The following is a 288,358-nucleotide window of genomic DNA, read 5'->3' as shown; positions in this document are numbered from 1 at the left end:
TATTCATTAATGTATAATTTTTTAATACAATTGTGTGATTAGTTTTTAGCTTGTGTGTCTGTGTCAACTACTAACTTACATACAGGATTTGCTTTGGGATTTTCTGCAATACTTATCCCACAACTTGAAATAAACACTGATGATATAGGAAAATTAAGCAAATCGCAATGTTCCTGGATTGGTAAGAATCATTTTTTAGTTTATTTTAAATATAATCATAAATTCTTGTTTTGTATCTCTGACTGTGATTCAATCATGTTTTTTTTAAAACTTAAAAATATAAATTTTTATTATGTAGTTATAAAGCCTATAAAGGTAAAATATTTATGATTTATCTATAGCTTTAATATAAATATAATTAATAAACATAATGTCTTGATAAATGTTATTAAAAATTTAAACAAATAAAATGGTGGTATTTGCATATTATATATTTTATTAAACTAAACATTCATGTTTTCAATATTTATGAGTTATTTTATAATAGAGTAATATTATTTGACTAAAAACAAATATGTCTCTTCTACTTTAGCTAAAATAATATTGTTTGAATAATATACAGCTATAAAATTATGGTAAGTTATTTATAACTTGCATTACTTACCAAAATTCTCAACTGTAATTATTAAAATTTTAAAAAGTGAATAATCCATATACTTTTTTTAAATAAAAATTATTTTTAAGACATTTTATTTTCTATAAATTTATAAATTTAACGGTTATTGATAAATCATTTACTAAAATTTACAAGGATTTTTTTTCTATATATAAATTTTCAGATGTTCTTATGTTTACATATAGCCAGCAGTATTTCAATAGCTGCTCCATTTGGATGTCTGTTTATAGCTTTAGCACTAGACAGATTTGGCCGTATATTCACGTTTAAATTTTCCTTATGGCCATGTTTTATTGGATGGATGTTAATTGCTCTTGCATTTGATCCAAGTATTATCATTATTGGACGATTATTGACTGGATTTGCAATGTGTATGATAATTATTTAACTAAATATTTAAATATTTTACTTTATACCAGACTATATTTTATATTTAATACTATATTTTTAGCTACTGGTACAAACTCTGCCAATGTGTATATGGCAGAAATATGTAGTCCAAAACTTCGAGGTTCCATGATGTCAATAGGTTCTGTAATGTTATCTTTTGGTAGGTTATTAAATTACTCATTATTTTTTTTATTTAAAAATTAAAGTATATCAAAACTGAATTAATTATTTTTTTATTTAGGAATATTATTAACATATTGCACTGGGTTATATCTACATTGGCGTACTGTAGCATGGATAGCATTTGTTGGAGCATTTTTTCCCGTTCTCATGACATCATTTTGGACACCTGAAAGTCCGGTTTGGTTAATTTATAAAGGACAAGATGTTAAAGCTTTAAAGTCTTTAAAATATTTTAAAAACTCTAAATATGTAAGTTATTTCCAAGGACATTTTTTACAATATGTATATTTTTATTTTTGAATATTGTTATACATTTATTTATTCAAAATTTTGTTTTTATAGAGTGTAGGTGTACAAGAAAGTTTTAATGAGTTGAAAACTATCAAAGAAAAAAAAGATTTATTAATTAATAAAGATATTGAAAATTGTAATATATTTAGGCGTATTTCCTGGCATTTATTTAAGCCAACTGTTTTTAAACCTGCACTTTTTATGATATTTCTCTTTGTTTTACAACAATTTACTGGAATTTATACATTTCAATTCCACGCTGTTAAAATGTTGCAAGTAATTAAAATATAGTTAAATATTGTCATTACAATTTTTTAATAATTCATTTTTTTTAATATTAAAGGAAGTTGCTCAAGGTATCGACATCAAATATGCTACTTTACTATTTGGGTTGTTTCGGTTCTTATTAAGTTTTGTGGCAACTGGAGTGTTACATAATTATGGTAGACGTCCACTGTGTATGATAAGCGGTATTATCATGGGAATTTCCTTGTTTATTTCTGGATTATGTTTTTATTCAAGAACTAAAGGTATAATTTATATTAAGTGATGTCTAATAAGTATTTAGTATATTATATTTTTTAAGGATTTAATTTAATTTTATATTATCCGTAATATTTAATATGCTTGTTGAATATTTGTGCAGTATAATTTGTATATTATTTTAATTATTTTAAATTTTTAAAATGACAATTGATTTTTATTCTCAAGTAAATTAAAGCACACAACATAAGTCATTTCATAGCTAACCTAACTGAAGGTTAACCTTAGCTATCATTTATCAACATAAAAATACATTTGAGAAATAATAAAATAAGTATTACAACATGATTTAAATAATTAAATTTAAAATTGTATTGGCATTCTGAAGATCAAGTATCATGTCTTAGATTAGGTTTGAGAACTGAGCAGAGTGTTAGTAAAGTTAACTAAGAGTAGTAAAGTATTTTACCATATTATTGTTAAAGTTAATTGTTGAAGTATCATTTCAAAAATCTTACAAAATTTCTCAAGCTGTGATGTAATGTATACAATATTCAGAGTATAAAATAAATTTCTTAAATATTACAAGCACCTACTTTATTTTAGTAATAGGTATCAAAATAAACAAACTATATTTTATTAATAGATGTATCTGTAGAATTTTAATGTAAATAATATTGAAAATACATGATACTATCATAAGTAATGGTTTTAAAAACAGAAAATTGATTTGATAAACATTAACGAGCTACACTTATCTTGGTACTAATTTATGATTTATAATCATAAAAATCTATTTTTTTTCTTATCGTTATTTGAGTTTATTTTAATTTCATACAAGAAGATAGAATTTCTTTTGAGAAAGTGTATTTCATAATTCTACCCCAACATCTAGAACATGATTTGAGGGGAAAATGTCTTCAACAATGAACATATAAATTAATATATTAAAGTAAATGATTTACATGCAAGGTGTTTAAAAAGTTAAACAATTATTAAATTAAAATGCTGTGTTCATTTATAGCTGGGAATAGGCAAAAATGTAAACATATTGTTTCATTATTACTGATTGGGAAAGTAGTAAAAAATATATGGTGGTTAAATAATTTAATTTGAATAGTGTAAGTTTTATTACACTAATTTATTATCCAGATTTGGTAAATAATAAATTAAATATTTGACTGCGAGTTGCTTTATTGCAGCTGCATGGTAGTTTTGCTTGTTAAAATGTTACTATCAGTAACACTTGCTTGAAATTTTCCACGCTTCTTAATAGTTATTAATGTTAACCATACCTATTCAGTTTTAGTTTAATTATATTTATTTATTATTTTTTTTTTTTGATAGGCGATGAAAGTATTATTATCACATGGGTATCATTATTGTGTATGTTACTATACATTTCGGCTGGCTCTGTGGGTATAATGCTGATTCCCTGGATATTGCCTAGTGAAATGTTTCCAACTGAAGTTAAGGGATTACTTGTTGGACCAATAATGGCTTGGTGTAATGCAGTCATGTTTGTAGCAGTACATTTTTATGAAGATCTTAAAGGAATACTGGGCGGTATGCTGGGCATTTTGTGGTTCTATAGTTTCATATCAATACTAACAGCGTTTTTTGTATGGCTGTTTATTCCTGAAACACATAAAATGAAATTATCTGAAATAGAAGATTATTTTAAAGATAATACTATTTATTTACTAAAAAAAAAAAAGACTGTAAAAGATCAACAATTGTAATATATTGATACCTATTTTTATTTAAAATAAATCTAGTAAGTTGTATATGGGAATTACTTTATACATACAAACTTCACTTAAAATAATTACTTTTTTAATAATAAATTTCAATTTAGAAAATATTTTTTAATTATAGTATTAATTTTATAATATAGTGTATATAGATAAGACTTTCAGTACTAAAATGACAGTTGAAGTACTGGCTCCTATTGTAGTTTGATTAATGAGTAGTGGTATTCAATTAAAATAGTACACTGGTGATCTACTCAGTTATAATAGCTGTCAGCTGATTATTAAAAAAATGCCAGACCCGCATGTGTTATATCTGTTATATATACATACAACATTTAACACAAGAGCAATTATTGTCAATATGTAGTTGTGAGACATATGTAAATCGTGCAAGATGATTGAAGAGAATATTATACCAATGCTTACAAATTTTCAACATATTATAACTTTGTAAGTTTACAAAAAGTAAATTTACCGAGTTCAACGAAGGTATGATATTGGTTTGGTCAGTCTAAATATTTAGATATCAGTTTGAAGTAATTGATTTTATAGAAGGGTTCAAAAATCTAAAAAGACTTGGAACTGAGAAGAACAAGTCAATTTGTTGAACATATTCTATAGGCCTAGCCAAACAGCTGTGCTGTAACATACTTTGAAATTCAAATGTAGACGGAAAACGCCGGTTATATTTTGATATTTTCTTTTATTTTTATTTTTTTATTGACCAGCTCCATACAATTTAGAAATACACTGATGTACCTATACGTAAAACTTTACTTTAGTAATGATTTAATCAATGGTACAACTTATATAATAGGTGTGTATTTTAATATATACGTAAAATGTGAACTTTAAGTTTTGAAAATGTTTCCATTTATTGTTGACATGAATTTTAATATAATATTTAATAATACTTCAATGTTAAAATTACAAAAAAAAAAAAAATTAAAATTAATAATGGTAGCTAGGTATTATCCCTTATTAGGTGATTGTAAATTCCACTAATTTCAGGTACCTAGTCGATTTTTGGGTTAAATCACAGATTAAATAATCTGATCTGAGATTATTTAATCTGTGGTTGAATTTTAAACATGTAAATTTCATTGGTACGTATTTTTGACCTGAAAACTCCACTTTAATTAGGCTAAATTCGAAATTTATAGGTTATAGGTTTCATATTATACAAAGTTGGTGGAGAGCAATCCAAAAATTTTGTTAAAGAAAGAGTATAAAACAGAAATTGAAGTAGGTAGGTGATTGGCTTAAAATTTGCTTTGGAATGGTATTTTTAGACTCTCAAGACATTTTAATTTTGGTGGAATTTACATTTTTTTTTAGGTAAAAAAAACAAATCAGTGAAATTTACATAAAAAAAGGCCCATTTATCAAACCTACCTATATATAATTTTATTTTTTCTCATTCGATAATAACGACAGCTTGTATAAAATAGATATAGAAAATTATAACATATTGATTTTTATTATTTCAAGATTATTATTTTAATCTTGACTGATAAAATGTAATGACAATATAATACAGATATCAAATTATACCTTAGTCATCGCTTTACTACCACCAAGAACATTTCGCTGTTTTTCTGGTTTTGTTTGTATCTTACTTTTTTTTATAAACAATGTTTAGTGAGAAAAATCGTAGTTATTTTGTAAACCATGGTTATGTATGGATATAAATTTCGTTTCCATAAATGTTTGAAAAATAATGTTGATTGATATTGCTGTACTAAATAGACTTATAAAGCTGTATTAAATTAAATACAAATAATATAATTATTAAAAAAGTTATGAATCATAACCGCGAAAAAGGTAGTGATGAAATATTAGTTAAACAGACAGACTGTAAATAATAAAAAAAAAAACGGAATGTAAAACTGTTAATGATATTATTGATATTAATAAGGAGCCAAGTAAATTATTCATAGTCACCTTTTACGAAACGTAGATACTTTGACATTAATAAGAAAAATATTCACTGTGTTCGAATTTTCGATCATTTATTATGCTAAAGTTACCTATGGATTTGAAAGAATTAAACATCTCTCTAAATAATGTGAATAATTTATTAACAAAAAATCGTAATGAAAATATTTTACTCGTAAACAACAAAACATCAAACGCTTAATTATTTTCTACTATAAATAATTAAAAATGTTCGAGGAGAGTTGATAAAAATCTTATAGATAGGAACTTTTAGAAAGTTGTCAGAAATTATTTGCCCAAATGTTTACAGTTCATGGTTCACAAATTGGTAATTATTTACCAATCTTATTTTTGTACTCCCAATAAAGAAATTAAAACGCATACGAAAAGGTATTTATGCACATTATATCTAAATGTAGTAAACTTAACATAACATATTTACCAAAAACAATTTTTACTGAATTTGAGAAGTCAATTCCTTTAGCTCTATTTAAAGTTTAACCTTCTGGCTTTTATTAGTTTAAAAGGATGTCAACTTCAATATTAGCCCCTAAGCTGGAGGAAAAAAAATACAAACAGTTGGATTAACTGTGATTATAATTAAATACCGAAATCAGTAAATATTAAAAAAAAATTCTTTTGGCTTACTATTTTTGAATCCGCAAAGTGTGAGTGACCGTTTTACAGATTATTCAGTTATATTAGAAACATAAATAATTTTAAACAAGTCTAATTTCTCTCTTTTGACATTTATTATGGACAAAATATTTGATGATTACTATAAGCACTACTATAGCTGCAAAGCTTTTTATTCGAAATGCAATGCTTTGTTATACAGTGCTAATCCTAATATTTTTGTGTCTATTGATTTTCTGAAAAATATGCAAAAGGGTACCAATACAAAATTAAGAAGCACTCTCTTAAATACTTGCAAAACAAATATAATTGATAAAGAAACATTTATTAGAAATACAAAGAAATAGAAGAAAACCAATATGACAAATTTAAATTTATAAAAATTTAAAAAAAGTTTTTACCAGAACCATAATATGAATTTTAAAAAATACGACAACATTTTAAATAAAATCAATGTAACATTTTTAACTTAAAAAAATATCACATACGTCTTACAAGTGTCGACATTTTTTTTTATAAAATCAAAGCATCAAATTGATATAATACTGGTGCTACAGACTGTTCTAAGTCTGTATAAAAATGGGAAGAAAAATGAAGCTTAAAATGTATAGTTATATACTCGTATTAAAATTTTTTAAGTTAGTATGTGCTCGTTGCTGCAATTCGTATGTACCCCAAAAAACTTAAGTTGCAAATCGGAAAATTTTTTTACCACCTGATGCAACTAGTTGCCATCCTTTTGTCATATGTTCCCTTGTACCAATATTTTAAGAAAAAAAAAATACCCAATAAATGTACCTGTAATAGGTTATCACTTATCATATATGCTAATATCTTTTTCTAATCATGTCGTCTCCGAACTTCTCTCTCAGGGGTTCAATCCATACTATAATTTATAATATCTACTAATTTTTAACTGTATGTAGTTACTTTTGTAATAATAATATATAAAATATTTTAGATACTTTTTACTTCCTATTATTGTTTTATAACAATTATTATAACTAGGGCTCTGAAGTTGGTGCATTTTTTATTTATTTTTTTTTTCGAACTTATTAGACAGTGCTTTTCTGGCCACAAATGTGTTTCAAAAACATGTGAATCTAAAAACTATTTTTTTTTTGCATTTTTCGGTTTTTTTTTACTTTTTAAGTCATATTTTCCTTTTTAATGATATTTTTTGTTATTTTTAGGCCCTATCTTCTTTTTTAGTTCAATTTCTTATATTTATAATTAGGCCTTGTCAATTAACATCTTTACTAGACTTTATACAGCCACACAAGCTGTATATAAGTACCTACATAAAATTTATATTTTACACAAGTTGTAAATGGGTTAAGTAAAGATAAAAATTCGATAGAATAAAGCAATTGCTAGTTGTCATTTTTACTTTTGACAATATAAAATATGCTTTAATAGTACAATGTAATAATTTTGAGTAATTTTTATTATTATTACTATTCTTTTTAAAAAAAAAAAAATGTATTTTTACTACCTAATTTTAAACAAATATTTATAATTTTTTAAGTCATTTTTTAATGTTTTTAAGGTCATCAACTTCTGAGCTCTATTTATAACTAAGTTTTATGTGTTAGAATTATTAACTAATTATAATTATAATTAATAAATAAAACAGTGGCGTTTCTCAGCTTTTTTGCCAACCTGACATTTTCGGTGAAACTTAAAAGCTTAAATCGTCGATTTTTTCGATAGACTAAAAGCGCAAATTCATTACCTATGTGTTTTTGTACCTTGGTAGTGGGATAAAAGCGCAAAATAAATATTGTACCCGTTACGCTAAGTTTCATTTTAAAATTATTAATTATTAGATCAAATTATTCATTCTAATTAAATATATAGTACTCATTTTTATAATTTAAAAATACATCAACAGTGATCGAGTTCAGTTGAAGTTTAATTTGTCATATTTTTTATTGTAAATTAAGGTATAGTGTTTACGATAATTGTGGGGCGACAATGCAAAACGTACTATTTGCGTTTTACATATTTTTCAGGAAAGGTCATTTTCTGCTGTGCATTAAATATTTGAGATATACATGTTGTGAAAATGTTTAAAAATAGATAAAAAAACTATGAAATAAATTTCTGCAGGTAAAAGTATTTTAAAATGTATTTTTTGTACTTAAATATAACTTTTTAAATTTTGAATTGGATCAAAACGTACTATTTACAACAAATGGTACGTTTTGCTTTGATTAACAAAAATAGTACGTTTTGACCAATATTTTTACAAAACGTTTTATTTGCATAAATTACATTTTACAATAAATATAATTTAATATAATTATATGTTAAGAAATTAAAATACTTTGACTCAACTAAGTGTAATAATATTACACTTACTAGTTACTTGTACTTATTCAATTAAGTTTATTTAAATTAAGAAAATATATAACATATAGGGAACCGATGGTAGCATCCATATAGGTGAAAGGAATACAAGTTAGGTATAATATATTTTAATAAAACACTTTTTTAATAACTTTTAATTAATAAAAACTAAAACAAGGTAAATAAAAGATTAAAGAACACTTAAAAAAGTAAAAAAAAAGAATAATATAATATCAAGTTTTAAATATTTAAAATGTTAAAATTTAAAAAAATAACAAAGTGAATACAATTTTGAGGAACGCTTTCAGTCTTGAAAAATTAAAATATAGTTAACATATTTTATAACAATTAATTAATATAAAATTATAATCAAACACTTAGTTGAATAAAGCTGCTAGCCTACTAGATAAATATAAAATTATAGGTCAATATAATAATTAGTAATTATTATAATTGCATTAGAACAAAAATGTAGATGACTATTACTACTCTAGACAAAATATACATATAATAAATTAATAAGTTAGTATAAAATAGTAGTTTTCTAATAGGTTAGAAAACAATTTGTATAGGTGTAAGCATTACCTTATTTCTAGCAGTATTAAGAATGTTGATGCTCTGCAGCTTCTTAGCATCAACTACCTGAAGATATGAGTTATAGAAATTATAAAATAATTATTGATTATTGTATTATAGAATTGGTAGTATACAAAATATTAAAAGTTCTATCATGTTATTTTTTAAATAGTACAATAATATATATTGTTTTACTAGATGTATGTACCTACCTTGTTTTTCGCCTTGTCCATCATCAATTTTATTCTTTTCGACATGGTAAATTATAATAAATTATAATAATTATAAAAAACATTAAGTAAATAGCAAGCTGCAAGAGTAAGGTACTTTAAAAATAGAATATGTGTTATCATAAATGAATTAATGAAATAGTTTCATTGATTAGACCTTATCACTAAGTTTTGGCGCGCATAATAATTAATGTTTCAAAGTTATAAACGATTTTTTTTTTTTATGATTTAGGTTAGCACGTAGATAATATGTTAAACAAAATACGTATATCATATATTAAATCTATATAATTTAATAAAATTTAACAATAAAAACAAATTTTAAAACACAGTCGTTTTTGTAAATAGTACGTTTTGCATCAATACATTTTTAGTCCTATACCGTGTACATTGGAAATAGTACATTTTGCATTATGAATGGAAATAGTACGTTTTGGAAAAATTGATGTAATTAGCACGTTTTGACAAATTTTTTTTTACTTTTTATTACGGAATCTATAGCAAATAGTACGTTCTGCATCAAACAGTAAATAGTTCGTTTTGACAAAATGTATATTGTGCAAATAGTACGTTTTGCTTCAATTTACTATTTTAAAAACGGTTATTGAATGGGAAATAGTACGTTTTTACCTAATCTGATGATGCCAATCGATCCGCCGCCATTTCAAACATATAATTCAATGTATAACTCCATTTTGACAAAAATGCAAATAGTACGTTTTGCATTGTCGCCCCACAATTACTTTCAATACTACGTAGCCAGTATCTAATTCAGTTAATGGTTGATATGGTTGATACTGATACTTGGTAGTAAACAAATATTGGATACCGGTATCAACACTTGAAATACCGCCAGCCTAAAGGTCGAGCTAATAAAGCGATTCTGCTAAGTATACAAAATTATAATTTGACCATTGTAAATTGTAATCCAACTCTACCGTTATAATAATAGAAGTGGGCTCATTTCTAGAGACGTGGCGGTCGTTTTAGTAGGGGTACAGAATAAACAATAATAAATACTCTGTTGTAAGAGTCATTGGAGTGTGTAGTCGTACGCTAGGAAGCAATCATGAGGCCATAAACCAACCTATATTTTTAATGTTATGTTCGTGTTAAGGTTTTATTAAAAATTTTCCCGGTTATTTGGATTATTGTCCTACAATTATAACTCGGTATTTATTTGAACCAGCTATGAAAATATAACTATACGAAATATGCCTTTGTTAAAAATTGAAGGAAATAGTGAAAAAATATCTATTAGACTCGATTTTACTGAAAACTGATTATACATAATAATTCTCAATTTTCATTAATTTTTTGCTTTTTTTTTTTTGATTATTTTAAAAACAACTTTAAATTATAATTTTAACCACTTCTAAGTACGTACAAACTAGACACTATATAGTACTTCCAGCAAAATTAAAAATCGAAGCATTTTTTCATTTACTTATTATATTAGTGTATACATACACACAAAAAACACACACGTATAATTTTAAAGACAATATATTCATCGATTTAATCAAAATTTAAAAACAACAATTAGTTTTTATTTTTATTATTTAAAAAAATATATATGAATTTGTTTTGATAAATCTTTTGTAGGGATCCAAAATGTATGTTTTATTCTATTGGACAAAAATATAGTAAAATCATTATCCACTGGATCTCTCTGCAGTGTTTTTTTTTATAGATATAGAAAATTCCTAAAATAATTTGCTTTGATCAAAATTATACAATCGTAGTACAATGATGTTTCCCACACTACATCAAATTTTTTGTACATCTGCCCACTGTACATGGGTTATAACTTGTAACACAGTTTACGGACCACGTGTAAACATAGCGTTGTCACGAGTCGTGGCCACTCACTGATGACCGCCCGTGACCACCAGATAACGCTCTCTTTATCATCAGTCATCACTAATCAGTGTTGTCTGTTTGGTTTTGGAATGCAGGTGCACCATTGATATTTTATTATGTAATTATAGACAAAGAAAAATATCTGGAAAGGTCAATGGATTATTTCCGGCGATCCATCTTGTCTCAGAAGCAATGTTTTAGGTGTTAGTAATTTGTTTGGGTGTATTTTAATATCAGTAGGTATGTAATTTTATTTTTAAATGTTAAATTTAAATTAATTAATACAAATATTAATTATTTTTTTTTTTTTTATGTATTTAAAAAGTAATTTACATACAGACCATCAACGGAACACTATTTATACTATTAAAGAGAAACATAAATGTCACAAATTCCTGAAATACTCTTCTTAAAGACTAATATATAGTTTTCTAAAATTATTGTAGTGGCGCATAAGTTTTGGTATAAAACTGGTTTATATATAAATGTAAGTATACGAATATTTATATTTTCGTTATATTCGACTACTTTCTACGTAGGTATATAAATTAAATGTTCGCTGATAAGCGCATAACTTGAAAACGTATAAACAAATTGGGCGAATTTTTGTTTTTAATGTTTGTTATGATCCGAATAAAAATTTTAAGGAAAGAAAAATTAGAAAAGTTTTTCGGAAAAATGAAAAATTTAGGAAAACTGACGGTGCTTTTTTCGATACGAATTTTGTATAAATTCATGGCCATAATTGTATACCTATATATTTGCTGGGTCAGTTATTAATTTATATTTAATATAAAGTAAAAATAGATAATAAATAGGTAGCAATAATAACCTTATGAAATCTGACTTTCCGAAAGGTATAGTACTTTTTTTTTTTATTATACGTTGTATAATATTTGACTGGAAATTGAAGTAAGTAAACTAAGCTAAACATTTCAGGCAATTGGCAAGTTATTAGTATAGTATATAATACTTATTAAATTAATGGTCACTAATAAATTTTTGGAATTTCGTATTTAAAACAGTATACTTATGATTAATAAGAGTGATGATATTAAAATAATAAATTAAGTTATACTGAATAAAACGTAAAAGAATTTGTATACATTTTTAAAATTTAAGAACCACTTTTTAATCATTTTTAATTTTTCAATTTGAAAACTCAAAAGTCACAAAATCAATACACAGTGAAATTGCGATAGTGTAAACAGAGTGACAAAAACTTAATATTTAAGTATTATATATAGTTTGATCAAAATTTACATTTAAATTTAAATCCATTACAGTTAATTCTAAAATTATACAAGCTATATAATGTTTATTTTTTTTTATTTAGTAATCAATTTTTAAACAATGTATAAGATATTAGTTTATAGAAATTACATAGGTAATATTATGCCCTAGTTGTTATAATATTATGAGATTGGAGTTAGGGAGATCACCTCTACGTATTACACAAAATTTATTTTTGAAAATGATTTATCGTAAATCCAGATAATATTATTCTATTGAATAATAAATTATTCTCCAATTCTAGTAATCAGTAGGTATACCTTATGGCCGGGTAGATCACGATTGAGAACGGTACCTTTTTTAAGTACCATTTTTAATATCACGATTGTGAACGTTTTTACCTACCAACTTTTATGCGACGTTGCCGCAGGAATTAAAAATACAAAATAGAATTAAAATATATAGATATTAGTTATTAGACGAATGAAAAGTGTTATCCATTTTCGTTAATAAGCTGGCACTACAGCTATTATTGGAACATTTCCATTTCATTAAACCATCTTTGCGTTGTCTTACAAATGAATATTTATTATTATTTAATACTGCAAGATCTTTTCCGCGTTCAGACGTTATAATTTTTAAGTTTTCCATTATAATTAATATTACATTATACTACACACTATATATTATACACTATATTATTACGTTGTTACCGCTCTGTCCACCAAAAAACTGAATTTGTTGGATACGTAAACTATCTGTAGATACGTAAACCACGATATCATATTTTTTAACTTTATTACTAAACATTAAGATAAACGACAACAGGAATTTGAGGCCCCTAAACCCATACTATTTTTTTAATTATCGAACATTTTATTTCGGGACGGCACTGAACGGCAACGTCGCTCTAAAAATTGTTCTCAATCGTTTGATTATAAGGTACAAAATATTGTTTCTTTGATCTGCCGCAATCGTTTTCAATCGTGTTATCAAAAAGGTACAACATTCTCAATTGTACTTTACCGTTATGGCCATACTCGTGACCGCAAAATGTAGTTGTCCCTATACTTTTAATTTTTTTAAAATTTAGCATTTCGTTATATAATTGATTTTTCTGTAACTGAAAATTGTTTCTAATTGTATTCATAGTTTTTAAGAAAATTAAGATACAAAAAAAGTATTGCTAACTTATTGTAATTTAACTATAATATTAAATATAACAAATTGATTACCTATATTGAACTTAAAATGTAAATAGGTATTATTTAAATTACTACAGCTAAATTAATTATAAATATTAAACTCGATAGTTTATAAATAATGATGTTAAGAATCAATTCTTTTTTTTTTAATGAATAGAGAAACAGTTCCATTGTTTTGAAGGATTGAGACCGTGAGTCCGTGAATAAAGTGTGTGTGTGTTTTTTTTAAACAAAAACAACAAGTACCTATAGTATGATATTTAAAATTTTTTTCTTGCTTATTCTGAATGTTTGAATTTTTATGCTATTTTTCTGTAAAATTTGTGTAAAACAACAAAATACATTTCCTAGCCACTATAAAACCAAATTGTATACGTTGATAAGAATGTATTTTTTCTTAATACGTAAATTCCTATTAGAGGTATCTACATCATTCACAGCATTGTCTTGTGCTGTTATAGGATTCTAGGTGACGTTTACAAGAAGCAAAGGCATATTTAATTTTTGGTTACACGTTAGGTACACAGGAAGATACTATTTTTCTTGAAGTTATGTTTGAAACAAAATGAAAGCAAGTAATTCTTTTTGTTACCAACAGTATTCTCTATAACTTAGATTTCATAAATTAATTGAGTCTTTTATTATATCATAAAATTATTAAATGTATATGTATACTATTAAACAAAACAATATGTTCACATTTTAATGAAACAGTAAAAAATTGTTGGTAAATAATATATGTAATTTCAATTATGACTATATTTGGAATTAATATTTATACGTTACTTTATTAAATTATTAATTATAACTATAGGGTTATCATAATAATGTTTGACATTATGTTTTTTTCTAATAAAAAGATAAAAGATGAAAAATATTCCATAATATTTCTTTAAAAAGCAAAATTAATGCTGTCCGCATTCAAGTCAAATGCTTACTCAAAAAAAGTCTTAAAATTATCTTGTACCGTGAATTCAGAATGCTAATATACCATTAAAAACAAGCCGGTTAAAAAATGTTTCTAGTTAATTCCTCTAGAAAATTTTCTGTTAAAATTGTATTTGAATTTTACATAAATATAATTATTAATTGTAGAGAATTATTGCATTTTAATATGTATTCAAAATAAATCTAATTAGTAGGTATAACTATACTATATTAATACCATTATATTTTTATTCCGTGTCTATATTACAAATTACTGATTATTTTAACCTTCAGGTAAATTTTATATGTACCTAAAATAGGCTGCATACTACTTGCGTCCCGCAAAAAGGTAAATTTTACAGGTAGTAAATTAAGTAAGTAACTTGCGTCCCGTTTTACGGACGCAACTCAACCACATTATTCTTCTTATCTACCATTTAAGTCATGACCAAGTTGCGTCCATAAATATTATGCGTCCAGCGTAACAATAATATTGTTCATATTATGAGGTATGTGTAAATTGTATCTACGGGTTTATGCACGTTTTTTAGTTTACTCTTAGTTTTAGTTTTAACTGACAATTATTGAAGATTTTATAATAAAATATTTTTTAAACTATGCATAATAATTATTTGAACGTGTTTATTATACAATCTATAATTTTTTTGTATAGTTTTATTTTTTAATGTGATGTTAATGTATTTTTAATGTAATATTATCAAATGTAGCGGAATCATATGCAATAAATAAATTATAAATATATAAGAATACTTTGTAATACTTGATGAGTGCTATGCGTATGCTTAATTTATGTCGGGACGCAACTAGGCTGCCTATAAAGGTATCCCGGGACACAAATAGGCTATGACCTTTTTTGAACCTTTTTTTGCGGGACGCAAGTTACCTACTGATAATTAATTCGGACATAAGTAGTATGTACCGCTAAAATACGAGTATACCTACCTGTAAGTGGTCGGCGTGAATTTTACAGCCGTTAAACTGGTGGCCATTTTAGATTTTCTACTAACTACCTGTAGAACCATTTTTTGTTTATTGATTAATCTTTTAATGGTTATAGACTAGGTAGTTGAGTGCTTCATTATAAGCTATAAGTGTAAGGTATACGAAAATATTCTTAGCAATCTAAAAATTATTCCTCTTTAAAACATATATTTTTTATTTATTATAGGTAGTGTTCAAAAAATAAATTCTAAAACTACATGGGTAAATCGTGATTTTATGTATAGCTTTATTTTGGATAGAAAGTGGAGGACTGAAATATAGAATTAAATAGTAGTAGGATGGTATCCCCCCGTACCACTCCCATACTTTAAAAACTGTATATATTTGTATATTGTAGTCTTCATTATTACAATGTTGCCAAAGAACGAACAAAATATAAAATACAACTACACCGATGGAATTAAATTCATTTTTCTCGAAATTGGATCCATTTAAAATAATAATAGTTATAAATTCTTATCGAAAACCGTACAAAAATACCTGTATGCTTAAAGCAATACAAGAATAATTTAATTTTTGAATACACCAAATGTTAAATCGTTAACCTTATAGGAGGGTTCAAATCCATCAGATTTTTAAGGAATTCTACCAATCTGGCAACGCTGGAACTTACACCTACCTACTATATAATGACAATAGGCCGGGGACGAGTTGTTGCAACCACCTGCCTAGTGGGATTACTGGCTGCCGTGTTCTTGGACAATCACGGTTAAATCGACAACGAATAACGACTATTATTGTCATAGATAGGAACTCACTTGGATGCGCAGTGCTCTAGAGGAAAACGCCCGTTATTTTAAAGATTCATCCAACAACGATTGCATCAACGTCCTTTTCGTAAAATCCATTCTACGATGGCTGCCCAGCTGAGTGCACACACAGGTTCGTTAATTTATAATGTAGTAATACGAAATAGTCAGATAGAGAAGATATTTTCACTACTCGCAGCCGATATAATGTAGCGAAGCTATAATGTTCAGTCATTATATTATTTATTATTTTATAGACAAGGCTGGATATATATTTATTTTGAGTTGCTCGAGCCTTGAATTTATTTTTTTCAAATTAAATTATAAAAATACAATAACTGTTATTAGAAAATAATAATTACCAGAGCTCAAATATATTTTTTATGTGAATAATATATAAATAATAAATTGTGAACTTAAAAATTATGTGTTATTATAGTAACAAAACATTTGAAAACAAATAAAATAAAAATATTCGAATTTAGTACTGTCTTAGCGGTTTTATAATTAATTATTTTAGGCTTTTAATGGATATTGGCTATATTATTCAATATTTACGTATATTAAACAAATTTAATTAATTAAATATCTTATTATTGTTTTTTACGAACATTAAGGATGTAGGTTCTATGCGTGTTCCATATTCATCAATTATATAGTTGGAGTTTGGAGCAGTTAGTTTTATGTTTGTTAAGGACGCTAAACTTAAACTCATCAGTGATAATTTTTTAGTAGTATAGATACAATTTTGGACTGTTTATAATGTTTACTATACACTTTATTTAAGTATCTTAACATTTAATTTTAACACATTATGCGTCTTACTAAAACGCAACGGGTCCTCGGCAATAGAGCTTACTGTTGTGCGGACGTTTAAAAATTACTTCTATATTTTTTTTGATTCAACATTTTAATAACGAGTTTATTTATTGATATTTTAATGCATTGTATGATAAATTATCCAATTTATTTTTAGCTGACGTAATGTTGTTTACGATGGAAATAGTATTTAAAGTTTTTGAATTCAAATTTTACAATTGTTGTTTTTAAATCTTCTAAGTATAGTTAGGTATGTTTAATGAAATCATATCAACATTTATCTATTCCGTTAAACAAAGCATCAAGTAGACATTTGTAGGGATAGCATTAATAATATTGTGTACATGTAGGTAACACGGACGTCATATAGCGGACAGTGTTATACTAATATATCTTACTATAGTATTTAATATTGCGTTTAAATATTTTTGTTATGATGATTTTCCAAGAAGGGAAATATTCATATTTAAGCGACGTAACGTTTTATGTTTACATTTCACTGCCGTTCCGATCTATATTTTCTCAATTAATCGGTTTTACGCTACCATAATTTTTAGTAAAAAAAATTTATTCCAATTCCAGCATTGCCTATTCCAATCTTTAATCCAAAAAAATATTTTAATTCTCCATAACACTTAAAATTAGGGAATGATTAAGTCGTATTATTTGTTTTTGTCATTTACGCAGAATGAAATTGTAATCGTAGGAACGCAATAAGTTCGCTGATACACGAATTTGGTTCACATCGCCGTTGTTAAAAAGGTATGAACACAGCGTTGATCAAGTATTTGGTAGGGAATTAGTGGGCGTGGTCCTGCGGCGGGGATGCCTGTCGACGGTTACCTTTTTGTCCAAAACGCAGTAGATATAATAAAAATATTTTTTTATAACCAAATATTGCCCTACACCATATGAAAATACTAAACAGGAGATTTATTATTCTCTAAGGCCACGTATAAGAACATTGTTGGATATTGCGTCATGTATAAAGTTATACTATTCAGTACGATATTATAAAATACTTATAATATAGTTTCTTCTTTTAACAGAAATTCCTTAGGCAGATCACAAAATCAACATAGGAAATTGTATGATGTATAAATACAAGATATGAATTTTATTATTTATTACCGAAATTCGTATTCCACATGAATATTTTCACTTAGTATAATTATTATTATGTTATATACGCAGATAACAACTAACATAGTCTAAATTAGTGCGTAATTTTAATGGTTGAAATTACTTAAGTTTTACATGAACTATCTTTGTTTATAAATAAGATTATGCTATTTACAATGTAAACAATGCGATTATTTTATGTCATATTAATATTAATTAATATTACTAAAAAAATAAATAATAATTGGAAATTCGTTAAAAATTACAAAAGCTAACATTTTATTTTTAAGTAATGATATGGTAGTGATTCGTTAGTTATTAATTTATTATTGTCGGAAATTTGTATTTCGAAATGGTTAAGTGTATTTTGTGGGCACGTTTGAAAATAATGCAAGGAACTATTATACATTATTTACATTTATGTACAGTAATAATTACACTGGTATTTGGTGTAATATATTTAAGAAATTAATGTTTGTTTTGAAAATGATGGACTTGCTAGTCGGAAAAAATCTAATCTATGATTAGGTACCTAAATGATTCTTAAGGTCTTAATCGATAATGAGGTCAAACAAAGTTAGTACAAAAATATGTACCCTAGAATCAACACAAACAGACTTGCGTATTAATATAATAAAGTAATTAACTAATCTTAAAAATAAGTAGGTGAAAAATGTTATATAAATGTATATACATATTTTATTACTTACAACAATTAAAATGCAATGAAAATTTAAGTGAGCAACGTTCATTACAACATTATCATATTAATATTTTAAAAACATACATTTTACTTATCTAAGTAAAGAATTTCATTCAATGTTTTATAATTTTTCATGATAATAGACGTATCTAATAATTCTAAAAATACTAAGTTACCAGCTCTTATCAAAGATTATATAGCCGCCGTAGACACATCAAATAGGTATTCAAATGATAATGAAAATCATGTATAGACACTTACGGTTATAATTTTCTGTAAGATAACATTGAATATATTGTAAAATATAAACGTCAGTTATCATAATGACATACTACCTATGTTATAATTAATGTTTATCAATATATCTATATTATATTTAAATATTTGTGTAAAATATAATCCACAGTAATAATCGTATTATTAATTTAAATGAAATATATTGTTATTCATATATATTAAATTCAAAATGTATTTTTAAACATTTTATGACACATTAAACATATTTCGTATATCAATTTATCGTAGTTTTCAAAATGATTGAAAGGTAATAGTAAATTAAAAATTTAACGTTGTCAATCTGCTTTTAAAATATTATTTAAATACGGTACCTATTTGCTGTATTCTTAGTCCTGTACAGTCTGTTCATGTTTTAAAGCCTAAAGGTATGTATGAGAAAATTCTATAACTTTATTTAAATTCCCCTCAATTTTTCCTCCATCCACAACTTCTATTTTGAATACGTCATTAATTTAATTATAAATTTTGTTCTAGAGACTGGTTTTATTATATAATTCTTAGATAACAGCTACTTTTAAAACGTTTTTAATGTTTCTTTTCTTGTTTAATATTTTCTTGTTAAATTAGTTATGTTGTAATTATAATTGTTGAGCTGTAATAGTATTACTTACTAAAAATTAATAAAAAAAAAACTTTATTTAAAAATAAGCTATTATACTTGGTATATCTGAATTATAAGATTTTTTTTAATTGAGTTTCACAAAACAAATTAAAATAAAACTTAAGAAACAGAATAATAAACAATAATATTCATAGATAGGTAACAAGTCTTATCAATAATACTTAACTAGGATACATTATACTCTAATAGTCTGATAAAAAATCATCTTTATAGGTAATAATTTCAAATACTAAACGATTGCCAAAATTTTTTTTTACTTAAACATGAAATCATATCTCAATTTGCTCGTATTAGTTCTATTTTTAAGCCTTAAATTATAGTTTTATTGCTATATCATAACTATAATCTATACTTTATTCGATGTACCATGATGTTACTAAAGTTGTCTCGATACTTGATTTATATTCGTACAACAGAACGAAACTATCATTAATATTATGATTTTAAATGAATGGTTGACTAATAATTAAAATAATAAATTTTAAGTAACTATTATTTGGTTTTGTTATAATAACCATAATAATGTGCAACTATAATTATAAATTATATCTAGATAAATTATGATTATTATGGATATAAATACAAGATATTTAAAAACATAATTGGACTTTTGGAGAGGAAGTGTAACAGCAGTTATTAATATTACACCACACACATCTGTATTCTTTGTATAGCACGACATATTGACATATGTATACCACATGAAGCAATACTAAATTCATTACCTAACTAATGAATATACCTATACCTATATGGCTAATAGCTATATAAGTACATACAACTTTGCTCTCATATTTTAGTATAAATATCATATTTTTGTAATGATAGATAAAAAAAAACCACTAAATACATATATATCTTTAATATTAACTCTATAGTCATATATATAATATATTATTTTTAAAAACTAACATCAAACAGTAGGAAGTTACAGGTATATTTAAAGATATATTTAGGTTCATTTTATTAGTTTCTCATAATATCGATTAAGTATTTTTTATGGTATACCTATATTTTATAAACGATTAATTTATAGATACTTAAAATTTCTGTTTATACGGATATAGTATAGCTTACAAAATATTTTGGATTTTATTGAGCAATTTATATAGATATTTTAAATATTTGTGATTTTTTTTTATTTTATTTTTATTTTAGGTATATAGATTATATTTTTGATTTCATAACTAAAAAACATTAAAATGTAATTAATGATTTTTATATAACTATAAATTTCATTTTTTATAAGAGACTGAAGTTTAAATTTTTACCAATCTCGTTGAAATCACGAACATTTGCAAAATATTTTGTAGTTAAGAATGTATGGTTTTTAATTTTCATAGTTTTTAAAATGTTGTAAAAGGATACTCTTTAATGTTTTTTTTTTTATAAATAAAAATTAATGATAATACACATTTATAATTTATTATTTCTTTCACTTTTTAGAAATAGATGCTATTCTACTTATTGCTTTCATTAAGAATCCTTTTTTATAATTATCTAACATTGAATTCAAAATTAATACATACATTGAAATAAATTGTTTGTTGACTCTCAGAACCTACTATATATCAGATGTGAATTCTCTGGTTTTTTTATTCAATTCGTATTTATAGGATTGACATTAAAAATCAGTAGATATTAATTAAATTAGGTAACTGGAAATGGCCAACGTCATTTAGTATTCAGTTGAATTCTTTTTTTTTTACTTTGTTTTTATGATTATTCAATACATTTTATGATTACAATATGTGAACTTGGATACATATATTTAATTTTTTTTAAATTATGAAGATTTTTTTTTTAATATTTAACCTTATATACCACTAATATATATATACATCTACTTTTAACATTTAAGTATTATGTCCATGAATTTGGATGATTTATTTCAAAATTTATTAACAATTCATATAAATATACGTTTTTGTGTACTACGCAGTATTTTATTTGAATAAAATGTAGCTGGAATTTATATCAAAAATGAGTAGTACTATATTTTGTATAATGTTATTCAGAAATCCAAAAAAACCGGTCGTTTGCTACACCATAAAATAATATACATAAACAACGTATTTTAAAATGTTAAAATAAATACGTCGTATTTCACTATATAAAATGCGATGGGATTAAATCTGGAATAAACAATTAGGTATAAGTTGTGAATCGTGATATTTTCAACTAGAAATCAATTTATTTGTATTTAGAATAATTGTAATTGTGGTTTGAGATTAGAATTGTTTAATTCTTATGTAATTTTTATTATGAGTCAAAACTTATTTAAGTATGCACCAAGTAAAAAGTTTAGTGAAATCTGTTTGAGTCATCATTCATTTAAATCATTTTTAGTGAAATAGTTTGAATGAATTTTGTATTGTTTAGGGCGTTTAGGCTATTCCTAAAAAAAAAGTCTAACAGGAGACGGAAATCGCAAAATAAAATTACTTAAACAAGGAAGGATTTAGTAAATTTATTCTATAATTTATATGGATTATAAAATATACAGAAGTTCCGAGGTTTGATATTAGTATAAGCTAAATCAGACCAATCAATAAAATTTTGTACTTAAATTTTGAATGAAAAATAACAAACGAAAGAAATTAAATTTTTTTTTCTCATAGCAACTAAAAAATATTGAAAATACAAAGTAGGTAATATATTATGGAAATGCATCAAAATTGTGTATTACTTTGTAGGCATGTTCTATGTAGGCTAACAGGTCGTAGCCGCTTAAAATTATTTTTCATCATATTCAATGATTTATTATTGAATTCAAATTTAACAAATTTATTACATCAAGTACAGTAACCTACACAATGACGTAACTAAATGACCTGTAATATACAATGCGGAGTAACTATCCCGATTTTTATTATTTTCATATCTTTCTTGATGTTTTGGAGAAGAATTATATTTATATATTCAACTTTGAAGAAGTTTATGGTAGACCATTTTTTCTAGTTGAATTTAGGTACTCTTACTAAGTACATAACTAAGTAATATATTATTGTTTGTAAATATTAATTCACCATTAGAAAGAACAATCATTAGTTAGATATAATCGGCTCATTTAATTATAATCAAAAATTTTGTAAAAAAAATTTAAATGTGGGCTGTTATGGTTTTTTTTTTAAAAAAAAAGATTAAATTAAATAATATTGCAAGTTGTAATAAAATGTCAAATACCATACACGAAATATATATATATATATGTTATATATATAAAAAAAAAAAATAATAATAATAATTATACGCATAAAAAAAATATATAACAGTTTTAGATACATCTAGAGTACCTATAAATTATTATTATTTTATAAATATTTATTTTTTTCATTCAGTTAAAAAATATTTTTTCGTTCAAGTGTTTTAACTTATTTAAGTTTAGGTTTATACACTAAATCATAGCATAAATAAATAATATTTTTTGAATAGCTATCTATAGGTTTAGGCCAATCGATGTAGTGGCAGTGTAAGTAATGTGAAGTAGATAATACAATATGAAATTAATAATTTCAAACGAGTTGTTTTTGAATATTATCCTTTTCTGTGTGTAGTATATTTTCAGACACCAACGCCATTTCACCATCATTATTAAATACAAATAACGACGAATATCTTGGGGCGCTTTCTACCACGTCTTCGTACTTAGGCGGAGATTCCAATTCCTATACAAACAAAATATATTATTAGCTAATTTAATTAATTAATTAATATGTAATTTCAATACACACACACACCCAGTACAAAAACACACACCAGAAGGTGGTAGGTAGGTGTACCTACATTGAACAAAACGCTGTTGCTTTGACTTGTTATAAATTATAATGAAGTAGACTGAAACATTATTGTCTTATCTTTATTGTATATTTGTCGATATTTTTATGTGAATTGTTCAAAGTATGAATATTTGTCAAAAGAAATTGTTAACTGTATTGTCATTATTTCAGAATATGTATACATATATATATATATATATATATATATATATATGTATAATATATAGGGTCTTTATTGTTTGTACAATGACATCATCAACAACAGTTGGTAACAACTGACTATAGACTTATAGCTATAGTTAAAAAAAATTATACATGAATGCTAATTGTTATTTTTTAATGTATGAATACTAAGCTTTACAACAATTAATTTTTAATCCAGAGTTATGTTTTGTGATTGAGTTTAGTGATAAACTAAGAAAACTGTTGACCCAGAAATAAAAAAAATTTACTAATGAAAACGTTATAATTTTAAATGTTTTATAATTACTGATTCCGTAGATGTGCAGGTAATTATTATTTTCATAACTTATAAACAATATAATATAATAGTATAGATTGTGTATTAAACTTATGTATTGTGACTTTGTGTATACAACATGTAAAAAAAGTATAACAGACATATTACATATATGTCATATAGATAGGTTGATGTATTATTGTTGTGTTATTTTAGTAGTATTAGATTAAATTAAAAAAAAAAAAATATAAGGTAGTTATAATATTATTATTTTTAGATTATGAAATATAAAAAAATCTTATAAATATTTATCCTTCCATAATATTCTAAACCTTCTCTGAAAATAAAAACTCAGTAAATATAGTAATTTAGTCAATAGATACTTTTTATAAAACATGAGAAAAATAAAATAATCTATAATGTTTAAGAAATTTATTTTGTCTGGATGTTTCAGCCATCTTAAATTATTATTATTTCCAAGACGTTTTTATTAGAGTAAATCATAAGAAATTATACAACATTTTTTTTTTTTTGAAATAAAATATATGGTAACATATTAATTTAATAATAAAACTAGTTGTATACATTAGGGTAAATAAATGCAAATGTATTTTATTTGTTTCGGGACATGATTAATTGATCAGAAATTGTAATTTTACTGTTAACGATATATGTACAATGCATTGACAAATGCGTTTCGATTACAATAATTATTACTGCTAGCAAATATTAAAAAATTCCATTTATTAAAATAAACCAACATCTACTGATCTACCTTTACAATAAAAATTAAATTTAATACTAATATCAGTTATACTTAATCAATGGTAATATAATATAAAGCGCAAGAAAGCGATTATAACTCTAACACTATGTGTTTAGTCTCTAATAATAATTTGACCTATTTGAGTATAGAGTTTGTTAAATATTGAAAATTATAGACAAAGAAATACAGAAAGATGTGCTTTTGAAATATCTGATTACGTTTAATTTAAATGGGAGGCTATGGTAGCTGCGAGTTCCTATAATAACAACATGGGAATTATATTATATTGATCGGGCTTCAAAACTTAAAACATTACTATAAACATATTTCAATACAATTATAAGTGGAATAATATGTACTCACGATGATAATGATAATGATAATATTATTATACTAGTACATTATATAAAAACTATTAATTTAGGTACAGTAGAACTCCGATTATCCGGACTAATTAATGTCAAGGGTGGTCCGGATAAGCAAATATCCGGATGATTGACGTATGATATATCAAAAGTTATAAAATTGTATGAATATATTGTATTTATTATTAATATATATTTAATTTATACAAAATAAGCCTTAATTATAATACGAGTATGTGACATATTTTAAAACCAAAAATAAGCTGACTTGGCACATTATTATTTCATTTTGAAAAATATCTCGTCCGGTTAATTGGACGTCCGGATGATTGGCGTTCGGATAATTGGAGTTCTACAGTAGTAATTTTTTAATGGTTTCAGTTGCGTAAGACTTGAGTAGAAATACAATTTAAAATCGTTTTTATTATAATACTTAATTTTTGTGCGACTTTGACTACAAAAACTATTGGTTATTTTTATGGGTGTTTTATAGAAGTCTAAAATAAAATTTTCTTAAACTATTGTTTGCACGTATGATAATGATATTATTTAACATATTTATCAATGACATTAAATTTACCAATTCACAAATAACATATTATGTTACTTATTGCGGATGACTTAAAATTATTTCGTATTATAAAGGCTCCAAAACATGTTGAGTCATTTCAAAATGACATAAACTTCCTTTATGAATGATACAATCAAAACAGTGAAAACAGTTTACTTTTAAATATTTTTAAGTATAAAGTATTAACTTTCTTGAAAAAAATCGCCATCTTATCTTTATTAATATTATTTAAATGACTCGCTAAACTTACTTGCATCTATAAGATCTAAGTATAACATCTGATGCATCTATATTACTTAGTGAGCATTACTTAAATATTTAGAACAAAGCTTAATCTATTTTAGGTTTTATAAATCAAAGCTGTAAAAGTTTTAATAATCCACAGGCATTTAAAGTACTTTATTGCTTATATGTACGTCAATTTGGAATACAACTCTTATATTGCTTGCAAGTCACCTGGTAGAGTAGGTCTGATACAAACAATAAAATTGATACAAAATTAGTTTTTGAAATGTTTATGCTTTAATTGTGACATTCAATGCCAACAAAAACCAACTTTTTATCAACCACTGTTATCTCTTTTAAATATAAAATACGGATATACAGAGGAATAGGTTAGATCTCTGTCTTATTTTTAAACTACTTAATGGACCAATTTATTATCCAGAATTGCTTACAAACTTTAGCTTTCTAGTTCCTAATCATAATACTTGTCAATTAAATACTTTTTATGCATAATTTCAGTTTACCAATTATGATCAAAGTTCTCCTATTAACAGAGTTATGTGATTAATTAACATATTTCATATTGATTTATTTTCAAATACAACTGTTCATATGTTTAATATTTATATTTATATAATTTAATAAAATAATATGTAAAAAACAACCTAGAACCCATGTTCTTATGAATTATAATTATATTGTATACAGTTGGATTCAACTTTTGTTAATTTTTATTCAAAAATGCATTAAGTATCTATTTAATAAGTAGGTATGTCTTAGTCATAAAGGAACTTAATTCAAAAATTGTATGTTATTGACTATATTTAAATTCATTTTTATTGAGCACATTGCCGGCTAAAAAAATAAATAAATTATTGGTTTTCAGTATTTTTAATTAAGAAAGTTATAAATATATTGATAAAAAGAAAATATGAATACGCACATATTTTTTAGCTAAAAAATAATTTTAATTTAAAAAGTTCAATTTTTGTAACTATTCGTTCACTCGTGTAAGATTCTTAAAATAAATATTTTATAAATATTATATGATTTGAATTTGAAAGGTTTCAAACCGTATTCAAGGAACTTTGAATGATGTGTATATTTATTTTTAATCTATGTAATTTCGAAATCTTTAGCTCTACCATGTACTGATACTTAGCTTGTTGAAATGAGAGGGTTGTGAATTACTGCATCATTTTTTTTTTTCTATTAAGTTTAAGTCATGTTAAATTGTATGACGATATCCATAACACATGTTATAGAAGCTATTTACAAGAAAATACATATAATATAATTGTCATCATAATAATAATAATAACAAATCGGAAAATTAACGCGGTCAATACCTCCTCCCCCTCAACCCCCAAAACACCTATTTAACAACGTTTTCGTTTTGACGCGTTATGCTCACCGTGTCCAGGATCCTTTTCTTGCGTTTCTCGATTATTTTCATCACCATGATCGTGGGGCTGATGATCAACATGATCACTGCGATCGCGATCATCACTATGCCTGCCACTACGGCAGGCGCACCGTTTTCGTTAAACGACTTTTCCGCCATCACCGACGTCCCATGCTGATGATGGTCGGAATCCGTAGCCACGGTCGATGACGCATTGCTGTCGTCAAATGCCGCGTCCGGACCGTCGTAAGATTTGTTGCCGTACGACGATGGCAACGGCGGTTGCTGCGAGGCCGCGTTCACCTGGTTCAAGCCCCTTCGCAATAGCATTGCGCTGACCGTACACCAAGCGATCACTTGCGACAGCATGACCAAGTACTTGGCCAACGCGTTGCCATTGAACGGCATCACGCTCGCTCTTTGGTTTCTCCGCAACCGTTGTAGTCCATCGTTTCTGAAATTTATTATTTTTCAGTAGTTTCGTCTTCAGTCCACCTTTTTTTTGTACATAAACATTTACCTCTATTCGTATTTATACATAATACATTTTTTTATTCATTCTTAAGCACACTAAAAATTGTCTATACTATGACGTATAGGTACACTGTTCACATACCTCTGAAGTTTTCATTTATTTATTGTTATAAAAGTTAAACGGCTTTTATATTATGTACTCGTACATGGCTAAAAAATGGGATATAGAATCTATTTATATTTTATTGATTTATAATAAACTTACCGTTCTTATAAAAAAGAAAAAATATCATATATATAAGTCAATACTATAACATATAATAGCATCCATTCAAATATTTTATTTTTAAACGTACCTATGTTGTGAGATATTAGTCATTACATTTTAATTTCTTATTTATTGCTATGTTATAGCTATAAGCCTATAACTTATAAATTTATAATTCAATTCAATACGTTTTTTCTGTTATAAAATTCTATTCCTGGCATTTTATGCAGGTTATTAGTTTATATAAGCTAAAATTCGAAATTTAAATGATATAATATATATTATATCATTTGAATTTCGAATTTTTTTGTAAACTTAAGTACTTTAATTGAATCATATACTATGTACAGTATATAAACTATTAGATTACAAATATTGTATATTTAAGTAGTTTAAGACGTATTTTTATAAACTTTAATGTAAGTGTATAATGTATATTAATTATTTTGCTGGGAGTTCATATCATTAAACTTAACAGTTAGCACGTCAAATTTGTACCTATTGATTATTAATTTTGACACGTGTCTAGTAAAGTATGTATATTTATCTAAAAATATAAAAAAAATAAATAAAAAAAAATTTATATTATTAGGTCTTAAGAAAATTAGGTATGGACTTTTAAAGCATTTATAAATAATTTTCAATTCTCGTTAACGAGTAGATTCTAATAAAACACAATAGGTAATATCGAAATAATTAAAATCGTATAATTAATTAAATTAAGTATTAATAGATTAATATTATTTTAATACTTTTCAAAGTTTGACAATATTTATTAATATTATATTTGCTATCTAATGAAATCAAACGATTATTATTTGGAGGTGAAAGTCTTGTTTTTGAATATTTCAATTATTATAATTTAAAGTAATATCTATTTTTTTTTTGAAGGATTTAAAAAATAACTAATAATCGTATATTACACAAGTATCTGACCAATTTTGGTATTAAATTATCAAAATATAATTTATATTAGTACTCGAAAAAAACTTCTATCGGAGGACATAAACTGCATCAATGTTTGAATAATTATTTTAATGCCTACTTTGATACTTTACAGTGTTATACAAAAAAAAAAAAATGTATTTTTATTAACCTCTTTTGAAATAGCAATCAAATATATTTCATCAGTGTATAGTAGTCAATAAATAGCCTTTTTTCAACAATGACTTTTTGAAACAAATTTGGTATACATAATTAATTTTTATTTGTAAGGTGGTATTCTATGGAGGTCCTTTTCCCATAAACACATCAAGAAATACAGTCCCTCTTCAAGTTTGTTTAGTAAAAAGCTATTTTTTAGCACTTTAACAATATAGTGATTACTAATCGAGCATGATGGTTGTCATTAGTTTTCAATTGAACGAACGTTCCTATTCATATTATAGCTTTACATGGTTTCCTGCCTTCTTGTTCGATGCTTTCTTATCAGTACAATACTAGTCTGTAAAACGACCGTGGAAGTCATGATTGACATTATAATATAATAATATTATTCTAGATTGTAATCGCCTCACCAGCGAATGGCTTTGAAATCCGAATCACGTGTGTGGTTTGTTAGCAAAATATACGATCATGTCCTTGACTTTTTTATACTGCGCGGACGCGCATTGCGCAGTCACGATTCCCGAGGAACAACAACAAAATAATAAACAATAGGTATCTACTAATACTAATAAAAATAAAAATAAATCGCAATGATATTATAATAAACCTCAAACTTTCATTGACATTACCATCATGACTTATTTTAGATGATGACCTCGTGGACTAACACCTTCACGTTACAACTTGTCCTAACAGAATACTTAAATATAAATTCATCTGGTGGTCGAATGGATCTCGTCATGTATCTTGTGAGTTTATATTTTATACCATACTGTAATTCAATATAATAAAGCCACAGTGACATATTATACCATGAGTTATGACACTAATATACTAACGCCGACATAATGCATTATTTACTATATTATCATTTATGATTTATCATATAACATACATGTTTGTATAAATGTTACAAAATATAACAACAAATGCTAACGTAAAATACAATAACTCAACATTTTACAATTAAATCATTTGATTTCTAGATTTTATTACTTGTTGGTATGTTGGTAATTTGTCAAAAAGTTATGAATATAACTTTTTAATCGAATTCATATTTTTATGTTATGAGCAAACTCCAAACATATTTATAGTTATTATACGTAATTTATTTTTAAATAATTAATTTCCAATGGTAATAGTGTAATACATATTATGTTTTTTGATTATTTAATTATAAATTGAATACAAATTCTCTTTGACAAATTATTGATATGACTTTAAAACGAATAGTGCTTTATATGGTTTTAAATCAATTATGATGGTGTAAATATATTATTAAATTATTTATATTTGTATAAAAATATAATTACGGAATTCAACGTTTCCAATCACATATTGCTGATACTGTAAAAAAATGTTAATGTTTTTAATAGTTATGACTTATATGATGGTATAATTAAATTTAATGGTAAACAACAAATATTTATTGACTTGTGTAATTTATTACAATTAATAAAATTAAGAATACCTATTAATATTTAATACATTTAATTTTAATATTTAAAGTGGAAATAATAATATAATTTTAATTAATTTTTTTTGTTTAAATACGTATCAAGTGACGAAAATATGAATTATGTGGATATATCTGTGTAACTCAACTATTGTATACCATAATAGTAACGAACAATTAATAAATCAAAAAGTTATCAATTTAACGTAAAGAAAGTATATTCATAGTTAGAATATTAAATTAATATACTTAAATAAATGGTTTTAGTAATTTTGAATTATTATTAAGCATATAATTTAGTCACATAAATTTGAAAAATCTCAAATAAGTTTTAATCAACAAATAATGGTTAATCAATCTTATTATTTTGAACTTGTTATACATTTTTTAGTAAAAAAATCTAATTTTAAGTATTGAAAGAGATTAATCAGTCTTATACGACAATACAAAAGTTTAAGTACAAAAATAATAAAATAAAATAATTTCTGATTAACTGTTTTACTACTCGTCACCATATTATTGACTTGATAGTTGATAGTATCGACAGTATCGTGAATCATTGTATTATAATAATGAAGCCGACGCTGTTGATTAATTGAAACAATATCTTTTTTTACAATTCTTTAATTAACGTAGAGTACATTAAAATTGATATTCGAATAAATAATAAATAAAAAGGCAAGATGTCCACAGAAAAAAAAATTGAAACATAATAATATAAGCATGATAACTGATAATCATAAATAGATACTTACTATTCAAACTATAGGTAGATGTAGAAAAACATTTGGTTGTGTGTTTATCATGTTATTTTAATAAATTATTAAGTATATTATTGAAATTTATAATTTAAAACGAATTCATTGATACTATACAATGTGCACAATTACGGTTCGGTTTTTGTCACTATAATTTTATTGTTATGAGCACTTTTAATGAAATTAACTGATCTCGGCATATAACATCCTGATGTCTGCTAGAAGAATATATAACATACACTGCGCACAGAAACGTCCATGAGTCACTAAAGCCGACAATTTAATATTTTAGCGTACAACCTTAGCTGTTTCTATGTAGTATATTGTGAGCCACTATAATAGTGTTTATTGTTTTTTTTTCCCCCGATGCTGACGAATTGCATATGCAGTGTAGCCTCTATTGATTTCTTAACCGCATTTAGATTTTCAGCGATTTTGCTCACATAATTTTCATGATGATAGGCATCAATCACATCTATTTTCACGTGAAAAGTATATTAAATCAATTACTAGATTTGTATAATATGAAAAATAATTTGTATGCATTGATAAAACAATTTGTATTTTTCAAGGAGGGGAGATGGAATTTTATTTAATGGCACCTAACAAAGATAAAAATATTATTAACTATATTATAATTATTGAGATGTAAAACTATGTTATATAAACTTAACTTAAGGGGATACCAATTCTCATACTCGTAATTCAATTTCCTCCTCCTACGCAAATACATAATTGTTTACTGCAGTTCAGAATAAAATATTTTTTTACAATATTTATCATTTATCACACAATACTTTCATAGATTCCATCAAATTTTTTTCATATCATTTTTATATATTTATATTATAATAATACAATGTGCCTAGGTAACTAGCAATTTTGTTTTAATTTATAATGTTGTAACTTTTAATGAGATGAAGTTATCTTGTTTAATATTTTGTATTATTATTATTTAATTATACTTTTATAAATACTAGATATTCGTCATATTTTAATCATGATACCAATATCATAATATCATATATTATATAGTGTATAAAATACAAAATTGTCTAACTGATTAATTACATTTTGTTTATGTAAAGATTATTTGGTATAGCTGTTGCAATTATAGAAATGATTTTAATATACAACCATATTTTTAAAACACATTTACCCAAAATCTATATATTGTACAAAAAAATGTAATTAGTTTCAGAATCCATTTTAGTATGATATTGAATTTTAAATATTTATTTTAAAAATATTTAAATTAATAGGGATAAATTAATATATCGAACAAGTAATATATTTATAACTTTTAAGTATTCTTATGTTGATGTTTTGGAGAAAAACTTTTTAAAACTGTGACAAGATAAGTTTCGTAAAAAATTTTTGTCTTGTAGAAGTAATTTTTTATTTAAACTGTGTACGTATTGTAATTATATTCATACAAGTTTATCACTTTAATTATATTTCCATTTAGATATAAATGTAGTACATAGTTAAACATTCCGTATTTTCGTCTGACATTTATCAAAATGAAAGATTGTGATACCTAATTAAATTTTTTATTCATTTATCGGTTATTTGGTTTTGTCGTGTTTATTTTACTGATACAATCTTCTTGACCTCTTAAGTAATGTACCTACGCATTACTTTTAATTTAAGATTAAAACATTTCCTGTTTTAATTGTTGTTACTTTTAATGAAATAGTAGATCTTATTAAATACTAGTTTAAATTTTAACTAATTAAGAGTAATACAATAATTTTCTTAAATTACTGTCAAAATCTGAGTTAAAGCATAGTGATTTATGTTCTTTTAAATTCTGAAGTAGTTAAAAATCCTTTACAAGATTTTTAGAGACTTTAATATCTTTAAGTAGGCATACTGTATAATTTTACTTTAGTACATGCATTTTTATTAAATTTATGCATTGTACGATTTTTAACATTCATTACAGCTACATTCATGTTGATTATTGGTTTGGAAAAACTGAATTTAATGTTTCTAAATTATGGATGAGTTTTATGTTTAAATATGTTTGTTTAATTTATTAGAATGGTTAATGAATTTTGTTAGTGTATGAAGTTTATTTTATTGTAACACTATAAAATTTAGATTGTGTGCAAAACAAAGGAGCTAATAATTGTTATATAATACATTTTTTCTACAAATATTTAATCTAAGTTTAACAAATTGAAGATAGGTAGGCAAATATGTTTAAATTAATGATTAATTTTATAGTATTATATTTGTATGATATTGAAAGAAAATTTGGTAAACCATAACTAAAAATTTACTACTTGTTTTCATCAGATAAAAATTACACCTAAAGATCGCATTGCAATATCATCTTATGAGTATATTATTTTCTAAATTTTGACCTAGTTAAAGAAGTATATTAATATATTTATCCTATACAAACATGTGAAAGTATGTTAAAAAAATTTTACATTCCACTGCACGTTTTCCTCAATAGATTTCATTCCGAATCATAGGCTATAAAATATATTATATAATATAATTATGTGGTTTTTTTTTTATTTTAAGCTTATCAATGAAAATTTTTGAAATAACTGAAGAATTAAAAGATTTATACATTATGAATAAAAATTAATCAATTTGCTACATTCTTTGATTTATAGATTTATTAAATTTTATCAAAATTAATAAATTATCATAAGAATACTGAGCATTCAGCAATAATATAATATAATATTTCAATAATTAATTATATAACATTGAATACTTACTGCATAAATATGATATTTGATGGTAACCTTCAAAATTAATATCAAATATAACATGTTTACTAAGTATTAATAAACCAAAGAAATTATAATAAAAAATCGGTTGTGGTGCAAATAATTATAAACTTGGTGTTACGATGTATATATTTTCTTTCATTAATCACATACAATTGTTATGTATAAACATTAAATTGCATATATTTTTATAATTTTGTTAAAGAAAAAAATTATATTTGATTTTTATAATATTTTTAATATTTAACAGTTTACATTTTATTTTAAGTACAATGAACATTAATAAAAAAAGTTATTGAAATATAATAAAGACTAAATGTAGATACTTTAAGTCTCTATATTATGCATATTGCAATATTTATTACTCATATTTTTCGTCATAAGTATCTATTTTAAATATATACTTATAATTAATGCAATATTTTGTACAGTTATAAGCCAATTTTGAACTTTTTGAGTACTATAGATATTAAAATATGACTCAATATCTGACTGTACTGTATTAAATTTAGTTTATTGGAAAACAATTTTTTTGAGAGAAGACTTACATGTTATATGCTGTAAATAAGAATGATACGCGATTGCAGGATGTAGACGAGATTTGATGCTGTCACATATATATTTTAATATTTACGTACATAACCCTCATAGTAAGTAATCAAACTTTCGAGTATGGATAGTAGTGTATTTTGTTTATTTTGTACAAAGTCAATATATTCTGAATACTACAGTCAACTGTGTACCTAGGAATTTTCAATGGGGAGGGATGTTATACGTATTTATATACTTAAGCGAATTGTGGGAGCAGATCCAAAGATACAAATAGCGCGACTTTATATGGGTTAAATTGTTAATATAGCAGTTTATAACAATGAACTAAGATATAAGTTATAAGTTATAAGTATATCATAGTCTGTGCTTATAACTTTATACTATATAGATGAATAAGTATATATATATGATATATAAGTGTTAAGGCAGCTTTTAGCGATTGATAAGCGACTAACCCCAAGTTTATTAATAGGTTAACCTACCATACTCGATACGGTTTTTTATGTGTCTTGTAAAATTAAGATTAAATGTTTATATAGTAACACATAACATAATAAATACGAGTATAGGTAGGTAGACACTAAATACTATGTAATAACCAGAGCACAGATTTCTAAGCAATTGCATATTTTTTTCCCTTTTCATTTTTTTTGAATTTTTGTTAGTAATCTTCACGAACTATAATCATTTTATTTGAATCTAATGGTGAAATTTTTTTTTTGCATATTTCTGCATAGGTTAATATTTAAATATTATCCATATTTTAATGGTTATTATTGTATATTTTTCCATATTTTTTAAACTTCAAAATGTATTAAAGCGAACATTTTTTATTGAATATTCAAGTAATTAATTACTAAAAGTTATTTAATTTGTGAATTTTAATAAACAAAAAAAAAATTTCCTTACATATTTTCATGGTTTTCACTACATATTATACAGTATATTTCGATACTTTTTAGTGCATAAAAATACGTGCTCTAGTAATAACTAATACTTATAATAAAAACTTTAATTAATATGTTGGCTAAAAAAATTATAATAGAATGGAGGAGCATAATCCTTAACCTGCATCCTCTTTAGCACGTCAATGGCTATAGGTAGTACTATTTACTGAGATTAAAATATAGAAATAACATACATATACAAGATGTTTAAATAAATACATTTATAATAAATAATAAAAAGGACATAAGGTATGGATTTATATTTTTTATGATAATATCGTGATAACTCGTAGGTATATATTATTTAATGAATACTAATTCAATTTTAATCAACATCTATACATCTAGTGTACAGATGAGCTATTTAATAATAAAAATAAATATTCTGCCATAGACTGAGGTACATATTGTTGAATATTAAATAATATAATAATATGAAAAATATGTAGGTATATTATAATATTCAATATTTTTTTTTTTTTTTTATATGTATTTAACTAATTAGTTGTTATACTTGTATAATTTGTAGTAGGTACTAATTATTATATTACATGCTGAATACATATAATTATATTATTATAGTCTGTAATTTTAAATTTATTTAAACTAAGCAGTGAGCTATAATATATTTTAAAATTTACTTTTCTATAATATTTTAATTAGAAAAATATAGACACAGTTTAAGTATTATTAGACTGGCGTTTTTAAAAATGAAAAAGATGATTTTATAGAATAATGTAATATTTATATATATATATATATTATAAAGCCATCAATAGTTAAATATTTTTATTAAATTATATTATTATTATTATATTTTGAAAGTTGCAGCTCATTAAAATTAAAATAATTTTAATATTTTATTTATACCTATGGTAAATTATGTTGATCATGAATAAAATAAAAACAATATATATTTAATATACCCAGTATTATAATACTTTTAATTTTGTTTATTTTTATATTTAAAATATAAAATAGATAAACTTGAAAATAAGGGTAGGCAATGTTATCGATTATTAATTAAAAAGTTAAAATATTGTATTTAAATATTAACATATTTTTTGCCAATATTGGCCCCTTAATAGGTAGCCAGGTAGAATAGTATTTAAGTAAATTGCACGTGATAAAAAATTATGATAACGAGAAGTGGACAGGATTTTTATTTGGAAGGGAGAGGCAATCATATCACGTATATATATACTTAGTTCACAAGAAAAATATGTCACATATGTTAATATTTTGTTTAGCTACTTGTAAGAAAATTCTTTGCTAAACTAAAATATGTTTGTATGGTAATTTTTTACTGACGTATAAGGTAAAAATCATTAAGTCTAAAATTAACAGATATACAGAAAAGTTGTGTCAAGAATAAGCGTGGTCCATCATCCTTTTCTTAAGGTAAAATAATTTTTTTTTATTAAAAATATAAAATGCTTGCAACCGTTTAGTTTTATATAAAAATAGCAATTAAGTCGTAGAAGAAATAAAACATGGTCACGTTTTAGAATCTTGTGGTGACACTACTTTAACTTTTAAATTGTAAATTTAGGGTGGTGATTGAAAATAATTTTAATAATTTATAACTAATTTATTAATAATAATGTATTATTACATATTTACATTTATTTTTTAATCAAATTTAAACTAAAAATGTATCTTTGAAAACTAGTCATTAGTAACTTAATTTTTGCACTTATTGTAAAATATGTATAGTTCATATTTTCAAAGGTATATATTTTAATTAAACTCGAATAGAGCCGTCAGGCTAAGAAATCTTGAATTTTTCCTATTGGATCTTAATATTTTTCATTTGATTAGTAAAAAGATAGGCTTACATTTTCAAATCTGGAAATAACCTATTTATTATTTGATTATTAAAAGTGCTATGTTCATAATATAGTAGCGAATTTATGTCTAATTAGTTGTAGCGCGTATTTTCTCATATAGTCATATAACATGTATTTATGAACTTATTGTTAGATAAAATTTTATCTGATAGAATACCGAAATCTTATGATACTTCTATATTAATTATTTTTAATGTGATTTATTTGATTAGATATCCAAATATTCAACATACAACGAACCGTGACGCGTTAACTTGTGCGCTATCTCAAACAGTGTCTGTTTACTAATAATTTAAGTTCATAGATAATGATAGGGGAGGTGGTGGTTCACATCAATCAAATAATTTCCAAGCTTTTACCCAAAAAAATATTTAATTATCATGTCATTCAGTAAGTTAGGTTAGATTTTACTATTTTTTTCTTAAATAATTTGTATTGCTTGTAAAAATAAAACAATTTATTATTAATATTATCATTATATAATTCATAAATTTAATAGTATTTTGGTATTTTGTTGGTGTCGATATTTTATTTTTTGATCACCCGTTTTTTTTAAAAAAAACCTAACCGTTTAAAATTTCAAATACACTTGGGTAAGATTTACATATTAATATATCTTTATAGACTGTTAAAGTGTTAATTATAAAGCAGCGAACATGGATCATTTTATTAAAAACATTTTTGCAAAGTTAATTTTTTAATAATTAAAATTTACTGAAGTTTTTAGCCCATTACTAACATGTAGCATTATTCTTTTTTAATTGAAATTCATAATAGAAAAAAAATGTTAGATATTTTTAAATGAACAAAAACAAAACAAAACCATAAATAAAATGATCCGTCTGATAAGTATACGCGTTTTAAATTCGCAATATTAGCATGTTTTTAAAACTACTAGCGTCTATTGATTATTATTTTTTCTATTAAAGTTTACGTATCTTTAAGTAACACAGTTTTAAATATATGTTATATTAAAATTATTCTCATTGAAAAATAGAAATCTCAAGTATATAATTAAATGTTATGTTTGCCGTCAAATCAAAAAGATGTAGTCAATATAATTATATGAATTTTGCTCTTGTGTAAATAATCTGTTTGATTATTTTTAGTTTAAATTTATATGACGTCTTTTGCATTATTTTTATAGTATTTACATTTTATAATACAGGATGCAAAAACATATAGGATATGTTTAGGGCCTTACGGGATAATCGTGTACATTGCTATAATGCTTTTTAATGATATTTACAAAAGGAGAAATATCATTTAATTGATAATTGATGTAAGGTAGTTTTTGAGAACCAAATTTGGGATTATTTCTAATAAATTATACATTTTAAAATGTTTATTATGCGCAACTCATAGCAACAAAAGTAATTAACAGTCGTAAATCAGTAACATTTTACAATAATAAGAATATAATTTTTATTTTATATATTTACTTACCTTTTTAGGACATGGTTATATAAGAAATGTAGATAATCATACATATTTTAATGAAATAAATGTATAATTTTGTTGTATACATAAAAATTCGAGCTCAATTTATAAGAAACTGTGATATTCAATATAAAATAACCACTGTATGAATTTCAATAAATTACGTAAAGTAAATAAGATTAAATAGGTATGAAAATATGTTAATGTTAATTTATACAAATAGACGTATTCTGACGTATTTTAATGATTTGACCATTGTACTTTGTATTATTATTTTTATTATTATTAGTATAGCTGGTAATAAATTGTTATACGTTTTTAAAATGTACACAATAACTATAAAAATTTGCTCTCTCTCAAGTACGATCCACAATTTTGATAAATATTTGCATTTGGCATAAAATGAGGCATGAGTAAATAGGTAAGATAACATCACTTCGTTATGAACGATATCAAAAAAATATAAATCTACTTAAATAAATAAATAAAAAAAAAAATTTAATGGCGACATGCATAAATTATATTAATAGCTTTCAATATTTTTAGTTACAACAAGGTAAAACGCGTTTTAATCACGGTGCATTATTTATCGGTGGTGTGGTTTTAATTCTTTTATATAAAAGGATTACCTGACGTCATATTTGTATAATACCATACTGTAGTATTAATTATTAATGACAGGTAATTGATATCTTGGTTGAGTATCAGGAGGAAAACGGATCAATTTAACTACATCGCAATAGTACATGAAACGTGCCAATTTTTATTCGCGCGAAAAGGGAAGAATTTTTGCGTGAGAGAAAGTGAGATAAGACGTTGCGACTGCACACGAAACCGGTCGAACGACTGAAAATCTCAGCATGTCGCTCAGAAAATTACAAATTTTGTGTAAAATTAATGTGGTGTTCGGACGAAAAGCTGATGGTTAATAACTGTGATAATAAATGTTTGAATATGTTTGAAACTGCAGGAGATATCAAAGGGCTATATTTTATCAATACTGCAGTCTACCTATATAAACACACACATCAGTGGCCTAATCACTGGGTGGGGGGGGGGACATAGACTACAAATCAATTATTATCGGAAGATAAAAATATGTATGATTATTAAAGTGCAAAATCAATTATCGGGTCTACGATCAGAATTTATCAACCGTTGTTATAGAAATTATCACGCTCGGTTAACAAATATTTTTCTTCTAAAAAAAAAAAGGTAGTTGAAAAAAAATTTAAAAATTTAGATTTTTGATTAATTTTGACATTTTCCGTGCTTCAGAAGGAGAGGGGGTTCGGGCTCTGAGTCTACTCTTTCGGAGTGTCACTGACACCTACACACACACACTCTCGGAGGATTTCCAACACACTTTCCGTGTCGGTCTGTCTGACGTTGTCTGCAGCGTTGTTACAAACGGTGGCCTGCACGGCGACGTTTCGGTGTGTGATCGACTCGATAAAACGAACGTGGTACGAATATGCGACCGTTTATTTACGTTGTATGTAATTCGGCAGCGGCGGCGCCACGCGATAATATCACCGAACTCGGCGATTTCGTATCGTGCGTGTACGTGTGCGTGTGCGCGTGCGTGTGCGCGCGCCGAACACTGCGAGGTAACGGCATCCCTTATGTCGTAAAGCAGGAGGATATTTCATCAGCAATATTTTTACCACGCACTGTTTTTTAAACATTCCGACATCCCTCCCCGTGCCGCTGCCGCCGCCGCCGCCGCCACCGTCGCGCAGACACACGACTGCATACCTATCCCGGTGTAGGTTTCTTTCACGAAACCAACAACAATAATCCACGCCATTTCCGGTGCGTGTCGTGCGCGTGTGTATAGAGTGGTATTATATTATTTATACAACACAATAATATAATATTATAATATGGTATTATAGTGCGCGTACTATAACATGGCCGAGGACATCCGTTAAAACCGCACTTGGCGGCGTTGCAGCGGCAGCACATGCTACGCGCGCGTAAGACGGCCACCCGGTTTCTTCCCCTCACCGCGGGCCGGCGCTATTCCCTCCCGTACGCGCCCTGACACTGAGGACCCCTCCAGGGTCGTCAGTCATCGGTTAGGACGACGACGACGACCTCGGCGCACAGGTAAAACGACCCCTGGAAAAACGAATCCGAGCGAGTGGGGAGTGGGCCCTCCCCGCTTACGACGGGCACGGTTGCGCCGTACGCGTGACCGTCTGCAGTGATCGGTGCAGCAACGGTTACGGCGCAGATCCGGTTAAACGGCGCGTATTCAAAACAAATCATCATCACCACCACCAACAACAACAACAACAACAACAACAACAACAATAACAACAACAGCCGCAAACCATACAACGACATCGGCGCACCAGCAGCAACAGAAGAGTCAAAACACGCGGTGCGCGCGTACACAAAAACGCCGCGCCACCACCGTCTACGAGTAGCAGCAGTAGCACCAGCAGGCCCGTCGGCTGTGCCACGCTATTATAACTTCGGTACGGCCGTCCACGATTAGACGTTTAGTGTTGAAACTGCCCCGGTGAGGCAAGCGAACGGCAAGGCGGCGACGCGCTGCGACCCGCGCGGGTACCACCGCACACACACGCAAGCGCGCGATCGGCGCACGCACACGCACACGCACACACACACACAGCCACGATATATTATTATATCAGTAGTGCTCTATCGCAAGTAGGTGGTAAACATTACACATTGTTTTGTTTTTTACGATTTCAGTTTGTTTTTAACTTTTTTTTTTTTTTTTTTATGTTCCGTTTTTGTTTCCGTTTAATGTAATATTCATAGTTAATTTTTATGTAATTTTATTATTTGTCATAATCTTATCTTTTCATTATTAACATTATTTGTTTAATAATTGTATAACGTCTTACATTTGTAAAAATAATATTATATATAACACCACATAGGTACGTACCACGTCCGAAAATATAATATACTAGGTAGGTGTACTAAACGTAAACCTACTCTAAACGTTTACTTAATTTTATTGTTTGGAATATTTTATCTTTATTATCAGTAATTCTTATTATAATACTATTATTATTATTATTATTATTATTATTTGCATGACCGTGTTTTATATTTTCATACCATACATATTATTATTATTATTATTATTATAGTGTCCGTTCTGTCTCGTTGCAACCACTCGGTCTGCAACGTGTGCTTGTGCTTACAATAATTCACGTTTTTGTAGGTATTAAGTATATAATACGTCGTACGTGTTCATGATATGTAAAATTATGTCGATGACCGATGTAGTTAGTTTTTTTTTTTTTACGTCTTGGTCTTATCTTCGTCGACGTAACCAAAAACATAACAACAATGTTGCTGTCGCTTGTCGTCGAATAATAATAGTAACATTATATTGATCCCGTCGCCGTGTCTCGCGCCGTGTCAGACTGTTTGGAGTACCTACACAGAAAAAATATGTTTCGGCTGTGTATAGTTTTGGCGCCAATTCTTAATCAAAAATTCCGACGACGATATCGGCGCCGACACCTAATTTTTCCGTCACAATCGATCCACCGTGTTCTGACGTTGCTATTCGATACTACAATACATATATGTATTAAATGTATATTGTATATAATAATATTGAGGAATGCAATTATTCATTGCTAGTTATTATTACACGTAACATTGATATCTTATTCGATAACGAAGATTAATATTATTTTATTCTCGTTACGCTCTCTGTCTATTCTCCGGCTTCCGGTACAGCGCGTTAGACACACTATCCTCCCGACTACGCTTTATAGGCATGCGTAAACGCGAACATCACTGTCGACTAGCTTCTCGAAAATTCGTCGGCTAAATCCTTCTCCGCAACGACATAGTTTACTGCGATATCGAAAAGGTTCGCGAGTAAATCGTTTCTGGTGATCCGTGCGCTATGCACTTATAATACACTACCCATGATAATGTTATTATGCGAGCCGGTTGATTGTTGCGCGCACGGCGAAGGAACATTGACTATGCATTGTATAGTCGCACGATAGTTACCTATTATATAACGCACTTAAGAGGACGTTATACCGCATGACACGTCAAACGGTAATAAGACTTGCTGCCCTTCTGACGAACGTTTTCACATGGACAATTTTACGTTCAGAACGATTCGTTTTACTCTACTCTGTCGTTTTTGTAATATTGGAGTGGATTTCGATCTGTAATCAAATTTACAGACGAGAATATTATTATCCAAGGCTCCTCGTAGGTTTTTCTTAATACTTTAATATTAAAATATTGAAAAAAGCCTATGCGCTTCGGCTAACATACTTATCTTTGTATTCCTACCCTATAAGTCAATTTAAAAATCAAGACGTAAATTTTGATGTTATGCGTTAATAGAACAGAGACAACACGATATACCACTATAACTCTTCTTAATTGTTGATGCGTAAATTGTATACACCATGCAATATAGGTATCAGAATTCCGGTACGTTAGAAAAAAATATCTAAATCTAATCTATAAAACAGTGTAATTACAGCTTATATAATAATTATGTGTGTTTCCTGAGATATTGTCAAATATTTTTCTCGAAAATTCTGACGGTGCAAGATAATATTATAATATAATTTATTGTTGTCTTAATAAGAGTTAAATTTTTTTTTTGCACTTATATTAGGTATTTGATTTTTGCTCTGTCATGTAATCATTATATTTCTCTTTAACAAACTTAATTTAATTATCTGGAAAAAAGTATTTTAAGTAAGAATGCTATTAAGTACTATTGTAAGCATCGGTTTTTAACTGTTTCGAGTACTTATAGAAAATTAATTAAAATAGTACATATTATTCTTTGCTTTAATTGGCGAAAAAATATAAAATTAAAAATAATATAAACTATTTATTAATGTATATAGTATTAAAGTTTATTGATTTAATCAAACATGAGCATTTAAAAAAATAAAAAAATACCAAACTTAGACTTAATTACACTATTTCACTTTAAGTATTAGTGCACTGTGTTACCAACGAGAATAATTATCTTCGTTTGTATAAATTTGTAATATCAACGTTAGTATTATAAAAACGCGCATATTCATGTAGTATAATTGTATAAATAACCATAACCACATAATCTTATCTATACTGTCGTGTTTAGTCTTTAATACAAAATAAGATATATTATGGCGAAGCATTTATAGTAAAATAGGTAGGTACCTACATGGCTACATATTTAATTAAATAGAATTGTGATAGAAGTATTAACTTGGAAGTATCTTCACTAGATCATATGCATTAAAATATTTTAATTTTCATTAAATTATATTAACACAATATTGTAAAAATGATTTACAGTTATTTGAGCTTTAAGACATTATAGTTATATTAAAATCTAAAATAAGTAATATAATAATAATATTCTAATATGCAATACTTTAACGAAATAAATTAATAATCATATGAATGAAAAGGGTGTATTGTATATTTATATATTTGTATCAATATGAATAAACAATTTATTTTAATTTTTAAATTATTTTGATAGTGTTTTCTACTATGAATATGAATTTCTCAGGTAAATTTTTTTATAAAGTATTGAACAATTTATTATAAATTAATATGAAGCAATTAAATAAATTAAATCGATTTGTCTTAGTTCTGTGGCCTGTATAGTAACAATTAAAATAATAATAAAATATAACTTACTTAAATTTGTTATTAAATACTTGTCGAGTTGGTACTCATATTATTTTTAAAGTAAACATTTATAAGCTTACAAAAAATTGTTGATGTTTAAGTAATTATGCCATAGATAAAAATAATAATTGAAAAATCTTGGATTGATATTATATTATATTGAAACGATTTAAAATTATAAAACAAATTACTGTTATTGGATGATTCTTCTTTCCTCCCGTCGTCAAGTCTTATTAAATGAATAAATGGCATGTCGTGCCATTTTTATACTACGTAATTTATTAGTAGACAAGTATAGATTGTAAAATTACCAAAAACAAATAATATATAAAGTTGTATTAAGTATACTTAATATGTTTTTGGTCAACTTCAATTATACATTATGTGTATGTATTTAAAGCTAATTTTTATAAAAACATAGTAACGCTAAATACAAAATAAGAGTTAAATTCATCAATAGGTAAGTTATTTGTTCGAAAAAAAATTATTTTATAATAAATTATCAAAAGCTATAATATTATAATTAAAGTATCGCTGTTGAATTTGTAAAAGGTTTTTATAATAATAAAAACAAAAATATTCATATAAAGGAATTAGTTGGGTAGTAAAATAGTTTGTCGTAAAAAAATTAAATTACAAAGAATACAATTGAAATTTAAAAAAAAAAATTACTTTCAAGTTTATTATATATGTGTTTATATATATATATATATATACGATTATAATAAAATGTGGCACTTTAAAACCCTGTAATAGTTAAAGGAATTTTTTGAGCAATTTTTTTATGTTATATATTATAGATATACGAGTATAATAAGATTTCTATATATTATAAAATCATAATATTAATTTAAATATAAACGTAAGTATACAAAGAGAGAAGCAAATGCCTCTAGCAAAACAGGATTTAAAGTGGATATAAGTACTGTATAAGTAATGATAATTTAAACTTTAAATTTGTTTTTATGTAAATACTAAATAAAAATAATGGTTTAGTGCATGTTTAAAAAAAAATTATTAAACGTAACTACTTATTTCAACTTTTTTGTAATTATTTTAAATATTTATAGTAAACAATTATATTTATGTTCATACATAAATTTATTTTAAGTATTTCATACATTGAGTAGATTGATGTCTTCAAGAATTTAATCATTATAATTTTTTAATAATTTAACTGTAAAACTTTTATGTATCACATAATTAACAAAGTTTATAAGTTCATGTTGTCAATTAATTATTAAAAATGTAGAATTCCTATGTTTTATTACATTAAACATAATAATATGTCTATGTACATATATTTATGATTATACCTATCTATTCATTATTAATTGTTAGAATATCGTATTTAAAACTATTTAAATAATATTTTTCTATAAAATGATCAAAAAGTTAATTTATGTATAAATATATTTAATTTATCATGAGGTTTATTCTTTTATGGCTTTAAAAAATGTAGTAATAATATCTGAGTTTCTTAATAAATTTAAATATGTTATAAATATATTATTTAATAGTTTACAAATTAAAGTAAATACCAGAGTTAAACTAAATTCCGTGTACTTATTTTGTATTTTAAATTAAAAATTAATTGAAAAAAATCTTATAATTTATTAAATAATTAGAATAAATGACATGTTTATACGACATGCATATGGTATTAATAATATGTAATTTATAAAAAATTGTAGTGATTTTGAAAATTTCATACTTTATACGTTTATGAATTATAATAATTAGAATGTTAATTTTTCATATATACTACAGAGTGGTACACGTATAATATTTCACTTTTACACTTATTTCTGAAGTATTTGTAGAAGGTACTTCCAGAGTTGTAGCCTATTGACAGTTTATTTGATAATTACAAAATTAAATTGTTTTGTGAGCTTTTATACTTATAGTATTATTTATACTTAAAGTTTAAGATAGTTATTTTTACTTTCTAATTGTAATTATGTAGTAGACACTTTTTTTTCTTATTTTTTTTTCAATATATATATGTACATATTAAGTGACTACTCTAATAATACGGCCCAAATATAACAAACTTTAAATTGTAAGCCATTGTGGTTAGATATGTAGTTCATTGCACATTTTATATAAATACAAAATGATACTAAACCTATTTCGCATTTGGTATTTACATAATATATTGATTAATTATATTTTTAGTTTAATATATTGTTAAAATGGTTTGAATATTAATTATGCATTTCATGGATTTTTATTGTGGATTTCATTTACAAATTATCACTTAATTTAGATTATATTACCTATATAATATGTTTTAGTCATTTAAAAAAAAAAATACGTAGTTAATTGATTATTTTTCAAAAGCATCGTTAATAGTTTAAAATATGTATCACTTTCCTATATGTTATTTAATATTTAGAAACAAAAATGACTTATAGGTAGATAAATGATATACCTTACTAACATAATTTTTAATGTAAATAATATTATTGTTTTTAATGAATTTTAAACAATTTATCATACATGTGATTAAACCTACATAATATAAATGTGTAAATACTAAATATACGTATGTAGGTATTGATAAATACGTTAACACATTTTTATTTTGCTATCATATTATTACCTACGTAATAAATTATTCTGAACGGTGTGTGAATGCAGTTATTAATTATAATTCAGGTAATAATTACTTTATTTTACAGTTAAAATGAATTATTTAAAAACTATGCAAATGAATTAGTCGAGTTGCAATGTGATATTATGTCGAGTTATTATTATTATTGATGTTATAATTTTATTTTTGTAAATCACTGCAGTAATTCATTCAACCCGAGTCTGAGGAATTCCAAACGTCCTCGAACTCCTCTTATAATAATACGCCAGCTAATTTATCTCATCTTTTGATTACTGTAGTTAACTCCGTACTTCAAGACCGGCTTTCGTTCTTATACAATCAACCGTGGTATCCTTTTACATTTAAAGCATTCCAACCGACAACAATTCAATCGTTTGTATCAATATAGTATCAGAAATAACAACAATAACATCTGAAAATTACATTAAAAAAAGTCATTCAAAATTGTTATTTAATTGAAAATAAGTTTGATTTAGTACATAAATAAATTTAGAACTATATATTATTATTATAAAAAAAATTTCAATTAAAATATTGATGCCGTTTGGTAAATTTATATAAGTTTGTTACAAATGTACACTACAAACATTTAACCCGTCTTTTCGTCTTAATTTGAATTTATAGATGATAAAAATAATGACCTTTGTTTTTACATTTATAAAATATGTAGCATTACGATAAGTTCTATATAGGTACCTGGTGCTTGTATAAATATATTATTCATCTACACATCTTTGTTAGTTGTTTCCGTGATTTCACGCGCTTAGACTCTAAATGGATTAAGAACATTTTCATTTTAACAATAACCTGAGCCTAAATTTTTTCTCAGAGTGTTTTACTAATACAAAAATTGTATCTCTAATAATAACAATAACATAAAATAAATATCATATTTGTATACGATTATTTAAAATCATAAATTATCGATACAAGAAAATTGAAAATATGCAAGACAAAAAATATTATGACCAATACGAACACTAAAGGAACTTGATATTAGATGCTATAGTATGGTTTAATAAAGAAAATAATTCCTTATATTTATTATGATACACAGAAGCCGCAAAGTGTAGTGTTTTCAATTTGTATATACCTTATGATATTAAATGCTATAATGTGGTTCAATAAAGAAAATAATTCCTTATATTTGTTATGATACACAAAAGCCGCAAAGTGTAGTGTTTTCAATTTGTATATACTTTTTAAGTTTATAGATAGTACATTTTTAGATTAGAATAGTTTTAAATATAATTTAATCGTCATAACCATGAGTAAATGATATGCTAAACATTTATACTTACAAGTTACAATTAGTTGTATGACTATTAGTCATTGACTATTATACACATATATCTAGCTATTACATTCGTTGGTTTAAGGAAACTTACAAAAATATTGTCACATTTTTGTTATAGATTTTTTAATATTATGTCTATAGTTACGTAACACTTGTTTGTTGAATACTTTAAATTATACCTATTACTGATTTGTAAAGTCATTAAGGACTACTATTTGAACTGTTTATGAAGTTATACATAAGATTTTATTAAAAACAAAAATATCAAAACATATTTTGATAATTGACCTACATTAGTAGAATTTATGAAGACTTATTTTTTGTTAACATTTACACAACAAACTTTTACAAAAATTATTACATAGTTAGGTGTAATAATAGTAATATATAACAATATTAACCTTATGTAAGACTATATAACTTTACGTACATAAACGTTTTTGTTATTGATTTTACCCATAAAGCTTGTTAAATACATGTTTTAAATGTAAAACAATTAATTAAATTGTTCTTAAAAATACTTATACATTGCTGTAAAATAAATTTTACTTAAGACAAGTTATAAGAGTACATTGAATTGAATAACGATTTTTTTTCAACTTTATGTGTTTTTTCATATTTTAGTAAAATTTAAACACCTTATTTTCAATGAATAAAGAAAATTTATCTTCTGTTTTGGTTTACATTGTAAATATATAAGAATGTTAAATTAACATATTTATACAATAATTATTGATGATTATTATAACATGTCAAGGAAATTAATAAGAATTAATAAATTAATTTCCAATTTAATTAATTCTATATTTATACGCATCATGTAAATTGTATCTTATGTAAATTAGACTTCAATATATAATTTTTAATTGATGTGTCAGATTATTAAATAATTATTTTATGCTTATTTAAAACTACTTATGAAGTTCATACAACATTAAATAGGCAGGTAGGTAGATATAAATATAATTTAAGAAAATTAATGATGTAAATATTAAAGTGATAAAACATATTAAATTAAAAACATTCTTATTTATCATTTGATATAAATAACGAAGAAATCAATTAATACTTTAATTAGTTTTGCTTAGTTTAGGATGTTATCGTATACTTATATTTTTCAGTAATTTATTTAATTTTTATGTTTAAGCAATGATAATTTAAATAGGTTTTTTGTATTTTAGGTTTAATATATATTATTTTCTAGTCACTAATTAGTATTTAATTTTGTTGTTTTATAATATAAATTATTTTACTTCATAAAATATGTATTATGAAGTATAGTGTTCGACTGTCTAGTTTACCTACTTGTTATTAATTTTATTTTTTGTACATTAGTAATTTATTCGTAATGATAATTGTTGTTATTCAAATTCAAATTTTGCTCTACTTTGGTATGAAAATTTTTCTATGTAATATAGTAAATTTTAGTAGTTTAAATACATAGCTCAATGGATTGAAAACTTTAGAATTTTTTAATAAAATTAAACTAATTGAGATGCAAGATGACGAGCAAGCTAATTATTGCAGTAAGCAGATATTGCTACATAGTATAATCGCTTATAAGTTATGTTTATGCTATACAGTATACATAGGACATAATTTTGTGATTGAAGAATTTTATTATTTTGTAGCATATATCTTCAGTTTTGTGAAAATATATAAGCGTATATTTAAATTGGTTTAAAAAAACGTAGTGATTACAATAATTGATTAAAGTTATGCTTATTTTTACAAATCGTATACGTTTTTGGAATTTAATTATTATAAACGCGTTATCAATTTGTACTATGTTTAGGCATGTTAATAATGATAGTTATCAGTAATATTACTTTATGTTCAACAACCATAATATTACGCAATTTTGTATTAGAAAATGCTGATCTTGCTCTGAAAATCATTAAAATCATACAGTATTTTATTGTTTTTTTAAGCAAGTAAATTGAAAAAATAAATTCAAAGTTAAGCTTTATGCTTGTAATTTGCATTATTTATTGGATATTTTGAATAAGTAAACGAGCAAAATATGTGAAAAAATAATTTATTTTTTAATAACCCGAGCTTAAATTTAAAAAAAACCTAATGGCTTATATACATATTAATAACAGAAATAAAGTCGTTAAATATAAAAAAATACTTTGGTTTGAAATTCTGATTGAAAAACAAGTAATTTTGAAAATTATAAATAATATATATTTTATATAATACATTTTTTTGTTTTTACTTCAATGTAAAAAAATAATATTTTTTTTTATTTATTCTAGTATTTAATTGTAACTATTTAATAATATATGATAATAATAATAGTTGAATATAATAGAGGTATTTTAATTTAAAGCATAAATTTGTAAGATAAATATTACTGATATAATGATAATCTTACATATCTAAAAGTTAAAAGTTTAATCTCTTGTTTATTTAAGTGTAATAAAGTAGTTGTTTTTAAAAAAAAAATAAAAAATAAATGTATACCTACCTATTATATTTGTGGTGCCACATAATAAACATTATCATTATCTCTGCTTATTAGAAGGTCACTTGAATTAAATAAAAGCTGTGTCAAATCTTGTATCATTCCCTTGCTGTATACTAATTTGTTTTATTAAAGTATGGTGTTTAATAACAAAATAATCGTTGTATATAATAAAAATATTTTAATTTAAATCAATTTTAAATTTAATAAAATTTAATATTATTTTTGTAATATTTCAGAAATGACAGGAAGACGAATTGTGGTAATGGCCAGACATGGCGAAAGTGAATGGTCTAAAAACAATGTGTTTTGTGGATGGTACGATTCACATTTATCTGACCGAGGTAATCAAAATAATAAACCTTTTCATAAGACAACAAGTTATGAATTTTATAATGTAATTTATTATGATAACTTTAAGATAGTTGTAAAATATAACATTAAAATTATTTTATCGTATCAATAATTATTAACAAGTAACAACTAATAAATTATAACAGATGATCAATATTACCAACATATTTTATGAATACATTAATTATACATTATAATTTCAATATTTAACAGAACTCGAAAATATATTTATTTTTTTAACTATAGTTGAGTCATATATTTATCTGATATTTATTTTATGTTATATACAAACGAAAATATTTATTTATCTATCGCATGTAGAGTCTGTGTCTACTTTTACAGTATTTTCTGTGTTGAATGTATTGATTTTTTTACATTAAATATTATAATACTTATTTTTTTAACTTCTTAATTGCATTAATATTTAATTGAATTAATTTTTATAATGTAAAATTTATAATAAATTATTTTCTTGGCATAATATTAGGTATAAACGAAGCTCTCGAATGCGCTGAATTGTTGAAAAAATCAAATTATAAATTCGACAAAGCTTATACATCTTTGTTGACTAGAGCTCATCAAACTCTAAAGATAATCACTGAACACATTGGCCAGCCAAATTTACCAGTGGAAGAATCATGGAGACTAAACGAAAGACATTATGGAGCTTTGACTGGATTTAATAAAGCTGAAGTAGCTGAAAAATACGGCGAAAATCAGGTACTATAGTCTATATTTATGAACATTGAACACTGGTAAGTTTATATTATGTAATCATTATAAAATCGTACTAAAATCTTGATATTCCTGATACTATTGAGTTTCATTATAAAAAATAGCATAATCTAACTTATCCTAACCTAGCATTTATTTCTTTTGAGTATTAAATAAACAAAAACAATTTGTGCTGTCAAATTATTTGATTGAACCTCGCCTTTTAATAGATTACTGTAATGGACATATTAAATTTGAATTTAATGCTTTATCATTGCACAAAAATGAAAGCAATCAAATGTCTTTATTTCTAAAAATATTTTAAAATTTATTTAAACTCAAGATAAAACTATAGTAATTATTTTAATATTATAATATATATATATATATTTAGTTATTCACTATTATAGGTTTTAAGTTAATACCAACATAATATACATAGAATGGTGTTATTATTGTTATTAGAATTGAGGTAAAAATAGTTTAAAATTAGAGTAAATATTTTGAAAATTTTATCGTGTTTAAAAAATAAAAAATTTTAATTCCTGAAATTAATATTTTTAAATAAAAAAACTAAAACTAAAATCATTAAAGGAAATGTTATTTTAAGTGGTACATATAGTGTTGTCTAGTTTTAAACTTCATATTATATTTACAGAAAACAATTGCGTGTATATATTTTTAATAATTTTAAATTGTTGTAAAAGTATGAAATAGAGTTTTATTGAACTTCATTTTCAATCTTGAGATATGAAAATTGAAAATGTTAAGATTTTTTATTTATAAAACCATTTGTAAATGTTCATGATTTTGTTAATATTTTAACTTCAAACTTTAAAGCTTTTCCTTTTTGAAGTATAACAAAATAAAAATTCCTTTCATATTGCAAATTATTATTACATGGATATTTGTTTTTGTGGTTTTTTCTAGTTTTTCTAAATTATTTGAAAATGTTGGTGTATAATATTTTCTATTTTAAAAGAATCTCTAGTGTATTAAATAGACCTATTACTTTCTACCGAAAGCTAAAATTGAAACAATTTTATTAAACTTAAATAGACGCGCACCAAAAACACACATGGTTGTAAAATCAATATATTAATCACTTCGCCCAGAATATAAAATTATTGAGAAATATGAGTATTTATTAGGCGAGATGTATACATTTTTGTTATATTCCGCATTTTCGTGCAACTTAGTAATTATGATAACTAAATTAATTCGTATTTTTGGTTCTATGGTGCTGTATCTACATCTAAAAAATATAAATTATTATTTTAAAATTGTAAATAACTTTAATTTAATTTTGAATTTTAAGTTATAAGTAATAATATAATAGAGTATTAGAGTAGGTACAGGTATACTTTGTTGATAACATCAGTTAAGCAGATATTCATTTTGAAAATTTAAGTGCCCATAATAAATACATTAATTATTTATAAACTATATGTAATATGTATGAATTAAAAAAAAATTATTTCTATTTAAAAAGAAATTATTTTTAATAGTTATCTATGCGTAGAAGTTTTTGATGGTGATCTATAGTTTATATGTTAAACTTATAAATATACATTGTAAAAAAGTTTTCAAAATAATCAACTTATATTATTAGTTTTATTAATATAAACATTTTTATTTAGTTTAAAATAAGTAAAACAAATTTCTATTGTAAATTTTGTACCCAGTAATTTACATTTGCACTATTACATATATACATTTGAGTAGTTCACATTATTGTTATTTTCAGGTACAAATTTGGAGACGCAGTTTTGACGTTCTTCCACCGGAGATGGATAAGTCACATACATATTATATGTCTATTTGGTGCCACCCAAAAATTGTGGCTCACTCATACACCACAAGTGAAAAATTTCCTTCTACCGAATCACTTAAAGAGACAATGGGGAGGGTCATACCTTATTGGGATGATTTTATTGTGCCTAATATCAAACGAGGACAACGAATTTTAATCGTTGCCCATGGTACGGTTTTGCGAAGTCTTATCAAGTACTTAGATGGTAAATATTATTTTTGTTTTCATATGATAAATACAATAATCATTACTGTTTAATTTTTTTTTTTTTTAATTAGGAATATCAGATAATGATATTTGCTCAATAAACATCCCTTCGGGCATTCCATTCGTTTACGAATTTGATGATGATATGAATGTCGTGTCTTCGAAACAATTTTTGGGTGATAAAAAACGAATCGAAGAAGGAATAGCAAGAGCTGCGTCAATCGGTTCTCATTAAACTGCCAATTATGAAATCGTCTTCAGCAAATGACTATTTTTAATCTGGAATTTTGTCAGATATTTGCTAATTAATTATTATGTTTTATTTAATTTTATAAGTTAATTTTTAAATATATAATTATTGATAAACTATTCTTTTTATAATAAAATATAGTATTAATAATTCAATAATAAATATTTATTTGTGAGTTAAGTGTATTGAAGATAAGTAAATGCATGAGCGAAAATCAAATTATAGTTTTCTATAAATTATAAAATAAATGTTGTATATTATTGTAGGTTAAAAATAATTACCGACCAGCCACTTATTTTATTTAAAATTATTCATCATCTCACTTAGATTTTGAAGTATTATTTATAAAATTGTTCTCATAAATTGTGTTTCTTGTATAGATTGACTAAATTTTTTTAACAAAAGTAACTTAATATAATCTTAAATCTTTATCGAATAAAATAGATTTTGTTTTCTATAATTTTAACTGAAAACCAGCAAACTGAAACGTTACTTCATCGTTTAAAATAAAATTTTATTTTCCGATATCTAAAATAATATAATAGGTTATTTACTCATCACTTATCACTGAGGTATATTAGCTGTCACCTATCACTATATTGTACTGGAGCTTATGAAAACGCATAATGTAGGAATTAACTGGATTTGTGCCATCCCCCCTCTTATTTTGATCCACTTCAACCTAAGTTTATAGTATTAATAAAATACTAGTAAAATAATGCAACATTAAACAGATGTTGGAAATAAGTATTATAACCAATAACTAACTGTTAATTGTCAAACAACAGAAAACATTTAAATAAAATCAGATTTTTAGAATTATAAACTAGATTATGGGAAATGTTTAATGATCAGAACAATAAGAATTTTAATTCAATTAAAAGACACACTTAAGTGTCACATATACCTGATGAAAACTACCTTAATCAACGGTTGTCAAAAACAAATACCATACAACTTACAAACATGAACTTATAAATATAATTTAAATTTAAAAGAGAGTAGTACTCTCTCATACCATAGAAATCTTTGGAATTTTTTTTATTAAGATATTTAGACATTTTGTAATTATCACTTGATATAATATTATTCAATAATATAACTATTATATGTTTTTAATGTATATTATATAACAATTTTTATAATAATAGAATTTGTTTGATAACCCTTAAATGCTGAGACTTGAGGGCTGAGACCGATCGACGGTAAATGTTGCAATTAAATTTAAATCAAATTAATAGATATTATACGTTCCTGTAGAAATTGTTTTCTTTAAAAATGTGTAACAAGAACAATAAGTTTTAGGTAGTGTAGTTTAAAAATATCTGTATTATCTTAGTTTAAAACGTATAAAGTCGTTTTAGAACTCATTGTGTGCTTTTGTTCGTTGTACTTTTCCAAAACGCGCCGTAGAGATTGGAAAATTGCCAGAACGCGTTTCGATCGTTTAAAAACGTCTTAAACGCAAAATTTAAATATATTTCGGTGTTCGGCCAATATGTATTACCACTGTGCATTCTTCACTGCTAATTTAGTAATCGAAACAATAGGACGGACGTCGATTGTAACGCTATGTAATAATATTATATTATTATTATTGTTGTACTTTATACCGCTGTCTGAACTGCTGTGCGTAAACGTTTTAAAATTTAAAATCGACGACGATAGAAATAATAATAATAATAATGATTTACAATTATTTACGATTTACGCCCGTCAGCAGATAATAATATATATATATTTTGCTGGTCAGTCGTCGGCGCCAGTGCAATGCGTTCGGTGAGCATCATATTATTATTGCGTTGGGTATATTAATAAGACGTATGATATCGAATGATTGGCCGCACGACGGGGCGGACTAAAAATAAAAACTAGCGGGCAGAAAGCGTTGCGGGAAGAAAAAAAAATTAGTTCGTACCTCGCGTTCGACGAAAAGAGATGATTTAATGCGTGAATAATAATTATAATTATAATTATTATAAAATGCAGAAAAACAAAAAACGAAACAAAAACGATTACAACAATAATATCGCGTACGGTCGCCGCGACGTCGAAGCGTCTAGGCAACACAACGGACGTCGGCCGCGGAGTCGACGCCAGATGGCGCCGTCCGTTTTAAAGTCTCGGCGTCGCGAGGTTATCATCAACAGCTGTGGAACGCGGGGGCAAAAACCAAAAAAAAACCAAAACGGATTGATGCCGCTTCGCTTATCAGCAATAATATAATAATAATACGTTATCGTAATACGATAGCCGATAGGACGTGCCCGCGTGCCGCCGACGAGTTGAATATGTGCACCGTAATCGACCGCAATAGTGTTATTTATTGCTATTATTATTGTTGCTCCGTTGTCGAACTCGATCGCAGCGGCGACGACGACCATCGCTACATACGGCCGCCGACTGCGATAGTCGCGCACCACTTGCACCAGCCCGTCGTCACGCCGTCCGGACAGAGTCGTCCGTGTCCATCGGTGTCGCGGATCGTCGGTGGTACTGCGGTAGTCGACGGCTTTCTTACCCGGTAAGTGTCCGTCCGTCCATCCGGAAACCGTACTCTTGTTATATACCGCAGTCGTGTGCACAGACTGCACAGGATTTGCATTGACGTCGCGCTGCATAAATGTGTACACCGCCGTCGTCCGGGAGACACGCACCGACCACGCCATCGCTATGGGACAGACGGAGAGTCACAGATCAGGTGAGAGCTACCGCGTGTCGTGTCATCGATAACACTTCGTCGTTACGGCGATATCATTATATTGTGTTGTTCCAAGTTATCACCCCGCTTTGGGTCATTCGAATCTCTCGAGCCACGACGTTAAGGCAACGCGATTTTTGTCAGACGGGGTCGTCCGGACGGGTAGCGCACCAAAACGGTATACGCGGACCCAGGATTTTGTTTTTGGGAGGGGGGAGGTAAACTCGAATTTTTCGCGAATCGTGATTATAAATTTTACGTCACAGTTATATTCTTACACATCTTATGGGCCAAGGGGGGGCCAGAGGGATCTGATCGAAATCCACGTACTCTTGTACAATATCGTTATTACCGTCACACGACCCCGACGACAGAGGTCTGTGTGGTTCTGATTCTCTCGTCACATGTATATACTTATATCTATAGACGACGTTAACGATACGACGAACGTGTGCCGCCGAATAACCGTCGTCGTCACGAAATTACGTGTCTGAACTGTTATTATTATAATGATCGACGGGCGTATTGTATTATTATTATGATTTTTGATGTGTTGTTATTCTATTGCACTGTTCGGTTTGCGCGCGTGTCGACGAAACGAAAGCGAGGAACCACCTAACCCACGATGTTGTCTGCGGGCCCCCGCACGGTTTAAAGTTCTTTGCCGAGATGGCTGCTATACACGTGTTCTCGCGCTTTATAATTGGTAGATTGATATAGCGAAAATATTATAGCGATAATGTCAAAAATTAGTAATCGTTACGATTTTTATCATGTGGGTCGTGGGGTTTTATTTTTGGGGGGGGGGGGGGAGCAGGACTCCAAAAAAATGTTTGTGTATGTGTGGCACGTGTGTGTGTGAGAGAGCGCTCTCTGTCCGTCTCCGCTTCCCGTTGAGTTTCCCGTTCTAATTATGGAACTGCGCGCGATCTCATCTCGAATTTACGAGGAAAAAAAATAATGAGTTTAATAACATAATAAACGAGTTTTCGCAAGTTTCCCGTTGGACCAAAATACTAAAATATTATTATCAATGGACCAATAGAGGTCTCGTGAATAATTACTTCATGATTTTTACGATCTATTAATTAATTTTATTGGTATCGATAATCTATTATGTATGATATAGACTAATAGACTTTAGAGATCATGGTTTTGTTCATGTGTATTTTGAGGTACATAATCAATTTCATCAGTTCAAAGTTCATGTAGGAAAGGGTGAGAGTTTCGTAATAAATGTACCGACGCTTAACGCTCGATTCTACTGCCGTTTGGTGAGGTATTTATTAAAGAATTTGTTTTCCCTTTCACGTTTTTTTTCACAAAATTTTTTTATAATCACATTAGCCTGCGAACATTCATTAAATAAGCGTAATATTTAAGGTTTATATACATTCTGAAAACAACTAGTTCCTGTGAAATATTTTAATAACGAAACGCTCTGATTACAGTTTACATGACGTGCAATGTAATGTTGATAAAAATGTTTTTAATGCTGAATTATTTTACATCCGGACGTTCCTAAAATAAAGTTCGCAATCGCTGACAGTAACATTTTATGTGTTCATATAATATTATTATAATTTATCGTAATATATTATCTATAAGTTTAGTGTTGTATATAATTTATGAATCGTTCTGTAGATTGTCCTATTATCCATTTATCCAATACCCATTTTCAATTATATTATAATGTAATATTTTAACTATGATTAGTTTATATTTGGATTTCATATATGATATTGATGTTATTTTATTGTTTTATAATAATGAATATTGAATTTTGTGTTACAACTTACAAAAGTAAGGTTTTAAAGATTTATATATAAAAAAAAAAAAATACTTATTATTTTAAATAAGTACATTCAAATATTAAGTAAGATCAGTATTCAGTATCAATAATTAGTATTTCTTTTAATATCAAAAAGGTAATGAATCAGGTATTCGTATAATATATTCAAAATAAGAAAGATGTATTTTACTCAGGTTTGGATTAAAAACTATGAGTTACCGACTACGAGCTACGGTTTCTGTTGAATTAAAAAAATTTAGTTACCTAGCTCTTTATAAAAATATTTTTTATTATTAAATTTATGCTTACACATTTATCGTACACAATTTTTCAATATACTTGAAAATAGTAAAATAATATTTTAAATTATCAAAAATATACGTATAAAAGGTAAAACAATGAAAATAAAAAAAATACATAAGATTTATTTTATTTTAAAATATTTATTATAAATGTACAATGGTCCTCGCTGTCCACAGCCTTCTCCATACTATGGTCCAATTCATTTAAGCAATTTCGATTAAACGGCATTACAAGTACATGGTTTTAGGTATGGATAAAATCTTATTTATTGATATCATAAATTCTTGTATTTAATCAAAAAAATTAATAAATAATTAATATTTTACATTGAAAAAACATCGTTGGTAGACGTGGGTGGACGTACATATCCCCAACCCCACCCATTCTGAATTTTGAAATTTTTTTCAAATCAACATTTAGCAGTCAATTAGCAACAATTTGCAAGCCATCAGTTTAATCATGAAACAAAAAAAACTATGGGTGGGGCTGGAGACATATGTCCCCAGCCCCACCCATATCATAGAAAACACATTTTGAAAATTTTCTTGTACTATCATTTAGCAACCAATTAGCAACAATTTGCAATGTAGTCGTGGAAATTTGCAAACAAATATTTCGTTCGTAAAAAAGGTTTTCGAAATTCGCACATGTCCCCAGCCCCACCCTGTACTTAAAAAAAGCGAATTTCGACTTGCGATTCAAATACTTACACACGGTACAACACATTATGAGCTGAGGGGTGTTCTATGTTTTTACAAAGGAAAAGGTGGTTTAAGAAACTCAGTGGGACACTATACGTCATACACAAAAAGATATGGCCGAAACTGGGAGTTATTTGACGACTTAAAAAAAAAACCAATACCAGTCAAAGAAACAACAACTATAAATTGTGAAATATTAGTTTATACTGTATAATTACTTAATATTAAAAATTATTATAAGATTTTCACATTTAAGTGTACATTTTTTCTATCAGTTAAATTATATTAAACATACAATTTTATTATACATAATATAATACACATATTAAATTTAAATTCATTTACAGGTAGACGACTATTAACAATACTTATCATGAAAAACAATGGAAAGTAAAAAAATTAACAATCCAATAAGGTATTAATTTCTTAAAAAAAAAGAAATAAAAAGTTGTAGTTATTGGACGTATAAATTTAGGTTAGTTAGTAGTTAGTAGTTAGTAGTTATAAGATATACCTACATTGTTCACGTCATCACTGCTTTGGGATGAGAGCGGGTAAATGGGTGAGACTCTCCGCTGTACAGTAACAAGTGACTAGTGAGTCGCTGTAATGGATGGTATTACTTCAATTTGAATTCAATGATATAACTTATAAGTTATAATCGTATCATTGTATAAGAAAAACGATCTTGAGCGGAGACGGTTTGTCGGCTTAGGGAATTGAATATTTTATATTATATTTATATACTGTTTGTAATAATACGATAGCCGGTAGGTCGATTTAATATTATTTGCATATTATCATATTTATATACAAGATACAACAATATACTTAAACAATTTAAAGTACCAATGAATAATATTTTCAAATTACAAAAAAAAAAACTAAAATCATTATTCTAGGTTATTTAATATGTAATTTCGACAAAATAAGAACTTCAAATGCTTATAAAAAAAAAAAAAAAAAAATAGTAAATTTTTATTTTTAATATTATTAAAACACTTATATTGATGTATACAGACAAAAAAAAATTTTAAAAATTAAAAATTGAAAATATCAACAACCAGCTAAAAACGAGTAAAAATATTTTGAATACTTTATCAAATATGTAAATGATGTCATAAACATATTATACATATATGATGAAAAGTTCAAGTACTTATCTACAAATATTCGATTATGAATCAGAATAAAATAAGAAAATTACTACATTGCAAATTTTTACTAATTGGCTGCTAAATGTTGACATGAATCGCAAGTCGAAATTCGCTTTTTTTAAGTACGGGGTGGGGCTGGGGACATGTGCGAATTTCGGAAACCTCTTTTACGGACAAAATATTTGTTTGCAAATTTCCACGACTACATTGCTAATTGGCTGCTAAATGATGGTACAAGAAAATTTTCAAAATGTGTTTTCTATGATGTGGGTGGGGCTGGGGACATATATCTCCAGCCCCACCCATAGTTTTTTTTGTTTCATGATTAATCTGATGGCTTGCAAATTGTGAAAACAGTCTTGCAAATTGTTGCTAATTGACTGCTAAATGTTGATTTGAAAAAAATTTCAAAATTCAGAATGGGTGGGGTTGGGGACATGTACGTCGTTGGTGGTGCACCTAAATCTGTGGTCAGCGTGGTTTTGTTGATTTTATAAGCTATAGTGTACACTGGTTAAGTCTCATTCCAAGTCATTCATTTTTTTTTTATTATACGTTTTAATTTGTAACTGTCATAACCATACAGGACTTAAAAATATAACTGTTTTTCTCGGCGATTATAAACTGCGCCCAAAATACAGATAAACCCAAAATCACGCATGTTAACTGTGTCCGAGTTTTTATCAAGTGTAAATAGGTGACATGTAAACTGCGCCCCGGTAAAATTTTAAAAATCAATAGCTATTTTCACAAAATTGTTTTTAATATATATTTAGTTCATTACAACCATATATTATTAATATGAATAATTAAAATTAAAATTAAAAAAAAAATATATATGATTTTAAAAAGTAAAATAATTACAAATATTACAAATAATTATATATCGTTGTTACACATTCATCAATTGAAGTTTGACCACTACTATATTTATTAATTACATTTTGTAACTTTTCACTTTTTTTTTTGTTTTAGAATGCAACGGTTATTTGATAAGGTGTTGGTATTTCTAGACGAAATTAAAATTTCTGTAATATAATTGAAAAAGTGCACAATCATAGAGACTTTAATAAATCAAAAGTTTTGTATATTTTATAGACGAGGTTCGGCTCAAGTTGTCGGGCGCAGTTTACATTACACCTTTTTAACATAGATAAAATTTCTGGCGCAGTTTACGTATGCTCGTTTTTCTTTAAATAAATTATGGATGGTTTCTAGAATTGGTTCTAAGAAATAAATGCCCAACTCATATAAAACTTACAAAGAAATAAAATACATATTATGTACCAACAGCTTTTATTTTTTAAATTCTTAATTTTTGTATGTTAGTACGTTTCTTAGTTTTTAGTAATTATATGGAGTGTTTTTAATTTAACACCTTACTTAATTAAAAATGTTAAAAGTTTTGGCTAAAATTAATAAAATAATATAAATTAAAGTCGAATTATTTTTTTAGTAGATTTTACCCAGAATATTATGGTCAATGTTATCTCTTTATATAAGGCTGTTGTATGTTAAAATAATTTTTAAGAGAAAATCGTACTTCTACGTATTGTCTCCGTTTTATACTAACGTATAACGTACCAAAATGTATTTTCAGCAGTTCTAATTTTGTGTTGTTAACTTAAATATTAGAATTTATTTTTAATTATCATGATTTTCAAGTTTTAAGTGAATCATTAGCATTTTTCAAATATTAATATTTTACTTACTATAACTTCATAAAAACTAAAATATCGCAAGAACACAGTTGCGAACATAATATTACAATATTATATATATTTCTTTAAATTAAGAATATTATATTTTTATTTCTGAGTTTATTAATAATTTTTAAAACACAAGAGTAGTTTTACTGAATGAAAATTGCCATGTTCCACGTGGGTTAGAGAAAAAAACAAAAAATGCAGTGACATACTGTTATTCAAATGATACGAAAATCGCTGTGTAATCTTCGTTTTACATACATAAAACATGGCAAATTTTTGTTCAATATAGAATCCATTTTATAAGAGTAAATTTACCTAATATCAAACTTAAAGGTAAAAATTTTATCCAGGCTATCTCGTATACTTACTTTTATTGGTATTATGAGCATTTTAAAGTTTGAATATTTTACACAGCTATAACTCTATAATATATTAAAGCTAACAACATAAAATTGATTCTGCTGAACGAAAATTTGCTGTGTTATATGTATGTAAGATAGAGATAACACATACGGGTGTGGCATCCTCTTAAATATTTCAGTTAAAATAGAATATACTGGTTTTTACAAAGGTGATATTATATCAAATTGTTTTTAAATATGTTATACACTATTGTTACGTATTGAAGGTACCATTTATAATAAGATAACAGCTATAATAAAAATTATTAATAAGTTTTACTTAGGTATCAAGTTTTAAATTAATTCAACAATACAGTATAGCAATTAGCAATGTAACTAAGTTTGTAATTGTTTCTTTAAAATTTTGAACGGAACAAATTTGATCATATTTTTTTTTTTTTGTTAATGAGTTAAAAAACTTAAATATTAAGTATAAGGTAACAATTTTTTCTTTAAAAAGTTATTGTATGATAAATTGATAAATGATAACTAAAAAAATATTAATCACAGGGACTTAAAATATTTTACCATTCCGTATTTTATTATTGCATGTAATATATATATATATACGCAATGAAGTTTTCAAAATATTTATAATCATTTCTAACAATCAATATTTTTATATCACAAATTTTTTCACACCGTTTTTTAGTACCTACGTAATGTGTATTGTTTTTTTAGTCAACATAAATAATATTTTACAATACAGTTTGATATATTATGCAAAGTTTTTGACAAAAATTAGCTCGACTCCCATATTATAAATAAAAATAAATTATTAAATATTTTTAGAAATAAAGGCTGACACACTTCTTATCGGATCATTTCCGTATTTTATTTCTATCCAATGATTTTTCATTTAATTCAAAATATAATACAACTATTCTTTCAAAATAACATACTCAATTTATTACCAAATATACTTGATACATATTAGTTATTATTCTATAGATAAGATGTGACTATTTTTATTGATATTAGAATTTTTATTTGTATTTTTTTCGTTTATCAATGAATAGATAAACGGGGGTGTGTTTTTGCTTTGGATATTTGAATTGATTTGTGAGGCAGGGCAAACGAATACTTTTATTATTAACCAATCATTGTACTAGGTACTCCATTCTTGTCCATACTTGTCCATACTTAACATTAAATTTATGTTACTATTTCTATATAGTTTCTATTTTTATGAATCTGGAACGTTTCACAATATTATACGGTCAAATGGGCGTAATGATTATTATGAATGTAGTTTTGCAGAGCAAGCTGAGTGCACTGCACACTAACCAAATGTTCATTTTATTACACTATATTTTGACCATTACTTTATTTACCATAAGGTAACATTTTGTGGGAAAAATGTACCATGGTCCATGGTGAGATACGGTTGTCCATTGTAAATGGTATTAATACCCTATGCTCTAGAGAAAGCCCTACCGCAATGAATTCAGGTACTGGTCACACAGTGGTCAGTATTGTGTGGGTGTACATCTGGATTTATCTGGTGTACACTGTACATCTGCTCTAACTATTTTAAAGTGGCTTTTTGTAATTTATACCGTATCTGTCGACAATCGATTATTTTGTATGTACACCTAATGTAATACGGCCAGTTTCTAAATTGTAACACTAATTCTTTGTTATAATCATAGAAAAAATTGTCTTTGTTATATTTATCGATATCGTGAATTCAGTGTGTTATGGACTATGATTTATGATTAATGGATTAGATAAAAAATCAAGATTTTATATTACAATAATCGTAAAACAATTATTGTGTGCCACCTTAATTTTCTATTTTACCAAAAGGCTAAAATAAAATAAAACATATGGTAATTATTGCTACGATTTACGAATTATTTTCTTTTAATAATTGTTGGGTAATAAAGGTTTCTTTTTAATAGTTTCTGCAGGTTAAAAACTTAAAAAGTAATTACCTACTAAATAAACTATCTCAACTTAAAATGGAAGTACATTTACCATTTACTTATATCCAAATTTTAAAAATAAATCAAATTCCTATTTGAGAAAGTTATTATACAACTTTTATGCAATTTTTCTTAAAATATATTAGTTATATTTTTAAGTTGTTAATATGACTTCTTGTGTGTCAAAATTATAATTTACTTACATATTATAGACTGAACATATTATGTATTCTAAATTTTCAAAATTAAAAGTAATTTTCTGTCTTAATATTTATTTTTAAATTTAATTTAGTAGATTATTATTTTTTTCATTTCCTCAAAAATTGTTAAATAAAATATTAAATATCGGTTTTTTTTTTGTGCTATATATTTTTAATTAAAATAAATGTTCATAGTTAAATTTAATTTTTTCGTACGTATATCTTTAGATTTAAATGAAAACCATTACAGACAATCAGTTGTACTTCGTACGTATTTTTAAGCTGTTTTTTTCATTTTTACATTATATCAGATTATGTTTGCAGCAGACGTGCACATTTTGCTTTTATCTTATCCTCGTACGGAGTGCGTAAGAAAAAACAAATCCTGTTTAGAGCAATAATAACCAAGGGGGCCGTGTGCATGTTGCAGCTGTTCTATTTATCGTAATGCCCGAAGCCTGTATAAATGCGAAGGGACTCGTCAACCGGAACAGGATTTAAACAAAAAATTCCCCTATTCCTTTCGTTAGTATAGTGGGGGACATATACAATTCGACAGGTAAGTTCCGGTCTGTATGGTCTACGATCACCGCCCAGAAAAAAAGAATATTCTTTTAAAAATAAGGGTACTTATAACTTAATGGTAATAGATAATAGTTTAGTCTTTCATTCAATTTATTGTTCAAGCTGAAATGTATTTTATAAAATTGCATTTAATTAATACGTTATATAACAAGTATTCCTACCGCCTCCGCCACGGTCTTTCGTTGATGATTAAATAAGAAAATATAATTTTTTCATAGACCAATATTCCGGTTTTTGGTGTTCTCAGTCACGCTTTCGATGTAACAACCTCGATACTTGGGCACGAATAAGTGCAGGTTTATCCAGATTAATAATTGACTTGACCAACTAGTAAGGAACATAAAAGTACCGGCATAATAACATAATATATCTAATGCTATTTATTTACTGATAAAGGATGAATGTGTTCGAGATCCATGCTTAAGATTGTAGTAAAATATAGATTCAAGGCGTTAATTTATTTTACACTTAAAATACGGATTTGAATGTAATACATAAAATTTAACAATTGAACTTTGTTAATTATAGTAGGTATATAATATAATATATATGTATAAATCATTATATTTTATTTATTTATTAAAATTGATTCGTCTCATTATGATACCAAAATATTATTAGGTATGTATATCATTACGAGTACACGTTTTTTATACATAGTAAATGTACATGTTTTATCTCTGATCGATTATTATTATAGCAGGTTTTAAATAGCTAATCAAGTTCTTATTTATGGTTATGTTATAAACTCATAGGTAAGTTATAACTTATAGTTGTATCCAAACCAAAAAACCGACGTAATTGTCTTTAGAAATACTATTTAGTTATACGAAATATTTACATTACATTATAAAATACTGATTTTGAACATATGTATATTACTATAATACAGATTCAAAGAGTTATGAATAAATAATGAAATAAATAAATAATAATTATTACTTTGATGATCTTTGTTTCTCAAGAAAACGAATTCCTTTTCTTCGATTAGAATTGTTATTATTATTAATTTATCTACGGTAATTTTTAGAGTTCACAGATAAGATTGAAATTGTTGGTCTTAAATTAATTAAATTCATTTGATTGTTGCTTACATAATGTATAGTGTATACTGCATATCAGTATAATGTATACTATAATTATTTCATAATTCCATATTTAATTGATTTAAATTCAGGCCCCTTCCTTTTGAATACAACAATAAATTATTATTGCCACTGTTATGTATAATATCATCAGTAATTCCATAGACGAGAATATTCGCAGTATATTTTGTTGCAGTGACTTAATAATATTATCCAGCACTAGGTAGTTGTGGATGTTATGCGTACGAAATTTATGTGCACGACGTGGGTTTATATTTAGGCTGTAGTTTCTCGGCGTGTAATGTATTGCTAGCAGCTGTGCCAGAATAACACCCGATGTTATGTAGGAAAAAAACCGAATGCACGCATCGACATTGGCTTGTGTCGGAGTTCTCTATAGCTATTGATTACCAATACATTTTTTTCACCGGTTTTATAAATGTTGCGCAGTTGGATGTCTCCCGAAATATTTTAATGCTCCGTTTCGATTTGACATTTTTTAATGCAGACACGTCCGCTTTTGTAATGAAATTAAAATGTTTATTTATCTATTAAATATACTTATTTATTTGTATTTAAATTTAAAACGAATTCTGATTCGTGATTTACAACGTAGTTGTCAATAATCTATAAAACGGGTTAAATGTGTAGACATTGCCGTCGTCGATCTTCGTGATCCTTTTCATCCTATTGTAGAAACTATTTCAATAAAACACCTTTTTTCCGTCAAACCAATAATGGCGCCAAATGTGGTGGACCGCTTCAATCGAAGCGCGGGTGCACTATATCATACATATATTGATCCTTCTGTAGTAACCCTTTACTACAACACCCGTTTGTAATCGGGGCAACAACCCTATTCTTGTACGAATATCGATGCGACCCGATGGTTTCATTGTAATCCTTTCAAGACCCTTTTCGCGTATCGAAAATCGCTCCGCGTAAATATCATATTATGTGTACAATAGGTACGTATATCATATAATAGCGTACGGTATACCCATATTTTATAATATTCATCATGCACTGCAAGTAGCTGCAATTGACAGGAAAGTTTCCCGTCACCCCGTAAGACAAAACTAGAGACTATACGACGAGAAATCGGCGCCGCGTGCTCGTGAAGTCTGAAATCTTCGTATATGGTCTTTGGTCACGTTATACGCGGTATAGACGGCATAGTGTATTACTACACTATATTATAAATCGGTGGCGTTCTATTATTGGACCGTGCACGCAGCATTGTGTTGTTTTCTCCGAAAAAAAAACCTGCGGTTTTGAACACAAAAACCGAACGATTGTCCCTTAAAACCGCACGTCGTATCTGATTAGCATTTTTCGCACTGCACGCGCATTCTGTTGTTGCGTACGAATACTGTATATATATATATCATGTGTTTTTGTGCGACCTGGGGCGTATATAGGATCTCACGCGGAGAAAAGACTTTTCGGGCCGGGGACGCATTATTTTTCGCCGCACAAGACCCGAAACGCACATATATATGTCCAACGCACATACGTATGCTCACAAAAGCCGTTGTCGATCAGCCGTTGCGCGATTCGCAGTTTCTTTGTCGATCATATGGTCCGAGGATCCCTCTAGAGTCGCGTCGCCCGAAACGACATAATAACGGTGTGCCCCCGTATACGGTATTCGGGTCGTCGGAGCTGCTCTTATCCTATTGTTGCGCAATCGTGAGAATCTGTACAGGACCTCGCGGGAGTTTCCTCCGGTACGTATATCATCATATTATGTGTATAGCGTAATAATAAAAATCCATAAAAATATAAACGCCCGTACAAAGGAACAGCTGACTGCGCGTGTTCGGGTATCGGTGTGCGTGTGTGCGAGCGTATGTGTGTGTGTGCGTTCGGTGTCGGTGCATAATGTGTATGCGTCTAAAATAAAATACGTGCGTACTCGCCAGGTGACACCACCCGGCGGTGTTCAGTGGCGGCAGGCAGATGCGGGAAACACCAGGCACGCGACCGGGACCGTCGATACGCGTGCCCATACCCCCGCGAGCCCTACTCCGCCGCCGTAGCCGTCTCGGCGGCGGTAATAGTAATGTATATTATTATTATTATTATTATTATTATTATTATTACTATACTTGTAAACCGTATATTATATTTTATACGGCGAGGCGACGATCGGAAACAGCAGCTGTCGCCCCTGATGTTCTGGGCCCGCAGCAGGTCGGGCGGCTGCTGCTGCTGCTATCGGATTTTTATGCGCTAGTGTATACCTATTTGGTAATTATACCGTCGAACGCAGACTGCCGACGGGCCGCGGGCCAGTTGTTTTCTGGGCGCGCGCCGCTTGTTCCGCAAATCGCCGGCGCGGCGCATCTGCCGTCCGGCCGCGCACCGTCCGGCTTTTAAATCGCGACGCGATTTCACCGTATAATAATATACGAACACATAATAACGTCGCGTACCGACGGATGATCGTACGTACACATGCTCGTTATCATTATGATAATATGTTCCTACTCAACCCTTTTGGGCCGCACGCGCAAGAGTTTACGCGTGCCCCAGCTATTATAATATTATATTATTGATACGCGTGTTGTTACCAGTGACAGATCCGATGTTCGCCCCACCCACATAACTGCTCACGACACACGCACACGCGCGCGCGACCAAGTATTTTTTAAAGAGATATTTGATCTGATAGTTGAATCATATAGGGGTAATTAAGTTAAAAATAAAGCCATGAGATAAAAAAAAAAGTGAAATTCAAAGGATTATATGGTTGTAACACTATTGTTTATTTTTGTTTGCTCATTGCAGTGTATAACTGTATAAGTATATTTTATGATATATACATATTAAATAATCCTAAGGATAATTTTAAGATAAGCGCAAGTAATTGATGTGATGTATTTGATATTTCAAAATGTATATAAGATTTGTGTTGCGTATTTATTTTATGTTAAACAAAAGCCGGGGGAGTTGTGGATTATGTTGTCCAAACGGGAAACATGCAGTCACGAAATCATAAGTCGTTGTATCGACGTGATGTCGTTATTATATGGTATAATATTTAGGTTGGCTACGAAATAGGCTCTCGAGTGGTTCGATTTTCTGTTTTTGTCTTCAACTGTTTTGTTTTACGATTTTCCTAATAATTAAATTTGTTTTTTCGGCTATCACAACTCGTAGTATACACAAAAATGCGTTTTTCTCTTCACAAGTGTTTCGTCTGGCCGCTGTCCTCAATATAATATTATAATAACGTAGTCGTCGTTTCCGGTTCACGTCTTTTAATAATAATTTCACATTGTTATATCCGTTAACAAAATAGTGAATGACATTCCGCATTATAATTTAATTTTTTTTTAAATACCTTTCTTTTCGTATTTTTCTCATTGTTTTTTTTTCAAGTTTGGAGATATGAGTTCGTTATGAATGTACGGTCGATTGTTATCAACATCCTTTTTTAATGTTAATTATTTTTAAAGTTTTCATTTTAAGTTTAATTATTAAATATAATTTTTATTTTTAAAGGTTACCGTATACTATTGTTTTTGTTTTTTTTTTTTACGTTTCATTGATCGTAAAAACATGAAACTTTGATACGAACATAATAAATAACTAATTAATTAATAATGTGATATAATATAAAAGATATTTTGATTTAATATTACTATAAAAATTATGTTAACTTTAAAATATAATATTTTATACGTTTATACTTTGTAGTCTGCACCTTTGAGTTAATATCGTATATAAAACAATGTCTTGTGTTTTGATATATTAACTATATATTTTAGAAATTCAAATAAATTTTAAATTAAACGAGTTAATTATTAATCGATCTAGCTGACCCTATATTTAATAGTATAACTATTACCTACCAATACAATTTTAAGTAAAAATAATATAATATTTCATTATTTTATATGAACCTGTCATTAATTGTATCGGGCAGTTGTAGAAAGTTAATGAATTTCAGGAAAACACATTGTTCCTTGTCATTAATTTATCGATCAATTCTTATTATAGGTTACTTTTTAATGTTTCCAATTGATTATTATTTAATATAATTTAATTATTATGTATAGTATAATATCTGAATTTAGAATTTTTCACTCAAATTATGATTATTATTAAATTATTTGATTTTAAATTGATTTATTCAATCATTGCTAACAAAATTTAATGTCTGCAGCTTTTTACTTTTCATTATTTTATTAATTAAGGTTTTGAAAATGTTCTCACCAAGGTTGAATTTAAACTAGAATTAGATATTAAAATTTAATTAAGTGTACTTTTTTAGAAGAAAAAACTGATGACAAAAAATTATAGTAGGTTATATAAATATATTTATGGCTTGTACAAACGTAGTTTAGCGGGTTTTTAATTGATCTTTAAAAAAATAATCAATTATATATAGAATGTTACGCATTTATATACTAGCGAAAATAAAAAAAATACAATATAATAATATATACATAGTATTTTATACAAATTGTTGTTTCATCATTTCTTTAATTTTGTTTCATATAGATATACAGACATACGGTGTCTCATAGTATTTAGTGTTTGTCCATGGCAATATTTGTGTTTCTAATTAGTATTAGAAACCTGAATCTAGAGAAATGTTGTTATCGGAAAAAATTCGTGAATATATTAAAATTGTAATTTTATATATCATGATTTTTAATTATTTTAATTTATTATAGGTAACAAAAAGTATAAAAATAATTACTGTATGTAAATACAGTATTTTTATTTCTTTATGATATATATTTATAAGTAAACTTTTCACGCTAACATTTATTTGTTTAATGTATTGTTTATATCATTCATGCACTTACCTACTTTAAAAAGTTGATGATTTTATTTAATGTAAATATGTTATAATTTTCTGCAGTAAAATTGCATTATAATAATAAAATTATCAACTTTTAATACTAAAATTAGAGTAATATTTATTAAATTTATTTGAATACGATTTTTCCTGTGTACACATAAGTTGAATATAGTGTATAGGCAGTTTTACTTTTATAGAAGTCGTGTTTGTCTTTAATATACAAGGGCAACAAGTTTATTTTGAAACTTCTCCCGGTGTGATCTGTGTAACCAAATTCATTGTTTATTTCCCTTCCAACATGTGCAAGCAACAGTTGCATTGTAGGGGTACTTTTTTCGTGTGTGCGTAATTATTTTAGTCGTACATTTCATATTTTAAGGCTTTTCATTCTATCTCCCCTGTGAGAGCCGATAGCCTTATGACGCCAGATGTTGTCATTCACACATATAGAAGGGATCCCATCCACGATGCTTCCAGTTGGGCAAAAAAAAAAAAAAATAAATAATGTGTTTATAGTGTAGTCATATTTTTAGTATTCCTATATACTCGTAATATATCCAAGTACTAATAAAATGATATGATCAAAACATGCTTCTATTGTTATGCAGGCATCTTTGAACGATTGCATAGTGTGGGTCTGTTGTTAAAAATAATTTAAGCTTAAAACAAGTAGGTACACTAGTTTAATTTATCAAACTTGTCATCAATTAAATTCAGGTTTAAAATAATTAGTATATTTTTTTTTTAGTGTTTTATATTATTTCGTTTATACTTTTGTTTTTGTTTTAAATTCTTAATTTTTTTTTTTTAATCAAATAAGATATATTATTTGTATTTAATCTTTAAGATGAGTTTTACTACTTTGAATATAGTCCTGGAAACTAAACAGTGAAGGGGCTACCTTATTTATTAACTTGCACAACAAGTCGTACCAGCCGCAGAATTGTCCATAGGCAAAACGCTCCCACGCTATCGCAAATCGTGCTTTCCCGTCGTTTAAAAATATTAAAAATTTATTATAAGAGTATTTAATAATATTTTATAATAAAGGAGAAGTTTTTAATTCAGTTAGAACTTAGTATAATAAATTGAAATTCTTTATATTTAAGATTTAATAATATACCTATTATGAAAATTCGTATATTTTTTATTTCAGTGTATTATTTATAAGTTGAATAATTTATTAATATTTATTTGGATAAAATAAACATTAAATATTAAATGCTGAAATATATGATTGTATAGATGACGGGTGTTCATATGGAATCATTGACATAATATAAAATAATAATAAATAACAATGGTTATTGAACTGTTCGTGTGCTCTGTTTATTGAATAGCTTAGTTTTAGTACCTATTGTATTTAATTTTATACATATTCATGTAGATGTGGACCATGTAGTGTAATATTAAAATATGCTGCTGGACATTATTAATAATAATTAATAATTTTAATAAACTAACATTGAATGCAGTTATTTAGATTTTAGATTGATTACATTTTTCTATTACATTTAATTTTTTTTGATTATTAATTTATCCATTTAACATTTTGTTATTATTTTTACACTGTTTTAAAACTTATTATTGATAAGCGTATAATATAATTATTTTAAAATTTTTCTTAACATTAATATTTAATTATTTAACCGTATTAAATATTTAATATAATCTAGCTAGTTTTATCTCTTATTATTCTTACTATTATTTGGTTATGTTATAAACAGCCTAATTAATAATAATAAAAAAAAAAAATTCTAAATATTATTTATATTATACAACTAATTTAAAAATGAATGCATAAACCCAAGATATATGGTATTTATTTTTATTATTATAATGTATACACTATATATACTATTATTCTTGTTACTTTATGAATTATGACTTGAATAATTGTTTACATTATTATTTCGGTATTTAAATATATCTCTATAATATAAATGAACTAAAACTTTTAGGTTGTAGCTATTATTTAGGAATTTCCTGAGTATATACAAAATTACCCTTATTTAATGTTTCCAAGTGCATCCGGAGTAAGGTATCACCCGAATACGTCCAAAGAAAAACAGTTTTATTTTGACGTAGCTTAAATACGTCCTAGTTCATTTAGAATTATCCAGGATGCATCATGTGGTGATGAATTGGATTATGAGCCAAAAATATTCGTTTATTATTACATATTTAATTATTTTGGCTTACCGTCTCTTTTTAAATGTTGGGTGACTGTACTAATATTTTAATATTATTCATTTATTTTTGTTGATTTTTTAATGCTTAGAAGGTAATGTTATTTTCGAATTATAAGTACATAGGTGTGGAGAAGTATGGGCTTAAGGCAAATGTAAACTTTATATAAAGTATTATTATAGGTACCATTAAATTATACGTATTATCAGCGATAACATTACGTGACACACTTGGTAATTGGGATATACCAAAATTATTATTAGCAATACTATGGTGACACGCTTGGGCCGTTAAAAAGGTATGATATAGATATCGGGACGCAGCGGAGGGATACCGGGTTTATTTAATTTGTGTTATTACTATTGTAAATTTTTCATGTACAAAACTAAATTTACACATCGTCATAGGTTAGCTTTGGAGATATGTAATACATCGAATCAAATATCCAGTATTGAGAATATTTCATAATAATAAATTTCAAATTATTAAGAGCATTAACAACCAAGTTTTAATTACGTCATTGGTATTGAGTACATTAATTTCGAAAATCGAAGGATATTATTTTTATTTATCGTCCATCAAATGGAATTATTTTTAAGTACTCAATCTGTTCACTTTCTATATTTTTATTTATCAAAAACTTTTATTATAATATAGTTGAGTTCAACAATAAATCAGTAGTATTTGATTTTATTATTCATAATTCATTAAACATTAAAACCTAATTTTATATAGAGTTATAGATTTATATGAAATATATTACCTATCTATTTTACAATAATTATTAAAATAGATGTAAATAGAGCCATTGGATTCAGTGGGCTCAAGGCTATTAAGTTAAAATATTTAACGAAGGAAAGTGACTGAGAAGACTAACTTTGTCTGTGTCTAGTAAAAGTTGAATTGATATGAGTAAATAATGTAGGTAGGTACACTTAATAGTTTTTAGTTGTAAATATACCCTTATGAAAAATGTATCTATTACAAATCTGATTCTAATAATTCATTTTCCGGTTAAGGGTAATTTACCAACGTTTATTTTTATCAACAACGAGATTGTATTTATCTTTAGCAGATGATTTTTACTTTGAAATATATTAAAAATAATAACTGCGAAATAGGATGAGTATTGATTATTAAAAGTAAACTAATAATTTATTAATAATGAACAACCGGTAAAATTCATCAATACTTCAAATTTTAATACATTACTAAATTGAAATGAGATAGTAATTGGTAATAAACTTTAAATAAAGTTATGAATTCCTATTTCATACACATACGTGACTGTAGTAAAAATATCATGGTATCATAATTCATAATATTCTTTAAAACATTAGAAAGAAGAAAATATTGGAGTATTTCTGTTTATAAGATAATTTTGGTGTTTAATTTTATCAGTGATGATAGTTTTATTACTTCTATAAATTATCCTTCACTGTTCAACAACCTGCAGTTAGATCTAGATCTACAACTTTATCCATATCGACCATATCATTATCATAGTATTATTCAAAATTTAATAAAATCTCTTTTTATAGTTTTATACAATATGTAAAAAATGAACAAAAATTTATTATCTTAATTCGCTTATTTGCAGTTTATAATTAGTTTAAGTGGGTTTGAAATGATAAAGGGTTGGCTAAGTCTATCTAAGCCATCTCCCTTCTCTTTTTACGTTCATACTTATTAACTAGATAACAATATGATTGTATTTGGATGTATTAAAACTTACATAAAATTAAAATGTAAATAATAATACTAAAATATCGCTAAAAAGCTTATGAGATTCCTAAGTGATGTTTGATAATTATAAAATTATGTAATTTAAAAATATTACAAATAGATAATGATTTTCTTCAACCAATGTTTGCATTAGTATGTATTGCGAAAAAACACGATGAAAATCAATATTAATATAACATGACCCCATTGTAATATTTTTGTATTATATAAACATAGTACAGGTTAAATGCTTATAATGCGTATATAAAACAGATCGTGCGGCTTAGACAAGTATTTTTTTTTCGTTAAGAATAAATAAAAACATTAGTGATACAATTTTGGCACGGCGGCCGATGAGTGGGAGCGTTTCGTATATCATGACTATGTCCGGTGCGTGTGACCGGATGAAAAAAAAGCCTAAAATCGTACTTGGTGACTGTAGAACTCCATCGAACTGGAATACCGTCATTATACGATGTCTATCCGGTGTTAGACTTAACCATTCGAGTGTTAGTCTCAGTTTTGTATAATATGGTTTGTTGCTGCTTTTAAAGTATTGGTGCATTGTTGTTGACGTTATTTTAAGTATATCTCTTACTGTCTTTAGTCATTGCCAAGACACAAATAATTACGCTGTATCCGCATTGTATGCCTATGTCAATATACAAACGTGCTGCACTTTTTGTACATTATATACAAATACAATCGCCCCCTTAGGATTTCGCACGACGGATTCACACGATCGACGATCGACGATCGATGCTCTATACCTCTCCTTTCCACTAGCCACGATCATGTCAGGCCCCCAGTCCCCACCGCTGGATGACCCGTTTGCGAGAGGGGAAAGGATCGCGCGATATATAACAGACGTGCGCCCGCGGTCAGCGTCGTGAGAATCGCGCTCCACACGCAAATACACGCACACGCACATACACACGCACACACGCATAAGTATACATATCTCACACATACACTCACCTTCGTTCCGGCGCAGCAATCGTTTCTAATGCCACCGCCATCTAAATACCGTCTACGACTCGGGTTTTTACCGTTTCCCACGATCGTCGGTTCTATATACCTATACTCATCATGCGCCCAGCCACGTCTTCTGCAGCCGACCTATACTTGTGGAGCGCGGGGGCGACCTCCTCCCAATGCCAACGGTTTTGTAAACTCTGGTTGCGATGTAATATAATTCTGTTTAATCGATGGAATAACAATATTCTCTTCTCGACATCGTAGTCCACCTATTGTTATGTGTATACTGTATATATTACATTAAATATAATATTATTGTGTCGTCACTTTGACGCGCACCGAAATCGCGACGAATCCATTAAACCGCTGACGATTTACGCTGTACGCCTATATAAGTGGTTATAGATAGCACGCGCATAGTTACGCAGTAATATTATTTGGTATACAGCGGAATCTCCATTACCGCTGTCGTTGACGTCGCGCGATTCCTTCATGCGTAGCTCTCAACTACAGCACCGTGACCGTTTCCGGCGGATGTGATTTATCGGGCCGTAAAGAATTTCACAGTCTTTTGCGCTCGTATCTTCGCCCGAGCAGGAAGCCCGAGGTCGAGTGCTGCCGGTCACCCCCTGAGTTTGTTTTACTCGTGTTACCACTGCTAAGATATCGCCTTCGCTGTCGGTTTTGTATAAGTTTTGCTGTTCGTCGTCGTTTCCTCCTAATCGCCACTGCAACAAGTCGGTTTTTGGTTACCGCCGACCGCGTTTATAGTATCTCGTAACGCACGCGTGTTTATGGCACCGTTTACCACAAACAGCACGACTACTCTCGACTCGAGGCGGTTCCCTGTTGTTACAGTAGATTTAAATATTAAATATTATAATTTATATATTATATAATGCATTATACGTATAAACGTGTGTATAATGAATATATGGTACGTACTGGTACTTAGAATGAATCGTTTTATAGTTAGATTCGCATTTTAAATATAGTATGCATAATATAATATATCTATAGAGCTCGATGACCTATTTAAATTTTATATTATAATATTACGTATGCGCGTGTATAACACCATATAACATAATACGGATAAGTTTTAACTAATAAGTATTACTGTGTTATAGGCATTAATGGTTTTTTATACATCGTGGATAGCTTATAATAATGAAAAATAACTATAATTTTATGATATCAGAGTGCAAAAGTATGACGTTTATTGATAAAATTCGTATTAATATATTGTTAAATAAATGTTGAATGTATTTTTTAGTAATTGTTTAATTTAAAAAATGAATATCGCTGATCGATGGTTATATTTTTAATAAATGTTATTTCACAATTAGCTTATATTTTTACCAGTACAGAGTGTCAACAATGTTAATCATCGTTTTTATGGTATTAAATTACATGTACAGACATACAGTAATAATTACAGAGGCTGCATTGCAACGTGTTCTGATAAAAAAAAGAATATCTAAAATCATTCCGTCGTGATACGAGATCGCACAGATCGTGGGATACAGGAAAATATAGTCGCCATGAAATTATTTTTTCCTATTTAATCTATGTAAGATCATTGGTCAACAGGTGTAATGTATAGAGTAGGTAAAAAATAATAACTACATCTGATTGTATAATTATTTCCCTTAAAACCAGATGTTCAGATGTACATGTTCTTAAACGTTTGTATCTTTTCTTGTGAACTGTGACAGGTGTATGTTAAAAATAAAAATAAATATTATTGGTACTGTTCTTAGTATATTTAATATAAATTAGTGTTGTGTAATTTGAGAGGAATAAAGAATTTGTTTCGAGGCTTTCAAAAATATACATAAAACTATTTTTAAAAACAAAATTCCTGTCAAGTAATTTTATCGCATTTGTTAAATTATAATTGAATGGCATGAATAGATTTTTTTGTATTTTCTTACTTATCGATGATAATTATATTATTTACAGTTGTTGGCTATTATTTCATAGCCTATAGGTTATCATTTAGATGAAACAAGCGTTAATGTGAAGTTGTGACTGCATAATAGTTTAGCATATCAAAACAAAAGTTAGATTCCCAGTGTTCTTAAATGATTTGAATAATTTTTTAATATTATATATTACATGTTGTTTAATTACTAAATAATAATCTTACAAGCATGAGAAAATTGTCTATAAAAGTGACTTATTGTAGATAAAACGATGTCAAAATTCAAACCAGCAAAATGTATATTACTATAATATTATGAACTACAAATAAATGAAATAAGTTTTTAATGAATGTATGAATGTGTGCCGCATATTGTTCAATAGTGAAGTTAATTATTAGACTGTGAAATGTGAATACTGAATGGGTGGTCTGTACGGTTATTTAAGTCGTCGACTCATCAGTAGGTGTCCTCGTTCGTTCACGTTTCGGTAATCATTATTAACGATATAATGATAAATTACTATGGTATCGGCGATGTATAATGATATTGTTAACGATAAACTCTATTGTTATAATGATTGGCGTTCAAATAGTGAATGGTCACAAAATCAATTGAACAAATGACCAATAGGTATAATTATAGGTAAATCACCGCGTATTGCCGGAACATATTAATTAATATTATAAATTGTAGTTATTACTCGGTGCGTCATGTTAACGTACGCGAGTGTAATCGTTAACTTCGATGGTGTTCTTCAAAATAATTACGATTTTTTCTTCTCGAAAAATTCACTGGATCACATTTTTTTATAACGTTAGGCGAACCGAGAGCCAGTGAGAAACCTGTTGGCCCGTTCCTTTGTGAAAACCTAAGCAATTCGCGCACCGTCGGAAACGATTGTCGTGTGTAGATAGGTATAGGACGACGCACGCCACCGAGTCGTACGTCCATAATAATAATTATTGCCCGTAGCAGGTCCTCTCGAGAACCAAATCGCCTTTACACGTCTCCAGGGGGTAGAGTGCTTATATTATTATATTCTCGGCGGACGTCTACAAGACGTTTTGTGTATGACTTTTTTTTTACGACGGTCTCATTGTTTCGGTCAAAGGAGACGCACACGCTTCGGTCGCGCGCGCTCCGGTGTTTCCTCCTCTTCGCTTTTTATTATAATATTCATTCATTCCCCGTCGCCGCCCATTATTCGCGCACCAGGTGAAAACGTTCTCCCGTATAATATTACGCGTATCTATCTATATATATATATATTTATAATTTTAATTCCCGTATAACGATACGCACTTTATAACAATATTCTATATAATTTATACACGACGTGCTTGGCGGCGGCGTATCGCTGTCGTCGTCGTCGTCGTCGTCGTGTACGGCGGCGCTGTACACACCACCTGCGCGCGAGTGCGCTTGCCCCCCACCAATGCACCGCCGGGCGAGCAGATGTCGGCTGCGGGAGACGCGTGCCCTCACACCGTACTGCGGGCGGTCGTTTTCGGCAGCGTTGCAGCAACACTCGTCAGTTCCTTTCCGGAGCCGATCACGTTCAGTACGCGTTCGCTCCTCGTCGCGTTCACCACCGCTACACTACTCGTAACGAAGCCGCGGTGATAACATATCCATTTATTATCCCCTCGGACGACGCATCGGAACAAATTTACGATCAATATCACACGTGTCCACCCCGCGCCGTTCTATCAGTTATCCGATTGCGTATAATTATTATTTTAAAATTATCGCACGCGACACGACGTTTGTCCGTCGCACTTTGTGTTCATATAATATAAGAGATCGTCGCGCGCGCAAAAAATCCCGCTAAATGGGTGTACTGGGCAACGCCGACAACCGCAGCAACAACGTCGTCGTCAGCAGGTCCGTCGCTGTAGCTCCCGAACCTCCGTGCCAGTGTACCGTAGACCATTTCTTGGCGCCGCTCAAGTTCAAAATGAAAGGTCTCAAGAAAATCCGCAAGAAAATCGGCCTAGGTATGTGATCACGACATTACGTATTTAAGTGTGTTTAGACGTCGTTGCACGGGATAGTAAACTATTATTATGTAGGTGTGTGCGGATATGCCGTACGGTCGCCTCCGTTTTTCCGGCTTTCCCATTCGCCGTGCTGTGCACGGTGTTTATCGATAGATAGTCGCGTTGTGAGTTATGGACGAATGTCGGTGAAATGAGATTACGTAAAAAAAAAAATAACAAAGAGGAAAGAATAATAACGCACCGGTCGTAAGTCTCTTTCCGTCTTCGTATATATAATTATTACGCCGGCGCCACCGAACGTGTTTAATTACTCTCGGCCGTTTACGGCACGTCGTCGTTCGCCGCGGTCGTTAACAATGTCAATAATTATAACAAATTGCCCGTCGCAGACGAGACGTATACGTATACTCGTCGGTCCACTTAATTTCTTTAACTAACCGAAATTAACGCGATCTGCGTCAATTGTCGTCGTCCGTTTCATAATTTACGACACCCGTCATGAATATAAAATGTATTATGGTAGGTATGCACAGTGTTATAATATAGAGAAGTGGCATCCCAGAGGAACGTTTTCTAAATGTCGCAGTGGTTTTATTAATACTCTTCATATGATCATCGTATTATCGTCGAAAGAGGGTAGCGTTCTGTAGCCCTTTCGCTCACGCTTATACATATCATGTACGTGTAGGGTATGTCTGGTGGGTGGATTTGACTGTCGATCATTTAAAATTTAAATTGTAAAATCCTCCAAACGCACCCTTGTATCGTTATATGTATGCGTATACGTACTGCAGTATAACGTGTACATGCAATACGCCCCCGCGGATTTGGTTTTCTCTCGACTTTTCGCCCTTGTCCGCCGAGAGCAAAGCCGGTATACGAGTGCGGCGATGTAAGCCCCCGGGGACGCGACGCCGATACATGGATTAGCGGCCTTGTCGGCGGCGGTCCATCGCGGTGCAAAGTGCCGGCCGAGAATAGCTACAGATGGCCGGCGTTCCCACGAGGGTCGCGCGCGACACACTACAATAATATACAATACCCGCGGGTCGCCGAACTCACCCCTCGCGACGATTTGCGGCCGAACGGAAAAACCGTTACGTATTTCGCCCCTTCGTCGTTTTTTCCATGACCGCGGGCCGCGTTTATAATAACAAAACAACATTGTCACTGTCGGCTGTAGGTACACGCGTATTTATTATACACAGTATAAAAGTCACGATCGGACTTTCCGTACGACGATCGCGAATCGAGCGGAACACGGACTGACGACAGACTTCGATGCTGCGAAATGACGACGACAACAACGGCCGTAAGCGACGTGCACATAGATTTTAATTGTAATACTCTTGTGTAGTATAATATGTTACGTTATAAGGTATTATGGTGTAGGTAAGATAGAGATAAATATTGGCTCGAGCGGTAATCCCGGTTTTAAAATTTCGTACGTATCGCCGTGTAAATATAGAGGTACCTACCTAACTGTTATGGGCGCACGGATATACGATAGGCAATAGGCGATACGTCAATAACGTCATCATCGTCGATCGTTGTAAAAATAATAGCTTTCGATAACGTTTGCCGGGATTTTTACGCGTAGCGACGACGACTGCTCTCTCTCTCTCCTCGGGTACGCAACACAGGTAGGTATACGTCTCTGCGTAATGATGGTCTCGTCGTGCACTCGATAATAATGATATGAGTATAACAATGTACACCGATAATAGACGATGTACATACGACCGTTTCTAGTGCTTACGATGTCATTGCAGCGTGTAAGTACGCCGTCGACTGACTACGACGAGTGTAGGCATATAGGTAGTAAATTTTATGCCGTATCGTTTTGGCCGTTCGCCGCTCACTACTCCGAGCTGCACAGTGACATCATTCCGTTCTCACGGTTTATTATTATAACTACTATTACTATTTTTTTTTTTTTTATTATTCGTAACCGCCCGTGCCTGATACGCATACACAAAAAGCGCCGCCGTACGCCGACGTGATCCATTTAAATGCGCGCGGCGGCCGCTGCGGTTTTCCGATACGATGATTATTATATTAATAATAATTTAATATAATTATTATTGTTTAATTGTATCTGTGTAAATATATATACTTGTATTGTAGCATCCGGGCTCCGGATTATAACACCGTTCGTTGGGGTGGAGGTAATTGGGCTAACCACTGCAGGGCGTTATGTTAAGAATTTTAAAATGCAAAGACCGCCTATAGCTACGTATTATATGATAGCTATATTATGTCGTCATTCGTGTCTGAAAGTTGAAATCGACCCAACTCTGGAAGTTTCCCGGTGGATTAAATTATATAGTTAGTAAAATGATACCACGATTTCCACGGCCAGTCAGTATTTTACGAAATAAAAGTCACACGAAACAACAGATGGCGTAGCTGTGAACCAGTCTTGTATACTTACAGTCATTTCACAGTTAAATCAAATACATATAACAGTAAACTATTGCCTACCAACAGTCAATAATAGACGTGAAATAATATAAAAATATCGATTTCGAAGAGTCGAATCAAGGTTGATATTGAAAAAAGATCGAGGCGTCATTATTATTGTGGTTACAATTTTAATTTTGCTCTTTTAAAAGAACAACATAATGCATATTCCGACCGATAGTTATTACCGGCTTCTCAGTCTTTTGAACTGCAGGTTTTCCTCACTCTCCCCCAGTGATTTGCATACGGACCGCTAGATATCTCGACCGCCAACGATGCGCTTGCGCAGCTGAAGAGTATATTATATTGTGCTCTGCGCGATCGTGTCGTATTTAAACATCGTCTTTGGCGCTCTACGAATTCGGACTTCCGGCGGACGTGCGCAAGAACCAGTCGCGGTTGTGCGTGATGGGCTGGCGGGCGGGCGGGCCACCGGAAACCGCGCGCCCCGCGTACACAATGGGACTGTTCCCCTCCCACCCTCGCGCATGCTGCGCGATTGTAATACGAAATTTTCTAGTGCACAAGACCGGATCGTCGTAGCCGCCTCCGTGTTGCGCGCGGTGTAATAATATAATATTATAATTTTTTTTTTCATTATATAGGTTGGTTTTTTCATGTTGTTCTCTCACTCTCTCTCTTTCTCTCTCTCTGTTTCTCTCGTTACCATCCCGCGTGTTTTGTCTTTCGTTTGCTCGCGCGCCCGCAAACAATGCGACCGAGTAATCGAAACGCTTTTATTATACATATATATCTATATTATATGTCATATACGTATTACGCGTATACTTGACGTAGAGTTATGATAACGTGTAGGGTAGTAAGCCTAGATCCCCATCCACCACTTTCTTCCACAGTAGTCGAGTTTTCACTCTTGCGTGATACTCGTCAAAGTTCCCGTTATAATATAGCGTGCGTGTTCTTCACGATTTCGTTATTATTTTAACTCGTATCATATTATCGTGGATTATGATATTATTTATAATATTCTTGTACATATTAAAATACTATGCGAATTCATATGCATTTATTATATTTATCTAATAAATGTGTTCCCGACTGAAACAGATAACATTCAATTGTATTTTATGATATGCATCGTATAATATGACGTTTTTAACCGTTTTGGGGGGACGTTTTCCATTTTCTTCGCGTTGTTTATAGTCATTCGGCTTTAGTTGTATACGCACACTCCACCAAGACGGCGATGTGTATGTATAATATTATATGATCGTCGTTGGTTTTACGATAATAACCCTTTTTACGTGCCCGCTTAAACCACCGGATATACGAATCACTAACACGCGTTCAACCACCTGGCAATCACACATGCGAAACATACTATGTAGTTCACGGTCTGCCGGGGGGAAAATTGAATATAAATAATGTAATTTAACAATGCATAGACGAAACCTGCAACCATATCTGAGCTGCCAAGTAGTTTTTTGTTTATTATTATTTAATTTTTGGTTCGGTCTGATGTTGTTGTAGTCCGATTCGAATCTTTCCGTAAAATTAATTTCGTGTACAACACGAAATCGTTGAATCAGAAAGCGGCGGCAGTGTCTTTCTGGTTTTTGTACTCGAGCACCACGATCGTTATTATTATTATTGTGTAATTAAAATATTATAATCAAGAACGTTCATAAAAAATGATTTTCATGTATGTCTGGAACCGAAAAATGTTTACTATACTCGTCACTCGATTCCGGCTTTATTGTTGTACCGTATTGCAGGTTGGTCCTCCGTCCGCGTCGTCTCATTGTTCCATTTATGACATGTCACATTCGACTACCCCACGGCCATTGGCGGCCGCTTTTCATGTGCATTGTCGCGGTCATCGTACATACATATAATACGTATAGTCACCATGTGTAGGGAACCGCTCGTATTGTCCCACACCAATCGTAATGGCATACCTATGCTCTATACATATACATATATATATATATATATATATATACATAAAATATTGTGATATGTACGTACGAAACACATTTTTATATTAACCGTACGTCGTCGTCGTGGGAAACTCGACCGTGACAATTGCTGAATAAAAGAAACTCGACGATTCCTCGCTTCGTACCCACTCACACACACACACATATGCAGAGCCACACAATATTACAATATATTATTATTGTTGTAAATTTGTCGCTCCAAAATTAAATTATTAAAATATTAATTAAAACGTTATAGTTTTCTGCTGTCTAACGATAACATAATACTATATAGTTATTGTTTAAATATAATATCATATACACAGGGTTGTTACAGTCGTCTAACGGTTTTACGTTTTTCATTTACAGCACCGAAATCTGGCACCGGCGCTGTCAATCTTAACCTACCGCCGTTGAGGTTTCATAACGTACATGGCGAAAATATCCGGCTGTACAAAGACGGGTTTGTCGCCAGACGGGTAGACAGCTTTTGCAAGGGAGTTGCGTTCAGCAGTCGGCCGGTTGCCATCAATGAAAAGGTGTACATCAAGTTCCTGGAGATATCCGACAATTGGAGCGGCGTACTCCGGTTCGGGTTTACCAGCGAAGACCCGTCGAACGTCAAAAAAGTTCCGAAGTACGCTTGTCCCGGTGAGTGCTCGATATGATATTCCACTATTTTTTTTTATACGTATCTGAAAAACTCGTGATCGCTACCTACTTTTGAAGTCTTGAAGACATTATATTATTCTCCATTATTTATTATTATCTATTTATATGTATTTGTATACTTATTTTCAATTTCGCTCGTTTCTATAGATCTGACCAGCAAATCGGGATTTTGGGCGAAAGCGCTTAGTGAACGGCACGCAGTTCAGGATGGTTTGCTATTTTTCTATGTTGACGCTGGTGGCGACGTCCATTATGGCCTCAATGGCGAGTCTAAAGGCGTGTTCATGCAGGGTATTGATACCAGGTCACCGCTGTGGGTGTTGTTGGACATTTACGGAAATTCGACCATCGTCGAGTTTTTCGACTGCCGTCCACAGCTGAATAACAACAGGGCTTCCAGAAGGTATGTGTTTACCTCAAAAAAATGATATCATATATAATTTGGAAGAATGAATAGGATTACATAAAAATCGATTGAAATTGTTTTGCATTATAAATAGATAACGAGTAGATATTTTGGTGGAACACACGCGCGAAGGCGTTAACCAATAGTTTGAAATAAGGGGGGAGGTGATGTCAAATAATATCACTAGTTTAGTATAATATATACCTTTTAAAAAATTAAAGACTATTGTTTTAAAATCTATATATTCGACAACAATGACCTGTAGTGTAAAATTTAAAAACATTTTTCATAATATTAAATAATATGTAACCTTCTTCCAAGTAATAATACAATTATATTGTGTGGTACTAAGTATTAACTCTATTTTACTCGTTTTTTCTTCGTATAGCGATGAATTGGAAATCTCTTCTCAGCTGTCCTCCGTAACCATATCTGGCTCTTCGGCGGTGGTTCCGTCTCCTCCACGCTGTCAAGCAGTAGACAACGTAGAACCGTTAGGACTAGTGCGTAAGGGCCGTCACGTGATGATCAGTATGAAAGACGGTGTGCCGTGCGTGGGCACCAGGCTGTCGACAGCCTTTTTCCAAGGGTACACGTTCACGAAACGGCCGCTGCAAATCGGCGAGAAATACCTAGTACAGATCACAAAGACCAGTCAGCTGTACGTGGGCAGCCTTTCGTTCGGCGTAACGTGTTGCGACCCGAGCAGCATCGGCATCGGTGAACTGCCCGACGATCCCAACCAGCTGGTCGACCGGCGCGAGTACTGGGTCATGAGCAGGAACGTCGCGGAAGAGACCAAGCCCGGCGACGTGCTGATATTCTCCATCAACAACAACGGTACATGACATTACACTCACCGAGTATAGCTAAATATTATATTTTAATGAGACGTACCTAATGTACACGCGGTATCCAAAACGGTTAACCTCACAACTATCAAATGTTACGTGCACGAAATATTTTAAAACCGTATGATAATTTGACAAAATAATAATGATATAATTTTCATAATATTTTTAACATCGTTCTAAAATAAATTATATTTGTGTGCCGATAATGGATCAAGCACTCGAGCTGTGTTCTGGCATTAGCTTCGTGCGTCTCATTAATTAATGTAAACACATCGCAATGATGCAGTGTCCGCATGTTTCCCGGAAACCGAACTAAACGGTGTGTTTTTATTTGTTCTACAGGCGAAGTGTTGTGCAGCAAAAACGGAAACCCAGAAATCGTGCTGATGTGCGTGGACCACTCGCAAACGCTGTGGGGGGTGTTCGACATTTACGGCACGACCACGCAGATCGTCGTGTCGAAAATGCAAGCCCCCCGGCCGTCCGTGGGCTGCACCCCGAACGCCATCGTGCATTCTTCACCACAACCGTCGACCTCCTACGAGACGGTGTCGTCGGCCGCTCAGCCGACTGTATGCTACGCGCCGCAGCAACCAATGGTTCGGTCAAACATCCTGGAAGTGAACACGGACGCCAATGGCGGTACCGTGCTCATCGTAAACCTACCCGCTGCTCAGACCAACCAGATGTGTCATCCGTCACCGGCCCTGTCGCAGGCGTCTTCCGGCATGCAGCACAATCAGCAAATGTCCGCTAGACCGCCGTCCGTCACCATCCAACAGATACAGCCAAGAGTCGCTCCTGTCCAACAACCGCATCTTCCGGAGGTAAGATATTAATAGACGACCGTAGACGATAATTTCGGTGTAAATAACAATATTATACTTGACACGCCGTTCGTACACGACGACGATGTGAAGCACGCAATTTATAAGTTGTTTAGTGTTGGACACGAGTAATAATTTTGATTTTTTCCCCTCACAGCAATTGCCTTCCGGCGAAGGAGAATGTTCGATTTGTTTCGAAAGAGCAGTTGACTGCGCTTTGTACACATGCGGGCATCTGTGCATGTGCTACGAATGCGCTAAGAAACAATGGGTACGTTTGGGCCGTTGTCCGATTTGCCGTGCTGTTATTAAAGACGTTATCAAGATTTACAAATAAATATTGTCTTCCTTGGTCTTTCTGTTATTCTTTTTGGGCATTGTTTGTTAACTTTTTTAATTATTATTGTAAATAACTATTGCCAAATAATTGCTAATCTAAACAGTTTTCATCAGTCATTTTTATTATTATAATATAATGTTATGAATTGTTTTTTTTTTTTTTTTAATTTAATTTTATTTGACAGTCTTGTCATTTATATCGGTTTATTGGAGTAAATTTATATTTATATACATATTTTCTTTTTAAACTTCATATTCTTACAAATTAGATTTTTATATAAGTTGTATTAACATTATCCTTATTTTAACAAATAGAAGAAAAAAAATGACTGATTTTATTCAATAATTTTATTAGGTGTAAGCACCAGGTGTGCACAATGGTAAGCCAGGAAGACTGGCTTTTTTTTGTAAAATTAAGTTTGATTATTGTTATTATTGTTATATAGACATAATTATTGTACTGTATATTCAATAAAATATTATAAAATGTTATTAACGTTAAGTAAGGGAAATGAAAATAAATCTTTAAGAATTGTTTTGATACTATATTGAACTACAGGCCGTTCTAGTCAATAGTCAGTTAGGGCTGGTTTCTTTATCAAATTTTTATTTTAATAATTTATCATAGGCACAAACATTGTTGTAGTATTATGCTAAGGTAAACATATATTTTTTCTAAGTCATTATTTAATGTAATAATATAGTCATGATATTTTACTGGACACCACTTAAGTGATTGTACAATAAATTATAATATGTATACCTATGCATCACAAATGTGATAGTTGTAAATATCACAATGAGTAGAACAATTTAATTAACTTTGAATGATATGTAATGATGTACTTTTTTTTTTATAATTTACACTTTTAATTAACAAGTGAAAACTGAAAAAATAAAGATTATATTTATTACTATGTGTGGTTTCTTTTATTGTTATTTCCCATATGTTTAATTGTATGTAATGTTAACACCAAATAATTGTTTATAATTATTTTAATAATTGGATAATTGATGATTAATTTGAAAAATAATAACAATTATTATTTGTTTATTAGCATCCAAATTAGTAAAATTTAACATACTAAATATTGGTAGAACTTATATATAATAAAATATACTTGACAGCGATAAATAGTATAAAATAACCTATATGACTTCAAAATTTAAAAATTAAAATTCATAAAAATAGCACAGTGTAACTTTCTGTGCATAGGCAAATTTAAGAGATAACGGTTTCTGAGAATGTGTACAAAAACAAATACATTTATAGTGGATAGAAAACTGAGAGCCTCCAATGAGCGATTAAGTGGAAATTTAATACAATTTAGATCAACTTCTGATCAACTCAAATTTATATATTAAACTAATTAAAACATTTAATCATGTAAATTTAATAACTGGTGTTGATATTCATTAAAAAATAATGATTTAATATAATTTTAGCAATGTTTACAAATCAACCATTTAGATTGTTAGGATTGTTTTATATTGTGATATTAGTGATGCCCAGTTTATAATTTGCTGAAAAACAATAATATGTTTACCATAAAATGTGTTTCATACATTGCTAATTTAATTTATAGAATTGCATTTTATCGAGCATTTTATTGTTTTAAACTGTTTTACATTAGTTAGTTATTTTTTTAGTCACTATTACACAATAACACTATTGATTAAAAATGAAACAATTTTTCTAAATAAACGTATTTAGGTTAAAATAATATGCTGTGATATTGTGATTACTGTGTGCTTCTAAATTTATAGGTAGTAACTACTAAGACTATGACAGTTTTTCAAAATTGTTTTATACAGTACTTTTTTTTTTTATTTATATAAATACTACTGTATAGACTCAAATAGATACTGTAATTTTTTTTTTTTTTTAAATACATGGGTTATATTTGTATTCACATTTTAAATTAAGATTTATTAAATATTAAACTTAAGTTCTTGAAATTGTCTTCAGAATTCTCATCGAAAAATACAATTCATTTATTTTTTATTGGAAATCCAAATTTTAGCTTTGAAAAATTGTTTTATTATATTATTAATTATTATACCATACTTTGATAAAATTGTATTTATATAATATCATGTTTTGCATATTGTTCTGTAGCTTATGGAAGTGTGGAGTGTGGGGTACATTGTCCATATTTAGAAATCATTTTCATTGGTTAGCTTTGGTAATGAGAATGATATAATTAAGGTGTGTATGTATTATTTTGTTTACATTCTAAGAAATAAAATGATGATAAAAATACGTGCCTTATTTTCAGCATAATATCTGTACCGAAATGTATGTCTTTAATTAATATTATTAGATTTTAAGTCGTCTAAATATATTATGGTAAAAATGGTAAAAGTTATAAAAATAAAATAACAAATCGAAAGATTTGTTTCTAAATATTAATGATGAATAGGAGGTATTAGCTATACTACCTAAATTAATGATTTAATTTTAGTACTTAATTTGTTATAATATTACTGTCAGTGATGTACGTAGGGGGGCTAACAGGCTAAAGCCCCCCCCCTTGACCGTAATAGTACTATTTATTTTTTAAATTTTTAAAATTTTTATCGAGTTTCAACTATCGTCAACTAGTAAGAAAGACGTAAATTCATATACGTCTTATTGGAATAAATTCATTTTTGCAAAAACAGTGTATATTTACAAACCAATTTTTCCAAAATGATCACTAATTATTTGGTAAAAGTATGAACTATTTGTATAAATTACCTTTTATTAAATTGCCAAGCCTTAGCCTTAAAAATTTATTATTTTATGTATTTTTGACTACAAATTAATTGAGGTTCTGTCAAAATATGAACTTTAAATGCTTTAAATTAAAAATAATTACGCCTATGTATCGTTAATATTTTTAAATAACTATAATATAACTTATAAGGAATCTTGTATTACATCTTTAAGTTTTTTAATCAAATAAATATTTTTTTTTATTGACATTTTTAGAAAGAAAAATTAAAATTAATAAAATACAATCTAAACGATGATACAGTTTAACATAGGTATGTTACAAACAATTTTAATAATTTTTCATTTATTTATGTGTTTCGGATTTTCCGGTTATTTTAAAAAGTACTGAGAATTTTTAATTTCGATCTCCCAAAAGTATTAATACAATTTGCTTCAAGCATTTTATTAATTTGAGTGTAGTTGAAGTTGTACAAACATTTTCAAATACCTCACCTAAATGCGTCTGAAATTATTTGATTGGACAAAATAAAAATAAAATTGTAATTAATATTTAAGCCCTCTCCATTGAAAAGTCCTGCGTACGCCACTAACAACTGTGTTAAAGATTTAAAATTTAAATTTTACCTGCTATTTGATGTATACAATAGCCTAGATAGTAGGTACCCAACGAATTAATTAACAGTTTTGTTATTTTTATTTTTAGGTTATCCATAGATCATATAGGTACCTATGTATACTTTTGTATAAAATAATCAATGAAAACAATGTACGCAATTTTAAATTCAAAGTGTTATTTATATAAGTCGAATTAGTTACTTATGTACCAAATTGTTTTGAATCAACTTATACTAACTAAAACTTATACTTTGAATTATTTAATAAATTAGCATTAAGATCGTTTTTTTAAAGTTTGATAAACATACCAAACTTGTATGTAGGCACTAAATAGTACCAAAGCAGTTATGTTGATGTTTCTTATCGTAAATTAATTTAATATTTATTTGTAGATAGCACATATAATTATTTATTTTTTAGTTACATATAATTGGGGGTAATAAACTGAGTTTAAAATTATTGGGTGAACATTGGAATTAGGTAAATCAAGTCTGAAAGTCTTTAACGTGCTAGGTAAATTGAGTCTCGAGTAAAATGAATACCTATATATGTAATTTTATTTAACTTATAATTAATGATAATTTATAATAAAAAGAAAATCTCTTTATTCTGTGTGTACTGTGTAGTCACCAATTACTAATTAGTGATAGCTGATAACTGATTATTGATAGTCAGTTTGCCGATAGTGTTTGGAAAGACTTTATCAATTATCAGAAAAACTCATCGTCAAATAAGCCGATGACCGTGACGACTAGTCACTAGATTTAAATTTTAATTTGAGCGTTCAATTTCAAAACTACAGTTCTTAAAATTTTTCGTCATGATACTAGTGTTACGATCGCACAATGGATGCAATGACAAGTGAATAAAATAAGATAATTTTTATAGTAGATGACCATAAATTTTAATTTCATAAGATACTTGAAACGATAGACTTAAATTCTCGTGTTATTTAAAAATTGAAAACGCAATCCTTGACAATTTGACAAAATCAACAAAATCTACAAATTTATAATCTTATATATTATATTTATAATTTTTCCCCAACCTGGGGGACGTGTAAATAATGCTAGGGAGGCGTAAGCAGTTATTAAGAAGTAACATTTTATTTATTAAACTATTTTTATTTTACAATATAGGGAAAAAATAAATAATAATAACGAATGGTTATCGGCTATCTTTTTATCGATAACGATTTGTGAGTATTATATATTCTATTATTTACATTTTATACTAATTTATTAGTATAATTATTCATATTAATTGATTATTCCATTATATTATTTACTATCGTATTTTATAACTATTATCATTTATCAGCAATAAAAAAGTAGTCATTTTTATTATTGAATAGTTTGTTTTGTTAAGTATTTAAAAAAGTTGATATATATATTTTTTTTTTTTTAATTTATAGAAGGAGAAAGCGCGAGATTTTTGAAAATTTACAAAAGGGTCATAGGATATAAGAGGTTTGGATTGTTGGGAATCACTGAGCTAAATTAATTCATACAGAAATAAGAACAAGTGATTTAATACTTTTAATATTATCAGATGTAACCCTTAACAAACGAAATATATTAAATATCCACAATAATATTCATCTGAGATTGCCTAAAAGTTCTTTAGAAAAACATAATGCGTAAAATAATATGGAAATATTAACAATTACTGGCAAACCTTCTATAATAATTAATGGAATTTATATCAGTACGAATATAGTTATTTTTTCGTTTAGTAATTAGTAACTAATTTAAAAATGGTTCCTAATACAAAATGTTTACATAGACGAAACATTCAAAATCTGTTCAAAATTCTTTCATCAAATTTTCATAATTTATGGATTTGTTAATAATAAAACATACATGTATATGATTTGAATTTGGAATATAAAGAAAAAAAGAACTTAGTACTTAAATTAAATTTTCAAAGCATATTCAATATGCTACAAACTTTTCAATATGCCATATTGTAACTTTTTTTTAACAATAGGCTTAATATTTTTACTAAATCGAATTTTTATTGGTTTTGAGATAGCTATAGATAATGCCGTAAGATACGTTTTTCCTTTGATTTAAATAAATAGATGCCGATTCCATCTTGGATAAAGTTGATGGAAAAAAATTCAAAGTCTTAGATTAACCAATATACATCAAGATCAGAAATCAAAACAGAGTACATTTTTTAGGGTAGTTTTGGTTTACCTTTTCTAAGCCCAAATTAAGTTGATCAGTGTTTTGTTGGAGATATCATGGCAATTCAACCCACAAGAGAAAGTATAGGTATTTTTAGATTAAGTTTTTGAAACATATATTGATCCTGCTGGCTTATATCTTCCTAATGTTTAGGTTGAGTTTAAACAACAAATAGTTGCGAACCATTTCTATCAAAACTAAATAAAATGTTAAATTGTTTTCATTCAAGCATTTACAATTTTTATTGATATATATTTTAAAGAAATAACAAAAGAAAAAGAATATTTTTTCAAATAAAAATAGTGAAATATGAGAATAAAAATATTTTATGACTTGAATTTATTAAAAACATAATAACATTCATATCAAATACATTTTTAACTCGTATAAAAAAAAAAAAAAAAAATAATGAATAATAGAATAAACAAAAATAAAAATTTGACTTGAATTTGTATATTATATATACATAGGCACCTTTTTAAATTTACTTAATTGTAATTTTTATGAACACCATTGTGAATTAAAATAATATTTTACTATAAAAAAAAGGTGTTTTGGACTCAATTTACCACTAGTTCTATAAGCAACGATACGCAATGAAATAAATATAATAATTGTACCTACCTACTATAAGGATTTATTAATAAGCAATAAAATTGAATTTAATTGTTTGTGTTATATATTTTAATAATTTTTAATATACATTTTAATGAATAGAATGATTTACTCAAATTAAATTTTAATAACAATATTTTTGAATGTTAATCATAAGTTATTATTGCTCTATGCCAAATGTACTAATAGTCTTTATCACGGAGAAAAAAGTTTTGCGAGTGTCCAAAATATGAATATAAAGTAGGTTACCTGTCTATCTACCTATATAAATACAAAATGTATCATTATCAAATGGAAGTTTGTAATTTGCATTAAAATAAATATTTATTAACGATGTGCATTATCGAATAGCAATCGTTAGTTAGAGCTATAAACTGCAGTATGAACTATTTGAATACAAATTATATCTTGTAAAAGAAATTGATAGCTATTAATAAATTAGACTCACCAGACTCGAATGATAATATTTTTTTGGAATTTTTCACTAGCCGCGTCTTTTCCGGTAATCATATTGAAGTTTGACGTCCGATTATCCATCGTAATCGCGTTACATTGCGTTACATCGTGATATAGCAACAGTATTATTACATTTATAATGTTCACGTTATATATATAATGTATATTTATATACATTTATTATTTCGACGCAATAACTAACCTAATCTTTAGTCTTTCCATTTTATCACAATAGTTAATATCACCCTGTGTAGTGCATTTTTTGTGAGTAGTTTTTTTGCATCATGGAAGTTAAAATAATAAAAAGTAATCGTGGGGAAGATGCTTAAAAGTACAATAGTGATACTTTTTATTTTACATACAAAACAAAAATTACGAATATAATTCGTTGGCGGTGTACGCGAAGAAAACGTTTAGTACAATTATTTACAAGTAGTGAAAATATGACGATAGTCCGTGATATAAGATCATACATCAATCATGATGAGAACAACTTAAACATTTATAAATTAAATCAATTATTTGAAAAAATATGGCACAAAAAACATCACACAAAAAAACTAGCCAAAATTATAAAAAATGCAGTATAAAATTCAACTGTTTTAAATGTTTGCAGCGCTTAGTACATTTCTGATATAAAACATAATAAATACAATAATAATAGGAAAATATTGCCAAAATATCCAGTATCACTGAATGAACTTCGTACAGTGATGGATATTAAAATACATAAAGGTGAACCATTTATTTTATCAAATAATTCTAATAAAAATATAATTATATTTTCTTGCCAAACAAATATTGATTTCTTGTGTTAAAGTAATACAATATATCTTAATTTGGGACATTTGATTACAGTCCAGAATTATTTACTCGACTTTTTACTTTCGCGAATATTTTAATAATCATGACGTTCACTTGTATTTGCGTTATTACTTATTACTCAATAAAACCAAACTAACATGTGGACATTTTTCTGATATCTTGGTTCATGAATGCCAAAATGTCGGTTTGATATTAAAACCTAAAACAGTTAAATGTGATGTTGAAGAATCGATTTATGCGTTGCATTACAAGATGTTTGAAATACTGTCAATATTTTTGGATTTCGTTTTCATTTAATGCAGTTAAAAAATACAGAAAAATACAAAATTTAGGATTAAGTAAGGCGTATAAAAATAATAAAACATCAGAAGGCCCATGGTTGAATAATATTTTTAAATCCTAATGAAGTAGGCAGCTGTTATGCTTTGTTGTTGGCTTCATATCAATAATACCAGCCGACATTATATTTTAAATATTCTTTAACTATTTGACTGACTATAATATAGAAAATAATTCATTATTTCTACCATATAGTTAGGCAGAAGTATAATCATTAAAAGTATTAATGTCTGAGAATCATTTTACAGTAGTTTTAATTCGGAGTTTTATCTTTTAAATCCTTAAATGTTCAACTTTATTAAAGTTCTTACCGATTTTAAAACATGGTATATGCGGTTATATATTATATATATATGGGTATCGATTATACACATACTTAACCGAACGACTTCTCAAACAAGTGAATGAACAAATTAAATTCAAGTTGCTTTAGACTAATTTAACGATAAATTGATATTAAGAACTTCACTCATTGAATTAGTTGTATAAAAATACAAAAAACCTGTAAATATTAAAACAATGAATTAAAATCATATTATGTAAGTTAACTTTTTTTTAATAAAATAATATTATTTTTAGTTTATTTTATCTTCATTTAACCAACAATAAGATTATGAAATGCAATCAAATTAATTTTGAAATCAATGTAACATAAATTTGTTTTATTATCTTAAATTTAGTCTTATACTGTTTTAATTAATATTTCTTATACTATTTTTTTAATTGACTAAGTTTTTTTATAATAATAAGACTTTTTATTTTTAGTACAAAAATACATACTAAATTATATTTTTGCCTTAAATAATGCAATCATTATATTATATAATATTGTTGACATTATATTATTATTATGAGGTATAGTTCTGTACTTTTTATACTGTCTAATGTCTATACGTTAATACTGACGTACTGTAGAACGTTGTAAATACTTAATAAGTAAATGAAATAACCACTTAAAATCTATTGGCGGAGTTCTATACCTTAAATCTTAAAGTTCTCATATTTTAACAAATTATAGTCTACCATAAAAATTTTCAAGATTATTTTTCGATAGTGCCTAATGCCTATCTTACAATAATCAATTTTAATTTTGGGGCAAATTTATTTCTTATTTCTTATTATTTGAGATGGAGTAAATTAAATACCTTTATTTCAATTCAAATCACAAATGCAGTTTAAAAAATTTAGTACAAATTATGTATGTTTGTAAATATTAATGGTTAGTTTTGGTAAGAATTGACTACACTCAATCATATTTGTACGTTATTGTCAAATAAACAGATATAATTAAATTTAAGAACACATAACATGGTTATAATTGAGTTTTTGTTTGATAATAATACCTATATATATATTGTTAAATTTTTAACGTGATAGCCAATAATTAATATTTTGTGTTATATTTGAACTATAACGACATAAGTACTGTATATATGCGTATAATATAATTTATGAATACGAAATGATGTATACGGAGGTAAGCCCAAATGAATTTGATAAAATAATGGTATAGGTAGATTACCTACCTATTATTATAAACTTTTTATTTTTGCATTAAGTCTCGACTACATGGCCATTAGCGTCTAAAAATAATTACATTAGGTTGTATAATATATAACAATATATCCATTAAACGTGGTTGGACTATTTGTAATTGTATTTATTGTTTTAATTTTGTATTAAAAATGTTTATTTTATAAATCAACTGTTTTGATGAATCAAATGTATATTTTTCACCATCTCTCCACCATATTATAATATGCTTGATCCTCTTTTAGCTTTTAAGAGGATACCGTATCTAGTATATCCATGCACGTTATCTCCTTCTAGTAAATATACAACATAGGAAATTTGCGTTTAGTAAAACCAATTTTGTGCATTTGTTTTAATATTGAGTAGATTTAACTGATCTATTATGAAACTTAAAAGCAAGAAAATTGTCTGCTATATTTACTTTGTTTTTTAAAATAATCTAATTCTTAAAAGTATATTGATAGATTCTATAAAATACTTATACATTCTTGTAAATTCATACAAAATTATTTTTGACCAAACCTGATTCTTTTTATATAAAAAATAAATTATGTAAATCTTTGAATATTTCATAACCATGCATACGAGTAGTTACACATATAGTCATCATTTGAGTTTATTTAAAGTTATTTGAAAAATTAACAATTACGTGTATAATAATTTGCTTTGTTCTAAATTTACGAACTAAAAAATTAAGTTAATAATACGCATTATTCACTATAGCTTACAGGTATCTATAGCCATTTTTTTATTAATGTAAAATTTATAATAACATTAATCTACACCATAAGCTTCTTAGTCCATTTTTAAGCATAACTCTAATTTAATTAATCTATACAACGTGCGTCAAACAACCATACATATAAGCAATTATTATTAATAATAATAATAATAATAATAGATATTTATTAAATAAATATATATATAATAGTATAATACCCCAATGGGTATTAGTAAAATTATTAAATTAATTGACTGAAATGCAATATTAGATGTAACGTGTGCATTTTTTTTTTAACTAACCAGTATTATTGGAAAATTTAATTTAATAAAATAATAATTCCTTAACATAATAATTAACAAATATAATTTTTATTTTTTATTGGAACTTAAATAATATTTAATAAATATGTAAAAATAATTATAAATAATTTAATAAAATATTATGTGGTGTGCTGAGGAATAAAATTATAAAATATTTGTATAAAGCTTTTTTTTTTCAATAAGTTGTTTGTGCGGCCCACGGATAGTTCAATGTATTTTGTCCAGCTTATATTTTAACTTTACCATGCCTGTGTCTTATATCATTGAAAATATAACCATTATAACAAGAAATAAAGTATCTGTAATGAGAAGTGTGTAAGATACATAAATAGTAAAATATGAATACATTATTCTTAAGGATTGTAAACGGGAAACTTTGAACTTTGAACGCCTGTGGGCCAAGCGAGATACACCCACATGCCTAACCTTTGAAGACTGAAGTTAATAAATCTTGTATAAGCAAACCCTTTTGTGAGAATAGTTGCTTTTGATAGGTAAAGACTTGCAAGCATATTATAAAAATTAATCAAATAATCTAAAACCAATATCATTATAGGAAATAGTAACTATCATTTATTCATAAATTCAGTCGACACATATTAAGTATTTACTGATAGAATGAACCGAGTTTTGAAACAAATGAAGAAAAAAACATTTCATTTTTTTTCATAAAAAACTTATGAACTTTTAAATACTCATTTATAATAAAATGTGGTGTTTTTGTATTGTTGATATTTTATCTTTTATAGAAGTTATAATAATATTAATATTATGTGAATTATTTTCATAGTGTATTTTATTATTTCAATACTATATAAACATATAATAATGTATGATTAAAATTTATTGTGATCAAATTATACAATCTTGGATTGATAATTATTATAATTTTATTATATTGTGCGCATACAATAATATGAATGTATGAAATATATAATATTATAGTCTTTTTTAACTGATAATATAAATTATACTTTCCAAAATATAATAAGAAATAATAATAATATGTAATAAAATACCACTAATATTAAATAGTTATAATTAATAATTGTGTACGCTACCTATTAAAATAAGATTGAGTATAACAATATGCGTTGGCAACGTTGGCGATACGTATCTACCTACTGGAATTTCATTAAAAATGTTGTATCGATACATAATTGGGTGTACAAATTGTGTTAGTAAAAATTGATTAATATACGACAAAAAACTAATATAAAAGTTGAGTTATGATCGACAAGTTACGTTATCGCTCAGATATCGTTTTATTAAGACTTTTATCTATTTGGATTTTATGTATTATTTGGATCGATCTCTATTTTGCATTATTATGTTATGTGTTGTATACGTAGTATAAATTATATAACCCATGCAAATTTCGTTATTCAAATATACTACGTAACAGTTTACAATAGTCAATAAGTGTCACGATATTACATCCTGTGCAAATAAATAGTAATTCAATTTTTAAAATTAATTTGTTCTTTTATGTAAATAATTTAAATAAATATCACTGATGGTCTATCAGTAAATTGTTTTAATGACAGATAATAAATTATAATTATAAAAAAAAATGCATTTTAACAAACAAGCTTATGATTTAATTTTTAAATATATATCTTGGACCATAGCCCTATAGGTGTTAATTATTATTATTTTATTATATCAATAATAAGTATTATTTTTATACATTTTACTTGAAATAATTCAACATTTTAGATTCTGAGCGGAGTGATGATTGTATTGATTTTACAATGATATGTGTTTTTATTTTTATTTTTTATTTATTATTTTACTATTATATTTGTCATAACTTTTTTAAACAATAAAAAAACTTCAATTTTCAACTATAGGGGTGATTTCTGGTGGAAAATTGGATCTAGTTAATACTTCATAGAAGTAAAAAATTCTTAACACTTTAAAAAAATAGTTAGGAAAAATAAATTTATACAACTTAAGAAAAACGGAAATTTTTATGCAAAACTTAAATTTGACAAATCCGATTTTGTTTTAGATGTAAGTAATTCAAAAATAAATAATCATAAATTTATGTAATTTTTATGAAATGCTTAATCTAGAACTTTATGTATGTAATAGCATTTTTAAAATATTTTGATTATTTTTACTATTTATTTACTTAAGAAATAAATTTAAATTTTTTTTCAATAAATATCTATAAAAATGTTTTTATGTTCATACTTACGGTAATTCACCAGATTTCAGACAAAAAACTGTAGAACTAATGGAAATTCACATAAAAGTGCATTTTTATTTGTTGATAAACTTTAATTTATTTTATTTAAAAATATAAATAATACCTATATACTAATTTATAATTATAATTATTGAATTAATCTTTTGATAAGATAGGTCTAAAAACCTTATCAATTTTTTTTTTATTTGAAATGATACTTTTAAGACCTTTATTCTTACAATCGTTTAAGTAAAAATAGTAAAAATAAAAATAGAATTTAGCCAGATATGTATCAGATTATTGCGTTATTGCATAACTGGAGTACCCAGAGTCTACTTTATATAATAATAATAATAATACTTAAAATGTCTTATGACTTCATCTAATAACTCTTGAATCAACCTAGTACAGTATACTATCTAGTATTTCACTAGGTTTTAGATGTAAAATACATTATACATATTTGGTATATGATATTTTCGAAATCAACCGCAAAGCTGTATAATTTCAATAGCCGTAAATTTGAATTTCAAAATCATGAAAATGGCCCAAAAAATGGTTGCAAAACGGACGTATTTTTGGAGGGATCTTTAATATTTTATAGCAGGTGAAATGGCGGGCTTGAAGAGTTGAATGGACTTCAATACGTGAAAAAAGGGTTATACGTATAAATAAACATGTGTTTAGAGGGATCTATTATTTTCTTAAATAATAAATAAAAAAAGTATATATGTGTATTAAAATAAGGTTAACTGATGCAGGTATTGTCATCAATCCCGTCGGTACGATATTTTAATATCCTACGTATAAGTTTTTTGACTAAACATGCATGGCATATCGAGACAATAATACATCGATGCAGCTGTGACGTCTTGGATTGGTTATAGAAAACGTGAATGAATAACTTCTAAAATATAACACCTGTTATTGTACATGGCTGCACATATCATGCTATACGCGATGCATTTAGGTCACACGAACTGCAGCAAACTCACATTGAACCCCATTCACCTTTTGACCGATTTATATTTCTGCATCAAAAGTGGTGTTATTGTTAATGATAAAAGGGGTAGAACAGGTTCAATGGACCCTGTGCGTATACGGCGCCCATCACTCGTGGTTTATGGTTTGGCGGCAAAAGGTGTTTTACAGGTATACAGTGTGTTCACGCTAAGAGGTACCACTAAATATTTCAGTTGGATGATCTCGTACTGAAATGGGGTTTTCGCTGAATGACAGATAGTACTTAAATACACATTTTTAGATAAATTTCAAATTTTTAACACTTTCGATACGCGCATGCGCGATACAACTTACTTTTTTTTAAATGGTAACACCATTTTTTTTTTACATATTCGGATAGAGTATTTTTTTCTAAACAATTTATGTATAAAAAGTTTTTTTCTAATTACAATATTGGCATATGAAATTTAACGATGAAATTTAATATTTACGAGTAATTTGTTTTTGACGAAATTTAAAACTAAATTCAACTTATTTTTACTTATTACTAGTTATTAGTATCCAATATTGTTAAATACCTGTTTGCACACAGATAAGATATAAATAAACACATTTTTTATCGTAGTAATCGTAAATAAGATAGCTAATTGAAGGTAATGAAAACTATAAAATTGTACACATTTTGAATTTAAAATCAATTACTACTAGAAAATGTTTCATTAGCAACGTGGGAAAATATGTATTTTCAACAAGACGGTGCACCAGCACACAACGCCATCATTGTTAAAAATTATTTAAATGAAATTTTTCCTAACCAATGGATTGGTACCCATGGAGTAATTCCATGGCCAGCAAGATCTCCAGACTTGACCCCATTGGATTTTTTTTTATGGGGGCATTTAAAAAATGTTGTATATGCAGATCCACCTATTAATCTCCAAGATTTAAAAATCAAAATACGACTGGCTTGTAGTAATTTGAGAAGAGAACAAATAAATGCTGCCACATCAACGGAATTATTAAAACGTTTGGAATCATGTTTGGAACATCAAGGTGGAAACTTCGAACAATTTATCAGATAGAACTGTAGAACGTAATTGCAAATAAATAAAAATTGATTTCAAATTCAAAATGTGTACAATTTTATAGTTTTCATTACCTTCAATTAGCTATCTTATTTACGATTACTACGATAAAAAAAGTGTTTATTTATATCTTATCTGTGTGCAAACAGGTATTTAACAATATTGGATACTAATAACTAGTAACAAGTAAAAATAAGTTGAATTTAGTTTTAAATTTCGTCAAAAACAAATTACTCGTAAATATTAAATTTCATCGTTAAATTTCATATGCCAATATTGTAATTAGAAAAAAACTTTTTATACATAAATTGTTTAGAAAAAAATACTCTATCCGAATATGTAAAAAAAAAATGGTGTTACCATTTAAAAAAAAGTAAGTTGTATCGCGCATGCGCGTATCGAAAGTGTTAAAAATTTGAAATTTATCTAAAAATATGTATTTAAGTACTATCTGTCATTCAGCGAAAACCCCATTTCAGTACGAGATCATCCAACTGAAATATTTAGTGGTACCTCTTAGCGTGAACACACTGTATATATAGGACCGGATTTTAAGAAGATACTTTGACAGTATTTTGTAAAATAAATATAATTATTGTTAGGTATATATAATATGTGGTCGATTCACCTATAAATTGCTGCACGTTTGCATACAATGATATAGAAACTTAGAAGCTGTAGTAAGGCTTTAGGGCTAACTTCTAAGGTGAAAAACTCTACCTGAATTATTTAAGTGTAAGAGTATAATATAAAATATTCAATATAATTTTTTATAGAAGTAAAATTTCCCAAATGTTACAAACTATCTGTTCTAATGGTGAAAAAAAATTATGAAATTTATACTAATAGTTTTTAACATAATATTTTTATTAGGTTCCCTAAAATATAATATAAAATTGAAACGTAGTATATCGCCATAAAATTAAATTAACTAAAACAAAAACGCTAAAGATATGATTATTTTTGTTTATATTTTTATTTTCTTGTCTATATAACTATAGGTGTATATTATAAAGTATTAATGTACTGAAATCATGTAGTTTTGTATATTATAATGTTAATTTTTTAATTTTTTCATCACTCAATATTAAAAATACAAGTAAAAATACTGAAAATCTACCTCACCTTTGATGGTCAAAATAGTGAATAAGAAATAAGAAGTATAAGAAACAATAGTAATAAAACAAATCATAATCTGTTTACAATGAGGAAATGTTATTGATTTACATTAATTACATTTATACAAGAATAGGAATTATAAAAATCTTTTTTATAGTTTTGATATTTGACAATTTTCTTTACATCGTTGCATGCTTTTAATTATAGTTTTCAAAAACTATTATTCTTTAAAAAAAAAAAAAAATCATAAAATCAAGTAAATCAAATTATCTTATTGATACAGAGTATTTAATTTTCATTTATTTGTATTGATATTTTATTTTTATATTGATATAAATACTTTCGGTGCTGGTTATATATTCTTTGCGTTTAGGTTTTAGTATTTCATATTTGTTTAATATATTAAAAAATAAATTATTTAAATTTTTTTCATTATTCAGCAGCGTCAAATTTTCTACCAATTGTGCAATGACTTTCTTATACTGATCGGCGATCGCTTAGAAATTTATCAATAAATATATTATTCTGACAAAAAATTGCTTAAGACACTTCCTACAGAACACACGAATTTACAATTTTTTGGTCGTTGTCGTTGATTTTGCCGAAAGAATTATTATATAACATAATGTTTTTATAATGTTATGATTTTTGATATTATTTTTCACATTTTTAGTCCCTTAAATTAAAATTCAAAATGAAATAAAATTGTGAAAAAAGAAAAAATTTATTTTGCATTCTATACCTATAGAGGCTACACATATTATTTTCTAGGCAATCAATTTTATGAGTTTTTATTTATTTTCTACTGAAAATATTAGAATTTTATACCTAATGAAAGGTATTTGAGATAATATATGCCATGTATTGCTGTACCAATTAATTATAATATTTACAGTTTAAAAAAAAATATAAACATTTATACATAATACTAATATCTACTAACTTATACTTTTATATAATTTTTTTATATTTACAGAGCTATACACTGATTTTTATCACTTTTATTTAATTATCGTTTGCAAGCATAAGAGTTTCCTGATGTGAATCAAGTATACTTATGTATCACAATTCAAAACGCATTAGTAATAACTAGGGATGAGAAGTTATAAGAGGTAAAATTGGCAAAATATAGGTACATGCAAATATGCACAAAAATATGCCAAAATATGCGCAAAAAACAACAAAAATATGCAAAAAAAGTTTTTATATTATTTACTATTAAATATTTACTATTTTTTACTTAACTTCTATTATTAAATATTTTTAAAACCAAAAAAATAAATGCATTTGTTAAATTCAATTAAATCTATAAATAATATATAATTATACATCTATGAGTTAAATTTGTTGCACTGGACCACCAAAGCTTTTTTAAATTTTCAACATTTAACCGACAAAATATTTTTATAACGGGAAGAACTTCTTTCTACATCTGTTGATGTTATACAGGTGTTACTACTAATAACTTTGGTCTCACATATTCTAAAAAATAAAATATCGCCATCTGTAGAAAAACATTTTTACCAAATTCTGTAACGTATTGCTTTACACTAGGGGCTTTCGGTATTTTTAATAAATTAAATACTAAATGACACAACGAACACACGAATTATAATAAGAGCAAATATAACCGACGATGGTGAACTAAACTAAATTTTATTTTTGACAGTCGTGAAAGGAAAAATAACGTAAAGATATCATATTATAGATAAGATAAAAACACCAATATCTTGATAAACATTCATGTTCTATTATATTTTAATAAACGAATAAAACAATTCGTTAATAAATAATTATAAAATATACACATTTTAAATTTTAGGTTTGAAAATTATATTATTGGAACTACAGGTTTCGCGTTCAATTATTATTTTATGGGATATAATTTATTAAAAACAAATACAAATTTATTGAAAAAGCATTTATTTGGTCGAAAAATCATTAATATGCTATTCTTGAAAAAAATACCAAAATATGCTAAAGTATGTAAAAAAAAAAAAACTGCAAATATAAACTTACTAGGTCATAGAACACATTTTTGACTTACATAGCTATAAATAGAAGACACGGAAAAAAATATGTAATTTCTACAACTTCTCATCCTTAGTAATAATAACTAATAAATAATAATAAATAATAAGTAATTGAAAATAAAATGCATACTATCACATTGCACACTTAATTTTCGAAAAATATTCTAATATTTGTTATCGAAGAATAAAATATGGATTTATTAAGTTGACTTGTATGCTGTCAAAAAAGGCGGGTTAAATTGGCGGAAAAGAAGTATTTTTTCCCGCCATGTGTTTAGTACAGGTATATTATCTATAATACTTTTGGTATAACAATACCAATATAATATATTTGAGCAGATGATAACATGAATGGGCATAATATATTAATATCACGCGGTGTTTCTGGTCTTTACAATAACAAGGTATCGTCATTGTGATAATGGAATCGCACATAAAGGGTTATTTCTAGTAGCAGTTGCTCAAATATAAAAGTGTTTATCAATGAGTTGGAACGTTTGTCAAGTAGTTTCAACATGGTCACAGATCCTAGGTTAGATCGTATCCAACAAAAAATAGTTAAACGTAATACATTATATTATATTGTATATCCGTATATTTTATACCATTACAATTATACAAGTATTTGAAATGCATTACTTTTCATTACCTAAGTATCTTGTAATGAACATTAGATAATGACCACGAAACATATTTAATAGTCTGAATATTAAAGGTAATATCGTAACGAAATGACATTTTGGAAATGTGTAATATTAAATTAAAGAGGTTACTATTATATTTGATATTGTTTTGTAATTCGATAAATATTTAAATTAATTATGTACCTACTTGTTCTGTGGGTCTTAAAAATTTCGTGAAAAGTTAATATTAATACTTTCTATATTTATATGTACATTTATATTCTATAGAAAATAAATCAATCCGCTGTGATTTAATGAATAGATACTTATTTAAATATAAAAATGTATTATGGGATCGTATAAATTTGAAATTTCGATCATTTATAGTAAATTTATAAACTTCAAGTTTTGTTAACACGTTATGCTACCAAATGATTAGAATTTTTTTAGTATTGAAATAAGTATTTTGGTAAATAATAAAAATTATTAATTTTATTAATACCTAAAAACGAAATTTTTTAGATAGGTAATATTAAATATTGATAGAACTTTAATATAATTAAATATATTTTACAGTGGTGAATTCATCTAAAAGATCTGCAATTTAGGATTACAGAATTTAGTTGACAATTTGAATTAATGAAATTGGTAAAGCGTAGTATTTTGGCTATGGTAATTTGAATATAAATATTAAAGAGGGTATTATTTCTGGATAAGTATGCAGAAATAAGTTAGTTTTTGCTGGATAAACGATTGGGAGAATTCAATGGGCCATTTTATTTTATTTATTATGTTTCAAATATTTCAATACATAATAATGTGTTATTAAAAGTTTGATCATTGTTTTCATTATATGTATATGCTGTAACTATACAAAATTATGAAAGTTCAAACTGTCGAGTATAGTAATTTTACAAACTATAAGTTATACAACAGTATGAATATTTTCATTTTGGTTTCACATTATGATAAAATTTTAAACCTAAAGTGAGTTGCTTGAATGATAAAAATATTTTATTAAAATTTCAAATAAATATTTTATGAAGTGCACTAATTAGTAATAGTTGCATATTTGTATTATAGTACAAACTTAAAAGTTATATAGTGAATTAAAAATTAATACTATCATTTTCTTATTTTATTTTTTGAGATGTATTAATTTTATAACAATGATTTATTTTTCTGTGTACACGATTAATAATTAAAAAAATGTTTCAATATTTAATTTCGTTGAAAAGTTAAAAGTTTCCTATAATTTTCAAAATAATTACTAAAAACGAACAAAAAACAATTTTTTGATAAATTTGAATTTGAAAATGTGATACAAAGTTTCTCATAAGTTATTTATAAAATCATAAGCAAATTAAAAAATATTGAAAATACTATTTTTTTACTATATTAGTAGGTACTGTTAGTAGTTTTTAATATTAACATTTTGATGACTTTCATTAAAATCATAAAAATTGCAAAATATTTTGTAGTTAGAAATTAAATAATAATATTATTTTTTTTTATATATTTGATGCTTACAAGGATATGACGAACTGTACCTACACCGGGACGTAAATTGCAAAGAAATGGAAAATTTTATTTAATCTTAAAAACAAAAATGGCTTATCGATAGATTTAACAATCTTAAAGTATGAAAAATAAATTTTTAAAGAGTTTGAAATTTACACTGTAATATTCACTAATACATATAAATTGTACCTGTAAAAAAAAAAATTAAAGGTTAAAAATTTGTATCTATCAACACATCAATATTTGAATTGATAAAAAGTCGCTTTTTTCCACGTTTTCCAGGAGTGTTATTGAGTTTTCTTATGACACTGTATACAAGATTTTTTTATAAGTTTTTCTACCTGTAAAGAAATAGTTTATCGGAAGTTATAGTAATTTTTAATGAGGATTTATTATTCAATATTTATGACATTGGATTATTTACTTATAAAATAATTATTTCTTCTCAAACGATTTATGATATTTGTTTTGGTTAAAAAATGAATAACCATAGATATTTGAATTTTTTAAATATTTTGAACCTTTTTGAACTATTTTAGGTATGAGCAATTTTTAATAATTTATTGAATTCAAATTTAACATATCTATTTCAGTGATCCATTAGACACCTACTGTACAGTATAGCAATGTCCATTTGCCCACCTTTTTTAATTTAGTTTTAAATAATTTACTTACAAATTTGTATAATTTTAAATAAATCAGTTTCTAATGTAATTCAAACAAGAAAGAATCAATGTAACGATTACAAATGTATTATATAGATTATATTATTAATTATATTTTCGTTGTTTGATAAATTGTCTTAATACGATAAAATGTTCATTAAAAATGCTATAATATTATATTATTTTCAATATTCTCCAACCAAAAGATAATAACTATCATAAATACAAGAATTAAAATTATACGAGTATGTAGACGTTAAATAATTTTTTTTTTTTAATTTGATTTTTATAATAAGAAAATATTATATGTGTATTGTGTATAGTAGCATAAAAATTTGCATAGAAAAAAACATTAAAATCTCAATAATTTGAAACAATTTCATGATATTAAATATATGAAACATATATTCTTTCGATGAAAATATTATATACGAACGTTAAACGTTTAAAAGAAATATTGTTTTGAGCGGGAATTAAAATAAGCAAAATAAAAATTCGTAAAAAAAAAAAAAAAAGGACGAAACTGATTAATCGATTGACGTTTAGTAATAATTTTGAGATACGTCTTTATCTGAAGAAACGCACATTTTATAGTTATTGGTTTGCATTTCATCATGTTAAGCGTGTTACATATACAATTATTATATTTAATATTTATTATTCTTAAGTAGAAGGATATAAAAAATATATTTAATTATAATAATAACGTAGATTTTGTTTTATATAAGATTGTATTATTTTTGTGTGTATGCACATCACTAAAGACGGAGTGATTTATTTAAAAAAAAAAAAAAAAAATGTGGTATGTTTTGACATTCTACTGGATGCAATCCAATTTATTAAATAGATGAACAAATCTGTAATCTGTTAAATTTTACTCCGTTAGTATGTTCATGTATACAATATCAGCTTCAAAATATCTTTATTTAAATTTTAAGAATAATTAAATATATTAATAGTCCTCAGTATAAATGTTAAGTAAGATTCAATATACTTTTATTCATCTTATCGCTAAATAATTTTGTGCTGGTAAATTAATGTGCTTTATAGGTAGTTTAATATGATATACTTTTTTAGGTAAAAACGTAATATTTAAAGTAATTATTACTTACAGCACAATTTTTATAAATATATATATATGTATTAATGGATAATTTTATTTAATTCACGATTTTATTTTGATTTATGGTTTTTTTTTTTTTTATTAAGTATTTTTATATTTTTTTATCTATGAATAATCTAAAGCATTTAATCTAGATTCTTAAATAAAATAAATGTATATATTTAATTTAAAATACTTGAATATAAAATAGTTAACCGGAAATGTAGGTACATAATAATATATAATAAGAAGAACAATTATTTATGAAAAATAATTATTTTAAGTTTAGTAAAGAAAAGAAGGTAAGAATAAAAATTGTCTTTCCTATTTTTACATTACCTTGTTCTAAATGTACATAATAATATTAGAAAACTAACTTTCATTCTTTCTTACCTGATATTTTACTGCAATACTTAAGTAGGCAGTATGGTTTTTCAAAATAAACTAATTTGAACTTGTAAAATTTTTCTTTTGTTTTACGCACTACGATTTTTGCACTTTGTGTAACTTCTACAAAAACTAAAACTTAAAATAAATCTGTTATTTGTCTTATTTTGATTTTGAAGGATTTAATTTTAAATAATTAGTTTTATTAGTAAATTGTATTTATTTAAGTGTATGTATAACTATGTTAGTTATTCAGGATTACCATAATAATGGTTTATTAGAAATTTACTTTACGATATTTTGAAAAGTCAAATGTGCACAAATGTGTACATTCATTTCAAATGAACGTGAAAAATATAAATGTCTATATGTATAGTATCAATGATTAGGTAATAAAATACTAAATTTCGGCATAACTTGTAATTCACTTTATGTTTATAGTGTTATTATTATTATTAAGTTTAAGTTCGATACTTCAATTATTTAGTTTGGTCCAATCACAATAATACTATAACCCAATACAATTATTTGAGTTTTAAATTTTTTTTTGTAGAACGTAATTGATAAAGTATAAAAAAATATTCTTAAGACTAGAATATATAGTAGGTATTTGGTAATAAATATACTAAAAAATTAAAGACGTGTCTTAATTTTTTATTGTATTCTAATTAAGTAAAAAAAAAAAATGTACAGAACGTTCAAAGTAATCAAAACTGATTTGATGATTTTTTTCATATAGGTATAATATATTATAGTATTTCATTATTTCAGTAAGTTATACAAAAACTTCGGAAATTACGACCATATAGTTAATGTTTTGTTAGCTATGATTTTGTTGAATTAAATTTAAAAAAGTAATTCAATTACAATACAATTGGCGTATATTGTCCATATGATAAGGTTAACATATCCTATTTTTCGGTTCAACGTTTTAATACTTTCTTTAATATTTACTTATTTAAAATAGAAAGCTGTTACAATTATTATTTATTTTTTAATTATTTAGGTATTTCATTTACTTTATTAATTTAAATATTTATCGCGGTGAAAACGTTTTTAATTCCACACTGTAATTTGTTAGAAATATAATATTATGTTTTAAAAATTAAGATTGATCGTGTATTGAATATGTCGAGATTATATTGTTTTGTTTTTTTATACAGTTAATAATATGTATAAACAATTATTACTGGAGCTACTATTATTATATGTCTACATATTATTATGTTACCTAAATCGAATATTGCATAATATTTTAGAAACTTCACGTTAATCACATCAAATTGTTCAAATATTAATCAAGTGCCAATAATGGTAAGATAATAATTAACTAACGTTGTATCAAATAATATGTTATCTCAATTTGCATAAAGATTATAAAGGAAAGGTTATCTAGTAAAGATAACTGTTATCTGTTATAAACTAAAATATTGGAAGCACATAGAAAGATAGTTACTCTAAGAGATAATATTAAAGCACAGCACGTAATAGTATAGCACACGAGAATGAAGGATAAAATAATATTAGAGCATCATTCTAAGAATGACTTAGGCACATAACGTATATATTATGACGTCACGAGATGAAAAATAGCAAAAATTACTTTATATGACATAATGTTAAGAAATTATAATTACTAGTTATAACTTATAACTCTATTACGCAGGTATACATTTAATTAAAATAAAATTTAAACCCATAATGTGATAGGTATTTAACTACTTATAAATATACGTTTGGAGATGCTTGTTATGCCCATAAATCATAATGTGTATCATAATAAATAATGATACACCAAATGAAAACAAATAGGAAAAGTTCATTGGATATTAAAATTCGTCGGGGTGCTTTGAAATAAAAAAAAGATTTACATGATTGTGATTTTAAAACGACAAAAATAGTTTTATTTTTCTTTTTACATCAATAGAAAGTATATTGACATTGAAAAGTAGACATTGAAAGTATATTCATTTTGTAGATTGATAAGCAAAATACGGTAAAAGCATTGAAATAGTGCTTAAAGATAATTGATAAATTAAAACTATATTGAAGGTTTAATGCTTTAAATAAATAATATACACTTATATCGTAAAGATTTTTTGTCTTTATTAATTAATATAGTTAATCTACATTTTTTTTAAAATTAATTAGCAATTAAAAAAAAAAATTATTTTAAACAAATATATAATTGATAAATATATTATTTCAAAGCTTTTAAACTACATTTTTAGTAAGTAATCTTTATATATAAATATCTATGTATACTATATCTATATACTTAAGATAGCGCGTATGACAATCAATAATAATTTAAACGATAGTAGAGCTTAAGTTAAGTCTTTAAGTTGATCCGATTCGATCTAGTAAAACATATTTATACTTTATTATTTTAAAGTAGAATTGTATAACTTTTTTTAACTTTAGGTTTTGAATTATGATGAGTGGTTTTGATATTAAGCTGGCTCTAGTAGTATCGATGATACCTAGTAAATTTTATATTGTTTTTATTGGACATGGTGTACATATATTGTAGACAGAAACAACGGCTAAAATAATAAAGTTATCTTAAAACGTATATTCACTATAGTCATTTATAAATTATATTTTGTTATTTTATAGTTATTTTTTTTTCGACCATGGTCAATTCGTGCACAATAATATTGATAAAATAATACTAAGATAACTATATTTATTAGATTACCACTCTAATTTCACCAATTGAAATATAATCCAAGTGTTTTTTTTAAATACAATAAACAATATGGTAAATACAACAAATATGTTATTTTTTATTTCACCATATTATATTTATATGTAGGTATATTTAAAGTGTAGCAATATTCTACTATTAGGCGCACTGATAGTTTCAAACCATATACCTACAGCAGATATTTTTACTAAACTATTTTTCCTACCATTCATAGTCATAATTTATGTACAATAAATAAAACATTTAAAAAAAAAATTAACAAAGCCTTGATTTGACAATGTATTAGTGCAATACAATTTAATATTTTGAACTTTAGTCAAATTAATCTAGATAAATAATTACCAAAGGTACTATAATATGATTTATGCATAGCAGATTAATACGAATAATTTTGTATTTAATTAATATATTTTGGGTTGTATTATATTATAAAATAAAATATTGTTCTTTGGTTATAGTTTAATATAAAGTGTAAATAAATGTTAAGTGAATATACATCTATAATAAAAATTATTAACTTTATAATCTATAAAATAGACTACCCATATTTAAAAAAATACCATGAAAATTATTCAATAGTGTTTTGAATATGTTGAAATATTAGAAATATTTTTTTTTTATTTACAATTTTTCTATGAATTTTTTCTATATTAAAGTTTAAAATTATTATTCTAGTTTCAAATAGTCGTATATTACACAAAAATACTTTAATATAACTGAAAAATAATATATTTGGTAGTTAAGAAGCGTAATAGATATATACAAGGATATCGTCTAAATAATAACTAGTTTTTATTAAAAATTATAGAGAATATATAAAATGCTCATTTCAATTACTTGTTAGTTATTGGCAAAATCGGCAAGTGTTATATTGCCCATGTTTTTTTTTCTTTAAATTAATTTTATATTTGTTTTTTACATTATCATACCATCCAAAGGACATTAAAATTAATCATCCTTAGCCATTAATGATAATGTTTTATCAACATTAATAATTTTACAAATTTTCTATTTTAATCAAGCAATTGATTATTGACAAATTATTATCCAGATTTTAGTCCTAGTCTTTTGTCTGGAATAAGGATCTGACAATTTACGTGATATTATTTTTGGTATAATTATATCTAACTGTTATTATATTTTATTAAGTTGATAATTCATTTTATACTTATTAAATATTTAAATAAATACTCCCAATATTGTATTACCACTATTTCATATATGTAACAAGCAAAAAAAAAGGATTTATAAATTAAAATGTTTTAATCTCAAAACATAATATTTTAAACATATTATTATCGAATTAAGCATATGAATATAGCATTTTTGATTATTTTTTATAATTTAATTATGACGTATAATTTCTAAAATCTGAGACTAATATATACATTTTATGTTTTAATATTATATAAAAATTAAACTTAAATTTATATATTTATATTGAACAGCTAAAAATGAGAGAATAATTTTTAGTTATAATTGTATAAACTATGAATAGAATGCTAATGCGAAATTGATTTAAATATAAATTATTTATAATCTATTATTTGGAATATTATTTAAATTATGGCGATCAAATATGTATTTTTAATGTATTTAGTAAATCAATGAAGTTGTTATATACTCATTAATACTTATAAATTATGTCAATGATGTTTTATTATGTTATGAATAATAATTGAATTTATTAACAATTCAATGAAATTTGAAATTTTAAGTATTTTTAACTAGTGATCAAAAATTATTTATAATTTTTTTATAGCTTTAAACATTTAGTACCTAGACTAATTTTATCATTATTTAGACTATTAAGCCTCTTAGATTTCCTTTATGTGAGTATTTTTTTAGCACTAGACATTTATCATCAATTAATATATTTGTCCAACTTAAAATTGAAAAAATGGATATTTTCATTTACGATTTAGGCTGTGCCATATCCAAAAAAATCTACTTTATATCATAAAAACGAAAAGTATTCTATAAATTATTAATATGGGTTAGAAAAATATTATGGAGCATTTCAATATTTTGATTCTTGTGGAGATAGCTAACGTGATGAAGAGAGAACGGAGCTTGGAAGCGTAAAGTAAACATTTTGGATACATATTTTAAATTATTTTTAACGTATTAAAGATATATTTTTTTAGAATATATAATGTTATTGTTATTGTATTTATGAATAATAATATTTTTATTTGTTCTAAAATTTATTTAATTTTTTTATTTATTTTCGATTTAAGAAACATACTGTGGAATTTTTTCCTTAAAACTTTGAATATTATCTATACAATTTAATTTTAAAAGGTGGTTATTTTGAATATATTTTAAGAATTTATATCTATAGTATAAGGTATTTTGCAACTTTAATCACAACATTTTTCTAAGGATTAAGTTCAACTTTTTATATTTTAATGTAGTATATGAAATGAAAGTAGATTAAGTATTTTTGAATTACAAATGCTGTTTTCTGTAATTTATCCATGCCAAATAATCTATTCTTGTCGTTGCAGATATATCAGGTTCGATTTACATGATGTTAGATTCGTGTAATGTTAGTCTATTATTTAGCTAAGCCATTTAAATAAATTATTTAGTTACATGTGTGCCATGTGCATTCATATATTTAAGATATTATTAATGTTTTTGATACAAGTTTCTTTTGATGACTATAAGACTGGCCATTATTGAAACACTTTAAATTGATTCATATTATGTAGTATAAACATCATTAATAATAGCAAACGTCAAATAGTCTTAAAGCTTATTTTCGTTTAAATAATTTCCTATAAGTCGTAACTTATATAAGTCATTTAAAAGACTCGGTAGTTTGATGAGCTTATATTATATTAATTGGGTATATACTTATAAATGAATAAAAAAAATTTGATTTTTAAACGAACATTGTCAAAATGAAATATTTCTTTGTTTAAAAGCCAAAATAACCATAGAACTTCTTAGTCTTAAAGTTCTGCCGGTTAAAAAAATGTTGTTTGGATAAATATTTTATTTCTTATATTTTATAATTATATGGTAAATTTTTATAATAAAAAATATGTTTCAAACTTTTAAACTAATTTATTGTTTCAATTATGAATAAACTGAATATTTACTATATTAAGAATTTTACTTTGATAGAATTTTGTATTACCATAAACCTATTATTGTAATTAATAAAATATTTATTTATGATCATAAACTAATTTATTTATCTAACTGTAAATATAATATGATATGCATAGAAATAAAAAAATATATACATATGATTTTATTAGTTTTTTTAATTAGCTACTAGTAGCTAGTATTAACTATGGTAGCTCAACAATAACATTTTAAAATATACATAGGTTAAGTAAATTTATTTAGTATCAAAAACTAATTTATGGTAAAATATTTTTTAATTATATGTATAATTAGTGTATATATATTATATGTATAAAATAATTAGACTTTATGAAAATAAGTGAAAACCTACATCAATTTTTCAATGTCGAGGAGGTCTTTATTGCGATCGAAAAGAAGAGTGCACTCGTAACGATCGTGTAGATATACCGATAAATAGAAAAAATTATTTCTAATATCTTATGGCCCACATGCAGTAAATAGTGCCAAAAATATTAAAACCATTATTACACACATTTAATACTTATGTATAAAAATACACTTTTCACGACCCCAGTACCCTACAACATGTTACCGTGCCAAATCTGAGTTATTGTTTTACCAGCTTGCACGTTAGTAGGTATTACAAGACGTAAGGTAATTGGTCTATTTTACTTTAATATATAACAAGCCAACATAGTGGGTAAATGCAATATTAATAACAATAAACATATTTTTAAATATTAAGTGACATTTTTTTAAATTTTCTGCTTAATTTTTTTTGCTTTTAATATCTATAATTTTTAATATATTATTGCTAATTCAGTAGAAACTAACTGTAAACATATATTATATTGATTTTAAATAAATAGTTTTCAAATTTCAATAATTAAACAGGTATACATCTAGTAATTTTTTTTTTTTAATTTCCAAATATAGTGATTTATTTAAAACTATAAACCAGCTTTGAATTATTTAAATGCATATTAAATAATAATAATAATAATAATAATAATAATAATAATAAAAATAGTTTAATTATTAATGGAAATGTTAAGGTACCGGAATAATAATACTGTGCGTATTTAAATCGTAAAAGTTATTTTGCCATTTGAAAGTATAAAAATTAAATAACGTTTTTTGCTGGTTTATATTTATAGATAAAAAGATCAAAGTATTTGATTTAAGAAAAGTTTTACTTTTATTACATAATATAATTTCGCTATAAATTTACTATGTATTTTGAATGTTTGTGTTCAAGTGTATGTATAGAGTAGACTATACAAACATTTAAAAATCTAGGAAATATGTCAACATTTTAATATTCTCTCGTCATAAAATACAAATTTTCAATCGAATCTATAAATCATTTAAAACTCATTCCAAACAGCCAAACGCACACACGACCATGGTTCAAAGAAACTTTAGAACGCGCCAGATAGAGCCGCAAGTGTGTTGAAGCTCAAGGGAGGCGCGTTGTTGATCAAAATTCGTCAGTCGTGCCACGCGCTTGGAACGACTAGCACGTCGCGCCGTACACAACGATATAATTCTCGTGATTTTATACGAGTTATGCCGTAATATTTTTATTTATTTCCGGCAAGCGATGACTGTAATCATTATTGATACAAAATCTATCTCAATTTTTCTTCTTCTTTAATTTCAATATATTCAAATTTCCGTGAAGATGTTAGAACAACTAAAAAAAAAGCTGAAAATAAAATAAAAATAAAGTGAGATAATAATTTCAAAGTGATCGTGCAATATAAACACATACAGGTATGTTAGTTTTTAAATTTTAATATAATAATATGTGGTAATTTAACTATTGATGTTATCGTATTAATTATCGGTTACAATGATTAATAAATTTATTTGAACCCGGACATGAATATTATATTCGTGTCAAGAATATTTATAAAAACATATTATTATGTCTGTGTAAAAAACATTTTTAGCGTATTATTTTTTTTAATTTTTAGAGTCTGTAAACAAAAAATGAACTAAAATTTATATAATATATATATACATATATACATATATGTGTGTATATTTATATGTAAAAAAAGTTATAAAAAATTTTTTTTTTTAATAATGGTTTAAAGATAATGCTTTTGAAGTGTTATTAAGTCTATTAATTAACATCAAATTAATTTATATTTCAACGACTTATTTAACAAATAATTACTATTGATTACATCATAATCTTATATGACATATATATTGCAGCTACTTATTATTTGTTTATAATTTTTAAGTATAGATTGGTAATTTATTATTAAAATATGGTTTGTTTTTATAGTATTTTTAAATTTTATAACATAGTTATACTACAAATTAATTTTATAAAATAAAGAAGTTAACTTATTATATTATTATAGTTAACGTATTTTATGAATTGAAAAAAAATAATATATTGATGTTAAATGTTAATAAACGGTGTTAATTAAAATTGATTAATATGTTATAATAAGCTATAACAATATGATTAAATTATCTATTTTTTAATTTTTTTATATAGGTATAATAATATTGTAACTTCTTCTTGTGGATTATGTAGATCTATTTTGTTGTCACATGATGAAGTGCGGGTACATCATGTTGAACGACGAGCAAAGAGGCACATAATTTTTTCAAAATATACTTTAAATAAATTGTTAATATAATTTTAAAGTAAAATTAATAATTATCACTCATAAGGATAATTCCTTATACTTGAGTTTAATAACTAAAATCCATTAATCCGTAAAGTATGGTATCTATGATTTCAGTGCATGTAAATATTTTATAAATGTATTTAATGATATCAGTGAATTCTCTAATAAATATGAAAAACAATGCGTTAAGTCACCTTTAAATTGGAAAAATGAGCAATTAAAGCAATTAATGAGTAAAACAAAAAGAAACACAAAATTTTTCAAAATTATAATAACATAATTTAGTTACAACATTTCTCTCTTAAAAAAAAGAAAGAAAAAAAAAACTAAATAACTTGTTAATGTTATGTTTTGTTTAAAATTTAGACTTGTAAACTTGTAAAATTGAAACAATATATTAATTTTTGAAAAAAAAAAAAAAATTGTTATTCTAAAATTTTAATTATTTCATTGTATGTTCTATATATATTTTTAAGTAGCTTTATTTAAATCAGCTTTAAAAAAATCAATAATGATAAATCATAACGTTTAAAATATGATTCTGCAATTATTTCACATTTTTCGTAGTTTGTTTGTAGTTTTTTATCAAGTATGTTTCAGAGAAATCAAAAATATTAAAACATTAACTTTACTCAATTTAAGATCGATAGATCAGATAGATCACTATAACACTTTTTTTAAAACATAAATCACTGAGATATAGATAAATACCTAAATGGGTTGTATTTAAAATAAAGTTGTACGTGTTGGTTTTTTTTTTACAAAACTTGAACACATTTTTTCTTTAAATCTATATTTGTTCATATGGATTTAAACACATAGTTCAAATTTGAATAACTGTCATTAGCTTTATGTATTATTTTTTTCCAAGCAATTATCATTGTTATATAATTTTTATTATATAAATTAATTTTTTTTTTTGGCAGGTATTTTATTATATTTTAAGCCAAGTACTAAAGCTATATTTAATAAATATGAGGGTTTGTTATTTATGATTCGAGAAACTTTTTTTGAAGCTATTAAATGCTCAAAGATTTTTTTATTTTCTTTAATTTATTTTATTTCAAATTTTCTTCAAACATATTTTTGATTAATAATATTTATTTTTAATGACATTTGAACGTTTTGGGATTTAAAGTTTTAAAATTTATATTTAATAACCTTTTGTAACTAAAGTAAATTAAATATTTGCGAGTATGCGACCATAACTTAACCATAAAATCATAGGCGATTTTTTAAAACTTCTTCTAATTAAGTTTTCTAATATAATTTTTTAAACATTAAAATATAACAATATACAGTGGAACCCCAATAATTCGAACTTTTATAAGTCGAATTTTCAATAACTCGAAAGAATGTCTTGGCCCCTACTTTATAACATATCATATGTGTAGCCTCTGTAAGTCGAATTTTCGATTACTCGAATTTTTTTTTCGCCCCCAACCGATTTGAATTATCGAGGTTCCACTGTAGTATTTAATCATGTTTGATGGCTTTGTTTATTTTGTATTTACTTAACAGTGTAATTGTAAATACTGATTAAACACATAAAAGCATATAACGTATTTTAACTATGTTAATAAAAGTAATTTTTGTCGCAAAAGAAAAATGTGAAATTTTTCATCATCGATTTATTTTTTATATGCATTATCATCTAATCAGTTAAATGTTTAAAATACGTTTTAACATACAGTTTTTAGCAAAAAATCGTTACACCAAGCTGCAAAAATAATGTTTAAATATATATATAATTGATGTTGGTTCTTCTTTTACTTTGTTGTACTCTTCATTTTACTCGATGCTTTGTTTACTATCACAATGTACCATACACATAAAATTCCAAAGTTCATTGAACACGAGATATGTGTCGGAAGTGAACATTAGGTAGCGTCTAGATGGAGGATAAAATTATTTCGACCCCGTTATCATTAGACGATTCTTAAAACAGTATATTTGGTAAATAGTGTCGTTAATTTTTATTTAAGCCGAACGGAATGGATTAGTGTTATTATTGTACAGCTGCAGCACATATATGATGATGGGTTTTCAGTTTCATATTCAACAATGACCAACACCATTTATTTTTTCTAACAGAACGATTAAAAATATTATGTGATGCAAGTACCCATATAAAATAGTTTTCGTATCAAATTAACACTAGCTGTATTTATGTTTTGTTGAACACCTATTTAATCTGTTTAAGATATCATTTTTATATTTTGCCATTAAGTTGTTTTATTGTCTTTTGTTATTTTTGTTAATTAATTTATTCCTTTTTTTTTACAATATTTTCGTTACTAGTCTACACACGTTTTTCGTTTTAATGTATAGCAAAATATTTACTTTATTATAGATGGTATATTTCTTTACACTATTTACAGTGCGCTATAAAACAAGATGATTATATTTGGTACGTATATTTCCTATAGTCATGGTTAACTGAAATATGTTGACAGAGTATACCTACTTATTTTTATAGAGTATTGGGTATCGGCGTTTTAACGTGTTAGTAGTCGTGAGATGAGATAAATTGTTTGTTGTTATTATTTATCTATGACTTTAGTATATTTTGTACATTTTACCTATATAAATTATAATATATTATATATGTTTACAAGCAAGTAGAGGTGTACGCGTTAAAAAAAAAATAAAAAATAAAAATATATTTCTAATCTAACAAATATGATTTTTTGTGTTTTGGGTAATTTTTACTTTCAATAGTAATATTACTATAAATATACAACGAATAAAGATGATATTTATTAATTTATATAATAAACTGTTCAAAATTATTTTAATTTAGTTCTAATTTTGTTTAAACAACTATTTTGGAATGTATTTTGTACATAATGTTATTATATACAATATACATTTATTTGGATTTATAATACTTTTAAATTATCAAGTGTGGTAGATCACTGGTTGGTAGGTCAAGTTCATGTTGTTGTTTGTTTTTTATTCAAACTGGACCTTGTCTTAAATTTCTTGCAACATATTTGCTCCAAGATGGAAATGATTGAATGGTGAGTTTATTTTTATTCATTGGTATCAGAGTTCATATATCACTATGTGGTATTTAATATAAAAGGCTGTCGTCACGATTTATTGTTAAACATAATAATAATAATAATAATAATTATTATTATTATTATTATTATTGTTATAACCAAACTAACGATTTAAGAATAAAAATATTATAAGAATTCAATATACTAAGACATTATTGGGTTTTAAAATTTAATACACGATGCTTAGGTAAATATCTGTTTAAAACATTAACTTTCAAACAGTATTGGGAATAGATTAAAATAATAAAATAAATAAAGCTTTAAAACATAAAATATCGTCTATCACAATTCACAATGTTTATGGTTGTAGATGATAATTTATCAAAATATATTTGCAAATAGAATCAAATATTATTATCTCAAACGTTATGCAATTTAATATGTCAACTGAAAATTACATTATTTAAGTTGCACGTATTTAAAAGTACATTATTATTGTTATATAAATCATAAAATATTTTTACAATCAAAAAGACTATCAAAATACTTTTGAAAATAAAATTAATGGTGAAACAGCATTTACATTTTATGGTTTTACAAATATTAATTGCTAATAATTATAAATTTTGGGAATAATAAATTAGATGAAATTGAGAAAGTAAAATATTTATTGACAGTTATGCATATATAAATGCCCATATATATTACATACATAAATAGCGTTTTCATATTATTGTTAACTTAGTATACTTTTGAGACGTTATGTTGAAATTAAGATTATTTGTTATCGATAAAAAGTTTATAATAATGTGAAAATGCTTAACTCCCTCGAGCATTTTTTCAATAAAAAAAAAAAATAAATAAATAAATAAAATAGAACTATGCCAGTGTTTATTTTAAATACATACTAAAAAAATATTGTCGATTTTATTGGTGTAATATGGTATAATGAAAGTATAGCTTTCATTACTTTAAATAAATAAATAAATATATATATATATATATATTATATGCTCTAGCTTATTCATTATATCGAAATAAAATATATTATTTAAATTTATTGTAATTAAAAAGTGCAATAATTGTATTAGTTACATAATGGGCAATTAAAATTACATGTAGGTAAATTAGTTCAAATTTTGCTATTCATATTTTTTGGTTTCATATGAACAATGATATTAAATAAATTCTTTAAGATAGAGTGTAAAATATATAATATTGTCGTTATAATTGTAGAAACAAAAATTAATACATTCAGCTTCACAAACCCAACCTATACTAAAAAATTAAAATCAAATGACATGCTTTTGAGTTATAATTAAATACGATACCTAGGTCTAAAGTTTGTACACAAGGTATGATTTGTACTTATTCGTTGATAATATTCACTTTTCTTTTGTACAAGAAGTTAGCACAAAATAAATATTTACATAGTTAAAATATTCAAGTTAAGATAGTTTTTGTCCGCCGTTTTAGAATTGTACTGCAATGATGTTAAAACTACTCTCTGTATTTCATTTATTGTAACTGTTAAAATTATTGCATTCGAATTCATTACAACAAATATTATAATGAATACAATTATCTACGTTTTCTTAAAAGATTTTTCAATATTTAAATTTATATTAATGTTATTAAAAGTTATAAATAACTTAAATAGTTTCACTGTGTCATAATGGTATAAACCATTTTAAAATGTTTGATTAAATATTCTTTATCGATCGTTAAAATAGAAGTTTAAATTTTAGTGATTTTTGGCACTTTATTCCGAAGATGTGATAACATAGACGAATAAGAATATTACCTTTAAACAAACTAATATAAACTTTGATAAAATCTCAACTTTTTCATTTTGTCGATGAATATAGAACATTGGTAATCGAATTACGTTTCTACAAAGAGCCACCCATATCCAAAGTATCTCACAACAAACTTAATTCTTTTAATATTGGATAAGTTCCCATTTTTTATTTGCATCAGTATATTTATGAAATGTCATAGAAAGTTCTTAATTTTTGAAATCGCTGAAAATAACAATTTTATTGAATTAAAAAGTTTTAAAATACTATTGGAAGGAGAATATCCACCTTAGGTCGACTTAAAAAAAAAAAAAAATTGGGGGTAAGTTTTTTTTTTTGTTATTTAACCATGTCTACCTACTTGCCTAATTTACCAATATTCAAGAATTGAAATGTATGAGTAAAACAACTATAATAGATTTTGTGTATAGATATAAAGAATTCCTATGCTTTGCTTTTCCTCTACTTTAATCGGCGATTTTTAAAATATGAAATATATAAACATTTTCTGAATCATTACTGTAAAATAAAGGAAAGATTTTTGTTGAAAACCAGTAGTTTTCATTACTTTAAAACTCAATAACGAGGATGATAATTTTTATGTTAATGAATACATTATATAATTAGTTTTATATTATTAAAATATTTAAATTGAAATACATTGTCCTGTGGGTACCGAGGATTAAACTTATTTAATTTTTTTTTATATATTTAGTGTTTTGACACGATCAGAGTTTTTTGATTAAAGAACGGATCTGCAGATACTTTGATAGAATAATAATATTATTCTAAAACACTGTACTATTGTAGATATAATAAACTTATTCCAATAAATTTAGTTCATTTTATACGTACACATTTTGAACTATGATAAATTAATAAATGTTTGGTTTGAAGTAGGTATATAAAATGTATAAACACACTTAAAAAGATAAAAAATGGTTTACTGTATTATTTACGGATTTCGAATTTCTTGTACTATTTAAATGTAAAAACAAATATGTTTAAAGACAAGAAAACATGAAAATAGAAATTCAAATGTTTGTTTAGTATCGCTTTTTTTTTTTTAACAAAATATATTAATTTTTAATATTTGATTATAGTAAAATCATTAATACATTTCAATAAACAAACTAACATAATTATTGTCAGTACCCAGGCTGGTCCCGAATAAAGAAACGTCTATTTTATGTAGGAACCTACACTATCACAAAGTCTCAAAAGTATACAATTAATTTATCATTGATAATTGAAATCAGGATAATATAATTAACGCAAATACAAATCATTAAGATTGATGTCGTTTCGTTAATGGATATGTAATCTAAGCGCGATAATTTAAAAGAAAACGAATTATTTTTTATTGAAAACAATAATAAAAGTATAAATAGGTTAGGTGTATTTTGTAATGCACCTTATACCCTATATTATGTTATTGTAATACATAATATGTTCTAGTTGTGATTAGTGTAACGCAATATATTAGATATATTTTGAAATTACTTTGATAATAATATCGACTAGCTAAACTTAAATTCATATCTTGATATATCATTTTATGGTTAATAAATATTTATATTGTTTTTATTTTTATTTTTGTATAAGAACTTTTTACCTCCAATTTAAGCTTTTGATTAAAAAAAAACAAGAAAAGAGGAAATTTATTATATTAAATAATATTTGAAAAAAAAATATATCATTTGTAAAATTTACTTTATTGTTATTAATTTTTTTTTTATGTATACATATATTGTCTGTAGATATTATTTTGTGTTGTTTAATAAACTAACAAATATAATTTCTAATTATCATTTATTTTTAAATTGTTGTTATTTTTTATTTTATCAATTATGAAATTTAATGTATTTTATATTACCTATTATAAATGATTTTAAAATTTACATATTACATATTTTAATAAATTCTAAAATCAATGTTATAACCAAAAACTCAAAAGTTAATGATAAAATGTACAGTTTAGTATAGTAATATTTATAGCTTTCAATAGAAAATAGTTGAAGTGAAGAAAAATCGTATTGAGAGGAATATAGATACTAAACAATTATAAGTTCACTAAACTATAAATACATTTTAAACATAATATCATATTTGAATCATAAATACCTTTTTTATTTTGTTTTAAGCAACCATGTAGTTTAAAAACCACGGTTTTTACACACTGTGATATTTGCTTGATAATTATTTGTATAATATTTATACTATTTTAACCATCTCTGAAATTACATTTAAAGGGGACGTAAAACTATAACTATAATAAGAAGAGGAACTCTGTTTTTCTGCGTCTTCTCTTCTTTAACTATTAAATATTATCTGTATTATCGTACGTATAAAAATATTCAAGCATATTTGAAATTATCTAAATAGTTACATAAATAATTATCTCTCGTGTTCTATCGACAAGTGATATGTGTTTTTATATTGATTTGTTTATTTTTGAGTAGGTAATAAAATCTACTTTAATCTCCAAGATACTCATCCATCATGCATATTATATTGAAATATATATATATATATATATATATTATATATATCCATTATAGATTATAATAGTAGACGAGTAATATTTCAGTGTTTACTTGGTCGTATTCACTAGTTTATAAACTAGAACGTGAATAAAATAAGACATAAGTATATATCAAGAAAACTTAGTAATACAAATTTTTGATCAGAAAAAAGAAATTAGTTTATTTAACTTTAGAATATTGGAATATTTAAAATATTTAATTATTTATTGCAACAATAATATACATTACATATTTTAAAAATTATTAAAGTAATATTAATAAATAATTTATAAATTAACAATAATAAGAAAGTTTACAATATTGCAACACTCCCAAAAAACAGCTTGTGCTCCAATGTAGTATTATAGTAAAGTTATAATTTTGTTTGTTTAAAAATGTAACATTTATAGACTCGTTTATAGAAAAAAGTTTAAATTGAAAATTGATAAAACTATTGTATTTAAAAAAAATAAAGGAATGTGCGTATAAAATAATTTGATAATCAATTCTTTATTATTAGTTGTAAGGGCTTTCAAGTAAGATAATTTTTAATAATATTTTTTCAGAATTACTTACATTATAATAAGGAGAAAAGAAAATATCATAATGGTGCTCTTCAGTATTTACAGAACCAAAAATCGATTCATTTGTTATTTGTTAAAGACAATAAGAATATTTTTTTCTTAACTTTGAAATTTATTTTAAATAATAACCAATCATTTTTTTGTTTGTAAAAAAAGGTAAATAAAATGATCAAGATATTTTAATTTTAAGTCGTTCATTTTAAAAAAGAAATATTTATTTAATAATTTAATAAATATTAATAAAATGTAAATACATATATTTTATGATTTTCTGTGCATTATATTATTTCCATTTGATAAGATTAATAAATGAATCAAAAAAATAAATCGGTAATTAAACGTAACCACGTTTAACTTTTTTAAATTTGACCAAAAATCGTCTCATTTTTGCGTTGCATACTTATATTATTATATGAATATGATATATGATAATTCCAAAATTAAACCAATTTTAGTCATTAAATTCATGGCTTGTTTGAGTGTTAATTCTTTGATTTAACCATTGAAGTTTTTAGACGTTAGGTAGTTAAATCTCCCAACACTAAAAGAGGTTAATTTTTTTATCCCATATTCTATTTGATTAAATTTATATGAAATAATATTTCTAATAGTTACTATTAAATAACTACTATGGTGCCTAGAACATTAAAAAGTATTAATACACATTACACCTAATTTTTTTATTAAATTTATTTTTACTAAAAATAGTTTGCTTATCATATTTTATGATTTAAAATTATTCTAATAAAATGTAAAGTGTGTAGTTTATTTTTTTTCTAATAAAATACTGTGAATGTTGATAATGATTGGACTTTGCTGTTTTACTTCTTGTAATTGATATAGCTACAATAGTCTTGAAAGTAAGGCTTATTATTTGGACACGTATGTTTGTAGCGTGATGACAAGAATAATTATTTATAGTATTTTATACATAGCAAATACATATTAAGTATTTTATTTGATGAGACTACTAGTAAATATATTTTTAACTTTAATAATATGAATAGGTGAACTACGTAAATAAAATTATTCTTAAGTCTAAATTATAAACGAATAACATATTTTAATATTTTATAAGCTCAAAAATAAAATTACTTTCACGAAATTTGTAGTGTCAACATTTTAAAATATATTTTTGTTATTGTTTATTAAATTTTTTAATATTAATCTATAATTTAATTTATTATATATTATGTTGATATTTTAAATGTTTTATTTTAAATTTCAACCCCACAATTAAAAGGTTTTTTGTTTTTAAATTTTATTTTTGTCAACCATTTTCGATTGGAAGGACATTTTTTTTTGTGACTTGTGGTTTAAATTGTTGATAATTTAATAGTATACCTTGGACAATAATTAAAATGAAACTGACAGAGAACGTTTTATGTAAAATTAATTTAAAGTATGCCTGTAAGTTGTAATAGAAGTGACAAACAATTTTAAATTGCTATGCGTCATACAATAACCATTAGTTTGGTTTAAAATATTTTTCACCGAAATGTTTAGTATAAAAGTATACAAAATGCTACTTAAATTTCAAGAGTTATAAGTTTATCTTGTACATGTTCGATACAACTTCACCAATGGCTTAGAACTTAAGATTCATAAATAATATAAGTAACATAATTTATTTATTTTATTCAACAGATATTATATAAATTCATATACTATTGGTTGTGCTGGTTTAGACCATTCAAATGTTCATATTATGTTATATCTGATAAATATATTAACGATCGCTTGCCATATTTATATAATCCGATTGAAAATGATGAACTTATCGTTAAAAAAATAAAAAAACCCCAAATACCGACTAAAATTTTATTGCATTATTTGTGTTTCATGTAAATATCATGATATTTTTTTACTCTAGTGGTACTTATTCGTATATATTTGAGACTAGCTTTCGGTCGAGCAACATAATGCATTTGGCTGATCACCAAGACGAACAACACGCATGATTTAAAATAATAAGTTCCTACCTATATGATCAAAGAGAATGGAAAGGGGTATCTTTTCATATTACCTCTGTGTACGTATGCCAATATTATTCACATGCATTCTAGGTAAATGAACAAGACGAAAAAATTAACGATGGAAGAGTTATAGTCGTACACCTTTATATTGCATTTATATAATAAATTGCGTATTGTATAATCTATATTTATAAAAAAATACTTATGAAACACATTTTTAAAGTATTTAAATACTTGAATAAAAATGTGAAATAAGTATTTAAATTAATTTTCTAATATTTTTTTAGTTAAAATAATACAAATATACATTAAAATAATATTGAAAATATTTTTTAATATTTACTTGTCTACTAGAACTTTCTAAAACCGAATTTGTGTATGTAGGAGTTGTTGTTGTTTTTTTTTTTTGTTTGATAAGTAAATATTTGTATACGATGATTTGATATTTTTTTACAGCTGTCATACAGAGATGTGAGTCTTGGACCGTGTAAATGCGTTTCATATACCATAATATACAAGCTAAAAATACCTCCTGCGTGGTTTACTGTACAATTTTACAAATTATTCGTAAAAAAAAAAACAATAATCATTATATAGTTTATATGCATAGGTATTATAATCATGTGATATAGATATTAAACAAACAGTATGAATATAGAAAGTTTAATAATGTATTTATGACTTATAAGAGCTAAATAATATTATTAAAAGGGTTTTATTTTCTTATAATAATGTACTATATTATGTTTTTGGTACCTATCTATATCGCAGTGTTTTATAATTTTTTTTTTTTTATGTTTGCCGTTTGTCGTCAAAACAGTTTTTTATTTTTGCATTATTTTAATGACCTCACACTGAATAGTGTTTATTTTAAAAACGTATACATTTTTATTGCGTGAACAAAAATAAAGGTATGCGTGTACTTACCCACTTCACGATTATTAAATTAAAAATAACTATTGAATATTTATTAAATAAAAATATTATCAATCAGTAATACTGTCATTAACTAAAAACTATTTTTATCGTGTGTATTATGATAGAATATCAACAAGTTATAATACTGACTAAGTATTATAATATAAATAAATTATCATCGTAACGTACAGACTGCAAAGTCAATGAGCTAGTATGCTGGAGTAAAAACCGACGGAGAATCCGTTGAACAAAAAATGTATTGTTCATAATATTTGTATAAAAGAAATGGTGTGTATCTATTATACTTTAGTATGTTCTACATAATACATGATATAATACTCGTTAAAACCATTCGAAGGTTGCAACAGAATACGAAAATAAAAGATCTCTACGTAGTCTTCATGAACGGTATGTAGGTACCTATAATATTATATTATATACAGTTATACTTTATGCAGGGAACATTAAACCGGGTATACGTGTAACATATTTTGTTGAGTACTTACGCCGGTTAAACTTATTCCATTATGGGTTGCGCTATCGCGACACAATATAATAATTCGATGAGAAAAACTTGGACAATATAATAATTTGTTTTATTAGGTTATATGAAGTGGAGGTGATGATGTTTAACATAATAATATAATGCCCGTGAAAAATCCAGACAACAGTGGGGTACAAACTCACAGTCTATACTGCAGTGTCTATTTGTATATTGTATAGGTATGAGTATCGTCTAAAGAATATACGCTGGTACAGTACACTTTTGCGTAATGAGATTTACTCGTATTAATAAAGTACTAGGGAAGTATTGTGTGTTTAATTGGCCGCAAAATTTTACTCTTTTATTTAGACAATAGACATTTTGCAGGATATCTCTCTAAGCGTATATACATACTTAGATAAACGTTAGCTCATTGATGTTACGTTTTAAATGGAAACTTTTAGGATAAGACTTTTCAGTATATTTTATAATATTTTAACAGTGCGTTGTACATAATTAACAATGTAGATTTAAAGCTTAAGTACAAGATTTTCGTTCTCGTGAAGTTATTTATTTATTTTATTTTATGCGAAAACAATTTTGTTTTGGTTTTACTAAAATGTTATAATATGAGTCAGGTATGTGATTACTCAATACTATAATACTATTTACATTTATAATAAGCGATACATTTTATATATAAATTAAAATGCAAGTATTATTTTGTATTCTTTTTTAATTTATTATAATATTATGTAGTGATGTAGTTGACATAAAGTTAAATAATTATGGGAGAAAATTGAGTCATTTAGAAATTTGCGTAGAAGATATTCCAGATACTTAAATATCCAAATGGTTTGGTAATTTTGTGGGGATATTATTTTGATTAAAAAATAAATTTATTATTTTAATAATTTATGTTATATTTACCGTGTAATTTATTTATTGTCGTAAGTAATTCTTATTTTTTACATAATTTAAGTTAATATCATTCATATTACATTGCAGTACACTTTCTTATTCTGAAACGCATATTTATGTATAAGGATGGTTTATATAATCGCGTATTTGGTGAAAAGTGTGTATTCTTGTTTTATTTATGAATATGATCAGTAAAAATGTGTTGAAAAACCTATTGTACTACTAAAATGTACAAAAGACCGAAGTTCTACGAAATGAATGAATTATTCAACAAATAATTTACACTGATAAGCTGATATAGAATTTAAATTTAAAATTATTTTTATTTTTATGTTAGTACATTCACTTAATTACAATTATTATTTAACTAAGGATATTAGTCATGGAGATAGTTGATATTATTTTGTCTTTATTCTATACTTAATATTTTTTTATAAGGTTGCTAGGAATATTTGAATATAAATAATTAATAATGTATATTTATAATATGTGAAATATTTTTTTAGATTTTTTATCATATAACTTATAATTAATTTAAGCAATCATTAAACATTAATTGTTTATATGGGGTCTTAAAATTTAAAAACATTATATTATGAATATTACATTGGGTTAAATTTTAAGCTGTGTACAGGTTTCTTTTAGATCGTTTGTTAAATGTAATAATTTAAACGATGAAATAATATTTTATATAAAGTTATAACTTTGATTTGTACTTAAAAAAAGAAAGTGCTGTATACTTTTTTTCTTTATAGTATAAATTCGTATTAAATAGATTTTTATTATTTGTTTGGTGATTCAATTATTGAAACTATAATGATTTTATAATATAATATATACAAAGTTAAGAATTTGTGGCAACTAATTAGAATGCGTATAAATCTTATTATTTTATTAAAAAAATCAACAAATGAAAAAATTTAACTAAATAAATTATAATCTAATTTTATATTTTATAATATGATAATAATATATTACGTGTATGTATTAAGTATATTTAGATATTAGTTTTATAATGGTTAATGCTGATTATAATAGCATACTATTATTGAGGGATTTTCATCCACTAAAATAAATGAAAAGTTTTTTTGATAAATACATTTTGTACGTGATAAAGAGAAATATATTTCATCTACAAGTTTGTTGGACGAGTACAATATTTTCATTTAATTCAATCAAATAAAATAATGATTATCAATTTTAGAAACATGATATTGAAAAGTGTAAGAATCAAAGAATAAACATTAAGTAATTTCAACTTTTCTGAGCGATCAATCATTCGAATAATTTATTAAATATTTCAGCTACATGTGTCGAGTTTAAATAAAAAATAAAAACGAAAACAGTGTTTTAACGTATTAAAATAATATAAAAACATTGAATATGGATTTGATATTAATTTAGTCATTTACGCGTATAATAGGTATTCTTGAATTTTAACAGTGATCAAACAGTTTCTTCATAATTTGGTTTTTATTTAACATATATTTACACATATTTTTAATAATGTACAAAGTAATTCAGTGATTCATTGAAATGATTATTTTACTTGATTTGCCTGATCCCCATAATATCGTTTATACATACTTAATCGTAAAATGAATATTTCTTAAAGAAAATACATAAGTTAATGCATTTTTAAAATTAAGTAAAATTTAAATTTATAATATAAAATTATTTGAAACCTTTTTCATTAAACTGAAGAATAAAAAAAAAAAACATTGTAAACTTAAAATGGATGCTTGGCTCAAAATATAAAAAAGACATCTAATGAAAATCAAATATGTATTTGATATACAAAAATAAATTAAAATTAAAAAAATAAATGCCTAATTAATATTGTAATTTCAAATAAAAACATTAAATATATACCTTTGTATTGGGTTTTTTAAATTTCAATTAAAGTGATGCATAATATTATGCTGTTTTTAAGATTTTTTAACCAAGAAAAATAGTGGGTTTTCGTTTTAATTATTATTTAAAGATTCTAGTGCTCAAGTTGAATAGTACTAGACCATTAAAATTTTTATATTTATTTTAAATTGGTTAATGATTATTTTGTTTTTATCTCTATATTTTTAGGTTTGTTTCTTTTGATTAATTAAAAGTCATTATATATGTGTGTACGACATTATTAGTGAGTACGTATAGTATTTTTTTGTATCTTCTTTATTTTTATTAATATTTTTATGCTAGAGTTACAAATATAATATAGTATTAAATTAATTTGTATATAAAAAAAAGCAACTTTCTAATTATATTATTTAATTCTATAAATACAATCGTATTAAAAATCTTGGAGAAATTGCATTTAGTTCATTATTATATGTTTTAAGTAAACCTAATCATTGTTTATTTAATGAATTTTAATGAAAAATGGATCATTGTTGATACCTATTAATAGTTCAAAATAATACAAAATATTTTGAATATAATAGACTCTTTAAAAAATGGTAGTATAAATTTTTGGAAAAATTTGTAAGTTTCAATGTTTGTTTCTTTATTTCTTTCAAAATTATAGCAAAAAACTAAATTTTGTGTATATTTTTGTGTTTTACTGATGTTCTTATGACCACTCTCCTCTGATAACTAAAAAAAATACTGGGAATTTTCTGCGTTTCATCGAATCATAAACTGGATAAATTATATAATAAAAACAGTACAAACTTTAAAAATTGAAAAAAATTTACTTCGACACAAAAAAAAAAACACATACCATTATGAAATAGTAATGTAAGAATAGTAGTTAATATATTTCTCGCTCTACATAGAATTTCAAGTACAATGTAAAAAATAAAAATTATAACTTTTTTTTTATTATTAATAGTATTAAATATAATATATAATATATTATTAAGCATTTTATATTTTTAATGTTTTGCAATAAATACACGTAAAGGCGTTAAACTTAAATAACTCAAACTTTGAAATAAGTCTTTCATTTTACCATTATAAATTTAGAGCGTGTAATTGACATTCAAGTATAATTATTTCTATTATAGAACATAAAATCAATAAAATAAATAAAATAGTACAAGAGTAGTCAGTAAATATATTACAGTAATATGAAATAGGTAGAATATATTGCGGTGTGTCAAAATTTATTAAATTTGACATTATTGTAGTCATACATATCGTTTTATATTTATTGTTTTATTTTGGATTAATTGAAATAATGTGTCAAACAGTACTTTATTGTTATATTACGGATGAGTTTTTTTAAATTACTAGCATTATCCTATTATGTTATTGAATACATAATATGTACATCATAGGTGATATTTATTTACTAATATAATACGTGTTTTATACTTTTAAACGCTTTTTCAGATTGGATATTAAAAACTATCATTTTTGATTTACTTCATCATATTTTGGTATAAAGCGTTAACAGTTGTATACTAATATTACTAATATAACTGTAATTAAATTTATAATTATTCAAATTAATAACGCTCGTTATATACATTATACTGATTGAATATATCATGTCTAATTTCAAATGATTCATTATTATATTATAATTAATCGGTTTGCTATTCGTTTTATAAATTTGTTTTTTAAAATGTTTTGTCCAACTTCAAATCAATTATTTTCCTTTGACATCATCTTTGTTAAATGAAACAAACTTAAACATCAAAGTTTTAATTTAATTTTTAATTTTAATTACAAGATTAAGATTACTAATCATAGTAATAAATTCAAGTTGAAAAAAATAAAAAATAAAATAAATACCCAATAATAACGATTGTTCATATTATACTGTTTATATTACCGAGTTAGAAATAAAAGTAGTTATATTTTTTGGTTATTAAAATCTCGTCTGTATTTATATTTTAGATAATTCAGTATTTTATGCATTATTTGGCAAAAAACAAATGTCCATTAGGTCCATGTTTCATTTTATTTTTTTAGTCACTTCTAGTGTACCTATTTTTTTTTTTTGCATAAGAACAAAAGAAAATTATACTAAAACAAAAATGAATTGATATATTTTGTATTAAACAGAAGTAAATTTAGTAGATTATTTAATGTTTTTATACTAAATGAATCAATTAGACAGATTTTTTTTTTTAGATTTCAAGTAAAGATGACTGTACTAATTAGTTTTATAATATTTATTTCTATCGACTGATAATAACTACTGTTGCTTAGATATTTTAAATATATATTTTTTAATGTAAATAGTTGTTTTAACGTAGATATTTAAAATGTTTTTCAATATATAGTATATGTATAAAATTACAATTTAATTGTATTAAATTAAAACTGGTATGTAGTATCATAATAATAATAAGTTGAATAATTCATCCGATTGAATTTGAATATCTTATTCAACCTAGTTTTGCGAAGAATAAATCACAAGAAAGAAAATAAAAAAATTGTTGGTAAAAATGAATGTTTCGTTCATCTGTTCCAAGGAAAATGATTAGTAGAGATGCTATTAAAATATAAAAAAAAATATATGGTCGTTGAGCTTAGGTTCTCTGTTTCCCCTACACCAATTTTAGTAATATAAATTTCCAACCATAATAATTAGGCACTAAAAAGTGCGAAATTTGAATAATACTTATATTATTTGTTATTATACTTATCTATCTAGTGAGATTATGTGATACAAATGTAATAAATAAACTCAAATTTACAACAATATTGAATGCGGTGTATTCAATTATTTAATAAATTAACAATAATATAGAAGATAAATTTAAATTAGAATCTGAAAAGTTTAATACAAAAATATAAAGTGAAATTTAAATTATTGGAAATGATGATAATGTAGTATTAAAATGTAAAATTATTTTAGTATTTATAATAAACGAGTTTTTAATTATTAATTTAATTTACATTCATTTTTTGAATATATTCATAATGGTTTTATTATTATTATTAAAATTTTATAAAGTGAAAATATAGTATAGAAAAATTATGTAAAATTATTGAATTTGCCATTTTAATATTTTATCCTTCTATAAAATAAATTGATTCTATTAATTACCAGTCTTATACTTTTTTTTGTCATGATAATGTATTGTTAATTTTCATGAAAAGTGCTTAATGAAGTCTCGAGTATTTTTTTAATCTAATTATAAATATCATTAATATATTTTTTTTAAATAGTTTGACATAGAATACTTATGGCGTGCTAAATGTTTCTGTGGGTTATAATAAAGTGTTCTACACTTTTTTTGTCGAATGGAAGAAAAGTAATAAAAGATAACATCACATAGTCCGTAAAAAATATTTTTTCGACACCCATTATTAGCTATAAAGAGAGTGTCCTAGATGCCTTTTTAGATTTTAAATTGACAAATCGTAGTACATACAAAAAAAAAAAAAAAAATCAAATCAAAAATCATATAAATCACCGTGATTTCTAACCACATAATAAATCTTTTTGTGAGTTTGGAATGCAAAAATCTCGCAAAGTCGCGAATATCATACTGAGTGCATTATTGCATACTTATATTATATTTATCGAGTGCAGATAAAAGCGAAATCGGAAACAGTTATATACAATGATGGTAAGATATATTTTATAATATCCATACACGTCTGCCGTGAATCATGATACATTTCTCATAGAACGATTTGTAAGCATGTATGCGTTTACGTACATGTTCTGACCTTCGTATACAGTTCAATGACGTATTTGCTTATAGACAAAATTGTTTAGAAGTTAGGTCTACGTTTTTTTTTTTTTTTAAGTATTTTATAATTGTATCTACCCGAATTAATAGAATTTTATGAAATAAAAATAAATATTGTTTTTAGAAAACAAAAAAAAATCAAGAAATCGGTAATTAATATGTGACAGGAGAAGCACTATCCTAAATAGTTGTATCACCACATTATATTCACCCCTGTTTGAGTTTCAACAACATTACTAATAAGATATCAAGTAGATATTAGTATTATATTATGATTACACAATTTATATTCCAATAAATGTTTTATTAAGACATATTATATTTTATGATGTATAAAAATATGATTAATATTGAGTGTAATAGTAAAAATATTATAATAATACAGTAACCATCGCCCTACCATAGCGTGCTTTAATAATATTCCTTTCATTGTTTATATTTGATTATTGTACTATTGTAGTTAGCGGGTAGAGTTTTAGAAAACTATGGTTTCACGTGTATAGGATAGAACATAGAAATGAATAATATATTATAATTTATGACAATGCAATAACTTTTAAAAATATAATTTTAAAATTTGATACTACATAATATAATATCGTATTTTAATTAATGAAATGTTATTAAAAAAGATTTTTGAACTTTTCTACACATAAATTAGGTACTTCCATGTGTAAAAAAGTAAAATATTTTTTATAACTATATTATTTTGTTAAATATTTAGGTACAACATACAGGTACCTTTGGAATTAGAATAGCTCATAGAAATAAGAAGATTCGTGAAGAAAATTTAATTCATAAATATATACACTTATTTAAACTATATAAATATATGAATCGGATAGTTCAAAGGAGGAAAAATACCCATCCAAATCTCTTTCAAATTATATCAGATATGTTTATGTATGTACTATTTTCGTTTGTCAATCACTGATTTTTTCGTTCTTTTTGTCGATGTTCCATTGTGCCATTACAATATATTAACATATATCTACGACCTATTATTGTGTATGTTATCCACTTATCCATACGTGTTTTACGTGATGTGAAAGTGAACATTCAAGAAGTATGTATGCATTTAAAGAATTTTTACTTGTGTAACTATTTTCCGGAAACATCTAATCTGTTATTTGAATTAAACCACATGTCTGCGCGTTTAAGGCTACCAATTTGAGTGGTTTTTAAACGAGTCACGGCTCTGCAGATATCCAACATTTTATTTGTTATTCTTTTTCAGACTTTTGTCTGCATAATACGTGGTGTCGTCCTTACTTATTTCCTCGTTGAGTGGATCTCAATATTTTTTTTTTTTAAAGTGCACATTTCTATAGACATTTTTCAATCATTTTTAGACTTCATCGGCGTTTCATTCTAAAAGTTATTATAGCATTCTGACACGTATAATATTTTCTCTTGATGTTAAAAATTTCATACTCCATGTTGTACAAAAAATAAAATTCTCACGTTTATTATATTATATAAATTTATAAGTAGGATCCATTTAGTGAAATTGATATTATGTTTATGAAATGGATATTCAGTTCATGAACTTAATTCATTTTTTGAAATCCATTCTTAGGTTTGTTTACCAAAAAGACGTTTTATCCATTTCACGAGACGGAAGCACTTAATTTTACATTTCATAAACTAGATATTTTTGCATAAATAGACACTTAATTTTAACTTTTCACAACTCTTTTCATAAATTGGACAGTACAATAAGGTAGCGTAATATTCTAAAATGCATTTATAAAATAATAATTTGCTCATCTATAACAGAGTTTCAACTTTTATATTAAAATGACCTATTTAATATTTTTATAGTTAAAAATAGGTAGTGTACAGTTTTCGTAGCTAAGACTTGAAAATTTAAAAAAAAGGTTTAATCTAAGCTTCTTTTACAAGAATTGAAGAAAAAAGTTTGGCGTCGTAATTCCACAGATACTTTTTAAAAGCGTTTGAAGAAATTGAATAATTATGTATTAAATAATAATTTCTTATACAATGATTTTCTAATTTTATTGTTTTTTTTTATATACATTTCAAGTGCAAATTTGATAAAATTCGATATTGAAACGAAAAACAACAATTTTAGTTATTTTGTAATAATTCAAAAATATTTTTAGCTAGGACTTGAAACTTTTATATTTATATCATTATATTTTATATACAAAGTCACATTTTCAATACATTTATATTAATTTAATGTTATTGACTATATGTAGTTAATGCTGCAATTATGTAGTAAAATAAATTACAATAATAATTAATACCTAGTAATAAAATAATAGTTGACTGACCGTTTCTGCTCAGCACCATTTCTCGTAAATTATGATTTATCATAGGATTGCAATTTAATTAATACCTAGGTAAATTATAGTAACCTGTTCAATGACGAGGAATATTCAATTTTTATTAGTTGTACAATATAACGGTTATCTAATTTTCTCCTTTTTAAATTATGAAATATAGTTTGATGTATTTGGAAAGGTCGAAAATAGTCTTTAATAGGCTTAAAATTGGGCCGCATATTGGATCTATATCAATGAAATATGTCACTATATGAATGAATACCCGACATTTCATAAAGGTTTTTATATTTAAATATATGGTGTATACAGTATATATATATTTATTTTATTATAGTATAAATGTATTTATTAATTAGGTTTATAATAATATTTCAAATCTGATCAATAAATTATTACCTTATCATTAAAAATTGAAAACATTCCGATTTATTATTAAATTCAAAGAATTTTATTATCGTTCAAAAATTTATTAATATTGTTTAAAATTATTTACTGTGCGTATTGTATTTAAAAGTTTTATTAATTTTTAATAAATGAAATACTTAATGATAATCACCATGATAATGAAGAAAACGGCATTTTATAGTAATTTTTCATTATTTAAAAAATAGTATATCCCGGTATTAGGATTGTATATTTATATATATTGAATAAAGTCTAGAATAAAAGACAAAAGAGATTGACCTTTTTTTTTTTATTATTGTTTTCTTTTGATTTTGAGTTATATAAGGGTATATGCTACTACTTTCCATACTATTTTTACTTGATACTTAACTGGATTTTTTTTTTTTTTTACTATTTTCAGTAAGTTTTTCGTTAAATAATTTAAATTCTATAAATATTTTATGTAATTTCAATACAAACAAAACTTTCTCGTTAAGATTATATTTTAAAATTCTTAACAAAGAAAATAATGTATTGGTTTTACAATATTAGTGTATTTTTATTTTATTTTAGTAGAAAAAATACTCAAAAATTTCATGTGAATCATTAGGCTATAGTTATTGGAAAGTTTATAACCTGTAAAAAAATATTTTCATGGTTATAACATATAGGCATATAGATATAGTTATTGATATGAAATAATTTTTCATAATTTTTGTTGATAATTTAATACATTTTATACATAAATTTATCACATTTATAATATTATAAAATTTGTATTTACCTCATAATTGAATCTGTATTTTTAGATGGATTATAAAATTTCAAAACAGGCTCATGATTCAGAAGTACCTGTTTAAATTGTATGTACTTATATTTATTTATATTTTATAAAATGATTAACAGATATTTTTTAACGTGTAACTTTTGTTTTAAAGACTTAGTTTAGTTGCATATTATTGCAAGTTGTCCGAAAGTTTCTGCAATTAATTTATAGTTTGAGCATCATCGTTTATGTATTGTGCTTATGAAATAACAAAAACTACAAGAACAAATATGTCTTAATTCATATTTTGCTTATAATAGATCTCTCTAGAATTAATGATCACACAGATTTGATATCTATAAAAAAACCAGTATTTATATATTTATTAATTTTTGTGGTTATAGTATGAACAACTTATGAGGAATCTCGTATAAATTATTAAGCTTTAGCTATAATAATTATTTCATGAAATAAAAATCATCGTGAATTTCGTTAAAATTTGAACAATAATTTTTTTTTTTTTTTAAACCGTACATATTTAATATTTTTAAATAGCTATAACTATTTTCTTCTAAGAAATCTTATATTCAATTTTAAGTATTAAATACCAATGCAGCATTCAATTAATATTAATATTTATAGATATTAATTAAAAATGTCAAATGTCTATAATAGCTAAAAAATAAAACAATTTAAACGATAAGCTATATTTTTATAGAAACGCTTATATAAATTTAATGATATAATTTAGTGAATAAAAAGTTTAAACCATATCATAAGTGTTTCTATTTCAAGGTTTATATGGTAAAACTTTAGATACTAAAGAAGTTTTAAAATCTTATTTGGTAACTGAGTGTATAATAGAGTTAAGTATTTACCAATTTCACCATAAACTCCTTTTATTCAACAATTTATAAATATATATAAACCTACTAGAATAAATATAAAAGTAAATAAATTATTAGAGTATTTATTAATAAACCACATAAGTAATGTAATAGTTTCATATAAGATTTTTCCCAATATTAAAATCAAGACTTCAAACTTCGTAACTCTTAAAATAATAAAAAAAAAAAATGAGCATACATAATAGATATACAAAAATTGCTATATGTGTTTATTTTCAATTAAATAATTTTTATTGCGTATGAAATTAAATATGCCTTTTAGGTATCTAAAAGTATTATATTTTAGTTTGTGTAATCAGTTTTGAGTCTTTGCCTTAGACATTTTTTTTCGTTTAATAATATTCAGTATTCACTTTTTTTCTTTTTTTATTTGTTGTGTTGCACTTGAAATTTATATGGATAGAGACTATAGAGTAAATTTAAAACGAATAAAATATAATAAATAAACATTTGATTTCTCTATACATTTTTTATAATTTTACATGGGTAATTTATAAATATTTTATAAAAATTTAATTTTTTTTATTAATTAATTTTAAAAATAATACATAGAATATGCAATGAATACAGATAAATCTTTACAATATGTATGAAAAGAAATAAAATCTAAGATGTAAAAAAAAAAATTGAAATTTAAAATCACTTAACAATAACCTATGTATTGAATTCAATTTCTCCTATCTATTTCCTAAACAAATATGCAAATGCATTAAAACCCAAGCCCTGGTTATAAAAATCATTTAATATTAAAAATATTCAAATAAATAATGTTTATTTATCAACAGTTAGTTATTATATAATACATTTAAATTCAATATTTAATTTTCAAGAATTAAATTTAATATAAATATTATAATTTAGAGCTCAAATTAAATTGTTAATCATTTAAAAATTAAAACATAATAAATAATAATGATACTTCCGATTATATGATAATAACTTGTAAGACAATACTCTTTTATAAAATATGAATTAATTATAAATTAAATATAATATAATACATTTTAATTTTTATTTTTTATAATTTAAATATTTATGTATTTTTCTTGATAGTCAACAATATTGTTTATATATCATTTTTAATCAAATATTTAAGAAATTAATATGTATATATTTTAAGTTTGACTAAATACGACTAATATACTTTATGGATGTCCATTATAAATTTATATAAAATAAAAAAAAATCGAGTACAAAATATAAAATTTGTACGCATATATTGTGATATATTTTTATAACCAACCCTGCAATTAATTTTATATTTACATGTATTTTAAAAATATGAAGAAGATAAATCATAACGCGATGTAAGTCTTGCCAATAATTTTATTTATATTTTGCAATCATAATTTATCTTTCTTTTCTATTATACGTCGTTTTAGTCTTCTTTAAAAACCTTGTAATCAACAAAGCTTACTGTACAGAATATGTATAGATTGTTTAATTCCAAATAAAAGTAAAAATAATATATTTATACTACTCAATGTTTATGCTTTTTTTTTATGTATTTTATAATCCATAATAGTATACGTCCTGATGAAATATAATATTAGTATCTATTCAAGTTATTTAAATAATTTTTTTAAATATATGATAATTGATAATAATTTATCAATAGTTTACAAAAAGGTTTGTGCTTATTATGGGCTTAATTTAAGGTATGTAATACTAATAGTTTTTAATCAAATTTATTAAGTATTTCTAGTGATAAAAAATAAAAATAAAAATATGAATATGTTTTGGTTTGGGTAAATATCAGCGTAAATGTAGACAATATTATTGTTATTTTTGATCAACCATTTCGTCATTAAGCTTAAATAAAGTTACAGTAATTTACGATAATATACATTGATTGATATAGGAAAATGAAACCTTAAAAATAAATTTCTCTAGGACACCTAATATTGAGCTGCAATAAGTATAAAATGAGAATTTGCTTAGTTCAAGCAGTTTAGTATTTTCATTAAAAAGTAAAGAAACACTAATAATCGCGTGTATTTTATGAGTGCATTTGTTGTGCGTGTAGTGTACTCAAATTAATAACGGGCTGTAGGTATCTAATCAGTAGTGGCTATCAGCGTTCGCTTGTGTATGTTTTAGAATATTATTTAAACTTGTGACTAAGGTACTTAAAAAGTGTAGTAAAGAAATAAAATCAATGAATACTTTAGATTTGTTAGGGTGTTCTGATGTTTTTTTTTTGTTTTTTAAATGTTTGTTTTTCATACCCTTTTATAGCTGTAAAAATGTTTAGATTTTCAACACCTTTATATGTTTTTCTGGGATAAAAATTTTGAGTAGTTCGGGAGAGCTTAACAGTAAAAAAAATAATGGGGAGAGATAGTTACACATTTTGCTTGTTTAGTTAATAAAAATAATAATTTTTTATATTATTTTTTGAGGAATTTTTACAATAATATGATTCGTATAAATTCGTAAATCTTGTATTGAAAATTTCCTGACACTACTTCTTTTGAAAAAATGATTTTGCATATAATTGTACAGAAAAAAATCATTGAAGCTTTTCCTAATTAATATTAATATTTTTGACGTTACTGTTAATATTCACTATTTAGCATACCATTTCCGTAATTTTCAAGTCTAGTTTTGAATTTTACATATTTCTTCTCAAAATCAAAAGTAGACAATCGTAAAGACCATTAGCAAATATCACCATCCTCTCAATATTAAAAAAAAATAAAAAAACATTTTTGAGAAATATTTTTTGTGAATATTTCTCCAAAAATCGTTGTATGATATTTTAAATTTATTTTACTTTTTTTTGAGCTATGAGCTTTTTAGTTTGTTTTTTTTTTATATAACTTTTTTTTTTTTGGTCGATAAGCTTGCAATTTTATACAAATTTTTTCGCATACTATTTATTTTAAAATCAAACAATTTAAAATATATAATATAAATACAATTTTTGTTAGAGAAATTTAAAAAATATAATAATTTATAATAATTTATAATTTAAAAAATTATAATATTTAAACATGGAAGATAAATATTTCAATTATTTTGCTGTTATTCAAAAATATTATTTGTTGAGACTTGATGATTTTATATTTTGTATAATATACATAATGACATATAAAAAATATTTAGATTTATTTTATGCTAATGTTTATTTATTTATACCGTTGTACGATAAATCGGTATCGACACCAAAATGTACAACGATTTTGTATGATACGTATAAATATATATAGATACTATTATAATAATTAAATATTAATAACATTATAAATATAACATTTTCAGATTAGATTAATTGAATCTATCGTATTACTATTATTATAAAATTAATTATCTGATATCAATGTAAATTTATCATAAACATACTTATAAATATATAGGCTAATAGAAAGTCTTCACTCGGAAATGTTTTTCGTATACAATGATTTATCGTCAAATTAAAATTGAACTTATACATAACTTTGCTTTCTTAATGACGAGGTACATTCTACACCAACCAACCTACTATACAATAGAGCGGTGATCTTTTTGGTTTAAATTTCATTTTGAGCTTACTAAGTGTAATTTACTTTAAACTTTGTAGACATCCATTATTAGTTAATATAGAAATTAAAATTTAAGAAACTGCTTTTATACAAAAGATATAATATTTATATTATAAATTGTATATAAAAATATTATTTCAGTTATATAATGTTTGATTGTTGGTTCATTAAATGGTGACAAAAATAGGTTTTAATAAGTTAGTATAGTAACTATTATAAATAAAATCTTGCATTCAATTGTTATAACGTATTACTCTTGTAATACAAATATGGCTTTTAAAATACATTATGCTACCTTTATTAAACTCATTTACTTATGCATCGAATTTTTATGAATAATTTCAAACTAAATTAATATCAGTTAACTATGAAATAATTACATTTGCTATATTATTTTCATATTATAATATTATAGTGTATGCTATACCGGAACTATGAACTCTCAAAAGTGTGATGCATTTAAAATGCCTATTCATAACGCCGTGTTATCAGAAAAGCGATAATTGGAATAAAAAATAAAAAATAATCTTCATGATATATTGGAAAAATAGTCTCAACAAAGATGCCGAGATTAAAAATAGAAAAATCAGATATGTCACGTCGCAGAGAAAATACAAAAATATATGTAAGAGTATGAATATTTGGAAAATATAAAAATGTGTATTTAAATTTTACTGTATTGTGACGATTGTCAAATCTATTTCATATCTGAGTCATAATTTGTATGTATCGACTTCCTAATGATAGTTTTAATATTTATAAACTTCACTTTTTCTCAACCCTGTAATTACACAGGATAATACTATGATAATGCTTTCTGAATAACGAACGTGGTTATCTCATTAAAGAACTTCTTTATTTTAAAGACACGTATTCTATACTCATATTTTTGGGCTACTTTTTAGAAAACTCTTTTATTATTATAAATATTTAAATACTTAAAATTTGTTATATAAATGAAAAAAACTCGTATTTAGACTATTGTTACCTTTAGTGTATATAGTTCACGAGTATATTTAAACTTTAAACAAATATAACATAAGTTTTTATTCTTTGTAGAGTTTTCGTTGCACAAATACTATAATGTTATATGTATACTTAAGTTTAAAATGTATTTTGTTTTGATTTAAAAAAACATTTTTTATGTACTTTATAGGAGTAAAATTCTAACAAAAAAAAAAAAGAAAAACATCACATAATGTTTTTGAATTGGAAGTTATAATACGTATTTTTGTTTATTTTTCATGGTTGAAAATGTACTTGTATTTTTACTTTAATGTCGTTCAAAATTAGGTATTTCTAATATTTTCATTTCTCAAATCATAAACGTACTAATAAATTTCATTTAAAGTAAAAGTCAATACTTTTCTATGAAAATGACTCATCAATAACGGTTTAATGTTTAAACATAGGTAATTACATATTATATATATATATATAAAAAAAAAACTAAAAATAATAATAGTTTATAAGTAATATATATATATTATATATATATTATATATATGTATTTTTTATTAATTATACATAAGTTAAAATAATACATTTTAAAATGTATTATTGAATTAATTTTTATTAACTCTTCTATTGGTTCTAAAATGTATAGTGTTAAACAAATATCAATAAAATGCATTTTTAATTTAATAACTCCAGACCTTCATTTAAGAGATGATATATTAGTGACGATTTATATTCTCGAAAGAGCTTAGAAAAAAATTTACAAATAACTTAACAATTAAGAATAGTTTATAATAGTAATTTAGATATATTTTATATTTTAAGTAGTCGAAAATAAAAATATTCCGAGTATTAACAAATTATACTGGAGATAATTTTTTTACTAAATATGAAATTGTTTATTAAAGCTAAATGACCAGTATGTAACTTCACCAAGTAGAACAAAAATTATATGGTACTTACGTATAGTTTATAATATAAAACATACTTTCTTAATTATTAATTTATATATCATTCATTTACTTAGATAATTATATGGTAACTTAATGGAATATGAAATCAATGTAAAACAAATGATTCTCTTTACAATAAATCTATTAAAGTTAATAATAATTATATACAATACCATTTCATCATTTGTTCTTTAGTCGGAAGACTAAATGACGTATACTCAATTACTGACTTCAAAAATGTTAACTGATATTGTCACAAAGGTTAGTGTTAAATGAATAATAAATGAATAATAATAAGTATTGTTAGTTATAAATACTGAAAAAAATGTTGTGTTCATTTTTTTTTTTTTTTTGGTAAATTGTTAAGATATGGCCAAATTGTATCAAGATATTTCTTCAATTTTTAATGTTTGGATATATATATATATTATAATCGTACAATAGAGCTAAAACTGTAGGGATCTCAACTCAAAAGAGGGCCTGTATTTGCTGAACTATCATTCAGAAAACCACTCAATTCTGTATTGCAGATCACTAGCAATCTTACCTTCTCAACTGTGGATATTGAGAATATACAAACATACAACTGGACAAAATGACAATAGAAGCACTTGACTCTAAGTTTGTTTGAAGGAAATTTAGAGTAGATGATATTATTTATGTAAATACTAGTTACACATATACACACTCACTCACACTTCTAATATCACAATCATAAGCTCATATTTGATGCTACAAGTTAATAGTATTACGAATGAATAATACATAGAAATATTATAGTATATATGTATACATTTATTGTAGGTACAAGATAAATATACATAAGCAAATTATATGATGATGTTCTATAATTGTTATTGATATTAATAATGAAGTATATAATACGTATTCGTTTATAGGTTTTGACTTATTTGTCTGTTTTTGTGACTTATATCTGTAATGAAATAGACATTTATTAAATTATATGTATTGATTTTATGAAAATGAACATGGACTGACTCCAGAAAATAACTAATTCAAAAATTATAGCTATTAATAACTTTTGGTAGGTATATATTTTAATAATTAATATTTAATAGTGACATAAATGCGAGTGTTCTATATAATTACATTAGTAAATTTAAAGTCTTACCTATAAGGGTTTGTTAATGGCATACCTAATCAAATAAACAGTAAGCAATGGATCTTAAATTTTTCTTAAAACAAATTATAAATACATTTTTTCCAAAATAATTATTTATCATTAACAAAATTATATTTATATTGTATATACTATATAGAACTACACTTAAATTATTTACTCCATTAAAATTATATATTGAAATATGATTATAATACATAATGAGGAAATTATGTAATTATTTTTTTACTTATTTTTAGAAACGAAAGAACGAATTCATATCATCCAACATTTTTATTGATTATTGAATTAAAAATGTATTAGTTAATTAAATATTGTTTCATCAAAATTCAAAGCACATAAAAATGCTTTATTTAAAAGTCCTGAATAAATTGTAATGTAATTAATTAAAATGTAACTAAAGTTTCATTAAATAAATTATGCTTGTGTATTTTCAATATTTTTAACTGTTATGAGAATTACTTACGAGAAACCTTGTTTGATATTTTTATACTTTTTAACTAAGAAAATAACATTTTAATAATATAAATTGAAAAAAAAAACAATTTAAAAATGTAAAATATTTATAAATAACTTAAAAAGATCCAAAATATTTTCAATGTTTAGAAAATTATACTAAAAATATTTAGTGATGATATCAAGTCTGTACGATTTTTTATGTTTGAATAATTACAAAATAACTAAAAAAAATGAATTGATATTGTCAAAAACTGCTGTTATGTAAATATATTTCGTTTTTGTAATATTTTTTTTAGGTTTTCTTCATTATTTTGAATAGTACTTGGTATTTCTTATTTTTGATTATATAAAATATAAAATAAATTCAATTTTTCACCAGAAATTATCCATAATATTTTTATATAAAAAAATAAAATAATCAATAATAATAAAAAAAAAAAAAAAATAAATAAACACATATTGGCGCTGAAGCTCAAAGAGACCTATTGCCATATTTTTTTTATGAAAACAAAATAACTTTTTTTTTTTAATGTAATATACAAATTTTACTGAATTAATACAATAATTATATGTGATAATGAAATAAAAACATGATATGCGTGGTTAAGAAGTCACCCTTTAATGACCCTTAGCTTGTGGGAGAAAAAAACAATTTAAAATTATAAACAGTAGACTAAAATAAAGCATATTATAATCGATAAGAAAATATAGCTTTGTTTTTTATGTTAATATCTTTATAAAATAAATAGAGAGTGTATAACATATTTATACGCGTTATTTATGACAATAGTATCACTAATGTTAACATGTTTTAAACTTTAACAATTAGTTAGTAAAAAAATCAAAATAAAACATGCAAATCATGATCTACTTATATACCTGAGTTAGTCATAATATGTAAATTGAATACCTGCTGGTTTAACAATATAACTGGAGATTAATTAATAATTGATTTTATGCACATAATTGTCAATATAATATCAATGTAAAAAAGGGCTAAACAATTGATATTAGAGTAATAGAATCAACTGGACAAGTAAGTAAGTAAAATCAAGTAAATTTTTACTAATATGAAGATACGATTTTCAAAACAAAATATTGTGGCTGTATCTTTAAATTAAGTGTTATCTGTGTAGATCAGTTAACTTATTTAATACAAATAATAACAAATATTAGCTAAAATTTCTAAAAAAAACCTTAAATAGCTTTTACCACGCATTTTATTGCTTGTAAAATAAATTTGTAAAGGACATTTTAAGACTTATTTCATTACGTATTAATTGATATTATGGATATTGTCAGCTCTCGACCAATTACATCGCGTCATCTACCTACGCTATCACATCGTTTTTGCTTATCACTTTACTGACCTAAGGGTCATAGTCTGATATTAAATAGCCTAAATTTTTTCTGAAAAATTGAGTTACTTAATGCAAAAATAATTTTTTAAATCCAACCGGTAATTTCAGAAATTAACGTAGTCAAACAAATCAAACAAAAACAAACTTTTCAACTTAATTATATAATAATAACAATATAGATTAAGAATATCAAATTTATAATATTATTTTCAATTCCATTAGTATAAATTTCAACAACTAGTTATTGATAAATATCAGCTAGCACATTGTTTGTAAAAATTCAATGGTATGAGGTAATAACATCTAATTTTTAAATTATTGAATTTAATATAAACAAAAGTAACATTTTTTCCAAATTTTTTTAGACTTTGAACTGAAAAAAAAACACTTAATATTTATACTAACTAGTGTAATTAAAAATATTTCCATTTTTTCGTATTTCGTCTTAAATATATAAATATTTTAATTTTATAATTATTATAAATTATAATATCATATCATAATATTATTTTAATATTTTGGATATCACGTCAAGTGTTACAGCTGGGTAGCTATTCTCCTCATAATTTCAAAGTCAATTTGTACTTTTCCGCTCATATGCTTATTGTAACTACTATTACAGATTATATATATTAAAATAAATGTTAAAAAAAAAAAAATAAAATAAAATATATTTTGAATAAATGAACCAATTTAATTAAATTTTAATTCAGATTTTATTAATTTAAAGTAGTAACTAAAAAAATAGGTGAATTTATAACAAAATAAATATTATGTAATTTTGTATGAATAAATAGAAAAAAAATATTTTAAAAACATTTTTGAAAAATTTTAAGTCTAAAAAAAAAAAAAATAAGTTTTAATAATTAAAATTAAACATGGCATATAATTTAGATGGTCTGTAATACCTAACCATATAATTCAAATACCAGATTTTTTTCCATAAAATTGAAATGCAGCCAATTTTACATATATATTTCGATGAAAATAATATAAAAAAAAATTTTTTTTATGTCCTGAAAGTAAATATGATAAAAGAAATGTTGCATTATATTTTTTATGAATTTTATTTATAAAGGCCTAAAATTCTATAATTTTGACCTAGTATCTTTTATTATTCAATTAATTGGTTTTTCAGTTTTCTAGGTATATAAATGTATATAATATTTTCTTGTGGTTCTATGAAGTTTTATCAAAAAAAAATAAAATAAAATAATTACTTAAAATAATAATAACTAATAAAATGACGGTTGATTATAAATATTATAAAAATTCACAGTAAAGAATGTTAATATGTTGTAGAATTTTAAAGGTTATTCGTTTACTTAAGACTAGATAATTATTAAGTAGTTAAGATATTTTTGCGCATTTTAATTCAAATATATGGAATCATTTTATTTATTGATATATAGTCATTAAAAAAACGATTGATTTATATCCGTTATGTATTTATTTTTTTTTCATTTTTATATAGATACTTACTATTTGTTTGCATATTTAAAATATAACAAGACAAATTTATTTTATATAGCTAAATTATTGTATCATATTTTGTTAAATTCTGGAAATATATCAAATTCGGCCTAAATTATTTTTTTACTAAAAAAGTTTTTGAAAACGACATACATTAAAATGTGTAAATAGTAATGAATAAAGAATTCAAATGTATAAATATGTATAACTGGCCCGAACACATTAGTAGAAACTAAATGCATCTTGTGAGTTATATTTTTTAGTTAAGAAATAAAACAGACAATATTGATTAGATTTTTTTTTTGTATTTTCATTAAAACTAAAACATCATTTTGGACTTTGTATAATTTAGTAGTATATTATAAAATAATATGTTTACTAACAATAGAATATAAAACAATATACATTACTGTATTGTTATGCTATACGCTGCTGTCTAGTTTATAATATGTCTTAATATATATGTTGGTATACTGCAAAATAAAAATAAATTAATAAATAAAAATAATTTTGGTAATTGGTATGCTAAATATCATGCACAATAAACAACTGATATAAATGTAAATTATTTAGTTCCGTATATTATATATTTATATGACATGGATGTATTGTAATTTGTTTGTCGAAAGACGAAGACGCACATTTTACGAGTCAAATATACAACGTCTAATTAAATATGGACTTACTTTGGAATCCACATATACTCGTAGTCTAATATGATGTTGTCTTAAGTAGAAACATTATCTTTTGATATGCTAATAGAAGTCAATGTCATCATAATCAAATTAACTTGATGTACTGTTAATGCTATTAATTCCAATTATATTTTCATTTGAGCAGTTTATATTTCTTAATTAATTGTCTCGATAGATTTTGACTGAGTTAGATTTGTAACATCAAATAAAAATTTCAAATATGAAATTAATTGTATGTTTTATCATTGTAAAATATTACTGAAATAATGATTTATACATTGATAATCATAATAATATTATCTATAGATCATAATTATCATGCGAAATATTTTAGCTTTCACTTTTGATAGAAATTAATAGCAACGTTTTAGATTTTGAAATAAGAATTTATATGTTGAAAAAAATTGTTAAAATTACATAAATTAGTATATATTATTTCATATTTAAAAATGCATAATATTTTTAATTTTTAAACATGAAGGTTGAATATTTTCAAAGCCCCGAGTTGTATCCTAAAAAAATAATTCTTTCAATCTCCAAAATAAAAGAACAAAATATACGTAAAATTATACAACTTTATAGATGAAGAAATTAAAACTAAACAAACTGCTTATTCAGTTGAGAAAAGTCTCGCTAGAGCTGTTTTTAGTATGCCTCTTTAAATATTTTATTTATAAGGATGAATTTGATGATAATGTTATATGGTTTACGAAAAATCATATTGATTTATAGTCTAACAAGAATAAAATATATTATATAACATTGTAACATGATTTTTGGTTGCTTCAAAACAGTGTTTAATGTTTATATGCTTTGGTGATGATGGCCACCTCATTAAAAAATGAAATTTGAACCAATTTCTAACTCTTATTTTAAACAGTAATTTTCTTAAAAGATATATTTTTAGACACACCTATATTATTCTTAATATATAATTAATTTGTTAAAAAAATATCGTCAAATATCATGTAATTAAATATTTAATTTACGAATAAGTCGTCGCGGGTACTTTTACTATGTTTTTTGTTCAAGAGTTAAACTAAATATATATATTAATAATGGAATTTTTATAGAATTGATAGAATTCTATTATAGTATATGAAGCAAAAATAATTTCACGATCATTAACTTAAACGGATTTTGTGTAAGACAGTTAATTGGATAACATTAAATATAGAGTAAAGATAGTTTGAATTATAGCGACCATAGTAGGTTATGGTTATTAGGTACTTATTCTTATCGTTTTCACTTAACTTTATGCAAGATTATTCAAGACAATAGTGAAATATTAATTGTAAATTAAAAAAAAATTATAAATAATTTAAGTCAAAAAGAAATAAATCCTGAATAGTAAGTAACGTTGGTAGGTATTTATAATATAATATAATATAATATAATATAATATATTATAATAATAATAATATAATATAGGTAATATAATAATATATTATTAATTTTGTTAATTTTAAATAAAGAGCTTATATAAATAAGTAGTTTCTTCTTTAATTTTATTTACATTTGGGTAGGCGCGTGTAAATATTCAATATTATTTAAATACATAATATAAGACATCTATTATATAAAAATATAGAAAGAGATAAAAAACTTAAGTTCTTGTCGACATTATAATACTTACCGTTCAATAACACAGAACAAAAAAAAAATCAGTTTGTCGGGTTAAATTTTCGAGTTAGCAATTATTATGCTTTTAATGAATTACATGGACTATAAATTTAAATAAATACTGAAAGTTCATAAATAGATAAAACATTTTTTTTGAACACTATTTATTGAAAATATTTAACTTCATATTTTGTTCACACTTGAACTGATTTTATATACTAATTGAATACCATAAAATCTTATAAATATTAAACATTTTTATTAAATGAAAATGGTTTTGTTTTTTGGATAAAAATTAAATCAAAACCTCAACCAATGTAAAAATAAATAATCAAGTTTTTTTTAACTTAATCAAAATTGCGTTATTTTTATAACAGGTAGGTAATTAAACAAATATAAAATAACTTAAATAATAATGATTTTTTTTGTCTATTGCTGTGTATTATTATGATTGTCCTTTATAATTTATGGAAGTTAATGTACTGAAATGATGACTAAATTATTATTTTACTAAAACGTACGATGGTAATACAGTACGTCTTATTAATTTATCAATTATTAAATTCGAATTCGTAATTAAGTGAAGATAAACATATTAAAAAGTATATTTAATCGTTTATAATTTAATAATTTTTCTATTTTAACTACTAATAATTAATGATTTATGGTTTACTACTTTTTTATTTTTTTATAAATTTATTAAAATCTACCACGACGTGAATTCATGATGTGAAAAAATTATTTTACTTGATGAAATATAAATCAGTATTTAAAACAGCATAAAAAACTCGAACAAAGAGCTGTATTTTTTGAGTTCTTTTAAATTTTAACATTTAACTATTATTTAAAATAATATTTATTGGTGGCTATTAGGTCCAATATTTTAGTAAAAAAAAAAAAAAAAAAAAAACCATTCTTTAAAAATTGATTTCATACCACATACTAATAGGTATAAATCGTTTCAAAATATATAAATAATTATGTTTATGGTTTATTATAGGTTATAGCCGATTGGTAAATTAAGTTTTATTAGATTTTGAAGAATGTTTTATGATTATAATGGTATTTAAAAAAAAAAAAAAATATGTTGATATGAATATTAGTAATATAATTATAAATCAAGTTTTATAGTAGAAAATTGGAAAAAATGTAATAAGGTGTTTGTACAACTCGTATTTTAAGCTGTTTATTGAAATAAAACTAATCTGCTGTATCATTTGATCAGAATTCTATTTTTTTGTACACAATGATTTATTGTTCAATTAAAATATAACATATTAATTACCTGCAGCTATCTAATGTTAAGTTATATTTAAAATTGAATATACGGCAACAGTGAATTCTTCATTTTTTTTTTTTTCAATTTCAAGAGTCAATACTAAATTTTTTTGTTAACTTTTTACTAGTTTTTGAATACTTGACAGTTTATAATGATAATTTATTTTCATAAAATTAATACATACAAACGTAAATATTTAGACAATTCATTGTAAATACAGAAGATAAATATTAAGTTACTAAATGTCATCGAATACGTTTGATTGAATTTTAACAAGTATAAATAATAACTATATTAACAATTTATTTTCCATTATTAACTTGAAATATAGTGCTTATATTAGAAATAGTAAATGGATGAATTTGTAAATATCTATCTATTATTATCTAATATTTCGTATTCTACCTCTCAATTTAAATTTTTTACAAATATCCCCTTACAATCTTTAACTTCATATGTTAATGACTGAAAATGTTCATTCAGACCTTATCCACCCACTCAGAGTGTCAGTAACTTCTCTATTTTGTGTTAAACCATTAAATACTTATACCTTTTTGATTATGAAATTAGAACACATGTCACTACCGACTCATTTAACTTACCTTCCTTATCATTATTATACACCGATTCATTTACTATATTATCTCAGTATTAGAATTATGATTTTATAGAATTATCAATAATTAGCAGTTTATGTCATAAACGTTTGTTTAAAGTGTTTTGAATTATTATTTTATGAAATATAACTCCAAGGCTTATAAAATGAACAAGTTATTCTTAAATAAATATATCTGTAAACTATCCTAGAATAAATATTCTCAGTCTGTACATTTAACATTTATTACAATAGTATGTTAAAATAGCAAAAATAAATTAAAAAATATATTTATGATTACTATTTATTATTTTTTTTTGATGTATAGTTAACAGTTAACATGTATAGTTATTGTATTTTAACTTTACTCTAAATTCATGACAGTACAATTTTATAAATATATAACATTAAGCCACTTGCGATTTTGATTCTTGAAAATATTTGAAGCATTTAATAAATTTCAATAAATATTCACAATCTGTGTAGTAAACATTAATAATTACAATCAGATAATACCTAGAATAGAAAATAAATAAGCAACTACATATATAGTGACATAAATAAGTTACATAAACTATTATATAATGGGCCATTAAATAAAAATGTTTTACGATAACTTATTATTTTAGTTATTTAATAACCTAACAGAATTGATTAAGGTGAATGAAATATTAATTTAATTGTTAGCTATTACTTTGATAGTCTACTTAACGGCAATTTTTTAAATAACTATTGTTAGTTGTTACTTAAATTTATTTAACAAGATATATAATATATTCTTATATTTTGCTTTGCTTAAACTTACAATTTAAAAAACAATTAAAAAAATTGATATATAAACTATGAAAAAGGCACATAGTTTACAGATATCGTACATTTATTTAAGTATTTACTTACTCATTTTATGAGTCTCGGAATTTTTTATAAAATAAATATTTTTTATAAAACAATTCAAAATATTATAAACGATTGTTGATTACATAGACAGATAATTATTGTTAGTTGATGGAATCATAAATTAGAATATTTTGATGATGTGATTTTGTATCTTGTAGTGTTTGAAGGAACAAATTAAATGAGATACATGACATGTTTTCAAATTCCACTTCTGTGTCTAACTATTCTCTTTACCGAGCTTATGCGAGCTGAGTACGTGTTCTATCAGCAAATCAGCCAATTAGATAAGGTAATACTGTTCAATTGATTAATAATTAATTAATAGACATAATATTAGTATGCATTATATAACGAATATGAGTATTATATTTTCGTTTAAAACTTGATCTATTCCAGTTTGATCCGCTGTGGCTTATATATGAATTTATAATATAAAAATAATGATTATTAAGAACATCTCTTTTAACTCATCGGATTCATGTATAATTGAAATGTTATTGTACTTTCTCAATATTTTTCATCAGATTTTTTATGAGTTTTTCAATATATCATCGTATAATAATAATTATAATAATAATTCGATGTCGTTCTGTTTTATGCAATGTTTGAATTCTAACATAGTTTAAAACTTATCTATTACTCTCTTTAGAACTTTTTTTTTTAGTTCATCTAGTGGTATATATTTACCTATTTTACTTAATTTATTTCTTTTTTCTTTTTCTCAAAACAGTCTTTTACAATTAATATTTTTTTCAACATATGCAATATTTTGACATATTACAAGACAAGACTAATTTATTTGAGATGAAGGTACAATAACTTTTTTTTCTTTTTCCATTTCGGCTACAAACCAAAGTGATAAAGTTTTTCTTCTCTGACAACTTTTTGTTGAAATACTAGATTAATTATTCGTTTGTCTTTCTTCTATTTTCTATGTACATTGACTGACACGTTTCTTTTATTTATTTTTTAATATTTTTACTTTATGTTGTGGTGAAAAGAACGTTAGACTAGTAAAATCATATTTTCTTTCGTGTAAATAAAACTTATAATATTTCCAACTAAGCTTAAGAGAGATTTTCTTTGTCATCCTACGTTTGCACAGTTTTCATTGTTTGAGTATTAACACCAATCAGAGTGGATTTTCATTTGAAAAAATATGTGTTATTTGATTGTCTTGGTAGGTATTATTTTTAATGCAAAGTAAATAATATTTAAAACTTTATTAAGATTTCACAAAAATCAGAAATCTTAATCCTTTTTCTAAAAATAAACTATTATATAATTTTATTAAATAAATAATTAAATAATTTTATCGGGATAACGAGCGCATTGTAAATTTTTCATACTTGTTTCTAACTCAAAATGACATTTTGTTTTATCCTTAATTCATAAATTATACAATATGATAAGAAGTTATATAATACGGTTGTTTGTGTTCATAAGAATTTAATTAATTAATTAAAATACATATTTCATATGATATAATGCATTGCTGTTATTATTTTCAAAACCTTATAAAATATTTATTCCGATACATTTTAAAAATGAATACAATTTAACAACAATTCAGCTTAAATTATTTATAATTATAAGCCTAATTTTATTTTATTTTGCTTTGTTAAGTTTATTATTTTTAATAATGTATTATAGGTACGTATTTCTACCTAATATATAACAGACAAAAAAAAAGAGGCTGTACAATAGTTGACTAACAAAATTTTCGTGACGAATTGACACATATCATTTTATTTAAATATTTCATCAATAATAAGTCATGCATGCATAATTATACAATTTAAATATAGTATTTTTTTCTACAAATTATGTTAAAAACGACTTTAAAGGGAATTTATTTTACATGTGTTGTACTATTATTATTAGAGCATATATTGTACTTTTAAGACATTTTATTGTTTCCATGATCATTTAAATCTATGCACTGATAATAGCTTTTTTGAAAGAAGGGTACTTTTTATTAGTATTTACCTTAATACACTTATTTTTTCTTCTATTTACTATTTTCCTCAAAAATGTATGTATACGTCATTAATGTTATGATTAAAATATATAATGATTTTGTGGATGTGGATAAAGTAGTTTAGGTAGTTAAGGTTAAAAATGAAGTTCCAAAATATTATATAATTCTACTTTTGTGCAAGACAAATATCTTATTTTTTTTGTAATAATTTAAGATGCGTTTGAATTAAATTTAAAAAATAAATGTTTTATAAGTAAATATTGCCTTAGAACTATTTTATTATTATTTATACTTTGGCGATTTGTTTATATTAACAAAAATAAATAAAAAAAACAATGATGTATGAATATAGATACGTAGAACACAATTTAAAACTTTTTCATATAGTTTCATTACATGGAACATTTATATATAATATATATTAATCTTAGTTATAGTTGTTAATATTATAATATACCAGTTACTGAAAATTTCACTTTTTTAACAATTAGGTTTTAATGAGAGTCTTGTCAATTTTAGAACTTAAACGTAGTTGAGGAATATACTACAGCCAAGTGGTAGACAACGTCTTTTTTGTTTTTTTCGAGTTTGCTTTCGAGTTAATGCTTCAAATTTTTCCACTAGTTTTAAAAATGAAGAAACGATAACTCTAATTTAGAAAGATTTTTAATTTTTAATTTTGAATGTTTTGAAAATACTAATTAAACACTACAATTTGGCGCTGTAAAGAGAATTGAAGCTTTTTATGATCTCGAAATCTTCATGATCTTAATAGCATCATTAAAGTTAGGTACATAGTAAAGTTATGATTGAATGTATTATTATTTGTATATAAAATTCTAGCCGTATACTCTGACTATTCCCAAGAAAAAATAAGCAAATATAAATTGTGGCATTATGTAATTGTACCTCAGTTCACAGGAAAATCGGCGTTGGTGTATTCACTTTGTGAAATAATTCGACCGAGATAAAAGAGATAAATCTGTCTATGGGTGTTACGTAGTTTAAGATACTTTTTAAACTTTTCTGATATTTCTAAAAACAATTTCTGAAATGTTTGTTAAAATCAGTTGATTAGTTTCTGGATGTATAAGCTACAAACATGCATTAATTTATATTTATATGTTATATACTAAGTCCAAAATTGAATATTTTGTAATACGTACAATTATTTTTGCACACATCGTAAACTGTACAATGTCGCTATAACATGTAACTAGATTGTACAAATTATATTATACAATTCGCGATGTGTACATCAATTAATATACGCATTACAGAATAAAATAAAATAAAATACGTGAATCTATAACAACAGTTAATTTTTAAAAGTATTTTCATAATAAATATTACATACCAGTATATCATATAAAAATAAATGTACATAAGTTCTTACATATTAGTATACTATACTACTACAGAATTATCATTTCTCATGAGTTATATTTTCTACGTGATGTAGCGTCTAACATACTGGAAAAGGTGTAATGCAATAAAAATGATTAAGTTTATCTAAACGACTTTATGATACTGTAATTTATAAAATATATAACTTCGACAGACTTTAATACGGACAAGTGAATTATACGTTGTACTGCTGCAGTATTTCAATGTATATTAGTGTAGTTAAACAACCAAAATTAATGCAGTTGAAAATAATTTTAATTTTAAATGTTCTTTGGTCAAAAAAATTAAAAATATCAATTTAAGTATAAATTAAACGTCTATAGCTGTGAGAAAAATTACAAAAAAATGATTAATAACATACATGAAGCTTAACATTGAAAAAATGAAACTTCAATTGACTATAGATTTTCAATCATTTCAATTTTATGAAAGTAGATGAAATTAATTTGTCCATTTCATATAGGTAGATTAGAAAACAATAAAACTAAATATTATTTACATAATTAAAAAAATTATGATGTTCTTGAAAAGTCACACACATAAATAAGACATAGTGGACTCTGTAAAATAATTTATAGTTTAAAAAAATAGTTACATTAATATATTATGTCCTTTTATTTAAGTATTTTTAAAGAATTGTGTAATGTGTATAAAAAAAAAAAAGTAAAAAAAAAAAAGAGGAGTAGTTGTTAAACTTATGGTATTTAATGCATTCAATGCATGTAGACAAGGAATTTAATCGATATGCAGTCTTGCAATGACAGTACTAATTTATATTATATTACCAGGACCATTTATTAAAATGCTTAATGTTGCGTGTTCTAAAATTTCAGCTGAAATAAAAAATAATTTTATTTATATATTTTGTGCTTTTTAAGCATCTTCAATTCTTCTGTCGGACAACAGCCATGAGTTCGTTAATTGTACAATTTACGAATTAAATAATATAAAGCCACAATTAAAGTTGTATATAGAAAACCACGCCACTCTCAGAGCAAATAAAGTTCTAAAAGGGCAAACAGACATATGTAAGATATTTTAAAGACGTAGATGTCTGACAATAAATACAATAAATGAAGTGAAGGTATTTGATTTAGCCAATTTCAAAAAAATAGAAGCTATCATTTAGTATTAAAACAATCACAATTTGAGATATTACTTGGCAGAAAAACACAACTTGAGCTAACTTCTTGTGCCCTAATTGAGAATATACTCAAAACATTAAACTCTGAGAATGATTTAGAACAAGCAATTTCCTGATAGAGTAAATTAATTATGATAGAAACAGAAATAAGTAGACATATTATTTGAGAGCAGGTGTTAACTACAAAAGAACTATATGATGATTCAAATAAATAGGTTTTACAAAAAATTACAATTATACGAGGTAAAATAAATAACTAACAGTATGTTCATTACATTATCAAGCATAACGAATACAATTTGATAGTATCTTAAACTATTCAGTCGTTTCAACCGATACAAATGTAACGTTATCTGTACCAGATGTAATAGAAAGATTTGACAAATATCATAGGTAATACATTATTTTATGATTGTAAATAAATTATATGAATAGTGATCTATTTATATTAAATTAGGTATTATAATAGAAGTAACAACGGATGACTTGTATATAATCGGTATAAAAAAATGATATTATTTCACAATTATTCAGCCGTAATCAGTTTTAATTTTGTGATGGGGTAAATATACTAAATATAAATGAAATACCTACTTATAAAATTTCTCTAAGAGTGGCAAATACAAAAGAATCAATGTTTGAAAGGTAATGTTTTTGTACATGGAAATGTTATTATAATAAATGCAACTTTTACTGACATAACTATAACTTGATTGTGAGAATAAATAATTATACAACAATTTGTAAGAACCTTCACTTTACAGTGATTTTTATGCTAACATATTTGACAAACTAATAAACAAATATTAAACTTTAAAACTTATAAACTATTCAAGAAATTATATTTAATTTTAGTAATATGTAGTTTTGTAATAATATGTTTTTTTTTATGTGAACAATTGCGTGATAGTGGATAAAATGTGATTTTTAGAATACGTTTTAAAATGTTGTGATTTAAACAATGATTGTTGTACTTATCGTAAGTTGTATAATTTAACTTGTACAATCTAGTTACTTTTTACAGCAACATCGTATAGTAAACAATATGTTAAAAAAATCACTGTACATAATATTACAAAATATACATTTTCGGACTTTTTATGTGATTTATATACAAATTTTTTTTCTCAAGTTTCTTTTATTTTTGTGATAAAAAAAAAAAAAATGTGGTTGCACGGCAGTGTGCCAGGTCAAGTTTAGGCAACAGCATGCTATAAATTTTACACAAACCTATTCACCTGGTTTTTCTCGCCCTCGTATATCTACTTCTTAGCTTCCTTGGATTTTTAAACTCGTCATATTTATTAAGTCCAAATAAAGTATCTTGAGTATTTATGCCAGATGTTGAAAACGCATAAGAGGTCAACTCATAAATTGGCCAAGTATTAAACATTATCAATACAAGATCGTTGATTCTTATGTAAATAAAAATGAGAGTGATTATGGAGTAAAAAAATTATATATATATATATATTATTAATTTAATAAGTTGACTTTTTTTCATCAGGTAGTTTTGAACTTGGAATTTTTTTATCAGTTAGATTTTTGATGAAAATTTGAATTAATCGAACCAAAATAAAATTCATGTATGCGTCATACTATTAGTAATTCATATGGGTTAAAATGAAGCTATAAACATTCTTAAAGTATTTAGGAATTAAAGTTCAAAATGTAGAGCTGTTTGGTTCTATAGTTTTTTAGTCTATCAACCAAATGTATATTAATTTATACATGGAGAAATAGATAAACAAATTAAATATTTATACACTGAAATCAAGAGTACTTCCAACAAACGGACAATAATTTATATTGGATTAAATATGATATGATAGACTGCAGTGGCATATAGTTTGATTACTAAGATAATTCACTCTTTTATAAAATAAAAATCAATTGCAATAATGCCACAATATAATTTTCAACTATAAGTTAATGTACCTGCGTACTATATAGGATATGCCCATAGAATCTATGAATACTTGGCAAATAAGTCCTTTGGGATAATGGAATAAGACTTTTAAAGTCACATTACCTATTATTACCTACTTTCTTCGATTATATATACTTTACAAAGTACGCTTGATAATTATAGGAGCTTAGCTAGAAATAAAATTAATATTCTATTTTAAAATAAAACATTAAATACACACACATATATATATATATCTTATACAGTCTTATTAGTTATTTATAGTAGATATAAATTTGTGAAAATATAAAACAGTAATCATACATTATTTTAATTTATAATGCATATAATTTATTTACAATATATTTTTGTAATGAAGAAAGTTAAATATTTACCGAGCAAACTTCTTCTTTGTTGAGTTATTTATGGTTTTGCATTGTTTATAAAGCATTATCTATTTAAATACATTTTCATTAAAAACCTACAGTATGAAGTAAGAAAATTAATATTATATAATTTTTATTATCAATGAAAGAATAGAAAAAAATATTGTAAATATTATAAATATATATGTTTTATATAGCTGTATGATAAAAAATATATTTTCAACGGTAAATTGAAAATAAAGTTAAATGTAATAGTATATTATAATGTATATCATTAATAATAACTTAGCTTTCAACATTTAAGTATAAATAAAATATGAGATAAAGCAAACTTAAAAGCTTACTTCATTATTTCTAATACAATATATAGTTAAATTGCGGAAAAAGTTTTGCAGTGGTTATGAGTTAGTACTGGTTTTATTAGTAATTTGAAAAAAATAAATAAATAATAATGTTGTTGTTATATAATTTAATTTTTGTTGTACATTTTCTCATTTATAGCTAAATTAAATGATGATGTTATTTAACTTTTTTTCAAGAATATAAACGAATTAATTTAGTTTCAGTAAAATCATATTCATGATTCAAATACATGTACATGTTCATTTTTTTTTTGTCACAGCCCATAAGTATTTCATAAATCATCTGTTTTTTTTGTATTTTACTGCATATTTAATATACACTAATTGATCAAGCAATTTTTATTTGTTGGAATTATTGTTAAATTCAATATAATAATAGTTATTTTAGGTATAATTGTTAATAATATAATATGACATTTATGTTGGCAAGATTGACTACTAATAATCTATTTAAATCTATCCATTTATCAAGATTTAACATATCGTTTGATAGTGATACGATAAAACAGCTACCCTCTGTGTTGTAGTGCAAGTCTTCTCTCATTAACGGTTGGCAACATTGCCATTCTAATGCCCATCATGGCGCATTTTCTTCGTGCCACATTTCTTTTTTCGGCGTTTTGATCGTTTTATTTATTTATTGTTATACGCACGTGGAACAATAAAATACACGTGTTTTTTTGTCGTCATTTTTTTTCGTTCGTGATTTTTGATGTATATATATTTCTTTTTCCACGTCGTTGCGTTATGTTATTGTCGCCAAATGAATGACTTTCCACACGTATACCCCCTCGTCGTCACCAGCTTCTTTAAAAGAAAGATTTTCTGTTTGCTACTCGACAATGATCTCCAAAATACCTCATGTGCGCCGCTTGTTGCCACTTCATGTGTGTGCCCCTCGTCACCGACGGATTGTCCAGTGATAGCTTTGACTGTGTTTTTTTCAATTTTCTATGTTATATTTGTCAGTTATTATAGATTACAACTTAGTTTTTAAGTATTTCCCATCCGTTCTATTGATTATCAATAGTATAAGGTTCCAATTCTTCAATATAGTTCACTAAAAGTGTTATTCACTAAAATTTTATTGTGTATCGCTGTCTTAACCAATCTTCTACTCTGCGATCCTATATAGGTTGTTGACACTATCCTGCAATACCTCGAAATCGGAAAGGTCGCTGCCGCTTACTTATACATATATGGTTATTTTCAATAATAAACTTTATATTTCATGTACATTAAATAAGGGTTGAAAAAATGTATTGGTCGTGTATGTATTTGTGTTGGACTACGTGATAAATAAAAAAAAATCGAGCATCATGCTCATTTCTCATAGCATTGAAATACGTACTGAATGTTATTGTCGTTGTAGAAATTGAAAATTGTCGCTACGAATTCTGTCAAGTTTTCGGAATTTAGATCACGTAGACTTATACATGCAATTTATATATATAATATATTATATACTACGTATCAAGAAAAGAAGCAGTAAAAGTAAAACGTTATTAAACACAAGACGGGGTTTTGTTGTAATCAAAATCTTAACACAGTCAGTTTTTATCAGTAATGATGAATCATTATTTTCATTTATTTTTTTACTTTTTTAATTTAAATAATAAAAATGTGTTACATTTGTTTTTTTTTTTTTTGTGTGTGAGCAATATTTATTGTGTATATTATTTTACCATAGCATTAGTCCAAAGATATCTTGTATAATGAATTTAATCATAACATATAAGATTACAGTAGTGATAGTATAGTAACACATAATTTAATATTAGTTGATTATACACATTTAAATTGTAACCATATTTCATTTTCAAAATTAATTTTGGTTTTAATAATAAATGTACGTATGAGAAAATACATACAAGGTATGCTCCATATTAAACAAAGCAAATAATAAATTACAAGATGCCAATGAAAAATGAAATTTATATTATTACATCATTAAAAATTATAAGTTGTTAAATACATTGTAATTAAACATTAAGTATATTTTTTAATTTATTTTTCAAACATTTTAATACAATTTTTAAAATTATTACAATTACCATAGTAATGTAATTTTAATTACGTTTTATGTAATAGGTCTGTTTAATGATTATATTATGAACTTTAGTATATTTCTCAAGAATAAAATAAAAGATAATGCAATCTGTATCTATATTCATTCATTTCATTTCTTTTATAATTGTTCAGAACAGTAAATTATTATCATAAAGATAAAATTCAAAAGTTATACATTACTTATTTTTATTTAAAATTATTGTAATTCATGGTATATATATATTTAAATACTTTTTATTAGATCATAATTCAAAAAAATATTAAGCAGTGTTTTTATAGACATATATATATATATATATATATATATATATATATATATATATATAATGAATTTTTTTTTAAAATGAATATTCTTATTCGGTTGATAATATATGTTTAATTTTTTAGAATTTTTTTTACTTTTGCTGCCAAAAAAATATATTTGTTTTAACGTTTTAAATTTGTTTAGTTTAACTAATATTTTTTTCGATTGCGTAACAATTAATTGATTTATAATTTTCAAAATAAAAATAAATATGTAATTTGATTTTTTAAGTTATCAATAATAATAATAAATTAAAAATATATTCATTAATATATTTTACATTAAACAATTGTTTACTTTTTACGATAAACATAAATATATTATTTGAATTTTTATTTTGATATATTCCATTTTTAGTAGGTATGTAAGTTTGTTTATTTTAAACAGTAAACATTTTTTAATTCATTATATTGTTGAATATAAATTTTATTTTCTATGAATACTCGTGAATGACATCTGTATAGTTGTGGTTATTATTAAAATCAAAATAATACATTATGATATTAATATTTTTTTGTCCTGAAATTTATTTTTCAACGCAAATTATAAATTAATATTACCCATATTTTAATAGTAAGCAATGTTGAAATTACTTTTTTAATTTCACACTACATACTGTTTCATTTGAATGACCAGAGAATAAATATATATTAATTATTATTTGATTTAAATTTAGTTATTTAAAAAATCGCAAAACTAAAAACTCTATAAGTATTTTTTTTAATAATATTTAAACTTTTTGACGTTAATGTTCTTTATAACATTAAAAGGTAATGATATAACCATAATAACATTTAAAATTAGTTTATTTGTAATATAAGTTATCATAATATGTTAATACATATAATATATTATATAATTCTAGGTATCAATTATTTTTTCCAGTTGATAGCAAAATAACATTGTATTAAATATATAATAATAATATTATTAATAACCGTGTAATATTTTCATAATTAATAATATATGTAATTGGTATATATTATTTTTCTTTTCATGATAGTAAGTGTACCTCAATTGCATATTCAGAACGCCGTCATATATTTCAAAATAAATTTTCTCGTAAATCATAATACAATATTATTATGATATTTACAATGAACATGCTAAAAAATACATTTATCAACTTTTATAAATTATAGATGTACGTGAAAATATTAATAAAAACATAATACATAATTAAATGTATTCGAATAAAAGATATTATATCTTAAATTGATTATTTTTTGAGAATTGTATTGCATATTATAATAATATTATGTAAGTGTGAAATAGGTTATATTTTTATGGTGAATGTTAAATTTAATTAGCTTTTAAAGAAGATATAATAATCTTGTTTTAAAAATTATCACGATTTAGTATAAAATACGAAATGCGTCTTATGTATGAATATACAATCGGCTTAAGCGCTTAACATTTATGAATAATAAATCATTGGTTAATTAACATTTTACTCCTATCTTATATATTAATGTTATTTAATAAAATTTAAGTATACAAAAATTATTATTTTTAATTTTAATTATTTCAATCATTGGTAATTTTTAATGTCATTTACGAATTTGTAAACACGTTACTTATGGTATTGATTTTCGTTCAGAAAAAGTACCCTATTTTTGACATTTAACTTAATGCTCAGATAGATTTTCTTTTCAAAAGAAAAGGGTTATTACGTTTACATTGTTAGATGAACTGTTAATGCTGTTTACTTGTAATTGTTTCTAAAAATGCTTAAAAGGTTTAAGTAACTGGAGATGGAATGGCAAACTCAACACTGTTAAGCACTTTATCATTCAAATATAAATAAAAAATAAACATTTTTTTGCAATTTTTTGTATACTTTTCCAAAACAATTTACTCACAAATTGTATAAATGACATATCTTAAGTGACTTCAAAAGATTCACAAGTCCATTAATAACATTATCTTATAATATTAATGTGTTTACTAGTAATTTTAGTTTTATTATTGAATACTGAAAACTATTTATGATTAAGTATAAATAAAGATATTTGAATAAGTGATATCGGAAACATTCAGGTAATATGGATATGCATTTTATAATTATTTAGAATATATTGAGTGTGTCATAAAAAATACAGTTTTTAATTTTGCTAAAAATTAACTTTATTTTATAAAAATACATTATAAAGGATAGGTTCACTACGAGTTGAGGTTTAAGTGTGAAACATGATATTGTGCACATGATCCCCTCTTATTGCTCGACACACAGTAACTCTGTCAATACAATTACTAATTACATTTTTACAGACTTGCCCATTGAGTTCACTGATTACTCATTGAATTTTTTGCTTAAGATCCAATGAAGTTCACGACTTGTCTGTTTAAAAAATGATTAATTGAAACCTCAAAAGAAGAAATTAAGTTTAACTCAAAGGCAATCAACAAAAAACAAATGCATCTGCAGTGTGAGTAACCATTTGGTATGGATTTTAACAGGTGAGGGTTGAAGTTTTTACAGTTGAACAATTTTGAAGATTAACATGGAAATGCAGAAACAGTGAATGGAAATGTTATTGAAACATGATTTTCAATTTTATTTAGCCTCATTTCTGGTTGACATGGACACTAAGAAATGTGGTTCCAACAAAACGATGCTCCCTGTTACACTTCTATTCCTTGAAAAATTGACATCTGACTCATTTTCTTTTGTGGCGAACGTCAATAGCCACTAAGGTGTGATTTACTCTATATGACTTCTTCCTTAGGGATTTCATTCAATCATTGTTTTATAAAAACAAGTCGTGAACTTCATTGAATCTTAAGCAAAAAAAATCAATGAGTTATCAGTGAACTTAATGGGCAACCTTGTGAAAATTTGATTAGTTATTGCATTGACAGAGTCACTGTGTGTCCAGAGATAAGAGAGGAATCATATGCACAATATAATGTTTCATACTTAAACCTCAATTCGTATTAAACTAGTATATATTATTTAATATTTATAATATATTTCTTATAAAACAAAGTTAATTTATAGCAAAATTAAAAACTGTGTTTTTTATGAAATACTTTTATAAAACTATTTTTTAGTTCCGCTGTTTACCCTATTTACAATTAAACGTAAATTTAGGATAGTAATATTAAATGGCCGACAGTTTATAATCAATATTTTCTATTGAAATAAACTCAGGATCAATAGCCATAAATGATAAAACTCGTTCAGTATAATATTATGCACATATTTTTTTTTTAAAGTTTGTTTTATTTTTGATCTCTGTTATTAACTTGATATGAATATGTATGTAAATGTAAAATTAATAATTTTTTTTTTACTGTGTTCAGTATTTAAAATTTGTAAAACTTTTCATTCTTTAACAACTGAAAATAATTAAAATTTTTAAAATTAATGTTTATAATGATATTATTAAAATAGTTATATCAATAAAAAATAAATTAAACTAGACATAATTAATTTTATTATTATCTCTAACTATATAGTAATAAGTAATATTATATTTTGTTTTGTTTTTTTTATTGATTTGATTATTTTTTTTAAAGTTTCTATCTACAGAGACATATAATTTAAACTTTCAATTGTAAAGAATAATTAAAAGGACTTTTCGATACCTCCGAAATATTTTAAAATAATATAATGAAACCGATAAAGAAAAATATTAATTTCTATGGTTGACGTCGGGAAATCCTTTTAGTAATTTTTTAAAACTAGAATTTGAAATTTGATGTTTCCATTATTAACTTAATGTTATAAAAAACAAACAATTATAGATGGTAATTTGTTCTAAAGAATTTACAAGTTATAACGCTCATCATATACAGAAATATTCAAAAATATGAGGATGCTAGGTAGATAATTTAAAGTGGAAATGTAAAAATTAATTTTAAACTGAATAAATATTAAATTAATTGCATTTATATATAAGTGTTAAATATTTATATAAAAAAAATTATAACTTAGAATTTTTTAACTTACTTGGTGGATTAAAAAAAAAAGTGAAAATTATTAATAGGATTGTATTAAATGATTTTATTTAGAGGGGAATCTTAATGACTATAATTTTGTTTTAAAGCTGTACATTAAAAATATTTGTAGAGCGGATATTTTTTGTGTAGTATATTCAGATGAATTTTTTCTAAGATCTCGGGACAATCAGTTTTTTAATAATGTAATAATGTATGTAAGAAAAGAATATCATTATTAAACTGTTTAACTTTTAGGGATTGGAAATTTAATTCTTTATCTAATGTATTCGGTGAGGTGTCAATTTCACAAGTTTGAAACGCATTATATGAATTAAACTTTTTTTTATTTTTTAGATTTTAGTAATGTGACTAGTTTGGTAAGGGTTCCATAAATTGAACCGTATTTAACTTTTGAACGTATTAATGAGCAATGTAGTATTTTAAAACAAGTTAGTTATTTAAGTATTTATTACAGTTTTGTATTATAAAACTAAATATACATGTTACTTTATTTCACATGAATGTTCTGTATCTATATCAAAGTCATTAGATAGTACCAAAGTATTTTATATACTATCTTAATAATAAGTCTGCCGTTTTCAATAAAATAATTGAAAATTACTGGATTTTTATGCTTGGTAAAGGTTATTTAGAAACATTTCGATTAATTAATATCTAATGAATTAATAAGACAACAATTTTTAAGTCTAAGTATGCCATTAATTAGTTATTATCTGCTATACAAGGTTAAAATATACATATCAAGTTATAGAAATCGATAATATTAATAATTTATTATAAATTATGTTGGATTTAATTTTATACCGATTTAAACTTTTGAGCTAATGAAATAATCTAGAAAAATAATGAGGCATACTGTAGGTAACTTTATTATTAGAAATATTAATTGTTACTTGTTAATTATAATATATATAGTAAATATAGTATAATATTATAATATATCATATTTTAATATACTTTTTTTTTTTTTAATTGATACAAAATTAAAAAAAAAAATGAATATTATATTGTATAGTTTCATTAAATTATTATTGTTCGATTGATTGTAGAGTTTATTACATTGTAAGTAATGACATAACTATAATATATATATATATTTTGCCCTATAATTCGTTACACTTTTCGACTCATATTTTATTTTAATAATATACAAAGCTTGGCAAGTTAACTACCTAACTTTTCAACTCATTAATATCCTGCTTTAATAAAATATTGTAGACATTGTATATTTTTATAGGAAATATAACTAAATTATTGGGTAACTATAATAAATTAAACGTCAGACATTAAAGTTGTGTCATTAAATTCATAAAATATGTTAAACAAAGATCAAATTTCTAGTGTTAAACAATAATGGGGTTATTATGTGTAGTAAATTAGAATTATCATTTTGATAAGTTAATAATTTAATCACTTGATGCCGCAAACTTGAATTTGGGAGGGGGTGAGGTGGGAGAATCTAATGGGTTGGATGAGTTTAGTGCAATATAATATAACAGGGAGCAACTAATTTAAAAAGGGATGATGTTTCCAAAAAATTATCAAAATCTGAGTAATCTGCCTTTCTTATGGATTTAAAGAATTAATGTTTAAAAAAAAAAATGTATAAAGTAGAATTACATTCTTATAATAAATCAATGAAAGTCCTTAACTTAAAGAGTTCAAAATGTTTTAATTATTTATAATAATACTATATTAATGAAATATTATGCATATTGTTCCTAAGAGTAATTATACATTTAGTTTTTTATTTAAAACAATACATTATTTATATTCTATAGGAAAATAAATCAAATTTGTTGTATTAGTTATACATGGATGTATATTATTTTTTGTTTATTAATAATTCATACATTATTCAGTTTTAAAGTTCAGTTACGTAAGAACCTACAAACTTCGGTAATTTAAAATAATGTTCGACACATTTACACACGTATTGTACCTTTCTACAGCTTTTATATCAATACTAAAATTTAAAAAACTAGACTAATACTATAAAGGTGAAATTTTGGAAACTTTTCTTGCGTCGTATATATTTATTCAGGATTGATGTATATTGTATATAATAAATTATAATACTAATTTTGACATGAAAATAAATATCATAAACATTTTCCTATCAATTTGCGGTTAAAATTACACTTTTGTAGTTTTTACAGAAATGTTCTACGTTTGAAATTTATTTTTTTTTTATTATACTTGAAAAAAAACTATTGAAAAATTATCTTTTCAATGTATATTCTAAACATAACATTTAAAGGTACTTGATACATAATGTTTTTATAGGAATAATTTTAGTTTGAAATAAAAATCTGCTTGCATTAATGAAATTTTAATTTAAAAAAAGTCATCAATAAAAATAATTATCTACTAATTAAATATTTATGAATAATATATTTCTTAAAGTCTAACAATTTATAAAATCATATTAATAATAATAGTTATAGTGTTACTTTTAGCATTTATATTTAAGTTTGATCAAATTTGGATACTGAATTGAATAATTTAGATATTGTTTTGTCTCATTGAAACATATTTCAAAAAATTATCTATACATAAATCATGACGTGTCGCGTAAACCATCACTAAATATTTACTGAATCGATTACACTTATAGTTTTTTATTATTTATTGGTCTACGATTGGTATATTAAATTTTTAGTGAATCGTTAAGCTAATCAATTGTTTATGCTTCCGGGTAATATCTTGGCAAACAATAATATACTTAACATTTTCAGATTTTTAATTAATTTTTTTCACGACTATCAATGTTTGAATATATTGTAAAACACGCGACGTATCGTGTTGCATAAGTTTTGAGTAGTTACCAATCCAGATAACAAATAATCGAAGGAACGGCTTGACACTAAATTTAGACAATAATAACTGGTGTGACCGCTTACACATTCTCACCATAAATATTTTATTCACGATATGTATCCAACCATATTTATATATATATATATATATATATATATTTAAAAATTATCTGATACCTACTGAAGAGTATATATCTATTTATGTTTATTGCGAATATAATACAGTAAATGATAATATAAACACAGTTAAAATATCAAATCCTAGTTTTCAAACTTCATTGAAAACGAAAATATAAAGTAGTGATATAATATATAAATCAAATCGTTGATGACGTAACGATAATGATAAATAATATAATAACATTATTATGAAATATTCTGTACAGATCGATTATCAAAATAAGTTTAGGGTAATTATAATTGTTCATAATTATTATTTTCACAACATACTTTATGAGAAATTATTTTCATATAACTTCATAGGTAATATATTTTATAATTTTTATTTTTATTAAAAACATCGTATATAGATATAATAATATATGTATATGGTAAATAATAACTACTTTCAATCACTATATTTTTTTATATGAAATCTATAAAATATATTTAACTATTTAAGAATACATGTATTAAACTGGAATGGTGTATAGATAGAAATAAAAGTGTAATTCTGCTGAGTCTTTGTCGATGAGGAGTGCATGTAAATGTTACTCCAAGGCGCATGTAACTTGTAATATCTAAATGACTCACTAGACTTGGTGCGTTCAACTTGTCTCGCTTCACTTACTTCGACGTAAGTTTATATTGTATATTGTTTTAAAAAGAATAGCAAATCGTTACATTTAAAAACGGAGCGGTCGTCAGATTAACCTACACTTGATCATAATTTTTGTACTTCTTCAACACTTTTTCTGTAGATTTTCTAAAAGTAAATATTCCAACAACAACTAACAGAGTAGAAACAAAAAACTACAAACGATTTACTTGATTATAGACTTATATAGATAAATTAAAAATTGAAAATTCTAATTTTTAATTGATTGATGTAAGGTTACTCGTCAAGTTGAAACTGTTAGAATTCTCCTTCAAGTCGAAAAATGATGATAGAAAATGTGAAAAAATAACATAATTTTAAAACAAATATATTTATCGCACTACTGAGAATACTGAGAATCTAAAATATATATCTCTCGCTTCGTTATGAATTCAAATAATAGAGAATATATATAAATTTATGAAAAATTATTATTATTTTTTATATACATTGAATTTATCTGCTTAGAATATGTATCTACTTCAACATCTTAAGAAATATATATATTTTTATAGCTAATCAAATAAATTAATATTTAAATTAAACTAAAATATTTTAATTCAAATTTAAAAATTACGGTTTTATTAACTAAACATACATATATAAAACATTAAATATATATCAAAAATTTGTTTCTCTCAGTCATTAATACATGGAACATTCTATGTTAAATGCAATCGTAGCGATCAATAATATCTTTGTGATAGTGAAAATCAATCAATCTTCTACAAAACGGAATTAATGAATTCTAAAAAGGCTTTAAGGAGTAAAGTTCAAGAGAAAGAAAGAGAGAGAGTTTGAGTGCATGAAAAATGTAGCATTGGTTTTTATTCTCTCGAACATGTTAACATATTCATTCTCAATTGGCGCCGAAGTCTGCATATATAATATACAGCTATTATTAGACTAGTTTGGAGTTAAAAAAATTTCTTGATTTACTAAAAATTCCATTATAAATGTTAATAAATGTTAATGTGAATGTACAGTTACATTTAAGTTAAAAATAAAAACAAATAAATAAACAATATACTATAATAGTACTTACTATATAAACTTAGACAATGTACATTAGATCAACTTTTTTTTATTTATTTTTTTTTTTTCACTATCTACTAACAACTATTTTTAAGTAAAAGAGGAGCAAAAAATTCATGATTGATTAAAAATTTTGAATAATGTCCATATTTTAGGTAGTTATTTATTAATGTAATAAATTAATTTTTTATATAATATTTTGTAGTAGGCATATAAACAATACCTACAAAATGTTGTGCTATATACCTGATAATTAAAATTTTTTTTTATTTTATATTATTTCCTGATTAAATAGTTTGATAATTAAAGTTCTTAGAAACACATCATTACATTAAAATCTTTTACAGTTAGAAAATGTTTATAAATTAAAGGTTTGCTTTTAATATTTATGAAATCAACTCCACTGATTCAATTAGAAAAAAAATTAAGGCAGTAAAAAGTAATGAACATAATTTGTATTAATTGCGTTAAGCACTTATAGAAACAATATTATTCACTATACTTTCGGTAATATCATGTAATTATTATACTCGTATACAATTTAAAGGTAAGCCATTTAATATATTATAATATAATATGCAAAAAATTCTTTTATCGGGGAAAGATGTACATTTGAAAAATATTAGATAAATAAATTATTTCTTATTGGGTTACAAGATCACCTAACCATATAACCCATGAAATTTTTAAATATAAAGTATTTTTCAATAAGATATTCTAAAGCTCCTTAATCCTAATACATAACAATATGTAAGAAAGGGGATTTAAATTATTACGACGAAAATAAAAGGCATTGTACTGCTATTTCGTCGCGTAATATTATATGGGCGATTTAAGTATGTTATTATTGAGTTTAATGCGTTATCATCTTATTTTCTGGCCCGCACACGAATACTAGCCACTATAATATTTCACTGGACTATTTGAACCACTAAATACCATTTGTTGATGGTAGTTTAGATAATAAAATAGTTTGTACATTTGTGTTTGGTCTCGTAGACAATTTCATGTGCAGTATACTCCAGAGTTTATTTTTTTTTTGTATCTCATCATATTTTGGCAATATATACCATTTAAGTTTTTAAAAATTAAAATTATAATTTTAAATATTAATAGATATTAATTATTATTGCTATTAAATAAGATTATCAATTACCTTTATACTCGTATGTAATACACTATACATAATAGTTAATTGAAGAATATTATTTATTTATGTCTCAAGGTTACGATTTTGTAACAAAAAATATAACCAAAAAGTTTAATTTGTTTACACATCTTTATTCTTTTTTTAAAAACAATTTATGTTTATGACACCGACGAATTATAAAGTAATTTAAACTAATAAAAAAATTATATTATTTTATTTATTTTCTGAGTTTTTGGTACCCAGATACAAATGATCGCGGGATTTTTGTTATAATGTTCTCATAGTTCTACTTTCTAGTCGATAAAAACTTACAGATTTTATTACTTTTGAATACGCGTTTACTGAAAAATGTATCAAGAAAGATGATTTAAAATTATACGAACGAGTTACAATGATAAAATATTAAATTGATATCCATCACGCGCGTTATATATTAAATACACCTGTATATATACATCATATAATAAATAATTTATCGAGCCGAGGTGTCATTATAAGTAAGCACACTGCTAATTTCATTTGTATACAGTACCTTCAAAGTTATCTTGCAATAAAATATGTTTTATAAAAAAGTAATTTTTATAATCATAAAAACAATAATGATATTGTAAAACGACATATAGATTTGGTAAATTTATTATTAAAAACACTTATAATTTGCATAAACTGTCTATGGAATAAAAAAAAATTAAAATATTATACTATAGCAAAAACAAATTTTTATACAGTAAGTAAGAAAAAATAATTAATGAATATCAAATTTAAAATAGCCAAATAAATTACTAGTCTTAAGTTCAATTCAGTGTTATATATACGTGTGTTATTGTGTAAATCATACAAAAAATATTTTTATTTCTATTTTATGCGTCATTATTTACATAACTTTTCTTTGAATAAATAATGACAAAATGTTACATATTTTTTTATAGTAATTTAAAATCCCAAATGACAAGAACATTCAGTGTCAAGCAAAATGTTATTCTCAAAGGGAATTACGCCTGGTCGTTCATTTGTTTAAAAACATTTCGAAAAAGAACTCACGTATAATATCTAGACTTTGGTGTTCTAAAAATTACAGATGGGACTTAAACAGTTTAATAGGAAAAGTTTCGTGGTTTTTTTTTTAGGTTTTTTACTACAATAAAGTCATTTTACAGGCATGACATTTCTTACTTAATAATTCCATGAGGGTGTTAATAATAATCACTAATCTAGTGTGAAAAAAGGACTTAATACTATCGTAAAGTTTGTTTTATAAACTGACAAAATGAAGCAATACTATTTATCATATAATTACTGTGCATCTTGGCATATTAACAACAAATATTTTTATATTTAATATTTTCGCCATGATATTAAAATGCAAAGATTAAACATATTATATTTATGTGATAAGTTCTATCTAAAAATGGTTCAATATTTTATTATACTTAACATAGAGTATAATATTGTGCATAGTAATTTCTAATTTATATAGGCATTATACAATTAATTTTGCATGTATATATATATTAATATATTTTAAGAGTATTATTATATTCCAAGCATTATAAACTATTATTATGACGGTTGAGATTTTTCATCAAATTCATAAATTTATCAAACTATAATCTCCTTAAGTATTAACTCAAAAAATCACTAAATTGTAAAAAAGTTATACATTTAACATTTTAAAGTTTTTTGAATGTAACTTCGGTATTGAGAGTGAATTTTAAGATCTGTTTTTATTACTCAACGTCAACACATACGTATAACTATAATAAGAACACCACAGTCATTATATATAAAATAAATGTTGCCACTTATTACTGTAAGACTATCAACGACCTCCGGCCATCAATATTAATTTAGATTTATCTGTTGCATCTGAAGGACCAAACGTGGTCTATCGTTGATTTTTTTATATAAAACCATCCAAGAATAACGTAAAAGGTCACCTTAAAATTGTTTTTAAAAAATAAAAAAATAGTTTGTTTAGGGACCTCAGGTTGTTTTTAGAGTTTCTAACATCACAAAGTAATACATTAAATAGAATATTAAATTATAAGTAAAAAAAATAAAATGTTTTGTGAAATTACCTACCTACACATTTTAAACTGACTGTTATAAATCAGTTTCAATCCTACTTATAATTTAGTCTAATGTAACACGAAAGTCATAAGATAGCTATTTATTTCAAATGTGTTTTAAAATCATCTTCAAATTTCTCAAGTATAAAACACAAAAAAATATAATTAATATTTAATGCATCAATTGACATATAAATATTATTTTTTTTTTTTAATTGAGTTTATTAATAATTGTTGCATCTTGGTATTTTTGAAACTTAAATTCGACGCCATTTCTATCACAATAAATACAATACAAATTGAAATGTAATAATTTATTATGTTAATTAGTTTTCAAATTATAATATTTAAAATCAATTTATTATCTCCAGAAAATATGTCATGTGATTCAACTTTAATGTATTATAACTTGTAAAAACATACATATTATAAACAATTAATTGAATTTTTATGTTCTAGGTTTTAAAATGCTACCTAAGTATATCGCCACTAGTGTTTTAACACTTGTTTTGATTTTCGCTGATTACTTATGTAGTTCAGTTGGAAGTATGGAAATTAACATTGCTCATAAACTATGCAAATGTTTTAACACAACCAATGATAATGGATCGATTAAATGTATATGTGTTCAAAATGAACTTAAAGAAATTCCAAATGACCTGCCAACTCCTTTACACGAACTGTATGATGATCATTTTTTTAGCTTTTAATAAATATTGATAAATATTTTTCTTTTAAGGATAATTGGAAAGGCTTCAATTGAAAATTTAACAAAGGATTCATTCAAAAACTACAGAACAAGCCTTAGAGATATGTAAATATACTATATATAATATAATATTTTAAATAAGAATTATAATATTTATAAAAAAATAAAGGTAAAATATTTTTGTTTTTCAAATAATTTTAAATCTAAAAATGACTCATATTCTAATATAATTTATTATTTAAAACTATTTATGTGTTCTAAGCATACAAATTCTGTTTAATAATGAAATTTGCTTATCTGTATATACGTATTATAATATTAATGAAATTTCTCAATTTGTGTGTAGGTAGAAATTATATATATATATATACAAAAAAATGTATAATAGTTATAAAAATGTACAAAAATAAATAGTACTGTTATTCAATGATTTTTTTTCTGGATATAAAAATTTGGGTGGACGTAAAATTCTTATCAAAGAAGGAGAAAAAATATTAAAATTTATTTATTAAATGAAAATTATTTAAACAATGATTTTAAGTAAAATAAATTTTAAAATGTAACGTAATAAATAGCCACCATAAATTTTGTATCAAATGGTTTTATTTATTGAACTAAATTTCAGAAATTGAAAAATTATCACATGAACAATGGGTTCAATTTAACACATTTTTTTTTTTTTTTGATATTAAAACTGATAACAATAAATAATAATTTTTATCTGTATGTATTTACAGAACATTAAGAGATCTAAAAAATTTAGCTTACATAGAAAATGGAATTTTTGATAAAATGGAACAACTACGAACTATGTAAGTACCCACGGATATATTATGTATAATTTTATGATTACTAGATACATGTATTATGAGGATGTTATACCAGTATGTGTTATCTTCGTCTAACAAATGTATAACATATTTAATTTTACGTTCACAATAATTTATTTTTAAAATTATAAGGAATTAGTCCATTATATAATTTAAAGGTAAAACTATTTTCTATGAAATTTCGAAAGCTTTTATTAATATTTTAATTACGAAGTAAATTATGAGCATTTTAAAACTGTAGATTTTTTTTATTGACATTAAAATGGATATAACTTGCTTCAAAACTAAGAATTTTAAATTTCAAAAATAACAATGTAAAATAAATTATTGTGAGTGTAAAATATACAATATTTTAAGATTTTTAAATGGAAACAACACATGTGGATGAAGTGTTCTCTTAAAGCGATTTTCTGATGAACGTTTACTGTTTTCAATAAAGTACTAAATGTGCTAAACATTAAAAACAGAATGCTATTGCTGTAAGATTGTTGTTATTATCTCAAATATATGAGTAACCAACAATAACACTTTAACATTCGTCACTGATTACTTACGAAAGTGTTAGGAGAGCCATTTTAGTGTTTAATAGTTTCTAATAAAAATATAATAGAATAATATTAATCAAACTTAATTTCTAGTTTTAGAAATAACATTAACAATTGTTAAGTATATTTTAACGATTTATAAAAATTCAATAAATATAATATTTTAAACAAAATGTTATTAATCATTTTAATATTATATAGATGTTAATTTATAAAAATATAAAGTACAAACAAAATATTAGTATCGTTAATTACAACTGATCAGTGTGATCATCTTTAAATAGCTGTTATTTTATATTGCTATAAGGACCATTAGGTGAACAAATATAGTAAGTCATGACATTTAAAGTTCTTTTAATGAAATCAGGAAAATTTCAAAAAATGCAAGCAAAAAATAAATGAAAATATTTTTAACTAAAAAGAATGTTTTTCTTTCATTCGTTTCGTTGTTGAAGTTCCGTTACAAACAGGGTATCTTATAATTTTCATACACTGCAGTTTGTATACTGTGCGACGTCAGCGTATGACACTTAATATTATCCAAATTGTTTTTTTTTCGAAATCTTTGATTCACTGAAAAAATACTTACACGCGTAAAATATTTCCCTTGGGAGCTGAAAGGTTTAAATTAACCTTTAAATTGATTGACTTAATTAAATCCTCAATTTAATGCAATAAATAATAAAAAAAAAATACAGATACACACTTTTATAAATTTTAGGCGACAACTGTAAGAGTAATTTAAATAATTAAAGGAAAATAATACCTTTTCGCCACAACATTTGGGAAAGTTAATTAATATTTTATTTTCGTTCAATATCATATAATGTAATTTCGTTCCAACAGCAAATGGACGAAGATTGCAACTTAAAATAATAATATAATAAATATAAAAATCAAAGGCCATCTATTGATCGGTCGAGTCGATAAGAACGACCGTTAATATCTGCGTAGATACCATAGTAAATAAATCATATCATACAATACTATATATTATTATAAAATTTCTTTAAGTCTTTCAATATCAAAATTTTCTTCCTCAATCTTCAGTACACCTATTTTAGTATTCTTATATAATATACCTCACAATACGTTTATTTCGTAATTTATTTGATATATTTTTATTTTTTAAAAATAAAAAATAAATAGACATTGTAGTTGTTGTATGCAAGCATGCTCCAACGATAGATTGATGAACGTTACTAAAATAAAAACTTCTGTGTTAAGTTTATTTTTCATTCGGCTAATACTACATTCTCAGCGAAAAGCTAATTATAGGTAATATTTTTATGCATGAACCACGTGAAAAATTCAATAATTTACTAGTATAACATACAACTTTATATCTAACACATTACTAATAAGTAATAACAATATTATATTCTATGCACGATAAACATCAAATTATATATTTTACGTTTATGTATAAGTTGAATTTGAAAAAAAAATTACAACTACGTATTACTTTTATTTGATTTTAGAATACTTTTTAAGTGGTTTATGAATTCTTAGAACGAATACTTCTATGTTTTTAGATAAGACTTTTGTAGCACATATTTTAAACTAGGTAATAGTAGTTTTTATATTATAATATGATGCAAATAATAAATTAAAAACACGAATTTGTATCTTTAAATTATTTTGTAATAATTAGTATTTCAATAAAGCTAGGTAATTATTCTAACAACAAATACCTATTCCCATAAATCATTAATGTTTAAAAAAAAAAAAAAAAAATATATATATATATAATTTAAATCCACTATAAAATTAATTAAAAAAAAAAAAAATTATATTTTACCTATTTTTACACTATTTATATTGTTAAATGTTTCAAGTTTTTTTTTTTTTTTTTAAATGACAACATCCATTTAAATTTTCATATTTAGAAAAATAAAATGAGGAAGTATAAAAGTAAAAATTCATTATTTTTTTATTAGTTCATATTTAATTAATTATAAATTATAATAATTTTAAGTTTAAACGAGTGGAATACTAAACTAACATTCTGAGGGTTAATTCTTGTACCACTTGCTTAAACTGCACTGATTAACTTAACTTATAACTTATAAGTTTTAAGTTATAAATAATTAGCTACATGTTTAAAATTCGACTGTGATGTATACAATAGACAGAAAAAAAATCTTTTTTTAAATATGAAATTAAAAATAGATATTTTCATTTGGAATAGTTATAAATCTTATTACATTTTAATGATATCGTATAAATAGTAAGATATATATTATATAATGTTATTTTGTAATTAATTTTTTTATATAATATACTATTTAATTTATGAAAAATACAAATTTCAAAGATAGCTAATGACTGCTTACTGTTTAAAAAGTTTTATTTTTCTGAGTATGATTTTTTAAACGAATCCTGTACTTTATAAAAGTAAAAATAATATTACATATTTTTATGGTTTAAATAGTTTGTAAAGTCACAAATACATTTCTGACAGAAATTTGATAATGATAAATTCAACGTTTCAGTGTCTTAAGATTTTATAGAAAATAATTAGAATCTCGACAGACACTCGGTAAAAGTTACGTCTAACGCCAATCAAAAAAATATTTTTAATTTATAATTTAAAATTCAGAACGCTTTTAATGCATATTTTTAGTATTTCTAATAAGTGTTCTTCTGAAAAGAAACGCGCTATGTTTTTAAACAACTTATTACTTATATGTTATTTAATAAACTTATATTTCTCACTTGAAGCGTACATTTATTAACACAAAATTTTGAATTATACTGCTTCCAAGAAAATAATTATCTTGCATAATATGTAAGAATTAAGTTGAATTATTCAATGGTATTATTGGAAAATGAAAATAAAAAATAATTATTTGAATAACCTTATTTGTGGCCATATTATATCTTATAATATATAGTTTATATATATATATATATATATTTTAAATTTTAAACCATTTTTGATGTGTGTTTGACGTGCAAACACCTTAAAAGTAAACAGACTGCCTTTAATGCTTGCACTTTTAACACTCTTATTTGGATACCTGTAAACGTCATATTTTTAAAAGGTTCATTTCAAATGTTTGTAGTTGACTCTACAAATATATACTTGCAGTAACATATTATTGTGTAACCACCAACATTATTTGATCATAATACAATATTTTATATCATTTAGAATTATGTTACTACATAATTATTATAAGTTAAGTTAAAAAAAAATCCTTTGCTTAAAAATCGACTATCCATCATAAAATTATAAGATAAAATAAAATTAGTACCGTGTGGGAGTAAATAACAAAAATAAAACTTTTTTGTGTTTTACATATTATAATATAAATTTAATTTTATTATTCAAAGTAAAAGTTTTTATCATTTAATATTTTAAAATGTTGAAAACTTGTTGTTTTTTATTTTTTAATTTTAATTTAGTTAACCCAAGAATGTGATAGGAAGTTATAACCATATAATATTTCAATAACCGGTTATATCTAATACAAGGATATAGTTTGTATTGGTAAAATGTGTACTTTTAAAGTTGTAGTTATTATATTAATTGTTAAACAATAGTAATTCTAATCTTAACTACATAAAACTATTTAACTTGTGATTTCTATACAGTTTAATTATGTAAACATACATAGGTAAGACTATAAATTAAATTTCGCATTACAAAAACATAAATTAAAACCAGTAGTCATGGGTAATTTGATATTTGTAATCCTTTTATGCAGAGAAAGACTAGGAAATCATTTCACGTATGACAGGCATTTTGACAAGGGTTCCCGTAAAAGTTGTAGATTAACCTCGTATAATATATGATACATCTTAACATAAGGGGAGATTTTTTTTGATAATAGCAGTAATCAATCACTGTGCTCGACCACTTTGACACATGTATTTAAATAATAGGACAGTTTTACTTATTATTTTAAACATAAATAGATTTCAATTTAATTAATGACAAATTTTTAACTGAACCATAAGTGATCGATTTTTAAAATTATAAATTGAGTAACTAGAATGTTTTATATTTAAGCATATTCTGGATTAAGACATAAAAAATAGATGCATGAATAGTTTAATTATTTTATCAAGTATCTATCTATAAAGATTATTTTATAACATTTTTGTTTTGAATCGAAAAAAACAAAATAACACAGACTTAAAATCTTTAATCTTTTAGTTTAATCAAAAAAATTTAAATCTAAGAGGTGTAAATTATAAATATCTCCTCGATCTGTATTTATCATACCTGTTTTTAAATAAATATATTTGAGCTATATATTTTAAGTTGTTACAGAAATGATTATATTTTGTCTTTTTTTTTCCGATCCTTAAAAAAAAAAAAAAAAAATTAAGTTCTTAATTAAAATTGATCTTGTTCTTAATATTTAAGCCATTATTATTATTATTATTATTATTTTAATCATATATTATATAAATATATTAATATAATAAAAATAAATACTCAAATATTGAATAGATATTAAATAAACATATAATATTAATCAAATTTAATTAAAATTCGTATGTAAAGAACCTAACTTATTATAAAGAGATACATAATATTTTAAAATCATAGTAAAAAAAATAAGATTTATCATTTTTCAAAAGCACGGTAATATTTACTATCTCCATTATATATATCGGTATTTAACACGTTTTATCAAAAAAATGTCATCGCATACTATAGTAACAGCTTTGGTTTCTAAAATTTAATAAATAAGCGTATTATGATTTATTGGAATCAAACACTGTATGATAATAAGTGATGATAAATGCTGTTTTTCTGTTCCAGTGTTATTCATATCGCGCCAAAACTGAAGGTGATTTCTCCATCTCTATTCGACGTGGATTTACCTAGATTGAAAATCTTGTAAGTAAACACTGTTTAAGAATAATATCTCACCTTGATTATTGTCATTGACTGATAATTTAAACATAATTTCTATAAAAATATAATAAATGATAATATTCTTCTTCTTAAATTTAAAGTTTTTATTAATTTAATATTTATGTTAAATTTATTTAATAATATTATATATAATGATAAAACACTAATTCTTAAAAAAATAAACATATACAAATATTTATGTGTATATATACATATTATGTAATATTAGATTTTTAGGTACTTATATCGTACTATTATTTTCAATAAAATAATATAATTTTTAAGTTACGATTTAAGTAAAAAATTACAATAATTAACACAAATTATTTTTATTAGATAACTAAATTGATGGAAAAATATTCTCGAATCTTAAAATTACTGTAAATAATCAATGTATTTTTAAATTATTATATTTATTCTCTTAATATCTATGAATACATACATTCTTTTCAAAAAACACATTCATTTTTGGAATCTAACAAATTTGTTCATATTCTTCTTTTATTTTCTCTGCTCTTTTGTGATGCCATTTATTCAGACATTTTTTACGATACATACTTATTACATTTAATATTTATTATTTTCATTAAATTTTAAGACTAAAATTTATGTTTATCTGGATTTTAATTAATTTTGATCAAATAACTAAAACGATAAAAAATAAATGACACAACAACAATTATTATCGTTATGTAGGTTGCATTGACAATCGTCATCTTCCGGGCACGAAATTATATAAATATTCTAAAAACAAAAATGGTCGTAAACACCATCTGGTTACTACACAGCATATTACTATATTTTAATGTATGGTACTGATATTAACTATTTTTATTTGAATATCCTATGACATCATAATATTTCTATTCTGTAGTTTGTCTTAAACTGTAATAATTTTACACAGGATATACACAATATAAACTACCATTTAATACAATTTCAAGCCGACTTTACTCAAAAACATTCCTCTTGCCACCTTTATTATGAATCTAAATGCTGGCCAAAATTATTTTTCAAGGATAGAAATAAAATCGAGCGTTGAATGAGCATGCATATACAATTTTGATTTTAACTTTCAGTGATGATTGTTAGCACTTATTATGTATAAACATATTTGTACTGTCGTTCGTCAATTTATTTATATTTTTTATTTAAATTATTACATAAATTATATTTATTTTTTTTACGTTTATAGATAAACACTATGTTACGTACATATTACGAGAACCGGACTGGCCGAATGTCAGTAAATGTTATTTTATATTTTTAAGAGTTAAAATTTACATGACATAAGGCCACAACTGCGTGTTTATATTTCACCATCAATTTAATAATAATAATAGCAATAATACAAAGCCGGTGTGGTCGCCTATATATTATGTATATGAATATGAACTCAGTTATTTTGTCGACTAAATTATTATAATCTGTAATAAACATGAAGAGAGGATAATAATCATCTATGAAGTTAGTGCTATTCACTACTATTTTACACCTATATTTAGTAAAATTAACCACAGGGTATTTCCCAATGTTTGCGGTTTTCATCAGTATTCTGGTTTAACCATGAAGAAATATATATTCGTTTTGACCGTACTATTGATTAGGAATATTAAAAGCACAACTTTTAAAACGTTATCATAAAGCACACGATTGACCCTGTAAATAAGTATTCATTTAATATATTTTATATTTTTACAATCAACGAGAAAATGGTGTTTTTAGATTTTGTTCGTATGTACCTATTGATTATACAATAATGGGTATTTTTGTATCTATTTATTATTCTTAATGTAAAAGAAAAATAAATAATTTTCTCTTCTACTTCATGAATGGTTTTTGATAAATTGGATTTAATTGGTCCTTCAGAAGACCAAGTATGAAAATCCTTAGAAATTTTTTGAACAATCAAAAAATCAAAAGAAAATAGCAATAATTCATATTAAAAATCAGTTTTCCGTAAAACCTTTTTAATATAACTGAAAAATAAATAACCATTGAGTCTTGTTTTTTTTGTGTTGATAAAAATATGTAGGCCCCATAAAAAACTTAAAAACACAATACGAGGTTTCCATGAGTTTTTTTTATTTAAACTCAAAAATCAAAATGACGTTTAAGCATAATTTTTTAATAGATATTTCAAATTTTGACTAAATTAGATGTTTAAACAAGTATAAAGAAAGAATTCAGTTTATTCGTGCAGTTCATTAATATTGTTTGTGTTATTTGTGAGGAACTTAAAACAATTTACATACAATATTATATTTCACTATACTCATTGGAATTTTCAAAATATATGTATTATATACTTTTAAGCTATTACCTATTTATACCATGAACATATTCATAAATTTCAACGAGTGGTCGTCAATGATTCAAATGTGAACAAGTGTTATAATAATTAGTTTTGTATAATATGATGTTTACATTAATAATTAATTCAACCTAACACATTACTTTAACAGTAAAACGAATTACCACAACAAAATACACTTAGTAATATAGATTAATATACCTCATTCGCTTAGAATCTTTTTTCGTTTATAATGATTTCAAACGCAATACATCCATTACAATGACCCACTGAAAAACGAGAGGATTACTCGACACCTACTGTATAGTAGAGCGGTTACCATCTCGTCCAATTTAATTTTAATTTTGAGTCGAGTCGAAAAAGATCATTTTCCAAATTCATTGGTAATAAAATAAAACAGAAAGTTGTTGACGAGCGAGAACGAACGTCATAGGTTATTAATTAGTTGAAATCACTATAAATCTACTTATCAGTGATGCGTTCTATAATACGTATAGGATTTATTGACATTAATGAGTGCGGTGTGTGAAAGTGTGTAAATGTTTTACCCAATCGAACAGGATATTTGATTAAAAACCGTTAATGTGTTTCCCGAGACAAACTAATCAAGGAAAAACTAATTAACACCATTTACGCTGTCATGTGTATGTTTGCGTGTTCCGTGTGCGTGGTTGTAAAGTTGATTTTTCATTACAATTTTGACGAAACAAACGCAGCTGTGGTTATAATTTTTGAACGAATTATTATACGTAATATATGAATGTGTAGGTAATATATAGATATATTATGTATGTTTGTTTGATGTATAAATTTACCTACTTAAACGTCTTAAATTGTTTTAAATGTTTATTGTTTACGCAGGTAGGTTATATGATCATGTAAACGATAATATTATATATGTAGGTACGGAATTACATAACTAAATAATATGTAATAGCGACTATATACGTATATTAAATTAAGTTTTGAATTGTGCTTACCAGTTTGTTTTTAATTACATGTGCGCCACATGGTTGATTTTAAAAGAGCATATTAAAGTGATTTTCCGACCCCACTTGGAAATTCAAAACGCGTTATTCATTAGCGGATGGAGTCTGCAGTATATGTTTACTGTAATCATCAAATTAATGTAAACTTGAAAAATTATTCTTTCTCTGTGATGACCATAAAGAAAAAAAAATTATGTTAAATTTATATTGGGATGACTTATTGGGGTTATTATTATTGATATAAATAACATTATTAATAGTGTTTTAAAATATACAATACAATGTAAAAAAATATACACGATAATTTAAAGTAAAAATAACCGATGAATTTTAAAATATTTTATGAAAAAACGGTCTAAGAAAATACGGCTATGAAATTTCTTAAAATCTTAGTTAAATAATTTAACACAAGGTACAAGAAATCGTATTCGAAGACAATTTAGGGTTCTTTGGAAAGTATTTTTCAAAGAAACTATTTTTCCAGTTACTACAAGCACAAACAATAAATCGTTGAAAAATTTACGGATTAAAAAAAAAAAACTGTTGATTTTATATTGAAAAATTTAATATATTAAGTTGCTTACCCGATATTTAGTTTTCACAATTTCTACAAAGTCTGTATAAATTATTGTGTTTTCAGTATAGTATTTCTGATTTTTTTTTTAATTATAAGTTTATTCCAGTAATACGAATTTGGGACGTTGTCTTATTTTCATTATTATTTAATCAAAAATACAATGTTTCGTTGATTAATAAAAATAAGAATCACCTATGAATTTTAAATTATCGTAGATATACCTAATTAAGTTTATGCTTTATATATATTTTATATATTTTATTAGAAAAATAACTAAGCAGATATAATAAATTTCAATGTGCATTTTACATACACATTTTGTTTTGAAATGTTGTGTATAAAAAAATAAACATTTTTAATATTTCTGTAATTTTTTAAGCTATCATTTTGCACTGAATTTAATATGGATTAAAGATTACAAAATTAGTCAATAATTTTAAATTTATCAAAAAATAAACGTGTATATATATATAAATACAATCGCGTTTATTTACCCAGTATGTATTTAAAAATAAAAAACTATATGCTCCCACAGCAGGGGTTCACATTTAACTAAATTCCTGTCGTCTAGCTTTCAAACATTATATTTTTGAATCTATTATATTACATGCTATTCAAAATAATTTCTTTAGAAGTATTTTTTATAATTGAAGTTGTATTTTATTAATAAAAGTATTTAAATCCTAACGTTCTAATAAACATATTTAGGTATTTATTTTTTAATATATTAGATTTGTATTACTCATTGGATTGTCTCATTTCGTTATACAATTACAAACTACTAGTATGCGTAAGCCTCTGTCACCGGCGGCTTAAAAATGGGTACAATTAATAACTATTATAAATACTTACGATATGTATATATATATATATATATATATATATAATTTAGGGTAGTCCTTATTCATAGGTGAAAAAAAAAATGTTTTTTTTTGAGTACCCTTTCACTTTGTTCATCACTATAAACAAATAATTTAGGTTAAATTTAGTGATGATATCTCACCCCCTTCATATACCGCAAAAGGATTAAAAATGACTAATGACGGTTTATTTACCGTTTTTCGAATTTAAACACAAAACTATAAAATCCACATAAAAGCATATAGAATCTCAATTGTAGAAATTTATATTACCTACAAAAAATGTTCTTACAAAATTTTTTGTAAATCCTTCATTTTCCGAGAATTTGTTAAACAACTTGATTTTATGTTTATTTGGAAAATTTGATTTCTTTTTATGGTTATTCTAATATACTTGTGTCTAGTATGATTGAAATTAGAACAAAGTTATTTATATAAAAAAATGTTTAAAATATTATTTAAAAAAAATAAAGTTATAAGTAAAATTTGCATTAGACCAATAACTTTGTTTTTACAACAGGATTTGTGAAATATTTAATTAAACAACTCTTTTTTACCATAATAAAAAACCAAACATTACATAATTATTATTTTATTTTATTGATAAATAAAAGATTACTTCATAGTAAAGTTTGATAAAAAAAATGAATTATTTTATACTTAGATATTACTTGTATAATTATTTCTTAAAACTATTATTAAGTTAAGTTCTTAGAGATTAAATGAATTATTGAATTATTAGGTATAGGGCGTTTTCAAATTTTCTTGGCTATGCCCTGGGTATTTACGAAATAATCTTGCATAATCTGAAATCATTTAAAATGTAATTTATATATTAATTATTTAAACACAATTTATAATGACTATAGTTATACTTTTTATATATATTATTCATATAAACTATACTTACTTTCAATAAAAATTGTTATCAGTTCGTTGTTGACCTGCAGCGCGGCCGCACGTTTGTACGGTTGTTCGCATTGTTATCGCATTTTATTATGTAAACAGTTATCAATTCACGGATTTCATTCCGTTGAATACGTTTTCATTTAATATGATATCCTCTCCGAAAATTTTCAAATCCAAACGGTTGCTGCCGTCTTCTCCAAATTCACCTAATCTAACGGAAACCAAAAAAACCAAGTCATTTGTTTCGCCAAATAAATTCGCTGTCCTAGCTAACAATGAGGACCACGATGACCAACTCGATACTTCTAGTGATACTACCAATATTATCAACAAGTCTAATATTGATCATCAACAGGACAATCTCAGGGCTCCGCCAGTATACGTTCAAAATATCACCAACTACTCCGCATTCAAAAATACATTAATACAAATCACCGGCCTAAACGGTTTTTCTTGTAAGTCTACTTCTTCCTCTCTGATTATTCGACCGCATGGACGTATTATGTTTAACCTAATCGTTAATCATCTAATGGGCACCAGTGCCTCTTTTCACACTTTCATGCCTCCACCACATCGACCTTACAAGGTCATTATCAGAAACTTGCACCATACAACACTCATCTCCGATATATCTGATGCACTCTCGGAGTTAGGTCACTTCACCAGACGAGTCACAAACGTCATAAAAAATGGGCACCCATGCCCACTGTTTCTTATGGAATTAAATCCCAACACCAACAATAAAGATATCCTAAACTTGTCTTCAATTTTGCACACATATGTAAAAGTCGAACTACCATATAGGACAAAGAGTGGTCCACCTCAGTGCCGTAACTGCCAAAACTACGGTCACACCGCAAATTATTGCCACCATCCTCCACGGTGTGTCAAATGTGGGAGTGACCACCACACCGAAGTCTGCACCAAACCCAAAACCAGTCCAGCCAAGTGCGCCCTATGCAAGGGTAATCACACTTCCAATTACAAAGGATGTCAAATTTTCTAAGTTCTTCTCACTCAATCAAAACCACAGAATCCGATTCCGGTACCCACTTCTCTTCATCTCCAAACTCCCCCTCTCCCTCCTAAAACTTCTTGCGCCTCCGTTACTAACTCCAAAAATATACCTCTACCCAATATCCACGCAATTGATAATCCACTAACTACATTTTTATGAGAACTTTCCTCTTTAATCACTCCCCTCATTACGCTCCTTTCAGCTGTTCTAAATAAACAGATTGTTCCATAGTCCGATACTCTGATTACCTTTCTTATCATATAATTAAATTGATTTAAAATATTTTCAATTGCCAGTATGTAAATGTAATTACTGTACCTATAGGTCTTCAATTCATATTATTACTGTAACATTTTATTATATATCATATAATTGTAATGTTTAATTTTGTACCTGTACAATTGTAATTGTCAAGCTATCATAGTTTTCAACTAATAGCTAATTAAAAAAAAAAAAACTGTTATGCGTATTTTACATTAATTCTGTCATCAAATAAACTAAAAGCTATATATTCTTTATTTAGGTACCATAAATGGTTTAGAGATTTATATAAAGCTATTTCTGCAATAATTTTATCGTCCTTTTTATAAGAATGAAGTTTTTTTATAAATTTTAAACCATTGAGTGGTGCTTGCATCTGAAGCTGTAAACCAAGATTCTGTATAACATTTTACAATAAAACAGCAAATGATTTGTAAGGCTTTTTCTTCTCCTACATTTAATTTGAATTGGTTTTGAAATAATATAATATAATCTATCTGGCCAAATGATAGGGTTCTGGCCGCCGAAATTTGATACCGCCCGAAGGAATATTTCCTAAAAATATTACTACTAATTCAAGAAATTCTTTATAATCGCTCCGAGGAAAGTCATTTCTAAGTTTTTTATGAACAAATATTAATATATTAATCATTAAGAACAATACTGGTCTTAACATTCGTTGACCAAATTGAAAATTGTATTAAATCAATTGTTTCCCATGATTTTTAAACAAAGTTATTGGTATAATGCAAATTTTACTTATAACTTTATTTTTTTTAAATTATATTTTAAACATTTTTTTATATAAATAACTTTGTCTTGATTTCAATTATACTAACCAAGTATATTAGAATAACCATAAAAAAAAATCAAATTTTTCAAATAAACATAAAATCAGGAATAACAGTATTGATAAAATACAAAACCATAGGTATAATTTATGTTCAATAAAATATTAAGTTCTTACTATAATAATAAATTAAAGTTACTTAAAACCTAAGACAACTTTTTTAAAAATTAAGTTTGCCTTTAAATTTTATAATATTGTTAGTTACAAGTAAATACAAGTAAAATGTAGGTAATAATAATAACCAAATTTTTTTTAAATATTTTATTTTGTCCAAAAGAATTTTCTACACATATTTAGGAATATATTATATATATTTATATATGTTTATGTGTAAGTATTTTACACGGGATCTACTTACTTTTATTTACGCTCGAAACAAATGTCATAGTGAAATATTAGACCTACTTAATAATTTTTATTTATTATTATTTATATTAGACTTATATCATATGTGTTTCAGTTTTTGTTTTTAGTTGCTCTACTAACTTTATACGTTTGCGTTAGAAACAATAATAAGTAATAACAGTGCCTATTATTAATACAATTACTATTTGTTTTTGCGAAACAAAAAGATTTTAGACAATGATACATAATTTGACCGGGTCAAGTCTAATATCATTCTTATCATTAAAACCAATCACTATATTGTCATATATATGTATAATTCATTCTCTAAATAATCTTACCCAAAAATATCTTTTGTACTCTATCATTTGCAATCAATACGTCTGATCCGATGAAGGAATAGTATAAATATGAAATGGTGCAGGGGCACTTTACCTGTCTACGACTTTTGAATTTCAAATATTATTTTGCAATTGATTTCGGACAAATTTAAAATATTCATTGTAGGTACTTTACCCACTACGAAGTGCGTGCGTGTTATTACATCATATCATTAAATACAAAACAGTATAACTACATAACTGCGATAACTACGTTCTATGACGAATCGACTCATGTATTCAATAAACCAATAGGAATAGATTCTGCTCGTGACAGCTTAGTGATAACAAAACTTTGCTATATTTTTACAAAGCATGCGTATATTCGACATTTATAACATTATCGTATCTTACCTATGATGTGAAATATGGTATATTGTCGCGTTTAATCGGATGTATAGAAATTATCCGGCAACAACAATGTGAAATTTTCATCAGATATAAATATAGCACATCTATTTTAATGATATATTTTAAATTCAAAAAACATATTTGCGTTCAAATTAAACATATACAAAAATGACAAAAAGTTATTGAACGACAGGGTCAGAAGGGCATATATGACAAAGGCGCGTATCTAAAAAAAATGTTACTAATTTTTTATGTATAAAAATGTCTTTAAATGTAAACATTGCGTCTCTAAATGATAATAATTAATAGTATGAAATGATATGTTTAGTACCTAATTTGTACTCATATTTATATTTTTTATTTGTATTTAATGTTAGTCTCAATAGTAATAATTTAATTTAAAAAAAAAATATGGTATAATCAATTATTTAAAAACGGTTTCAATAATAGTATATAATATGAAAACTCATTTTATGGGCAAGTAAATTTAATTTTCAATCATTCTATCATTTTTTATTCTGTACAATTATAAGCATTTTGTTTACATACATTTATAAATAGCTCTATTGACCGAGATTTTTAAGTCAAAATAAATTTTTTCTAACCAATAGTTATGAGAAGATTTCATTTTCATTTTTTTTTTTCACGTCTACCATCAAACTTGCACATTTTTCTATACATTAAAATAAAATAGTGTAATTTTAATGTATAATATTTAACACTATTATAAAACTTTTCATTCATTAAATCTAATCCATTTGAATTCATTGTGAATTATATTAACATTTAAAATAATAATTTAAAGACAGACGAATCAAAAATAAACACGAATGACTAAAACTATTACTAAATCATAATATCTTATAATAACACGAAAACGTACATGAACATTGCTTGTTAAAGCCAAGCGCTAATTTATATCTGGTATAAAATACAAACAATATATTTTGAATATATTAAAATCATTTTACAAGCATATATAGGTAAATATTAATGGTCAAATTTTTCTAAAAAACATTTAAATACACCAAATTTATGATTTTTTAAAACTGGCTCAGTATTTATTTTCATCAAAATTTTATATTTTACAAATATTAGATGCATATATATAGATTATGTTTATAAAGATAAATTAACTTTAAAATGAATAAAAATATCAGCGAACTAACATACCTATTTATTGTCTAATTATTATTACACATATTAAATTTAAGTTTCTATTTATATTCAATATTTTAAAATGTTGTTACCCTTGTCACAAATAATCATTATATATATGAGAGACATATCAAAATAATTTTAGTATTTTTAATAAAATAATATGTATATTTTATATAACACATAATGTGGCTGAAGTCCTCTTGGCATATAATTTATGAGATTCACTTTACTTCAATAAATTCATAGATTATAGACATGTTATTATAAAATTTAAATAAAAATTATATTTATAGAGTAAAAAAGATTTGAAAATACAATAAACTTAACATTAAAACAAAAAAATATACAATCATTTTCATGTACGTATATGTGCATTTTGACAGTACAGAATAGACAAATTAGTTGGATATTAAAAGTATTATCATTTTAAACTTGATATGAAATATCATTAGATTTTAACTAATTTAAACGTTTAAAAAAAATATATTTAAATCGTACTTATAAAGTTACGAGTATGTATAAAAATACAATTTTATTATAAAAGAAATAGGGTTTATATAATTAATTATATAATAATTATTCATAAAAATATTAATTTCGAATTTTTCTTAATAGGATATCAGAATAAACTATACGTATATGATAAATTTAATCAATACTTTGAAAAAGTATAATAACATTTGTGAATTTTAGTTTTTAGTTGAAACATTATTTATTATTTAGTTATGTCAAGAATAATAATCATAAAAATAAGCAAATCTCAAGAAATTTAGTAAAGACGATATCGGAATAGAGAAAACATAACTCGATAACTACAGTTGATACTTGCTCAAAAGCACGATCACTATATAATATATATATATATTATGAACTGCACGATATTTAACATGAATAACTTATAGTGAGTTTAAAGACCTAAGTAAATCGATGGTATACGTTATATAGCATCATAAATCAACAAAATGGTAGTGATTAGACAAATATTGCTAGCACTAAGGTATGGTCCTTGATCCTTTACCTTAATTACTTAAATATGAATTTTATACACCCTATGTGTATTTGTTTTATTAGTGTTTTGCTTAAAAGAATATATTCATACACTAATGCAAAATTGGCAATAACAACTTACAACATTTTCACTCTCATTCAGAATCTAAAATATTTCCATTGTGTTATACATTTTATAATTATAAGCAAAAATTAATAACATAAAGTTTTTGAAAATATTTTAAAATGAACAATTATAATTAATTGTTCTATTTTATTTGTGAAAATCGATCATTAAAAGTGTAATGAAAGTAATTACCTAATATATATATATACTAAATTGCATAAAACAATCAATTCAAATTAAGTATAAATATTATTGGCGATCGCTTTAAACATTTATTATTATAGTTATCAATAAAACATAAAAGACATATTTAAACTAATAAAAAATATATAATAATAATTGTGATGAATACGAAAAGCAAAGCTTTTTAAACGTCACGGATGTATATCCGACAGTTGCTTAATGAGTAATATTATTTTGCACGGTATATCTATGATAAACATAATAAACGTCTTAGGTGATTTTTTAAATATTATAAAAAAGAAAATCATGTCATAGATAAGATAATTAAACGGCATTTGTACATTTATGCAGATCTTTCTAAATAACAATAATAGAAAAGTTCTTTTAAGAAATTAACTAGTTCAATTTCAAGTTCATTAAATCGGACTAAGGTCGAAAAGTAAATTACAAAATAACTTTCATAATACAAAGTTCATAACTTGTTTGTAATTTGGTTATGTTTCTCCAAAATATTTTGTTTTATGAAAGTTTCCTTATAAATACAATATGCGGATAATATTGTGATGATAATACTGCGACTGATAGACGCCGACAACAATAAACAATACACAATAACATAACAAAATAAAATCTTTCATTTTAATTTGTATAATACGAGCTACAATGAAAATATGTAAATCTGTTCACGGAAATGTTATGTTACTTCGATAAAAATACGGTACGAAATTGTCAACTTCAATAGGTAATATAAAATAGTATTTGAATAATTTTAATATTATTCAATAATAAATCATGATAACTATGAAAATTAACACGAATCATAACCAAAACTAACCCTTTATCTCCGAATTATAGTTTCTTGAAAATTTAACGCACTCTCTGCCATCATTGAAAAATAACAATGTTTCGAATTATTTCAATTAAATACATTAAAATCGTGTGTTATGAATATTTTCTCGCATCAATAGTTGATCGTCAATACATTGCACTGGTACACCTGCATTTTAAGTACGTATATGCACAGTTGAAAACATAAAATATTGTTTTTCGTGATAAAATAAATTAGACCGTGACACACGTTATACATAATAATAATATATAGGTTGTAAGCGACATAATCGTAATATTGATTATATATTATTATTCGATACGTAAACATAAATAAGCCTGCAAGCACACATTGTTAATACCTATTGCTGCGTCTGAATTACACAATATGTAATCTATACATTGTTGAATAGCGTAATATTAAATGAAGATTGAAAACGTTATTCGAAAAAAAATAACGTTAACACACCATATAATAGTGCACGCAGTACTATTATAGTCCGGTGTACTGCAACGCCCCTGTAGGAGACACATCGTCCGTAAAACGTTAATGATGCTACATAAACGTCTATAACACGATCGTTCGTCCATCATACATTCATAAGTCATAACTCATACACCGTATTCTAGCACTACACTTTTCACAATATATTTATTATACTCCGTTGGTTTTCATAACGGTTTCCATCTTCTCGCTTAACTATTATAATACTAGTACGCCGGGTCATACTAACATTTTTGTATTACATATTCTGCGTCAAATATCGATTCAATAATTATTGATATTTTTTTTTTTCCATTCTATAAGCTGTCATTTTTATTTTATTACTCTCATTACAAATCTACCTATTTCTTATATTTTATTAATATTACAATTTCGTATTTCTCTTTTTAAATTTATACTAAAATCAAACTTTTCCAATTGTACATCAGGATTTTCATACTATTTTACTATAGTCTTTAATTTTTTTCTCTTTGTTTTTAAATAAGTTGTAAAAATACTATATTATTTAAAAATTATAAAAATATATAACCCTAAAATGTATATTCTATGAAGTTTAAAAATTTAGTTTAAAAGAAAGTGGTATTTCAAAATACCAAATAGTTCTGCAAGACTGAAATTTAAAATTTTTAATTGTATTATTGGTCTTCTTTCATTATTTTTAACAACCATCAAATACTCAAGCATAAAAGCTATTAAAGTTGTTCTCTGTTAAATATTTACAAAATATTTGTGCTAATGTATTTTTGGTTTATTTAAATTGTTCAATGATTACCTAACCTATAAAGTACGAGTACCTCGTATTATATTTTAAGAATTTTTTATTTAGCAGAAAAAATGCTTTGATGTCAATAAAAGATCAAAATATCTTGTAAATTATATTGTTAACAAAAAATGGTAATGTTAACATTTGGTGAAAGTACAATACAACAGTTATTTGTCTTTAAACTATACCAAAAAAAAAAATTCGATATTGTTGAGTCCTGGTTAAATTAGGTTAATTCTATTCAAAATATAAGATTAGGTAGATTTTATATTATTAAAAATCTTTTATTATCTTAATTTTATGTTCATTACTGTAATAATATTATACTGTTAAATGTTAAGTAGTAAGTACTAAATAGTTAATAAACTCATAAAATCAGTGACGATTTATTTTATGATTGAGGATATTGAACAAATAAAAACAAACTTAGAATTTATTTTTTTCTTGAGTCAAGTAAGAAGCAAAATAAAATAATATCATAGATATCATCATTGCAATAATAAAATTCTAATTAGTTATGTAGTTATATTAACATAAGTGTAAATATAAAATATGTTAAATAGTTGATTCTAAATTATTTTATTTTTAAGAGAATTCACAATCTTTACAAAATTTTAACAATAATTTAATTTTATCAATTATTAACACATGTCATGAATAAATCGACAAGGAGATGTCCCTTTGTGGTAATATTTTTTAATTAAATTAATACCTCTAAAATATTTGCATTTTAACTCATGTGATGGGTTATAGCGTGTATTTAAATTTTGGTGAAAACATTTACAATTTGTTTTGATAGAGTTCAGTAATTGTGCAATAGATTGAAGTGACTGAATTGGTTTGACATTGAAGAGTTTGACAGGATCCTAGATTGCAATTCTGTGGGATCAAACAGACCTTATGATTCATCGTTTATTAGAAATTTGTAATGTAGAAATATTTTAGAATTTCAAAAAAAACGGAGATGTAATCAAATATTGGCTAATTTTATTTTTTTCCTTAAGATGATAACTCCCAGATAAAATATTTATCTTATAATATACCTAAATATATTATTTTACCTAAGACAGAGATGGAAGTGATATTCTTAATTTTTCAAGACAATTTTCACAGAGGTTTTTTTAAAATAAAAATTACTTCAAAGATTTATTGGTATCAATTTAATTACAGTCAAGTGGTTAGTGCGGTACCACTAAATTATTGATTGGAAAATAAATAACACCTCAGGAATACAGCACGCGAGATAAGAAGAGATCTGTTCCGTAACAAAATTTCACAAAAAGTTATAAAATCTAGCACTATAAACTTACTTAGAAACTGATTTCAATGACCGTTGAAAGACTTATAATAGCAACACATAATATATTTACCAAAACAACCTTAATAATAATGTGTAAAATGCTAATGTAAGAGTGTAGTAACTTTTTTCGAACAATTTTAGATTTGAATTTTCAGCATTATAAATTAGCTTTAATAAAAATGGAACATCAAAATCAAGATACCTACTTATCAAGGTATCTAACTCACAATAATATTTTTTAGTGTCAGTCTTCGAGTTTGTATATAATAAATACCTCAAAAAACACATTTTGTAATTATACAGTAATCAAAGAAATCTTATTAGTTATTGATGAAGATAATGCATAAATTATTTTAAATATCTATAAATCTATAGAAACATTTTATAAACTAGTTGCAATGATGTTGTTCGTAATATATTATCATTTTTATTCCTTAAATAATAAAAGAATTATGTTATAAGGATATTTTCATTAAAAATATTACCAAATACTCGTATTATTTAAATATGCTAGTAGTATGTTATAAATACAAGTAATATTTATTCGAAAACATCAGTAAATAATAACTAAAATACTATTTTACATTAAATCTACTTTATATTATTTATTAATTACTTATTACTACAAAAAATTTTTTAATTATTAAATTTTTAAATAAATACCCTTATAGATTTTTGTGTTTTGTTTAAAATTAATTAAATTAATAATTTAATCAGTATTGTAGAAGTGAAAATCATAAAATGTTTTTTTTCCTGAATAATTAGCTTGATGTGACTATATACATTTTAAATGTCAAAAAAGTATAATTTGAGTCACGTAACTTACGTTAATAATATATACTTTGGTCAAAATATATACATAAAAATGTCACAATAATTCTTTGAAAATAAACTGACATTACTGTAGAGTATTGTTTAAAATTGATTAAAATAATATTATTCTTATAGTTTTTATTTTTTTACACTTATTATTATTATTATTTTTAATTCAATATAAATTTATGTCCATGTTACCATGAAAAATAAATATCTTTTATATTTTAAGCGAAGTGATGAATATATTGATTATACAATTATGTATAGATAATTGTATTATTATTATTATTTTAACTGTTATTAATGTAATATTTTGGAGTTGTAAAATGGCTTCAATCTTCAAAAATTGTTGGTGGTTTTCATGTAGAAAATTGAACCTATATTAGAATATGTCCTGGTACTTTTTAAAATAATCAGAAAAGATAAAAACCAAAATTAGAAAAAAAAAAAATAGAATATCACACAACAGTACAACACCAGTTTTTTGCATACGATTACATATTTTTAACAAATTTAATTATGGTAATTTAAAGTTTAAATTAAAAAAAAAAATAGAATACTTAAACGTAAAATGACCGTTTATTGCACAAAAATTTTAATTATTATGTTACAACTTAATTTTTTTGCCATCACATATAATAACACATACCGTATTTTTAAAGAAAAATAAACTTTAAAGATTGAGACAGTTTCACCGTTTTTATTCTTCAACTTTATCAGTTATACATTTTATAAATATATATATATATATATATATTTATATAATTTATCAAATTTGATATTTATATCATTGCAATTCATAATTAAAATGTAGTATTGCTGTATTTTTAAATATAACTTGGATGTAATCATGAATTTCCTCTATTTCATACTTGTATTTTAATTATCATAATTACAAATATTGATATTAATTCTTGATTAAAATAAATTAATATTATAGATTGTAGTTATATTGTAAATAATTTATTCATATTACCTCTAGGTATTTTTAATATCTTCTGAGCGTAATTTTTCAACAAAGAGTGTTTTTTCTTACTTATTTAATTTGAATATACGTATATTAAATAAGAGCAATTTTTTGTATTATCTTATGCTCTTGATTAAAATTATTTGTATCTATATACATATTATACATCCATATACTGAATTTTTTAAGTGTTTTAAGTTTTTTTAAATTTAATATTGTATTTCTTGGATTGCTAAAAGATTTTTTTTTATAATCTCATAGTAACAGGTAATTAATATTTTGCCACTCCTTGAAAATATTCCACGTATATTTACGTGGCAGTAAACAACTTAATGATCACTCAAAAGTTATTATATAGTAGAGTTTTGGTTTTCTAGCTTTTGTAAATTGAAATTACGACTCAAAAACATATCTTGTTTAATGCCATATAATAAAATTAATTTATACTATCTGAATAAAATGTTTATATATTTTTATTTTTAATAAATATTTATTTAGAAAAGTTTACTTTATGTATTTGACTTATTTTGCATACACAACACGTATTACGTCTATGAAGACCAACTCAAATTATTGAATAAAGTATAAGTAACTTCGTTTTAAAATTGAGAAAATTTAACTTTGACAACACAACTTTTATATTGTAGAAAAAGTTTAAAAAACTTGAAATTATTTCCAATTTATTAGGATTGTATCTTTCTCTTAAATTCAATATTATAGACATGTAAAAGAGATTCATTTATAACATACACAATTAGTATATAATATATATATACAAATTCTACGTACAAAAATAATAACTTGTCTTTCTATGTAGTATTAAAATAAATTGATGTAAGAGGTAAAAAACCATATTTTCAATAAATTTACAACTTTTGAAATTAGCTTTTTAATGAATTAAATGTTTATACTATTTTAATATGATTATTTATTAAACAATACTTAAAATACTCAGTTGAGTGTTATTTGAGGGATGGGAAGGGAGTTGGTATACTCATTTCTCTAGTTTTGTTTTTAGCATATATTCACTTAATATACTAATGGAATAATAAAGCATAAAACATTTAAACAGTTTCCAAACTGATTACTTGATATAATATATACATATATTATATATGTGTAGATGTATGAGTATATATTATAATATCATTACCATTGTAATGTATGAAAATTTCAAAGTTTTTTGGTATTATATAATTTAAATTAGTATTGTAAAAGTCATAGTAATGTACAATTTTCATGACAAAAACGACCTTCTTGAAGTACCATCAAATTGTACTTAATTCGTACAATATTAACCAAGAATAAATAATTATTTCTGAAAAAAATCGAATAATATTTTTTACTTTATTATCTACCAACATAAAAACCATGTGATTTTTTTTTAGCATTCCACAAATGAAAATCCTAAGCCTTAAAAAAAAAATCACGTGAAGAAAATTCAATTTCCAGTTTCATATTTTATATATTTTTTTTTTTTTGTTCATGTTGTAAATTTGAGTTTTGTATATAACGTAAAGGTACATATATATTTTTTGTAAAATTGTATACACTTATTGCCCAATTATAATAATATATTAAACTTGGGTAGTCTAATTACTTATTTGCATAATATTATATAATATTACATAATTAACTATTACATAATAGTTGCAATACAATAGATTACAATATAATATTATAATTTTGACCGATTTAAAAAAGTTATATTTTAAAATATTATAAGAAAATTTGGTGTTTATTTTTAAATTTTACTTCTGCCTTTTAATGCTTTTATTTTTTTTATTTTATTTTTATTTTTTGTTGTTTATTTGTTTACGCATATTAAAGATATATTATAGTAAATAATATGATATCAATTAAATTTTCTTAAAATAACAACACGTTTTGAAATTAAGATTTTAATCTTTTGCATTTTAAAAAAGTACATTGTTTTTACATAAATAACTTTAACGAAAAAGTCATTCAATTTGAAAAAAATATTAAGTTCTCTTTTAACTTTTTTGGCGAACATTAAATTTATAATAGTCTTTCAAATAACTACAAAAATCAAAACAGTAATATAGGTGATTGATTGTTTTTTATGTTTATTATGTTTATTTGCAATATATACGTAAACTTTTTAACGTTATTTAAATTGTTTTAAAAATGTCTACGATCTATTTAATTTTGAAGCCCTATTTATTGTTACATCGTTGATCAAGAGACAAATACATCATAAGTTCAATGAAACTAGAAAAATAAAAAAATGTACTAGTTTTTACAACTATTTTCGAGCTATGAATCCAAAGTAATTGCAGAAAACTTTGTTAATTAAAACTATGAAATCAGCAATAAAATCATTTTTAACTTTGAAACATAGCGGTTTTTATAACACTACACAATAGAAAAACACTCTTTTTTCTGTTTTTCAATCAATTTTCGTGTTTTTGAAATAAAATGTATGTAAAAGTAGGAACTTTTTAAATTAGTGGTGGATATTTGTATACATTTCTATAACATTATATTACTTATTATATAGTTATTTTCAATGACAAACATTACTATGAAATTCATATATTTTTAATTTCATAAAATTCTTTCCTGAATATTTCGATATATTTACATATAAACAGAATACCTATTACCTACCTATAACATATGTTCGAAATATTAAACAAATTTTTGATTTTTAGTATATTTCAATTACCAATAATATATATATAATTAGATTTAAAGTTATAATTTAATCATTGTTAATATTTTATTTTGTAGTTAAAATATTCTAGAAATATTTTTTGATAATTAAAAAAAAATACATAACTATATTTTTATAATATTATGATTTATGAATATAAGTAATATATAATTTACAGACCATTTTTATTACATATTTATTAAATATAATTATTTAGTATAATATGTTTTTGTTTAAAAATATAGAGGAATCGTTCGAACAGGAATCAAGAAACTACCTAATCTAAGTTTGTTGAAGACTAAACAGCATCTTCATATAGTGTAAGTATCTTAAGTTAGACTTATTACTACAACTAACAATATTAGTTATCGATACAATTATTTAACTTACAATTTTATTTTTCCAGAGACTTCGAAAGCAATCAAATAGAAAAATTGATTCCTGGAGAACTGTCGATCAGCGCAGAGCAACTGTGAGTATTGAGTAAAATAATATTTTATATTTGATACAGACAGAATGACATAACAAATTCAGTAACCTTATTAAGCCACACAAGTTTTCCATCATATGAATGAATTATTCTTAAACTACTACATTTTCCTGATTGTCATACTCATACATTATTCGAAACATTAGAGTAGGTATTTAAATCGTACACTCATTAAAATTAATTTAGTAGATATCAGCATTTTAAATTAATTAAAACATTTTTTTTACATTGTTTTCTATTACATTTTGAAAGTTATCAAAACTCGTTAGCATAAAAACAATAAGACATGAATAAATATAAAATCAATCGTATCACTGAAAATCAAAACTTTAATTATTGACAAGTTCTTCTGTTCAAAATGAACGTTTGATGTAAAAAATCATCAGTATATTAATATGTATTTATTCATTGTCAATTTTAATAAATAAAAATACTATGATCAGTGTAATACGGATCAACGACGTCGCATATGTGGTGCCATTCTTATTGTATTTAAAGTTTTTATATTACGAGCATTGACTATCAACTCGTAAGTTGTAAAAAATAATCGACATGTTTAAGAGTAAGCGATGGAAAAACGATGGTTTGCGTTTTTGTCCTCTGGAATAGGTTCGTTTCCGGTAAAGTTATTTTATTCCAGTTGCGCTTGTTCTTCAAATTTTAAAAGAGTAGAACACATGCATATAGAAAGATATGCATACGACGTTATAATAAAATGCATACAAGTACACGTAGCAACTTTAGATGACAATATTATTACGAACTCTATGAAAATATCCGATTAGGTAATGAAATTAAAACATAATTTGTGTTATTAAAAGTATCTATACAGCATAGGTATCTACATGGATTGTCGTCAAAAGTTAAAATTTGCTTGCATTATTATTGCTTTAATAATATATAACCCAGTTAACATTGATTTACATAATATTCCTGTAATTAGATGTATGGAGAACTGTTGGTGAGATTTTTATTAAAATTCAACAATGGAGATATACTCAAAAATTTATCATATCACCTTAGAGATACTGGTAGTGAAACATTACAAATTTAAAAAATAAATGTAAATAATATTATAAATGTATAATTATATGCATTATGTACTTATTTTAAATAAGTTATTTACATTATATTTCTTTCCCCATTGAAAATATGCTAAACAAGTGATTTCATTCTCGTATAATTATGAACAAACACAACTCTCACATATATGCGTATTGTACATTTTATGTCGTATAGATTGTCTATTATTTAAGGTTTAAAATAAATAATAAAAAGAAACTAAGACTGACCATTAAATAAATCACATGATGATTACCTGAGTTAGGGAGCCAATTCAATAGCTCCGGATTATTATATTATCATAGTATGTTATGATAACTTCGTTAATTTTAGAATGAAATAATAAATAAATGTATTAATTATTGTTTATGAACACAAATAAACAATATTATTAATATATATTAAAATAAGCAATATTCCCAATTTAAAAATTATGTGTTCGTAATGGAAATGTCTAAAAATTACGATTAGTAAAAAAAGTATATTAATCATTTTAATTCACGTCAAGTGGCCATTATTAATAATTATATTTTAAGTAAGAATAAATATTGTTATAAATAAGTTTTTATGATTTATATGTATTTAAACTTATTTTAAAGTTAAGTTGAGCGGAGTGGAGTGATGATCCACTGCTCTGTTCATTTAATTAAGTAACTAATAAACTACTATTTAGATACTCTGAATAATATTTTGCTTCATAGTATGAAATTAAAAATATATAATATGTTGTTATTCAAAAGAGTAAAAAAAACTTAAAAACTGATAACGATAAAAAAAAAAAGTAAAAATGTTGTTTTGAAACAACTTAAAAATTATTTAAAAATGTGATGTTAAATGGATCACCCCATATATTTATACAACACGTATACATTTTCAATTCTCGATAATTAATACGTTTTTTTTATATTTTTAATATAAAAACCCCTACATATAATAAATATAATAAAAAAAGAAAAAAATTTTCATAATAGTTTTTATAATATAATGGTTTAAATTATTGTATATTATTTAAAATGCAGTATACAAAGACAAAATTAATAAGATAGTGTGGAGATGAACTCATTATAAAAAATTTATATTCTCTATATAAATAATATCTTGTTATATTTTTTCAATAATTTTATATATATATATATGTTACGGTAAAGGTACGAAAACCGGTAAATGTCCGAATTTAGGACATTTACTGATCGATTTTGGTAAAACTTAGGATAAACAAATTAGTTTGGTCAAACCCCAAATGATTATTATAGTTCAGACTTTTACAAATGAGATTTGGTAAATCTTAAGATAAACAACCAGTGTTGGTAATAGTCCGACATTTTTTACCAATTATTTATTATTAATAAGAATAATTATTATTTAAGTATACTATAGGTACTATATTAGCTTTTTTTCTACTAGTATATTTGATAAATACACATTTAAATAATCATTTAAATTTTAATTATATTATATTGTATTTTACTTGTATATAATTATATTGTGATCGACTTTGGGAATTTTTGTTTCGATTTTAATATAAATCATGATAATGGAAGACCTTGAGATGGGTATCTAATACCTACGTATGCAATCAATAAATTAGCCAAAAATGTACCTACCTATGTGATAAAAGTTATTCCTACTAAACATTGTGTTGTACATACAGTTTAGTTTACGATACAGAACAGGTTAATAAGACAGATAATAAATTGATATCCATGCCTATTGAAAATTATTTTACAAGCAGTATTCGTTTTACAATTGTTACGAACAGTATACCTATTATCTAAATATGTCGCTTAAATTACGGTTTTACGAACTTTTAAATGAAGTTGTTGCAGCAAAAAATGATAAAAATTGTTTATATATAACTAATGAAAAATATGATGTATTATTGAATGAAGTTAAAAAATCAAAATCTATCAATGTTTAAAAATCAATTCACTATCGGTGGCTTAAAAGATTTGATATTGTTAATATTGATGGAGAAGAAAAACTGATTGCTCCGATTAATGGTACTTTCGAAGAAATGCGTTACTATGTTCGCTGTAATAAATTATATGAAATTATTCATGAAGCACATATTGCAACAAGCCACGGAGGTACAAATCATATTGCGTATGCTGTTAATAATAAATATAAAAATATTAATATTGAGGCTATAAATATTTATTTAAAATTATGTGAATCATGTCAAAAAAAAAACACAGTATGCCCAAAAAAGGTATAACCATTAAACGGATGTAGCCCATAAGCGCAAAAAAAAAAATACCTTTTTAATAACCCATAAGCCCAAATCAATTTTATAAAAAAAGTGTATTTAATTAAATTCGTAGTTATTATTTATACTTAAATAAGCATTAACTGTGATATTAAAATCAGTAAAAAATAAAAAATATACTTTTGAGTATAATTTTAAATTGGTTAAAAAAGTATCAAAAAATCTATAAACAAGTACCTATCATAAATAAATACATTTATTAAACTAATAGGTATAATAATGAGAAGGTACCTTAAAATTAAATTTTAAATTTTAAACTCACTATCTTCAAGTATTCCAATCTAGAAATTTTTTTTTCTGTATACAAAGATAAGTTTTTGTATTGAAGATGACTTTAGATTTTCGATTTGTAGTGTTTCGACCATTTGACTGTATTTTTAAATAAATTTCTGCTTGATTTTCTTTAATCACCTAAATAAAATTATAAATAGATGGGTGTGGGTTATAAAATTGATCTTTCAAATGACGGTGATATGATTCTGGACCATTGGTAGTCCTTGGCTCGTTCGAAGGTGGCTCAGCCCAGAGATGTGGTGGATATCTACTGTCATTTTCAATAAAATTTGCTAAAATATAATCTGAAAATGCTGATATCTTCTGATTTTCAGGAATAGAAAATAGTTCATAAAATTCATCAGAAATTTCAGTAGAAGGTAAAAAAGCCAATCCAAAGAAATACTTTAACCAATGTGAAATTTCTGATTCATTTTGGTCGTATTCAATTTTAAGTTCCAATTTTGCAATTTGTCTATACCAGGCTTGCCCAAGATGAAACCGGCAACATTTAATATGTGCATTTGGAAATTGGAAATATACGTAAAACGCCATTATGAGCAGATAGTTCAAAATCCAAAAGTATATTTTGAGGTTTTAATTCTTTCTTACATAATGTTTTTATTAAATGCCACATTTTTTCATAAACATCAGTTGTTTTGGATAGCTACAAAAAATACACTACTTGCACGTAAATTGATTTATGTAGAACATAAATTGTATAGATTTGTTCATAATTAGTGGGAAAATCGTAAAATGTACCATCGCCTAAAATAGAATGACTATTATTGACTAAATATTATAAATTATTGTTTGTCGTGAATATTACGATTTTTGACTCTTCATCTACATAGCAAAATGTTTCATTATGATGTGTAGTTATATTATTGATTTTCAATTGTTGGATGAGTTCAAATAATGAAGTAGGTGTTGCAAGAATTATTTTCCGACATTTTCTATACATGGATTTTCTTATACTAAACATATCGTCGTGTAATAGTTCTGTAGTTTCAACCGCCATCAGATCACGACGAATAAATTTATTTGGTCGCCCCGAAGTACATTAGTCCCTTTCGTTTGCAATTATTACGAACAATTTGTCGCTGAATATCTCGATTTTCCACAATATTATGGTTATGAGATATATTTTCATTTTCCGTCAAAATGTTAGATATTTTAGAATTAGTATGAATAGTTGAAGTACATTGTCTTACTATACATCGCCCAGATATATCTACGTTTGCCATTACTCAATGATGTCTGTACTTAAAATTATTGTGCATAATACATAATACACCTTTATTTATGTTAGTTAATGTAAATGACGAAAATTTATAAATTTTAACGATAATCGGACATATACGCTCACGTGACACGATGGTAGCATAGACACCAACTGATATAGGTGAAGATCTGATGTATACGATTTAATACACTCGAATTTCAATTAAAAATAAAACGGTTCAATAAGTCATATAAAACATATCTATATACCTATGTAGTTGCAAAACTATATAGTTATCAAAAATCTTTTTTAATGTAAGTTATACTGTATACACTGTTATATTATATTGTATATTATAATTATCTTAAATAATTATAAATTGTCATCGTAATATGTTACGATAAGATACAGACAAATGTAATAATCATCGCGATGCGTTGCTTCAATCTGTCGTGGAAAAACCACGCGTAAATACATGGAAAGCATCGAGCGTTGCACGTTAGGTCAGTAAAATATTGTATCTAGTAATACAATTTATTTTTGCACTTTTATCCCACTACCAAGGTACAAAAGCGAAAATTAATTTTGCGCTTTTGGGTTATCGAAAAAAAGGTCGATTTGCGCTTTCGGGTTTCACCACCGTTAAACCTATTATACACACCGAAATGAATTCGTGTTGCCAGGTAGACTTAATTGATATGCAGGCAAACCCCGATAACAATTACAAATTTATAATGGTCTACCAAGACCATTTGACTAAATTTGTTATTTTACGACCACTTAAATTTAAACAGGCTGAAGAAGTCGCATATTGCTTACTCGATATTTTCACTCTTTTTGAAGCACCAAATATCCTCCACTCAGACAATGGGAGAGAATTTATGAATACCGTTATAAAAAATGTATGTAGTATGTGGTCAGAAGTTAAAATAGTTCACGAAAAATCTCGCCATAGTCAGTCTCGAGGTTCTGTGGAGTGTGCCAACCAAGATATAGAAAGTATGATTGCGACCTGGATGGAAACGAATAAAACGACGAAATGGTCAGAGTCTTTCAGATTTGTACAAGCTATGAAGAACGGAACTTTTCATTCCGGTACGTAGAAATAATTTATCATTATTAATCAATAAATATATTTTATCATAATATAATATGACACAATAATTGTTATAATCATAGCGTATGCATATGATTACAATTACTTAATAGTTTGTCAAATATTGTTTATAGTACCTATGTTATGTGTAATTAAGAAATATCCTTGATATTTATTTATTAAGTCAATAATTAAATTATTTTATTTGTTTATTCATATGAATGTCAATACACCACTCTGTATATAATTATAATCAATATAATTATTATTTATAATATTTAGATTAATTAATACAGTTAATTTAATGAAATAGCACAATTTTTTTTAAAGGTAGGTATTTAAAAAAAAAAAAAACAATTGATTGAATAATTCAGTATTACATTTAATACATATTTTATAATAACCAAATTTTTAGGAATCAAACGCTCTCCATATGAAGCAATGTTTGGGAATAAAATGAAAATGGGATTAGCTAATTCAATTATTCCAAAAAATGTATTACCAAGACTGCAAACAGAAGAGGATTTAGAAGCAGCATTTACAGAACCAAATGCAAATATAGTTGAAGTTGATGAAATAGATGAAGAAGTTGAAATCGACAAGGTGCCTGATGACGTAGAAAATATAATATCAGTGCGGACACAACAAATTAATCAACATCGTAAGCAATCATTTATTGGACTAAAAAAACAAGCCAAGAAGATGTTAGAAATATCAAACAAGAAAATGTCAATTGTATTAATTTCACAAACCGTTAAAATTAAAATTCCAGAAGTGGATAGAAGTAAAGTTGATGCCTGTACAGTACTAGCTTTAGTAATAAAAATACTTAAGTATTACAAGTTTTTGATGGAGATTTTTATCGCCTGGGTACAAAAGCAGGAAAACTTTTTCAACTTTTTACCCGAAACCAATTCACTTTATATGAAGAAATTTTTTTAGAATCGGCAATAATTCCAGACAATATAATTGATATTCGTCAAGCAGTATCACAACTGTCTTTGACTGATGGACAAAGGTTGATAAAGTGTGACTGCTTAAAAAAATGTATTACTAATAGATGTAAGTGCCGATCAAAAAATGTATTGTGTAACTCAAGAAGCCACAATAATCAAACCTGCACAAATAAATAGATTATGAAATTAATAATTGTAATATTTAATAATAAATGTGTTCTAAATTCGAATATATTAAATATTATAAATATTTAATATACTACTAAAAAATAGTTAATAAAGTTCCTATGTGTATGAACAATATATAATAATTATTAATAATATAAATGTGTGTACCTATCTAATACTAAAATATATAATAAATATTAAATATACTTAAATAATAATAATTATTATTTTTATATACGAGAACAAAGCAAGGGAAAAAAATATTACATATAATTGGTAAAAAATGTCGGACTATTACCAACACTGGTTGTTTATCTTAAGATTTACCAAATCTCATTTGTAAAAGTCTGAACTATAATAATTATTTGGGGTTTGACCAAACTAATTTTTTTATCCTAAGTTTTACCAAAATCGATCAGTAAATGTCCGAAATTCGGACATTTACCGGTTTTCGTACCTTCACCGTAACATATATATACTTTTCATGAGATAACATGACATATTTTTTTTCTCTGGAGTAATAATTAATGATTAAGTTATGTATTTTAATATATACTTTGAAATCCGTTAACTAACTTTAAAACGTGACAAAAAACAATAATTTATAATCATCTTTATTTTAAGTGTAAGATTACCATAATATACTAGCAACCTGTTGATGTAACTCACCTCATTGATATGCTACAGCAACTTAATGTCAACAAAATCATGTTATATAATATATCATGGTACACCTACGAACAGGGATGCAATGTTGTGTGTGTGTGTGTAGAAGTACAAAGTAATAAAATATGTAGATATGTATGGTATACCTACTGGTATGGAAATGCATCATATAAATGTGTAATAAGCGCAAGGGATTTAAAATGTACGAGTATAGTTATCATCCAAATTGTTGTAGAAAAGATAATAAAAAACGAATATGTATACCGTAATAATATCAATTTTTTAATGTGTGCAATCAACTGGTACCTATTTCGTAAAAAAAAAAAAATGGGTATGTGGCCGAAATACGGTTGTTCAACAAACTCGTATTTTATAGTTATTCAATGATTGATCGTGTAAAGATTAAATAACATTTATGAAGTCGAAAATGGGCGAGAATTCGTTTTATTCCATCATTAACAAAAAATGGTAATAAATAAACGCCCTACGACTTGATTTAAACAAAGTAAAATCGAGTTCTTATAAATATTTATGTTTAATATCAACGTTTCAGGCCAAAATAGTTCTGCAGTAGCATTTTACATACATATAAAAGTTATAATTTATAGACACTTTTCCGATGTACCGAAAAAATATAGATAATAATATCTCGATTATATTTAGACTCTAGAAATTTTTGAAAAGAGTTAGTCTAAAGAGTTTAGTCTTCAGCACGTTCTTAATTATTTATGTGTACCCTCTAGTTTTTTATATAACATAATAATACATAATAATTATGCACCTCGTAAACAGTATTTATAATATATTTTCCATGACATAAATATTGTAATAATGGTCTAATAATATTCCATAATGTATTATAAAATCCGGTCGTTTATAAAATATGTTATAAATTATAATACACGCCCCATGTGTGCATAAGATGTCTTACCGTGTTTGTCTCAAGTAAATATCTATTTTTCCTGATAAATAATTTTAAAATAAGATTTTAGGAAATAATAACCATGTAAGAATATTTTTTTATTATTATTGTTACTAAAGATGAAAAATAAAAATATTAAAGCTTATATTTAATATGATCGTTTCATAGATATTATATTTTAAATATTTTGAAGGTTGGATTTTTAATTTTTGATATTAATTGTTAAGTACCTATTCACACAAGTTATCTAGTAAGATATAAAGTTTAGGTAAGAAGCTGTTAAAATTTATACGGGGAGTATGTTATCTGTTTGGCTAGTTGCGGTAGTATGTTTACAAAAACAGATATAGTAAGACCTCCTGTTTATCTTAATAAAATGAAGCTGTTTAGTATAGTGTACTCATTATAATAACAACACTGATGTGAAATTAAATTATATTCTATTTAAAAAATCTAATAATGGTGTAAAATAATATTCCATAGAAGTAGAAAATCTTAATTATATGTTTTGTCAACTATAAACCTATCGTTATTTGTTATACTAATATCAATTTTATTATTTTCAACAGAAAGTGAATTGTTTATAATCATATAAAACAATTTCACAAAACAAAAATATTTGTTTTATATTTAGTACACTTAATTAAGCTGTTAGGTTATTAATTTACTTAATAGATTAAGCATTGTAAAATAAACAACTAATATACACACACACATATATATATATATATATATTACTGTTATCTATTTTTTGATATTTTTACCATTTGTATTACATAATAATATGTAACTTTGTGTGATACTTTTCAATACATAAAAAATCAAACTTTACTTTTTACAACAAATGTATGTAAAAAATAAAAATACATAAATTATAATTAATAATTTATGATGTACTTATTGCCAATAACAATTTAGAGTTAATATAACCTAAATTTATTTTTAGTACTTATTATTTCATGATGAATTAAATTAAAATAACTTACCCTTAATTTAATATTGTTTTTACACTTACATAATTAATTTAATTTATAACTTTATTATTTAAAATATGATTTTTGTTATGTTATCTATTCTATGTATCAAATTGGTATATTATACAATATTTGTATTTAAAATAAAATCAATTTTTTAATATTTCATTATTGATAAATTTACTATAATCTTAACTCTTAGCCTAAAAAAACGAAGTTTAAACGATGTATAAATTGAGACTTTTAGATATTAAATAAACTATATTTCTTTGTCTTATAGGTATATACGCATACAAAAACAAACATAGTGATATGTGTGACCATATAGATACATATACATAGTAAGATTCATTTAATTTTTTTCATTATAATGACAACGTTGCAGAAAATTGTTAATTTTTTATTATCAAAACACTATTTTGTTGATAAATTATTATTTTATCAATGTATTACAGTTATTTTTCTTTTAGTTTAAATTTTCCTTTTAGATTTTGCAGGATGTATGTTTTCTATTAAAACCGTCATATTGATCCAATCTAATATCCTATTCAAAACAAAATATAAATACATCATACTTAAGTAATTATTCTAATAGTTGTTCTGAATCTAGCTTTAAAGTTTGACTTTAACGATTTGCAACAGTAAAATAGTCAATAATTAATAATTAAACATCAAATATGATATAGTATATATATATATGTGTGTGTGTGTGTGTGTAACTTGAGTCGTTTGAATTTGCATAAAAATCGTATGTCATTATTATGATGTTTGAATTCGTGGTTTTTAGACATGAACATGGAGACACAAATATTACTGCTCTATATAACTGTTATTTATAATTCTTCACATTCAATCCTCATAAACTTTGTATAATATTTAAATGAGTATAAGTTTTTCCAGTTCAAGGACACACGTTGATAAAAATTAAACGACACATTTTATTCCTCTACATTTCGTTATTCACGCTAATTTACATTTTAAACAAAAGATTTCGTCATTTCGTAGTCAGGCACCTCGTGTTCTGTTATAATTTTTGGATCATAACGTTACTTCAAACGTTGACTTGGTTATGTCGGAAGTCTATATTAATATTATTATTAATATTCATGCGTTCAGACGAGATTTGCAGTATTTTAACATTTATCTGTTTGTAGAACAAAATTATGTACACAAATAAGTTAAAATTGTGTTTTCGTATTACATTTTATAAGATTGAAAACATTTCAGAAATTCACAAGGGTGGAATTAAAAATTTTGTACTTGCCGCAATTGTAACGATATACTATTAACTTTAGAATATTATAATAGTATAAAATGTACACATATTATGATTACAGTGTTTGAACTATTGGTAGATTCCCAAAGAAATATATATTTATGATTGCTCCTTTTTATTACGTAAATATTAATCAATAATGAATTTAAACATTCTGCATATATCTAAATTTATGTTTTACTTTTGCATCTTTCTATTTTTTTTCCAATTTAAGATTTACATATAAACGTTAACTTATAACGTAAAATTATATATAAAATTAAATAATAATTATTATATAAATAGCTTACATGTGTAAACATACTTATTTTATAAGGAATAGTGTTACTATCGTTAAAAATTGTGTAGTACCTAGTATAAATACTCTATATAAGCTTATCGTTGATAATTAGTTAAATAATCCATAAAATATAATAGGATTATACTTTAGTGCAAACTATTTGTAATGTATTTATATTATATATCTTAAGTAATTATTATTAGACAAATTTTTTTTTTGTGTTTTATTTCAAATTTTCAAATTTTTTAAGTTATTTAATTAATGTGTACATATATGAATATCTACTACATAGCTTATAATCTATAGTGGATATTAAATATCATTATTTATTTTTTCGATCGTAAAACAAAAGAAATAGTATAGGTTAGGTTTGGTAAATTATATATGTATATAACTTGTAATAATTTGAGTTTAAAACAACGTTGGTATATATACCTACGTATGTTATAAATCACATATAATAATACTTTAAGGTATATCTTTAGAATAAATTATTTCCTGAAGATAAGAATATGTGCTATTCAAATTTTTTTAAAAGTTTTAACGAGTGAATTTTTTAACTTGCTTCTGGCGTTATACTTAACAATCTGATCCAAGATTGTTGAAATTCTCGTATTTACATGTATTTTTAAATAAAATGTAATTTGATTTCTAATAGATTTATAACTTAACACATATTTTAATCAAATAACTATGGTTGTTTTTTACCAAATGCAAATTATAGAATGCAGGTTAAAAATCGCATATGTCAAGTAAAAAATGATCATATTTTATAAACGTTCTAAGTACAAAATTAACTTATAAATATACTTTTTTACACTTTATTATGTAAATATTAAAAATCTAAAAAAAAAAAAAAACGATTTTATAGTTTTCAAATTTAGTTTACCAAAGAAAACCACGTATACTCATAATGAATACTATATTGTGCTAATTTTCTGAAGGAGAAAATTGAATTGAAGTATATGAGAAAAACTTTTCCGATATATTTATATATTCGCTGATAATAAAATCGACATTTATTTCACATTAATTTTAATCAACTCGTAGAAAAAAGATTAATTTTTTTATTATGTTAAGAAAAAAAAATTGGCTGCAATACTGAATGATACGTTTAGATGGATTATCTCCATTTATTCAAATTTTGATTTATTGTATTTTTAAGCATATTTATAGCATATTTTTTATACCATTGAAACAATTTTTTATGAGGATACCAACTTCTCCTTTTAAATAAAAATTTTTCTTTTTTCTTTTATTTATATTAATTGTTAATTTGATAAGGTCTTTTTTTTAAATGGTGGTGCATTTGAATCGAAATTTTAGCTATTAATTGTTGAGTTATTAATTGTGTGTACTAAGGACTATAAAGCTATTATAATGAGTTTGGAAAATATAGAGGCCATGATGATTTTAAAATTTTAGATATTAATATTAATCCATAAACATTGTACAATTTACAATAACAAATATTTATACTAAATTCATTATCCGAGAGTCGTTATTGATTAAAATTATTTACGTATAAATAATTTAGTTGAAATGTTACGTTCCGTATTATATAAATGTGTCAAACTTGAAAATATGAATATGTGGCCGCTTTAAACTATTCAAAATATTTATTTCCCGTTTTATCAATAGATTTTTCAATATGATCTCCTGGTTTGGGACGAAGCAAAAAATAATGTCTTCGAATATCTAAAAATTAATCAAAATACTGTTTATGAATGATTTTAAATAAAATAACATAAGAAAGTTAAGAATTATTCAGCTCACAATAAATATTATATTTAATGTTTATTATACCTATACATATATTTTTGTAAAATAACTATCTATACTTTATTCTTCCTTTAGGTACTGTCTTATTATTAATAATTTCATGTGATTTTGTTAACATCATATGTATTTATATAAGTGTCATATTATTTACGAAATAAAAATAAAAATTGATTTTAACTCTCTACTTCATTACAAGTTCAGGTTTACGGAAGTATTATATTTTATATTTGTTATGTATTTTTATGTATTTGTACAAACAAAACTTCAATATAACATTTATTTTATATTTTTGTATAATCTATTGAAGGATTTTTATTATTAGTTTATACATTTTAATTTTTCAAAAAAATTTTCATTTAAGTTTTGATTTAGATCAACATCAAAATTTCCAAAAAAATCACCTTATTAATAATTTACAACAATTAAATATAAGTTTTTATTTGAAAAAAAAAGTTATAATTATTACAACTATACTTTATAAATGGTTAATAGTATTAAAAAAATAAAATAATCTTAAATATGCTCTTAAGATATACTTGATAAATCTATAAACTTTTTAATAAATTACCCCATACAGCAACAATTGAAAAAAATATTTGCTTTCAACCTTTTTTACAAATTGTCAGTCACACTATTCACTTAGGCTTCAAAACATTATAATTCATAATCAATAATAATAATGAAAAAAAGAAACTTATTACAACATCAAAACAAAAAAAAATAAATAAGGCTAAAAATACAAATTTAAAACTTAATATATGATGCACGTTGTAAGTCGTGGATGGCAAAGATAGAGTAATTTTATTGGTTGAATGATCAATCACTAACAAATGTACTTATAATAATCTTATTCACTTATTATAAATCTGAAATCGAGTACATTAATAATACAGAATAATTCTAATGAAGGATACAATCAGTAATCATAGTCTATTCAAAAATTCTACTAACCCCTGCCATAGTGAAGTTCATTGAATTTTCAAACCTAACATGTGAATAACAAAACTAAATTGATTTTATATATTTACCAATGTAACTTAGTATTATAATTATCTTAGGAATATTTCTTAAAGTTATAGCTTATTCTATATCATTGTCTATTAAAGTAGGTATTTAATATTTAAAATCTAAATTGTAATTATAATTCTGTTCTCTTAAAATAATTACTTAAAAGCCATAATAATAATTAAATCAATAGATTCATTTATATAAAATTCTTAGTCATTTTAAATATGTTATATAATACTACAGATAAATCTATGTTTACTAAAAAATATTTTGATTTGAATTTATTTATTACATATATAATTAAATGTATAATAAATAAAATAAATATTCACAAAATATACGTGAATTTTAATATTACATAATATTAAATTTTTCTAAGAAATAAATGAAAGGTATTACTATAACATTTTTGATTGATATATAAATATATTAATGTAACATAAAATAAAAATTGTTATTAAAATTATTTAACCTAGTATTACAAACACCAAAAGTTTCAAAAAAAACAAAATCTCTTTATACTTACGTATAATATTAGCAATTCAGACGTAAATGCGTTCAATTTGCATTACTAAATAATATCATATTTTATCCCATATAATATATATTTAATTTTACTCTTGAAAAAAATAAACGTTTATAGTAAAAAATGAAAACAAACTAAAAATTAATTTTCCATTTTATGTCTTAAATAATATATTCTTATAAAGAAGCCGTTTATTTCTTTTCTTTAGCTAAAAATTTATTTCATAAAACACTCCAAAAAATGTATATTCAATAATAATGGATTTCAATCGTTATTGTCTAGTTAAAGAAAATGAAACGTTATGAATTTATATTTGTTTGTAGCTATTTTAGATTTATAATAGTGTATTAAGGTAAAATCAAATACAAATAATATAATTGTTGAATTTATTATTTTTTTTTCTTTAAAATCTCTAGTTGAAAATATAATTTTTTTTTTTTTATTATTATTATTAATGTTCAAAATCCTAATATTTGATTAAGTATTATCAGTATTAACATATTATTTACTATTAAATTAATGAAAATGTAATTTATTCAATGACAATATATAAAAATATAAAAGTAATTGTAACATTTAGATCATTAAAACAAACATACTTTACATATATAATAATAATAAGGCAAGTTTATTTCAAAACGGTCCAAAATTATAAACATATTTAACTAATCGAAAATTATAATTTTATTTTTTTGGGTAAAACTTACAATAATTTGTATATTTCTAAACACAATAAATAAATAAGATAATATTGTAATCCTATTATTATAGTAATACATTATTATGAAATACTCCAATCAAGTTTTACTTTAAAGTTTTAAATATTTATTTTTTTTTAAAGTAAAAATAAAAAATAAATTGTTACAATAAACGTATGTGTTTCAAAATTACGCAAATAGTTAATATAATTGTATGATTGTTTAAAATTTTTTAAACACCATATGTTACGTTATTAGCTTGCTCTCATTAAATACCTTGACACATTTTTTTTTCTTACAATATAAACGACTTAACTTTTCAGATTGTAAATAGCAGGTAATTTGTAACAAAAATTGAATATGATCTTCAATAATCCTACATCTACCCTTAAAATTTAAAAGGTATTTGTCTAAAGAGTAATTTGTTCTACCTACAGTATTAAACAAAAAAATCACATACCGGTAAAAAGTTATGTCATTTGTTTAACGCAAACAACTTCTTAGATATTTGTATCCTTTGTTGTTTTAAATATATATGTACTTAACTTTTATTTTTTAGTTAGAAATTGCATACAATAAAAATGACAGATAATGACGAAACAATTGGTTTGTAATTTTATTAAGCTGTATTGGACATTGATTTTTAACTATATATTTTAATACTAATTAAATCAATAACAATTGTTAAATATTGCAATACATTTGTTTAATATCTATATAAAAATAGTAACATTTTCATATTATCTAAGTCTAATACAACCTTATATAAATATTTGTTTAATATAGTACATATATATTTTTTTTTTATTTTAATATAGGGATATTATAATTTTCATGAAATGCTTATGATTTTATAATATTACTATGAGATTTCCTTTTGAGAGATAGTTAAATACAATAAGAAAAAAGATATAATAATATTTTTTATTAGTATGTCTTTAATAATAATAAAAAAATCTGGTAATAGTAATAATGTATACATGTTATAAACTATAAAATAAAAGAGTTTTAAATTTAACATCAACGTCTTTTTGTCTATTCTATTTTAAATAGGTATATACGTTTATACTGTTTATAGAGATAATTAAAAAATACACATATAATAATCAAAATTTAGAAAATATGTATTTTTACAGTGAGAAAACTGTAGAATGTATATTGTATATTTCGCATCCACATAGTGAAACCACTCATTTCATGAACTGGATATCTAGATAGTGAATTTTGACGAAAATACATTATATGGACATCCATTTCATGAAATGGACAATACCTACATCGAGTACTTTGTGTAATTATTATTTTATTATATAACGGTTCATAAACTATCATTATACATTTATATGTATATTATATTTTATTATATAAATAATTATATTTTAACAAAAATATTTTTATTTTATTTTTCACAATTGATTATAACATTGACTGTTACTTATTTATTATTTCAAAATAAATACACGTATAAACTGCAAACACAATAGTAACTATGTTATACACAAACACTCACTAAATGTTATTTTTTGAACAACTTAGGAATTACATAGGTATCCGTCAACTGTCATCCAAATATCCGATAAAGAAACATTCATATGATATCGGATGTGAAATTACCGAATTTAAATTTGATATCTCTCTAATAGCCTCATATAATATAGATCACGGATAAAGCATTATTATCTCTATTTATACTGAAAAGTATGCTTTGTAACAGCCAATGTCATAATCAATCGTGAAAAATAAAATAAAAATATTTTTGTTAAAATATAATTATTTTTATAATAAAATATAAAATACGTATATATGTATAATGATAGCTTATGAGACATTTTATAATAAAATAATAATTACACAAAGTACACGATGTAGGTATTGTCCATTTCAAGAAATGAATGTCCATATAATGTATTTTCGTCAAAATTCACGATCTGGACAAACTTCACTATCTGGATATCCAGTTCATGAAATGAGTGGTTTCACTATGTGGTTGCGACATACGTATATATTACACAAAATAATATTATAATAGTTTTCACCAAATAAAATTCAATATATCTTCTGATATTTAATAGTTTTATTTTGTTTTTTCACAGTCAACTCAACTATAATTATATTACCGAAGTAGGACCATTGGCTTTCAAAGACGCCGAAATTGCCACAGTGTATGTTTTATTTTTTAAATTGTATTTGAAATTTAAATAATACTCACTAAGTAGCCAATAAGATAAAACATTTATTTTATATATATATCATTACAGTAACCTGAGAGGCAATCGAAAACTCCAAAAACTGGACGCTCAAGCTTTCGTTGGAATTAAAAGTCTTCGCAATCTGTAAGTTTTAAGACGCAAAAGATATTTTAAGAGCATTTACAAAGTTTTTATTTAATAAACGTAACACAATTTAAGTTCGAAGCATTTTTACCTGTACCGAAAACACAGCAAAACAGCAGAACAAAATTTATAAATAGTTTCAAAGATAATTTTGTGTCAACTTATATTATTATAACAAGTTTTGTTTTAAAGGAATTGAAATAGGTGTCATTCGTAACTTTTTATTTTTTTCACATTTCATTATTCCGCAGCTGCAATGCCCACTTTTCTTTGCTACTACACTGCGCTGAGCTATTTTTCGTGAATCGTCACTGCATATATATATATATATATATATATATATTTGTATGTTTTGTTTTTCCACAGAGACTTGTCAGAAACATCAATCCAGAATTTGCCTACAGCTGGTCTCGAAGAACTAGATGTTTTGAAAATCGAAAAAACGTACACTATGAACGTTTTTCCGTCCATCTACAACTTTAAGGTGAAATAATTAACTAACTCGTTACTACAACTAAATTTAGTATTTTAATATAACAAATATTCTTTACTCAAGTTGTATAAAAAAATTTATTAATTCAATTGGGTCACTAGAATTGTATGAACTAATAATAGACCACTATACAATGTTTAAGGGATTATCAGTAACCTACTATTGATTCAGTAGTAGTAGAAATAGTATTAATGTCTTTATAATCATCGACAGTTACGGTTAGGCCCACGGAGCGCAATTGCTTTGAGAATTGCCAACGCGTACACAACATTTTCCACGGTGGCATTACTGGTCGTGGCCAACAACATTCCAATACACTTCATGACAAGAGAACAGAGTGGATTCAAACGATTGTTAAACAGTTGAGACTAAAAATACAAAATGCATAGTTAATAAAAATATTTGGAGTTCGTGGCAGCGATGAAATACCAAAGGTGCACGGACCGGACGAAATGACTTATGCCTAGTTTTCGTGATTTGGTTAATTAATTACATGGTGTGACAAACTACCACTTGATTCAGTTACCAATGGGACATAGCTGTTTCCAAGCTTACCTATATACGTTTGTCCTAGTATAAATTCCACAAAACTTATCTTGTAGAGACGTTATTGACGATGCAGAATATAAGTTCTTTGGACATGGTTGGTAGACAAAGAAGCTGGCAGAACAGAAGTTACTGTAGAAAAAAATGTTACTCCAGAAACGATAATACCAACCATTTTACACTGCAATGGAAATTAAGAAGTTATGGAATAGTATGTTACATTAATTCTGGGGACTAAAGAGGAAGAAGAGCGGTTGAGAAGACAGAACAAGAGGTCTAATGATGCGGGTGAATATGTCGTCCTGAGTAGTCAATGGCTATAGGTTAAAATTCATTCCAAGTCATTTCCATTGCACAGAGATGTAATATTTTTTAAATTAAGATCCCACGGTGTTAATACCTACTAATGTTTGCTGTTCACTGTTTTATTTTTGCTTACATAAAATGTACGAATGCTTAATATAAGTAACGTGCATAAAGTGTATTTAGATGAATACAATATAGTAGCTCAGTGAAAAAACAAAGAAAAATTATTTCTCTCCTGAGACCGACGATAAGATAACAAAAAAAAAGTATTAGTAATGGTAGTAGTGGTGGTGTTATGATGTTAAAAACGGTACTGGTACGTATAATGATCTTTAAATCCAAAATAGATTGAAAGATAATACAAGTTTACTTTAGAATACTGAAGTTTGGTATTCTACTGTCCCAGTTGGACATTGTCGGATAAATAACCTTTGAGTTGCGATATTAAATTCTTCAACAGTCATAACGATATTATATGACATAGAATTCGAAAAACGATTTCAAACGAAGTTTGGATAGCTATAAACATGGACCACACTTGCTTACATTTATTTAATATAGGTATAATGTTTACCAATGTTTCTATAGTTTTTCCCTTCGCTTGAGTAAACTTTTTTTAATGAAAACCAGAAAACATACTATCGTAAAAAGCACGAACCGGATGACATTTTCAATTGACAAAAAATGGGACTATTTGCGAAACGTTTGAAACTATTGAAGTAATACTCAAAAGAGTGTCCAAAGAAAAAAAAAACAAGCTGCTATACAAAATATATGATTTTAAACCACGGTCTATGTGAAAATCTTAAATACATATATTTATAGTTCAGTTTTATTTGGCTTATCTAATATCGGGTTTGTTGCATGTACTTCGAAAAGTCAAAAATTACGATACAATAAAAATTTATCTTCAGATTTTATAATTTAGACCATTTCGTATATTATAATTAAAGTCCCGATTTTATGTTTAAAAAACTCAAAATAATATGATCTAAGAAAACTTCTAAATACTTATCTTTACTATCATATTAGAAATAAAAAAAATAATCAATAAATAACAAAATAATAATGTTCAAATTAATTTATTTCTTATTAAACAACTATTTGTTGTTAGATGCATATTTACTGGGCACAACTTAAGCAATTTTTAAATAAAATCAAAAACTCAAAATATTATAATTGTTAAGTGATTAAAAAAAAAAAATCATTTGCTTTAAATTCAAGATTAATAACAATAATTTAAAATTAAAAAAAAATTAAAATATTTATTATTTATATTCTACAAATCATTTCAAGATATTATACTGAGGAAACTAATTCAAGATATATCCTCAAATTTGACATAAAAAAAAGAACTCTTTCTTGTTATCTGTATTTAATAAACATTTTTCTAGTCTACCGCACACACTATAAGTTCGGGAGCAACAACGCACATTCATATTAAACGTGTAATACATTATGTCGTTATAAATATGACCGGTCACTGCGTTTCGGTATTGAAGTTTTGCAAGTAGAAGTATATTTATAACATATTAGGTATTATATTAATGTATATTGCATAATTATATAGTACACAGTTACGCGTGTATATAATATAGTCATCGGCGATCTAACCGATTGAAATTTATCCCCAAATAGCATTACTCGTTACAACGGTCGTTCATGGTTTATTCATTGGACTAAAACTAATACTGTATATAACTTATACACATATATTTATGTATGTGTATTTGAATACGGTTTGTTCAGCAAGTCTGTGAATTAGATTGTATCTTTGCCGTCTATGTCAACAGAATATGTATATAGTGTTTAGGCCCATACTAATTATTATCGTTGTTATTATTTATCATCGTGTGTAATTATTTTACTCACGAATCGTCTTTGAATGTTTTAAGTACTTCTCAATAGATACTTCGGGATTGTATTGATTACCACAACGAGATGTTTGAGGTCGGATTAACTTTACGAACTCACAGTGAATATCATACATTTTATCTCCTCGAGGTTAGGTTAATTAAGAAATTAAGAGTATAACATTAGCTTATGTGCAGATTAATAGAAATATTTACACGCATATTTTAATGATCATGGTGATATTTTTTTCTCAATAAACATTTTACAATTTTTTATCTTATTATTATAAGTACATGTTTAATGGCTTGTTATAGAGCATTAAAGAAGCATGGCTGACATATCCGTATCACTGCTGTGCTTTTCATTTTCCTAAAACACACAATCCGCAAGGATACGCAAATCACGAGGTAAATATTCATCATACAGCATTTCAACGATTTCTTAAATAATAATAAAAAAATGTCAATATATTGTAGTTAGTGCTGACCAAAATCAAAAATAAAATTGTGTTATCATTATTATTATTTAGAAACTTCTACAAAAAATGTTACATGAATGCAAAAGTATACCATTTGTAGACCCGATTTCTACGGTAAAAACAATTCACTCAACAACGGAGAATTTTATCGGCGACGAAATGTTTCATTCAGGCGGTAAGTATTTATATTTGAAAACTGTTTTACCATTCTATTATGATATGATAATATAACGATTTATTATTGCGTATATAATTTACGCACAATCCATACAAACTTCAAACGAAGTAAACTCATCATTATACTTTGATTGAACACGGTGTTCTACTGTCCCAATTTGAAGTCTGTACTTAAGACTTGATAAAATTTCGATTATTATATTTTTATTTTATAATATTTATTAAATAGTTATATAATTAGAAAAATAAAACAAAATTAACATTTAACTTTTAGTGATAATAGAAATTAAAATATGTACAATAACCATGGAATTTCAGAAATGATAACAACACAAATTAATTGCAACAACCTGTTAGTTGCAATTTAAAAATATAATTCATAAAATGTACAAAATTGTTTATGTAAAATATGACCCAGTAATTATTTCAACCTGGTATAAGATTATATTATGAATGACTAATTCAAAATATCTGCATAAAATATTACTAAATTTTATTTAGCCTATTAAAATATAAAGTTAATAGTTTAAAATACCTAAACAAACAATAATTATTTACTTCACTTATTAAATTGATTATTTTCAGAAATGACCATTATAGAAATATTAAGGATATCATATAAATAAATATTTGCCTTGCAGTTTAAAACAATTTTATTTAAATAAAATTGTAATATTAAATTTTAAATTTATGATTTATTCATTTCTTTTAATTAAATGCCATGAATATACAGTTTTTAGTTAGTTTCCAAAATATTTAAATATTAAAATTATTTAAAACAATGTTCTTACGCATAAGAATTATAAATACATATTAATATTAAGAAAAAAACTATAGATATTATTTATTTATAATAACTTTATATAAATTGGACATTCCACAATAAATTACTTAGATCAATAGTTATTATTTATTTTTCAGTAGCTACAAGCTAGTAATATCATTTAAGAATAGTATCTATCTAAAAATATTTTTTTAATTTTATTATAATGAATTTTAAAGTAAATTACTTAAACATGAGAAAAATATATAAATATATTTCAACTATTTTTAGTAGTTTGTAAAAGTTATCAGATGAAAATAGAATAAGTCTTCGTATTTTATAAATATTTTATTACCTACTAATTTTTACTACCACAAACCAACATTATTGTTTGTAAGTTTAAAATATGTATCTTCTTTCTTTAAATAAATAATTTACAAACCATTACCTCTTAAGGTAATAGTTGTACATTTTACAAAGAATGATTAAATCAAAACGAAAAATAATAAAAAAAAACTAAAAATATTACAGTATATGATATATTTTATACTCTATACAGTACCTATATGTATTATATGTTCATACAAAAACTATAAAATATTGTTCCTCAAACATGATATTTTTAGTTGGAAATTATTATTGTCATCATACCACAACTGCAACTGCACCTATAAAATAACAAAAGCCATAAAATGTATTTATGCAGTATAAAAAAAATCTACAAGTTAGGAATCGTGACTTTAACAACTAAGTCAGGATAAATAATGGAAATATAAACATTTAAAAATTAAATATAATGTATCTTACTAACAATATTCAAATAATTTTGTATGTTTTAATGATAAGTAATTTATATTAATTCAAGTCACCAATAGATTATTTTCTTAAATATAATTTATTTACACTTAAAACGTGATTGAAAATGTTAAAATGTCATGCTGTAAAAATAATGTAAGGAGAAATTTAAATTACATTAACATATGACTTAGTATGACCTCGGACTTCCATAAAATCAAACTCGGTGTATATATATATACATATATATATATATATATATATATATATTATTACTATATTTAGGGATTCCTTAATTTTCAATTATTTTTATTTTTTTGCTCTTACCCTTAAAGTAGTGTATATACACATACATATTTTGTAAATTGGTTTTAAATAAAATTTTACTATAGAATACTTTATTTAAATTAAAATAGCATAAAATTTATTTGGACATTTTTTTTATATACAATAAAATACCTTTCATTTTAATCATAAATATATACTAATTCCGTTTTCATAAAATGCTTCAATATATTTTTTTTTTAATTTTAAATTTAACTATTGTTTAATAATCTAATTTAGTTAAAGTTAATAACTATTTCAAATAATATACTATATTATGCAATTAAATAATATAATCATATCCAACATTTTAAATATATTAAAAAATTAAAAATGTATACACTAAAAGTCTTAAAACATTTTATTTTGTATAATTTAAAATACATATTTTAATATTTATTTTTAATTTATAATGCGAAATACATTTATCAGTATTTATCTTTGTGAAAAATATAAAAATGTAATTAAGACAATAAATTAGTTTCCAATAATATAGGTTAGACACACAATTAATTAATATTAAAAACTTGTAAAAAAAAAAATAATATTAATGTTGCACTTACCAGCAAATATATCATTAATCTGATTTAGTTAAGCCATTAAACATTTTACTAAATTAACAGTGGCGGATTTGTTGTTGATGGATTTTTTATTTCTTTTCAAAATTACTAGAATTAGAAATTAGTATATATTCCTAAAACTCACTGTAATCGTCATGAGAATGTATATTATTTAATTGCATTTACATAAAATTAAGAACATTTTTTTCTATGTTATATAATGTACAGATAATTTTAATAGCATAGTTTATAAACTATTATTAAATCAATATAAAATAAATAAATATCGATACAGACTTTTAACGTGACCAACTAATCTAATAATATTTAAAACAAAAAACCTTCAAGTGTAAAAAAGACTAAAATAAAAATCTTACTTTACACAAGATGTTTAACAATATTTATTATAGATTAAGGTTAAAGTATCGATGACAATAAAAACTCACATCGTAATTAATAATTAATAAAGTTATGGTTTAATACAGTGATAGTTACTTACGCATGTGTTTATTTAAAAATACACATCATTAACAACAATGTCGATTAAATTATAAATGAATGCATTCAAATAATAAAATTAAATTTTGTCCAAAAACACATTTCAATTATTATCCAACTAAACCCCAAACGAACATTTTTCAGTAATAAATAATTATTAGTTACAGTTTATGACAGTGACAGTATATTAACGTCACGCGTTATCATATAAACCTTCACACATGTATAATAATATGATAAATATTTATTATGTATATATTTTTTTTTAAATAGTTCATCAATTGACAAGTATAATAAAGATCAAATATTGTACTGATTTTTCAGTAATTATATTGCAAACATTATTTTTAATTGTATTACCTGTATACTATTACACTAAACTTTTTTCTAAAAACTTTTTGAACATTTCTCTAACCGTTAATAATTCACCATTAAAGTTTAGAAACTCATGTTTCAGGCAGATGACATTTTTTAAATATTTATCTCATATCTCTGCTTATCAAACTTAAAATGTTTGATAACAATAAATTATAATAGACAATATTCGATACCTACTTGACAACTATTAATACGATAAAATATCATATAATATCTGGAATACATTATAAAAAATATTATATCGTTCTAAAAAAAAGTAAACTATTTTGAAATCAATAATAAAAATATTCAAAGTTTGAAAATGTTTTCTTTAAACGTATTGTTACTAACGGAGCCGATTAAAATATTTTAAAACATTCCCGAACAAAATTGAACATATTTAGAAATTATAAAATTGGCAACGTAGCCCATAAAAACGTTCGCAGTCGCTCGTTTTTCGGCTAAAAAAACAAATTTTTTGATAAGCGACATTCGTTGGCAATCGTGTTATAAAAAATGTAAAACGTTCGCAATCGTTCGCCATCTCTTTAAACGTATTGTTTCTAGCAGAGCCGATTAAAATATTTTAAGACATTTAATAGAACAAAATATCACTTGATAAAACTTAAGGATTCAGTAAAACAAAATGTAGGTACTCCTGTATAAAAATATTTCATACACAATGACGACATTTCAAATTTTGACGGGACGTGAAATAAACGTAGGTTTCCAATTACTAATGGTACCAAACCAACAAAATCACTTGATGTAAATGCACTCCTTTGCAACGGCATTAAGCCTCGAATTACACCACTGCAGATCTCACCCTTATATTATTATAACTATACTATATTCAACCGTCTGCACTTCTATAACGAAACCAACGAATGCAATCGATCACATAAAATATCGACTGACCATACCGTTTTACGCAGACGTGACAGTTGGTACCAAAGTTGACGTAGTTTGTGGCAACGTGTCAAAGAACTATCTAGAAGTCAAGTGTTATCCGGAACCGGACGCGTTCAACCCGTGCGAGGACCTGATGGGAAACTGGACATTACGAGTGGCCGTGTGGATCGTGGCCGTGGCCGCCTTGCTGGGAAACATGGCCGTGTTGTTCGTGTTGCTCAGCAGTCGATTCCGATTGACTGTACCTAAGTTCCTAATGTGCAACTTGGCCATGGCTGATTTTTGCATGGGTCTCTACCTGTTATTGATCGCCGTTATGGATGCTCGATCGATCGGACATTACTTCAATCACGCCATATTCTGGCAGAGAGGTAACTTAATAAATATTATGTACGTTAAGTTTTGTATGCGGTGACATATAAATATTTATGTTATTATAATTTACAAATACTATTCACATAAAGTTCTTAGATGGATAAAAGATAGTTAGTTTTCTTCCGGTCGAGGTCTATAGTAAGCAAAGGGTTCTCTGCTTACAGCTTAATAATTTTTACACGCATTGAATAGAATTTACCCTATCCACGACTATATTATTAATATTGTTATACAAAAAAATAAGTGATTTTTTTTTCTTCAACTTAAGACATTCATTTCCGAGGTGATACCCGAAAATATAAATTCGTTTTGTGCCTTTGGACCTAAATAATACGATAAAAATGCATAATAAATTTATTATCTAATACAGTATTATACCTGTTGCACTATAAATTTCAGTTAAAAATTTCACAATAATTATATTTAGTTCTCAATTATATAGTATTTTTCTATTCTAAAAACAACAGTTATGAACTTAGATTGAAATTTAGTGTTACTGTATCGTATTTTACGAATTTTAAAAATATCTAGATTAGACTACCTGCTTAAAAAACTGTGATCTTTAAATTTCAAGTTTGATATTAAGGTAGGTACTTATTGACTATGATTTTAATGAAATACACATTCATTTCATGCAATTTTTTTTTTACTTAAGAGATATCTATTTTTACTCTTTTGAATTGTATTTTGTTTATGTTATATGCTATAAGCTACAGTATATTTCCATCTAATTTTAATTTTTTTAAATTTTATTTTTATCGAATTAAATTTTTTTAATTTTTACTGTAAATATTTGTTTAAGGGATATACTATTACCATTAAACCATTATTAACTTATAAGCATTAACATAATTATCAACTAAAATAACTTAAACGAATAAAAAAATATTACCGACATCATTGTACATGATGCACGAAGATTTTAATTCTTAGTTATTCTGCTTAATAAAATAATAATTATATATTTTTTTGTATATTATTAATTACAACACATTACTTGTCGAATCTTTAGTATAAATGTATAATGGGGTTTTATTAGATATTCGATATTTTATACTTATATGAATAAATAAAATAATATGAGAAATGTTATTAATACAATCGAGAAATTAAAACTTAATATAACCTTTAATATAAATACAAAAACCTAAAAAAAAAAAAAAATCATAGTGATAAAAATGTTATTTTATTGCTGTTAAAAACCTCAAATCTTTAATAACAATAAAAAAAAAAAAAAAAAAAAAAAATACAACATTTGATGTGAATAAAAACGAAAACAACGAAGAAAAAATATGCATTTGATTTATTTATAATTATGTTAATAAAATTATATGATACTGATCACTGTAGTCCCGTGGGATATCCTATACTGCAAAATATCATAGCTATTTAATCGATCAAATTAATTCAGAAAGTTTGTTACTCATGCACTTTGAAAGTCATAGGTATTATTATCGGACATAATAATTGAACGATGTTCGTCGATCAAAAACAACGAGACGTTACAAGTAAAACAAACTTTTCACCGGATCTGCTATACGATACTTTATAATTATAACTATACCGAGTATATTATTATACTATATAGTCAGTTATGAGCCGTATTTAATTACAAAAACTAAATAATACACCGTTAACTTTAAGTCACCACAACAAATAAATTGTTTTATCATCGGCGAGTAACTAAGTTTGCTATACAAGAACGAGGAGAATGCTGTAATCGAAAACGACTTGACTGTACACATCAAAACTCAAGTGTAGCTAAACTATTTCTGATAAATGTCTACTAAAAACATATTTTTCGTTTAAGGATCAACTACGATAGTTTTTTTTTTTGTTATTAATATTCATTTACATATAATAATTATTAACAAACATATTTGTATAAATAATAAAATTTAAATGTATTTAAAATTAATTTCTAAAGTCTAATTAAAAATGTAATAATTAACATATTGTTTTTCTGTTGTGAAAATGTAACGTTACATATCATTGACTAGTTGATTATAATCTAAAAAAAATCGTTTTTTGCTAAACAAAGATACTGCTCTAAATGATCATCAGAAAGTGTACCTCGATATTCAGATTTAATAATTTTCATGTGAAAAAACACACAGATATTTCGAACAAAAATAGGTTATCTTTGGTTATCAAGTTTTCTCCATGATGATTATTTAATACAATTTATTAAAAATGAATTCTAATATGATCGACTTTGAAATCGTCTGTGACCGATTATTTGGCCATCCCTGCAGATATACATCATACAATTATATATATATTGTATGCGTCGTTGCTTTAAATTAAAAAATAAAACTCATCACATACTAAATGGGTGACGATGATTTCCATGATATTTATTAGTTTTGCGTATTAAATATAGATACTTGTTACTATTTTATACAGCGAATTTAATTTTCAAAGTTCAATACTTTCATAGCACTTACTGTCTGCGTGACAGTTGTTTTGTGACACGCTTGTATGTATAAAAAAACTCTTTAAAATGCTCAATTCGAAACCCTAAAAAGTGCATATAATTATAATAGTGTTTATATAGTACCATAGTTAATAGTACGAGTATAATATAATACTATGAAAACATTGAAAGCTGCAACCATCCGGTTGCGCTTTTATCCAATACTATAATATTTCATTTGAGTGTTATTCATTATACGATTTCTTATTAAAAAAAAATTTACTATCGCTTTTTATAAGTTGAATTGTATCCATTTATATAAATTAAAAAAAAAAAATCAATTTCACAGTTTAACTAGTCAGCTACATCACTATTAAGGTACAATACAATACTATACTTATACACAATGCAGTTGTTCGAGTTATTAACATTGATAACGACGGTTAATACAATATAGAACGTTTAGTTGTATAAAAAGACATTAAAAACGTTAAATTCGTCCTCGTCCTTTAAAACGGCAATAACTAAACGCCATAAATGCCACTTTATAGCACAACTCGGTACCTTATCGTACACCGTCGCGTCGTTGTGCCCTGCACAATAGCTACTATATGCGCGGACGCCATACTTAGTGCGTGTATGAAAGATACGTAGAAAATAGTCTACTAATAAAATATGTGTAATGTATACTCAATTATAGGTTATAAGATGTATTGTTTGACACCTCTTAATAGGTAACTCTCTCTAAATAGCGGACACATTTCATTTCTCGAATCCATGTATGCAGGTTTCCGGTTAGGAAGCTTCAGCATAGCACCGGAATATTCTGCAAATGTAATAAAAAAACTTTTTTTAGAAAATTTTGAAGTTATATATTATATCCTTGGTTAATAATTCATAAGGTATTATGACTTATGATAGTTAAATTGTTTAATAAAATTTTTTTTCGTTACCGTTATGGATGTTACGTTCAAAAATAAAAATAATGAGTTAAGATCTGCTATTATGTATCAATTATCAATTTCAACAAACATAATATATTATCATTATTATTATCAATGTTTAACTGCATATTGTATTATTATTAAATATAATTAATACAATCTTACAACTTTCTATATAATATATAATGTATATCATGTGACTGAACAATATAAATTGTTTCCAAATTACCTAGACACATCTTATATTTTTGTTTCGATTGCGCCATACTATTTTTCTTTTATAAATAATTTTATTAACAGTTATTATATTGTATCATTTCATTTTTTTCAACCAACCAAATCAATAAAAGTATTATGAAAATTTAAAAAAAATATTTTCCAAACTAAAATAGCATGTGTTATCATTATCATAACTATTATTATAATTAATATGAATTATTAACTTTAATTAAGTGTGTGTACAAAAATGTAAAATATTGAATATTATGTAATTTAAATTTATAAGTAATAACTAATATTCATTATTATACTAAATACTTTATGATTTCATTAGTATACATTAGCATTTTATAGAATAATACAATCATTTCTTAACTATTTAAGTTATTAATCACGAACATTTTTTTTTTTTATTTTAAAAATTAAACTCGTATATCATATATAGTATAATTACAATCCACAATATATTTTAATTTTCTATAATTCTTTTAAAGTTATGGTATTTAACATAAGTTAATTATGTACCAAATCGAGGTAGCTGTACAGATAATAGTGTATATAGTCATAGAAAATACCTTCAATATTCTGTATGATATTCAAAAATAAAATTTAATTATTTTTTGTAATTGACTTTTTACGATAAAAAAAAAAAAAGATCCCATCAAAGCTCATCATGCAGTTCTTTGTAATTCTGGTATAAAATAGTATAAAAATGTTCGTTTACTCATTTTTAATCAATATTCATAGCATATATCTTGCGCGCAACATAGCCTGGATAAAAATTAGTATAATTCTACAGAGTTACATGTAATTACTAATTGAAAGGTCTGAAACGAACTTCATCGATAGGCCGATGAACAAGTATGCACAGTTCGGACAAACATTATTAGTCCACGATCATCATTCATCGCACTTTTTTTTTATCTATTAAAATTTTAATTGTGCTAATGCACTATAAAAAATATGATGAGCGTATGTATAAAGTGTACTTATAAAGCAGGGCCTAAAATTTTCTATTTTTTGTGTTACACGCTAATTTTAATTAAAAGTTTATATTAAGTGATTTAAAAAGAAAATTTATAATATAGAAAAAATAAACATTATTATTTGCTACACATTTTTGAATTTTGTTGTACACATTTCATTTTTTGTACTACACAAAGTGTATCGTAGTGCACACAATTTTAGGGCCTGCTATATAGTAATATGCTTGTTCGATAATATAAAACATAAATATAAAATATGTACAATAACGTCGAAGTTTATTTATAAAAATTGTAAGTATAAAATAAATAATATCATTTCAACTCACTTGTGTTCTTGAATTTCTAGTTATTTTTTTACCGTAGACAAATAATATAGAAGATTAGACGAAATAAGATTTATAGAATGTACTTGGCGTAATAATATATTGAACCAGACAATGTACCAACGCGCGGTAGTAAATATATTAATATTTTTCTCGTCGATTGAAAGCAATCGAATAAAACCCAACAAAAACTATAATAACCAATTTCAATTATACACTCGTACTCGTAGTATAATATAGTTATTAGTTATATACAAATAATAACATTGTATTCAATTACATAAATTAATTAGTATATAGAACATTGGTACATCGCTTAGACAATAAAATTAGATACATTGTATTATAATTTATAATACGATCGTAAATGTAAGTAGGACGGTACTAACTTACTATAATGTATAAATAATTTTACGGACACTTACAATAATGCGTATAGCCGTAATATAAGGAATCCTCTGTTGTTTTTATACTTTAAATTACAACCTAAACTTTGTTTTGCATTATAATTACACAGGTATCGGTTGCCAAGTCGCCGGTTTTCTGACTGTGTTTTCGTGCATGCTGTCTGTGTTTACTTTGATGATCATCACCGGCGAACGTTGGTACACTATCACTTACGCCATTCACCTGAATCGCCGGCTCAAGCTCGGTGCCTCCATCAACATAATGGCCGTTGGTTGGTTGTTCTCGCTGTTTATGGGTGCGTTGCCACTGATGGGTACCAGTGGTTACTCGAAGACCAGGTGAGATAAAAACTCGACCATAGATACATCTAGGTGGGACCTTTGGAGTGGCTAAGTCGTTCCAAATATATTAAATAATAAGTTACGAGTATTTTTTTTTTCTTTTCTGAGGCAAAAAATAGGTAAGAACGATTAAGCTGTAAGGCTATTTCTCATACTTTACTATTTTTAATACTTTAAGAGATAAGTTATCAGTATATTAGATAATAATGATAATTTGGAAATATATAATATAAAGCACAAAAAAATTATGTCGAATTTTAATTTTGATTTGTTGGTTGTTCAGTGACAAATTTAACTTAGGTAGAATTAAAGCTTTCCAAAATACAACACTAAAACAGATAACGAATATTCAACCCACTGCCAATTATCTCCAGTCAAATAACTTTTCACAATGATTTGATTATAAAATAAATTGACCATGCATCTTCTATTGGTTCTATATATGGTTTCACAGGTGACTTCAAAATTGTATTAATAAATGGCTTTTTCATCTTAATACTGGCAGGAAATCCTCGATAAAGACTAAAATGAAGTCGTTTTGTGACTCTTACTAAAATAATAATATTAAAGTTATAACAAAAAAAAAAAAAAAAGGAATAATATTAAACACGTCCATAAACAAAAAAAAAAGTTTAGTGTCGTGACTTAATTAAACAACTTGTTCATGATGTACCTTACTATTCATTTAAGAACTTACTATTTTACATTTTATTGTATAGTTTCAAAAAAAAAAAATAAAGTTTATTAAAATATTATACTTAACCTGAACATACAGACTATACATAAATACTAAAAATAATCTTAATAGAGAAAATAAGAATAAAATAAAAAAGTAGGTATACAAAGAGTATATTTTTCAATTTAACCAAAAGCCAAACCAAAAATCGATTTTTCATGTATTTTTTATGTCGAAAATTAAAAATTTGTTCTGATAAATATTTTATAAATAAACTATTAAAAATTGTGAATTTTCATAATTTTTTCCATTTTGAATAAAAAAAATAAAAAAAATACTAAATAAATATTATACTATGAAAATTTAACATAACATAAAAGGCATGACACAATAAAAGCTAAACAGAACGCTATTAAAAATACAAATGTGATTGAAAAAAATATATATCGTTTGATTAAATACTTCCTATAAGTTATACAATGTGTATCGTATTTTATTTTATGTAATGAAAAAGCTATAAAAAATTAAATTAATTGTATCCAAATTTATTTCAATTTTATATATTTTTTTTTTTATATATATATTAAGTCACCAATAATTACTTTTTATAGAAACATGTGAAAATGTTAATATACGTTAAACATTTAAAAAAAAAAAAAAAACATTTTTCCGACGGTTTTTTATGAACAAAAACAAATATTATAAAATCAATAATTTCCAAAAATCGAATCTAAAAAACAGGATATAATAAAAATATTTTTAATCGTAATGAAATCACACTTTTATCCTTTGCAGATACAACCGAGACATTTGCATAGCACTTTACTAAAAATAGCTTTAATTCTAACTACCAATATGAATTTATATATTTCAAACATATATAACTGTTTACATACCTAATGTACTGTACGTCTGTACGTATGGAAAAATTAAAACCCGGGATCAAATGAGATACCATACCTATTCATTTATTCAAAAACTACCAAAGCTAGTACATGCGATCCCGCTTAAAATGTATAATATTAAAAATGATAAAAAAAAGCACCAAACATTGACACATTCCTTAAAATTTAAACAGAAGACAAGAAGTCACTCTAATCGGAACGAGAATTGGATATTCATTTTGAACGCACGTATTCTTAATTATTAAAGATCCAACACACCTATGCAATAAAATATGCCAGAAAACTTAAACATTCAACACATTGTCCAAATTTTCTAAACATTTGAAATACTCTATCAATACTAGACAATTTAGGAATAGCTCTAAACAAAGATAACTCCATTAAAGTCCTGAATTTTTTCACAAAAATTATTATTGTAAACAATCTCATTATCAATACGTATATGAATGTAAAAATGTGTACCTTTTAAATTTAACTTTTTACACAATGTAGCATGAATACAAGGCTAATAACTTTAGATGTTGAAATCGTTCTTTCTGTTAAACAATAAAAAATAATAAAAATAAAATATATATTTATATTTAATTTTATTTTATAAATAAGATTATAACATTTTAAAAACGGATTGTTTAATTTGGCAGTAAACCCAAATAATATAAACAGCTATATATTTTATTATACGATCCAAAAAATTTATAAAAATTTTATTTCAACTTATACAATCCATAATCAATGTATTTTAATTTTTTTTTTTTGTGAAAGCTTTCAATTTGATTTTATACCTTATCATGATCTATACATTATAGACAGACACACAACCCAATGTATGGTTCAAACTATACATTATTTTTACATAATTGTTTTAAATATTTAAAATAAGGTTAGGTTATATGTATATAAATAATATATATTTATTATTTCCTGTAGAAATATACCCCTAACCTAACTAAAAACAACTGAAAAATGTTTAAAAAAACACTAATATTTTTTTTTTTTAAATAAAATGTTTTTAACAATTAAAAATATGCATTATGGCATTCCATTTCATAAATATTAAGGATTGAACAGTAAACTAATCATCTCACTTAAATTACACATATATTTTCAAGTAGGAATCATTTCTTAAATCATCAAACGTATAAGAATATAATTATTTCAGCTATAATTTAATATTCTTTAATACTCGTACAAATACAATACTATAATACTAAAGATTCTCTTTTACTTTAAAAATAAGATAAAAATTATAGAGTATTTAAAAAAATTATTCATCTTTTTAATATAATATTCTACTAAAATGCTAATAATAATCTTGGTATTTTAATATTATACGACAATATAATTTATATATTTACAGAGTCATAAGCTATGGGATGATTGTTTTTTATTTTTTCAACAGAAACTTATTTTGACAATAGAAAACGATTTCATTTCATTAGAATTTCTAATAAGCACAACCTCACTCTATATTTGATATATTTCATATATGTGTATTTTTTACTACCTACAAGCCAAATATGAACATAAATCCAAGACGGAGGGGATTTTATTTACTGCTAATAAAATCTCAAGGGAAAAATATATCTCAGACTATGTCCATGTATCGCTAAAATTGTTAATAGTTTTCATCTTGGGTGACATTTTGAACGAGAAAAATTGATGAATTTTGGCACACATAGACTACTCGTTTATTTTGATTCCTCTGTAATGCACTGTATTAATTGCGATTGTCAAATTTTAATATTTTACATCGATACATAAACCGCTATGAGTTAACAAATTATAAAAATTTCTTTTTTGCTTATTATAATTGCCAAATTTGGGACGATTTATGTCTTATTATGTTAAAATAATGTAAACGTAAATATATTATTTAAAATAAAAATAATAAAAATCATCTCTTTTTGTGTTGAATTAAATTTATTTAAATGTACTTAGTGCATCTTAAATACGCTCTTTTTAGAATAAATAAAAATAATGTAATTTATAACATGGTTAGTCATGCTCAAATGAGACGATAATTGCGAGGCAAGTAAAATTTATTGATAAACGATAACGCAATTGAATATCTATAAGTATAAATGCATTATTATGCGGGATATTAGGGTAAAACTGCAAAGTGTATTTTTTGACAAACTTGTGTTTAGTTATAGCTTTATTAATTATTTTTTTTAATTGATTATGTATTTATTTTTCAGTCAGTGCTTACTTAACTAACAAAAGTAATTGTTTTTTAATATTTTCTAATTTTTACAGAATTACGAGGAACTTAACGTTATAATATTACTAGATTCAGAACACCGTTAATTTGTAATTGATTTCAAAATAAAACAAACATTTATACAATTCATTTTTCACAAATTGCCAACTTATACATCGACGATAGCATATAACATAATATAACCGATGAATAAAAGCGCTCGATAGTTATTTAGATCGAATTTGCATATTATTATTTCGTACACCATACACTCCACAAGCGTATAATATACACCATTATCTAGCTTACAGAATCTCTGACTCAGATTTTTGCCCGATACAGGGGTAATTTTTTTCTGTTATTTTTTTTTTTTTCCAGAAATTCGAGAAAATCCAAACGGCTAAAAACCGTCTACAACGGCGAGCATTTTAACCCCAGATATCTCGAAAACGATCTAAAGTGCTCTCCTCCAAAAATATTAGTGATCTCTAGTATACCGTCCTCCTTAAAAGAATTAAGTATTTGAGAATTTTTGAAATGGTTACTTTCTACTATGGTATAAATTGATGTTTCCGGTGAAAGATTAAATGCCACTAGATTTACTTCTTCTTAAACTACGTTAAATGTAAACCGCACAGATTTTTAACACGTTATCTGGGTTATTTTGATCAGATATAAAATACAGGTCTTAAGTTAAACATAATTAATCATAATAACTGCCTATCTGTAAATGGCAACAAGTATAATTTTAAAAATTACAGCTTTTGTGAGTCAACTATATATTTAACATTTATATACATAAAAAGTAACTAAAAAAGTAGACAATATAATACTGTTGAATTTATTGAAGATAATTTTATAAAAATCGACCAGAAACTGTGGATTTGCATAAGGGTCATCCGTTTTAAACCTTTGATTTTATGTGGTAAATATAATTATTATTATAACTGATTCTGCACGGAGCGTTCGTTATGAAAAATTAAATAATGCCAGTAAATTTATTCTGTCTTAATCTCGGTTAAATACCAATATAAACTTTACATACTTCTAACACATTCACTTAAGAGATTTTGACTTTTGACCAAATATGAAATATCTAAAGATTTAAAACAATATCCAATTAAAATAACTATTTTATTTTCTGTAGTTAATTGCAACTCTATATATTATAAAAAAAAAATATACGTTTTTCGCGAGCCAACAAATTCCTGCGGAAGCCCTTTTTTAAAATGCATAATTTAAAAATTTGGGTTTAAGTTGCACATCCTTGAGTATATGATGATTACCTAAAACTATATACCAAACTTTAGAACTGTAAATACGATAGATTCGGTTGTAGATCGCTTTCAATACACATACATTGCTCACTTTATTAATATATTTATTTTGTCATATGAGTGTCATTATCATTGAAAACTTTAAGAACTAAAAACATGAAAATGCTTCTCGTAAATATTACATTTTATACACAAAATATATATTTGAGCTTAAATTAAATCAGTTTACAGAAGACACCGTACAGATTTAATATACTTATTTTCTATGGCTTTTTCTTTCCATACGTTATTTGTTAACATTGTTTTTTAGATATTTTCACTTAAATATCTAAACCGCAAATATTTTGGTAGTATGACGTTTGCACCATACTAAGCATATTAATATACTAAATAATTTAGTTTAGAGCTAATCCGATATTTAGGTATGAAAATGACATCTATAATATTAAAAAATTATAAATTTCAATAAATACGACATTTTTTGGATTTATCTACAATAATATATAACAAGATTGACATGACGTAAAATGACGTTAAATTAAAGGCAATATTCACCCACACGAAATTTTATACTTAGCGAGCCTATATATATATATTAAAAGAATGGAGAATGATTAATGAAATGCTGCACTCTGATAAGTTTACAATTTATTACTAATTAATAAACCATCATTTTCTGTCTAGAGCACTGTCATTCATCAGATACATAAATATAAAAAATTTGAATTTAAAATTGATATTTAGACTGTATTTTACAATAGGTTCTAATTAATAATTAATTCAAATATATTTTATGAATTTATAGCTAATCTATACGTTATAGTTTGAAGTTAAATTTAAAATATTGATAACAATATTAGTATGGATAAAATTCAACCAACGAATGTTTTCCGAATTGTAACTTCTTCGTTAAAAACACTCTATTCATTAGTTCACATTCGCCCTCTAATTGATTATGGTTCTATTGTTTGAGACTTATCCACCACTGTTCACTAGTGACAGTGTAACACTGAAATATCGAAAAGATTTCAACGTAAGTTTCTACGTGGTGTATCGTACGAGTATACGTATAGGTCAAAATCGACTACTCTCCTCGTGACTACCAAAAAACTTTAAATCTATTGTCTATCTCAAAACGGAGACAAACTGTCTAATTGCCTTACATTTGCTTTTCCGTAAACACATTATCGAAGTTTCCCCCTGCCAAGCGAAAAAAATTGTCCCGTGTTCCCTCTTTCTCTACCGACTTACCGACTATTTATCGCACGTTTTCTCTTCGCGCACGTAATCTCGTGCAACTTGCAAATGACAGCCAAATCGTTTTTTTTTTTTTTTCGTCGAGTTTCGAAATCGTATTTAAGTTTGAAACTATTAATTCATATCTATAGTCAATATAGGTATAACATCGTTCACTCGACTGTTGAAAAAAAACAAAACACTAACATATCGACACTGCGCCGCGACAGAACGTGGGACGATCCACACATAATAATACGTATATCGTGTCGATGGTGCACACGTGACGTCAAATTTATGGAATAGCCGATTTTACATGATATCGACAGAAAAATTGCCGATTTCATGAAACAAGCAACGCTGTTGCCGAATACGTGAAATCGGAAAGACCCTTTTTAAAAAAAAATTATGAAATATAATTCATTATAAATGAACGGGTTATATTCATGGTTTTACACAAAACACTGGAAATATCATGAAAACCTAATTGAAATAATAAAAATTATGCGTAAAAAAAAGTAAAAAAAAAAAAAAAACAAACAAATGTTAGGTCGAAAATAATACATTTATAGGTTTTAAAGGTTCCAATACTATTTACTCGAACATTTCGGCAACGGCGTTGCTAATTTCATGAAATCGACAATGTTCGTGCCGATTTCGCGTAAACGCGAGATTTCATAAATTCGGCGTAACACGTCACACAAGTGTGTCGTCAGCCGTACGCGTCGATAACACAATATTATACTCGTACTACGTGATTTTGCATTGTTGTGTTCCGTTGCAGCATTTGCCTGCCCATGGACTACTCGACGTTCGCGGACAAGGTTTACCTGTTCTCGTTGCTGACGTTCAACGGCATGGCGTTCGTGTTGATATGCGCGTGCTACGCCAAGATGTACGCGTCCATCAGGGGCGGCCAGGAAGCGGTGGCGTCGGTGGCCCGGTCCGACATGACGGTGGCCAAGCGCATGGCCCTGCTGGTGTTCACCGACTTCGCGTGCTGGGCGCCGGTGGCGTTCTTCGGGCTGACCGCGCTCGCCGGTTACCCGCTCATCGACGTGCCCAAGACCAAGATCCTGCTGGTGTTCTTCTACCCGCTCAACTCGTGCGCGAACCCGTACCTGTACGCGCTGCTCACGCAACAGTACCGCCGCGACCTGTTCGTGTTGCTCAGCCGGTTCGGCGTGTGCAACCGCCGCGCGGACGAGTACAAGGGCACGGGCCCGGTGCCGTACGGCCGTCGCAAGGCCCACTGCAACGACGCGCAGCGGCACCGGGACCGCCGGGGCTACGGCGGCGGGGCGGCGGCGGCGGTTTCGTCGGCGGCGGCGGCGCTGGCGGCACGACGACGCCGGACAGGCGGCGGTGGGGCGGCAGCGCGGCCGATCTCACCGCGGTTCGGTGATGACCACCGTCACGTCCGTGTCGGTGGTCGCGGGCCGGCCCGGGTCGTTGACGCCGCTCCAGGAGCAGCTCAACTGCAACGTCGAGTACGGGGCGCGTCGCGCGCACTCGCCGCCGCACACGCCGTCGCCGGTGCAGCAACCGCCGCTGACGACGCCGCTGCAACAGAACTTGGAACTGATGCCGCTGCACTGCGGCGGCGGCGGCGGCGGCAACAGCAGAGGCGGCTGCGACAACGACGACTACGACGATTCCGTTTCGGTGATTTCGATGCACCGTCTGAGACAGAAATCGCGTGACGCGTTCGGCGAGTAACGCGCCGACACTGACATTTCGGCCGCCAACGATCAGCCCCGTCCAATACAAATCGCCGCCGCCCGTCGCGTATTCAACAACAGTCTCGTGGCCACTGATATCACGCGGCGCGGACCAGATCTTACGCGCGAATTTCGTCTGCCGTGTTTTACTGACGAGACGACAAGACGATGATATTAAAAAAACCACTGGATTTTTGTAAAAAAAAAAACCACAGTTTTCTCATTTTTTACCCAGCGTGTACGGATTTAAGATACGTAAGTTTAGATAAGATAGTACATTAGTACATAGGTATATTATATTATACACTATTTATAAACGGTACACGAGGTTAGACGGATTTACCATTTATTTCTTTTTTAACTTCGTGCTCTCGTCGACTTATTACACGTGTAGTTAAATGTAAGTTTTTTTTTTTGAGTAAAAAAAAAAAAGTAACTTATAGTTAAAAATCCATTAGGTACATTTTTTAACTATTTATTTTTTTTTTTTTTTATATATTTACTAATTATGTAAAATCACAGTAAATAAATTCGATAAAAGCATACACACGAAGATAAAAACAATATAATACACACAAGATTAGTCAACAGAAAGAGAAACCATCAATTATAATAAATCCTATATTTATAGAAGTTATTAATTATTTAGATTAAATTTTCAAGCGATCTCTGGCATCTCCTTAAATGTTGAGCTGAGTAATCACTTATTTGGTAGTGTTTAATTGAAATATTTAAAATAAATTTATTTGTGTGACAATGAAATTTTCCATGGCAGTTTATATTTTGTATTTGTTTATAATATGAAATACAAGTTAATTTGATCCCTATTTAAATATAGAAGTACTGTGAACTTGATCTATCGCGGCAATCTACAATTTAACATAAATATAATATTGTATGCGTACTTAAGAAGTTTTTTTTATACGTAAAAACTATAATATTTACATTAAATTAAATATATTGAAATTATACATATTATGAAAACAATTTTATTATTTTAACGTGACTATACAATTAATTAAGTATTTAGTAATTACGAGATAAACAACATATCATGGGATAAATTTAAACTCGTTAAATTAAAAGATACGTTAAAAAAAAAAAAACTTTTCATTAAACTTTGTTAAAAGTAATTTAACTCGTTAATACCCAACCTTATATATATATATATATATATATATATATATTAATGTGTAAAACTTGTACTGTATATAGTATATGTTATAGCATTCAGTACATAATATAATAGCGTATGTTTTCGTTATACAACGTATGTCGTGAAAAATCAATTAGTCAATATATTTAATAATCTATAACTAATATTATATAGTTTAAACAATAATTATAGTCGTATATATACTTTGCACATATTATAATATTATATATTTTATAAAGTATTTAATAAATCTCAAAAAGTTATGTTTTGTATAGAATATTTACATCTTTAGTTATTAAGTATCTTAGCCATACATAATATTAAAGTGTCTAGGTATGTAGTATAATATCATTATATTGTTTTACAAATGTACGTTATTCATGTATGACTGTTTTCGTTTGAAAAATAATTTAATAATGGTTTGACTATAGGTGGATGTTGTTTTATGATATACTATTACGATATATTTAATAAATTTATAGTGTTGATAAATTTGAGTTAATAGGTCTAAGTGTGTGTTGTTTATTTTACTTTTTTTCAATGTATCAAAGGCAGTTTAAAAAATAAATAACATTATAAACTTAAATTAGCGATGGTTATTATTTCAAATTTAACCTATTTCCCAATAATATGATTATATCACTTCGGGCCTTCTTTTTTTTAACAATACACAACATATATTATATTCAGTTACAAATTACTATTATTCACATCGTCATCACTATTATAGAAAAAAAAAACAGAATACTAGATACCAACCAATGGCCAAGGTAAGTTGACTTTTATGAGTTATTGTTAACAAATCAAGAAAATGCATGCCATGTGATCTATATATAAATATAAAAAAAAAACCGATTCCATACAATGATGTATTTATTATATTTTTTACTTGATCAAAAATATTTATTAGTGTTTATCATAACAATACGAAAAAAAAACCCATAATTAAAGTGATGTTAAAATAATAACTTCGGATATACGCTATACCTGCCGTTTGTCAACTTCTGTTATACACAGGTTTTCACGATGCCAAATTTAAGTGTGTACCAAACTTAAGTGATGCGATTCTCAATGAACAGCATTTTTTATGTATTTATGTAGATAATGTTATACACGCATCATTTAATGTTTGTATAATTATCTCAACGGTACTCGGAATATTACCATTGAAAGCAAACCAACATGATCATAAATTATTAAACGAATTCACCTTAACGTTATGTATAAGCGTACCATACAGTGGCTACTTTATATACATATGATAGTTTATCAATACATTCGCCTAATAATCGGATGTTTACACTTAATTGAACATGTTGTATTTTAAATTCAATTATTTGACTCATTTAATATCGACACTGTGATATCTTATTTTTATATATTAAATTTTATCGTCATCCAATTACAACAATTGTATTATAATCGGTTTTAAGATTTAAACGATTAAAACAGTTAAATATTTGTTTACACTTTTACTTGGTAAGTATACACATAAAAGAAATGAATAGTTGAGTAAGTATCGATTTTTCGATAGACATACGCACATTTACATTTACATTATACGTAGGTATTACGATTACATACGCGTGTTTTATCACAACATCCTTGGAGTATAATAATAATATTGTACATTAAAATATAATGTTATAAGCTATATAATAATAATAATAATAATAATAATATTACTATATATTATTATTTAGTTCATATATGGATTACATTTAACGATTTGCCCGTTTAGAACATTATCATTTCAAGTTTTTAATTAACAATAAAACCAGTTTACCCCGTAATGGTTTCATGTAGGTACGTTATCTATTTGATTATGGTCCAAGTTTCTCGTCCAATTTATCGTCTGAAAACAGTTTGCAGCAGTGAATATAATACACTTCGGTTTAATTAATGCGATTTGAGTAAATCCCTTATTCTTATTGGGTGGGGGAGGGGGATATACGCGAAATCCTTAGAAACGGACGATACACGTTTCTGCGACGTAGCTATAAACCGTCGATTTACTACGCAAGTTTAAACGTTGGCTATTCCCAAATCCATTTGGTTTTTCGCTTAATAATACACACACACAAATACAAACGAATTATATTATTAAGGTTTTTCGTAGTATATTTTAGTATAACATTTTTTTAAATTACGGAGAATTATTTCGACCGAAAATCAAATAATCAAATCCCTCGAAACGATACGCTTCATCAAGATCGTAGAAAAAATAATCGTAAACATATTTTTTATTATGCGTCCAGTTTTTGTTTTCAGCCGTAGTACACCTAAAAATATTCGAAATAGAGCTAGGGATGTTGCGTGTTACTTAGCTATAGTAATATAGTATTATATTATATATATTATATACGTTGAAAACCATAATGACAGTGTTTTCTCATTTTCTGGTTTTTATTTTATCATTTATTTATTATACAGACGCGTCATAAACAACGATAACGCTACAGATGTACAACTATTGATTTATATTATATTATACACGTACGTTATAGCAGTACGTTATATAGCAGTTGGAAAATATAAAATAGATACCAAATTATTTCATAAGAGTTCTAGAGTATCCAGCAAAATTCTAATGACTACGGTAGCCACAATATATATTACTCCAGAGTTATGATATAAAGCAAGAGCTGTACGGTGAGTGTGAAAAAAATTTAATTAATCAATTATCAATTGCTGTTAGTTATTTGAGAGATTGTTTCAATACTTGATATACTTTAAACTCGCGCGCATTTCATATTATACATATAATATGTGTACAATACTTTTTTATTGTTATTGTGTTATCGCCACAACCGTTTTTATTTCAATACAATTTATGTAAAGATAATCGAAAACAGTACAACACATAATACTGCGTATAAAACGATAGGTCTAAAATTAATCTAGCATACTTATGCACTACCAATGCCGCTACTTCCATTTTGCCCGGAAAATCGCATATGGTAAAAGTTTCACTCACACACGCAATCTCCGCCTCTCTAATAGTTTCAAGCGCGAAATACGCATTTCCGGATACGTGGTTGATCATACCGTCGTGTGATTTACCGTCACTGCAGTAACGACAACGTTATTTTCGACAGCGGTGGTTGAATAATCCACGCGAAGTCACATCCTCAGGACGCAGCACATTACCCCAACACGATAATTTTTAAAAATGTATGTAATACGTATACGGTTTCTGGCATTTCCGAAATAGTGCGACGTGTTTAATTCCATACCGAATGTGTAGCGAGCCAATAATTTATACACGCATATATTATATTATATTTATTGAATATGTATAACTCTATTAATAACTCAATGCTTAAATCAAGAAAAACAATTAAAAGGGGGCATGAGGATGCAAAATTGTAAACAAATTGTACGTACCTGAAAATTTTAAATCCTAATAATAAGATTATATAACTAGAAGGAATACGCATAAATAATTTTTTTTTAAAAGAAACACTCTCCTCTATGTTCTCACAAAATGCATGCACTTAAAACAATTTATTACAAAATTTAAATATTGCACTAATCTTGCATCAGTCAACAGCTGAACAGCATCGTATCGTTACTACTAAACTGAGGCAGCACGAATTATAAATATATATATACATACATATGTAATGTGTATATACAAAGTAATTAAAATCTTGAATTCGAATACTCATCACATAGTTCAACGAATATAAAGGTATATCCACCAGCTTTGTAACACACAATATTTGTAATAATGTGACATACATGATTTTTATTTGAGAAAAAAAGTTTCGTGACATCACAGCTAGGTCACTTTTTAAATAATGTAAGCAATCAAAATTAAAGTTTTGAATTTATTTTTAAATTTAATTTTAAATATAAATGTTCTTAAATATACTAAAAATTCCAAAAAACATAATATATACTAAACGAAAAATGGAAATGAGTATGCTTGGTGAATATTAATTGTATAATATAAATTTATTGCAAGTTAGTATAATAAATACAAGTGTGTAGAATCAGAAGCTGAAAACATAATCTAAGACGTATATGGATGCGTAAATTTAAGCTAATTAGCTATGAATGGTAAGTGTATGATACTTAGGTACTCTATAATTTAATTGTACAATTATACTTTGAAGGCAAAAAATGAATATTTTTATGAAAATTTAGTTTCAAAAACATAGTTCATTAAAACAAAAAAAAAACTATTGAAAAGAAAAACTGTGCTTTATAAATAAAAAAACTTATCTTATAAATAAAAAGATTATATAATTATATAGTATATTCTATGTTTGTGAATTATTGCGTGTATATACTTGTATGTTGGTAGGTGATGCAGTGAAAAATAATAATGACAATTCGCACGAGAGGGTTTGTTAAGAAAACGTTAAATTCACGAGGGAGAAAAATAATAGCGACTACGAAAATTAAATCTCCCGATTATATTAGCACGCACATTCCCACACTCGTCGGGTTAGTGTATGGTACTCACTAGTAAATCGTAACACGGTTGATAGCACGTACATAATGTGTTTAGGATAATATCCAATTTCCGGACGTTTTAAATCGTTTTATTCGTCTTTTTATATAGGTATACCCGTACGACTACGTATTAATATTATATTATAGTATAATCTACAATGATCAAATATTAAAATTGGTACGTCCAGACGCTGACGATAAACGAGTTATATTTAGGTATATGCTTTAATTATATTTTTTAAATGATATAAATATATTATATTCTATAAGTAAGTATTACAATAGTTATGTATAAGCTTACAGGAAATTATATGATAAATATATATTTATTATATACTATTAAATATTATAATAAACATAATAGTAATAATAGTAATCCCCAACAAAAACATAACAGTGAAAACCAAGTTCCAAACTTGGCCTTTTTTCACTGTTATGTTTTTGTTGGGGATATCATTTATTTTTGCGGGCTTCAGTGTCGTGGACGACGTGTTATTATTATTTATTTATTTTTTTAATTTTTAATTTATATGTCGTAGATTTTCTCATGTAAGACCGTTTGGGTTTATGTTGAGGAGCTGAGAAATTGGAATCTTGAACGTTATCAATACCAAGCAAAGATACCCAAGTACGGTCTTTTATTTTTCGTCGTCGAGACTTTTTAGATGGAATGTCTGTTAAATCTGGCTTATACAAAGTTCTTAGACGGTTATATTCAACAATGGCACTATTCTTGGCTTTCACCTGACAGGGATCAAAATTAATTAAGTGAACTCCCTGGAGGCTCGTCACCCTGGAGAGGGCCACGTATGCTTGACCACACGAGAAAGTTGAGTTGCCAACATCTAACAAAGCATTTGGAAGACTTAATCCCTGACTCTTATGGATGGTAATAGCATAGGCTAAACAAATTGGGAATTGATATATATATAAGTCAACTACAAACAATTTCTTATTACCATATTGTAACACTGTTTGAAAGTAAACGTTTATGCGTGTTAAGCGCGCCACTTCATACGTTTAGAAATACACACTCTGGAGAGGCATTCATTTTGAAAAAAATTCAATTTTTAGATTTTTCCCTTTAATTACACTGTAAAATCTACCTTTGTGCCAAATTTCACGTTTCTACCTATACGGGAAGTGTCTTATAATTTTGAAGATCAGTCAGTCAGTAACAAATTTTGAAATCCTGCCATTTTAAAATGGCACAATATTAAGGCTCATTTTCTTACAGCGTTCTAAGCTACTAGAAGTTAATCTGTGTTTTAAATTTCAAAAGTTTATCTTAAGAGGAAACAGAGATATATGGGTTAGAAAAAAAAAGGCGAATTGGTTCGTGTAAAGATACACTGACATTGCTGTAACTTGGCCTGGCGCACTGCCATGAGCTCAGATAACCACGATACAGTATACTTACGCTTTGTAATCACATATTATTTTATTCATGTTTATGAGCTGTTCACATAAATATTTTTAGTGGATTGGTCAAGTATTGTCTGTGGTTGACGGTGTTACAATGAAATATTGGTATACATGATAAATTAAATTAAATAACAGTAAATTACTAAATAATTAAAGAACTTAGAACTAAATAAGCGATAAACATAGGCCTAGTCTTTGGGATGCAAGACCTCGCAAATATATTATAATAGTTAATGTACAGTTGAAAAAGAGTCGTTTAGAGCAATTAATTTTTTTTTTTTTTTTTAATAGGCACAACTTTTAAAATCAAATAATTTTACTCTAGATTTACCTCATTTAAACCGGCAAATACAAAAATAGTTTATATTTCCAGCCACTAGTGTAAAGTAAAACGTTTATGCTATTTTAGAAATTTCTAATTGTACATTATGATTTATAATCCTGATTCATATTATTTTATATTTTGTAATTAAATAATAATAATTAATAGCAAATATTGTATTATATTAGGTATGTATATGTTATATGTAATATACATAGTAAATTGATTCATATTACAATTCAATTAGTATAACAATTTAGTACAGCTATAGTGGATAATTTTTCTTCAAATTATTTTAATATACTAAACCTCGATTAAACCAATATATCTTGTAAAATTTGTATTCTTATCAATAAATGTAAAAAAATAAAATATATCGTTGAAAAATATATTTAATGTGATTATTTGAGTGCATGCCTATTTGACCGACCCATAACTTGCGCAATAATCATGTCTCAAAACATTTGATGATTTTTAAAAAATCGACTATGTTCAGATTGGCTACGCCGCGAATCAAATAATATAGTTCTAATATCGAAAGTACATAGACTATCGAGTTACAGTAATTTTGCAAAAAGTAATAGTTATATTTGTATAACTCCAAAATGCGATGAATATCAGTTTAACCAACCAAGTTGATAGTTAAAATTTTTTCATGGTGGTGAGGTTATGGAAAATATATTTGTATTAATTTTTAAGCATATAAAAAACGTTTTCTTAAATATTTATTGATTAAAGTTTTTTTGAAGTAAACATTCTTTTGATTTTTAATCATTGTCAATGACCTAGATGCAAAAAAAAACAATGAGGAGGGGGGAGGGTTAAATGTTGAAGGGAATAACATACATTATTTTCATAAACAGAATATTTGAAAATGTTAATTTTTAAAAAGATACGGTTGAAAAAACATATATTTGACCTCTCTCTTCAAGTTTGATTTTCCAGATTAAGGAGTGTTGTGTAAATTTTTAAATTTAAAACTAGCATTGCATTTTCACAATTTATGTCGATCTTTAAAATAAATTAAATAAAAAAATTCAAAAAAGTTAATTTTTATTGTTATTGCGGGGAAACTTATTGATGACTATTTTTTTATATTTTTAATTTTATTTAATTTTACACAGAGATAATAATCATGCAAATTTCAAAACTATATAGGTACCTACTAGCTCGTTCAAGTGCATAACGTATACATTACTCGTATTTTTGTAAAAATAAGATTTCGAAATTCATAATTTTTTTTAGAAAGTGATAAAATTACATAATTTGACAGCTCCATGTAATTTCGAAATTTCGGAAGAAAGAGCTTCGTAATAATACCAAAAATATAGGCTTATATTTGTTCACATAAATAGTTTGCCAATGAACATGAAAAAAGTTAATTTTTAATTTAAATGGGTTGGAATAATCTGTTGGTAGACATGTTTATGTATTTTTCGTCTTATCTCATTATATGGGGGAGGATGTGCGGATTTTAAAACTATATTTACATATTTAAGTATATGGCGTATATGAAATTGTTTTTTTTTTTTGTGAAAAACTTTCAAAAATTTTTGATTTTTTTCTAGAGTACAGTTAAAAAAACATATTTTTGGCGGTTTCATGTAAATTTGATTTTTTAGACGAAGCAGTATCATACGAATATTTTAAAACTAAATTTACATGTTCGAGGACATAATGTATATTATATACGTTTTAATATTTGTTTTGCCGGAAACGGATCCGCTGTTTCCATATCCTTCATAAAGCAATGTTCGAAGAATTTTTAGGAAGTACCAATTCTTGTTATTATCAAACAACATAAATTTAAAATAATAAAAAAAAATATAATCTTAGGATTTCCCATGGAACATCATTCTTTTTCACACTGTTTATATCGTGATCAAATGTCACGGTTATGAAGAACGGTAGATAATAATTTGCTAATAACTTTAGGTAATGAAAAATAATCAAAAAATTTAATGGTTGATATTATTAGATTCAAATAAATTTGCTAATCATATAGAAGAAAAAGAGTTTATCGTTTATAAACAGTCGTAAATATCTTATCTTAGAGAACTAGACTATAAAGAACTTATACTGTCGATATTTAGCTAGATGTTTCACATTACTTTTTACAAAGTGAATTTATAGTTTTATCTTTCAAGAGATCGTTTAACAAACTAAAATATATATTCTAATATTAAAAGTGTTAATAATTTTCTATTATCTTGAGGAAATAGTATAAAAATATACAGTTATTTTAAATGTTTGATGATGTTGTCGCTATAATTTATTATATTCAATATTATTTTTTTATAAACTTACGCCAAACAGGCTTGTGAGTTGTCACTGCCAACATGAAAAACCGTTTATTAAAGCAATGCCATGTTTAATAATAATATGTCAAATATCTTTAATTTTTTTATCAACTTTGTTAAGTAAATTGTAATTTTTTAATATTATCCTTAACGATGTAATTGAAAAAAAAGTTAGGTGATAATTACATACGTATGTTTGTAATAATATATAAATAATATAATACTGTTTTAAAAATAATCTGTGACAGCGTTCAATTCAAAATATTATTAAATGACAAGATCGTTTAAATATAAGAAAAATATAAAGTATAACATAACCGTATGTTTTTAAACGAAAAATTAAAAAAAAAAAACCGAAATTTATTTTTTATAAAAAACAAACATGTTTTTACGTTTTATGACTATTATTAATTTTTTTTACGATTCAAAATTCATAAAACAATAATTAAATCTTCTAAAAATATTGTGTGTTTTAACTACAGTTAAAAATATACAAATTTTTATAGTAAAATTTTGTATAACAAAAAAACGATAAAAATGAATTAATATTTATTTGTAAATTTAAAGTATGACATACGAAACAAATAGTGAAAAAAAAGGATATCTAAACTTCAATAATCCGGTACGCCCAGTGATCCGACTGTGTTTTATGAAAATTAATTAGATGCAACTTGCATCATGCAAGTAATGCTTTGGTGTTAAGACGACTACAAAAAAAAGTTACAAAAGCATGATTTGAAATAAAAAAACAAAATAAATTGAAAATTTTTTAAACCTGTCACATCAATAAATTAATTTACTGTACATATTATATAAGTATTATATATATGTTTTACTAAAATAAATTAAGGCTTATCTACAAGTTTATGTGAACCTCTATTAATCTGGCGTTTGCGTTAATCCAATAGTCCTCTGGTCTGATATTTGTTGGATTACCAAGACTTAATGTACGAATGCTTTTATTTTATTCGTACCTGTTTAAAATATAATTTAAAACTGCTAAATTTGAAAAGATAATATTTTAGTTTAAAAAACCATAAATTAAATTAACAACTATTTTATTAACGTTCATTAATGTTTTAATTCTCTTAGACAATCTAATATTACTTGAGTTAAAACCTATTTAATAGAGCTTTTTCTATAAAATATTTATAGACATTATAAAATAACTAACCTAACAACATACGATGGGTAGGTACATTAATTTCTACTTTTTTTCGATTTTTCATTCTTAAATCGATAATCTTTTTCCAAAATACTGATGTCACTTTGATACGTGAAACTTTCTTTCTTTCTTTTTTCTATCTTTTTCACATTATTTGTGGTTTTTGATGCTTAACATTGACTTCAGTGATGTATGGAAATAAAAGCATGTACAATATTATCCAATGACATTTTGAAAATAACACTAAAAGTATGTCTCGTGTTGACAGTAGAAAGGATTTTACGTAAACATTAATGAAAAATCGTTGAAGAATTATCAATGGCACATAAAAATAAAAATGAAAAGTTATTTATTTGTTTACATTAATCACTTACTTTGATAATCGTTCCTTATCAGATACAACAATGATGTTGTAAATTCCTTGAAAAATTGATCGAGCAAAATTAAAATAAATAAAGGTAAGTAAATTATACATTTAAAATCAAATTTTTAGTAAAAACAATTAAATATTTTACATATACCTAATATTTCAAAATTAAAGGTTATTTTTATTATCGTTTTATTACCATAATTCAGAATAGATGATACGTAACTTAAATTATTATTGAAAATCATAAGAACGTATAAAGAGAATTTTCAATAATTCAAATCTTCCTCTCCAGTGTTTTATGAAACAATGTCTTCTTTATACATTACAACTTTTAATTTTAAATTTATATTGGTTTTGACTAATAACTCCCTCCCCGTACATTTACTTACATGTTTTCTATGTAAATTATATTATTTTATATGATAGAAATACACCAATATGTAATAAGTATTAGTTACAAATACGAGATTAAACCTTTTATAAAACACAAATTTCGTTCTATACAAAGTGTTTAATATTTATAATATGTTTACATTACCGTGTATGTTTACATCCACCATAATATAATGTACAATGTTTTGGGTGCGATGTACATCTATGCGTTTTTTTTTTTTAAGTGGAGTCAAAAGTTAGTAAAATTTTAGGGACCAAACCAAAAATCAAATCTTTGTTCTTTATTACAGTTTCAAGTTTTCTATGTCCAGACATTGAGTTACTCTAGAATTTTTTTATATTTTATTTAATTCATTTGAAAATACCGTAACATTGTATTTATACATACTTTTGTTCTACCAAAGCAATCAATAGAATAATCTTTTACTTGGTTACAAACGTATATTTATAACATAGTAATATTTAATCTATGCACATAGGTAGAAGCATTGATTATAGAATGGTAGAAGTATTAATACAATGATTAAAACAAGTTAAATACACACTAAAATAATATACCTAATCTATTATTTTAATTTAGCCTTTAGAAAAATATTGTTTTAACTCAAAAATGATATTACAACTGTTCAGGAAAATATGTTTACATAATATTCAGACATATAGAGTCATCATTAAAAAGTGATATTGTATTGTGAAGATAAAATACAACAATGAGTTTACTATAACAAATACAGTAGATAAGATAATGGATATTATATTATCCAAAAAGCTAATTTTGTTTAAAACTATAGTAAGGGAATAGTGCAGTTTATAATGGATGTAAAGTCTGACTGAAATTTTGATAGTAATATGATATCAGAAGATTTTGGAACTGAAGTGACGGATACAGACGGATCTATAACAGAATAAGAAATAAAAGCAGGAGGTCTTATGTTTTTAATATTTATGTATGTTTACCGAACAATTATGATAATTACTAAAACTTACAAAGTTACATAACTAAATAAAATATTCATATGTCTTTAGACTATAGTTCTATATATAATAACCATTAAAAATAATTTTTTAATATTAATATAGATATTTTATTTTTGTACCTTATAAATTGTAGTACCTATGTACTTCACTGTAATTAATAATTATTGTGTATATATGAGAAATTGTTTTATTTACAAACTGCTCAAATTAATGCATGCGATTTATATTTGAATTCAATTTTATCGGTGTAATTTTATAAACTTGCAAATAATAATTATTTTTAGCTAATCGTTCAAAACCGATTTTGTTATTATATTCATTTGATATTTTCTAATTTTGGTTCTCAAACTTATTATGTAATATTTTGTTGCTGTAATTTATTCTATCACTGATACATTTTAATAAGTTTATAACTTTTGTGATTTATTTAATTTTGAAAATTCAAAGATTTAAAGTACGTCTACACTAAATGCTTAGGTTTTATTGCGTTTTCTTGTGTGCACTCATGCAATTATACATCAATGCATCTTATCCCCTCAAAATACATTTTTGTTTTCAATAAAAATTCAAATCTTATTAATTATGATTAAAGACTAGATTTTTTTGCAGCTAACACTTAAAAAATATTCAATTAAAATGTCAAAACTTGTTAAATAAATTTGTTGGAGAAAACAAAACTTTTCATTTCAGGAAACCTTCAAATTATATTTATAATACTATTTATTTCATGATAAATATCACATTATAATATACATTACCCATATAAACTATAAAGCAGATACAATCTAAATTATAGAATTTCATTGCATTTTATCCCTATACCTACATATGTTTAGGGCTTTTTTCTACAGTTACGGAGGATAGAATGTAGTACTGCACTACTGTACTATTATAAATTATAATAAAGCAACCCGTTTATCAGTCGTTGAGTTTTCACAGCTTCTTTATCTTTATTACATCGCATTAAGTTAAAAGTCTAATGCCAATGATAAAGGAACACAAACTGCAAATATTATACCTTCAATACCTGTATGTTTTAATTCAATTGATTCAGATTTATAATTTTTTTTCATAAAATGTGAAATTTACAATAAAAATCACAATCACCAAAGAATCCAGTCTTTATTTATTGTATATTTAAGAGATCATTAAGTTGTGGTGGATTATCATGAATAGTGACGCGTCACGTTATTTAACCATGTTTAGCGTTATAGCTAGTACTAAAATTAAAGATAATCCAATTATTTTAGCATCGTTCCAAACTCTTTCTTCTAACAGCATAAGTTATTTTCGTTAGAGCGATTAGTATTTTTTTTTTATAGAAATAAAAGCAAAATAATTAAAAATGAATTGTTTTTACTTAAAAATAATTTTGTTCATCGTTTAGTGAAAATTTTATCAGCATCAACCGTCTAAAATTATTTTTATTGTTCATGATGATGTCCTATTTCATATTATAAAATATATTATGGTTCTAAAATCAATGGCTACACGTTTTTACTAATTTAAATCCTAATTAAAAATATTTTATTAAGCATATAAGTAGATAAATAATATTATCAATAACGAAAATTATAAACAAAATTAAAAATACATATATTATGACTAGAGAAAAAAAATCCCGCTATAAAATAAATGATAAATTTAATTGAACTTTGACGTCTTTAAAGCGGGTTTACTTGCCTTAAATAATATAATCAATTCTGGATGGTGTAATAAGTCATTGTTCGTTCTTAGTCAATGCATGTATGACATATTTGTATATAACGTATAATAACAAATTACTCATATTTCTTATTCATAATAATTACAAACCAATAAAAGGTTCAGATGCAAGTAAAAATAAAATAAACTATTTTAATACTATCAGGAACAATTAGTTATTAAAAACTATTGTCATTGTAAATATAAAAAAAATAGCAATGAAAAAATTATTAGAATATTTAGATTTTTGATAAATTAATAAAAAAGCTTATTCTAAGAAAGGAGCTTATAGTGGAAAAATACCATCAGTTTAAATGAAAAAAAAAAGTAAAATAAAATAATATATCATAATATTTATCAACTATAAAATATAATGATTAAAAACTCAGTAAAGAGGCTATTGTATTTTGCAATAACCTGTAAATGTTAATTTTAGTGAAGACTTCATAACTAAAACCAATCAAAAAATGGCTTGTAGTAATAGGTACAGTAATCGATTGAAACATTGTCTTAATATTAAAAATTGTCCATTTGTTTTAAAAACAAGTAAGAATACATATTGATCGTTGAAACTCAAAGATTTTCTAGTGTCTTGTAGATACCTAATATTTTTTTTTTCAAGTTAAATTATTGATTTTCGAGAAACACGTGGTCGCATCAATTAATCTAAACATATAACCATCTAAAAAGGTAACAATTTACTCAAACTACAGATATGTTAATTATTGTTGATGTTTTTTTTACGAGTATTACTATAATGAGTGAAATTTCTTTATTAAATACCATCAACTTATAAGTTATAACAGACAGGTGAAAACGCAAACAAACGTACATTCGTTAGATATATAAACTACTAGCTGTCCCGACACGGCGTTATCCGCGTATTAGTTTGTTTTTTGGCATTTTTGTAGGCCGTGTATTAGTATTATTATGTATGAAAAAATAATTTTTTTTTTTTTTATTTGTAATTTATTAGTGGTTTCAAAGATCATAACATATAGTAAACTATTGAGTATATCAAATTAATATTCATATAATGTCACTAATAAAGATACAATCGTTTTGACCGATCTAGTAACCCAAGGGATTAAGAATAGAACATAGTCTGCAATGAATGAGTAAATTACAAAGTTTTTTATAGATAAAATAAACAAATATAATTTTATATAATATGATGTACATTTTAAACTATTTTTAATAATGACTTATATTATTTTAAATTATAACAATTTATAATTATAATAATAATTTTAATTTAACTAAGAACTAATCGGTGCACAATATTTTTGGTTAACCAGTCTTTTGCTAATATAAATAGATTTGATGGCCTTCTCACACGTGAGTATACAACATATAGTTTCCCATAGGAAAAATATGAATTTTCCAAGTCCAAGCCATCAATGGGACATTGTTTGTTCTTGAGGCTTATTTATGGTCATTGCGAATGCCAAATGAATAGGAAATTAAAGAGTTTTAATTGGTATAAGACATAGAAGATTCCGATGGTATCATTGGAATACGTGGCAACTGAACAATTCTTTTTCACAATTATTGCAATGCAAAAATATTGAAGGTCTTAATCAAGATAAAAACTATCCTATCTTTTAATTACGACCAAATTACACACAGTGTAAAAAATTTCATCAAGATCGGTCTAGTAGTCTTAGAGTTCATCCCGGAAAAATACTGTGACACAAGATTTTTATACATGAGAATATATTTTGGAGATAGAAAATAGTATAAAGATAGATTTTCGAGTTTTACTTCTCGGAACAATTCATATCTACTTACCACCGACGATAAAACACGCACAAAAGAAAAAAGGTCAGGTTGCAGGTAGCTGAAAACCTACTATCGCGGTTAGTTACAGAAATACCCAAAATACAGCATGCAATTATACATAAGTATGTAAATTTATTAAGAAGTTAAAAAATATATTAAAAAAATTGAGATAAAAACTGTCCTATCTTTTAAGTTGGATCAAAATACACACAATGTAAAAAATTTTATCAAGATCAGTCCAGTAGTTTCATCCCAGACAAACACTGTGACACGAGATTTTATATATAAGATATCATTATAAAGATGATCCCTACACATTTATATTGTATTCATCACAGGCTAGTTATAGTGACTATACGCATCGTCCTGCACACATGACTTGCGTTACCAACGGATACCGGATTACTTAACGATAACATTTTTATGACAATATTAAAGTGGTTTTCAAACGGAGACCTAACTTAACAATCTTCAACAGTATAGTTATTTTGTACACCAGCCACAATACTAAGACTTTAAATGTAAAATTGTTATTATAATTGTAAATACTATTTTAATTAAATACAATAAAAATAAAACAAAACAACAAATTTTATATATATACATATATTTTTGGAAAAATATATAATACTTGTCCGTTACACCTAGATATTTAAAAATTGAATAATAAAAAAAAAAATAGCTACCTAATGAATAATTCAATAATTTATTTGACGTGGAAACTTTAACAACACTTATACTTTTGATATAATCCATAACTTGACGTTCTGGTGACAGGAAATTGATCACACTGTAACATGCTGCATTCAAAAAATATAACAAAATCTCCTCGTATATATTCCGTACTGAAATGGAAAAGAATGATTATATGAAATTTCTATACAAGGTAAATAAAAAACGTATTGTGTTTATAAATTATGAAATTTAAATAAATGTCCTAGTATATATTGATTTAAAATACCCGAATATTTTTAAGGCTACAAGTGGTTAATTTTTCAGACTTTTCTATATTGGTAAAATATATTTTTGACAATTTTCATAATGTGTTATATATTATAATTTATAGTATACAGAATACTTGCTGTTTCATTTTACCATAATGGATACTAATGTTTAACCAAAATAAATCAAAGCATTCATTTTTTCTGTTTTAAGTCCCCCCAGAAAAATAAAATACAATTAAATTATCCTGGATTATTAAAAGTACACATAGGAAACATTCCATTAATTTAATGTAAGCATCTTGCACATTTAAAAATAAAATAAAGATTTAACTACCTATTTGTAATATACATAACATATTTTAATTAAATATATTGTATACTTGTATATTTTTCTACAAAATACTTATTAATTTTTATATATGTACTAATGTAAACCCAATATAACATAAAAGTATTTATGTTTTAACAAAAAAAATTAAGCACACCTAATTTATTTACAAAATAACTTTGAAGTCTGAAGGTATATGTTTATAATTTATTATATTATGTATTTTATTGAGTCTATAATATGATAATAATAAATAATAATCCATGAATAATACTTTTTGTTTTACAAGTATTAATGATAAGTATACATAAATATCATTTTTAGCGTACCACAACATAAAATAAAATTTCTATAATAAATTGTTTAAACGTAACATACATTTCTTATGTATATGTATTAAACCTATTCATCAAAATATCAAGATAGTGAAAAATTAGACCGTTTAAATGATATTAGATACTAAATTTAGTTTTAATAATTTGATGTTACTGAATTACTGAATACAACAAATGGCTGAATGTTTGATGTAAAAGCCATAATATTAATAAAAAAAAAAAAAAATGGGTGAAAATGTTTGTAAGCAAAAATATTATGCCTAAAAGTATAATTACACAGCATTGGCTTCTATTTAATTTCAAACTTCTTTTTAAAATTAATTTAACTAAAATCTACCAAGTGTTTTTAGATAACTGATTAAGACTATATGAGGTGATTCACCATACATACTCATTTCTTTTTCTTTACTAATGCAGTTATTCAAAATCTGACTAAATGTTTAATGTACTTAAAAACTAGGTATATTTTAAAATGCTTTATATTTCTCATATTATTTAAGGGGTGATATTCTGCGTTCTGTGAAAATATCAATTTATGATCTTCCAACAAAAATAACGGTTATGCAATTTTCAATTTTTAAAGTAGCTTATTGAAAAGTTAATGTGGCAACCTTAATAATATTATTAAATGTTCACTTTATTAAAGTATTTAAATAAGTGTATTCTAAAATTAAGACTTCCAATATAATAAAAAATATTTACACATTTAAGCTACTTGCACCTTTCCTACAATAGTTATCTATTTACTTCTATTAAGTAAAATTGTCTATGAAATTTTAAAGTACTGAAAGTTTATATGTTAAGCTTTATATGAATACATTTTGATATAAGCAAGATATAAATTGAAAAAAATTAATTTAATATTTTACATTATATAAAGAAAATTTTGACATATATTGTGTAATGTTTGTTTTTGTAACAAGGTTAAATGTATACGTATATCACATAATTATAATTTATTATAGATATAATCAATTATTAGATTAGGTAGCTTATTATATTATATTATTAACAATGTATTTTTAGATGTATAACTTATTGAATAGTAAGAAAATTCCAAAAATTATAAATAAATAATGTTTTAATAATTAACACAATTTAAGAGAAATTTGAAAATGCATTCTATGCAGTAAACAGCAATAATGTCATACATTATTATAACTAGTTAAGATACATTGTGTTTAGTTTTAAGTTTTATAATATTATTGAATAAAAATGAGCCAATCAAAATATGCTGCAACTTTAATATTAATTTAAGTGTTTGTGATTTATTATAATGTAAATTATTGTAATATATACTTGTTTTGTTAAAAGTAGTTATCATATTATATATAATATATTATTTAAATATATAGCTCTCAAATTTATTATAAGACAATACAAGGAAATTCACCGAGCATTCTCACCCCATTTTTTAAAATTTAAAGTATATTTAAAATTAGTTTTTCAGTTATGTAAATGATTATAGGTACTAGTACTAAGGACAATAAAAATATTCATGAAATAATTTATAGTAGAAAAATGATTAGACGCTTTTCATTAATACGAATAATTCTTCTATTGCATATTACATCATTTTAAAAACCTGTCTGTATGTATATACAGTGAAATACAACTATTAATATCATACAAAAAATTAATCTATTTTAATAAAAAGATAATATTTGTCTGTGTATAAAATGATTCACAGTCAATTATGTATTCTTCAAATTTGTGTATCTCGAATCCAATTTTTTTAATTGTATTCTTTAAAGAGAATTTTATGTAGGAATTTTTTTAGTTCACAAAAAACAAATATTTTATTTATTTATTCCCATTAGTCACATAAAACAAAATAGTTATCAAAACTGTAAATAATCTTAGTCATGCATTTCACATTTAGTCGAAACTAATGTAATACCTACATTAAAAATATGTGTAGTTTATAGTTAACGGAGTTTAAAAAGTGGTAAATCCATAAACATTTAATTTATCTCAAGCAACGTCAAGTAAGATTAACTATAGCTAGTATATTTTAATAATTACAAATTATATAACATACTATGTGATTTTTTTTAACAACATTTAGTCCAACCTATTATACTGCTAATCAAAAATTTAACAAAAATATATAGTAAAATATTCTTTGAAATATAGATTGATGGGACTAACACTTTATCATTAAATTTAAATTAAACATATATCTATCAGTGACTGATAAAAATAAGAAACATGTACTTACACTTAATACATGTATATAATATACAACAGTGACTTACCCTGTTTTAATTGTGATTATTATTTGTTTTTGAACTATTATTGATTAAACATAAAATGTTATTGTTTTTTCTATTTTTTGACTTTTGCTTTGGTTTTATTAAGATCACAAATACAACGGTAGTTTTGAATACCATTTTGATTGCATAACTTATAGAATCGTATTTTATTTATTTTAATACTTACAAAAAAAAGATATTATCACAATGGTCAATGACACACTATGTGTACAGAAAAATAAAAAAATAATCTGAAACTCAATTTAAATAAATTAACATGATTATGTAATAAAATGCAATAAATTATTCAAAAATTATGCAATATACATTGTGTATTAAATAAAAATAAAAATAATGAAATAATCATATGTACCTATAAGTATAATATTATGTTTTTTTCCAAAGATTTTAATGATTATTAGTTGTATCTAATAAATAATAATCATTAAGAAAAAAAATTGCATCTTAAAAATTCTTTACAGCAAAATATTAATTGTATAATTATAATATCAATGTATATTTCGGTTATATAATACTTTTTATATATCCATGGTTATAATTGAGTACAAAAATGTTTGTTGTTGAGTATTATACGTTTCTATGGTTTTACTTAATACTTAGGTAAAGCTATTACTATTAAAATGATTTATACTTTTTTTGTACCCTAATCATAATTTCAGTTAACGAATCAGTATGAATTAATTGAAGTCATTGATAATAATAAGTTATAACTTATAACTAATGTGTGTGGTATTAGTATTTACAAATATATAGTTAAAAATATTCATTTCAAGTAAATTATTACCTGTAGTATTTTTCATTTAGGATTTTTTATTTTTAAAACTTAACGATTATCAGTAATGTATTAATATGCTATTATGGTTTTAATTGGATATAATAAAATTGTCTCTAGGGACATAACTATAAAATCACATAAAACATTTTAATTTTACAGTGAACACTTATAAAAAGTTATTCTAATAAAATATAAATTTCAAATTTTAATTAATTATTAATTAATAACTATACCAGCATCGGGTTATATAGTGTTTCAATTTTTTATTATTATTACTTATAGCATTAAATAAAATAATGGCTTTAAATTTGAATATTAAATGTTTTTTTGGTCTTGAATGTAGAAGTTAATAATAGAAAAAAGTGTATAATTTAATAACTTTAAGTCTTAAATTTATTTTATTTTACTATCTACCATTTCTTGGTTTTTATATTATGATTTATGATATATAATAATTTAGTATAATAATTTTTGATGATACATTTTTTTTTTTTAATATGAACTATATAGCATTTAAAAAAATAATAATACATTTTCAAAGAAATTTGTATTGAAAAAATAATGTGATAGTGGCATATTATATTTGATTGTTTTTTTTTGCTATTCAAACAATCAATTAAACAATCAATAATGAGACTATTTATTGATATCTATTCTTTAAACAATTTTAAAGCTACCTAACCAGTATCATAATTTTTATTTTATTTTTTTTTAGAAAAATCGAACTAAATATTTTATTGAACTCATATAAATACATACATTTTACCATCCAATTCAGTTATAATTCACATACATTTATTGATAAATATAAAAATTACAAACAGATCATTCATTTTTCTTTATGAAAAAAAAGTTGTTCGAACATAAAAAGGTTAAGTTAGGAATATTTAAAAATATATTATTAAATTTTCTATTTTCTATTTTAACAGTTCAATCTATACAATATTACATAAAAAAGAACAATATCTGATTCTGATCCAAGCTTTTTAATGTATTATTTATTCCTGAAATTTATTCTTGTCTCAAAAGAAATAATAATAAATAAATAATAATAATAATGCAACACAAAAGGGATATTGTCATATGTAGTTAAATAGTTAAATAACTCGGGAATATAAAAAAATGAACGTTATATTTTTAATTTAATTTTAAATAATTCATGAAATCGTAACTACTAATTTGTAAGATATCAATTGTGCAAAAATCTTGTAAAATAAATCGATAAGTATTTAATACAATGAAAATAAATCTATTAGTATAATATTAAAATAATATACTATTATCATATTTTAATAGTTAAAATAAAAGAATAATCAATTCAATATTTTTATTTCCAATAAAAAAATAGTATTGTGCTATACTTTAAACTAATTGCGAATTTATTTATGATTAAATTTTAATTCTAATATATTATGGGAATATTCCTGCTTTTATGTAATAATATTACTGATAAAATAATATTATACTTTAACACTATACAGCATGGTAACTAAGTGTTGATGTATTAACAAACCATGCTATATTGATAAACATAGTTTTTATTTTCGTAGTATCTACCAAGGTCAAAATTTTGTTCAGTAAAGTAATGAATATCCGCTGTATTTTCAGTACCTTCTTATTAATTTATCTACCAACTATCGATATTTAGTGGTTCGTAACATAATTTATACATGTAGAATGTAGATCTAACACAACGCTATGAGCTCGACGAGTGCTAATTAATTTTAATATACTAGAAGTAGAACTTATGTTTGCAAAGTTTCTAAAATCATAACTATTTATTTCTCTCATGTTGAATATTTATATATTTTTTTTTTTTTTAATTTAAATAATCTCTGAGAAAAAAAATGTTCATTATAGTTTATATCTCTTATTATGGTGCCTGAAACATAATCAGTTTCAACACAGTTTTATTTGTATAATAAAACTTTGTTATGTCTTATGTGTACCTCCGATTCGTGTAAAAAAATACTGATATTTTATAATTTTTTACTATTTTTACAAATCATTTACCCAGTAAATATTAAGTTAAATAAGCGGAGTTGTATATTAAATATTTAAATATTATTAAGCGTAGCAGTAAACATACCCTCGTAAATCGTATAGTATCTCACTACAGTCTACATATTTGCAGTGTAGGGCTATGCTTTATTTAAATTATAAATATGAAAGGACGTTTATTAATAATATACTTAAGAACGAATTACGCAAGATTAATTATTTGCGTCTCGTTTGCTTTAAGCCAGAAAAGATGAAACAATAGTAATAACCGCCATAGAAGTGGCGTGATAAGGCGTAATTCATGTGGACGAAAGCATTATGGAAAGTACTAATTCTCACTACCCACTGCAATATTTTAGTGCTTTCAAAATGCACAAAAACAAAAACTATTTCTGAATCCTTTTCCGATATCTGTAGCTGTCACAAAATTAAACTAAACTTATTGTATTTAAAAATGAAAATTTATTGTACACCTGTGCCTAGTGATTTGAAAACGTCCATGCCACTCACTGGCGACGAGCCACCATCACAATACACTCATAACGATAATGGTGGCAACCTACCCTCTGGCATCTTATTACTATGCTATAGACTATGGAGCATGTGTAATATACGAGTTTGAAGCGTAGTATATTTTCCAACGGATACAAAAACTTCGGTTTGAATAACTATAAAGCTTTGTAAATTATAATATAACTTATAAAATAATACATATTGGACTAAAGCCAACGTGGACGATGAGATTTATAAATTGCAAGCGTGTATTATACAGGGCACGCGTCGAGAAAATGTAAAAGTACGTTTTAATACCTGTACTTATTTAAACATAATATACGACCAAAAAAAGTTATGTATACAAAGCGTACTCATATATATATATATATTTTTTTTAGATTCAAACGCTTTGAAAATAATATAATATTGTATTATCGTTTGTAGTATATTTAAAATATTATACTAAGATCGTTAAAAATCTCTGTGATAATTCACCACAATGCCGTTGCCGAAATGTAAGCACCTACGCTCGATAGAACATGTATTAACCTAGCTACATTTTGACCTCCAATTTGATGGCAAGGGACGAGATGGGGCTGAAATCGGTTGTAGGAAAATAACCAGCCATTAATCCCATGCACAGCCAGCGTGTATACAAATCACAATACGCCGTGGATATGATATGGTTGTATAGATTAGCGTGTTTGAAGCCGGTTAAGACGTCGCGCTATAACAACAATCTAACAGTAATGATTATAGTTAATAGTTATAATAATAACAATAATAATATTACTCGTATATTGTACAGTAATATAAAATAGAAACTATAGGTATATATTTTTATTAGGTTATATATGCAATACAAAACATAATCTGATCACACTCACTACATCTGCGTGTGTGTATGTATTTTTTGCTCTCATGCCTTGTGCACAACCTACAGAATTTTCAATTAGACTTCATGGATTGCAATGTTCACGTGTTTTATAAAACGATCACATCCGTCACATCGAAGATGATGAGTGAAGACAATTTGTCAAGGTAAGCTAAAAATAATACAATGTTATATGAAAAAATATGTTTAAATGTCAATCAACCAATATCTCATGAAAATGTTTGTATTCCATTTATAATTTTTTTAAGACAATATTATAATATGTACAGTATAGGTATGTATTTTCAAAAGAAAATCAGTATTTTATTAATAATAAGTTATTAATAAAATGTCTGATTAAATAAATATTTAACTAATACAGACAAAAACAAACTATTTATTAGTTATATTAACTTTAAATTTAGAATATTTATTTTTAGGTTAGGTTATGTTTATTATCTTCTTCATTTGAAATTTAATTTTGGCGCATCAATAGAATTTTCAAAATTCTGGCTAGGCTAAGCTATTAAAACTTCTTATCATAATGGCTGGCGTGTAAAATATTTAATTTATATTACATAAAATGAAGACTATTGGAGATGAAAGATTTTGCATAGACTTCACGCTTCCCCCCAATTATTTACACGTAAAGAGTTATTTTTAAATTTTTACAAATTCGTATTAAGCCTACTATAATTGGGTTATAATAATCTAATCTAAAATCTAAATAATTAATAGCATCAAACTATCTGTTTTTCTTCATGTTATATTCATTAATAAAAATATTCTCTAAAATCTTTTATCCAAGTTTTATTGCTGACTTTTAACTTTTAAACAGAGTCGCATGATGGTTTACTGGTTTCATAAAATAAATTCTAACAATTTAATGAACTGAAAACTAAAAGTGATACAATTGTACACTGTAATTTCTTGAACTTATGTGATAAATTAATATTAATCCATATTCTTGTAGGTATAAAAATAAAAGATATAATTCAACCGATATAAGATTTTACAGACAATGGAACAATAAATCCATACATATACAACTGTGAAGTAATGACTTTAACTCAAAGTCTCCAACGCATATACACGTATAAGCATTAAGTTCCGCGAAAACTCGTTAGCTAACTTTCGTCATTAATCATATCTGTAGATTAATTGTATATAAATACTATTCCATTTGTAAATCGTATTAAATAACTAAACATATTTTTAAAAATAAAAAAATCAATATAAGTTAAGCAAACTTACCCATGGATGTCACTTGTAGTGAAAATCTAATTAATAAGATCGCCTTTTAATATAATAATTATAATGATAATTCAGTGTTGTTAAAAATATGTATGCATTCAGCATTCACCTATAAAGTATTGTACAATCAAAATATATAGTCTCATTTTAACATAATGATTTTAATTTTTCAACAATTTAAAATTTTTAAATATGATTAGGTATTTAAATAAAGTATAAGCATAAAAAAAAAACAACTTTTATATTATAAATTGAACCCACTCGTAAGCAATAAAAATCAAAAACTTAATATTTAGAAAAAAAAAACAATTTTATAAAGCAATCTCTATAAAAAAAAAGAGTTTAACGATGCAGTTTTAATGTAACCCAGTCAAACTTTTAATGAAATAATGATAAAAAACTATTAAACTGAAATTATATTTAAGTGCATTTAACTGAGTAATTATTTTAAAATAACTTGTATGCAACTTAATATATTAGTCTACAAACAAAATAATTTATTCAGTGAGACAATTGATAAATTATTTACAATTTTACGAAACCAATCTAAGTTTCGTTTAAATTGAAGTTGAAGATTTTCTCCAAAAATATAATAGTTGCAGATCATTTATTTAAATGAAGTATTTATTAATAATTAAAAAAAAAAAATGAATACCACAATTATTGACATAAATGCACATAAAAACTTGATAAATAGCATTTAACTTTACTATAAAAGCCAATTGATTCCATTAAACTATTAAAGTCTTCCTTAATTACAGTTTCTGTTGTAATATTTTTTATTAATAATCTTATTTTAGACTGATTTTTAATTTATAAAAACTCGATAATACTTGTGATAAACTATTAATTATATTACATTGTAATTATAGATAACATCTTAAACATTGCAATAAAATATAAAACATACATAAAATTAAGCCAGAAAAAACATGCAACGTAATATTTATCAATAATCAGTCAAAATGCAACTAAAAAAAAAATCTTTAATAATTTATTTTGTAAACCTATACATATATATTTTTTATATTTTTATTTATTGATTTATAATTTATTTTACTATTATTATTAGTGTAAATAGTGTCGTAAGTATTATAATCTCTTTGAAGTGAACTAAGGGTATTTGTAATTCAATATACTTTGTATTATACAATCTTTATTTTTGTATATTTAAATAAAAATGTGACTATTGAAATATCCACATTAAAAATAAAAAATAAACATTACAATAAAAAAAGACATATTGTTTTATAAAATCAAAGTGGTGACTAATATCACAATTAAAATGTGTTTCTTAATTCAACTAGCTAGTCAGTATAAACTGTACAATTAATTATAATTAACAACATGAAAACTTGAAAAATCTATAAAAAATTAATGATAGTTCGTTTACAATTGACACGTCATCACCTACTCCGGTTTAACTAGTCGCTAGTGTATCGCAATGTCAGGATTTATGATCAGAGATCTTTTTTAAATAGTTATGCGAGTTTTTTGTTCAAACACTTCAAATTGTTTTCTTTTTTCTTTTTATTCTAACATATTGATGTCACTTAATCCTGGTATTATAGTTAGATTATTTAAATACATAGAAATTATTTAACATAAATCATTGTGTACCAATACAATTAGTTAAATTTTATAAATTATGTGTTAAAATCAGAAAAATATGGTGTGCTTAGTGTTGTTTTATAATTTTATTATTGTATATTTTGTTTTTATTTTTGCTTAAATAATATTTTTTTCCTTTTTAGATTTAATGACTTAATGTAATAATAAAAATCCCAACCAATAATTCAACCTTGGGAATTTTTACCGGTTACTTAAATAAGTATACTATTCACAAGCTTGATTTTGAATTTGCGTGCTTTGTAATTACTTTCTACTGTAATTAAATTATTATACATATAATCAAACTAAGGAAATATTATTTTTTAAATTTTACGTAGGTACTACAAACGTGTTAATGAATATTTTCGTGCTAACAAAAAATTACAATATACTTTAGACATACACATATCCAAGTAGGTGCTTTTATTAAATTTATAACATTTTTATTTCAACTCCAAACATTTTATTGTACAAATAAAATAATTTTATTGGTATAAAATGTTTTATAGTTTTAAATGATATGAGTAGGGGATCAAGTATGTAGAATGTATATAATATGCATTTTGTAATTTAATGGGATTAAAGTTTTTCATCCGAAATTGTTCACACATTAATAATATTATTTCAAATAGATTTTTCGTTGAATAAAAAATTGTATAATATTGTCTTATTTAACTATTTTTCAACTAACTGTCAAAATACTATTAAATTACAATAGAAAACAAAAATTGTTATGAAGAAATTATACTTATTTTTATTATATTATGTAAGTAGAATATTAATTTTTGGCATTTCTAATAAAAATATTTTAAATAAAATTGATTTGATTTGTTTATTACATGTATATGCACCATTTTACAATAAACTTCAAGAGTAGTAGCAGTTTTTAATGTAATTTAATTCTGGTTTAGAATTATCACATCATCATAATTCATGATATACAATATACATGCAGGACATAGTTTGGTTCCACATTTAATCCTGTCTTGATTATTTTACAATTTACTTTGATTAACTAGATAACACATCCCAGGAGGATTTTAAAACTCCCCGATGCGTTTAAGCAATATTTTCACTCAAGTATTATCATAGAACTAATTTAAAATTAAAGCATAACATAAATTGTATGTGTAGCATACTTGAAGTATAGTTAAGTACCTACTAATTATAGATTGTAAATTTCTTAATTTTATTGGGATTACATTTAATTACTTTTTTTCGTGGTTTTTTATTTTCATTCGTTTTATTAAACATTTATAAACATATCGTGTATAATAATTGATAGGTACGTGTGAATCACATACTTTAATATTCATGATCATAGATACAACTGCATATTAATTTTTTTGAATCGACCCAGTTTTTCTATCAGAATAGATTTATACAATCATAATTAATATAAATATGAAATAGTCAAGGCTAAGTTCATATTTTTGATAAAAATGTATGTAAGGTAATGAAAATAAATTTCGTTTATAGCGTTCAAAAAATGTCTAGTTTATGTATTTATATTATACTAGAACATAATATTGATGCATTATCAACTGAACACAATTATTTTATGTTATATTTTGGTAAAATTTATTAATTTACCAAAATATAACAAATGAAAATATATTGTTTTCAATGATGATAAATTGATTAATTATTACGAAAACTACCGAATCAATTAATTTATTTGGTACATTATGATTTTCAAACAAATATACATACATAATATTTGAATTATTATTGTTCACAAATACTTCACAGACTTTAATCCATGACAATTCTACATTAACCGCAACAATATAATAATTCCTTGGTATGCGACACTGTGTCTACCGCATTACAAAACATTTCAAACGAACCCACCCGTGTATCAAATTGACGATGTCGAGACAAATAGTACAGGTATAGGGTAACAGATTAAAACTTATATTATAAGAAATATCGTGTCACGACGCTTTGTATAGCCCTGCAGCAGACATATACACTTATGTTTCGGTAGATACGTCTTCGTATTCGGACAAATAACAACGATATTTTAGTTGGGTATACCTTTCATATATCTACGTATACATTATTAAAATTCACGCTATAATTGCGTGCGATAAACATTGGCATGGGGGGAAAAAAACTCTATCACAAACATATAATCATGTTTTTCCAACCTCTCGTAGTACGTTTTTGATTTTGCACAAAATCTTACAGCTTACAAATTACGAAATAGTCGTGCAAATAGCAATTATCTATTCCAATTAATTGCGTGAAAAATAATTACAATATTTAGAATGTAATGGAGTCAGAAGAACGTACGTTAATACAGAACAATAACATTATAATAAGCCTTGTTTCTACTTAGAACGTCGAATTATATCTCTCGCGGACAAAAACAATTTGTTGTCTATCGACCAAATGTCTAAAATGGTGTATTTCCGATGTACACGGATGATTGCATATTATTAAACATATCGTAATTTTCTATAACCGTGTAATAATATTTATTATGACGACGACGCGTATCAATAAAGGCGATTCGCATAATATGATATTTCGATCGGAAACGACGGTACTTACAGTTTTCTTTCGGACCGATACTAACATATTATCGGAACTGACGTTATACACAATAGTGTATATCCGTCCTGCGGAATAATTAATCACTGTGTATATATATATATATATATACATATACATAAATAGTCATTGTCCCGAGTCTTCGGTGTACTCTAATATGTAATATTATAATAATTTCATATTATGGAAGCAACTAGCAAGACAATAGATGCGAATCGGTCGCTATAGCTTTGACCGTGTCAGGTCACATTTGCAGCAATAACAATAACGACAAAAAAAAAAAAAAACCCAAATCTTCACGACGCGCGTCATACAGAGCGGTGCGCGACGTCGCGTCTGGCCACTTTTGCCGGGTTGTCGGTGCGCGTTGACGCGAACACCGGAAACGCGCGCCCCGTACAATGTCGCGTTGAAATATATTACAATAATTTGCAGCGCGTGTCTACTGTGTCCGTTTATTACATGAAATATAACACATTGCGAACGGGCACTATAATATTATCGTCGTGTAATGATAATGCCGGTGACGACTGAATTTTTAATATTAAAACATAATATCGTCCAAGGCCTGTCACGTCAGTCGAACTGTTAGTTACGCCTATGCAATACCTTCGTGCGTCGCCGCGCTGTATTATAAATTATAGCGTTAAAATATAATAATACTGCCGCAATAATAAATTCGCAACAATATTTTAATACACGTGCCTTACGCAGTCGTCTCGATGCATGTTATTTTATTATCACGATGTTCCGGTTCTAATGGTTCTTTTTTTTTTTCAAAACTCGTCTCTGCCATACGACCACCAACTGGCCAGAGCACGCCGACGATCATCGCACATATTTTACATGTAAACGCACGATATATATACGTATGTATTCATTGCTTTAGAACATAATACTTTATGCTATCGTTTTATAATGCTACAATAATTGTATTGTTCCATACGCTTGCAAAAGAATTGAATACTATTACTGCTAGATTTGGCGACGGTCAAATATTTATTTATAATATATACCTACAAAACTACTAATCATTCTCATAATCTAATAAAGATAAATAATACGATATGCATGTAGTACACACATGAAGTTGACGGGTAGTTATGGTGCCTCGTTACGAAGGTTTCAAATAAGTTTTCAAATTCTTAAAGAAATATTATTAGTTTATAATGTATATTATGTATATAATAATATAAATTGTTGAAACAATTTACTTTTATTTTTAAGCTATTTATTCCTATAGTATATTGGAATATTGGATTCTATTTTGATTTATTTGTTGAGTGCCTAATTTTTAATTTTTAGCATACCCGTTTTAAACGTAGAAATAAAAACAGTTTGAATTATTAAAGATATCTCTATATTCAATACAAATGTTAAAGTAAATAAAATTTTAATTTTCTGCTGTCATAAAAATATTATGTTTTATTATGACATATTATGGTGAATTTTTGTTTAATAAAAAATAAGTAATATTTGTATTTAACAAGCTTGAAAACATTCAGATAATAATTCATCTTTTTAATGCTTATAAAGTTAAAATGCAATTAAGCCAATCAACTTATGTAATTTAAATTTCTTTTTTTGTAGGTCTTAAACCATTAATCTTTTTATTCAAACTATTCAGATTAGGTTCATTCGATTTCATTGGTTATTCAAAAGTCTTAGAAGAAATTTACTTAAAAATATAATTTATTTTACTCAAGATTGTAAACTTACCTTATCTTTCTAGAAAATAATAACCTTTTTTAATAATACTATTTGTCGCCTTTTTTGTGCGAATATTGATACTCAATACTGACTTTTAACTGATCATATTTATAAGCCAAAACTAAACTATATTAAACTATTTTAACTTGATTTTATATTTTATATGTATCTCTATGTACGTGTAATGTGTATATTATTCTGTTATCATACCTCAAAGGGTTAATATTTAATTCCATAAAATAAATATGATAAAAGAAATATAATTATTTAAAACATTGCGTATGATTATACGAATTTGTAGTACTATTTTAATTATATAAACTTAAATAATAAAATAAGACTAAATCTACGCCTATATGAACGACTACTATGAGTTATGACATTTAAGCTAAAACAACAATACATGCAGCGCAAACTGCAAAAAATACGATGATATAATATAATAATATAGTACAAATATTTTCATTTGATGATTCTATGTATCTTAAAATTTACAAAAAGCAAAAAATTCAATCATCGTCGTTATAATATAATTCTCCATTGAATTTTAAAATATTTTATATTCCAATAAATTGCAATTTTAGTATATGTAATAATATAATCACGAAAGCATGAAATTGTCAAATTGGCTGCAAGTGACGTATGACAATCATATATTGTTGTTAATTGTTCGAATTTTCTGAAAAATTTACTTTATATTAATTAACATTTCATTAAAAATTAAATATTATGTATAACCAACGCTATTAATATTTTATCATTAATTTGTGAGACATAAATCAATAATCATTTTAGGGTCATAATATTATATTATATTTTAGTCCACGTGATCAATGCTACAGTGGTAATTTTGAGGGATTGAGGGGTCGCCTTTGAACCTGGAACTTAGCTAATATTACCTTTTATTATAAAATATTAAAAAATAATAATTTATAATAGTTATTAGTAGTACATAAATATAACATAAGTTTTATAATTTAAAAAGAATAAAGCATGTTCAGACAATTCTCGGAAAAAGGATGAAACTATCTTTTTTGTTACCCACCCCTTTGAGGTTTGGTTAAAACCATTAGGTACTCGATAAATGCTGTAATCTACAATTTTTCATTTTTCATTCATAATAGTACAACCACATAAAGACAAAATAATTATAATCTTAGAGATTTTAATAAAATAAATAATTCTAAGAAGCTATTTTATTTTAAAAATGTGTATCAAACATTAATAGTAAATTTAACTTAAGATTATGAGAACCCGATCAATTGATTATTTAGTATTGGATATATCAGTACACGATTAATATTTTAGAAATACGTTATTTTATGAAAATTAAAAAAAAAAAAAATACATATAATATCGCAGTTTAATACTTGATGCAATAAAAAGCTACAGCTGCTACTAAATTACCTAAGTAGTTCTGTTTAAATAACTTACCTTTTAAAATTAGTTTATTTGAAATTTTTTAAGTTATCACTCTACTATATTTTTGTGACATATTATAATTAAAATTAGGTACGTAATTCTATTAAAATAGAAATGTATATTTTATTAAAATATATCTAGATAATATTTTCAAGGATCAAAATCAACATTATTTAACAAATTTATAATCAAACAGTTCAGAAACACGGTCAAGTTTTAAATTAATATTTTCAGTATTTAATAAAAAAAAAACGTAATTTCACTTATTATTTAGCAGTAAAAAATAAAATGTAAACAAAATTTGCGATAGTAATACATTAAGTATTTATAAAGAACCTATTAATTTATTTTTAATTCAAGAATGTTATTATTATTGAAAATATAATTATGTTCAATGAGGAAAGAAAATTCTTACAATATATTTAAACTTTAAATTTTAAAACAATTCATCAAATCACAATTCAATTAACTTAAATGCTTCTGTAATTAATAATTCATAATATTTTTAATTTTTATAATTAAGGGTTGCAAATGTAATAAAAAAGTCCTTTTTGTTGGATTTTAATAAAATAAAAAAGTAACATCAAAGCTCACAAATTTGAAATTTGAAATATTTTAATTTTTCTATAAATTTTGTTAACATTTTTTCTATCTAAAAGTTTTGAAGTGTAATACAATGTTCTTTATTAGTTTTTCCATATCAAAAATATTATAAAAAAAATTAAAAAATATTAACGATACAATTATTTTTTATTAGAAGAGTAAAATTTGTTTAAATTATGGAAATATATAAAATTATTAACTTTTATAACTCAAACTTCAATACTAAAAACAAGATTCTTCAAAAGATTTTCTTTAAGCAATTAAAAAAATATTAATAATATATATACATTTAATTTTTTATAGATATTTGATATTTAAATGTTGTTGAATACATACAAAAAATGATAATTACTTATCTAATAATACAAGTTATTTTGTTGTAATTAAAAAAAAAAATTAAACTAAATGGACTTGAAACTCTTTACCATTACGTAAATTATTAATTATTATTTTACACGATAAAATGTTTAAAATACCTACCGTGTAAATGACGTTGAATAAACCAGGACTAATAAGTCATAATAACCGACAGCCGTAGCAACTGAAATTTAAAAAATAAGTTATTATACACAGTATATTATATATAAATATATATTATATATATATATATATATGTTAGTCACAAGTGGTTAACTCTCATTATGTAAATCATTAAAAAGTTAAATGAATTTTCATTACATATTATTATCATTATTTATTATTATTTATTAAAATAAAAAACGGATAAGTCGCTTTGCTGTGTATAATAGGTTCGACACCTATGTGTACCTTGTAATTGAGTAGGTCACTGTAGATAATTGATGTGTTAAATTTGAATTTAAAGATACTTAAATTATAAATTTTACAATTGAATTAATTCTAAGTTATTTATACAACGAACCTATTCAAACAGTCTCATGGTACTTACAAGAATAACAATAAAATAATATTATATAATACTAAATATAATAGAGTATAATATTTTTAATAAAAAATTAATTAAAGTTATACAATAGTATATTATTATAAAATATTTTTAGAAATAAATGATATTATCTCCTCTAAAAGTCGTTTTTCGTAGGTACCACTAAATAATGATTTATAATTGAAATTAAAGTTTACTCATACATTACAATAAATTACTCAACAACGAATTATAAAGTACACTCTAAACACTCTAAACATAAATTGTGAAACAAAGTGATTTCAAAGAATATGATTTCATTTTCAGTATTATATTATTATTATATCTTATCTACCCATTATGGTATACATATACATAATTAAATAAAAATAAATCAATGACATATTTTTTTAAATTTAAATTTATCTGTTTGTACTTGTTATAATATATATACAGAGTGCAGACATATAGTTTTATTATTTTAGTTATATCAATTTATTGACAACGTGTTTTTTTGTTGTTGTCATTTTAATATAGTTTATAACTTAAATCATGTTTTCATTTTTTTATATTTTATGTTCTATACTTTAATATTGGTTAGATACTAGGTAGAGATAGTGTATAGATAGAAAAATATTTTATAAAACAAATTATAAACGTGCTATAATATAAAGCTTTTCCAAGAAAGGTGTATTTCGTATTTAATAAATGCTTAAGAAATAATTACATACTTCAGATTTTAAGCATGTCAATATAAATCTCACTAAGTACTAAACGGCTTTACACGTCAACATACGTTTGTTCACAGCTTCACGAAGTTGAAGAACTTAAGTTATTTATCTTTGAACGCTTACAAATGTATAAGAAATACTTAGCTACATTCTGATATTTGTTGACTATAATTTATTAATACTTTCAAAGGAACATCAAATTTTAATTTCATAAAAAACCATAATAATTACAAGTATATGTGGCCTACTCTACAACTAAGTGATTTCGAAATGTTTATGTTTAAAAAGTTTAATAGTACAAAGCGTCAAAACATAAAAGCTTATATATATATATATATTATGCACATGCAATAATTTTAACAATAAAACATTATTATTTTTATCAAACCGTTTTCAAACAATACGTTTATCTTTCAAACGAAATCCCATCAATAAATCTACATTTTATAATAAAACAACAATGATATGTGTAAACATTTTCAATAACTTTTGTGATACACTTATACCCTTTCAATAAAGTTGAAACGAAATAAAAATTCTAACAATAATAAAACGTATTTATCCAACGTTACTTCGAAAGTCAAAAAACAATATTAGTTATTATTATTATTAATATTTGTTTCATTAATAATAAAAAAGAATGATATCGCTGTCTGTCTATATACCAATTTAGAAATACTACTACGTCAATTAAATATATAATTTTTACTAAATATACGTTTCAATCTTCATTTATCGCATTTCAAAAAAAAAAAGTTTTAACTTAACCAACTAAAAACGTATTATATTTTAATTAACTATATAAGTAAAAATAGCAATATTATTTACGGTGCCTTGAAAAAATGTGTATTTATTGTTTTTTACTTATTATTGTTAAAATAATACTATTATGTAGGTTATAGCAGGTTAGTTTAGGGACATTGAAAATGTGTTAGAACTTCTGCTATAAGAAAGATACATGAGAATATTTAATGTTAATGAGCACTAGTAATAATTTGTAATAATACATGTTTTTCCAAATTTCCAACACCAAAATAAAAATGCGAACAGTGATCCTAAATACCATGTCACATCCCATGTGGGCACCAGTCTCACTTCAGTCACTACGGACGTCGGTGTAGAATATATGTATTATAGTATAGCCTATATTGTTTATTTAAATTTGAACGTGACAATATAACTGCATTCCAACTTCTTCGACTCTCAGTGGATTTTAGTGAATTATAAGTTATAACTTTAAGTTAAATATAAAAACAAACACTTGCGGAATTTTAATAAACTTCTTATATTTTTACTGTATTAACTATTTATGTTAACATTAAAATTTTCAATTTGTGGACTTTTCAAAAACAAATGTGTAAGCGAGATACATTTAAATTTACTAAAATATTAATAAAAACACACATTAATATTTAGTGCAAGTTTTCAAATTTATTTTAGGAAATACATTTCGTTTTAACGACAATTGGGAGTTGAAATTATTAACTAAATTGCTTTAGGGCGTATATACGAAAATACGTTTTATATTTTCGAACTTATTTCGTAATAATCAAAAGTGTATGTGTCATGATATTTCTAATACATTTCCTTGAAAATCATATGGCATATAAAACATTGAAAATCGTCGATTTTCGTTTTTCCTAATATTAAATTATACGAATTGCCTATATTCAACCACCATCCCAAGATTAAGGGCTTGGGTTAAAAAAAACGTTAACCTAATGACATAACCACCAAAATTAAAACTATTATAAGACTACATACTGCAGTACCTATAATTAAATATATATTATAAATACATACATAATATTTAGTATTCATATATAATGTAAATGTGATATATGTTTAAATTGCTCATTGATTTATAAAACTTAAATGTGATTTACTTGTGTTTTTCGTATACTATGTTTAATAAATTATTTAGTACGTCTCTCTTAATTATTATTTTTTTTTTTATATAAAACAATTAAATTATATGTGAGCTATTAATTTTTTCAAATTTAAATCTTTTTATACATTACACCCAATGGCCAATGATGTTATACATTAGTTTTATCTATATTCAATCAGCAGATTAGCGAATGCTCAAGGCTATTCATTAAATAACTGAGGTACAATTGCCTAAAACACTTTTCACCTTTGACTATGTCGACTATATTACTATCGGTAGTGACCCGGCAAACACTATTAAAAAATGTTTATAAAATCGATATAGCTCTTTTGTTTAATATTAAAGATGTTCCAGCATAAACTTCAAACAACAACTTGATATTATAACAACACACTTTAATCTTTACAGACTGCAGTTATTTAATATTTATACAGGTTATTATATTGTACAATAACCCTTAACCAAATAACTATAAAAACATTTTACGATGAACTGATAGTGCTGGATGTTGATATAATAGCTCTAATAAAGATCTAGAATTTTGATCGAACCAAATTCTCAACCATCTATCCTAAGTGTTATTAAGACATACATTTTAATTATTAAAGCATAGCTTAAAAATTATATCAACGATATCATAAACAATAAAATTTCATCGATTCGCGTTGAAGTGGCAGCAAAGCGAGACGAGTGTAAAACACTTAGTATTTATTTTTGAATTTTTTATTATTTGTAATATTATATAAACTGCATTAAAATGTATTTTTGATTTTACATAATTATCTTTTTGTAGTTCTTTCTTGTTATTACCTATAAATAAGATAAATAAGAATATTATTTCTATACTTTAAAAAATAGCAAAAATACAGAAAATAAATATTAAGTATTTTTATCTTGTTAATTTAAAAAATTATTTCTAAGTAATATTATCAAAAATATACAATATAGTTGATTAAAATAAATATCTGCTACTTATAATATTAAAAGTTAACTGCTTAAGGCTAACAAATAATTTAACTTAGCGAATTCAAATAGTACACTAACTATATAAATACAAATGATATAGGTGGGTGATCTACTTTTCCGCCAAAATTGATCTTTCCGTTTACCGCCAGTACAATAATATATATTTCCTTTTTCCGTCACCACAAATTTCAGTTTCTATATTTTGGTAACCCCTTACCATGTTAACAAATGGAGATATTAATAATTAGTAATGATTTTTAAAATATATAAATAAAAATTATAAAATTATAATAAATAATAAATATAAAATATTATATAAAAAAAATAATTAGGTATTAAATTTTTAATTAAATATATGATTTTACAAAAAAAAATTCAAGTGATACTTAATATTAAAATTAAATAGAAAATTAAAATTATATAGAATATTGTTTAATGTTATAACTTATTACAAAAAAGTCTATATTACGACGTGCAAAACAACATCACAGTCAAACATTTATTTATTTTATTTATTTCTTATGGTTATACGCTATTGATTTTACAAAAATATATTGGCATATTTCTCCCCTTTTATACTGATCAATTAAATACTGGTTCTTTTTTTTGTCGTTTTAAAATTTGGCTTTGTGGTGTGAACATATTATCTGTGATAAACTTTTAATTCTTTCAATCAGGGGTTACCAAAATATAGAAACTGAAATTTGTCTTGGTGGATAAAAGAAATATATATTATTGTACTGGCGATAAACGGACTTGACGGTAAATGGAAAGGTCGATTTTGGCGGAAAACGGTGACGCCCATATAGGTACACCAAACTAATTGAATTTTTTATTCAGACTATTTTATACAATTAACTATGTATAAATATACAATTTAACATAAACTAACCTTCATAGTATAATAATAATGGGGAATGAGTCGAAAAAACCATGTCCAACTCTATATAGTTAGTATAGTTAGTTGTGGTTAATTAACCCTAAGTTACTACATACACACTTTAAGTTTACACCAATAATTATTATCATAATGGTACAAATTTATATTTTCAACTATCCAGGAAAAATTAAGCCACTCAACATATTTATTCAAATTATAAATAAATAATTTATTTTTTATAATTGTGGGGCGACAATGCAAAACGTACTATTTGCGTTTTACATATTTTTCAGGAAAGGTCATTTTCTGCTGTGCATTAAATATTTGAGATATACATGTTGTGAAAATGTTTAAAAATAGATAAAAAACTATGAAATAAATTTCTGCAGGTAAAAGTATTTTAAAATGTATTTTTTGTACTTAAATATAACTTTTTAAATTTTGAATTGGATCAAAACGTACTATTTACAACAAATGGTACGTTTTGCTTTGATTAACAAAAATAGTACGTTTTGACCAATATTTTTACAAAACGTTCTATTTGCATAAATTACATTTTACAATAAATATAATTTAATATAATTATATGTTAAGAAATTAAAATACTTTGACTCAACTAAGTGTAATAATATTACACTTACTAGTTACTTGTACTTATTCAATTAAGTTTATTTAAATTAAGAAAATATATAACATATAGGGAACCGATGGTAGCATCCATATAGGTGAAAGGAATACAAGTTAGGTATAATATATTTTAATAAAACACTTTTTTAATAACTTTTAATTAATAAAAACTAAAACAAGGTAAATAAAAGATTAAAGAACACTTAAAAAAGTAAAAAAAAAGAATAATATAATATCAAGTTTTAAATATTTAAAATGTTAAAATTTATCTATAATATAATAATTAGTAATTATTATAATTGCATTAGAACAAAAATGTAGATGACTATTACTACTCTAGACAAAATATACATATAATAAATTAATAAGTTAGTATAAAATAGTAGTTTTCTAATAGGTTAGAAAACAATTTGTATAGGTGTAAGCATTACTTTATTTCTAGCAGTATTAAGAATGTTGATGCTCTGCAGCTTCTTAGCATCAACTACCTGAAGATATGAGTTATAGAAATTATAAAATAATTATTGATTATTGTATTATAGAATTGGTAGTATACAAAATATTAAAAGTTCTATCATGTTATTTTTTAAATAGTACAATAATATATATTGTTTTACTAGATGTATGTACCTACCTTGTTTTTCGCCTTGTCCATCATCAATTTTATTCTTTTCGACATGGTAAATTATAATAAATTATAATAATTATAAAAAACATTAAGTAAATAGCAAGCTGCAAGAGTAAGGTACTTTAAAAATAGAATATGTGTTATCATAAATGAATTAATGAAATAGTTTCATTGATTAGACCTTATCACTAAGTTTTGGCGCGCATAATAATTAATGTTTCAAAGTTATAAACGATTTTTTTTTTTTATGATTTAGGTTAGCACGTAGATAATATGTTAAACAAAATACGTATATCATATATTAAATCTATATAATTTAATAAAATGTAACAATAAAAACAAATTTTAAAACACAGTCGTTTTTGTAAATAGTACGTTTTGCATCAATACATTTTTATTCCTATACCGTGTACATTGGAAATAGTACATTTTGCATTATGAATGGAAATAGTACGTTTTGGAAAAATTGATGTAATTAGCACGTTTTGACAAATTTTTTTTTACTTTTTATTACGGAATCTATAGCAAATAGTACGTTCTGCATCAAACAGTAAATAGTTCGTTTTGACAAAATGTATATTGTGCAAATAGTACGTTTTGCTTCAATTTACTATTTTAAAAACGGTTATTGAATGGGGAATAGTACGTTTTTACCTAATCTGATGATGCCAATCGATCCGCCGCCATTTCAAACATATAATTCAATGTATAACTCCATTTTGACAAAAATGCAAATAGTACGTTTTGCATTGTCGCCCCACAATTGTACAATATTCCCGTTTAGTCATATAATCAAGTTATATTCTTGTGTTGTGTTATACTGCGTACTATGGTTCTTTCGTTGTTATTTTTTAACTTATTCATTTTTAAACTATTAGTTGTAACAAAAAACAATACAAAAAATGTTTAAAAACATAATAATATTTTAGACTGAGATAAAATTTAGGTAAGTTTCTAAAATCAAAAACTGAAATTTTATGCTCATAATTTTACGAGAAATGTAATAAATTTAATGTAGGTGCGCTTAAAAGGAATATGCTAAAAATTATAATGTAAATTGTAAAATATTAATAAAATACAATAAAATAAAAATAAAATGTATCTTTTACTTTTATCATGAAATTTAACTGTAAAAAAAATCCTAAGGGTTTCAAAATATGTTGATATATTATTATGTTTTTAATAAATTAGTTAGTATAAACATAGAAGTTATTAATTTTTCAAATAAAATTCAGTAATAAGTTTATTTTTGTTTTAGTCTTATTATTATTAAAATAATAAATATTTTCAAAACTAGTTTTACTTCATGATTCTTTTACCAGTTATGAATGAAATCGAATTAACAAAACTACATTATAATATTAGTTTAATTCGAGATCATAAATAATTTGAAATACCATTGAGTATAAATAGTACATTGAAGCTTAATAAGATAAGTTTACCTTATATAAACATTTAATAAAATTGCAATATGTATGTGTAGATATTGCTTTATTTTTTACATTGATATTTTAATATTTTACTCGTATTATTAGTGTTTTCATATGTTTGCTTTTAACATCATTATTTATCTGTGGACTTCTACTTACAAAACCAAATTTCATTCATCTTAAAAATTAATTATGGTATTCGATTGACTCAAATAATGATATTTCAGTATTTTTGAGATAAAATATAAAATATAAACTTATATTGTTCTATCTAAAAATAATAACAATGAAAAAACTGCCAGTAGACTAAAATCTTAATCGAATAATACATTCATAAAATTTTAGACGTTCAACGTAGTTACATTTAAACTTTTAAGTATATTCAAGTAAAATTATTGATTTAAAAAAAAAAAATGTAACATATAACATATAAAGCTTATAGGCTATGAAAAGTACTGGTTTTCAAAAAAATGCTAATAACAATTAAATGGTCCGGAATTCGTTGAACTTATGTCCATTTTAGATTTTAAAAAACCGAAATAGTAATATTAAATTATAAAAAAATTCAAAGCGAATTTCGCAGCTCACTTTTATTGCGTAAATATAATTTTTACAATAAAAATAAAAATACGTAATGTGGGCCGTTCTTATACAATGTAGGACACTATTGTCATGGTTTTTATTAAAGCTGTTGTCGACGACAAGGTCCATAGTCGAATGACGATAAGACGATATGACGACTCACGTTGGCGGTACAAATACACAATAATAATAGATAGATTTGGCGTGACAGAAATAAATATCGTTCATATTTTGTATGCGAATAAAAAAAATATATTCTATTCACTCAATAAAAAATACACTTAACATAGTACATCGAACTACTGAACCACGAAACAAAATAATAATTTTGTTTTGTTTTATTTTATTCGTGGCTTTAAATTCGTAAAATATAGGTAGTACAATATTATATTGTTTAAATTGATCAGAATTGGTTTTATTTATATCTATCTAAAACTATTGAGCAAGATCACTTTCACTCAACATATTATGTTAATTTTTGCGTCTGAATCACAAAAGGGAAATGATTTATATTTCTTTTGGTAGTCGATAAATTGTTTTCAGGCTGCTTTAAATAATTAAGAATATCAGCGAATTGAACAAAATAACAAACGTTTTCAATTTAAATATTTATTTTGGTTGAATCTGTTCTCGTATGAATAATAACTCTATTTGTATTATAACTTTGTTACAACTATATTGAACAAATTATTAAAAGAAATCAATCTGATAAATTAAAACAATAACAATATTTTTTTTTTTGCATACTTTATTACTAAAGTAAATATATAATATTTCAATATTGACATATTATTTGAAGCACTAAAAGCCGTATCGAATGACATCATCTATATGTATCGATATTTTGTAAATTTTTTTGAACTAACCGGTGGTATAAATATATTATTAAGTTTTACTGTCTTAATTTCTTACTTCTGAAACATAATTGTGTTTATTTTATGACCAAACTTTGGCTGTAATCTGCCTCGATTTCTACAACAATACGAGTTTACTACTAAATCGATTTTATTTAATCTAAGTTAAAAGGTATAGCTTTAATTCAACATTTACTCAAATATTATTATGATTATGTTTTTCCTTGTTAATTAAGTTCTTAATTAAATTGTGTGTTCGTTATAGCTTCAACAAAAATAATAATTTGTCATCTCTAAGTTTCCTTAAAATATGCTATTTACCGCTAATTTGTTAATGTAATATACTTTCTACATAACCCAATTGGCAACTACTGCTTATCATTATATACTTGAAGTGATAAATGTTTTTAAAAGTATTAATTATTGTTATTGATCAACCACGTTTAAAAATAAATCACAAATAATTTTTTTCTCTTCATGGTACAGCTTCAACTATCAAGGTTATAAGCTTACAGTTTTAATTAGTACAAGTTAATTTTTGGTGGTTCTCAAATAGAATTATACATATTTTAATGTCTTTAAGAAATAAAATAATTCTTTTAAGGGAGTCTTCATTGGGACCAAGAGCTTCGAAGATGTTATCCGGAATTTCTTGTTTTATTCTCAATTCTGTGGGGTTCGACAGTGGATAAGGAGATGTTTTACAGAAAGAAGCTCACCACATATTTGGCACACTACGGATTTTTTTCTTACAAATAAATTGTAGGTCTGACAAATTATTTGCATTTTGAATTTTTGTTTTATAACCTTTGCCGCTAATAAGCTCTTTACAAGGACGATTTTACATTGCCAATGTTGAACTATCTCTTTATTTTTCATAAAACTACACGTCATAGTATTACTCTATACATTTTTTTTCTAGTATTTCGTAGTTTTAATTTTTAACTAAAGCCATTGGGTTATCAGCCCATACTTTTAATAAATAAAATAAAATAAATAGTGTTGGTTTTTTTATGACAATTCAGATTCCTTTAAGATAATATGCATGCAAATATGTTACGGTCGTTACGGAATGACAAAATATTATAAAATTACATAGTTTGGCGAGTAATAACTTATTTCCCCAAGACGTATGAAAACACTCCCACAATCAGTTATAGAAGCTATTTAATCGCGTTTAGGTACAATGTAAAATTATCTTTTTAAAACTCTATTAATATAATGCTAGCATATTACATAATCCAAGAACTCAAGGACCCTAAATACGTTTTTCATAATTTTCTACAATTTCTTTTATCTGCTCTAGATCTAGAACTGGATATTTGTAGCTTATCATCTCTATGATGACCAGGCTTTGTGATGTTTTATATTTCCTTAGAATAAGGATTCGTTAATTAGAATAGCTTCCCTATCTCGTATTATTCTTTTCCATTTATCAAATTTTAATATTCCTACATTTAAATTTAAATTAGACCAATTTTTAACTAATTGAAGATTTCCACCAGCAAATAATATAATTTTCATGACTGATAAAATATTAATCCAAAAACACATTGACTCAACTATTTCATAACTTTGTAAAACTTTTATTGTCATCATTTTTTATTTGGGTACCAAAAAAATTATTCTATTTCTCATTTGATGATATTTTAGACTTTTTTTTGTACTTTTAAGATATAGGTACATTTTCTTTCAATTCACTATTACAGTCACGTTTCCTAGATTTTTTTTTTTAGTTTATTCTTTGAGTTCACCGCTACATATTACTTCTTCGTATCCTATTTGTATACACCTTATTTGAACTGGAAAAACATCACTGCAGTATTTTAAAAATTCCACTCAAGTATGTTCGTTTTAATTTAATATTACAATATTATAGTTAATTATAGCTTATTTATTCAAATAAAATTAATTTTCATACCAATACCTAATATAATTTAAAGAATATTTTTAAATCACAAAATTGAGTGTTTATCACACACTTTAATCACTAAGATATTATTCATAGACTTTACGAAACTACGTGTTGAGCCGTC

At 25.1% G+C, this 288,358-nt stretch overlaps 7 protein-coding genes and 1 long non-coding RNA gene across 15 annotated transcripts in view; 6 read left to right on the top strand and 2 right to left on the bottom strand.

Moving 5' to 3' along the window:
• Positions 1-3,705, top strand: part of LOC112595846 (facilitated trehalose transporter Tret1-2 homolog) — a 3,895-nt gene extending 190 nt beyond the window's left edge. The window contains exons 3-9 of the mRNA XM_025341227.1: positions 43-181; positions 802-987; positions 1,068-1,166; positions 1,248-1,438; positions 1,532-1,756; positions 1,824-2,010; positions 3,311-3,705. Coding sequence (XP_025197012.1) covers positions 43-181; positions 802-987; positions 1,068-1,166; positions 1,248-1,438; positions 1,532-1,756; positions 1,824-2,010; positions 3,311-3,705 — 1,422 coding nt within the window. The remainder of the gene's footprint in view (positions 1-42; positions 182-801; positions 988-1,067; positions 1,167-1,247; positions 1,439-1,531; positions 1,757-1,823; positions 2,011-3,310) is intronic.
• A 12,834-nt stretch (positions 3,706-16,539) lies between these two features.
• On the top strand, positions 16,540-54,645 carry LOC112595864 (2,3-bisphosphoglycerate-dependent phosphoglycerate mutase-like). Of its 6 annotated transcripts, none has more exons than XM_025341246.1 (5): positions 16,540-16,582; positions 51,476-51,580; positions 52,078-52,310; positions 54,052-54,322; positions 54,396-54,645. In XM_025341246.1, exons 1-5 carry the CDS (start codon positions 16,555-16,557, stop codon positions 54,557-54,559), a joined length of 801 nt encoding a protein of 266 aa, XP_025197031.1. In that variant the 5' UTR covers positions 16,540-16,554; the 3' UTR covers positions 54,560-54,645. The 6 variants fall into 6 exon arrangements, with proteins under 6 accessions (XP_025197031.1, XP_025197036.1, XP_025197035.1 ...); XM_025341251.1 differs by lacking the exon at positions 16,540-16,582 and adding an exon at positions 37,166-37,299; XM_025341250.1 differs by lacking the exon at positions 16,540-16,582 and adding an exon at positions 41,130-41,870.
• Positions 23,328-31,966, bottom strand: LOC112595865. Its single transcript, XM_025341253.1, has 3 exons — positions 31,644-31,966; positions 27,593-28,037; positions 23,328-23,680 (listed from the first exon to the last, which is right to left on the bottom strand). Exons 2-3 carry the CDS (start codon positions 27,989-27,991, stop codon positions 23,528-23,530), a joined length of 552 nt encoding a protein of 183 aa, XP_025197038.1. The 5' UTR covers positions 27,992-28,037; positions 31,644-31,966; the 3' UTR covers positions 23,328-23,527.
• Positions 54,646-56,998: 2,353 nt separating the features above from the next.
• On the top strand, positions 56,999-88,365 carry LOC112595827 (protein neuralized). 3 transcript variants are annotated; one of them, XM_025341198.1, is made up of 6 exons: positions 56,999-57,275; positions 85,549-85,830; positions 85,999-86,254; positions 86,646-87,097; positions 87,454-87,938; positions 88,096-88,365. In XM_025341198.1, exons 1-6 carry the CDS (start codon positions 57,248-57,250, stop codon positions 88,273-88,275), a joined length of 1,683 nt encoding a protein of 560 aa, XP_025196983.1. In that variant the 5' UTR covers positions 56,999-57,247; the 3' UTR covers positions 88,276-88,365. The 3 variants fall into 3 exon arrangements, with proteins under 3 accessions (XP_025196983.1, XP_025196980.1, XP_025196981.1); XM_025341195.1 differs by lacking the exon at positions 56,999-57,275 and adding an exon at positions 80,289-80,773; XM_025341196.1 differs by lacking the exon at positions 56,999-57,275 and adding an exon at positions 81,989-82,088.
• Positions 88,366-102,509: 14,144 nt separating this feature from the next.
• LOC112595879 lies at positions 102,510-102,854 on the top strand. Its single transcript, XM_025341269.1, has one exon. It carries the CDS (start codon positions 102,510-102,512, stop codon positions 102,852-102,854), a length of 345 nt encoding a protein of 114 aa, XP_025197054.1.
• A 14,773-nt stretch (positions 102,855-117,627) lies between these two features.
• Positions 117,628-244,053, top strand: LOC112596039 (lutropin-choriogonadotropic hormone receptor-like). Its single transcript, XM_025341487.1, is given in 17 exon segments — positions 117,628-117,895; positions 177,845-178,067; positions 178,125-178,199; positions 178,832-178,906; positions 184,250-184,327; positions 203,759-203,833; positions 203,920-203,985; positions 221,275-221,343; positions 221,440-221,514; positions 221,881-221,998; positions 225,028-225,120; positions 225,243-225,366; positions 229,601-229,948; positions 235,358-235,586; positions 242,668-243,179; positions 243,182-243,223; positions 243,226-244,053. Coding segments are annotated over 16 exon segments (2,571 nt in total). The 5' UTR covers positions 117,628-117,895; positions 177,845-177,852; the 3' UTR covers positions 243,603-244,053.
• LOC112596040 lies at positions 189,816-203,978 on the bottom strand. Its single transcript, XR_003114742.1, has 3 exons — positions 203,904-203,978; positions 189,996-190,205; positions 189,816-189,891 (listed from the first exon to the last, which is right to left on the bottom strand). It is a non-coding gene; the product is annotated as an uncharacterized LOC112596040 (long non-coding RNA).
• A 29,672-nt stretch (positions 244,054-273,725) lies between the features above and the next one.
• The window catches only part of LOC112596119 (BTB/POZ domain-containing protein 3), a 43,934-nt gene continuing 29,301 nt past the window's right edge, over positions 273,726-288,358 (top strand). The window contains exon 1 of the mRNA XM_025341619.1: positions 273,726-273,984. The gene's annotated coding sequence lies outside the window, so the exon portion shown is untranslated. The remainder of the gene's footprint in view (positions 273,985-288,358) is intronic.

This window comes from Melanaphis sacchari, unplaced genomic scaffold (assembly GCF_002803265.2).
Source record: "Melanaphis sacchari strain LSU unplaced genomic scaffold, SCAv2.0 Contig2_pilon_pilon, whole genome shotgun sequence".
Classification (NCBI taxonomy): domain Eukaryota; kingdom Metazoa; phylum Arthropoda; class Insecta; order Hemiptera; family Aphididae; genus Melanaphis; species Melanaphis sacchari.
This window is presented reverse-complemented; position numbering and strand designations above follow the sequence as displayed.

Coding starts and splice junctions, on each gene's coding strand:
- LOC112595864 (XM_025341246.1), top strand. CDS start 16,555: ATGGCTGCCCAGCTGAGTGCACACACAG. Junction 52,311..54,051: donor AAAAATACGGCGAAAATCAG/GTACTATAGTCT, acceptor TGTTATTTTCAG/GTACAAATTTGGAGACGCAG. Junction 54,323..54,395: donor TCTTATCAAGTACTTAGATG/GTAAATATTATT, acceptor TTTTTTAATTAG/GAATATCAGATAATGATATT.
- LOC112595865 (XM_025341253.1), bottom strand. CDS start 27,991: ATGCCGTTCAATGGCAACGCGTTGGCCAAGTACTTGGTCATGCTGTCG. Junction 23,681..27,592: donor AGAAAAGGATCCTGGACACG/GTGAGCATAACG, acceptor TTGTTTGTATAG/GAATTGGAATCTCCGCCTAA.
- LOC112595827 (XM_025341195.1), top strand. CDS start 80,608: ATGGGTGTACTGGGCAACGCCGACAACCGCAGCAACAACGTCGTCGTC. Junction 86,255..86,645: donor AACAACAGGGCTTCCAGAAG/GTATGTGTTTAC, acceptor TTCTTCGTATAG/CGATGAATTGGAAATCTCTT. Junction 87,098..87,453: donor ATTCTCCATCAACAACAACG/GTACATGACATT, acceptor TTTGTTCTACAG/GCGAAGTGTTGTGCAGCAAA.
- LOC112595879 (XM_025341269.1), top strand. CDS start 102,510: ATGTATTTTCAACAAGACGGTGCACCAGCACACAACGCCATCATTGTT.